The 226,590-nt window shown below is 43.0% G+C and overlaps 2 protein-coding genes across 5 annotated transcripts; both read right to left on the bottom strand.

Moving 5' to 3' along the window:
* Positions 1-9,051: 9,051 nt before the first annotated feature.
* On the bottom strand, positions 9,052-36,214 carry shmt2 (serine hydroxymethyltransferase 2 (mitochondrial)). Its single transcript, XM_058055301.1, has 12 exons — positions 36,049-36,214; positions 25,854-26,045; positions 23,394-23,473; positions 22,845-23,045; positions 19,143-19,224; positions 18,160-18,282; positions 15,392-15,531; positions 15,143-15,305; positions 14,930-15,029; positions 13,752-13,907; positions 10,735-10,842; positions 9,052-10,079 (listed from the first exon to the last, which is right to left on the bottom strand). The coding sequence occupies exons 1-12, from the start codon at positions 36,079-36,081 to the stop codon at positions 9,952-9,954; spliced, it is 1,506 nt and encodes a 501-aa protein (XP_057911284.1). The 5' UTR covers positions 36,082-36,214; the 3' UTR covers positions 9,052-9,951.
* A 1,390-nt stretch (positions 36,215-37,604) lies between these two features.
* Positions 37,605-125,534, bottom strand: LOC131106237 (neurexophilin-4). 4 transcript variants are annotated; one of them, XM_058055125.1, is made up of 3 exons: positions 125,457-125,534; positions 117,824-117,995; positions 37,605-41,689 (listed from the first exon to the last, which is right to left on the bottom strand). In XM_058055125.1, exon 3 carries the CDS (start codon positions 41,630-41,632, stop codon positions 40,868-40,870), a length of 765 nt encoding a protein of 254 aa, XP_057911108.1. In that variant the 5' UTR covers positions 41,633-41,689; positions 117,824-117,995; positions 125,457-125,534; the 3' UTR covers positions 37,605-40,867. The 4 variants fall into 4 exon arrangements, 2 of the variants coding, with proteins under 2 accessions (XP_057911108.1, XP_057911107.1); XR_009120058.1 differs by lacking the exon at positions 37,605-41,689 and adding an exon at positions 112,549-112,852; XR_009120057.1 differs by lacking the exon at positions 37,605-41,689 and adding an exon at positions 116,840-117,248.
* Positions 125,535-226,590: the final 101,056 nt, after the last annotated feature.

Genomic DNA, 226,590 nt, shown 5'->3' on the forward strand with positions numbered 1-226,590 from the left:
TTCCACTGAAGTCCAAAGAAGGATGATAATGAGGAGGGCAGATGGACAGCACATGGTCATCATACAACAGGCGGAAAATCATTCTTGCTCGCCATATATGACACCAAGAACGCAGTTATGCAGTTAATTGGCTCCAGACCAACTCGGAATACTTTAAATAAAACAAATTAAACAATGAGGGTGCTGGCATAAGTCCGGTCATAAGCACATTGTTCTGCTCCAAATACCATAATTCATTCATTCATTCATTTTCTATCGCTTTTCCTCACAAAAGGGGGGGTGCTGGAGCCTATCCCAGCTGTCTTCGGGCGAGAGGCGGGGTACACCCTGGACTGGTGGCCAGCCAATCACAGGGCACATATAGACAAACAACCATTCACACTCACATTCATACCTATGGACAATTTGGAGTCGCCAATTAACCTAGCATGTTTTTGGAATGTGGGAGGAAACCGGAGTACCCGGAGAAAACCCACGCATGCACGGGGAGAACATGCAAACTCCACACAGAGATGGCCGAGGGTGGAATTGCCGCCCCAAATACTATAATAATACTACTAATACTAACACTAACACTTCCAAAAAAACCCAATATTTACATCATAGGTCCATACTTGTGAATCATCTAAACATCATGCGTATGTGAGCGTGGAATGTATGCATGTGCTGCTGTTCAATTTAATTTATGAAAAACAGACATAAATATATTCTTCCTGCCCTCCACAGTTTATTACCATGAAAACAAATTGAAAGAGCTTGAAGAAAAACAGCTCCTGCAGGCACCTGCAGGGCCACCACCCTGGAAGTTCCACCATCACGTACTCAATATTGCTTTCAGGACGTTCAGTGCAATGCGATGCGATGCTACTATTTACAATCGCATTACAGGTGGAGTAATTACAGGTGTCAGTATTTGTAGTGAGAGTAGGGAACAGGTGGAGGAGATGCTAGAAGAGCGGATGTTTGCCCTGGAAAGGAGAGGAATGAAGATTAGCTGCAGCAAGACGGAACATATGTGTGTAAATGTGAGGGACCCAAGTGGAAGAGTGAGGTTACAGGGAGAAGAGATACAGAAGGTGGAGAAATTAACGTACTTGGGGTCGACAGTCCAGAACAATGGAGATTGTAAAAAGGAAGTGAACGTGTGCAGGCAGGATGGGACGGGTGGAGAAAAGTGTCAGGCGTGATGTGTGATAGAAGAGTTTCAGCTAAAATGAAAGGAAAGGTATACAAAACTGTGGTGAGACCAGCCATGTTGTTTGGTCTAGAGACGGTGCCACTGAGGAAAAGACAGGAAGCAGAACTGGAGGTAGCAGAGATGAGGATGCTGAGGTTCTGATTGGGAGTGACCAGGATGGATAGGATCAGGAATGAGTACATGAGAGGGACATTACATGTTAGATGTTAGGAGATAAAGTCAGAGAGGCCAGACTGAGATAGTTGGGACATGTCCAGAGGAGAGATAGTGACTATATTGGTAGAAGGATGTTGCCAGGTAGGAGGCGTAGAGGAAGACCAAAAAGGAGGTTTATGGATGTATTGAAGGAAGTGTTGGTGTGCGGAAGACAGGGGTTGGATGGAGGAGATTGATTTGCTGTGGCGACCCCTGAAGGGAAAAGCCCAACAAGAAAGAAGAAGAAGAAGGGTATTACAAGAAACTCGACAGATGGATGCTTTTAATTTGTTCATTATTAAAATGATACAATATCCCATTAGTGTAGTTATATGCTTTAACACACAAAGGAATAAAATCATATTACAATAAAAAAAAAGCTATTATTTTACAAGAACTTGTAATATTCCAAGCAAAAACATACAAAACTGAGTCCAGCCGTCCCATTTTTATTATATCTTCTCCAAGTATATCAAAGTTTAATTTCTATAGGGTATGTTTTTGTGGCTTTTGGTTCATTATCTTTAATGATTCCAAATAAGTCTAAAAAACAATAGCTCAATTTTTTAATGTACCAGGAAAAAATAACTTCAGGTATGATGTCGTTTTTCCAAACTCATAATTAGTTTTTTGACGTTGCTGTAAATGCAAGTAGAGTAAAAATTTGTGGTGGTTTAGAAACACCTATTTTGCTTTCATACGTGGTTGAATAAAGATGATTTACACATCATCATCATTTCTCTCTCTCTCTTGCTCTCTCTCACACACACCCAGGTCACCAAAGTCACACATGCTGAGATATGAAGCTGCAAATCAGGAGGACCAAAATAGAACTCCGTCATGAGAGATGAATATATGTGTGTGGGGTCATAGAGCTCTTTTTCAGATGCTTAGATGCAGCGCAGGGAGACAAAATCAATCAACTGTTTGATCACAATTATTATTTTCCACTTAGGGACACATGGAGCTAAAAAAAAAAAAAAAAAAACCCAAAACAGCTCTTTCTCCAAAAAATGCCTCCTGCTGGCACCGTTCTCCTTTGTTGGCGAGTTCACTGAGTGGTGAATTGGAGTGTTTCATGAGTGGATGCCGTCACTCAAGATTAGCGCACGAGACAACAAAAACAGCCTAAAAATTCCTGCTCTAATGACACACAAAAGGTATCAGTATCAGACTTGTGGTTTCTACTAATCCCAGCCTTAATGGACAATCTAGGATCACTTCCTGTAGGTGGCCATTTTGAGAGTGTGTGTTTGTGCTTCTATTAAATAGCAATATGCTTCCAGCCACCAACAGTGACCTGCCCAGTGGTTATTACAAGTTCTGTGTGTGTGTGTGTGTGTGTGTGTGTGTGTGTGTGCAAAAGCTGCTGACGGGTAATCAGCCGAGCCAAGGGGTCACACCGCGGTTCAATCACAAGGTTACACAAACACACACACACACACACACACACACACACAAAGTGTGGCGTGAAGTGTTACTTATCCAATGTGAACACCTTCAGATTATGTTGGTAAAGGTCTAAACTTACAGAGCAAAGGGCAAACACACACACACACACACGCAATTTGCATCATCATCATCAAATGATCTGGCAAGGTTAGCTATAATTATAGTCATATTTACCATGTACTGCTACGGGCAGGGTGGCACAGCGGTCTAGTGGTTAGCGCGCAGACCTCACAGCTAGGAGACCAGGGTTCAATTCCACCCTCGGCCATCTCTGTGTGGAGTTTGCATGTTCTCCCCGTGCATGCGTGGGTTTTCTCCGGGTACTCCGGTTTCCTCCCACATTCCAAAAACATGCTAGGTTAATTGGCGACTCCAAATTGTCCATAGGTATGAATGTGAGTGTGAATGGTTGTTTGTCTATATGTGCCCTGTGATTGGCTGGCAACCAGTCCAGGGTGTACCCCGCCTCTCGCCCAAAGACAGCTGGGATAGGTTCCAGCACCCCCCGCGACCCTCGTGAGGAAAAAGCGGTAGAAAATGAATGAATGAATGCTACGGGCAGCCGTTGAATCTTAACTAACCACAGTTCAACCAATCAAATCAGTGATCCCGCCCACTTTGATGCATTCATTTATTCCATTGGTTCTATTACTATGATAAATAAAATGCCATTAAATACATGAAAATATGAAGGCTGTCAGGTAACTCAGAATTAATCACAATTATTCACAGCTAGAAATAAGTTTTTTTCCTTAAGTAAGGATGTAAAACCTCTTTGTGGTAAACGATTGGATACACTTCTAGATACCAGTTAAGAGTTAAGATACCATTAAAAAACATTCATTTTCTACCGCTTATCCTCACAAGGGTCGCGGGGTGTGCTGGAGCCTATCCCAGCTGTCTTCGGGTGAGAGGCGGGGTACACCCTGGACTGGTAGCCAGTCCAGAAAGCCCTGAAAGAAGTTTGGGATGGCTCAAAATGCTCGTTTCAAAAGGTGTGGTAAAACGGTCACTTTGTGATGTCACAGAAGGGCGGACTTATATGGTTCGTAGTTAGGGAGCACTTTGGGTGTGTGACCAATCACAGCGGAGGGGCCGTGGGTGGAATAAATTAAAACAGACCGATTTGTCAGGAAGCACAAATCAAAGGAAATACAGCTGGAATAGGTGCAGATTCTGGAAAATATTGCTGTGCGGGTTATTGTGTGTAGCTGCTCTATAGGAGTCCACAACTCAATACAAAGGGTCATTCATTCATTTTCTACCGCTTATCCTCACGAGGGTCGCGGGGGTGCTGGAGCCTATCCCAGCTGTATTCAGGTGAGAGGCGGGGTACACCCTGGACTGGTTGCCAGCCAATCACAGGGCACATATAGACAAACAACCATTCACACTCACATTCATACCTATGGACAATTTGGAGTCGCCAATTAACCTAGCATGTTTTTGGAATGTGGGAGGAAACCGGAGTACCCGGAGAAAACCCACGCATGCACGGGGAGAATATGCAAACTCCACACAGAGATGGCCGAGGGTGGGATTGAACTCGGGTCTCCTAGCTGTGAGGTCTGTGCGCTGACCACTCGACCACTGTGCAGCCCCCCATCTTTGTTTTTCCAGATATTGCTTAAAGGACCTATTATGGTACTTTTTCCACCTTTTGTATTGAGTTGTGGGCTCCTATAGAGCAGTTACACACAATAACGTTTTTGATCTTCCAGGATCTACACCTATTCCAGCTGTATTTCCTTGGATTTGTGCATGTTTTTGGAATGTGGGAGGAAACCGGAGTACCTGGAGAAAACCCATGCATGCACGGGGAGAACATGCAAACTCCACACAGAGATGGCCGAGGGTGGAATTGAACTCAAGTTTCCTAGCAGTGAGGTCTCTGCGCTAACCACTCTACCACCGTGCAGCCCCATTGAAAAACAATATATTTTAAAAACAGAACAATGTGACTTACATATTGATGTATTATGAATTATACACAAGGAAACTTCAATGAAAGTATGTTACTATATGCAATACAAGAATATCTCCTTCAAATATTTTGAGCAAATAAATGTACATATAAATAAAATACAGAGAGGTGTGTAAATCTTCATGAATAATACCTAGTATCACTTCAATATGGAAGTACTTGTTGTCTGTTTAGATTGACCAAAACATGGCATCACACAAGAACGCGTGTCGTCCCAGTGTCATCCACGTCTTCCTCCTGAGCGACTGACTCTACGAGTGGATATTTTTAGACGGGGATTAACTTTTATTGGGTGAGATAAGACAGCGGTTGAAAGGGTGGCGGGGAGGCCGGATAAATAAGTAAATAGGACATGGTGCAAAAACAGGAGGCAACCGCGGCGATGTCGGGCTAGTGTGGCCTTGGGCACATTCACCGATGCGGTGGTGGAGATAGAGATGCCTTTCATCAGCTAATGTTCTCTCTCTCTCTCTCGGATAAGCCCATCGACATCTAGAACTGTCAGAACTCAAATATAAATGGGGGTAAGGCGGGGCAGGCAGTTTTGGAAATAATACTGGGCTCAATTCCACTGATTTCCTTGATTGATTCATTGTGAAAATGGTACAGGATCAATGCAAAAAAAACAAAGAGGGAAGCACGGGCCAATAAAAATATATCAAGATGCTAGCAGGTAGCATCCTGCCTATATAAATTTCTAAATATCCCTGTGGCATGTTTATGTTGTTGTGTGAGAATAGCTTGCACTGTGTGGAAATCAACAGAATTATGCTGCATCGGCAAACTCAAAAGCTCTCACTATGGGTATACCAAAGACAGGAAATATTATAATATCACCCAAATATTATGGGAAGATCATTGAAATAGCTGCTCATGTGGAGATCCATTCATACCTTCCTGAATCTACAATCTCCAGCCCCAGAAACCAAGTCTGGTTGGAGACCTGACCTGACCTGACTCCGTCTGGGCGATATATCAATATTTTAAAAATATATTTTAAATAATTTATTTGAAGCATAATATCAAAAACAAGCGTGCCATTCATATCGATATTGCAGCTCTGTATCTTCTGCGGCCTTTTTAGCGTTTAATAGTACCTTATTTATTACTTTCTTATTGTTTTTTGTGCCATACCGACCCCTTAAACAAGGGTGCTACATACATAGTAGCTTGCTGCTTTCTCCATTGTTTACACTCAGGAGCAGCTGTTAGCTTTGAGCACCCCTTCGCTACGTGGAGCAATCATAGATCCCCAAGGAGATATGAAGGAGGAGAGGCTGCATTGCGTGAGAGAACGGTGAAAAAAGACGGTATAAAGGTTGCTATACAAACCATGTTTACCGTCTGTTGTCATGGGGAACGTGCGATGGAAGCGCTAATGGCGCTAACCCGGCTGCAAAGATAGTACCGTGAGTGCAGGATTATTGCATTGAAGATTCAACATTACATTAACTTTTTCTATATTGATTTAAATATAATATATTATTTGATTTAAGCATCTCATGTTTTATAAGATTGTAAACTCACTTTGTGGATATATATTGTATATTGATATTTTACCTAAATATATCGGGATATGAGTTGTGGTCCATATCGCCCAGCCCTATTACTATAGTACTATTACTATTCTTATTGTATTTACAATGAGTTAATTTTTGCAGCCCATCAATCATGCATGTGTCATTCCTGTAGGAGATGCTGAGTCAGCTGAAGTCCGCAATCTGCTACACCACACAGCACTCCAACACCATTCTTAAAGATGCATTCCCATTATGGAGAAGTCAAATGCACCAAAATGAAATACCTTTTTGGACTTCCTGGAAGAACATCAATGACTAGTTACAGGAGATCGGGAAGACCTGTATGTTCAGTGAAGGTAGCTCTTAAAGCAGCTCTATCGTCATGGTAACTAGGCTAAGCTCATAGTCTGGCCAGGACGTTCAGTTTTAATAGTGCCATCTTCCCCATTTCATTTGAAACCCTTTAAGATTAGAATAGATCAATTGGAGGCTACCTATTTAGCTCACTAGCATGCCAAGCTTAAAGCCATTAGCGCTCTTGTATCCCTGTAGTGATCAATGGGGTATAAACATAGAATAATAAGAGTGCACAGCGGACTGGGTGTTACTATGGGGGTGTTATTTCATAGCAAGAAGACTCTAATAATGGTAAAATTAGTAATAAAGTTATTAAAATCTTCCTTTTATTAATATTGTAACCTACTTCGCGGAAATTCACTTATTACGGTAGGGTCTGTAGGCAATTAACCGTGATAAACGAGTGACAACTGTATTTTTAAGATGGATGTAAAGCCTCTTACATCATCTAAAACAGCAGCACCATTACAAGACAATTATTCCTGTGTTTCAATAACCCTTAGACTGCTCTATATTTAGACTTACTTGTGCAGGGTTTAATTATGTCACGTCGTACACAGCGACACACGCACACACACGTTATTAATTGCTGACATTGTCATTTATCCCTCTCCTCATTAAACAGGCGTGATTTATTGCCACATCAGCTCGCGAGGTAACAGGATTTGATCATGTTGTCCTTAGAAGCAGTGTGTGTGTGTTCTAAGTCCTTGATATATGACTAACATTAGGAGACAACATAGCAGATGGCCAAACACAGAAGACAATTATGACAATTACAGACTGACATGACTTTTTCACTGCGTTTTTTCTTGTTTACATGTTGTAACTCATCTGGGTACATTTTTTTATCCTCTTTTTAAGGACTGCTTGCATTGCGGCCTTGGTCGAGTTGCCTAAGACTTCTCCCAAGTTGCAGCAGTTGAAGCGTGGTGTTTATAACAGTGAAAAAATAATAGCACAGGTAACGTGGGTATGTTTTTAGCCTAATGTTCACCCTTTTTATGATTCAATACTAATGTTTAGGACTTTTTTTTTTGTCCCGTCCAGCCATTGGGGCAGATAGTATTGTTGATCTAAATGCCCTTACATGCTAAACAGATTTTTGCTCTGTGTCAGGAAAGGTGTTGGCTATTTCCCTGTACTATGACATTTTATTTGCCGTTACTTGATGTTTTTGTTATGTGCATTTGGAGTGACCGGACTGGAGCAAGAAGAAACACAGAAAAGAAGAAGAGAAACTGGGGTGGGGGGGTACAGTAGAGAGAGAGACAAAAACAGCAGCAACAAGAATTCCCAAAACAACAACAGTGACAAACAGAACAGTTAAATGTCAATGATGGCTAAGGGTCACAATGGAGATGATATCAGTGAAATGAAACAGTCCAACTTACCAGTAGCAATAGTAACAATGAAGACATGAACCCGTGATAGTAAACACAACTACAGCCATACAGTTACAGTAATTAAAATCTCACTGCTTGACATCATTATTACTGTAATAATAGCATACCAATAGCATATAGACATCAGGGATAAGGGATAACAAGGGTGCTACATACATAGCGTGCTGCTTTCTCCATTGTTTACACTCAGGAGCAGCTGTTAGCTTTGAGCACCCCTTCGCTACGTGGAGCGATCGTAGATGCCCACGGAGATATGGAGGAGGAGAGGCTGCATTGCGGGAGAGAACGGTGAAAAAAGACAGTATAAAGGTTGCTATATAAACCATGTTTACCGTCTGTTGTCATGGGTAACGTGCGATGGAAGCGCTAACCCGGCTGCAAAGATACTACCGTGAGTGCAGGATTATTGCATTGAAGATTCAACATTACATTAACTTTTTCTGTATTGATTTAAAGATCATATATTATTTGATTTAAGCATCTCTTGTTTTATAAGGTATAAGATGATAGATTGTGTATAGAAGCACCCATGTGCTATGAGTGTCCATATGGAGGTGTGTACTTCTGTGTATATATTCATATGTGTGCGTAAGTGTGCTCGTGTATGTGAATGCGTGTGTGTGAATGTGTAATTGTCACTGAGAATGACAAAAGGAGAGAGACTGCCTTCTACCACCCAGCAAACCCCGCCCCCCACGCAGCCAGGTCAAGCCCCCACCGCCAGAGATCCTCCGGCCCCGTGGGTGCGGGCAAAGCCAGGGCCGACTCCCGTTTATGACTTTCTAAATATGTGTTTTGACATGATTAGAGCCCTGTAGACATGAAGTAACACCCCTATAGTTACTGCTACATAGCATCATATATATATATACACATTTTGGAGATCAACATTTGTCCTGTTATGTACTAATACCGCATTATACCATGACCCAACACACATTTTTATTTTGTATGACTTTATTTATAGTAATTCAAATGAGGTTTAGTCTGTTTAGACAATATCAGGGATAAAGACAACAGCAGACACTGGCGGATTCGCCAACATGTATGCTATTCTAGTTTCACATACGGTAATTAGGCGGCCTGGAGATGCTTTGCAAAGAATGGTAGAAACATTGGTCCTACCGTAAATGAACACAGAGAAACCTGATTTGCTCACTGATGCAGTGATTATGGTCACCTGTCAACTACATAGAAAAAAAAAATCACATTGTAAAACACAACCTTGAAGTTGTCCTCAAAGAAAGACCATACTCAAAAGGAGAAAGTAAATAAATGCCTTTCTTTAAATTGAAAATTAATTCTTGCTGTTATGGCTATTATTAATAAAAATAACATGTTTATCTACACTGAATGTTAAGTTAGGATTTATTCCAGTAATTCTTTTGTTACAAGGTTCATACAAAATGTATGAAAAACCTTGTTTAACATTATGGATCTTGAGCATTTGTGGGATAAATAGTTTTGGATGTTTTTTTTTTAAATAATTAGAGCTCTACAAGTGCTCTTTGTAGATCATAAATGGCCTCATAAATCATGTAGCTTTCGTACCACTGCGTGATATTGTAAAACACATTTAATGTCATAACGGTGTGCTCTCAAACATTAAGAATTCCAAAACATTAAGACTTAGTAGTGGACAAATTGAATGTCAGTGTTTGAGTTTGACAGGTCCATGTAAACACAAAAAAAACTATAGAAAATAGGTTCATCTCTTCTATGAAATCTGAAAAATGTTATTGTTAAGAGGCCTCGTTTTTTTTTAAGCCTTGTTTTTTTTAATTTTTATTTTATTTTTTCTAAAAGAAAGGATTGTGTCCAGCTGCATCTCTAAAGACCCTAATGGTCATGGAAGCCCGGCATGGGAAAAGGCCTGGCAAATTCTTCCACGCGGTGGCGCAGACCGGCAATTCGGGCCACTGTCTCGGGGTCCTCCAGCAAGAAGTTCTTGAAGTCCTGGAGCTTTCCTGCACAGGAACAACCAACGAGGGTGATAGGCTGTTTTGTGTCTAATTTCGCTTTTAGCTATACTTTTGAGTGTACGGCACCAATTGTTTGTTTTTTTTTTGTTTTCATTCATGCACCCCTTATGACAACTGGTGTACTAGAGCCCAACCGATAAATGGGGCTGATTATGACATGGCAGTGAAAATATACACTATATTATCCCATATATATAACTTTTTTCCCCCAACCTAGCCTATATATTATTATACAAGTTTTGAGCCTTGGCTCTAAACTTAAAAATAGGTTTGAAATTGGGTGGTGAAGAAGGTAAGAAGACAAACATACCACTGCCACACAAAATGGGAGGAGTACCTTTTTTCACCATGTCTCATCAATGTAACATTACTGATTCCTAATAAACAGAATACTGAAAAATCGTGACAGAGCAAGGCAGCAATATTGGAACCACGATGTAGCAAGGGACGACTGTACAGTGGATCCCGGATTTAGCATTCACAACCTTGTCAATAGGGCCCTTAAATGATCACAATGTACAAAATGGGAAGATACGCCAACCTATCAATTATTCCATGATTTCTGTCATCCACTGGTAGTTCCTGAATGGTAACCGGCGTGAAAAGTGACCCATTTGCAACATCCTTCATCATTGCTCACCTGTCTTTTTCTTCACATCCAAGGCAATCTGGAAGCCCTCGTCCATAAACTCCACCACTTGAACAAAATCCGCTTCTTTGAACTGCCTGGATGTCAAAGCTGGAGCGCCTGGAACACACAAACAAACACCATGGCATCAGATACTCAAACATGACTCCCTGCTTCACCATGTGGCAGAAAATATTGAGAATTCATATTTCTCTCAATGAACCACAGCTCCACAAGTGCTGAAGGCATTCATGCAGCCCCTGACCCCAATGCTACCACCACTACGCTACACTCTACTCCATCATTCTGTATTCTACTTCTACTCACCACCCACATATGAAGTAGGAACAGTATTGTCAGTGCTTGACAGAAGAATTAAATGGTCTATCTTAATTAAAGTTTAGAAATTAGTCACTCAAATCATAACAACAATGATAATCACACGTCAACAAAAGAAAAGGTATGTCATTTGCATAGGGAGGTAAAGATCCAGCCGTCAGATTATGATAAAAAAAAAAAATGGGGCAGTGTAAATGAGGAGCTTGTGAACTTCCTGGAAGATGATTAAAAAGCTAAATATGTTTAATTAATCATGGCCTGCTCAGAGCAGTGTAGCTGACTCATATCCGTATGCAAGGATGGATTTGTTTTTTTCAAGGTGAAAAAACACATACAGATTCGATCAAAATCTTAAGACCAGTTGAAAAATAGCTAGATTTTACCTTTTGCACATTTGGATCTCAATGAGGTTTTTGAAAACAACAATTAAACTGAAATAGGCTGCGTATCAGTTGAAAAAAAAAAAACCCTCTCCAAACCAGATTTTTTTTTTTATATATATTTGGGCAAATACACGAAAAACACCACAGTGCATCTCCCACACCAATCAAAATATAACATTCCATTATTTACATTTGTATTCAACTATCTGATCACAAGCCCAAAAGGAGTAGGCTGAAGCAAAAGCTAATAAATGCCTACCCCTTTTTGCAAGATATAATCATGTTCATGCCACTGTCTTGTTTTCCCCCTGTTATTATTATCATTGTAATATTATTATTGTTATTATCATTATTGTTATAATCTTTATCATTATTACCATCATTATAATCATCATTAATATTACCATTTTCATCATTATAGTTAACAATTTTTAGATTTTTTTTTTAATTATTTAATTTTACAGACTTCATTGCTTCTTGTAGAGTGCTGTATCATTCCATCTGTTATTTTCTGAAATCTGCAGTATTTGTGCTTTTATTGTCAATTTATTAGCCCACTTTTTTGTGACATTTACATATTATTTTCTGGATTGCATGTGTCTAATCTTGTGCATTAAAAAACAAGAACTTGAGACGGTGTCTGAACAGATGACCAACCCAAACATCAGTATCTTCTTGTTAAACCCTACCTGAGGTTTTTAGACGTGTTTATTAGTTTGTGTGTGTCTAGTCTTGTGCATTAAAAAGCAAGGTTTTACCGATGACCAGCTCCAGCCCCAGTCTTCACTTGCTGTGCCTAATCTGGGTTGTTTGTTTGCATTGTATTTTATTGAATTGTATTGGAATGGTTGTTGTATTTTGAGGTATGTAGATAATGTTTTTAAATGAGTATTTTAAATCACCACCTTTCTTTGTTTTATCATCAACAACCAATTGTTGCCAACTCAATTTTTGAAGCAATGATGTCTTGCTGTCCATTATAACAATTTTTTTGTAAAGTAATAATAACAATTAATGATAATAATAATAAAAAAAATCTTAGTCAGACTCAGTAACGACTAATGAGTGTTTCCAGGAGACTATTGGGAAGATGGCTTCACGAAGGGCATCAACTGTCTAGAACTGATGGCCATTTTTTTAACTTCCCTTCCCATCCATCCCCAAATATTCGCTATGGGATTAAAATCAGGGGAACATGCGGGATGGTCCAAAAGAGTGACGTTAGTCTCCCTGAAGGAGTCTTTGGTCAAGCCAGCATTGTGAACTGTTGTGTCTTCCTGTGGAAAACTGCAGCTACACGTGACCAGCCTCCATTTGACGACCCTGCACAACCTGCGCCAGTGTGCCACAGAATGAAAAAAGCACCCACTGCGCCGGGTAGAAAACATCTCAGGTGGGATCTCCTTGTCATGCCAGTAACGTTGGAAGCCATCTGGACCGGCAACGTTACATTTTTTCCCCTCAGAGAATAAAACATTGACCCACCTTTCAATGTCCCATGTTTGATGCTCCTTGGCAAAGTCTAAATGGGCAGATTTGTGGAATTGAAGGAGACAAGGTCTTTGAATCTATTTTTTTTGTTTTCCTCACAGATGGTGGTCATCTGACGGTTATTCCGCAGTCAGGGCCTTCATTTGTGTCTTGACGGACAGCCAATCGGATCCTCCGGCTTATTTTTGGGGGGGTCTATCACTTGACTTTTTGCTCAGGATATTTAAAAAAAGCCTTACTGCTTCTAACCTCAGCAACACGCTATGAGAGGCCCTGCTTATGCATCTCCATGATCCGACCACCAGGAGGCATGACCGTGTGAATGCCTGACAGAAAATGACCATTTTGAGCAGATTTTGGCTTTTATAGTCTGTGGTCTTAAACTTTGGATCAGATGAAATTTCAGTTTGTTATTTTCCAAGTGATTTTGGGTGGCCAAACTACAACCCGGGGGCCACATCCGGCCTGCCAAGTGTTTGAATGCGGCGCACCCGTTCTTTCCAAAGTATTTAATTTAAACTTAACATACAATCTGGCATCATGGCTTAAGCCAAACTTTTGATGGTTTAAGTAGCTGTTTTATCAATTTCGTTATTTGATGTGGTCTGCTGTTTACACTTTTACAGATACAATACTTCCAGGTGGACTGTTATGTGTAAAAATAAATGTTGTTAAAGCGATGCGGCCCGTGAGTCAAAACATTTGCCCACTCCTGCTCTACATAAAACCTCATTAAGGTCCAAATTGAGTCCATGTAGCGTACGGTGGCGCTTTAAATGCAGCAGCATAATCAAATGGTTTGTTTGTGACCCTCACCGAGCCTGAGGCCTCCAGGAGTGAGGGCGCTCTTGTCCCCAGGGCAGGTGTTCTTGTTGGCAGTGATTGAAACCAGTTCCAGGACCCGTTCTGCCCGGGCGCCGTCAATGCCCTTGGGTCGCAGATCTACCAGAACCAGGTGGTTTTCGGTGCCCCCTGAAACAATCAGTTAAAACATTTTGATTAGAAGGAAACATCTCAACCTGGGCTTTGATCAACAAGAGCAAGATCATGTAACTGGAAAAATGTCATCTCTTCTTAGCTTTATGTTTTTGGCTATCTTTTGCATGGACTGGATGAAAAATAGTGAATTAATGCAAATTACAAAAAAACCTTTTCCCTACAAAAATAGGCATTTTTTCCCACAAAACCCATCTCTCCTTCACCAAAAGTCGAAAATAAATGTAAAATGTACAGCATACATGTACTCCTGTTTAACAAGCCCACAGCTTCACTAATAAAGTTTTTTTCAAAAGCAGATTTTGCACTTTATTCCGCGGTCCTTAAATGCGCCATGGTTGCGTGCTGCAATATTAGTTTGTTTGGCTATGGAAGCACCACCATCACCGGTCAATTCGGCTCAAATCATTCATTACTGGTGAGTAGCTATACGTTTTACACTTTAAATGTGTTTAATGAGTGTGTGAGGTATATTTACGGAGTAATCCTGGATTGTGTATCAATTACACAAGTATTTTCAACACTTGCTTGTCGCTGTGGAACGTAACCCCTGTCAAAAGCAGGAATCGGAGCTACAATATTAGGAACATTAGAACAATCGAGGCTGCACGGTGTTCAAGTGTTTAGCATGCTGGAGGCACAGTCAAGAGACATGTGTTCAAATCTCCGCTTGGGCATCTCTGTGTGGACCTTTTCTCCAGGTAGTCCGGTTTCCCACGTTCCAAAATAGGTTAGGTTAATTAATAACTCTAAATTGTCAATAGATGTGAATGTGAGTGCTCTGTGATTGGGCGTACCCCACCCCTTGGCTAAAGTCAGCTGGGATAGGCTCCAGCATACCCCCACAACCCAAATGCAACACAAGACTTCTATCCAAAAATCTGCCTGATTTGAAGATAATGGTTGACCAATATGTGGTTTTACGTGGTTGTAGTAAAATAGTACAATCCAGTGGCACTTTCCTTTGCTAAGATGCTTGTGAATTACAAGTCGAGTACCTGATACCAGGGTGTAGCCTTTGCTGAGGAGAGCAGAAGCCATGGCCTTGGAATTCTTAAGAACTTGGGCAATATACTCCTTAAACATAGGAGACTGAGCCTGCACACAACAAAGATGTAGTTTTAATCCCGATACTTGACTAGCACTGATGTAAATGTAACCAGCATAAAAATAGGATTGCATCAACTTGATGAAATATTTGGTTTCCTGACCTGTCTGAGTGCCACAGCTACACCAGCGATGGCGTGGTTGTGAGGTCCACCCTGCAGGGACGGGAACACCGAGAAGTTGATCTTGTCCTCCAGGTCGTACATGATCTCCTTCCCCTTCTTGTCCACGGAGCGGACGCCCTTACGGAAGAAGATGAGACCAGCTCTGGAACAAACAGAAGAATCGATGAACATTCTGCTGGTGTTTTTGACAGTAGAGCATCACCACGTAGGTCGTTATTAACATGTCACCTGGCTCCTCGGAGGGATTTGTGTGTGGTGGTGGAGACCAGGTCAGCGTGCTCGAAAGGGGAAGGGATGGCTTTGGCTGCCACCAGTCCGCTGATGTGAGCCATGTCAGCCAGCATGTAGGCCTTGATGTCCGTGCACAGCTGAGGAGGAAAACACATTTTACTTGGAATCAACTAATTGCGTACTTGGCATCGTCCACAATCAATGGAGACAGTTTCATATTTTTTATGGGATGGGACAATAGTTGCTGCTGCTTCAATAGCTGAGATTAACTTAATGGTGCCTCTGGTGGTTGCAGCCAGTAGTGCAGCCAAGTGGCGTATTAACAGGCATATAAAACTGTATTTTTCCCTACCAAAAAAGCTAGAGGAAGATGAGTCTTATTTATAGAATTTATAGTATTTATAGTTATATCCATAATTACCATAAAACTGAGCCCTGCCTCATATTTTAGGTATTTTAGGCATGTATTATTCTACACATTTTTGTCTAAATTAAGCATGTCATAGCATAAAATGATACATAAAGTAAAATAATGCATTCACACAATGTCACTTCCTGTCCTCCACCTACTCAGCTCCCCTAACACCAGACACACTGCAACACATGTGCTTATTTCCTTTATTTACATCTTATTTTCTCTTATGTCTACTACATTGGGTAATAGTAGAGTAATGGTGGCATTTCATGTATGGAGGTCTGTACTTAGAACCAATATGCCAATATATGGAATATGAAAATATTCCATTTATAAATAAAGAATCCTATTTTGTGGAAATTCACTAGTCTCAGCCGGGGGCCCCATGGAACGAGTTAACTGTCATGAACATGGGATTACTGCATAGACACAATAATGCATCATACTGAGTGCTATCTGTGTGTCTAATAATTTAGTTGCATGAGCGGCAAAAATATTAGACAGTATGAACCATATTTATGGATACAGTATAACTTGTATTGGACCTCATTAGATTTATTTAAAGACAAAGGCATATCAAAAGAAAGTCGTTGGCAATTCACACATCAGCCCTTCTCCTGAGGGGCCCCAAATATTACAACACCACTAATTTTATTTTGCCTTCTCTTGCCAACACTTTCGGAAAAAGAGGCACCATTTGCACGCGCGCATGCAAATGACTTGCTGGCGAGAGATCAGAGCGCTGCATCTTTTCAGAACGCTCCAGTAAATATGCATTATCATGAAAATCTGCTGTCCGCTCTCATATCTTAAGTGGATCAGAACACGTTTATTACTGGCAGGGGTTGACAAGGGGGGAGATGATCACCAGCCTGGTGGAGGAGTGGTGGTGGTTGGAGTGTGCACGTCCTAAGAATGTGCCGGTAAGACTGCTGAAAATCTTTCTACCATAAAACAGTGAATGATTCCACTGAGAGACACTAGCGGGTTGGTGGAGAAATATGGCTGCACTTCAGGTCTAGTGGCAGAGCTGTTATGGATCTTAATAAAGACACACGGCGCTGCAATGGTGGGATACTCCATCTGAGGGTACCTCGCTAAAGTGGAGCTGTGCAACAAAGACCAAGCAGTAACGACACATAACTGGGTCTCTTGTGCACTTTGTGTGCTTGAAAGTTGCTTGCTTGGAGTATCGTCCACTATAGTTGAGTAGGTGAATCATGGAGGAACCCTGGAAATGGTTTTACACTGGAACTATAATATGACTTGATTCCTATAATATTTTGACCGTATGGTCTTTTTTCTGGTATGGAGTATTAGGGCCATATTGAGAAATAATCTGAGATTTTGTTGTACATTTACAAGGAAACAACACAAGAATGTCCCACATTTTTGCCGTTTTTTTTTAATCTAGCAAATATTTCAACATTATTCTTAAAAAAATCTCTTCCTAAAATTTATTTTCATGATATAAAGACTTTATTCCAATAATATTTTGACATTATTTCCTTATTGTAAGTTTTCCCTAACCTAATTTTCCCAAAATTCCAACAGTATTGTTTACCTTAATATTAAACATAAAAAATATTATTTTTTACAATTATAGGATTATTTCATTAACATTTTACATAACTCTAAGCTACTAAATTAGCATTTTCTTTGATATTACAAGTTTATTTTTGTAAAATTGCAACTTCTTTCTCGTTAAAATCCAACTTTTTTCCCTTAATATTTTGTCATTTATGTCTTTTCCATTTCTGCAGTTTTTTTTTAATTTTACTACTTTTTGACTTTCTTTTTGTACATTTTCGTTTTATAATTATGACTTTACTCCCATAATATTTTGACTTTTGTCTCATAACATTTCTCAGGCTGTGGCGTTAATAATTTAGATCAGGGGTATCCAATTTTTACAGATTAAGATATGCCTTTATTCGTCCCTCAGTGGGGACATTTGTAGATCATTTAGAGGTTACAGGAGATCATTGATATTTATATATAGATTTTTTTAACTTTAGGCTTAAAAAAACAGATTAACTTAAAAGCCAAACCTTGTGCTATTACAGTAGTAGTATAATTTTGTGATTGTGCCTTTTTGCTCAAGTACCAGCAGTGGTACTTGCACAATAATACTTGACAATAAACACCTAAAAGGAAATTCTGCAAGATGGTTGACGTCTAGATCTTCTGTACACTTTTGAGACAAATTTACCAAAAAGTTTGGGTTAACTGTCCCACTTCAACCGGCGTCTTTGATCCAGGATATTGCAAAGTTGATGTAACTTTTGACACAGAAGTTGCAAAGAGGGTGTTGACAGACAGGGGTCAAGGTCGGACAAGACGTGCGCACCTTCTTGATGCGGGCGTAGTCAATGAGGCGGGCGTAGGCGCTGGTGCCAGCGATGATGAGCTTGGGCCTGAACAGCTTGGCCGTCATCTCCATCTGGTCGTAGTCGATGAGTCCTGTCGCGGGCTGAGGGGGCCCATTGAGGAGAGCGAGGGGGGGGGGGACAAGAAGTGAGAAGAGTGCCAGGAAAGATTTAGGGCAAAAGTAGGCAAGTAAAAGGAAAAAAAAAAAAGTTAGATATCTGAGGCTCACTTGCAAACAACATCAAAGAGGGATTATTTCCATTCGGCGCCGCTACATTTGAAGCTACTACCTTAGAAAGAGGACGGAATTATTTAAAAAGATACTTCGGTGCAATTGAGGTAATGCACCCTAAATGCAACCTTTCAAGTGCCCACTCAAGCGCTGATACGAAGCTGGCTTTGGAGACACTTCATGCTCTTTTTATTGAAATAAGTCACATCAGATGGGAGTCAAATAAGACCAAGTTTGAGGCGGCAGGGGAAAAGATGGCGCTGATAGAAAAAAAGTGAGACAAAAAGACAAGCGAAAGAAGGGAGAAAGCTTTATTTAGACAAGCTGACAATCTCCCATCTGCAGCGCACATCTAATGCCGGCTACTCCCTTCGCTCTATCAAGCTGACCGTCGCGAGGACAGAGCCGCCGGTGCTGGCCGGCCTGTCGATTTCCCATTATCTCTCCCCACAAAGGGGTGCCGGCTGCCCATACATCACACTGACTCTCAGGGCCATCTTTCAGCAAATGTAACACCAGCACACCTTGATGACCCCCACAGTCAAACCGATACTGATACTGATCTGATGCACTGCTCATTTTAACGCCAACATGAATTAGCACTGGAGGAGCGATAAGGAGATTGGGAATGGAAATTGCTGCATATTAAACCGAGTTTCATTAAAGTTTATCTTGAGTTCAGTTAGTTAAGTTATCTAGACTGCGTTACATAGCCGAGGCTCTCCACTTACATTGAGCTTGTAGGGCATGGACTCAAAATAGATGGAGGTTGCCGAGATCCTCTTCACATCTGACATGTAGCCATGGGTCAGGCTGAAGAAATCAAAAAAAAAAAAGAGCATGAGTGTTAAAAGCTGTAATGTAACAATGTAGGAAATAGTGTCGCAATAAAATAAACATGCATGTCATAAAGGAGGACGTCCATTCTGCAGTTGCAGTACACCCCACATTTTCAGCAACATCTTCTCAAGGGACAACAATTCATCTAGTACAGTAAACCTCGGATATATCGGATTCAATTGTTCCCACTGGTTTTGTCCGATATAAGCAAAATCCGTTATATGCGTATACCGGAAAATGTCCGTTTTACGCATATATCGGATTTATATCCGCTATATGCGTAAATCGGATTTTATCCGTTATAAAAAGGCACTTCCTTGACTATGTTTCCAATGTACCTGGACGCGCAGGCAACGCTGCAAACAACGTCGTATAGCGGCCTGTCACGATTCGGCGAATCGGAGCGCCACGATGCGGCCATCCGATATATGCGAGGGAAATTTAATGGAAATGCATTGGAACGGGACTGGAGATTTTGTCCGAAATAGGCGAAATCCGTTATAAAAAATCCGATATATGCAATGAATTTTTATTGGAAATGCATTACAGAAAAATCGGTTCTTTTTTATCTGTCCGTTGTGAGCGATATATCCGAGGTTTACTGTACATATATATTAGAATAGTCAGTGTACAGTTTGTATAGCAGTACAGATTTATTAGCTAATGAAAATGAGTCAACACACAGAGATTATTTTTGCAATAGCTGACAACACAGGGCAAGTAGATCTCATAGCGTCTAAACCAGGGGTCAGCAACCCACGGCTCCAGAGCCGCATGTGGCTCTTCAGCCTCTTTGTTGTGGCTCCCGTCACAATGCTCAAGTATTTTTTTTTAACACCCGAATGGGGAAAATACGCATCTTTGAAAAAAATCCGACTTTCTGTGAGACCAAGACTACTTGATCAACTCTGAACTACTTTGATACCCCAAAATTCCCTCCAAATCTGGCAGTCAATCATATAACATATAGACATATAAAAATATATATTTTCTATATAAACATATAGACAAACAACCATTCACACTCACATTCATACCTATGGACAATTTGGAGTAGCCAATTAACCTAGCATGTTTTTGGAATGTGGGAGGAAACCTAAGTACCTGGAGAAAACCCACGCATGCACGGGGAGAACATGCAAACTCCACACAGAGATGGCAGAGCGTGGAATTGAACCCTGGTCTCCTAGCTGTGAGGTCTGCGCGCTAACCACTCGAGCACGTCTCTGCTGTTTTTAAATGATGTTTTGCGGCTCCAGTGTATTTTTCTTTAGTGAGCCAGGGGGTAAAATGGCTCTTTTGATTGTAAAGGTTGCTGACCCCTGGTCTAAACGGTGCTCAAAGTGGGAATATCAGAGTGAGCACCAGTGTCATCTGAGCACTGCCTTAATCTGTTGGGCATGGCATTCACGTGGGTTTTCACACAAAAGTGTGTCTGCAGACAAAAATATTCAAACGTCTAAAATGTGGTGTATACTTGTATGCAATTTGTGGCGTATAGTAAAAACGTTCAGATGTCCTCAAATGTTTACCAAGCCAATAACAGCATGATATTTTCATACAAAGTTGGATAAACACATTTATTGGATTTCATAGTATGTGTATTTCTAAAATATGACTTCACTTTATCATTTAATATGCGTGTCAACTTTTTGCCATGTCTAAAACCAAGTGGATACGCCAGCTGGACCTCACGAAGGTCGCGAGGGGTGCTGGAGCCTATCCTAGCTGTCTCACGAGCTGGTACACCCTGGACTGGTGGCCAGCCAATCACAGGGCACATATACTAGACAAACAACCATTCACACTCACATTCATACCTGGACAATTTGGAGTCACCAATTAACCTAGCATGTTTTTGGAATGTGGGAGGAAACCGGAGTACCCGGAGAAAACCCACACATGCACGGGGAGAACATGCAAACTCCACACAGAGATGGCCGAGGGTAGAATTGAACTCGGGTCTTCTAGCTGTGAGGCCTTCGTGCTAACCACTTCTCCCGCCATGCAGCCCCATTTATAATGATAATTTTTTATTTAGATTTTTTGTTGCTGTGATGTTGTTGGTTGGTTGTAGGATATATTTTTTTTACGTTTCACTTTTAGTTTTCAGTTTCCCCCTGAAGGATTGCTACGTTGTTGTGGTCGGGGGTGGGGGGATACGTGCCTCAGTGCCGCTCAGAGCTATAACAGCAGTAGCTCAGTCTTCAGGTGGGACGCCCAAGTTGGACAGGTCTCAGGGTAGAGGTCTGACAAAGTGCAATCCACTTCTCCGGTTGAGGGCTGGACACACAGCTAACAACCCATGCCGTGTGCAAAAAGTGCCGGTGCATGATATGAATGCATAATGCCCCCTTAACAAGAAAGGTTACACTCCTGTATTTCATCCTTCCACTTGAGGATGGTCAATTGGGTTCCGGTGTGTGGGGAAAAAGTACTTGACCAGTCCGACACCTTCACCTTCCTCAGCAGGACACTTATCATGGAAGTGTATTTGGGCTCTTTATCATGTTGGAAAACTAATGTGGCCCAGTTTCCCAAGGGATGGGGGCGGGGGGTCACATGCTCCTTCACAATCTCTCAGTACATGTTGGAAGTCAACTTTGCCCTCTGTGAACAACAGCTCTCATACAGGCCCGAACCATACCACCATCACCACCATTTTGACAAGAAAGGATAGTACATCTATACTGCTAAACAAGCTGTATAATGACTAAAGTATGTATTTAAATGAAATGTACAAGCGTATTCAAGGGTCAAAATGCGGAGGGAGTAGGTACAATTTTGGCATGTCTGGTAATATAAAGGTGTACACCAGGGGTCTCAAACACGCGGCCCGTGGGCCAAATGTGGCCCGCAGGACACTAGTTTGAGGCCCCCGCCTTGATATGAAAGTTTAATGTTGCAGCCCGCGCAAGTTTGATATGGATGCTGTATGGTATCATGTACCCAGAAAAAATTATTACGTTTGATTAATGTTCATGTTAAAGGTTAAATAACTGTTAATAGTTATCCTCCCTATCCGTGTGGAAGTGGTAAGTTTTTGGCTATTTAAGTTTAAAGGAAATAACTTGAAGGCTACCGTTTAGGTCGCTAGCTCTCTAGTTTGCGAGTTAGCATGTGTCTCAAGACCCTGCAGTTGCGCAATATGTTGTAAATAAAAAAAGTATAAATGTGACTATAGTCGTGTTTTGTCATGTCTACAGGGCTCTAATAATGCTTTGTTCATTTTAATCTGAAAAAATAATTTGTCTACCCACCAACTATATGTGGTTTCTTAAGTTTTTATTATTTGCCGTTTTATTATTATTATATTTATTTATTACTGATTGATTTTCTTTATTATTGATTTGTTTATTTTTCATCTTATTTTGTGTAGAAAAATAAAAATTAATATATTTGAGAACAGTGGAATGTTTTATCAGAGCTTTTATTGTAGAAAATCGGAACCAAAGCACTGAAAAAGTTTGTATATTTTGTATAGCCTTGCCCAGACCCTAGCTCCAGCGGCCTCCAGGTAAATTGAGTTTGAGACCCCTGGTGTACACACTTAGTATAGGTATAAAGTATAGTATAAGTATAAAAGTACTGACTGTCCTCCATCAGGAAGGTCCAGGCCCATGATACGGTCGTGGGGGTTAAGCACGGCGGTGTAGACAGCAAAGTTGGCTGGGGAGCCAGAATACGGCTGGACGTTCACCCCCCATTTTTCCGGGTCCAAGTCGAAAGCATCCAAGGCTCGCTTTTGGCACAGGAGCTCAATTTGATCCACCACCTCTGCTCCACCATAGTACCTATGGAGTAGCAGATGCAACAGCATTAAAATATTATAAATATATATATTTTTATTTATCTCTATTAGATGTTAAACGACCCTTGTTTCAAAGAGTGGATTTACAGATGAGACAGCCACAGATGGCTAAACTACTCCCATCATTGGGATTGTGCTTTTATTTCATTTCATTAAAAGGGAAAACAATCCCAAGCACAAATGAAAACCATGCTTGGTTTGAGTCTCCAATGCGGAACTGAAGAAGCCTCACATAAAAGAAACGGTAGCTGTGACTAAGATGTACAGTATGTGTTAGAATGTCCAATCTCATGAATCTGTCATCAGTAGCAGTGCTAATGAGGTGGCTTACCTTCTCCCCGGGTAGCCTTCAGAGTATTTGTTGTTGAGACAGGAGCCTTGAGCCTCCAGAGCAGCTCGGCTGCAGAAATTCTGAGGTGATAGCACATACGAGCAAGCATGTCAATTAATCAGAGAACTCGACACTGGTGCAAATTAAAGCGTGTTAGGGTGATACAGCACGCTAGTCTGCCTTATCACATTGTCGGCGCCAATGGAACAACAGTATGGATTCAACATGTGTGACCTTGTACAAGATAGGATGTACTATGTTGAGGTACATTTGAGTAGTGGCTATGTACTGGCTGTGAGATCCAAATATTCACAACTTCACAGGGTTAGAAACTCATAACACGATTCAATCTAAATATTGGAATAATCAGATGCACATCAGTGTTCCAATTGCCGTTTAGCCACATTTTCTGTTTTATGTTCTCTTTTATTTATTTAGTTTTTAAATCAATGTATTCGAATTATCCGAATAATCATTGCATCAATCGACTGAATTGATACTAGGAATTAAAGTATTCGATTTAAGCCTGGCCGGCTTTATATAGATGTGTGTTTTTAGCAATTTTAAACATCAAGCATGTTTGAGTGTGGCGCACATATGATGTCATGTAAAGGCGACTGTTATTGTTACCAAAAGTCTGGCACTTCCTGACACGTCCTTTCCAAAGTACATACGTTTGTGAGTTTTTGTCCAGTTAAGAGTGACCCTCGACGCCCTACTCCTACCCTACCCTACCCCTGACGTTATACTCAATTGAATCTGCCTGTGGTATCATCGCCACGATTGTACTGGATTTATACCACATCGAGTCATACAAGTGCATACGAGTTAGTCCAACTGTGAGCCTTTCAAACTCGACAGGACAAGATAAAAAGGTATGTAGGACATAAATTAACTTTGATAGCTATCTACATATGAAATTTCATTGATACATCACAGCTTTTGTCTTGACTCAATGCTAAAACAATTGGAACTATTTTCCAGTATGAAATTTTCTCTAACTTCTTTAATACTTGCAGAGAAGTGAATGAGGTATCAAATTTAAGTTTAAGTCAGGTTTTATCAGGTACAATTAATTATTCACAGATTTCATTTAATTCAACCTGAATCAGTTTAAAGTTAGTGAATTGTTTTGGATGATATTGTTCTACATGAACCCATACCAGCATTTCATCGTATTGGCAACCACAAATGATGATATGGGCCGCACAGTGGGCGAGTGGTTAGCATGTTGGCCACAGTCAGGAGATCGGGAGGACCTGGGTTGGATAGCGCATATCAACACTTCCCTACTCTTCCTTCTCTGTATTTTTCTGAAAATTCTGGATTCATGTCCAGTTTTGGCTCATCCTTCATTTAAAAATTCAAATTAATTTTTTTTTTTTCCAACCCTGCGATTTGACCGATCCGTGGTGTATGCTACCTCTCGACCAAAGTCGGCTGGGACAAGCTCCAGCTCACCTGTGACCCCAATGAGGACAATGGCATAGAAAATAAATTTAATTTGTGCTAAAGAAAAACAAACTTGACATAAACACAAAGCAGGATTTATTATTACTTTGCCACTTTTTGCTCTCTTAAAGCTGCATTTTCAAGGATCATGCCTATAATATTATTTGACTTTACACGAAAAAACATTAGCAAGAAAGGTGGTATCACCCAGGATCATAAATCATAACCACCACTAAAATAAATGATCATGTAAACAAATAAGGCGCTCTCTCAGATTAAAATGATAATCCTTGCAAAAGGGAGGATTATTTATTGCTGCGTAGTGTACGTAGAGTTTGATACTGTGTTCCATTTACGTAGTGGCCATGGCGCCATGAGTAAGTCTGGACTCATGAGATGACATGGGGCATGTAATCATGTGGGATCCAGACAGTGCCAATCAAAACTGAGCATAGTTCTGCTGGATTGTGCAGGTGTATCAATTGTTGTGCGGAGTGAATGCACGTTTGCCGTGTGTGTTGCAAAGAGGACATTGCACATGTACTCCTGTGGAAAAATCCAGCAGGATTGCCTTTTAAAAACAGCCCGCCTTGAGACGCGCTGAGCTCCTCAGGCTTGCGGGCGGGAAGTGGGGAGGAGGAAGAATAAAGATATCAGCCTTATCTTGCGGCAGAGCGGTGTGGCTTTGTGTGGAGAGAGGCGGCTGATATACTTCACTGAACAACTACTGTGCCGAGAAAGAAGCCGGTAACAAGGAGGCGGGAAGGAGGCAGCATAACACCTTGCCTGCACTCAAGTAAGATTTCCTATTTCAGCCTTAGAATGAAAACAGAAACTGATCCAAAGCTAACTACTGTGTGAGCGTTTTGCACAACACATTTGAAATGATTAACACCAGTAAAGTATGCAGAGATAAACTGACCCACAAAAGTGTATTTATCAACAGTCCTTGTATCTCATCCGCCACTGGGAACTTTGATCTGTTTGGCAATCATTGATTAACGTTACCTCGGATGCAATGAGCTCCAAGCCGCGACACTGCCTGTCCTTCTCCTTCAGCAGCAGGTCCCACATCTCCGGGTCGTCCTGAGACAGACTTTCCTGGCCCGTCCAAGGCCGGTCTTCATCCACGGGGCGACTGGCGGCGTGGGACTGTTGCCCACGGACACAGATGCGTGCTGGGGCACGTTGGCACAGAGGCTGGGGGGAGGGAAAAAAAAGTGTGCAGATATAAGTTGTTTGAAAATAGGTAGGGTTGAACAACAGCAGACACCGTCTATACAGGCACTCCAAAATCTGCAGATCTCAAGAACTTTCTAAGTAGAGCTTAAAATCAGAGCAAGAGACAACACATTTTGAGAAGACAATTTCTTGAATGCTGCATTCAAATGCAAAGATGCTTTTGTCAGTCGATCAAAAGTTTAAGAGCACAATTTGCACAAACATTTGGATTCTGTAGTTTTCTGACAGATATTGTTTCCCTTTGTGATGGCCGGCCATATAACATTTAGACCATCAGAAAAAAACTGCAATAAAAGTCTATTGTTCCGGTTATCTTTACTGACACCTTGTGGCCAGTGTAAAATACAACGCCTTTCAATGAGTCTTCTGAAAGCCTTATATTTGACTTTTATGTTCGAAAATGCTCATTTAGGCAGCAAATATGCAACATTTGCTAATATCTGCATTTTTTTTTAACAATATGCCATAATCAACCATGAAAAAGAACATGCTTTATTAATACTGTATGTTGTTGAAAATATTTTCTTTTTGCAGCTAAGTGGCTTAACATAATATTCAGACTAGTCCAACACATTTCATGTACTTAACTCCTTTCAGTAATATTGTATGTACCATAATGGAATTGGACTCTTGCATGTTTTCCATTATTTGACTTATCTCCATGGTTGTTCATCATGCAACAATCAGCATTTTTCACAAAAAAAACTTTTACAGCCTCAGTGTACCCAAGGAGGGCATGAGAGGACAGACAGATTCAGCATTTCCAGCTTATCTAATCTGGATATGGCCTGCAGAGTTCTGCTGCTGCAACGTTGGATCGCGTTAGTCTGTGGAAGAGTATTTTCTGTTTGGAGTTTTTTTTTTGTTTTACTAAGCAGTTTTAGGGTTTGCATTTTGTTGCCCTACTGTACCCAAAATGAACTACACTACGACGTTATACAAAGCTACATATAGAACTTTGATTATACCATATATCATACCACATAAATTGCATTGATGTTTGTCTCCCATTACACTGGACTGGTCATTAGCTGCATTAAAGCCAGCTTTAATGAGCCACCACACTAACTACTAACAGTGTATTCCCCTTATTATGCCATACGTTATTACATTAATACAAAAAAATGGTCTCAAAATAATGTTGACAATAATATTGTTTATTGGCAATAAGTTGTGGGACTATTATCGTGCAGCAAAATCTGTTATGGTGACAGGTCTTGTCTTGACGGAAACTGTCCTTTGCTGTCTGTGGAGGGGAGGAAGGGACACAGCAATGACACAGAAACCTGCTTTCCCTTCCCGAACCATCCTTTCCGCAGCTAAGCATCCTGGCCAAGTTGCACCCATGTGGCATTTTTATTTGGACTTTTTAAACTATCATCAAATTTGCTTCCAAACAGAACAGAGCTGCTTTTACACAAACCCATGTCAGTCCCCCTGCGCTCTGCCGCCTAATTTCCTCGCAGCCTTGACGGTTACAAGAGATTAATTAATAATCGCAGGATAAACTCATTCTAACTGAGCACGAGTGCCAAGACACAGCACCAAATGTGTCACCCTTGGACTATTTTTAGGCGATAGATTACTCTTTCCGGTTCAAGGTGAACTTGAAAGAAAACTTGGGGAAAAAAAAGGAGGAGGCTACATCAACACCAACCAGGGACAATGCAACAGCGAAGCCCCTTTGGAAGCAAGCTGATCGGCTCATCATCAATTCTATGAGTTTCCAGTGTCAAATGAGTAATTGTGTATGGTACAGGTTGGTACACCAATGGCCGCTAGTGCTGCCTTGCACCTTCCACTGCTTCAGCATGGGGGCAGTCGGCTTTCAAACTCAAAACATGTTTTTGTTGTTTCATAGAAGTAAACAACATAAGAAAAAAATAAAGATTTTAATGCCAAATAACTACATTTAATCACAGATTTACAACATAACACAAAATAATAATCTATGTACAGATTTTTTGAACAACAATGGTGTCACCAACGTCACCCCAGGATCCAAAGCCAGACAAATTCTGTGCAAGTGTGGATTTCTTCATATACGTTGCCATTTTACTCTCACAGTGCGCAATACGCCAAATTCTGTCTTCATATCCAAGCTGTTGCTGCTGATTGGAGGAAAACAGAACTGTCCCTGGGACAGAAATACATTGCCTACAAGTCTGAAGTTTAATGTGGGAGAAACTGATTTCCCACATTAACAGCGTTTGATTGAGCTCTAGCAGTCTGTAAAAGGTCATAACGCCGTTTCTTAAAAGGGGACCTATTATGTATGCTTTTTCCACTTTTCTGACCTATAAATGTAGTTAAAATGTTTTATTCTCGTGTTAAACGATGCCAAAGTTGCAGATAATGTGGTATGCGCACTTGAAAGTGAGTCCTGAAAGAAGTTTGGGATGGTTCTGTTTCAGGGGGCGTTGCAAAACTGTTGTTTTGTGATGTCACAGTGGGCTTCCTCATGGACATGGGTGTAGGTGTAGGCACGATACGCTCTCCCATAAGCTCTTCTTCCCACGCCCTTCATGTGAAGATGAACTTCAAATATTCGCCAAACTGTCTGGAAAACGCTAGTCCCGCAAAATAAGTGTAATGACCACATTTCCATTACCTACGTTGTGCCAAGATTGTCTGCAGTTCGTAAACGCAGCGCCCTCATGTCCATCTTCTGAGCTGCATGGCACCATCGCTGCTCCTGACAAAGTGTGTCCGACAATCAGTGCTCCCCCTCAAGCAGGTGAGGTTGGAGGAGCACCAGTGGTGCCTACTCTTTGACTTCATTGAATACAGTAAGTCAGGGGTCCTCAGCCAATAGCTAATGAGCTGCTAGTAGCTCCTTAAATACTTTTCAATTAGCTCTCCATTTATCAACTCCTATACTCACTAAATTAGAAAGTGTTATTCGCAGTAATCAGGAAGTAGTTGGGAGTGTGACCTATCACAGCAGAGTGCCTGGAGGTACGGAATAAGTTAAAACTGACTGCTTTGGCTGTAAGCACAAACCCAAGGAAAAGAGCTGGAATATGTGCAGATTCTGCAAGATCTGGAAAGTTTTCTATGTGGGTTATTGTGTGCAGCTGCTCTGCAGGAGTCCACAACCCAATACAAAAGGGTCAAAAAATGAGCATAATATGTCCTTTAAGTTTTATCACCAACTTTCGCTGGTATTTAAGATGACCATTTTTACATGTTTAGGCGGAGTAGTGTTTGCGATTCCACAACGATTGAACGGTCCACAAAAACACTCCTCCACAGAAGGACAGCATTTCATTCACATTGTCAATTTCCACAAGGTTCTGCATTTAACAGAAGATTCCGTTTTGATTGGCCAATACCGCTTTTCCACCCACAATTCCCATAATGCGGAGATCATAGGGTCCTGCTGTTGCAACAGACATTACCTTTGTACTTTGCTCTGACTTCTTATTGAACTCAATAGTGTTTGTCACCTTTATCAAAGTTCTGGCACTTTTTATTAGCACCCGTATTCGATGTAAAATTCCTCTAATACTCAAATACAAAGTGCGCCTGAACACCTCAGCAGGACAAGATGCGCTGTGCTTAATTTTCTCATTAAATGTATTACTAGAGTCTGGCGGAACTACAGTCCTGGACAGGTTTGCGCACCTCAGAGTGTCGGACACTACTGACTGAGGGGGAGGAACGCTACTAGCTCGCAGGCGTTACAAATGGCATCAAGACTCTCCTATCTCACTACAGTCTCCTGTTTGGGAACACATTGTTAAAATGATGCATGGACAGGCAAGTGGATAAATCCAAGGTTATGTGTCAACTTTTTTCCCACAGAGATCGGATATGACATATATTGCAATCTACCAATTTAATTTCTACTACGCCACTGTGTGTTTATACAACGGCCCCACCTCCACCCACCCAGGCAAAGAGACTGTATGACTGGAAAAAAGGCCTCATGCAATACATGACGTTGTTCTATGGAACAAACGTGCCAAGTTCCTGAAACAAATGCACAGAGTGAACCCTCTTCCTGTCTGTCTGGAGGCAAGAGACGAGGAAAACAGACATACATCCGTATGGCAATATTGAATTTCATTTTCATTTATTGTGTGATTTTATGACTTGATTATATTTATTGTGTGAATTTATTACCGTCCAAGGCCTAGTGCTCACAAGACATTTTTTCTGAATGAGAAATCACATTCTCACAAGATTGTGTGGCACCCCTATCTAGTGGGCTTAATGTAATAATGTTAAAAACCATATTAACAAGGCCATAAACAGGTTTTCTTGCTCTAACTATGAAAATATTCCATTGATAATTAATTCACTTATAACGGTCAGGCCTGGAACCCATTGAAGGAGGGATTACTGCACTCTAAAGTACGGCAACATTTTTATTTTCAATGGTTTCAATACGAGTTTGTCACTAAGAACAAAAGCTTTTTTTTTTTTTTAGCTTTTTGACTGTAGACTTGGTAGAGATGTGACTACAGTTTGCCTTTGTCGGGAGAAAAAACAAAACAAAACTAAAAAAAAACATCCATTCATCCTCCCTCTGTATTATTTTTGCCCATTTCCCGAAGCGTCTCTCGAGGCGAGTCAATTTTACAGATGACTGGCGTCTATCAGCGGTCATAGCAAACAATCAGCCAGTAAAACAAGAAAAACAGAGGAGATTAGAGAGACGGAAAGAAAGCTATGTAAGGCAGTAGTAGAGAAGGAGCGACATCCGTCAGTCTGACACACTTTCCTTTGCGCTGTCACCAACTAATAGGAAGGCAGTACAAATTGCCTTTGTGATTCAGTGGGGATGACACCGCACACTGGAAAAAAGCCGGATGGGGTTGAAGAGGCGTGAAGTGATGGGAGAGCGACGACACGGGATGTGGGTCAGGGGGTTTGTCAGAGTGACAATCAGGACTTTAAACGATGCCAACAAAGCCAATCTTCACTCGACTGTGTGCTGTCATGGCATGCAGCTGCTGTGCCACGATGGGCATACCTGAAATCCGCTTTGGATCGTTTTACATGGTTGCCATCCATACCTCCACAGTTGATAGCTAGCTTGGTGAAACAGTGGATTCAGATTGTTGATGCTGCTTTTAATGATGGGATCCCTTGCTGCGTAATGGTTGGCATTAGTAAAAAAAATTAAAATAAAAAAAGCCAAGTTCGGGGCCCTGGAAGGTGTGAAACACTACTCAATTAATTACATTTATCTCTAAACATAACTGAAATTAGAGTAGTAGGTTTGGAAAAAAAAAATTCTCTTTATTTTTCTCAGGCTGCTGTGCTTCCAGTCAAGTCTTCGGGCATCTGGCCCGCCACACTGGAACCTTGAGAATGGTACAAAATACTCCTCACAGGAACATGTTTCAAAATGTTAAAATCAATCAAAAATATTCAAGCATTATAGTATATCAAAATTTTTTTTTCAAGTTTCCCAGCCGTGGCACGGCGGACGAGTGCTTAGCACGCAGACCTCACAGCTAGGAGGATCAGGGTTTGATTCCACCCTCGACCATCTCTGCGTGGCGTTTGCATGTTCTCCCCGTGCATGCGTGGGTTTTCTCAGAGTTTTCTCCCACATTCCAAAAACATGCTAGGTTAATTGGTGACTCCAAATTGTCCATAGGTATGAATGTGAGTGTGAATGGTTGTTTGTCTATATGTGCCCTGTGATTGGCTGGCCACCAGTCCAGGGTGTACCCCGCCTCTCGCCCAAAGACACCAGCACCCCCCGCAAACCCTTGTGAGGAAAAAGCGGTAGAAAATGAATGAATGAAGTTTCCCAGCCACAATGTACCAATACAGTAAATACAATATTATACAAAATTATATTCACGGTCAATAAAAATAAAAGCTCTACAAGTTATTTTAATGCCAGTACACATGGGGTCAAATCGTGTTGATCAAACATGAAGCGGCGTGAAGGGGAACTAACATGCACATGGTTGTGTGAGGACACCACATGACTTTACCGAAAAGAAAGATGTCTCATGTCCTTTCAGAACATTCCCTGCAATGCCAGCTTAAGCAATTAGCATCAACAGGAAGCAGATGTATGCACGCGCTTGGAAGTAATGGAGGAGAAATGAGGACTAATTTATAAGGCTAAATTAAAAGGCACATGATGTATTCACAGACGCAGTGACAAAAGTTGAAATACGGCGGGCTCATGTGGTCTTGTAGTTTAGCATGACAACAATGAACTGATGCACTCGCATGCACTTACACAAAATGGAACTGAGGCAATTGCAACTTCTCCTTTTGCAGTATCCAGTTCCGTCAAGAAACCACAGCAACCAAAACTCCAGTGGTTTCACTTCTGAACCACAAACCCAAGATGTTTGATCAGAAATTCAACATTGAATTAGAAAAAAAATAATTGAGGGGTATAATGTTGAGAATACAGTCACAGTATCACAGAAAAGATGTAATATGTTACTACATAAATAATAATTTATAGTAATTTTACAAGTTGTAATTCATTGTATTTTTTTTTCGCTGACATTTCAAAGTAAAACATTACAGAAATATAACATTATCACGTATTGTAATCACTCTTCTGTCCTTCCGGTAGTTTCCGATCTAAATATCCATTGAGGAACGGTCGGAAGAAGGCATGCCAAGTGATACCTTCCATAATGCAGTCACGCCACGCATGGAGCAGACAAGCTTAGCCTTGCTGATACTTTAGCAATATTGAGGAACAGAAAACCATACACAAATTTAACAAAACTTTCATGCTTGATGCAGAGAAATGAACTTTTTGGCGACTTTTCTGATGAAAACAAGATAATCAAACGAATCAAAGACCATCATGATGGCAAGTCAGGTGAAGCCTCAACGCCTGCATGAAACTTAACCTCACCCTGTATTTTAGCAACCAGACTACAAAGCCATCAGCACCCAAAGTTAATGGTAATTGATTAGCTTCAGTAAATAAATGCAGACTTATGCTATTGTAGAATTGTTAGTCTTGCATAAAAATACACACATTCATTTATATTAAAGTGTTATGAAAATATTATATGACTCCAATGGCTCTCTTATCCAAAAAGGTTCCCGACCCCTGAGCTCAAGCATGGAAGCACAATCCAAGTTTGACCCCTAAATATGCCACACATACTTATTAAAGACATTACAAGTATAACATGTATAACTACTCTCCACTAATGAATGGCATCAGGCTAGTGATGCTAACGTCTTTCCGTCAGTTGTGGGGCCACCTCCATCTCCCTCTAAAGCTGCTAGCCGTGGTACTGCTCTGCTGCTCCATAGGCTGCTGGGTCGTCCTAGCTAGCTGTGGGTATACAGTAGCTGCGTCTACATAATCCACACTGCTTGCCTGTTGTTATTCCAACAACTTACCATCATATAGTATTAACTTGTATTCACCTCACCAAGTTTTGAGGCTGGATTGTGACAACTTAGTTTTCAAGCAACAAATCCCACTAATCATTTATTTGTAATACGATACTATTTACTTAAATGCTATTATTAAATACATGCATATTATACTATGTTTTCAAATTTACTTTTTGCAGCCACTTAATGTGGTCAGCACCCCTCAAAATGGACCTATTATGTTCATTTTACCACCCTTTGTATTGAGTTGAGGTCTCCAATAGAGTAGCTACACACAATAACCTGCACAGAAAACTTTCTAATTTGGCAGAATCCAGCTGTATTTCCTTCGATTTGTACCTCCTGCCAAAATGGTCTGTTTTAAATTATTCCTGCCCACTCCGCTGTGATTGGTCACACACCTAAAGCACTTCCTAACTATGAACCATATAAGTTAATCCGGCCCTCTATGACATCACGAAGGGGCAGTTTTACCACACATTTTGAGCCACCCCAAACTTTTTTCATTATCTGAAACATTTGTATTGTTTCACATAAATGCAACATTCTAACGCTAAAAGGTCAGAAAAGTAGAAAAAGCATAATAGGTCCCCTTTAAGTGTACATCCACATTGCAGTGCCCTTTTGTTGCTTTTTACCTTATCACTTACATAACCAACAATTCCATTATCAGTTCAAATTTGCTGGGCTTGCCTACTGTGTTTTGCAGGCTCATATTTTTGCACTTTGAACATTTGAGGACAAGGGACACACATGAAATACAGTGCATGACTGACCAAACCACAAGTAGAAATTTATATTTTGTTATCCATTCTGGAGGTAGCGAGCTACAGCCGGGGGGCCACATCCAGTTCTCCAAACATTTGAAACCAGCCCACCAGGGGCTTCCAAAGTATTTAATTTATCACACAATATAAAGTGGTAGAGTCAGATATTTTTCATTGGGGTGGCCAAGGTGAAACCATGACTCGCATGGGGGTACCAATAAGTTAATGCAATGGCTAGATGGCTAGTGGGGTGGCCGCCACTGTACATCCTTTATTCATGAACATTCAAGATGCCTTACTCAGAATTTTAATTTCATTAATTGAAGTGATCACAATCAAAAAGGGCCACACTTACATATAGCAGATTGTATGACACTTGAATAAATAAAATAAGACAAATAATTCCAGGTGAACTGTTAGAATTAAAGCTGAAACTAGTGTACATGTATCAAATATATACTCTGGCCTTGTGACCAATTCTGCAGCCGGTGAGTCAAAAAGTTTGGCCACCCCTTAAAAATGTTTGGGGACAGTCTATTTTCAAGCTATTTTGTCTGTGTTGACATTTATTTTTGGCCATTTTTAAAAATATTTTTTCTAAAAGAAATACAACATTTTTGGGTTATTATCAAGAAAACTATGGATAAAACTCTTGCAAGCTATTTTCTGTAATGTACCTTTGGTTGTACTAGGCAATAAAGTGAACAAATAACCCAAGAAACAAGGCTGGTCTAATAATTTTTTCCACAAATGTATGCGAGTAATGGTAACACACCTTAGCCACCACATTGAAAAATGTCTGTCTCTGCCACTGCTGCTACGCTAAGAGCGCTAGGCCTACATGAAAATTATCAACCTTGATTTTTGTCCTTTGACTTTTTGATGATCAAAAAAAATGTAATGACTACTCTATTGACTTTTAAAACAAATGTCAAAGCCCAAGCCTAATGGCGAGTATTTGTCAGATGTTGTACAATGCTGTTTACAGCCACATTGAAAGCTAATTGCTAATGCTCTATCCGTTAGCTTCACAACACATCAGATATGTCATGTTACATATATCCGTATCACCAAAACAAAATTTATGTTGTTAGGCTTTACTGATACCATTTATTCAACAAGCATTGAGATTTTGTACTTTGTTTGGCGGTCCTTGAACACATCATCGTTCTAAGCTGTGAGGCAAAAGATTGGCTACAGAAGCAGTCTGGCCCCAAGACTTGCAGTCAGGTGAACAAAAGTTTATATATGATAGTAAGTCCTTGGTGGAAGCAGTGTGGATTATGTAGACGTGCTAGCTTTGGCCTGACAACCAGGTTAAAGGCTACACGCTGACTGACATCTGTTCATCAATCTATCATTCATTAGTACATGTACATTTTCTATGTTATATGAATTTCATAAAAAAATAAAATACGTTTTTCTATGACAAAAGTTTGTAAAATGTTACTGTGGAGGATACCGGCCTGTAAAAGGTTACAATAAAGTTTAAAGATCAGACAGTGGTGACTAACCAGAGTGCAGAGGTACATGATGAAACTCAGCAGTGGCTGTTGCATCATTACGTGGCTGCCGCTCGCAAACGGACAGACACATTATATAAGCTTGCTTGCTTACTTAATAGTTAAACCAAACAGGCCAAATCAAGGACAGAAAATTTACTACTCTATTAATTAATTTAGTAAATGCGGCGCACCTTGCAATAAAAAGCAGGTGTCTAAGAATCACCTCGTTACCGGACATGATTGGAACAACTCTACTGTTCAAGCTAGCAAGCTCAAGCAAACAGTCCAAAAATCATCATACAAAAGGAATAAAACATCGTCATTTAGTGAAGCACTTACCCGGGCTAGTTGTCTCACAGCGAAAGACAGCATGGTTTGTGTATGCAGGCCAGTGGAAGAAGCAGCTCAGCCTGGAGCAGAGAATGACACACACTGATATCACACTCTTCCAGTCCAAAGGCTGAGCGGGTTGTCGGCACCCGAAAGTGACGTCACACACAGCGATAGGACTGATGGGAAATGTAGTGTACACGCAGACACAACAGAAACAACCACAGTCTGATTACAGTCGCTTTAAATTTTATTTAATTTGATTTTCTTTTACGGGCTGCCCCCCCCCCCAAAAAAAAAACAAACCCGAAAACACACATTAAAATAATAAATTATATTCACAAAATAATTATTACTTTATTTATTTTAATTTTACGAGAATTAAGTAAAACAAAAAACATGCACAATTTTACTTGAAAACAATGAAAATGCTGAAAAAAATGTCAAAAAAATAATTTTTCCTGTAAAAAGTCATTTTACAGGAATGAAGTTGCAATATTAAGAGAAGTTATATTTTATATTCTTACTTTATATTTTATATATACTTATACTTTATATTATATGTTACATATATCATGTTGATGTGTATTCTTCTAGTATGACTAATTCATATTTTTATTAGAATCAATTTAATGTTTAACGTGAATACATTTGCACTATTACAAGAAATCAGTTCTATTTGTAGCAAAATATATATATATTTCAAGATAAAACCATAATATTATGAGAATCAAGTCAAATTATTACATAAAAAAATTTGGAAGACCAAGTAACAATTTTAACAAAGTCACATTTCCACCCCCCCAAAAAATCTCTGTATATTTTAGTGACAAATTTAAAGTTATAGGAATAAATGAGAATAAAGTCACAATCTTAACATATTATAAACCATGTTTAAAAATGAGTAGAAGACAACAATGCAATGTCTTTGAATAAACACAGGCATTTAAAATATTTAAAATTAATTAAAATTAATTAAAATAAAATAAGAATTGTTTGAGGGAACGTGCATACGTATGTTTATGTACATATGTTTGGCACCCCATGACAGAAAGATAGGCTCCAGAAGCTGTGAAGGATGTAAGTGGTAGAAAATGAATGAATTACAAAATCATAATAAACAATATGAATAATACACAATATAAATAATGTAATGAAATCTGGTTTGAAAAGCAAAGTTATATTACATGCATATTAGTGTAGCATATTAATTTCCACTTAAATGTCTCCATATACAGTATGTAATCGGAATGTTCTCAAATCCAACATGTCTTTAATAAGCACTCCCAATGTGCCATCATCTTTGGGATGCTTCAGGCTTCATGGTGAAATTCCAAAGCAAAACAAAGTTCCCTTCAATATGTTGTAGAAAATTAAAAGGACATATCTTCACAAAGCTTGGCCTGCAAATCCCTAATCGTAATGAAACGTAACTTCACTCTGCATGTGCTGTCCTTGTCCAGATAACAGGGAAATTCTTGACAAATCTTCCGCAGCTTGTAATTGTGCTTCTGGCTTTGAGAAAGAAAGAAGACATTCACTTTGCACTGCAAACGGCGGAAGGTTTAAAATATTTTAATGTGCTTTTTCATACAGCATATTTTATGCATATTCAGCATAGCATTTCTCATACATTGAAGTCTCTCTTCTATCCGGGGATTGAGATGTGGGGGCACAGGGCATGAACAACAGTCAGTCTACAAAAACACTATAGAAGCCATACATTCATGGCGGCCTCCCTTACAGTCCAAGTTGAAGTCGTAGGGTTGTTCTCAACTGCATAAAGTACCGTATTGACCCGAATATAGGCGACCCCTCTTTTTTTTTTAAGACCATAGCTGGGAGAAAATCTTTGAATGTATAAATCTATAGACCCCAAATACAAGACAACCCTGTTTCTCAAGACCTGCTTTTGGAAGGATGCTGCTTCATTAAACACGGTTATCTTAACATTAGCACCGTAACTGTGGTGTTGGGGGAATTCAAAAAATAATTAGTTATACCGTAATTTCCGGTGTATAAGCCACCATTTTTTTCTTAAACTTTGAACCCTGACGCGGTTCATTTATGGGCATGTTCTAATCTCATGACATCTCCTTTACTCCGAAACTACAACAAATTGTCTCAATCTCGTGCCTGCTTGCAAATCAGTGAGGAAACGGTAGCTCTTTCTTTGGCAGGAGCCAATCCCAAGCTACAAGGGAACTCACAACAAGCTTGTCAACACATTGGAAATCGTCATTACTCAATATAACAGTCTGACAAAGAACCCTAAATAAATTACATGTCACCTTAACAAACAAAAGTTAGGTAAGAAATATACAAGACAAGAACCAATATGAGTTTAGAATTAAAAAATATATTTTAACGGTTTCCAATCATGCATTGCTTCCCAGCAAAGGGATCCCTCTGGTGAAAAATTTAAGCTCCCCGGCAACCATGTCCAATGAACTGCTTAACATAGTTAACATAACATAGTTAGTTAGTTAGTTAACAAAGTTGTTGTTTTTTTATTCTAAACTTGTGTTGGTACTTTTCTTGTATATTCCTTAGCTATCTTTTGAGTGTTAAGTCGCTGTGGGATGATTTAGCCAGCAAGTATGCTGTAAATGCTAACCAGTGTCAAGTGTCAAATTTATATTTTTATGTAAAACAGTATGACTCACGGTGTCATCTGAGAAAGAATGCTAAAATCATTACATGTCACCTTAACAAACAAAAGTTAGGTAAGAAATATACAAGACAAGAACCAATATGAGTTTAGAATTAAAAAAATATATTTTCACGGTTTCCGCTCATGCATTGCTTCCCAGCAAAGGGATCCCTCTGGTGAAAAATTGAAGCTCTCCGGCAGCCATGTCCAATGAACTGCTTAACATAGTTTTAACATAATACAGTTAGTTAGTTAGTTAACATAGTTGTTGTTTTTTATTCTAAACTTGAGTTGGTACTTTTCATATATATTCCTTAGCTACCTTTTGAGTGTTAAGTCACTGTGGGATGATTTAGCCAGCAAGTATGCTGTAAATGCTAACCAGTGTCAAGTGTCAAATTTATATTTTTATGTAAAACAGTATGACTCACGGTGTCATCTGAGAAAGAATGCTAAAATCATTACATGTCACCTTAACAAACAAAAGTTAGGTAAGAAATATACAAGACAAGAACCAATATGAGTTTAGAATAAAAAAATATATTTTAATGGTTTCCCCTCATGCATTGCTTCCCAGGAAAGGGATCCCTCAGGTGAAAAATTGAAGCTCCCCGGCAGCCATGTCCAATGAACTGCTTAACATAGTTAACATAACATAGTTAGTTAGTTAGTTAACATAGTATTTTATTCTAAACTTATGTTGGTACTTTTCTTGTATATTCCTTAGCTACCTTTTGAGTGTTAAGTCGCTGTGGGATGATTTAGCCAGCAAGTATGCTGTAAATGCAACTGTCAAATTTATATTTTTATGTCAAGTATATTGACTAACACAAGTGCAAAAGTGAGTATTATTTCATTCATAATGTGAAAAAACATATTTAGAAGGTCTTAAACATATTTTCTATCCTAGAACTATGAAAATATTCCATTCATAAAGAAGGAATCCTGCTTTCCGGCATTGTCCCGCAATTTGCTGTGGCGAATATTCGAGCAGACGGAGTGAGCCTGTTGACATTTTTAAAAGATACCATTCGCTACGTCAGAGTCTTCGATGTTATGATCGGCACATTCCTCGACAGTCGATACTGTGCCTCAGACAAAGGAAAGACTGAATGTTTTAGAAGGGTGCGTCTACCATCAGCTATCGCTATCCTTTTTTTCCATGCCGAAGTTGTCATAATTCCAGACTTGATCAAATTTAGTTAAGATTTGTCAGATCAAAACACTATTGCTGTGTAAGACTTCAAAACATGTGATATTAGCTTCGACTGCGGTATGCACTACTTTCTGTTTTGGTACTCTATCATGGGAATTCTTTTCGTTATTTTGCCATTTTGGGTTCAAAGCATCTGAATAAAGTGGCATCTTATAATGTGGGAATTACGGTAATTTCATTTTTTTATTGTTGTTTTTATTTTTTGGCATCATGAGCACTTGAAGTGAATGATGAGAACCAACAGCTTGTTCTTATACCCTATATTCTTATTTCTGCAAAACGGCTCTCATATTCACTTCAAAGCGCCGCTCAAGAGATGCAACTCATTCTCAAACATTATATCTTTATGAATGCACAGTTGTTAGATATTGGTGCAAAAAATAATGATGCACTGCATTTCATTTCACAATGGTAACTATGTTATAATGAGTTAGATTACCCATGACAGGAAAACAGTAACAATGTTACTAACACCATTACTCCCAACACCGCTGATCAACATTATGTTAAAATTAGTATCAAAAATGCTGTTTGTGAGTAACAGGAAGAAAAGCTCTGACTCACGTGGGGAGAAGTTGTTTGGCGCAAGTTTACATGTATAGATCTCCAGATCCCGAATACCCCCAAAATAAGAACTGCCTTTTTCTGACTCCGTCTAAGGAAAAAAAAAACCTTCTTGCATTTAGGTCAATACGGTAAAAATACTGAGAAAAAAAAAAATCTCAAAACAAGAACAGCGCTGAGGATGAGATTAATATTTACAGAAACAACTGCAAAAAACAGAAAGTAGAGGGAAGGGCGGGGGAAGGACTCCTCCTCATCCTAAGCATCCATAACTTTGATTATACTTGATTTCAATCCACATTTCACAGCATCTTAGAGGCAAGAAGATGTCCCCTGCTCCATCAATATATAATCAATATGACTATCATTCCCGTCGGTGTCTCTTCTGTCGCTTTTTATCCAAAGTAAGGGTGCTCACTTTGGAAGTTGTAGTCCGGGCACACCTTCTGAACCAGCTTGTAATCGATGCTAAAGAAGGAGATGAAGATGCAGATGACCTTGAAGGGTTTAGCGCACAGCCAGGCGGCGTGTGACTGAGTGTGCTCCGTGAAGCACGTCTGAGACGGGTCGTAGAGGCAGGGTTTGGGCTTCTTGGATCTGTTGGTTTTCTCATACTCCACTCGGCAGTTAAAGGTCTTCACCTCTTTGGGGTCGATAGTAGATTGCTGGGTGTCCTGGATCTGGACCTCCTGTTGACTATGGGGGTGCAAGAACTGCTGCTGCTGAAGGACCTCAAATTCCACTACTTTAGTTGGAGGAACAATACTGACTGACACGTTCCCGAGACTGGATGAATTGTGACGGAAGTACACGGTGAACGTTCCATTGATGTGGTCCACAATCTTCCCAGTCACCAATAAGCTGAACTTGAGAGTCTTGACGTTGAAGTAAAAATCCCCCCAGCCAAAGATCTTCTTGGTCTTCATAGCCGTCTTCAGAGAGGGCTTCCGCTTTGAGCGGTAGCCTGTCTGGTCTACCAGCAAGGACTGATTCCGGGTCGTGTCGTAGGGGTTAAAGAAACTGTAGGTGGGCGGCTTGGATTTCATGGGCGTCTGGTCAAAGGAGGACGTGAAGATTCGGGTTTGGTAAGGAGGTTTCACCGGCCCTCCTGGTGATGCTCCACCTGTGCTTCCAGACATGCCGTAAGGAAGAGTCTTCATTGCCGAGCCCACTGGGCCCAGCTCTGAGAAGTCCACTCTCTTGTCCAACCCTTGGACCTTGACATGGAAGAAAAATGACAAAAGGAGTATCAGATGCATACTTAATAGATGACACACTTATTGTCACTAGTGATGGGAAGTATACATCAATTATGTCATTTTCATATCATTTTAAAAAATACTTTCAGTCCATTGTAAATTATGAAAAAGTTTTTCATTCATTCATTTTCTACCGCTTTTTCCTCACGAGGGTCGCGGGGGTGCTGGAGCCTATCCCAGCTGTCTTCGGGCGAGAGGCGGGGTACACCCTGGACTGGTCGCCAGCCAATCACAGGGCACATATAGACAAACAACCATTCACACTCACATTCATACCTATGGACAATTTGGAGTGGCCAATTAACCTAGCATGTTTTTGGAATGTGGGAGGAAACCGGAGTACCCGGAGAAAACCCACGCATGCACGGGGAGAACATGCAAACTCCACACAGAAATGGCCGAGGGTGGAATTGAACCCTGGTCTCCTAGCTGTGAGGTCTGCGCGCTAACCACTAGACCGCCGTGCCACCCATGAAAAAGCTTATTTTTAAAAAAATATTTTTTCCTACAACTCAGCCATTACATAAGCACAATAATCCCTAGCCCAACTCTGAACAATGTCACTTCCTGCCCCCCCCCCCCCCATCCCGCTCAAGTAACCTAGCACCAGAAGACATCTACAGCAACACAAGTTTTAAGCAATGTCTCATATGGCTTATTTTCTCTTGTTATGTCTACTCTATTGGGTAATAAGAGTGTAAAGATGACAGTTTCATGTCAAGACGGCTCTAATATTGAAAAAAAAAAAACACAATTAGGCCTCTAACATGTAATGTCCCTCTGATGTACTCGTTTGTGATCCTATCCATCTTGGTCACTCCCAATGAGAACCTCAGCATCCTCATCTCTGCTACCTCCAGTTCTGGTTCCTGTCTTTTCCTCCGTGGTACTGTCTCTAGACCAAACAACATGTTTTTGTATACCTTTCCTTTCATTTTAGCTGAAACTCTTCTATCACACATCACGCCTGACACTTTTCTCCACCCATTCCATCCTACCTGCACACGACTTTTTACAATCTCCATTGTTCTGGACTGTTGACCCCAAGTACTTAAAATTCTCCACCTTCTGTATCTCTTCTCCCTGTAACCTCACTCTTCCACTTGGGTCCCTCTCATTTACACACATATACTCGGTCTTGCTGTGGCTAATCTTCATTCCTCTCCTTTCCAGGGCAAACCTCCACTCTTCTAGCATCTCCTCCACCTGTTCCCTACTCTCACTAGAAATCATCTTCGTCATCCGCAAACACCACAGTCCATGGAGATTCTTGTCTAAGCTCATCTGTCAGCCTGTCCATCACCGTAGCAAACAAGAAGGGGCTCAGAGCTGATCCCTGGTGCAGTCCCACCTCCACCTTGAACTCTTCTGTCACACCTACAGCACATCTTACCATTGTCTTACAGTCCTCATACATGACCTGCACCACTTTAACATACTACAACGTGCTACAAAAACATTCCATTTAAAAATTAGAAATCCAGTTTTGCAGAAATGAATTCATCACAATCAGGTCTGGAATCAATTTACCGTGATAAATGAGGGATTACAATAACTCACTTTATTGAGATCAACCCAAAATCTAGTAATTAGTACCCATTATTAAAGTAGAGAACAATCTAACTAAACAATTAACTTATAATACTACAAGACAAATTAGTACAAGTTTAAAATAAATCACCCCAGAAATCAAATCTACAGACATCAAATTTGTTAAACGTTTCCATGCTTCATCTCCCCCAAATTCAATAAAACAAAACCATCTATTTTTGAATTTTTGTTGTTCCAGACTACCAAACAAAGCGAGCGTGTAAGACAATAGTAGTGTGTGTGTGTGTGTGTGTGTGTTTGTTTAGACAGCTTTCTGCGTTTAATCTACAGCCATGCTGGTTATTCTCAGGTCTGACTGACGACAAATCTTTCATGTCTCATCAGTCACATGACACTCATGCTTTCTATCCATATTCATGCATGTGAAAACACACGCAGCTGTCAAGGTATGCTTCCCCAGAGAATCCAACCCCAAACCTTTCAAGACTAGTCCGTGATCACATCCTTGCTTGTCTTTAGTCGTGACAGGTTTGTCATCAATCACTCAATCTAACACACAAGTCCATATTTCTATTAGTACAGTGCATCACTCAGCCCTGCTAATGCATTCAGTCATAAAATGAATGTATCTATTTCTGCTGGCAATTTATTACCACGCCTGCAGAGGGGATTACTGCCTATGTTGATTGATGCTAGAGTACGTGAATGCTTATTGACTGATGGAATTATCACAAAAAATACATAAATGGCAGGCGTTGATAAATGATTAGTGACAAAGATAATGACCCGCTGAAGATAATCTGTATACCCTCACCGCCCTCCATGCTGGTACGGGAGGCCTGAGCAGCAATGCTGGCAAGAGTGTGATTCCATACTAGGAAGTGCAAGTCATGAATGAGGCATTCAAAAAGTTGCAAGTTTACAACTGAATTCGGACTTAACCCTTTTATGGAACATGTTCTTAGTTGTGCAATTGTTACTTTAACTCAGAGTTAACCTTAAATGACTATTTAAGGTTACATTTACCTTCAGACAAAGACAGGGACACCACCTTAGTGTTTTGCTTTTTATTGAATTCAGTATCCTGTGATTGGCTGGCGACCAGTCCAGGGTGTACCCCGCCTCTCGCCCGAAGACAGCTGGGATAGGCTCCAGCACCCCCGCGACCCTCTTGAGGAAAAGCGGCAGAAAATGAATGAATGAATGCTTTTTTGAGGAGGACGGGGCGGCACGGCGGTCGAGTGGTTAGCGCTCAGACCTCACAGCTAGGAGACCTGAGTTCAATCCCATCCTCGGCCATCTCTGTGTGGAGTTTGCATGTTCTCCCCGTGCATGCGTGGGTTCTCTCCGGGTACTCCGGTTTCCTCCCACATTCCAAAAACATGCTAGGTTAATTGGCGACTCCAAATTGTCCATAGGTATGAATGTGAGTGTGAATGGTTGTTTGTCTATATGTGCCCTGTGATTGGCTGGCGACCAGTCCAGTCCTCTGAAGACAGCTGGGGTAGGTTCCAGCACCCCCGCGATCCTCGTGAGGATAAGCGGTAGAAAATAAATGAATGAACAGAGATGGGAGTGTGTGTACAGGGAAAATGATGTTGATGAAGCATATAAAAAAGTTCTTAATATTGATATGAAATGCTATGATAAGCAATGTCCTTTAAAAGAAGTAATTTATAAGAAAAAGAAGAATCAGACATGGATGACTAAAGGCTTGCAAAATTCATGCAACAAAAAAAATAATATAGGAGATTGATATTTAAAGAAGCAGAGAAAACGTACATGATGTGCTTTATATATTACTATATTGACAGTTACTATGGTACACATAATGTCATTGTATGGCCATATCACCTCGTACTTCGGTATGAGGTACATTATTTAAAAACAAAACAAAACAAAAAAAACAACCTTAAACTGTATTATGGAAAGCAGGAAGTGAACAAATGAAACAGTTACTGATTGTAAAATTAAACTGTATTATGGAAAGCAGGAAGTGAACAAATGTAACAGTTACTGATTGTAAAAGTACCAGATGGAGGGGTAGGATTTCATAAACTTTGCTTCTTCCTACTCCTTTTGGACATGTGGAACTGTGAACTGATTATGTGATGCATTCAATTGTAATCTGATGCATGTTCAAATGAAATAAAACCATTACCATTACCATTACAAAACATATAAAAATATGTGCAGCCATTGCTGTAATTTACTAGACAAAAATAAAAACAACATGGCACATTCTGAAATGTATTATCAGGAATGGTACTGGGAACGCTGATTAGCCTCACTATTATAGAGATGGAACTGTTAAAAATGATACTATGAAAGAGGTAGTAGTAGTAGGTAGAGGTAGATTTCCAATGAATACTTTGTAAATATTGAACCAAAAGATCCAAAATGTTATGTCAGTGGAGGAAAGAAAGGAAATTATAGCCAAGAATCCCAATTCCATGTTCGTCAATATACAATATTGGCACTAATAGAAATCATAGAGGAAAGTCCTTAGACCAGAGGGAGTGTTCAGTTGCAGTATTTATGGATTTAATCAAAGCCTTTGACACAATTAATCACAACATCTTAATTAATAAACTGGAAAGATATGGAATCAGGGGATTAGTGTTGAACTGGATTCAAAGATACCGAGCTCATTTTCAGTCGTTTGTATTGAGTTGTAGACTCCTAAAGAGCAGCTACACATGATAAGCCGTACAGAAAGCTTTCTAGATCTTCCAGAATCTGCACCTATACAAGTTGCATTTCCTTTTATTTCCAAAACGGTATGTTTTCTACAATGGGTGACTCAATTGACTCAAGCACCCGATTCACTTCAGTGAGTGACTCATCAGAACTCGAGTCAGTAAAAGGAATGTCGTTTCCCATTACTAGAACATACTGCTCTACGGGAGGTAAAAATAAGCTGCAGCGTCAGGAAAGAATCCTGGGAGTTTGTGCAGGGAATGTGTGATGATGACTTCCTTATGAATGTGCTGTCAGCAGTGCTGCGCTTTAGCGCTGCGTGTTGCCATCTGTCAGGCCAACACTGCTTGCTGGTACAGTGCTAATCAGTTCTCAAAATGTGGCAACAGACCACCACCGCTCGCACCATCATTAAAATCATCAACATAGAATACAGATATCCTTGCAAAGATGGCGGCCATGCTTTTCAACCACTTTTGTTCAAGTTTCAGCCCCCGTGATGTGCTACAAATTTTGTGATGATTCATGCTTAACAGCTTAAAGCTACACAGTGTGTTGTTTTTTTTTTATAGCGGTGTGAACAATTTCTAGTTGATCGGACTCATGGGAGTATGGAGTTTAGTTAATATATTTTCCTGAATAACTGTAAAAGTCATCATATGAGAACAAAGACATATAGAATATAATATAATATATAAAAAATTATATATAAAAAAGAATATAATATAATATAATATAATATAATATAATATAATATAATATAATATAATATAATATAATATAATATAATATAATATAATATAATATAATATAATATAATATAATATAATATAATATAATATAATATAGGCGGCACAGCGGTCTGGTGGTTAGTGCGCAGACCTCACAGCTAGGAGACCAGGGTTCGGTCCCCGCCCTCGGCCATCTCTGTGTGGAGTTTGCATGTTCTCCCCGTGCATGCGTGGGTTTTCTCCGGGTACTCCGGTTTCCTCCCATATTCCAAAAACTTGCTAGGTTAATTAGCGACTCCAAATTGTCCATAGGTATGAATGTGAGTGTGAATGGTTGTTTGTCTATATGTGCCCTGTGATTGGCTGGCAACCAGTCCAGGGTGTACCCCGCCTCTCGCCCGAAGACAGCTGGGATAGGCTCCAGCACCCCCCGCGACCCTCGTGAGGAAAAAGCGGTAGAAAATGAATGAATGAATGAATAATATAATATAATATGGGCGACACAGCGGTTGTGTGGTTAGCGCGCAGACCTCACAGCTAGGAGACCTGGGTTCAATTCCACCCATGGCCATCTCTGTGTGGAGTTTGCATGTTCTCCCTGTGCATGCGTGGGTTTTCTCCGGGTACTTCCCTCCGACTTCCTCCCACATTCCAAAAACGGGTTAATTGGTGACTCCAAATTGTCCATAGGTATGAATGTGAGTGTGAATGGTTGTTTGTCTATATGTGCCCTGTGATTGGCTGGCCACCAGTCCAGGGTGTACCCTGCCTCTGGCCCGAAGACAGCTGGGATAGGCTCCAGCCCCCGCCGCGACCCTTGTGAGGATAAGTGGTTGAAAATGAATAATATAATATAATATAATATAATATAATATAATATAATATAATATAATATAATATAATATAATATAATATAATATAATATAATATAATATAATATAATATAATATAATATAATATAATATAATATAATATAATATAATATAATAATACAGAAATAAACCTGGCTATTAGGGTCCATTTTATAGTATGATCCTTTCACATGTGCAGGAATGCCATCATTATCCTTTATGATAAAGGTATTTCAGCAGCTTCGACCAGGCTACCAGTCAATTGTGATATCTGCATCTACTTGTCCAATTAGCAATTAACTAGCAATAGCAATTAACTGGCGACATGATGTGATGATATCTCTGCACGTTCAGAGAACATGTCATATACGTCCAATGTCAGCAACTTTGCAAACAAAGTATAGCTGGAAGGTACCATCTTCTCTTTTCATGCCAACAGTAGGCAATAGATGCAGTTTACAAGCATAAATACAAAAATGTGTGTTCTTGACAGTAAATCCATTTAAACAGTGAGGATTCCTAAGAAAAATATCAGCTATTTTCTCTGGACATAAAATCCATACACTATATAGACTTTTTTTTTTTTTTAACAAAAAGGATATTTGCCTTATAAGGTGACATAAGGCCGACTGACCCTCTGGTTGCTTAGACAGTCACAAAAATTGTCAGAAAACTTTTGCAGCTGATGGAAAGTTGTGATGATGATGATGACAAGGCATACAGAGTACAACACGCAGTCACACGGGTTTTGACCCTTAAAGGCCACCGTAGCTCTTGCATGTATCAGGGAGTATGAAAATGAACCACCAAATGTCAGACAAACTCCTTCGAGTCCACCCACTCATTCATTCATTCATTCATTTTCTACCGCTTATCCTCACGAGGGTGCTGGAGCCTATCCCAGCTGTCCTCAGGCGAGAGGAGGGGCACACCCTGGACTGGTGGCCAGCCAATCCCAGGCACATATAGACAAACAACCATTCACACTCACATTCATACCTATGGACAATTTGGAGTCACCAATTAACCTAGCATGTTTTTGGAATGTGGGAGGAAACCGGAGTAGCCGGAGAAAACTCACGCATGCACGGGGAGAACATGCAAACTCCACACAGAGATGGCCGAGGATGGGATTGAACTCGGGTCTCCTAGCTGTGAGGTCTGCACGCTGACCACTCGTCCGCCATGCAACCCGCCTATCTTTGTTTTTCCGGATATTGCTTAAAGGACCTATGACGGTACTTTTTCCACCTTTTGTATTGAGTTGTGGACTCCTATAGAGCAGTTACACACAATAACGTTTTTGATCTTCCAGGATCTACACCTATTCCAGCTGTATTTCCTTGGATTTGTGCTTCCCGCCAAAATGGTCTGGTTAATTTATTCCACCGGCGGCCCATCTCCGGGCGCGCCCACTCCGCTGTAACTGGTCACACTCCCAAACTACTTCCTGACTACTACTACACACCTAAGGACAACTTGGAGTCACCAATTAACCTAGCATGTTTTTGGAATGTGGGAGGAAACCGGAGTACCCGGAGAAAACCCACGCATGCACGGGGAGAACATGCAAACTCCACACAGAGATGCCCGAGGGTGGGATTGAACTTGGGTCTCCTAGCTGTAAGTTCTGCGCGCTAACCACTCGACAATCACAAGCTCTACCTTTATATATGGTAGCCTAAGTTTTAACAGTGAATTGGGGGGCAAAACTAGATATAGTAATTTTAGTGCATGATAATGCTTTTGTACAGTCAGCAAGAGCAACAGGCTTCCACAGATTTTGATAATAAGCTCAATGATCAGGTTGCCAGATACACCAGGTGCTTTGTGAAAACACTTCTCAGGTATGTGGTTCTGTGTTGACACAATTTGTTTTTCCCATTCTATATGTATTTTCAACACATGGTAAGAAATAATCAGAAATTGTTGCATTTTTGTAAACAAGGCTCTTCACACTCCCAAGCGCTCCTGATGACTTCCAGACTACTGCCGAATCCCGCTTTCTAATTTTGTCAATATAGGATAATAAATGAATAAACTCTTTGGAGAGCTACTTGAAAAGTGGTTACGAGCTACTGGTAGTTCATGAGCTACCCTTGACTTACCTGGTATGAACTCAAAAGACTGGTAAGTTCAGACCTGGATTCAATTCCACCCTCGGCCATCTCTGTGTGGAGTTTGCATGTTCTCCCCGTGCATGCGTGGGTTTTCTCCGGGTACTCCGGTTTCCTCCCAGATTCCAAAAACATGCTAGGTTAATTGGCGACTCCAAATTGTCCATAGGTATGAATGTGAGTGTGAATGGTTGTTTGTCTATATGTGCCCTGTGATTGGCTGGCCACCAGTCCAGGGTGTACACCACCTCTCGCCCAAAGACTGCTGGGATAGGCTCCAGCACCCTGTGAGACCCTCATGAGGATAAGCAGTAGAAAATGAATGAATGAATGTTAATGAGACAATAGCCACCCAGGAAGTACTGTACAGAAACCGTAAGTAAAAGAGGAAGATGCTAAGATGCGTGAGTCTTTTCTGTCTTATTCTCTGTTAGTAAGTCTACTATATTGAGTATTAGGACTGTAAAAGTGGGGTTATTTCGTTTAATCTGACTTTGTGGAAATTCATTTATCATTGTCAAGTCTGAAACCAATTAACCCTGTTAATTGAGGGATTACTGTAGAGCAAAGAACTGTTAAAAACATTTACGGCAAACGTCTTCGGAAGCTATCCACTGCTATGAAATCCCCGTTGTGTCCATTTGGGCCCGACACAACCGCAACCATTCCTCACCGTGAAGCGTTACACATGTCAAAAAGGCAAATTGGGCTGCCCGCCGGTTATGAATGAGCCCCGTGTTTGTGAGAATGCTGGAGGATATTGTAGCAGAAGATGGAACAGGCACGGCGGAGGACTTATACATATGCATGATAAGCGGCAACTCAATAAGAGAACAATCATAGCGCACACAATCAAATTACAGAGCTTGTGAGACAGAGGGAGATGCCGTGGAAAATGTTATTAGTGCACAAGTGCGATGAGTAGAGCAGCGAGTGAGGAGCTCGTGTACATTTCCCAGGAAATAGGGAACATTAATCATCTTTAACTTCATTTAGAGGTTCATCTGAGCAAAAAGCATCTTTGAGAAAGCCTATAAGCTACCTGGCGAATGAAATGTAAGGATTGTTCATGCAGGAAGGTTATGACTGTGGCTCAGAGTGAGAAAAGAAAGAGCAGACATGACAGGAAATAGGATGAGGTGTGCATGCATGCAGGCGACAGAGCGCAGGATGGAGCTTCACACTATTATTAAATGGGAAAAGGTCACACCAGCTCAGAATTGACTGCTGAAAGCTGATATATTGCCACAATTAAGATCTCTTTTCATCATTAAGGAAGTGTCGGATCAATGTCTGCGCCCTCACCCATCCAGGTATCCGATGTACTTCATTCCCGCATTCATCAGTAACTTCCACGCCCTCCCTCCCTGAGGACTGATGAGACGATGAGGGCTGCCTGTCTCACAGCTTTTTTTTTGCCAGCCTTGTTCCTTTGTTTAATTGGACTTTTATTGGTCACAATCAATTCATTTTCATCTGAGCTGCAGGCGCATTGATTCGCTGTCACGGGGAAGAGTCAGAACGGTTCAACTCCCGCAATAAGACCACTTATTGTTTCTTCAACAAGTTCTCCTTCAGTTCCACCTTGAGTGAGACGTCATCTACTCAGCCTTTTATCGGCCACGGACATGAATTCATGGTGAACAGTTTATGTTTATGGGAATTTTTATGTATGCCGGCTTTGGGTGCAGATACTGTAATTCATTCTTTGCTGCCTAAAGGGGCTGCTGTGGAACGTAAACAAATTTAGCAACTTTAGGACAGTTTCTGTGTGTTTTTGTTTGATGGACTGGCTGTTGCTAGGCAATGCCTACACATTACAAATGTATGTGAAAGGAAAAATGTGATGTACTAGTCAGTGTTGCCAACTTGCCGACTTTGTAGCTAAATCTGGTGACATTCCAAACAGGATCATTCATTCATTTTCTACCGCTTATCCTCACGAGGGTCGCGGGGGTGCTGGAGCCTATCCCAGCTGTCTTCGTGAGAGAGGCGGGGTACACCCTGGACTGGTAGCCAGTCCAGAAAGCCCTGAAAGAAGTTGGATGGCTCAAAATGCTCGTTTCAAAAGGTGTGGTAAAACGGCCACTTTGTGATGTCACAGAAGGGCGGACTTATATGTTTCATAGTTAGGGAGCACTTTGGGTGTGTGACCAATCACAGCGGAGGGGCCGTGGGTGGAATAAATTAAAACAGACCGATTTGTCAGGAAGCACAAATCAAAGGAAATGCAGCTGGAATAGGTGCAGATTCTGGAAAATGTTGCGGGTTATTGTGTGTAGCTGCTCTATAAGAGTCTATAGGAGTCCACAACTCAATACAAAGGGTCATTCATTCATTTTCTACCGCTTATCCTCACGAGGGTCGCGGGGGTACTGGAGCCTATCCCAGCTGTCTTCGGACGAGAGGCGGGGTACACCCTGGACTGGTGGCCAGCCAATCACAGGGCACATATAGACAAACAACCATTCACACTCACATTCATACCTATGGACAATTTGGAGTCGCCAATTAACCTAGCATGTTTTTGGTATGTGGGAGGAAACCGGAGTACCCGGAGAAAACCCACGCATGCACGGGGAGAAGATGCAAACTCCACACAGAGATGGCCGAGGGTGGAATTGAACCCTGGTCTCCTAACTGTTAGGTCTGCGTGCTAACCACACGACCGCCGTGACGCCGTGTATATAATATATGATAGATATTGTATATTATACAGTAGATACTCACTTAAATTCCCTAGAATTTAAAAAATCCTGACAAAATACGGGGCAGAAATCCAAGATGAGGCTGTGGTGAACCTCTCTTCTCAGCTTAGTGCGCTAGCCTTGCCTATGCATTCAGCATATTGTAGGAGTGGGGACATGTGTGAGCTGGAAGGTGCTTGTCACTGCCATCCTTCCATTGAGCAGAAAAGCCAGCTATATTTTTCTGACCGCTATTTAGCAGCAAGTCAAATGCATGAAAGATATTGCCTGTCCTGCTGAATGAATGACTGAACTTGACTGCCAAGCTGAAGGATTAGATATCCAAGCTCACCAGAAGGTGATAAGACTTTTACAACAAAGTATCAAACCATTTCCTGGAAAAGGATAGGGGTGCACATGGAGTTGGATCACGGCGCCTGCCAGCTTGTATTTGTCATCATGTGGCCAACAATATAATTTTGCACAAACATATATTGGTATATTGGTCTTTCACTTGTATGTATAGTGCTTTTCCACCTCCAAGGTACTCAACTGGGGGTTCAGTATATTGAAGAGTTGTTGTACTTAGTTGGAGTACTTCAATGATATGAATAAAATGATGACTAAGGAATACATACCACTATGAAGTACAAATACAGAACACACAAAATGTGCAAAGAATTAAGAAGATTTTATAGGGCTTAAAAGTCCCTTACAGTTGAAGTAGATTGATGATTGATCCACAATTGTGGTGATGTGAGACTGGCAGTGTCATGCCAGTAATGACCAGCTACTGTGTTCGTGACTGCACCTCACCGTGATTGGTGGATAATGAGGAAATGTTATGTTGCTGGTGTGGAGCGTGATACTGTTGTTTGGAGCGGATCCCTGCAGTTGCCGTGTTATGGTGGGCAATAACGTTTATAAAGAGTGTCAGAATATGTGTTCCACTGTCGGGATGCTACACTACTACAAGACAATACTTGCACAAACCGCCGTGAAGCAGGTGGCTAAGTTTTTCGGTCTGGTTTGTACCGTTTATATCGGCATCAGTGAACATTTTTCCTACGCTTATTCTCACGAGGGTTGTGGGATGCTGGAGCCAAACCCAGCTGTCTTCGGGCAAGAGGTGGGGTACACCCTGGACTGGTCGCCAGCCAATCACAGGGCACATATAGACAAACAACCAGCATGTTTTTGGAATTTGGGAGGAAATCGGCGAAAACCCACGCATGCACGGGGAGAACATGCAAACTCCACAACTGAGGGAAGTGAGACCTGCAGTTCTTTAGATGTTGTTGTGGTCAGGGGGTTGGGTTTCCACATTCTAGAAGTGTGCACATCAGTGACATCAGTTGTAATTTGGGTTGATCAACTGATCAACTGATGTGTGAGTAAGGGTGTGAATGTCACCGTTCTTTGGACCAAATATTTGAAAGTCCATCTGGATTCTTATATTCTAACATTCTGTTCTTATATTCTCGAGGACAGTTTACAATTGACTTCAAACAAGAGTTATATCCATCCATTTTCTATGCCGCTTATGCTCATTAGGGTCGCGGGGGTATGCTGGTCGTATGTGGGAGGAAACCGGAGTACGCAGAGAAAACCATATTTCATTCCAAGTGAGAGGTCTTGTCAGCGTGTTAAGTCTCTGTGATAGCACAAACATGTTACTGTACTTGTCTACAACAGATTGGAAAATATTCCATTCCTAATAAAGAACACATCCTTAAGCAAGTTGACAATTGCCTCTGACTACTTTCTGTGCAACTCCAGCTTCACCAACATAGGGACAATGATACTGTTCACCCAATAAAAAGTATAATTATGGAGATTATTGGTACAAAATGCTGGGTTTTCCCACAAATAAAAAAAATCATCTTTTGCTAGAAAAGCAAAAACTGTGTATGGGGATCCAATGTAATATTAGTAGGAAAATGCATTTGGAAACTAAATTGGACACGTAAAGGTCCTAGTGGTGTGGTCTAGTGGCTCAGACATGTTCAATTTTACAGCCAATGATTTCATTCTGTTTTGACAACTGTCAAATCATGAAAAAAAACTTGTTCCTTACCCTGCTCCCCCCCCCAACACATACATATAAAAAAAAGAGGGAGCACTAAAAATGTCATTTAATTACACGAAGCAAAATAAAACCAGAGGGTAAAAAAGTGATAAAGTGGTAAGGGGGGGTGGGGGGTGGATTGAGGGAGTACGAGAGAAAAGGCAGTCAAAGCGATTTCGCAGTCCACTGGTGTGACTGGATTATCATGAAAATGAAAGCTACTGAGTCAGGGAGTGTCAGGGAGCAGAGAAATGGAGCCCAGACAGATAACAGCAAGCCGGGGAGACAAAAATGAATAAGAGGGATGAGAGCAGAGAAAGCCTAGGACGTCTGTGAGACAATATGAGCAGAAAGTGCAAAGGGACAAAATGTAAAAAGACAATATTATTATACATAGACACCATGCGCACTGAGATTATGAGTGCAATAAGACAAAAAAAAAACTCAGAATAACAGCACTTTCTTGAGAAGTAATATTATTTCAAGAGGACTCGCTCGGCTGTGAAATAATTTTTAGTTAAAGAAGTGAAGAAGAAAGAAAGTGTCTGCCACAAAAAGGATTTATGAAGGTATTGTGTGCCAGCTTAAGTGTAATATGCCCACAATATTGCAAAATATTGCGGATAGCACCAGAAGGCAATAAGAGGGACATGTAGAAATCCTCTACCATGCAATGTATGCGTTCATGCAGCGACAACTAGCACTGATGTTGCTTTGGAGCTTTTTTTCATCCATTCTTGCCTTGTTACCTCTAACTGTGGGACACAAGTCAATCTGGTGCGAGTCCCACGCCTTTGAAAGTTCTTCAGTTTGACTGCAACATTTTATTTGGGAATGGTTTCGTTTACTTTTGAATATGATTGGCAAAAATGATATGACAGTTTGAAAAGTAATAAGAAGCAACATTTATTTATCCTACCCATTCTATACTTTAAATGTGTTTGAGGCATCTGTAGGGCTTAAAGGGGACCTATTATGCAAATTTTCGGCCGTTTGCATTGACATGTGGACTACTATTGACTATAGAGCAGCTACACACAATAACCCACTCAGAAATCTTTCTAGATCTTCCAGAATCTGCACCTATTCCAGCTGTTTTTCCAAAACCGTCTGTTTTAATTTATTCCACCAACCGGCCACCTCCGGACACACCCACTTCGCTGTGATTGGTCACACTCCCAAGCACTATAGACTACTTCTGGACTACTGTCGAACCACACTTTGTAATTTTTTTGGTATAGGGGTTGATGATAAAAGAATGAAACCTTTGGAGAGCTTCTTGAAAAGAGTGGTAACGTAGGCACCGCTGGTGCGGTGGAGCTCAGAAGCTGGACGTGAGTGTTTACTCAGTGCATACAGTCTTGGCACAACATCGCTGCCTGCACCTCACCTGCGCAAGGAGGAGCACTCATTGTCGGACACACTTTGTCAGCTGTTGCTGTGGAGCTCAGGAGAACTAGGACGTGAGGACGTTGCATCCACCTCGCCTGTACGAGGAGGAGCACTCATTGTCAGAGCCACTTTGTCAGTGCTGTGCTGTGGACAAAATTCCAGTATAATATTCCAACATTTGTAGGTCAGAAAAGTAGAAAAAGAACAATAGATCCGCTTTAAACATCGATTGAACAAGTGAACAATTTGTAATTGAAGAGAGAAGGGAGGATTCTGGAGCGGAGGCTAATGAAGTGGTGTCCAAAGTGTGGTCCTGAGGACTTTTGCAAATGGTGGCTGATTTTTTATTGGCCTTTGGCACATTTTAAAATACAATTAATTAAAAAAAACAACAAAGCAGTCATTTTTTGACAATACATTTGAAATATTAGAATAAAGTCATAATATTATAAACTAATACTGTAATAAATCCTTATTTTCTGAATAATTTCTTCAATAATTTTGGACATTTTAGTAACAAAACAAAGAAATTATTTGCAGTTTTGGGAAAAAATGTACATTACCATTACATGAATAAAGTCAAAATATTTTGGGAATAAAAAGTACAGTGCTCCGAAAAAATATATAAGAAGACATTTGAAATGTTTGAATTGAAAATTAAAAAACAGCAGTGGAAAAAAACACATCTACATGGGTTGGTTTACAAAATGGAAAATTTCAAAGTGACCCCCAAATCCTTTGATTTTACCATATCAAAGGATATGGTGGAAAAGGTTTGGACACCCATAAGCTAATTCAGTATTTACAATTAAGTAACATTTATTACAAATGTTGATCTGAAATTGGACAACAACATCAATGTCAAGCTAGCAAGAGGGCTTGGTGCTTGCACCACAGTATGAGAATTCATATTTAGTTCTGAACTGTTCAATGTGCAGCATGCAGCAGTATGCATATATATACATATATACGTATATATATATATATACATATATAGTTTCACCGCCACGCCCTTCCTGTCCTTGCCCTCGGTACATCCCTGCCTTCTCCTGGGTGTGTTTTTTTCTGTGCAGGAGCTCTCCCTCCAGCAGAAGGCGGGGACCACAGGACGCACCTCCACCTGATCATCTCCTACCCCTTTTTCAGCAGATGGACTTCACCTGGGATTATTTCCTCTGAGTTTATGCTGCATGTACAGACAGCATTTTCCTCGTTTTTGGACACTTTGACAACATTGATTGCTTTTTTTGGTGTAATCTGTCTCCTCCACTCGAGGACCAGCCTTTGCCAGGGTTTTTCAGGTGGTGCGTCCAGTGTTCCCGGCCCTCCAGCTTGGCAACCCTCTTTGCACCCACGGTGTCTCCTGCTCATTGTGGCTTTTGTGTTTTGTCACAGGGCACATATAGACAAACAACCATTCACAATCACATTCATACCTATGGACAATTTGGAGTCACCAATTAACCTAGCATGTTTTTGGAATGTGGGAGGAAATGGAGGAGACGGATGCGCGCTAACCACTTGACTACTGTGCAGCTGTGTTACAGAGAAGTCGACCAGTCCAGGGTGTACCCTGCCTCTTGCCCAAAGACAGCTGGCATAGGTTCCAGCATATCCATGACCCTCATGAAGATTGGAGGCGTATAAAATGGCATATAAAATGCGTATAAAACAGTTGAGCTGTAACCTTTGGTGTTTATAGGCGGGTGATGGTGGGTCCCATAGCCACTGATCTAGTGTACACTATCATACTGACTCGTGTCCCTCGGTGACTTGGGAGGGGCTCGTCTCCACTGTGACCTTGATCGATTCACCTGAGGAAAGTTTTTTTTTTGGTGGGGGGGGGGGGCTGTCAAGTAGTTTGGTGGTATTTGCTGAGTGAGGGTGCCTCGTTTGCATTCAGGATGGCAGGCAATGCATCAAAAGATGACAGCTCTCCCATTCCTCCCTTAAATAAGAGTGCTGGCACTCTTAGCTTTAATCTTTCATCTAAATAAGTGTTGCAGGAGTCTGCTATGTAGCCAGCAGGGCTAGTCGGGCTCCTGACGTCTTGCTCCTCAATTTCTCATTTGTAAGCGTGTAAACATATATTTGAATCAGATTGTAGAGAGAGAAAAAAAAAACGCTTGTCCTCGTCACCTGCCAAGCTATTTGTGTTGAAATGTATGGAGGTTAGACTAAACAAGAAAGGTGTGGCAGCGTGAGTGACACGCTGAGCGGCAACGTGACAGTGATTGATGGCCTCACACGTTGGAGATGAATGAGGAATGGAATAAGCAAAGGGGAGTGCGATGAAAACAAACAAACTATATGCGTAATGAATAGCTCAGATGAAGAAGAAGACAAGGGAGGTGTTGGTGGTGTGCGGGGTGCAGGGGCACGTGGGGTCCCTGTGACGACTCCAACAAGTCAACCAGGCGGGAAAAATACATAGCGGACTTTCTCAGATTTGTTTCCAGCGCTCATCAGTGGGAGAGCTGGATGACGGATGGACTGGCACTGGGCGCCACGTGAGCGTGTCAGAGTTAGTCACCAGAATAACTACCTGCCCCCCCCCCCCCATCTTCCTTTTCCAACTCTTCTCACAGTCTCACACTCTATAAGACGATTCATGCATTTCCACACTTTCTTCACACACTGCTTGTATACTCCAGGGATGGGCTCCTCATCTTATTTTTAAAATGGACTAAACCACCTCTTTTTCCTCTGAAAAAATACATATCTTATTCTATTTCTAATAATAATATTGATTCATACTTCATTCATTTTCTACTGCTTTTCCTCACGAGGGTCCCGGGGTGCTGGAGCCTATCCCAGCTGTCTTCGGCCTTGAGGCGGGGTACACCCTGGACTGGTGGCCAGCCAATCACAGGGCACATATAGACAAACAACCATTCACACTCACATTCATACCTATGGACAATTTGGAGTCGCCAATTAACCATTAACATTAACATGTTTATGGAATGTGGGAGGAAACCGGAACACCCGGAAAAAACAACGCATGCATTACTTATATTTAATTTATAGTTGTATTCTAATGAGAAAAAAGTTGCAGTTTTGTGAGAATACAATTGTAATATTATGAGGAATATGACCGTATTGTTTTAAATAATGGCCTATAGTTCCATCATTGATATCCTTTTACATAAAATTTGTTGTAATTATCGTTGTAGTTGCATATCGAATCGTTTAGCACATAGAGATTTCTCCTACTTATTATAAAAACTTATTTCTATCTGCGATTAAATGTGATTAATTGTAAGTTAACTATGGAGAAAATGTGATTAATCATGATCAGCCCTAATTTTTACATTAAAAATAAATTTTTCCGGGTATTAATTTAAGCAATGAAAAAAATCCGTTTAGCTGTTAAGAAGCCTAAAGAACCAGCTCTATTTAAGGAGAGGAGCCAAAAAAGGACTCCTTTAAAGGGGACCTATTATGCTCATTTTTCGACCCGCACAGAAAACCTTTTAGACTTTCCAGAATCTGCACCTATTCCAGCTTCCGTTATTTGTACTTGCTGCCAAAACGGTCTAAATGTGCTGATTTAATTTATTCAACCCACTCCGCTCTGATTGCCCACACGCCTAAGTGCTTCCTAACTATGAACCATATAAGGAAGTCCGCCCCTCTGTGACATCACAAAGGCGCAGTTTGACCACACCTTTTGAAACGGAGCGTTTTGAGCTTGGCTCACTTCCAAATGCACAAACCTCATTATCTGAAACAGTAATCCCTTGGTTAAAATATGGACAGTTGAAAGATTATCTCGCAATTTGACCCTTAATATTAGCTATTTTGACTCAAGCCTCCTTCATATTTTTATTCTTTTTTTGAAACGTCTTGCTTTGTCAGCTTGGGTCAGCGTGTCCTCAGCAGGCGCTGATTGAAGCAATAATCGAAGAGAAGTAAAGCATATGTCTATACAACTCCTAAGAGGTACTAATAATAGGGAGGGGGCACTGTGACATTTTGCTTTTCATTGTCGAGATAAGCGTACAAACAATTCTTTGTTTATAGAATAGCAAAGAATACTTGTGTCTCTCCGGGTGAAGCAACTGTTATTACCTCCACCAAGGACATCACAGTTTCCTTTCTATTTTCATTTTCTATTTCATAGTACAAAAAATTGATTTCAACCAAACTTAGTAGAGGGGTGTGGTATTAGCCATGAGTGAACCCATTAACGTTTTGGTGTGCGTGTCTTACTTTTGTGAGGGTATTTTTCAACATTTTCACATCGGAGATAATGGAAACAAGAAAAGCACTCAGAGAGAGCGGACCACCGCCATCACCCCCCACCTCCTTATTATGATTTCCACCATGAATATTAGTCCTGTGTTTATTTCATCTACACATTTAGATTCATTGACCATGAAAAGATACCATAGAAGAGTGTGAATGACTTAATTAATGCTGACAATGCTAACATTAGCATGCTAACACCTAGCATAACAGTGCTGCTTGTATAAGTGTATACCTCTGAAAATTCTACAAGTGTTATTATAATTATGTTAGCATGCAACATGGCTTAACATGGCAACCGTTCCGCTGTCTGATCACTTTATCATCCACCTGAACCCATGCTGACTCTCCTTCGTGCTAACATGGTAAGAACACCCAGCCTGAAAGCGCCAAGTACCTGCTTAAGTTCATACTCGTGAAAATAACAAAAAAATGCTTGTATGTTTATGTTTACATGCTAACAATGCTAACACCCTATATAATACTGTCTACCTATGGAAATTGATACAAATGCTACTATGCTAATGTCAGCATGCTAGCAATGCTAACACCCTATATAATACGGTCTACCTATGGAAATTGATAAAAATGCTACTATGCTAATGTCAGCATGCTAGCAATGCTAACACCTAACATGATGAAGCTAAGTGTTCATATACTGTGTCTACCCATGAAAAGTGCAAAAACACAACTATGCTATTATTAGCATGATATCAATGCTAACGTGCTAACATTAGCATGTGTTGTGGAGTCCATCCATCCTTTTTCTATGCCGCTTATCCTCACGAGGGTCGCGGGTATGTTGGAGCCTATCCCAGGTATCTTTGGGTGAGAGGCGGGGTACACCCTGGTCTGCTCAGTAGCCAATCACAGGGCACAAATAGACAAACAACCATTCACACTCACATTCATACCTATGGAAAATTTGGAGTCGCCAATTAACCTAGCATGTTTTTGTGGGATGTGGGAGTACTCGGACAAAACCCATGCATGAGGACAACCTAGAGCCCCAATTATTAATATTATTCATAACTATCGGTAGAATGAAATACGATAATACTGTATTAAACATCATGTATTTTTAAGAAGCAAACTAATGGAGACTGACTCAACTGTGCCTCTGCTGGTTGCAGCCAATTACTGCACTCTTCATTCATTATACTCAATGACAGCGACAAAGGTGGTTCCTAAATAAAGAGGCACACAATGTACAGCGTAGGCTACGGTGGGAAGTTTCCTCTCCTCGTGCTGCCTTTCACACGCCTTTGCTGGGGTATAAATCACCCACATTCAAGGGCACAGCGTTGGGACCCCTAGCTGAGATCTTTCACATGCACCATCTGGACGCAGAGTGCTGACCAGAGGATTTGCTCTCATTCTGGAGCTGCCAGATGAGTGTGTACTGTATTATCGTCTACATGCAGGTGTGTCATGCCGTACACTCTCACCTCTGCAGAAGAAGGGAGTGCTGATGAGGTTTTCAGAGAGACCAAAGGATCATGACAGACCAAAAAAAAAAAAAAAGTAGAGCGAAGAAAAGTATTGCAATAGTATGATTCCCACACTCTATCTTCTTGCATTGGTTACTATCACGCAACCTCATGATTGTTTCCCCACACACAATAGAATCCTCTGTGTTCCTGAGAGGTGACCCAATGGCTGCCCCTTATTTTTCTGGGCTGCTCACCCCTCCTTAGTTCTGCAGACTTTCTTTCATCAACTTGAAAACCAACTAAGGATGAAATCATTTACAGACTAAATAGTCATTTCTCTTGCCCCGCAACCCTGAAGCACACAATCAACAAAACCAATGAGCTTCAGCTTGTTTGGGGCCTTTGTGGGGGGGGGATGGACAATTAGTTAGTTGGGTTACACAAAATATTTCACAACCGATTTCTATGAATGTTTCTCACACGTTACTGCTAGCTTATGGTATCTAAGTTATACAGTAGTTTCACTTTTGGGTCTCACATGCAGCTATGCTGTGTTCAAAGACCGCCAACAAATGTGGAAAAGACGTAATCAGTGAAGCATAAAGACATAAACATGTACTAACTGTTACCTGTATTATAACATATGTAAAAATTATTTCCAACTTAGATTGAATGAAATACAAAAAGTGACTACAAATAAAAAAAATATTCATAAAACAACAAAATAAATGACTGCTATTATTAATAGCATACCAAAAGATCCTAGGATGCATTATCCTAGGATCTTTGATAGTTATTTTCATAAGTACAATTCCCTGCTAATTCCCATTAAGAACTTGCTGGCTATTTGTGCAGCAATAAAAGGCTGAGAACAAAAGCAAGGCTGGTGAGTAACAGTCAGGCAGGACCATCAAATGACTAGACGGGACATCTCTCCTTTGTCCTAGGGATAGACGCTCTGTAAACACAACCACACTTTTTAAATGTGATGTCACAAATCAAAGGGAGTCGATTCATTTCTCCTTCTCACTTTTTACCCCTTAAAGAAACATCGAAGAGAAACTTGGATATTAATGGAACTTTGTGGACCAAATCTTTTTGGACCCCGGGGGTTGCAAACAGCAAACTTAAGCACCAGGGTCCAAAACCAAGGTATCACTGATGAAAATGAATGTATCTACATTGGAAGTGACAATACAGGAAATTAATAGTGGCCTCAAATTTCGCTTTCACATGTCTTTCGTATGTTTCAGCCTTATTCCAAAATTTTATAAATTCATTTTTTTCGTCAAAATTCTACACACAACACCACATAATGACAATTTTTTAAGTACTCACAGCCTTTGCTTAATACTCATTGTTGATATGTTGCAATCATACCTGTCAACCCTCCTGTTTTACCTGGGGAACTCATATTTTGCACATAATTACCCGTGTTTTAACTGTCCCTTGTTCATTGCGGTTAATTGGTTCTAGACCAGGCCGTGATAGTGAATTTCCACAAAGTAACATTCTTTATTTATAAATGGAATATGTTAATAATTAGACAATAGAAAACCTGTTTATAATACAATACATGGAGTCATGGATTATTAGAGCCTTCTTGACATTAACTAGCAACCCTATAACACTTATATTTGTACTATACGTCATTTTGCCATTTTAATAATTCATTCATTCATTTTCTACCGCTTTTTCCTCACGAGGGTCGCGGGGGTGCTGGAGCCTATCCCAGCTGTCTTCGGGCGAGAGGCAGGGTACACCCTGGACTGGTGGCCAGCCAATCACAGGGCACATATAGACAAACAACCATTCACACTCACATTCATACCTATGGACAATTTGGAGTCGCCAATTAACCTAGCATGTTTTTGGAATGTGGGAGGAAACCGGAGTACCCGGAGAAAACCCACGCATGCACGGGGAGAACATGCAAACTCCACACAGAGATGGCCTTTTTAATAATAATAATATATCATAATAATCGCTTAAATATGCACATTTTAAAATAATAATATGCCAAATTCAACAAAGAAAGCATGATTTATTAATATATTCTTGAAAAACTGTGCCAAATTGAAGTCGCGAAATTCATACTGTGAAACGGCAAGGGATGTTACCATGTTACGTGTAGAATTTAGGGTATTATGTGTAGAATTTGGAGGGACTTTAATCAAGGCTATAACATAACAAAATATGGAAAAAGTGAATACTTTCAATTTGCAGTCTAAAATAAACACTCTATGTCATATAAACACCTAATACTCTCTGCAGTTGAGTAGACATAGACCTCTGACCATTATATTGGGAAATATCAGAATAATCATTTTAACATAATCCCTATCTTCTGTTTATGCTTGGCGGAGGTAATAAAGCCAGCGGGTTGTGGGTTCAAGTCTCCCTCTGTTGGCCATTAGACAAAGCGCAGGGTTGAAGCCGCTCTGCAATGCTTCTTGCAATTATTTATTCCATTCAGCAAAATTATCGACGACCTAACAAAAAAAGCTCAGCACACAAACACACAGCCACGCTAAGGATTTGGCCGGCGTCCAGAGCAGATGGGTGGGATGCGTAGAAGATACAGTGGGCCTAGCGGGTGGCGGTGGAGGTGTGGGGGGGCAGGTTCCAGGAAAGCGCCAATCTGTCATTCCTAACAAGCCAGGAGACTTGGAGCGAGGGCAGGTCAAAGAGACAGTGCACACACACACACACACACACTAATGTGCACACATACACAAACGCACACCCAACGTCCCCGCACATGCATCACATTCCAAATGTGACATTTCTGTTAATTAGAAGACAAATTAATCATCCAAGCAAGAGAAGACAGGAGAATTCCAGTCAACAATTAGCGTCTGCATCTTTCTACACATTTCCCTTCATCATCTACTTCGCTTATCTTAAAATCCCACACCGAAGAACTTCCCAGAACTATAGAAGACACTTGCCTTCAAATTTTGCCTGATGGATTACAATAAAACTACCAATGCACAGAATAAATACTCATTCACACTCTTCAAACTTATATACTATTACTTGGTTACTGAGGCTCTCATTCGGAGTGACCAGGATGGATAGGATCAGAAAGGAGTACGGTTGGCCCCAAACTATGGAACTCTCTCCCCTCCCAAGTAAAAAAAGCCCCCAACATCGAAAGCTTTAAGTCTCGTCTTAAAACCCACTTTTATTTTCTGGCTTTTAACTCGGAGTGAGTCATATGGTCCTGTGTTTTTTAGTTCTTCGTTTTTATTGTAATTGGTTTTATTTTTTATACTTTTATTGCTTTGTTTCTTGTTTTTAATATTTTAATATCTATTTTACTATTTTATTTCTTAAATGATCTTTTAGTTTTGGATTATTACTTTTTAATTTTACTAGTCTGTGCAGCACTTTGGAAACTCTGTTTATAAAATGTGCTGTATAAATAAAGTGGATTGGATTGGTTACTGAGGTTCTCATTGGGAGTGACCAGGATGGATAGGATCAGGAAGGAGTACATCAGAGGGACATTACATGTTCGAGGCCTTGGAGATAAAGTCAGAGAGGCCAGTGAGAGAGATAGTGAATATATTGGTAGAAGGATGCTGCCAGGTAGGAGGCGTAGAGGAAGACCAAAGAGGAGGTTTATGGATGTAGTGAAGGAGGACATGAGGGTAGTTTTCTCCTTACTGTACTAAATATTAACTGAGCCACGACCTAAAAATTGAGGTACATACGATACTGTGGTTAGGGCGAACTGTTATACCCCATACTCCATGTTGTTTAAATCATTTTTAAACAACAGGTGTCAAACTTAAGGCCCGTGGGCCAAATGTGCCCCCGCCCTACATCACATAATTATTAACTTCAAACAGCATGCTTATGAAAGAGTTGCACAATAAAGTAATATCAGTATCAAGGGGCCATATTCTTATTCAAAGTAACATCCATCCATGTTCTATACCGCTTATCCTCACTAAGGTCACAGGGGTATGCTAGAGTCTATCCCAGCTGACTTCGGGTTAGGGTTAGGGTTAGGGTTAGTGGGGTACACCCTGAACTGGACTCAAAGTAACAATGAAGTAAAAATGATGCAGCTTGAACTATTTCAACCTGTCTGTACAAAATGACACCTTAAAGTCATTAAAATAGTGACCATTGCATGCAAGCATGCTGGGAAACGCCTAACCCACCGGATGCTGGTAAAACCTGTAATGCTTGTATGATAAAAGCACATGAAAATATATGACAATATATGATAAATAAATAAGGTTATCCAACATTTAATAAATACACATAACAAATACATACATTAAGAATGTGATAATTAAACAAAGAGCAACAAACTGCAATTAAATTCACATGTTAATATTAGTCGACTTTTTAATGATGTCAATTAGTTGTTCATTCATTCATTTTCTACCGCTTTTTCCTCACGAGGGCTGCGGGGGGTGCTGGAGCCCATCCCAGCTGTCTTCGGACGAGAGGCGGGGTACACCCTGGACTGGTCGCCAGCCAATCACAGGGCAAATATAGACAAACAACCATTCACACTCACATTCATACCTATGGACAATTTGGAGTCGCCAATTAACCTAGCATGTTTTTGGAATGTGGGAGGAAACCAGAGTACCCGGAGAAAACCCACGCATGCACGGGGAGAACATGCAAACTCCACACAGATATGCCCGAGGGTGGAATTGAACCCTGGTCTCCTAGTTGTGAGGTCCGCGCGCAAACCACTAGACCGCCATGCCGCCCTCAATTAGTTGTTTATTAATGTAAATTAGTCAATTATTAATTGTCTGGTCATGTAATTGATTATGGCCACTATAAGATAAAAGCCATTATACCTAAAAAAAAAAAAATATATATATATATATATATATATATAAAATATATAAAACTTGAGTAGTAATATATGGATGTAGTATATATGCTATAAAGATACATACATAGCTTATTTCTATGCACATAATGACCACAATTGGTTTAAAAACTATTTAAAACATAATACAAATATTTCACTGTGCTTTATTGTGATAAACAAGCACCAGAACCGTCAGTCTGTCCTGTTGTCGTTGAAAAATAATCCATAAAATTCTCCAAAAAAATCACTCACGTTTCAAACTAGTTTGACTTTGTGTCATCCTTGTTTACACATTTTACCTCTCTGGCGACTGTAAGCTTGCTTGTTTTTGTCCCACAAGCAAGCTACAAGTGGCTATCATGTTAACTTTTTTTTTTTTTACTAGAAAATACCCTGTTTATTAAAATGTAATCCTACTTCGAGGAAACTGCAATAAACGACTGGAATGACATTAACCGAGGATCACCGTATCTTATATTATTTATACCTGCAAATCGGTTGTAGTCTTTCAAGAGCCGTTCAAAGGACTCAACTTATTTGTGTCGCACCTTTATGACTTTGCCAACGAGCGGCTGCTCATCTGCTTTTGAGGTGTACTTGTTTGAGAAAAGTTGAACTGTACATTGTATTTCACTGTAGTTGGAAAACAGGTCCTGTATCTTGCTGTTGTTTGTCTCACACATGGTTTATTTTTACAACTACATTTATATTAGTTTGCCTGAGCGCATGGCGAGAGTTACATACGAGAGTTCTACAGTAAACAGTACAACATGTTTACTGACGAAACTCAGTCTGGGACACTCTTCCCACAATGCATCTCCGAAGTGACCTTGTGGGCTTGGCGGTAAGGTCAAGAGGCCTCATTAGCACGTACCCCCCTTGCTACCAGGCTAAAATTAACAGGATAGATGCAATCATTTACTTATCATCTCAACGCACCTTTTCTTTGGTGATGTTGTGTTCTCTAGCATCAGTAAACACATCACACTTGCTTGTTTCAAAGGCAGGAACTAACGTTTTGCAACACCTTCAGTCCCAGTCGGGGCTCCAGCTCACAATCGATATCTTTCATGACTAAGCCAATGTGCAATAATAAAGCCAATAGAAAATATCACAACTTATTGGATAAGGCAGATGGTATTTGAATGTCACTCGGTGTCTGCTGTTGTCATGGAGAACAGGAACCAACACAGACGGATCAGGCTGACTTCATCCACAAAAGTTCCAAATGAAGCAACAAACTCAGGATTGGTTGTATTTATTGTGGACACGCCCAATAAGCTACATAAAGGAACATCACATGATTATAGTTCAGTTGACTTCCAGAATCGAGTTTGAATATTCTGGAAAAAACAAGAATAATTTTGTTAACTTTAATTTATATTTGTTCATTTATATGAAAAATACTCTACAAAATCTAACAAATGACAATGTGTATTTTTCAAGTATAGACAACTGTCTCTCACTGTTTGTTTTATGAAATATTGGGATATTTTTAAATATTTTTATTTTAATTTTGGCACATTTTTGACATCATCCATCCATGCATGCATCCTCCCCAACAAAGCACTCTACTAGCTGAATCAGTAATGACATTATGTACATCTGAGGCTTTCAGCAACACAGTATGATACCAACCCTTCTTTCCTGTCTGGAACAGGAAAAGTGGAGATCCCAGCATCCATCTTTACACCATTATGACAGGGAATATATACTTTTTTTTTAAAAACACTAATATCTGGGACATTAATGGGTGTGTGGAGCGTGAATGTGTGGACGTGATGCTGGTTACCTGCCTGAAAACACAATATTATCGGTTATATCACCTCAGTATGTCTGGTATGTATCCTGCTTATATTTTTTCTATGTTTTGAGAAAAAATTACCCCAAATAAATACCATTTAAAAAAATGAAGGTAGGAAATATTAATATAATATTGTAATAATAATATACACATTTTAATTTAGAACATTTTTGAATGGTAGAAAACAGCCAAACTACATTTTAAATTCTAAATGTACGTGTAAAAAACGTTTTGCTTGCTCTCTACCATGTTTTTCAACCAATCTTGCTCAGATTTTACACACATGTGCTCATCAGTCTCCTAAAGGTGTGTACCAAAAAAGTTTTTGTGGTGGTTCACCCAAAAGTTAAACTTTGGGGTGTTGCATACTTGGCACCAAAAAATTTTTCACTCCGTTGTGTGCAGTGATTGATGAGTAAAAGAGTTAGCTAACATAAACAAATCCATGTTTTCAGTGCAGTAATCCCTTGCCTCTTCAAATTATGAATTTCATAGCTTCACTTCACATGGTTTTGAAAATACATAAATTAATACATCATGATGTTGCAAATGGCCTACTGGCTAAAAAAAATTATATGTAGTTTTTGTCAAAATTAAGAGTTTTTAGGCATAAAAATGGCGAAATGAAATAAAATATAAATGCAAGCCTTTCAAAAGACACATTCAAAGATGGTGCAAAATTGTAGTATTCTACACCGGCCACTTGGTGTCAGTAATGTTACTGTAATGTTGGATGAGACACACAAGCACCAGACTTTATCGCCGGAGCAATGGGCTTTTATTTATCTTATGACAGCCACAATAATCCCTAAACTGGGCTACTGTTAAAACCTTAATCCACACTAAGATAAAATTCAACACTGAACCCCCAACGTCACTTCCTGTCCCCCTATACTCAGGTTCCCACACATTTACAGCAACACAGTGATTATAAGTGTGTTATTACATGTTTAATGATGTTAAAAACACATTTAGAAGCGCATAAGCAGGTATTCCATACTCTACCTACAAAAATATTCAATTTATTAATAAGGATGGGTATTGAATAATGAGTCTTGAACCAATTAACTGCGATAAACAATTTTTTTGTTTCACAATGACTCACAATGAGGTGTGTTGTTTGCGCTATTTGGCTTTGAAAGACGAATTGTATTGTTACAAAGCGCACCAAACACATAGAGAAGGTCGTAGTGTGGTTATTTTACACGCAAGACTCAACTACAGTTGCTCTAATACAGTAGCAGGAATAGTAGTACTTAACATTGAAATACCCTGAAGGATGACTGTGAAGGACCACAGAGATCTTCTGGGTCTCAAAGCAACAATCAGCTCCCAAACACCATAATCCAAAAACCACTCAACACTTTCCCATACACCCCCAAGTCAATACAGCCAGCGGCTGCTCTTGATTTGTTTGTTTGCAACTGTCTGACAGAGCTGTTCATCAGCTTTCCCAACTGAAATGGTCACTAAGGATAAGGTCCTTTTCGCTTTATTTGTCTTTAAAGGTCCCCGATTTTGCAAAAAAAAAGACTTTTTAATGATGTTCTAACAATAACCTGTGTCCTGGGAGCTTGTTTAGAGTACCAAAGGTGAGAAAACTCTATCATCTTCCAGATTTGATTGTGTCACTTTGCACAAAGGAGAAGTTCCGGGTTTCCATAACGTCATTCATTTTCTACCGCTTTTTCCTCACGAGGGTCGCGGGGGTCACTGGTTGCCAGCCAATCACAGGGCACATATAGACAAACAACCATTCACACTCACATTCATACCTATGGACAATTTGGAGTCGCCAATTAACCTAGCATGTTTTTGGAATGTGGGAGGAAACCGGAGTACCCGGAGAAAACCCATGCATGCACGGGGAGAACATGCAAACTCCACACAGAGATGGCCGAGGGTGGTCCATAACGTCATGAATTAAAAAAAAAAAATCCTTTATCAGGCTTTGCTACATATCTTAAAATAAAGTCAGGAGTTCTGCCAAACACAGTAATCCGCACATTTCCATTTTGGTATAAACCAAAAGTGGCCGTGGTTTAACCAGAAATGTGTGGGGCCTACATGTGTACATTATATTAATTGATCAGAAGTTGATATGTTTATTATTAATCCACTGTATGTGTACTGTCTATGTGTGTAAGTGATGTCAAAGACTTATTATAGAATTATTTTCTCAATGATCCGTGTGGACTTGGTGTTTCATACAAACATCCAATGATGGCCAAACAGGGAAATCATGTGTCAGCCTTCTTCATCAGATTTTCTCAAAAGACACGGCGTTCAGTGCTTGAAGCAAAATTTTCCAAGTGACTTTTTCTCACCAGCCAAATTAGACTAGAGCAGATGAAAAACAAAACACAGGCAATGATGAGTCGTATACAGCTCTCATGTGAAACACGCGTTGTAGGAAACAAGTTTAAGATTACAACGTGCGTACTACAGAATATTGAGAGGGGTGGAATATTTATGCAAAGTGTTCGATGAAGCCACTGCGGGTGTACCTAATGTTGAGGCCAGTCAATGCAGCAGTTACTATTACCACTGTCTGTGAACTGCCAACTGAAAATTAACAAAATTCTTATACTGTAAATAGCACGCCTGTTTTATGATGACTTCATGGAATAAGAAAAAAAAATCTAGGAAAATATCGCTCATTCTGCCGATGATGCATGTTAAAAATAGCGCCCAAAATTTGTACGTGTTCACCTATAATGATTTTCCTCAAAATTTTGCTCTTTGTTTGGCGGCCCTTGAACACATAGTTGTGTGCTGTGACTCCCATTCCATCTGTCCATTGATCATTTTACATTATCAATCAGAATCAATCTGAATCAATCAAAAAAAAAAATTATTTAGGATTTGTAATTAATTGATCTAATTAATCTCACACAACAAATGCTGATAAAAGTCCTGACTTTGAGGTATTTTCATTCATATTCATTAACTGCTTGTACAGAAATCATTTGGAGATAAATAGTTCTAGACCCGACTGTAATAAGTGAATTTCCGCAAAGTAGGATTTCTTATGTTTGTATTTTACTTCATTTAGGTTTTGACTAATTATAGTCCATATTCAACCACAAAACAGCATACCTTATTAATGAACATGTTAGAGTGATGGCACTAAATTCAACGTATAAAGGGGCAATGGAAGAATAAATGTATTACTTTTACTTTTTCTGTGTTTTTCTTCAGCCAATATGCACAATATGCAATATGCATAATGATTTATGCATATACGATTTATTAGCATTAAAGCTACAGACACACATGTAAGGTTTACTTAAATAACATTTCAAATATCTAAATCCCAGCATCAAGGCTTGATTTTGTCCAGTAATATAGTGGGACTAGTGGTAAAAAAAAAATGGTATAATACGGCACCTTTAAAGCGGTAGATGTTTAGCCCATGCAGTAATCTTTCAGATACAAATCATGTGCGATTAACAGGACGGGCATCTCTTTATCTAATAGGCTGTTTAATCTGCTCTCTGAATCAGGTGTAAAATGGTTTTGTCCACAGAGTGTAATCTAAAAAACACGTGGCAGCGTGAATGCGAAAGAGTCGCTGGTGTCTGATAGCTCAATGAAAATCCAAATTGGAAACACGAAGTCACCCATTTGGCAACAGAATCTCATCTTTACTAAATCAGCGGCGGTAAATGAAACCGGGAGGGTGGGCTGTTATGCGGATGAGGAACATTTGTTATCCCCCCTCCATGGCAATCCATTCTTAACAAAATAGAAATGTGTGTGCATGACACCAGAGAATTGGACAGACAAATATTAATATGCTTGCAAAGCCACATCATTGTTTGTAATCCACATTAGTTAATAACAACGACAGGAAAACATGTATTTAATCCAGCATGTAGAGGGGCCACTGACCCTCAGGATTAAACATGAAAGTAAATGACAAAAAAAACAATATTTATATGAAAGTAAATGACAAAAAACAATATTTATCACCATTTGTAAATGAAAATCTTAATCTCTATTTAGTGGATGATCTCTAGACAACACACATCCTGGAGATGAAATAAATGTTGACGATGATTGTGATCCAAGAGTGTATCTGTCAATATACAATATTTTTATTTGAAAACTCACCATTGTGTAATTTATATTTTATAATCTCCATATGAGACTGGTTATACTGGTTTAGAGATCTATCAGGAGGAAAAACTTTTTGAGGAGAAGGAGGAGGTGCTGTCGATTTGCAATGTTTTAGCCAACAGAAACCGAACAAGACTTCAAACCAAACCTACTTCACTCCTGGTGCAACCAATTGGAACCAATCATAACAATGTAACTATGCCACATGGAGTATGCAGGTATTAAAATATGCAAAAAAATACCAATAAAATACACACACCGAGTTTCCAACAGGAAGTTACCCAGCATGCTTTGCGGATTATAAATGAGCAGAAATGGGGGAAAGTCTGTGTTTTGCAGGTCTGAAGTCTTTAGTCTCAGGTTGAGTCTCAAGTAAAGACGTGCAAGTGCAACTCAAGTCATAAGTCAAGACAAGTCGAGTCATGAAATTTTGAAATTTGAAGACTAGAACTTGAGTGTATAAGTGTGTGTGTATTGTACAGGTCTAGATAAGAAGCAATTAGAATGAGGACGTGTAATAATAATAATACAGTAAACCTCGGATATATCGGGCTCGGATATATCGGAAATTCGCTCACAACGGACAGATAAAAAAGAACCAATTTTTCTGTAATGCATTTCCAATAAAAATTCATTGCATATATCAGATTTTTTATAACGGACATTATTTTTTATTTATTTATTTTTTTCGGACAAAATCTCCAGTCCCGTTCCAATGCATTTCCATTAAATTTCCCTCGCATATATCGGATGGCCGCATCGTGGCGCTCCGATTCGCCGAATCGTGACAGGCCGCTATACGACGTAATTTGCAGCGTTTGCAGCGTTGCCTGCGTGTCCAGGTACATTGGAAACATAGTCAAGGAAGTGCCTTTTTATAACGGATATAAATCCGATATATGCGTAAAACGGGCATTTTCCGGTATACGCATATAATGGATTTCACTTATATCGGACAAAACCAGTGGGAACAATTGAATCCGATATATCCGAGGTTTACTGTATCTAACACAGTTAAAAATGTTAAAACGTGACTTCGCCTGTACAGTTAATATTTTATGAGGTTGACAATATGTATGATATTTATGTCCATTATTCACTATGAGAAAGATAGATTTGAAAACCAAGCAAATTGAGTTGGACCTTAAATGATCCACTGTGTATTTTCTAAAAGTAAGCATAGACTCCCTGTAGGTTTATGATAGTTCTATAACCGACCGCTGTACAGGTAATTTTACAAAGCAACAGGGTAGTAAATCTTACACAAGTATATTTTTTAATCTTTTTCTCGGTGTCCTTGGTGGTGCGCAGATTTGATTTATGTGGCTGGGCAAGGTGTGTTTCATACATACATACAACCAACTAAAACAGACTTGATGACTTGAAGGGAGAAAATGACTGTAAAGATTAAAAGCTTTTAATGAGTTGCAAAAGGTGTTACCATGGTTAGCTTATATACATCACAGCACACTTTATTTTTTCAATTCAGAACGTCTAATACACAATTAACACCTCTAGCCAATTAACCGCTGAGTCTGCGATAGCCGCCCACTCACACCAGGGCCAGGGAAGCATCACAGTCCGGAATTACTTCAACACTAAACAACTGAGTCTCCAGGACAAACTGACTCAGATAAGACTGGAATCCTTCCATCTACATTACAGACAACTGAAGGACATCAGAACCCCTTCAGACCAACGAGGTTTAAACCTGCATTGTGTTCTGAGTGAACAATGGCAACTGAAGAGAGAAGGAGAAGGTTCTGGCGCTTCAATTGCAACGTCAATGTCAAACTGGCAGGAGGGTTTAAAAGGGGAGGAGTGAGCCGTGTGTCAAAAATCGACATTTTTATGGGCATATCCATACACTTGTGGTCTTAGAATTTAACTCCTGCTGAATCGTCAATATGTGGGGATCCACCGATTTCTTGTATAAATGTCTATCTTGCTTTTACAGTACAAATTAGTTGATTTACATATTTTTATGTATCAAAACAGAGATTAGAGAATCTGCATTTATTTCAAATAAGTGTGAAAGTTAAACAACTTTTCAAATACCATTTTATATCTAACATTTTGGTCTGTTATTTACTATTAAAAAATGTCTTATTGCATTTTATAATCATTATTATAGCATTACATTTTTAGAAATAAATTATGAATTTTATAATATTATATTCCCATTGTTTTTATTATTATTAAATTATTGTATTTAAACAACTAAGTCAACAAATATAAATACACCATGTATGTATATATACATAAATCATTATATTTGCCAGTATAATTAAGTACGGCTTTTAACAATTTAATTTTGCCATCACTCACCGATTCCCCCCAAATTGGGTCAGAACCCAGAGGCGGGTCACATGAGTTTTTAAATGGGTCATGAAAATAACAGGAACAGATAGAGCTCTCAAAATGTTTAGTCTACCTCCAATATTCAATAGCATTTAACTGGATACCAAAGTGACAATGCTAAGATATAATACTTCATTTCATCTATGCACATCTACTTTTTGTCTGCTTTTGTGAGTTATGAAAGAGGGAATTGGGTCATGGCGGTTTGTCCTTTTTAAAAAGTGGGTCCCCTAGATATAGATGTCTTTGAATGGAGTCCACATGGTTACATTTCCAGGGGAGGAGCTTCTGGACCACAGAGTAGCAACTTCAATCATTGCATGCAAAGACGGGTTTATAGGGATGATCCAATACTATACGTTATCTAGTCAATAAAGGAACCGATACTGTGAATGAGGTAAGTACTGAGATTAGGCATGGCTACTGTAAATAAAGTGTAATATGGTAATCCCTTGTTTATCGTTAATAGTTATCCTTAATTGGTTCCATTTCCGCCAAGTCAGAATTCCTTATTCATAAGTCAGAAATGTATGTAGTTAGCGCATAGAAAACCTGTTTATGATATTCTAAATACGTTTTTTATGTTGTTAGAGCCTTCTAGACAATTAATAACACCCAGTAGTGACTTTTACACTACTATTACACAATGTAGTAGACATAATATTAGACATTAGACATTAATGTGTATGTGAGTGGCAGACAGGAAGTGACATCAAGGTTTCAGTTTCAGGCTACAAAACAGTGACTGGTGTTTTTTTTTAATAGGAATCTTTCTTAATTATTATTGTGCCTGGTGTGAGATCATTCAGATCTAAAAAAAAAAGTGCTTCCCATACACAAAGTTTGTGATGGCGGCACACACAAAAGGTAACGACTGTTATTGGATTTCCACCACCACAAAAAAATGTGCAATGACCAGATTTCTAGTACCGATGTTGTAGAAAACCTTTGTTACCACTTTTAGAGTTCATACACGGTAAGTCAGGGGTCTCCAACCAGCAGCTCATGAGCTGCCAGTGGTTCCTAACCACTTTACAAGTAGCTCTTCAAAGGGTTTATTCGTTTATTATCAACTCTTATACCAACATAATTAGAAAGTGGGTTTCGGCAGTAGTCCAGAAGTTCACTGGAGCCCTTGGGAGTGCGACCAATCACAGCGGAGTGGGCGTGCCGTGGGTGAAATAAATTACAGTCAGCCATACTCGGAACACAGCATTTTGTATGAATGTAGGGTTAATGCTAATGAGCTGGGATGAGTGTGTGTCTCCAAGAAGTACTATTCTGCGCTTTATCCACATTTTGCATCTAAACTGTAATGAATATGCTTCTATTTTAAGATGCATAGCAAAGCCTGGTGAAGGTGTTTGTTTTATTCATGTCATGAAAACCTGGAATTTCAAAAGCGACCATTTGAGTGCCTCTTCTGTCAAATGTGGCGCAAACAAGTGAGGGAGATGATGTTTGCTGCTGATAAACAAGCCCTCGGGACACACGCTGTATTACTTTGAGAATGTCATTAAAAAGTCCTGTCACTTTATTTGAGAACTATTTTGCTCTTTACAGTCAGGATAGAACCATCCGCTCCACCCTAGGATCAATAATGGTATTGCCCTGTCATCATACATCATGCTCCATGCACAAGATGCTAATTAACTTGGTTGAGTGATTCTAGTTTTTGCTGCGCTGATGTCTGCCCTCACTTTTTGTGTTTGTCACTTCCCAGGCTTCATTTCCTTCACATTCTCCAGGTGACTTGCTGTGTGACTGACTGCATGAAAGCCCAGGTCCGCTCTGATGCTTTGCTGAGGGGAGGGTGACATCTACTGAGTGAAATGAACTTGCCTTCTAACTAGGACGGAGCATTTGGTGCACCTATATAATCCCAGACAAGCAAAAACGCTGCCTTTATGAAGATACTCATTTTACATTTTTAATAAGTAATGCAATCAAAAATATGTCTCTCTCTCCCCCATGTTCCTTCGACAGCAAGCTATATGAGACTGAATCAACAGTGCTTCTACACGACATGATGTGGCAACAAGATCAACACGGACACCACCTTCCTGTTTTGACATGAGTTATTCATTCATTCATTCAGTCATTTTCTACCGCTTATCCTCACGAGGGTCGCGGGGGCTGCTGGAGCCTATCCCAGCTGTCTTCGGACGAGAGGCGGGGTCGCCAGCCAACCACAGGGCACATATAGACAAACAACCATTCACACTCACATTCATACCTATGGACATCTTTTATTGTATTCAATAGTGTTTCTCATCATGAGTGTCTGCTTATCTTTTGATCACAGCTGCAAGATAAGCCAAAATGGAGACAAAGAAAGTTGCAAGTGCTAGGTAGATAAATCTAGATAAATAAAATTTACAAAAAACACAAAGGTGGCGTCTGTGTTGCTGTTTTTGCCACATTGTACCTTTGTCAACAATCATGTCTTAAACGAAGGTAAATGTCAGCTTCAAAGTTGGCTTATCCCTGTTATCCAGCCTTTATATTCATTTATAATTGTTTTATGCGTGTAAAACTATAATTGTAAAGATATAGACTTGTGGTGTAACTGTGTTAGTTAGCAAAGAACCACAGAAGTCAACCAGTGATGACATCATTGACGGGCAACAAGAGCTGACTTGCACTTCCTGTTTCCATGTAGTAAAAAAACTAACAGGCTACAATATGTGATTAAACATCCATTAAGAACATATTTGGACTCCTGCGGTGTATTAATGACACGTCAAGAAGTACACCATATTGTACACTAATCAGAAAATGTATGCAAACCGAGGTATGATTTTGACGTTAACTGAAAAACATGCTAACCAGGTCATACATTAACTGAGGTTCTACGGTATTACCAACCTAGGTTGAATATGATGTGTTTTCTGCAGAAAGAACGGATATACTTTTTTTAAAACAAAAAATCTGTGAATTTGCTTAATTAGGAAGATACAACTTTTAAAATCTACCAGATACATGAGATGTATGGTATCAGTTGGAAAGGGAATCATTGTAATCCCACATCAACACACGCAGTCGTTTTAAAAGGGAGGCGCTGGGAGGTGGAAGAGAAAAGGTGTAAACGCAGTTCTAGTGCAGCAGGTGGCGGCCATATTGACAATAATGAGCACAAATCACTGAAAAGGCTGATTCCCTTACGGCCAAACGATTCGAGATATCGACACCACAAGACACCCGTGAGTGGCCCGAGGGTTGGGGCTTCGCATAGATCTGCTCGTTTTGCAAATCTGTAGAGAAATGACCGTAGTAGGACGTGTCGAAAACATGGACAATTGAAGGGCTTGAGAAAAAAAGTCTTTAACATCAATGGGAGAAATTTTTGTCTTTTGTCGCTTCTAGGGGCCACAGAAGCCAATCTGTACAGCTCTCAGACATAAAAGTGACATGTTTGGAAAGGGGACAAATATTCCTACGTTTTCACCAAAAGAAATCAAGTTAGGTGAAACGCTGTGGCCAGGAGGATGAGTTGTTTGCAAAAAAAAAAGTTATTTTTCAGCTCCTGCGTCGACAAGTTAGATTTCAGCCCTGCGCACACCTTCTTCTGACAAAGATAAAGCCAAAACTAAACATCCAATGAAAAAACTAATTAGCCATAGAAAGAGTTGGGAAGTTTGTCTAAAATTGAGCCAATAATCATGTTTCTACATGACCGTATGGCTGAGCTACAAGGCTGTGAGAAGTGTGTAAAATCTCGTTTTTCTGGTGTGGTGTTCTAAAAATAGAACAAGGTGTTCCTAATCTAGTGGCCAATTTTTTTACGTTTTCGTTAATACCGTAGCCATGGTTACACAAATCTTTCCAAAGAATAAATAGCGACCAAGTCCTGAGCGTCACAATTCCGGCGGTGTAACATGTGGGGGTGCTTCTTGTGGTTTTGGCTTCATTAAGTGCAAAATAATGCGAGGATTAAGATATAATAATATTAATAGCTAAACATTTTCTAGGAGGAATATTAAGATGGTCTGCTCTGCACTGCAGCGCCCCCATTGACTGCTGCTTGGCATTGCTGTGCATGCCCATAACTAGAAAATAGGACCTGTGTGTTTCTTTTATATAAGTGATCAAGGCAACAGCTCAGGCAGGAAGTGTCTTCTTTTCTGTGGTTATTAGTTATTTATTATTTGCCTCGAGGCAAAGTCTGATATTGACTAAAGTGAATTTGCTCCATGTCTGATCATCCTAATTATAAAGATAATGATGCCATTCCCATACTAAAGCCAAGCAGGTGAACATAATTTGTAACAATCTGTCACATACTAGCTTTAAAATGTATAATGGGAGCATTGGTAATACATGGGAGGCTATAACAACATTTACCACTATGAGGGTGAGAAACTGGAAAAACTGAGACAACTGGGACAAACCCAAGCTCAGTTTGTTCTGCTGTGTCTCTAACCTCCTTTGAGCCACGTCACTCACTTCTTAGCCCTCATTTTTTTTCTCACTGCATATCATAAACAACAAACAAGTATTTTGTATTATTCACACGCCAGAGCTGCCATGATTCTATCCAAAACACCCGGCGAGAATGTTGGTGAAAGGAGCCAGGAAAAGCACCAAATCAGAACGTGAAATGCTCACAGCAAGCACACGGAGCTACAAGCCTGAAATGATGAAATCCTCCTCGTATTTGACATTTGCCAAGAGTACATTTCAATCAGACACGCTGGCTAAGGAGTTGAAGGCCAGGCGTGACCGCTGAGAACTGCAGGAAGTTGACATAGCTTTCGCTCACCATGAGGAGACACACACATTTAGCGCATTTAACAACACAAGTAACTAGCAAGATAATTGTGTCTTGCCTACAGTTAATGTTTGAGGCTGCATGAGTCCTACCGGCACTGGGAAGCTATGGTTCATTGAGCCATGTACAGTGACATTGTGAAGCCCTCCCTTGGAAAACTGGGCCACATTGCAGTTTTCCAATATGATACAGAGTCCAAGCACACCTCCAAGATGATCAAGTACCTTGCTGAGGAAGCTGAAGGTGATGGAGTGGCCAAGTATGTCTCCTTCACACCAAGCATGTCCTAACTTCCTTTTACTCAGTGAATACTTGCAGGTAGGATTAACTAGGAAACAACATTGTAACTACTGTAATTACCGCTACATTTATTTATTATTCATGTAATTAGACATATTTAAGAATACAGTTAAATCATTACTTAATTCTGCTTTTTTTCATTCTGTCCAATTAGATCCTCTGTTATGCATGCTCAAACTGTATGATCTTTTTACCCCTTAGATTAGGGGTCTCAAACTCAATTTACCTGTGGGCCACTGGAGCTAGCGTCTGGGCAAGGCTGGGCCTCATCAGGTTTTCCAAAAAATAAAAAATAAATAAAACACATTTATTAAAAACAGAAAAATATACCACCTTTTACGTGCCTTGGTTCCGATTTTCTACAAGAAAAGCTCTGATAAAACATTCCACTGTTCTCAAATGTCTTAATTTTTATTTTTCTGCACAAAATAAGATGAAAAATAAAAAAACAAATCAAGAATAAAGAAAATCAATCAATCAGTAATAAACAAATATAATAATAATAAAACGGCAAATAATAAAAACTTAAGAAACCACATACAGTGAAGAAAATAAGTATTTGAACACCCTGCTATTTTGCTATTTCTCCCACTTAGAAATCATGGAGGGGTCTGAAATTTTCATCGTAGGTGCATGTCCACTGTGAGAGAGATAAACTAAAAAGAAAAATCCAGAAATCACAATGCATGATTTTTTAACAATTTATTTGTGTGATACAGCTGCAAATAAGTATTTGAACACCTGTGTATCATCTAGAATTCTGACCCTGAAAGACCTGTTAGTCTGCCCATTAGAAGTCCACCTGCACTTCATGTATCATCCTGAATCAGATGCACCTGTTTGAGGTCGTTAGCTGCATAAAGACACCTGTCCACCCCATACAATCAGTAAGACTTTAACTTGTAACATGGCGAAGACCAAAGAGCTGTCCAAAGACACCAGAGACAAAATTGTACACCTCCACAAGGCTGGAAAGGGCTACGGAGCAATTACCAAGCAGCTTGGTGAAAAAAGGTCCACTGTTGGAGCTATCATTAGAAAATGGAAGAAGCTAAACATGACGGTCAATCTCAATCGGAGTGGAGCCCCATGCAAGATATCACCTCGTGGGGTCTCAATGATTCTAAGAAAGGTGAGGAATCAGCCCAGAACTACACGACAGGACTTGGTCAATGACCTGAAAAGAGCTGGGACCACCGTTTCCAAGGTTACTGTAGGTAATACACTAAGACGTCATGATGTGAAATCATGCATGGCACGAAAGGTTCCCCTGCTTAAACCAGCACATGTCAAGGCCCGTCTTAAGTTTGCATATGACCATTTGGATGATACAGAGGAGTCATGGGAGAAAGTTTTATGGTCAGATGAGACCAAAATAGAACTTTTTGGTCATAATTCCAATAAGCGTGTTTGGAGGAAGAAGAATGAAGAGTACAATCCGAAGAACACCATCCCTACTGTGAAGCATGGGGGTGGTAGCATCATGCTTTGGGGGTGTTTTTCTGCACATGGGACAAGACGAGTGCACTGCATTAAAGAGAGGATGACTGGGGCCGTGTATTGTGAGATTTTGGGGAACAACCTCCTTCCCTCTGTCAGAGCATTGAAGATGGGTCGTGGCTGGGTCTTCCAACACGACAACGACCCGAAGCACACAGCCAGGAAAACCAAGGAGTGGCTCCGTAAGAAGCATATCAAGGTTCTAGCATGGCCCAGCCAGTCTCCAGACCTGAACCCAATCGAAAATCTTTGGAGGGAGCTCAAACTCCGTGTTTCTCAGCGACAGCCCAGAAACCTGACTGATCTAGAGAAGATCTGTGTGGAGGAGTGGGCCAAGATCCCTCCTGCAGTGTGTGCAAACCTGGTGAAAAACTACAGGAAACGTTTGACCTCTGTAATAGCAAACAAAGGCTACTGTACCAAATATTAACATTCATTTTCTCAGGTGTTCAAATACTTATTAGCAGCTGTATCACACAAATAAATTGTTAAAAAAATCATGCATTGTGATTTCTGGATTTTTCTTTTTAGTTTATCTCTCTCACAGTGGACATGCACCTACGATGAAAATTTCAGACCCCTCCATGATTTCTAAGTGGGAGAAATAGCAAAATAGCAGGGTGTTCAAATACTTATTTTCTTCACTGTATAGTTGGTGGGTAGACAAATTATTTTTTTCAGATTAAAATTAACAAAGCATTATTAGAGCCCTGTAGACATGACAAAACACAACATTCATACTTTTTTTATTTACAACATATTGCGCAACTGCAGGGTCTTGAGACACATGCTAACTCGCAAACTAAAGAGCTAGTGACCTAAACGGTAGCCTTCGAGTTATTTCCTTCAAACTTAAATAGCCAAAAACTTACCACTTCCACACGGATAGGGAGGATAACTATTAACAGTTATTTAACCTTTAACATGAACATGAATCAAACGTAATAATTTTTTCTGGGTACATGATACCATACAGCATCCATATCAAACTTGCGTCAAACCTCAAACTAGTGTCCTGCGGGCCACATTTGGCCCGCGGGCCGCGTGTTTGAGACCCCTGCCTTAGATAAACTGGTAAACAAGGTATATTTTAAACACAAGAAGTGAACAACTGCAATAACTGCTAGAAAATGGAGAGGGTAGGATTAAATGGGATCTGCTTACTCCTACTCCTTTTCCGAGTTGTTTCAGTATAGCCATGTGATGTGCTTCCATGTAAAACATGTGCATGTTCAAGATAAACCAAACCATTACCCTTCCCAAGTACCACTTCAGCACCAGCAACAATTTGGCACCATTATTGGATAATATCTAAACAATATCCAACCCAGTTCGTTTTCAGTGAATAGTAAATCTGTATTGTTGTATACTCCTATATACGATTACTGTATATTATTGTCCATAGTAAAAAAAAAAAAAAATAGTTTTGCAGTACTGAGTTTTATGAGATACGGAAGCTCGGTAGCCAGATAGAAGCTCATTGTGAAGGTTTTGACAGGCAGGTGGTGGGTGAGAGAGGTGTAAGATGAAAGACAGCGTGAGGGTGAGACACTGAGCGAGGTGAGTGCTCACTTCTCGTCTGCATTCTCCACCACTCTCCAATAAGACTGCAGGAGAACATAAATAAACTACAACCACATTCTGGTAGAACATAAGGTAGAACAATGACACCTGATAGAGTGTTTGTCATCACATTTGTTCAGAGATCATATGCTACACATATCTCATTAAGGGCATCACAAGCGCTTGTGTTATGAGATTAAAACGCAAACAAGATTTCTTGTAAAAAAACAACTGTCATGCAATTAGGGAAGAGCCGGCATTGGTTCAACTCGATAGAGCTTGATAGAGCAATGCTGTTCCGTATAACAATAGTGAACAGTGTGAGACTTCTTGTCAGTCATACAATCAATTACATACCCACATAGCAAAAGAGTGGAGCCACGTGAAAATCAAGTCAAATCAACCAAATGTCTCAGCCCTCATGTGGGAATATTAATAATGAGAAAGGGTAGCCCACAGTAACGAGCCAGTATGCCGAATTTATTCGAAAAACGCAGAACCTTTGTACCGACAGTCAACATTTGGTCAGTAAATTAAAGTCAGTAAAGTAAATACAAACTGAAGAGCCTACAACAGTGTGTGTTCACAGAAAGTAATTTCAAAATAAATGCTGCTCTTTGGTACAAAAGCCTGACAGACTACAAACTTATTGTAAGAAAATAAATGTCACACCAATTCTATAAATGTCCAGGGTGAAAGATAACATAATATAAAGCGGACATATGATGCGCCTACTTCTACTTCTCTGACCGACAAATGTAGTTACAATGTTGTATTCTCGTGTTAAATGATGCCAAAGTTTCGGATAATGAGGTTTTCACCTTTGGAAGTGAGCCCTGAAAGAAGTTTGGGATGCCTCTAAATGCTCGGTTTCAGAAGGCGTGGTAAAAGTTGCCCCTTTGTAATGTCACAGAGGAGCAGACTTCCTTATATGGGGTGTAGCTATAAGCCAGATAAGCTCTCTGCCCTCCCTCAAGCTGTGCTTCCCCCGCCATTCCCCAAACTCTTCTATGTTTACGTTGCTAGCGAAGGCTTGTACGGGAAAGCAACATTCATTTACAATTCCTAAATACCATCAGACACAAGTGGTTGGAGTTCCTGATTCCCTACCAGCAAAATAAATGGCTTTTAATCTGTCAATGGGTTTTCACACTGGACTGTTTTGTCAACATGGGCCTTTATGCAGCTGGACACTCCAGACTGCTTTCTGTGAGTGGTGCCCCAGTCCGGGATTGGTGGTCTCCCGTTTAAGAAGGGTGTGTTCCAAATATTATGATATCACACTCTTTATCCTTCCAAGTAAGGTATATTCAGAAGTTCTGGAGAGGAGGACCCACCGAATAGTTGAAGAGGAGCAGCATGTTTTTCATTCTGGCTGTTGAGTTGTTGACCAACTCTAAGCTCTGTGTGCATGGAAGTTTTTACCCAACCAGTCCACATGTGTTTTGTGGACTTGGAGAAGGGATTCGGCTGTGTTCCTTGAGGAATCCTGTGGGAAGTACTGCGCCAGATTTGCCCTTTATCACCAATTATGTTTTATGGACAAGGGCTGCACAGGGGGTAAATGGTTAGTGGTTGGCATATAGTCAGGAGATCGGGAAGACCTGGGTTCAAATCTCTGTGTTGAGTTTGCATGTTCTCCCCATCCTCCAACATTCCAAAAACATATTAGGTTAAGTGGCAACTTTCAATTGTCCATAGGTATAAATGTAAATGTGAAAGGTTGTTCTGACCAGTACCCCGCCAGCTGGGATAAGCGGCATAGAAAATGGATGTATGGACTTTTATGGACAAAATTTCTAGGCGCAACCGTAGAGTTGAGAGGATTGGGTCTCTGTTTTATCTTCAGCTCTCACTGGATCGCTTTGCAGCTGAATGTGAAGTACCTGGGATGAGAATCAGCACCTCTGAGTCTATGGTTCTCAGTTGAGTGCCATCTCCAGGTCCGGGATGAGATCCTGCCCCAAGTGGAGGAGTTTGTCCATGAGTGACGGAATAATGGAATACGAGATCGACAGGCAGATTGTTGTGGTGTCTGCAGCGATGCGGACTCTGCATCGGTCTGCTGTGGTGAAGAGGGAGCTCTCAAGCTTTGGGTAGCAACGGAAAGGACAAAATTGTGGGTATGAGCGACTGAAATGAGTGTTTTCCGTCGGGTGAATGGGTTCTCCCTTAAAGATAAGGTGAAAAGCACTGTCATCCGGGAGAAACTAGGAGTAGCGCCTCCGTAGGTGCTCCTCCCCATTGAGCCGGATAAGGTGGCTTGGGCATCTAATCAGGATGCCTCCCGGACGCCTCCCTGGGGAGGTGTTCAGAGTTTGTGACACAATCCAGGCTTAATCACTGCTAATCCCTAAATATGCCTCACACACTTATTAAACACATGTAAAGTAGCCTACAAAATATGTAGCTACTCACCACGAATAAATGACAATGGAAGATGATCCATGAACACATGGAATCGCAGTCACAGCACACAACTCTGTTGCATTCAAAGACTCAGTGCTTGATGATAAACGTGTAAGAATTGTGGACTTTTTTAACAGTGGTTCATGTATGCTGTCCTATTAAAATGTGTCCACCTAGTAAATGTTCACAGGACTAAAATTATGCAGAAAGCAAAAAATAAATAAATAACAATACAATTTGTGTAATCAAGAATCAAGAGAAATATGACCAAAGGGAACATGTTGAATAGGAAATGAACAAATGTATTGTGAAACATATTAGCAATTGATGGGAAACAAACAAACAAATATTTATTTTTTCAAGTTATTTTGCCATCAAAATCTTTTTTTACTTTGTCGTTTTTGTTTTTTCATAGAAGTAAACAACTGTTCACTCTAAAGTTTCTTTACATTTTTATGAATTCCTAAAACTTGAAAATGTCTTGAAAGTTCAAGTTGAATAACTTCAATAATTTTGTAAAATTGTGGTGATAAGATGATGATAAATTACTAACGTCCTAAGCCTCAAAAAGAAATAAACAAATAATAAAGTGTAGTGGTAGGTAACCGGGACATAATTCACCCCGGAACGATCGATAGGGGAAGGGGTTGCCACCCGGAGGGGTTGGCGCAAGGGTTTTCCGCTTCCTGTTGTGGTTGAGAGACGGGGCTTTCATGTCTTACATAGCAAAGAGTGCAAGTTAATGTTTGCAAGAAAAATACAGAAAAAAAGAAAAAAAGACTCCAGTTCTTCGGCGCTTCAATACTACTTTTTTAACATTTACTACATACAGTAGATTAGTTTGTGATTTTCTTGTCTGAAAAATAAAAGTTTGAAAAAACACCTAACATTGACATCATTCATTCATTCATTTTCTACCGCTTTTTCCTCACGAGGGTCCCAGCTGTCTTCGGGCGAGAGGCGGGGTACACCCTGGACTGGTCGCCAGCCAATCACAGGGCACATATAGACAAACAACCATTCACACTCACACGGACAATTTGGAGTGGCCAATGCTAGGAGTTAACCTAGCATGTTTTTGGAATGTGGGAGGAAACCGGAGTACCCGGAGAAAACCCACGCATGCACGGGGAGAACATGCAAACTCCACACAGAGATGCCCGAGGGTGGAATTGAACCCTGGTCTCCTAGCTGTGAGGTCTGCGCGCTAACCACTAGTCCGCCGTGCCGCCACATTGACATCATAATACATAATATTCTCATTTGCGGCTTGTTTTATGGTTGGGTTTATATGTTAATCAGGTAAGCATGGTAGTTACACATCCACACAACGATCAAAAAACGTTTACAATCCAACAAATAAGAGCTTTTGCGGTTACATTTGTGTTTTAATCCTTAAAAATAACCATGCCATGTTGCCAAAGCCTAAGCAAGACAACATTATTATTAGACATGGAGAACAAGAGCAGCAGCAAATCCAACAGGAATCTCATATGTCCAGTGGCTTTCCACAGGAGCTTTTTATTTATGAACATATCCTGAGGGCCGTCTACTGAGGCTTAGTGAAGAGGTCAACATAAAAGGAATGCATTCCTTCCTCTCAGCCAGCCTTGGATGTCCAATAAATTCACTACGGTTTCTGAATTAATGCATTACAAGTCATGGTAGAAATATTAAAAAGGATTAAAAAAAAAACATCCCTCTTCCTACTCCTCGTCCACCTTCTCATCTGTGGCAGGGTCTTGAGGCACGCTGACCCTGAGCATTCTCTGTCGCCTGCGCCTTGAGTTATGATATTTGGTTCGCTTGGATTACACGTTGAAATTTCATTACATGCACAAATCATATATATATATTGTTCATTTTTTTTGCTGATATGTGATTATTAATCATAAGAAGGCTCCTGAGCTACACGCCTATTAATGCAATAGGGACTGGTGGAAAAAGCTCAAGTTGAGACATTCATTGAGGGAATACTAAAAAGTCTACAGCTATATATCCTGTATCAGTTAAAACATTTCTTTTTATTTTCTTCAAAACAAAAACTGTCTGCTGTGAAAACAAGAGAAGGAAATAAAAGTGAATTGTAAATCTTGACTAAATCAATTACATACTGTAGATAAAAAAGTTGACATTTTCTGTCTGCAGGCCCCCAAAAGTGCATTAATCATACATTGATGCTCAAAAAAAAACACTCCAAAATTGTTGCATTTGTTATAAAAATATGCTGTAATCCAGAACCATGATTGCACAATAAAAAGAACAGATTAAAATAGCACAATTTGGTTGATTTTACTGTTAATTTTATATAATAACAATAATCATAATAGATTTATAGATAATAGATAAGCGGCATAGAAAACAAATGAATGAACGAATTAAGCTACACAGCGGCTTAGTGTTTAGCATGTTGGTCTCACAGCTTGGACTCAAGGTTTTGAATCTGTCTGGGCACCCCTTTGAGGAGTCTGCGTGTTTTCCCTGTGCGTGATTGTAATTTCTCTCGCAACTCCGACTTCTTCCCACAACTCAAAGTTCACTTTATTTTGTTTGTTTTGTTTTATTATTTTTAGGATTATTAAAAAATACTAATAAAAGGGGGCTGCATGGTGTACGAGTGGGTGGCGCACAGCCCACACAACTAGGAAACCCCGGTTCGAGCATCTCTGTGTGGAGTTTGCATGTTCTCCCTGTGCGTGTGTGGGTTTCCTCCCACATTCCAAAAACATGCTAGGTTAATTGGTGACTCCAAATTGTCCATAGGTATGAATGTGAGTGTGAATGGTTGTTTGTCTATATGTGCCCTATGATTGACTGCCGAACAGTCCAGGGTGTACCCCGCCTCATGTCAGAAGTCAGCTGGGATAAGCTGCAGCATGCCCGCGACCCTAGTAAGGATAAGCGGTATAGAAAATGGCTGGTCGCAGTAATTAGGCATAGCATTGATAAATAAAATAGAACAGAACATAGTTATGATCATGGGCGGGGGGAAAAAAAGACAATGAGCTAGTCTAGTAGTGTTTAGACATACTATTGTATGTACACAGTGTTTCAAGAGTCATCTTCCTTGTACTTTGCAAACATCAACTGCTTGTATTGTTTGCTGATACCACTCATGTTCGTTTATTGTTTGAGTTCCTTGCTCAATCCCTTCCATAATTTGATTCCACATACTGAAATGCTGAAGGTTTTTTTTGTGTTGTTCTCTGTCATAGAGAGTATGGAGTGATTTTTGATCCAGGACAAAATTTGCCAATATTGATGTGTTTCTCCTACTTGATTTCTTGATCAACTTGATTATTTCCATAATGCCTCATATTAACTCTCTAACAAGATCTCAGTGTATAGACTGGTCATATATCACATCTCGTTTCATATTATTTACATACTGTATTGTATAACTCTGGGAATACTAATATACTTGGGTTGTTTATATTGTTTATTTTTCTATGTATTTGAGTATTTTGTACTGCTTAACTGACTATTTTTATTAAAAAATAAATAAATAAAACCATCTTTTAGTATAGTTATTTCACCTGTGATGTTTTTTATTAATTATTGTGTACTTTCTCCTTTCGTAACTTTCCATATTTGTAAATACACAGAAATGTCATTTGCGTTACATGAGGCGTGGATGGTGAAAGTGGCATGGAAACATTAACTCAGCCATGCGAAGGATGTAAATTTTGGGAAACATCATCAGTAGTGCACTTTGAACAGTTGGTGTTTCGGCCATTCAACACTAGATACCCTCATTAAAGGCGGCCAACTACAGGGTGATCAAGCCTGAGCCTGTGTTTTTCCAATGCCCAATCAAAAGTAAAGTAGTGCCTAGAAGGTGAGGGAAATGTCCGTGGGGGGGGGGGGGGGGGGGTTTGGCAGTAAAGTTCACCTGGTCGTTGGTAAGCAACCCCCTTCTCCCCATGCCCCACGTGGGTGGGTTAAAAATGAAAATGTCAGTTGTATATAGGTTGAACAGTGTTGGTCACAGTATTGACCCCTGGGGTACACCGCACTATTTATTAAAGCATGCCAAAGTATATTCTCCTCCCTTCACATATTGCTGTCTGTTAGCTAGATAACTTTGAACCCAATTCATACCTTTCAAATTTTATAATTAGGATGCTGTGACTAATTCCAGCAAAAGCTTTTTGTCAAATCAATAAATACTGCAACACCACACTTTTTTCAGTCTACGTATACCATTGAAATTTCCTCAATAATTTTGATCAGTGCCATGGAAGTTGAAAAGTTAGGTCTGTATTGTGTCTGTATTGGCTGTCCGCGAGTAATTCATTCTTATTAACTCCTTCAAAAAGTACCACTGACTGCCAAAGACGTCTATCAACATCTTGTGTGTGAATTTCAGACTTGTGGGCAATGTATTTCTGTAACAGTAGGGGGCAACAGTTCTATTTTCCTCCAATCGACAGCAACAGCTTGGATATTATTGACAGTGATCCACCAGAACAAACAATCAGAGCAACTATATGAAAAAGACAGAAGTTGCTGAATTGCGCACTGACAGATGGAAATGGAACAGGCAGCTTACACTGGCACAGGGTTTGTCTGGCTGTGGATCTGTGGTGATCGCGAAGGATAGGGGTGACATTGTTGACGCCGTGGTTGTTGTTGATCTATAAATAGTTTGTGCACACGCACACATCTGTAAATAGTTAAAACATCATTAAATAAATGATTATTTTGCGTTATGTTTTCTGTTATGTTCTAAATTTGCAAATATATGTAGTTATTTTGCCATCAAAATCTTTTTTTTACTTTGTCGATTTTGTTGTTTCATAGAAGTAAACAACTGTTCAGTCTAAAGTTTCTTTATTTTTATGAATTCCTAAAACTTGAAAATGTCTTGAAAGTTCAAGTTGAATAACTTTTCAATAATTTTGTAAAATTGTGGTGATAAGATGATGATAAATTACTGACGTCCTAAGCCTAAAAAACAAATAATAAAGTCTCAAATGTACAACAACTAATTGTGCAGAAGCAACTTTTTTTGGTTTCTTTCGGCTTTAAATATTTAAAAATTAAATAGAAGTTCTATATGTTCCATCTAATAATGGTTAATGAGGATGACAATGATGATGTTCCATTGACATAGTCAGACAGGTATTAAATGAGAAAGGCATTTATTATTGTCGCATTGCAAAATACAAGAGCAATAATGTAACATTTTTCCTAATGCTGTATCTGTGGATATGTATTGTTTATTATTCAGCTATATGTGCACTGTGTATGTATGTAAGTGACCCCTGAGACTTTATTCTTTAGTTAATTTTCATGAGCTGTGTGAAGTTGATGACTCATGCAAACACGGTAAAAAGGGAAATAATCAGCATTCTTGACTGTATTTTTCTCAAAAGCACCAAATTAAGTACTACAAGCAGTTTTGGAATTTACTTTATATCACCAGCAAGTAAGCAGATGAAAAATCAGTCACTGACATGCAAAATGCTCGATGCCGCCCTTGTGCATTTGCGTACCTAATGTTACGAAAAAAGTTTACAAAGTAACCAAAATAGAGGCTAGCTGAAGAAAACCTGATAAAGTGGAGGCATTGTGAATTTTAAACTTCCGGATTGTACCTTGTACATGAATGAGGCACCGGTAAGGTCCTTTGTGTCCAACCCTTGCAGAGTCGATCTCAAGAGAGGCAGTCGCTGTATGTGACTGGCCAATCACAGAGTATAAAGAGTGTATATATAATAAGCGTTTTCTTTAAACAAAATGAAAACGAAATGTAGTCGTTTCATCCCTACATCCGACAAACATGCATTATCTGTAATGGATAGTCGTTTATAGCAAAACTGCAAAATGCCAGTTCTTCAGCTACAGTAGAGTGAGGCCTCTGTCAGTCAACAAAAGTCAGAATCACTTAATCGGTATTCTATTCAGATGTAATAATGGTCAAGGACGCACCTGATGCCAAAAGTGTGTCGTGCTTGGCTAAATGACTGAGCTAGTAGGAAGGGATGAGAGCATTGTATGTGGAAGAGAGATGATGTCGTAACCCTCCCCCTCTCTTCAGAGATGATTTTTCAACTTGGATGTAGATGACCGCCCTCGCTTCCCTTTCATACCACCTGTCATTTCTGTCAATAATATGTACATTTCTGTCCTTACAAGAGGAGAGACTCACAGGGTTTGAACGACCGGCTGGGGTAACCACAGGTTCTCAGGTCATCACCCAGGTACTAATTCTCTTTCTCTTTGACCTGAAAGCTTGACAGTGGGAACATTATCAGCTCTGCATTGCAGGGTTCGAATAATGTTTTGTGTTCCAACTCCAGGGTTCCAGAGTTGACTGACAACATGATCATTCTGTATACTGTACAGGTATATCAGAACTAAGGATCGACCGATACTTCGGCTGGCCGATATATCGGGCCGATATTTGCGTTTTTTCCTTGTATCGGTATCGGCCGATACACGCGTGGGTTCGCCGATGTATTTTTCCACCGCATGATTTACAGTCAGGCATCCTGAGTCACGGTACCCCGCCCCCACTGTTGAATCACATCAAGAGTGCGTTTTCACAAGTAATAGAGTTAGCTTGCTTTTAACACTTTACCAAGCCCATCACATTTCACTGGGTGATCGCTAGGCATAACAGTTTAAGTCCTGGTGGGACAACAAGAAAGCCCAAAAACATCACATACCAACGCAACAGACGAATAAAAGCACTCTCACTAGTTGAGCAGAACAAGAATGAATAACTATGCAACTTTAAATGCGTGTCATGTTATGTGTGTGCGCTCTCTCCGAGCACACACACACACACGCACGGAAGGAATTGGAGCAGCCGTGTCTGCTTATGAGAGGTCTTTATTGTGCATAACACCAACTTTAATGATGAGAGAAATGTTTTATATATTGTACAAAATTGTGTCAGTTTGATGTGTTTGTGTGTGTGTGTGGGAGGGGGGGGTGGAGGAGCAGTCATCACATCGATGCTCGAACTACAACAGAAATGTTTTGCACATGTTTGAATATTTATTCCTTTTAAAGTTGATAATGCCGTTTAAATGTGTGTTTAAGAAAGCTGAATCCTACTGTGTTCAGTGTTTACATTTCAATAAATATATGTTTAAACATGAGACCTGGAATATTTGTTATCATGGTCATTTTTTCATGTAAATTGAGGGATCAAAAGCAGTATCGGCCACAAATATCGGCCCAAGCAAAATCGGCCATCGGCTAAGGGTGATGGAAAAAAATCGGTATCGGCATCGCCCCCAAAAAAAACATATCGGTCGATCCCTAATCAGAACTACCCAAAAAATCCAAACACAATATTCCAGTATGCTTCAAACCTGGTAACAAATCGTGAAACAAAGGCTGATACAGCTCAAAGACTGGACACCTTATAGCCACAAAAATAATCTGGTGTATGTATGCTGTCCAGTGCAGAGGACTGTGTGGAATGGATGATTTTTACATGCAAACATGGTGAAAAGGGAAATAATCTATCAGCCTTCTTGACTGTATTTTTCTCAAAAGCACCGCATTCAGTACTACAAGCAGTTTTGGAACTGACTTTATATCACCAGCAAGCAACACTGTCAGTGACTGATGCACGACCGTGCCCGCTGTCTTGTTAAAAACACAGTGTATTTTATGAAACACGTGTAAGATTGCAAGGTGCATCATGCAGCGTATTGAGAGGGGTGTGCACAACAATAGAAAAATAATCTGGTGTATGCTGTCCAGTGCTGAAAGATACAGCCATACTGCGCACAGGAAGTGGCTAAATTCAAACCCAGTAGGAGGGAGGAGAGTTCATGATGGGCAATTGGAAGGTAAATCACAACAGATATTGCTTAAAAATAAAAGACATTTGATTTCTAATATTGTATATTATTAAATATAACACAAGACAATATGTTATTCACTATGAAAAATGTTAAATGTCAAAAACAAGCAAATTTTGAGCCAATACAATTTGTTTAGCGTTGACTGAGGGGATGGTGGAGGACGAGCATCAAAAAAACATCATGAAAAAGAGAAAGTGGAAGCCATCTGGTACACAGTTTAGAAAAAAGATAAAAAATAAAGATTAAGGTATGGAGCTGTTTCACTATAGGTATGCCATATTATGGAAACGGATGGGATGAAATGAGCTGACGTTACTTGGGAGCTAACGCGATGGCACAGGCTGCCAGCGGAAATAGAAGCACCACTGCAGAGCACACACTCCGCAACAAGCTGACCACAAGGCCGTGGCGCCACGCCACCGCTGGCGGGTCCCTGCCGAGAGCTGCGCTTCTCATCATGCATGTATGAAAGAACGCCGGTGCCAAGAGTCCCCTCTGATGTGATCTATTTCCAACGCTGGACACAGAGAAGGAAGATTAACACACTGAGCACATCAACAAAGATGACAGGGGACCCCTCCAAAGTGGAGCAATCCAAAGTAGGCCTGACCACTTCAAACCTCTCCACTGGCTTCTTTATTTATGAAGGCATGCAAAGGAGGACAACACACAGTCTGGCAAACCAATGCTTTGACTGCATTTAATGTCAAGGCTAAAAGTGCCAATTCAGTATTCCTCAAACCACTTGATCAATAAATAATATATCCCAAAACAAAACTACTACAATGTACTCAATCAACAATATACAGTGGAACCTTTAGAACTCTAAAATTGACCTAATTTGAAATCAAATATGCTCCAATTGTAGAAGAAATTTTCAGAATACCAGAAAACAAGCAAGTAGGATAAAGAAATGTGCATTTTGTGTGAATTATTTGTCTGTTTTGCATGCACATATGCTTTTACGAAGTTGACAATTGATGTGATGATGACAGAAGAACAAAAAAGGAAACCCAAAGGTAAACCTTGTTTGTTTGTTGTTGATTCAAAATTGATTCAATATGTACAGTATTGTGGCAACGTTTTCACTGTACTACTACAGTACTGCCTCGGCTGAGGGAGAATGACTTTGCATTTTCTCTTCAGTTTTCATCGTCAAAACAGTACAGCTGGAAACTGGGAAAACCACACATCTTAAAATACATTAGTCTAAAGGAGGCATGCTAAAAAACAACGATGAAAAAGAGTAGTTTCCTGTGTTTATTTCTGTAAACAACAATGATACAGTCACATGACTGCAAGGTTTACGTGTGTTTACATTGAAGTCTTCTTTATCTTCACGTATGTTTGTGCACAACACAAGAGCTCTGCAAGGACGTTAGAAATGGACTTATACAGTGTAACCTTGGTTAGCATCATTAATCCATTCTAGAAGGTCAGACTCTAACCGAAATGTACTCTAACCAAATTAACTCTTCCCATAAGCAACTCGATTCCAAATGTGTATAAATCATGAATGAAAGGGATAAATGGAAATTTAAGGTTACTTTTACCCACACTGAAGACGTGATTCTTGCAAAAGACACAATGTCACAGCGGAATCAACAAGGACACCACCACGAACAAAGCATTTTGATGAAGAAGGAGAGAAACACTATTGAATTCAAGAAATAACTCATAGCAAAACCCCATTGTGGATACAGTGTTGGTCTTGCTGCTACACCATGTCTTTGGCAACAATCAGGTCTTCAATGAAAATAAAAATAAGACCATAAATATACATTTATCCCTTTCATTCATCGTTTATATGAATATAGAATTATTTTATGCAGGTAAAACTAACCATAATTGGAAAAACTATAAAAAGGTGTTTTGTGTTAACATTTGTGAGACTTGTGGCATAACTGTGTTACCTAGCAAAGAACTACCTACACCTGCTGATGACATCATACGTGGGTGAAGGAGCTGAATTTTGCTTCCTGTTTCCATGATTTAGCAAACTGCTAAAAATGATTTTTGTGATAAAAAATACACAATTAATTACACAACAAGCTGTGCGTTATACTATAAGCCAGGGGTCTCAAACTCAATTTTCCAGGGGGCCACTGGAGCTAGGGTCTGGCCAAGGCTGGGCTGCATCAGGTTTTCGAAAAAAAAAAAAAAAAAAAACCTGCATTTATTAAAAACTGAAAAATATACAAACTTTTTCAATGCTTTGGTTCCGATTTTCTACAATAAAAGCTCTGATAAAACATTCCACTGTTCTCAAATATCTTAAATTTTATTTTTCTGCACAAAATAAGATGAAAAGTAAATAAACAAATCAAGAATAAAGAAAATCAATCAATCAGTAATAAATAAAAATAATAATAAAAATAAAACGGCAAATAATAAAAACTTAAGAAACCACATATAGTTGGTGGGTGCTAACTCGCAAACTAGAGAGCTAGCGACCTAAAACGGTAGCCTTCAAGTTATTTCCTTTAAACTTAAATAGCCAAAAACTTACCACTTCCACACAGATAGGGAGGATAACTATTAACAGTTATTTAACCTTTAACATGAACATTAATTAAACATAGTAATTTTTTCTGGGTACATGATACCATACAGCATCCAAATCAAAATTGCACGGGCCGCACTAATATTAATCTTTCACATCAAGGCGGGGGCCTCAAACTAGTGTCCTGCGGGCCACATTTGGCCCACGGGCCACGTGTTTGAGACCCCTGCTGTAAGCTAATTGGAAAATGTATGTGAACAGGCGGAAAATTTTTGCATACATTTTTTAGCCTTTTTGCCACTGCATTTCTGTTGACCGCGGGAAGGAGGCAACTTTTACCCAAAAGGTAACTGAAGACAGCGAGAATTGGTATCACCTTAGCACTCAAAATATTGCCATTAAGAGCTATGGCTGTAGGCAACCTCCTAATGGGGTAGTTTTATCCACTCCTGCACGTGTTGTAAAATGCTGGTTACACTACACCGTTGCTACACAGTATGTTACACTGATACAGTGAACTCATCAGCCCAATGAATGTTGGCTGAGCGGTTTTCATTGTATTGCAACATTGGTTCTGTTGCTGCTGTGTTGTGGCAATATACTAGATATTAATAAATGATAGTTTTCTTTTCCACTTTCTCATACACTCGAAAAGTGACAAAATGAAGTTGAGTTGCCAAATGTGTCCAATGATCCTGCTTCCAATACACAGCCCATCCTCTCTGTGGCTTGGGTAAGTAAACGCGTCTTGTTATAATGAAAGCATTTATGGTAGCGTCATTCCATAGCAAGGCCATTTGAAGCACTGATCAGCCAAAGCTCGTTTATCTGTGAGTTACATTCCGGTAGTGTCCCCCCCCCCCTCCCCCCACTACCACCCAGGCATTGTAATATGTAGCCAACAAGCTCTAAGGGAGCAATTTTCTGCAGTGGCTCTGCAAGACCTGGTGACTCACAGTATAGTATGGTACTGTGTGTACTAATGGTGGTAAACGTCCACAGAGGTAGGCGGCCATGCATTTATATGCTCAGCAAGTGTGTGAGGGGCGCTTATCCTGACCTGCACATTTGCTCCTCCCACATCCTCTGCACGCACACACACACACACACACACACACACACACACACACACACACACACACACATACACACATATGTAAGGTGTAACTAGTATCTAGGCTTCTAAATGAAGGATTGTATCATCGCCATCATAACAGGAGACCGTAATGTGGTGCTCCCACTGGCACTTCTACAGTACAAAGAGCTGGGACCGCCTCAAAGGACCCAAGCAACAGCTGTAGAGGGCTTCTTCGCCAGACCCCCACAGAACTGAAGAGGGTCTGAGAGCAAATGTGCGCTGCTTTTCTCGGGGCTAACATCATGTTTATAACAAAAATAGCCCTTGTAATTCAAAATTCATGCCAAACTATGAAGGGATTCTTAAAACAGTCAAATGCACTCATTTCATTACAAGTAACAGAGACATTTTTCTCCTAATATAAATATATGGTAATTTCTATAAGCTATAGAAAGCTATAGAAAGTATAAGCTTCTTCTGTTTTCTAATGCTTTGAACCCTTCGGCCTATACCAGGGGTCTCAAACACGCGGCCCGCGGGCCAATTGTGGCCCGTATGACACTAGTTTGAGGCCCCCGCCTTGATATGAAAGTTTAATGTTAACGCAAGTTTGATATGGATGCTGTATGGTATCATGTACCCAATTATTACATTTGATTCATGTTCATGTTAAAGGTTAAATAACTGTTAATAGTTATCCTCCCTATCCGTGTGGAAGTGGTAAGTTTTTGGCTATTTAAGTTTAAAGGAAATAACTTGAAGGCTACCGTTTAGGTCGCTAGCTCTCTAGTTTGCAAGTTAGCATGTGTTTCAAGACCCTGTAGTTGCGCAATATGTTGTAAATAAAAAGAGTATAAATGTGACTATAGTTGTGTTTTGTCATGTCTACAGGGCTCTAATAATGCTTTGTTCATTTTAATCTGAAAAAATAATTTGTCTACCCACCAACTATATGTGGTTTCTTAAGTTTTTATTATTATATTTATTTATTACTGATTGATTGATTTTCTTCATTCTTGATTTGTTTATTTATTTTTCATCTTATTTTGTGCAGAAAAATAAAAATTAAGATATTTGAGAACAGTGGAATGTTTTATCAGAGTTTTTATTGCAGAAAATCGGAACCAAAGCACTGAAAAAGTTTGTATATTTTTCTGTTTTTAATAAATGCGTTTTTTTGTTTTTTTTGGAAACCTGATGCGGCCCAGCCTTGCCCAGACCCTAGCTCCAGTGGCCCCCAGGTAAATTGAGTTTGAGACCCCTGGCCTATACAGTGATGGCTAATTTATGGCTTAAAGGAACTACAGTTCGCATGAGGCTTAGAGTGCAGCTTAGGGAAGTAGTGCATTGGACGAGTGACGTGGATGCTAATATCATGTTTTGAAGTCTTGTGCCGTGACCTACTGCATTTTGAAGAGGACAAATTTAAGCCAAAGGGCAACGATGCATCGAGACGAGAGCAACTGATCAGATGAGAGAGACTGACAAAGTGTGTCACAAAAAAATGATCAGACTGTTCAATTCTGACGCTGTAGATCAGGGGTCGGGAACCTTTTTGGCTACGAGAGCCATGAAGGCCAGATATTTTAAAATGTGTATCTGTGAGAGCCATATACATTTTTTTAAACATTGAATGCAATAAAATGTGTGCATTTTTATGTAAGACCAACAGTTTTAGATATAATGGGCTCTAATTACGTAGACCAGGCACACTACCCCACGCCAATGGGGTGTGGCCAGCACACTTTCGTGAGCAGCGCAGTGTCTAATAATAAATCTAATACTTGCTGCCATTAATGCAACTTCTGCTGCTGCATAGTTTTGCACCATACTCCGTATATTTCATTCTTTTGGCCATCTTTGCCAGAAGGCTTGGTTCTGCAGCTTTAGCTAGGTGACTATTTGACTAAAGGAGGAAAGTTTATATTTACATGTTGACATCTCAATGACCGAGGTAGACTACCGCATTACCCAGTAATAATCCAGTTTTGGTGTTTGACCTGGAAAATATCATCAAGAAAGATGGATATGGTTGACCGTATTGCAGTAGAAAATAGATGGACGGATTAAAATGCATAAGAAAGTTGTTGATTATTTTTAACAGTCATTTCTGTGATGTTTACTTTAAAATGTTAGCAAACATACATTTTTATTGTGGTAAGAAATGCTTGAGAGCCAGATACAGTCATCAAAAGAGCCCTACCTGGCTCCCGAGCCATAGGTTCCCTACCTCTGCTGTAGATGATTAGTGGTTTTAGTTCCCAGGAGGAGGATGAAGACGGCGATGGATGAATTTTTTCGTAGGCTATTGTTAAAGTAGCCATCTTTTTTCCAAACACACTAAGGCATTTATTTCATCAAAAGTTTTAAAAAATCTTTCCGTGTAACATATTACTAAATAGACCATCTTATTATTACTTTATTTAGACACTATGCTTGAAAATACTTAATTTGGGCAAACAATATGTAAGATGCAGTGGCGGTTCTAGCTATGGGCCATATGGGAAATTGCTCAAGCCTGCATTCTCCAGGGGACGCCACGGAGGGGGAAAGAAAAGTTTGTGGACCTCAACCTTCAGGTTAATTATAAGGTAAAAAAAAAATGGAACTTACAACAGTAATTGCTCAAAAATATAACAAATTTAATTGTTATTATGATATCATATTAATTACATTGCAGACCAAGAGTCTCAAATATGCAATTTCACTTTGAAAATAAATACAAAATGAAATTAAAAAAATTAAAATTGTGAGTCGCTATGAGTTGGTTAACCTTGCCTGCTAGTAGTTTTGGTGATGGTAGGAGATGATGATAATAGTGCTGTTCATTTGTGTCAACAAAACAAAGTCAAAGCCATCAATTCAGCACAATTTACAAAGAAAGAGGAGAGACGGACCAAAGATAAAAGTATGGTGCTATAGCATTACATTATGGAATGTATATGATCAAATAAGCTAACGTTACTTGGTGGCTATAGACTAACTGCTGTTCATTTCTGTTCTTCTACAATTTTAATTGTGTAAATGTGGATTTAAGTCAAATGCAATTTAAGCGGAGCTTGAGCCACATGCAGCGTCGATCTGCCCAGGGCGTCATTCAAACAAGAACCGCCGCCACTGCTTAGATGTGCATATTTTTGACAAAAAAAAATTGGCCGCATTTAACCATGAAACCACATGATTTATTAATTAAGATATTTTTGATATAGGAACATGACAAAGTGAAGCTGTAAAAATTGAAGCACAAAGTGGCGAGGGATTACTGTCTTTATAACATAAATCACATTTAGAATTAAAAATTTCTAATTACATTAAATTTCATTATACATTTTATATGTACTGTATATTATTATCATTCAAGTTTCAATATTTATTTGAGATTTAATACATAAAATCAATAAATTTAAAATATCTTATAATTATTAATACATGTAGTTTAAAAATAAATGATGTATAAAATAAATAATGAATGATTGAGATAAAATGGGCTACATGGCGGTCGAGTGGTTAGGGCGCAGACCTCACAGCTAGGAGACCAGGGTTCAATTCCACTCTCGGCCATCTCTGTGTGGCGTTTGCATGTTCTGCCTGTGCATGCGTGGGTTTTCTCCGGGTACTCCGGTTTCCTCCCACATTCCAAAAACATGCTAGGTTAATTGGCCACTCCAAATTGTCCATAGGTATGAATGTGAGTGTGAATGGTTGTTTGTCTATATGTGCCCTGTGATTGGCTGGCGACCAGTCCAGGGTGTACCCCGCCTCTCACCCAAAGACTGCTGGGATAGGCTCCAGCACCCCCGCGACCCTCGTGAGGAAAAGCGGTAGAAAATGAATGAATGAATGAATGAATAAGATAAAATTAAATATAACTATGATAATATAAAAGAAATGTGGAATATAAGTGTCAAATTAATTACATTGCAAATTCCTAATTAATATATCTGATGCTTTAATTTAATGCTAAATTTTGACTTCATAAAAATGATTTTTTGAGCATTTTCTCATGTTGTTTTGGAGCAAGAGTGTCCAAAATGTCCAAATATCCAAAAAGTGGTCCTTTTACTGATTTTCAGTATACAGCCCTCAGTGGAACATTTTTAGACACTACTGCTTTAGAGTGACACTGCAGAGGTTTGCACATGGATATGACATTTTGTATAAATATAGTGTTTGAATTTTCTGGTCGGAAAACACTGCACTGCTCTAATGCGTTGCTGTGATGTAGTGGACAAATAAAAAGTGTGTGTTGTCGCCAGTAGAGTACATGATGGAGGATCTATCTCTTCCTGCGTCCTCTAAACCCCATCACATCACTTTCATTTCTTGCGGTCACAACATGACATGCTGGCCTTTTATTTGTAAAGCTTGCTTTTCTTTTTTTTCATCCCTGCACTGGGGAACAATTTACAAAAGCTATATTCCCCCTCCCAATTTACAAGCTTGAGTTTATTGCAAGTTTTATGTGATGCTATTTGCTAAGAATGTTTAAAAAAATGAAGCAGAAAGCTAATTTAATTCAGCCAGCCATTTAACTAAAAATCAATGAAACATGCTGTTTTGTTTCTAGCACAAGTTTTACAGTAACTTGTGTTTAAAAAAAAAATACAGACGAGAGAAGAGTGGGTGTATAAAAACCCTCAGCCTCTCTTAATTTCCATATTTTCCTTTCCAACAAAAAAAAGCATTATTTGCTTTTATATGAAATCCCACCAACTGGAATTCACCAGTAAGTCAATCCAAAGCAAAACAAGACGACTCAGACAGCTGGAGGCGCGTCTGAACCCAACAGGAAAGCAAGAACATTTTTTTTCTTTTCTTTTTTAAATCTTTTTACCACTCTTTTTCTTGACAAAATCCTGTTTATTCTTTGGCTGAGTACCTTGTGCTATTTACACAGCTTTCAATGCAAGAAAAGACAATTTGAAGAGAAAAAGAAAGTGGACGGATGAGTGGATATAACAAGATTATAAATAAAAAGCAGCAGCAGCAGCACTCAGGTGCAAAGAGAAGCCAGTGTGTTGACTTCTGTACATGAAAGGGTTGGACTGTGAGCCGGTTTGTGCATCATCACATAGCCAAAACACTTCCGTCAACATGCAATGGTCATTGGCCAGTCTTGCTAAAGATGCTTTCTTTGGCTACTTACTGTCCCACAAGACCAGAGAAAGGACTATAGCCCTAAAAAACCCTTTTGTTTTAACATTCTTGAGAGTCAACTTCTGATGACATCATAGACAGGTGCCATAGATGAATTCCGGTTCCTGTTTCCATGTATTGGCAACCTATGTACTTGGTTGCTAACAAGATTGTTTTGTAATTAAAAACAAACAAACATTAAGAAGTCAGTTACACTCATGCAGCATGTTAATAACATGACAAGACACACGCCGTTGTTAGCTAACAAGTGAATGCAACATTTCCAACGTTAACAGAAAAACACACTACCCGGGGACGAGTGCTAACCGAGGTTCCACTGCATTAAAAAAAACACAATTGAGGTATAAAGTAACTGCAGTGGAAACTTGTTTGTTGAAAAACAGAGGCCAAACTGTTGCGTATTTCGGTTCTTGTACAATATGGCGCCAGTAACAAACAAAGCACCCTCAGCAATGGTGACTAAGGGCTCTATTTTTGTAGACCAAATGGGAGTAACTGGCCAGCGCCATGCCTACACACGCCTGTTTTATGATGACTTCATGGAATAAGACAAAAACACATTTCAAGGAAGTAAGTTGTTGAGTTTCTGTGACTGACCAATGACAGAGCGTGAAGAGTGAATACATAATGGAAATTTTCTTTAAACACAAATACGGATAATGACGAGATTTATACGTTTCATACTTGTATCCAGCAAATACATTTTTAACAAATATTTGGCTCATTCCTACGTATAAACATCTCGCGCTGATGGGAGAGTTGTGGAGTTCTGCTGCAGAGATCTTACCCAAAGGTAAACAATGTACTGTTGAAGCTTTTCTGTTCCAGAGGCTCTTTTTCAGAGAAACCAATGTAGTTTTATTTAACTTAAAAATCACAAGTATCTTGTGTTCTTTCATTGCAGGAAGTGAACAAATGTAACAGTTACTGATTGTAAAAGTACCATATGGAGGGGTAGGATTTAATAAGCTTTGCTTCTTCCTACTCCTTTTGGACATGTGGAACTGTGAACTGATTATGGGATGCACTCAATTGTAATCTGATGCATGTTCAAATGAAATAAAACCATTACCATTGTTTGTACAGTCAAACTTTTTATTAATTATGTGAAATTTGGTCCTTGTACTTTAAATGCAACACAAGTGCCAAAACAAGTGTGTTGTAGGGCAGTGGTTCTCAATTACTTTCCGTCAAACCCCCACTGTGGGACAGAAATATTTGTAATGTATTATTATTATATTATTATATATTTGTATTTGTAACAAGAATTATATCTTGCCTTTACTGAGCCTGACTGATCAAACGCTCCTGCTAGCTTGACGTTGATGTGCTCCTCCGATTTGGGATCATGGGATTTGCCATAAAAGTGACAGATGTCATTATTAGATTAGATTGAGTTCCAGAACCCTGCCTTTCTCTCTTCAATTGCCAATATAATCCATGTTTAAACCCAAAATATGCCTCATATGCTTATTAAACACATTTAAAGTACAAAATGATTATGTGACGCATTCCAGTGTAACCTGATGCATGTTCAAATAAAATGAAACCATTACCATTACCAAAATGTATAGCTACACATCACTAATGAATGATAATGTAAGATGATCCATGAACACAATGGATTCAGAGTCACAGTGTAACCAGTCACAGCACTCAATTATGATGTGTTCAAGGACCACCCAGTAATGTGTGAAATCCCACCTGCTTGAGGAAATGTAAAAACTGAGAGTGTTTTGTAACACTGGTGCATATGTATATGCCATACATTTTACTTGTATTTATAATTTACTAGCAAACGAATTAAATATGTTTTCTGAGAAAAACTATCTATATATTCTTTTTTTTTTTTTTTTACCATGGTTGAATGCTGAATCATGAGTACGTGGGGATGTACTATGACCACGCTCTCTGTATAATATTGGGCTTTTTTTTTTTATTTAATCAAATCCATCTTTTAATTAAATAACCCTCTATCATATTTCTGGCAAGGCGCCTTATTACCTGACACGTGCCATCTGTAATGCCACATTATATACCATATAACACACATACACTTTAATTAAATTGCCGTCTCTCAGCGAGCAGCCCGAGGTGGAATTTGTGAGGCGCACAAAAGCAGCTAGCGATGACTCACTTTAAAATGCCAAAAATGGGACATGGGGGACAAAAACAAATTAAATGGTTTGTTGTAAAAATACAATTTTTTTGTTGTTTTACTTTAAGGAGGCTTTGATATGTGGGACCGTTTTCAGAGGCGGCGGTAAATGTGATGATTTGGCAGATTACATGTGAGATCTCAAGGCAGAATGAGAATATGCTGTCATTGACACACATTACAGAGCAAACTGGGACATTGGACAACTTCATGGACAGATGGACGGACAAAGAGACACCCAGTGGGAGACAGAAGGGGTAAAAAAAAAAAAACACCAACCACCTGCTTTAATCCCCAATGGAAAAACATCTTATATTGTGTGACAAAGCCACAACACGTGGACACACTTTTTAGCACCACTTGGAGACGCCGGGCCCGGCGCTAAGTCCCGAGCATGTACACATAATGAAATGAAAGTAGTTGTGATATCCTCAGGGGGCTACATGCACATGCTGGTTGTTCAGTAGCGAAAGGAAGTGCGGTGTGTGTGTGTTGGTGGGGGGGGGGGTCTAAGAGGATTTTGTCAGGTTGAGATGGCGGCTAATGCTATTGTTCCAACTGGGTCCGCCGAAACAGCAAAGAAGCTTTTCACACGTCTTTCTTTGCTCTTACAGTAGATACGTGTGTACGCTTTCAAAAGCGCAAGATGGGAAAATGCAGTGGAGCAGTGGCATGCTGCTTTTTTTCAATTAAACATAATACAAATAGCCGCTAACCATGTACAAAGTACAACTTGCAATGTAAAGGCACCACACGGACTATTCACTGACACACTAATACACATGCAAAACAGTACTTTATACCACTTTTATACTAATTTATAACCGGCAAGGCATGCTGGGAAGCCTATGTGTACTTTCATGCTTGATGGAAATAATGAAAGACCGTTGGCGTGCAGTCAGGTGAGGCAGAGCAAAAAGTTTACTATGAATGTATTTTCTGCAAGTTTTCTGCAATCATTTTAAACATTTTATTTTCTCCTGATCAAATAAGATGAGGCAGCCGTAAGCGTCTTCTCTGGGCTTAGTGCGCAAACCCTGCCTGCCTGCCATCTGAGTGCAGTCACCAAGTGCACTGAGTTTGATCATGGCGCCTGCCAGTTTGTTGTTGGTCAGCATGTGGCCAATCATAGTATGTTGTAGAAACATTTATGATACATCATGATACACATTCTACAGTCCGTGTAATGGCTTGTGTGACATCATTATTCTGGATAATCCCACAAATGAAACCAGCGACAACTACATTCACAAACAAGTCAAATGCCTTCAAGATTGTTGAATGCCGTGCTGCCAAGATGGCCGATTATATACCCAAGCTAACAAGGAGGTGAGAATGCATGGAGAATGCATGTACTTAAAATATAAGATAAAAAAAACGCCAATGCTTTTCAATATATGTATTTCATATACAGTACAAATTAATATAGTAATAAAAATAATGTTTTTCAGTTAAAAATGTAGAAAATGTTTTCTTGCTATTCTTTTCATCAGCAATGTGTATTAACATTAAAAAAAAACTTGAAAAAAAGTCAGTGCCTCACCATCCATTTTGTATCAGTATCCCCAGTATTATACCTTGAAATGAAATAAAACTGGTTGAGGAGTGTACTCACTTTTGTTTTCAATATTTGCATGAGCTGATACTTGTCACTGCCGTCCTTCCATAAAGAGTGTTTGAGGTTGGTGTTTTTTTGCATTAAAAACATGTTTATGCTCTGCTGACTGATTGAATTAATTTGACCACCAAGATGAAGGATCATATATGCAAGCTCACCAGGAGGTGATCGGGCTTTTACAACAAAGTATATGCTTTTCCTGGATAAGAACAGGGTGCATGTACTTAATATACAGTTAAAAGGTAAAACCACAAATCTTTTCCAAGTAATAAAACATAAATAAATGGGTCTAAGATGTATTTGAATGTCTTAAAAACTGTTCAAATACTTTGTATATCTATTAATCATTCTCTTCTTTATGCAACCTGTATTAAAAGTAAAAAAATAATAATAATGATAGTAGCTCTCCCATCCTGAAAAAAAATTTTTTTGACTGAATTTGATTCCATTTAGCACTGTCTTCGCTATTAAGAGCAATAAAAATAGTCAAACAGAAAACAACAATGGAGGTACAAATGACGAATGCTTGCCACTCAATATAAATGCTGCATTCATTTACAGTATGTGTTCTCCCCCACTTCAAATTTAAAAACATACAATTACCGCTCCCCTAAGTGAGTGTAAATGACCACCGCACATATTTTTATTCAACTCCACTCGCCTATACATTTCCTCCCTTCCTTTTACTCATCACTTCCTAATCCCTCCATAAAAGTAGAGCACCCTTGAATGGAACTTGCCATGGTGTCGACCACAACAGCAGCAGGAATGCTAAAAAGGAAGTACACTAACCAAAGATCATTTGGACCACAAGGAAAATGAAAGGCACCAAATCCACACAAAGACTTGAGCAGTTTGATGGAGTAAAGGGGGACACAACACAACAATACAAAGGATGGCTGAAAAACAAGATCAGGAATTGGACACTTGTTCACCATAAATGAATGATTTGAAGAATGACATCAAGCCAAAATCTGACTTGACATTATGAATTGTTCATCCATCCATTTTATGTACCGCTTATTCTCATGAGGGTCGCGGCCATGCTGGAGCCTATCCCAGCTGTCTTTGGGCGAGAGGCGGGGTACACCCTGGACTGGTGGCCAGCCAATCACAGGGCACATATAGACAAACAACCATTCACACTCACATTCATACCTATGGACAATTTGGAGTCGCCAATTAACCTAGCATGTTTTTGGAATGTGGGAGGAAACTGGAGTACCCGGAGAAAACCCACGCATGCACCGTGAGAACATGCAAACTTGTTCATTCAAATCCAATTTCAGCAATATCAGTTGCTGCAACAATGTCATGCATTTACAGTATATACGTATACATTGTACACTGACTTTTTTTTGTACACAATGACTGGGCCTGTTTTTTCCTATTAGTTTAATTAGTTTAATTAGTTTAATTTTGCATTTATTTTATTTTACTTCAATATATTTTCTTGATTTATTTATTTGCCTAGTTATTCATTTTTTCATCACCTCTTTCTCATTTATTTGTTCTTTTTCATGAGAAAATGATCACACTTCAACAAAGAACGCGAACAAACTGATCAGTAATCACTGCAGACATGAAAAAAGGGTAGTATGAAATAAATTCTGCTTCTTCCTACTCCTTTTCAGGTAGATTGTGCAAGGTTAAACAAATGAGGTCCATTAATGTGACATTTTTAAGCCAAACAATCTTAAAAATACAGTGGATCTTATCGTCAGTAAAGCGAAACATTTCAAAATCCAGCATGCATGTGCAGTTGTCAATATTTTTGTAAGTGCTTTGAATTCTTGCAGTCACAAATCAAATTATCCGTAATGGAAGAGAGTGAGAAGGGTGTATATATATATATATATATATATAGGAAGGATGGAGCATGTATGGTGTATTTCCTGCAGAATATACACACAAGTCAATGTTAAATATTATTATAACTATAGCACAAAAAAAGCCATAAGGAACATTATGATAGCAGCAACACACACACACATACTCATTTAACCTCATATAATCAGCAGCTAACTCCACAGTAGAGCAGGGCGATGCTGTAGATAATAAAACAAGCCACGGGCGCGTTTAACTTCTGAAGGAAAAATGAAAGGAAGTTGCTGGGAGCACAAATAGATAAATAGAAGATAAGGCTGTACTGGCACACAACACACTTGCAGACACAAAGTATTTTCAAATATATGAGAGGGGGGGAACTGTTTGTTTGTTTTTCTGACAACTTTTTCAGCTTCAGCCTCAAAAGACAAAATAATTAATTAGTCATGAATTTAAGGTGTCATCTTAAAGATAGAAAAACTTACATAAAACTGATTTTACAGTACAGAAGAACCAGTGTTATGTTCCATAACCTCATGAATGCAGCGAGTATGTTATTTCCGACGGAAGCAAACCCACCACACTGAGAGAAAAGTTGGCGCTTTTACGCATGCAGTATTTCCTGACACTTTTTGGGTGTCCATTTTTATCCACAACCAAGCTCACCTTGCGTAGGATCCACTGGCAGAGGACAAGTGTGGTCCAGCCGAGCACCTGCATGTCACCTTCCTTTAAGCGCGCCTGACCCAACGCAACTAAACGCCTCCTTGGTTGCGCATACGACTGAAGGACGCAGAAGATGACGCGCGGCAATCCCAACAGCGTCAGTTGAAAAGTCTCAAAAGAGGAGTAGAACGCTCTTAAAGTTGTGCTTAGTGTGCTCCTCGGTGTTTTCTCAACGCTTCGAGTCTCTGCGCTGCGCTTGGCTTCGTGCGCGACATCCGAGCCTTCCGCCTCGTACCGCGCTCACTGCTCGGACGCTGTGCGCCAAGTTTTGCGCGCAGCGGGAGGTAGGGGGTCTCACTTCCAGGCGCTTTCCTGGGTTTTAGGATGGTGACTGGCTGTTAGAAGAGAGGAGACACTGTACACACTCCACCCGACTCCAGCCTCCTACTTCCTCCCCTCCCACTAAACCCCTCCTTCCCCACCTGCACTTTCTGGTGACAAACAAAAGGACGACTGGGGGGCGGGGGGACCGAGGGGTGGGGGACCAAAATGGAAGAGAATTATTAATCAAGTAATGGTTTGCTATGAGTTAAGGATTTTGTGTTGTATTCAATGTTGGTCCATGCAATTTTTTTACTGATTTAATACCAAATCAAAACAGTGCTTACCAGTACAAATACTTTTGGGAATTTCCTCCCTGTATCAGTCATCAAATCGAACACCATAACTGCAGTGGACCCTTACACATTTGCGATTCGATAATTTGCATATTTTGGGTTAAAAGAAAAGTTATTTATGCCCGAGTTTTCTGCACAAAACATCTCATTCACCATAAATTGGAAATCATTATAAATATGTGCTCATACAGGTCAAATGTATAGCATATACGTATGTGCCATTGTTTTAAAAAAGGCTTTGTTTATGTCTTTATGAGGCCACACTGGTGGCCCTTGAACGCATCATAGTTGTGTGCTGTGACTGGCTGTCCATCCCAATTCAATTTAGCTCTTAGACCTGGACTTAGCTTTCGTCATGAGTGAACAATGGTAATTAAAGAGAAAAGGGGAGGTTCTGGAGTTTAATCAAGAATCTAATAATTACAAAAGTCACATTTATTGCAAAGGTTGATCTGAAAGCAGTCAAAATCAGCAGGAGGGTTTGGAGAGGTAAATCGTTTCATGGGCGTAGATAATTGAATGCAGGGTTAATTCTGTTACTAATTCAATCACTTTGGGGGGGCATAATTAGTAAGTATAGCTATTTACATGCAAACGCCACACAGAGATGCCCAAGCGGAGAATCGAAGCCAGGTCTTCCCGATCCCTTGACAGTGTGGCCAACATGCAAACCACTCGTCCACCATGCGGCCCCATAACACTAACCACTACTTTCCTCAGTAGTTCTTCAGTAACTACTCTACTAACCAGTTCATTAGTTCTTCAGCCACTACTCTAAATGTATGTGCCGTAGTTCCTCAGTAACTACTCTACTAATCAGTTCATTAGTTCTTCAGCAACTACTCTAAATGTACGTATGCGCCATAGTTCCTCAGTAACTACTCTACTCATTAGTTCTTTATTGTGTCTTCAGTAACCACTCTAAATGTACTATGTGCCATAGTTCCTCAGTTAACTACTCTAACCATGAGTGCTTCATTAGATCTTCAGTAACTGCTCTAAATGTATGTATGTATCTTAGATCCTCGGTAACTGCTGTAAACATTAGCCCCTCATGAGTTCCTCAGTAACTACTCTAAATGTATGTGCCGTTGTTCCCCAGTAACTACTATACTCATTAGTTCTTCAGTAACTACTCTAAATGTATGTACCTTAGTTCCTCGGGAACTGCTGTACACATTAGCCCCTCATGAGTTCCTCAGTAACTACTCTCAATGTATGTGTCATTGTTCCTCAGTAACCACTCCACTAATTAGTTATTCATTAACCACTCTAAATGTATGTGCCTTAGTTCCTCAATAATTACTCTCCTCATTAGTTCCTCATTACTTGTTCAGTAACCACTCTAAATATACAGGCCTTAATTCCTCAGTAACTACTCTACTCATTAGTTCTCCAGTAATTACTCTGAATGTATGTACCTTAGTTCCTCAGTAACTGCTCTACTCATTAGTTCCTCAGTAAGTATTCGTAATGTATGTGCATCGATTCCTCATTAGCTGCTCTACTCTTTAGCTCCTCACTAGTTGATCAGTAACTACTACTCAAATTCAAATGAAATATTCCTTCCTCATGCTAAATACTTTGGCAGTGGAAGGCCTACCTGCTGGATAAAGATTGAGAACTACTGGTTTATTAATGCTGATGCCATATTATTATACTAATTACTATGCTCCACTTCCTTTGTGCGGTGATGTTGCCAAAAGCAGGTTGCTACATTAACTGTACACTGAAAAGTGGGACAATTTAGCACTGGAGCACTTAACGGACAGTTACAATGAATATCAGAAGGAAAAGTAGTTCCTCAATTTCATGAACTATCTAACTAGTATAGTTGCTGTAATTCTGATCAACACAGCATCGCTGAAATTAGATCATGTCAACCAAACTGCTTTTCTCCAATACATGTCTGCCCCAAATGTTTCAAAACGTTGCAATATGACAATCAGTATTGGCAACCTTGGTATCCGTAATGTTGATATTTGATTTTAAAGTACTGCTGCACAACACGACTGTGGCTCAGCATCAAGTTCTACACCATCATAGATATACACCTCACGCATGTTCCTAAATACTTCATGGATAATTCCCTGAGAAATTACGTAAAATGTAAAAACAAGAAAAATCTCACAAATAGAGTTAACCTCTGAGTTTTGTTGAGATTTTTTGTGTAATACTGCAAACACATACAGTTTTTGTGTCACAAAATCTCTCAAAGATTGAAATGTGACAAGATTTTTCATTCACAATCCCGTAGGCAATAGACAAGGGACGATATTAAATTTAAATCCATAGAACAATGGCGTGAATGGAGTGAGTCTCCGTCATATAGTCTCACTCGTGCAGATGAATGTAGTAGTAGAAATTAATGATTGGATTGCAATTTAATGTCAGATATTTTCTTTTTGATTTTTTCATGGTACTTTTAAAAGTAAAGGTAAAATCTTGTCTTAGCCGAAATTCATTTATCACACTTGAGTCTGGAAACCAATTAATTTACAATTAATAAAGGACGACTGCGCAATGACCCTTAAACAAAAACTGTAGTTTTTCTAGAATTTATCCAACATTCACAATCCTAATGTGAATCCTAATTTCATTCCCTTTTCTGTGCATTCTAGCGAGAGAAAATGAGCTAGCTAACAAATGCACATCATTGGTACCTACGTATTTTGGCACTAAAACCCTAACAAAAAAACATCAAAAAACAGTGTCTCATTTACATAGCTGACTTGTACCTATATTAACCAAGCTACAGCTATGTTGTTATTGTAGTAGCTAACATGAAAAAATAACACAGCTCGTTAGCCACTTGTCTCAATGTCAATCGAAACAGATAGAAGAGTGGATACCTAGCTGTCAATTTTTCTACAAAGACTCAACAAGATGCTCATATGCTGTCATAATTTTTTTACCTGGAGACTGGAGCACACATTTTGTGCTGGAAGACACAGCCATTCCAATGAAAGCGGACATTGTGTCACAGTGTCGTAGTTTTTTTCTATGTTGCTGTTGTTGCGCTGAAGAAATATGTTTCAGTAATGTTTTAAATCATCAAAATAAGGCACGATACTGTAAGTATTACATTTTAACATCAGTGTACTTGCTAATGCATGATCACAGCATGTACAGTATATCAAACAATGAAACATTGTTAGAAATAAAAGAAAAAGTCGAGTTTTCCTATAAGGATCATACATGTTCAATACTGACAGGCTCTAATAATACTTTTCTATGTTGCTTTCATCTGTAATATACATATACCTGTATATATATAATTAATAATTATAGTTTTTACAGCGGTTACCACCTCCGATCACCAGTGAATGGTAAAAAACCCAGCAATTGATACCACCCCCCCTGCCAAACATTGGTGCTAGCTTGATGGTCTCCTCCCATCACGGAACATTATCAATAAAAGTGACTTTTTAGATTAGATTTAGCTCCACAACCCTCGCCTTCTTTCTTCGGTTGCCATTGTTCACAAGTGACAAGATCCAGGTTTAATCCCTAAATATGCCTCACACATTTAAAGCATAAAATGTATAGCTACCCTCCGCTAAAAAATGCAGTCATCAAATGATCAATGAAGAGTTGGAACTGGAGTCAAGGTGTGGCCAGTCACAGCACTGTGGTGCATTCAAGGACACCTTGAAAATTGTGGGGTGGCGCATGTATGCTGTACTTTTTAACTGGATTATCGCATGTAATTTATATTACTGGCTAAGGGTGAATAGGATGTGTTTTTTGCGGAATTCCCTATTTATAGAGGGAAAAATACAAACATATATTAAAAAAAACCAATGCATAATATTTTAACCTAAATTCCCTGATTTGCAAGGCCGTGAATGCAGAATTGGGACTGTGCAGGGATACAGTGTATATATATTTCTCATGTGATTATTGTTTATTATTATTAACGACAGTCAAGGAATGTCTGCCTGCTTTTTTTATTTGCCTTCGATATATATATTTACTAGCTATGAAAAAAAATGTCATTTTTATAGCTCGTGCAGCAAAACAAGCAAATTGCCAGAAAAGCCTCTCCTACTCTCCTGCACCAGCATCTTCTTCCCCAAACATTTGAGATTGCGGGCAGACACACAAATCACATTGAGAGGCTCAGCGGGGTGTCGAGGAGGTGCCTGTCACAGATGGACAAAAGTGTCAGAGTCAGATGTGTGACTAAATGTAAATAGTATATTAATGTAAGAGGCGCGTGTCATCCCATCATGTTTGCAGTGTGTGACACAGCACTGCCTCCCTGTGAGCCAAACTGTCACTGCACACTCTTCAATGGGGACATCAGGGGCCATGAAGAGACTTATTGTTTCTGGATGACAGGCTGCCATTATGCTGTATGCTTTCCATGCACTATAATACATACCGTATATACAACGTATGCAGGAAGGCTGCTGTGTTCATGTATGAACGGCATGTCTGACTGCATGTCAAACAAGAATCCTGCTGTTTTTGAGCACATATTCAACATAAGATGTCCAGATGATTGCGGTCGAATGGATTCTGCATCTTGTCTCGGCAGGTCACAAGTTTCAATCAATATTTTTCTTATTGGCAAACATAAGTCTGTTTCAAAGGTACAATTAATATGTTTTTCACAGTCCCGCCATGATTTTGCAGGCTTTTTAAAAATTATTGTCGCGCCCTAAGGCCCTCACAAATATGGATATTTTACAAACACCTATTTCTCTATGCGTTTTAACGTGGTGTCCACACACAAACTTTGTTGTGTTTTTTAACATTGTCGTAGATGTGTGTAGATGAGAGTAGTGAGTGAGTAGATGTGAGTAGACTATACATAGATTCTTTTTTTCTTATTTTGACTAATTTCCAAATGACACTGGACATCTATGTCAGTTTTTTTTAGAAACTCACATACTACAGCTGACATATATAGTATATTTTGTGACTTGAAGCATACTCGGAAATGTGGACACCATCCACACTTCCTAGCTGACTATAATAAGAATAATGACAGTCATCATATGATGTTATGTTATGTAGTGGCTTCACTGGTAAGATGACATTTGGTGATTTGGTGAGTGTTACTAGCTGATTCTTGATAGCTTGCTCTGAGTATAATACTGTTAGCTTGTAAACAAGGTGCATAGGCCAAATCTAATTAGCTAATATAGCTTGCTCTTACTCTTCAAAACATGTTTCTTCCTCTGTCTTGGTCATGGAGGAACATAATCCATCTCGCTGTTGTGTGCAATACACACATGAAGCAGTTTCATCCTGGCCACTTTGGTTTCCACTTTATATAAATATAACTAGTTATGTTGTGTGTTAAAGGGGATCTATTATGTCTTTTCCACTTTTCTGTCCTATTAATGTTATAGGACATTAGTCATTAGAGGAAGAAAAAGGTTTTGAAGAGTAAGAGCAATGTCATTAGAAAGGTCAGGGAAGAAATGGTAACACTAAAAAAATGATTTGATGATAATAGATTGTCCTTGAACCTAAGTAAAACTAAAATCATGCTGTTTGGTTGCAGCAGAAAGGACACGTACCAGCAAATACAAATAGATGGTGTAGACATTGAAAGGGTGAAGGAAAATACATTTCTGGGGATCACAATAGATGAAAATATGAGCTGGAAACCTCATATTACAAATATACAACATAAGGTGGCCAGAAATATTTCAATATTGAACAAAGCAAAACTTGTTCTCAATCAGAAATCACTCCACACTCTTTATTGCTCTCCTTCTTGCCATATCTTACTTATTGTGTGGAAATATAGGGTAATAACTATAAAAGCAATCTTCAATCGCTAAATGTACTGGAAAAAAAGTCAGTAAGGATAATTCATAATGCCGCCTATAGAGAACATACTAACTCCTTATTTCTAAAATCACAAATACTTAAACTTGATATAGCTAATCTTCAAAGAGCTAAAATAATGCTTAAGGCTAAAAAATAACCAATTACCTAAAGATGTCATCCAATACTTCTCTACAAGAGAGGAGAAATATGATCCCAGGGAAGAACCAATATTTAAACACACTATGCTAGGACTACGTTAAAAAGCCATAGCATTTCAGTATGTGGAATCAAACTATGGAATGTTTTGAGTAAGGACCTCAAACAATGCACAACGATGAGCCAATTCAAGAAACAATACAAGCAGTTGATGTTTGCCAAATACAAGGATGAAGAGTCTTGAACCAGTCATGATGTGCTATATATATCACTATATTGACAGTTACTATGGTACCCATTATGTCATTGTATGGTCATATCACCTTGTACTTCGGTACGTGACAAAAATAAAAAAATAAAAAATAAAAAACTATATTAGGAAAGCAGGTTGTAAACAAATGTACCAGTTACTGATTGGAAAAGTACCAGATGGAGGGGTAGGATTTAATAAGCTTTGCTTCTTCCTACTCCTTTTGGACATGTGGAACTGGGAACTGATTATGTGATGCATTCAATTAATTCAATGCATGTTCAAATGTTATTCCTGTGTTAATAATTAGGTTTGCACATTTGGAAGTGAGGCCTGAAAGACGTTTTGGATGGCTGTGCATGATCGGTTTTACAGAGTTTTTTTTCTGTTTTTTGACGTCAATGCAATCTGGACTTCCCTGCAGATTGCAGGCACGCGGTAAACATGGACCTACGCATCCGGAAGTCCTCTGAAGTTAAACATGTTAATGATAATGTTAATAATAATAGGCTTAATAGGCGTATTTTTAGCTGTGTCGTTTTAGCCGTTTTTATATCTTTAAAACTCACATATGTATTCATGTCTCACATAAGGATTATGGATGATGGGCAAAATTCCAAAAGACATGCCGTTCTCCTTTCAGGTTTTTCAGGTAACCCAGTTCTCACATTGCACTGTGAGCTGGAGGTGTCTTGACGGGATTGACCCTCCCTGTTGTGACGGTGGTACAATTCTTCTTATTGACTGGATGCCTCCAACAGATGGCAAACCATCAGTTAAACCACGGCCTCCCAACAGTAGCACACGTGTCTTGGGTTGCTGACCCCTTTGCAGACTGTAAACGTGTCTTACAGCCATTTCTTCATCTCCACTGGACCATGAAAGTGTCTATCAGAACTGAAAGAACATAAACATGAGTGCCCTCTCTCATATCTTCTCTGTGTGTGATTTACAGGACCTGCACAGCAGACTGTGTCCTCCACTCCACATCTACACAAACACACACACTTTCTGGTCCGAGCGCAATTTCTGATCCACATTGGAAGTGGCAGGTGAATTTCGCCCAGCTGCTCCCAGTCTCTGTTCCACTTAGCAGCAGCGGTGGAGCTCGCTACATGGTTAGCGTAGATGAATGAACAAGCGCTGTGCATCCCTCCCCCCAAAAAATAACATCCTAGTGACATTATTCACCACCTTTGTCTTGCTTTTATCATTTTTGCACACTTACTGCAACTATTAATTAAACAATTGGGCATAATGTTCTGTGATACGTAAAACAAAGTGGAGAAGGTGGACCCATTCCATTCCTTGCAGGAGCATCTCTGATGCCACATGTGCATACTCGGCTCAATCACAGGGATATCGTAGCGTGGACACAATGACGAGAGGTCACCTGGCAGTAATGGAGCCCCTTTTGTGAGTGGAAATAGTCATTTCAGCGCTCAAAATGAAAACCCGCTCATTCTGTTTTCCTTCAGAAAGGAGAGCGAGTGTGGCCGCCATTGTCATTCAAATGTTTTGTTGCTGTAGAGGGAATTTGAGAGGAGAACAGGAGATGAGCGCTAATGGGGAGCAAAGGGAGAAGTGGAATAATTGGATTTGATGACGTCTGTCAGGGCGGGACATAATGTGCATGTGGAATGATGTGGACACCACGGGGGGTGCTGTGATGTGTATCATGGAATAGGGAATGGAGATTGTCATGGTATTTAGAGGGATATGTCACACAGCACACACACTTCCGACATGCAGCTAATACATTTATAAAACTGCTTCCACAAAAATAAACAGTAGATAATAGACAGTAAAGTCTGTCTTAATCAGGCAGAATGTTTTGTTCATTCCATGTACAAGTATTCATTTATTTTTTTCTCATTGTATGTACATAAGTAAATACACATTGTGAATTTAAACATTTACTTTACTATTTCTTCTCTTCTATTTATCTGACACCATGACTATAGTTTGTGTTCTGTGCAATTGTCTCAGCTTCTCCGCCTTCTGCTTGATGTGTTGTAAGCAAACTCTTAGTTCTCTGTCTGGTATGAAGGAGCCTACTCCAGTAGGCTTTGAGATAAAGCCGGGATACACTGTGGACAACACTCTGTATTTGTTAAGAACACATAGCCTTTCTAATCTGATCGTTTTTGGGGAGCAATCAGTAGGTGGTGTTAATACACTCACACATTATCCGCCAGGACATTCCTTTTTCATAACAATGGTTTGTTCACTGCATTGGTTGTTATCTGTGTGTGGATCGCTCTTAGTCAGGCCTCTATTCTCAGACCCAGTAGCGGTTCTTGCTATGGGCCATATGGGCAATTGGCCAGGGCGGCTCCAGGGGCCTTTGCAGAGAGGGAAAGGAGGGAATTGTGAGTGGATATCAGTTGGTTTGGTCTGCTAGTTGGATGACAGTAGGAGATGATGATAATGGTGCTGTTTATTTGTGTTAACAAAACATGGAAAAGACAAAGCCATAAGGTGCACCATTTAGAAAGAAGAGGAGAAACAGGCCAACAATAAAAGGTATGGCGCTATATATATGGGTAAATGTGGATTTAGGTCAAATGCAAATACAGGGGAAATTAAATTTCATTTGTTGTGATAGCATTGAAAGTGGTTTGGTACCTCTAGATATGATGTTAGCACATTAAATTACATTAAATGCGGGAATATTTGGGAAAACCTGAATTGTCCAACATTCAAACCTGAATGTTGGATTTGTTTGAATTGGTTAGGACAGTGGTTCCCAAACTTCCATTCACATTCACACAATTAACAAACAAACAAATGAGAAAAAATATATTTCCGCAATGGTGTGTATGGCGCAATCAAACAGGTAACTTTTCCACACAACTTACACAACATAGCGGCTTAAAAATACGATGGGTGACAATTGTGAAAGGTGTGTTCATCTTACCGCAGAATAGTTTTATCGGTCAGCCGCCCTGAATAGGTGTTTCACGCTGGGTACACGTCACAGTGATGAACTTCTTCTTTAGCCACATTTCTTTTATGTTTTGTTTTCCTTTTCTTTCGTTGCCTTGTAGCTTTCTGTAGCCTCTTCAATCTTCAAGTACCCGCTTCCTCTTCTGTATGGGGAAAAAAATAATTGAATATTTTAGTAATCGAGGTACTGGAATCATTCGAATTGTCGTTGCAGCCCTGCAACTAATAAAAGAAAGATCAATACTGATTCTACCACAGCATGCAACGTGTCCTGGTATGTGATAAGGGGTTACCATGGCAACAATGGTGACGCTACTCTTCGCATCATATCACACTGACTTTAAAACTGCTCTTTTCAAGATAAACATGCTTTAATGCCAAACACCGTGTGACCTCCAGCTATATGGGTGATGAATCCAAATCATATATCACAACATCTCCACTAAGACTGGACACATAACATTACATCTAATATCCTGTTAATACATCTCCAAATTACATTCCTATATATGTCTGCTTCTATTTACATTTGATTCCGATGTTTTCAGTTGTGCTTTTTGAAAGAAAACAAACACAACCATTCATTGCATAACATTTTGGACTCCATAATGTCAAATGTACACTTTAGTGTCGAATTTCTGCACAGTGCAAAAACACCAAAATAAAAACCAGCAACCTCACTAAGGGTGATAAAAGCCCCTTAAGCAGGAAGCCATTGTTGTATTTCCAAAAATAATCAGGGACACAGGAAGCAAAAGGACCTGTCGGCACTTACACACACACACACACACACACAAGCATCTGCTCATGGCTTGGCAACCCGCCTTCGTCGCCACCTTATTAAGATTCATATCCCTGAAAGGTGACTTCTTAGTCGGGCACAGTGACAAGCCGCCACCCCTCAGCACCCAGCAGCCTGGAGGTATGTAGGCACTGTGACAGGTATAGCGCTACACTCCCATGGGACTCTGTGTGTGTGCATGACGGTGTGACTCAAGGTGTTTGTGTGTGTGTGTGTGGCCAAGACGGGCAGGATTATCAAGTCAAAGATGACCCCTGCACATAAGCTTCTCAGGGGACCGAATACTTTTTTTTTTCTCTAGCAAACACCTCCAATGTACATCCACTCTCTTTATCCTCTGACACTTATTCCCTTGAGGACCCTTGAGGAATATTAGCCACTTGACCCATTCCTCTGTTTAAACAAATACTGCAATCAAAATGGGAGCTGCTGTTGCCTTTTTGGATGTAGAGGCATGAACCAGACAGACGAAGTAATACATTGAATGGAAACTAGCTATTCGTCATCTTCCTCCTCAGCGTTTCAGTGAAATTCACACCAAGGGGATGGACCTAGACTGGAGTTCTGCAAGATAGCAGCCACCAGGGGAGGTGTTGAGTCCTCGGACCAAATGAAGGTGGGGGGGTCAGGTGGGTTTTCATTTTAATGCAGACCTACCAACAATGTTGGTTGGTAGTTTCAAATTCAGTCTGTATAGTACAGATACATGAATAAATAGCATGATCACTTTCTATAGAATTTCAAATCGGGGTGGCTCTAAAAAAAATCTGTCCTTTGGCGGGGCATGACAGACAATAATTGAGAAACACTGCTCAGTAAAAATATATGTGATGTTCCACACATTGGTATTGCTATTGGTTGATATCGGAATTGGAAATTTTGAGTTTGACAATATCGGCATAAATATTATCGAGCCAATATCGGACATCCCTAAAGAAGACCCCCCCCCCCACTCAGATATTTTGGAGGGGGCCGCATCATGATCTGTGGTGCGTTTTGGAGCTTCAAGTTGTGCAGGGAGGGGGTTTAAACGACAGCAGGCTATGTGGAGATGTTGCGGGGGGGGGCATCCCTCATGACTGAAGGCCCTTGTCTGTGTGGTAATGACTGGCTTTTTCAACAGGACAACAGTGCAGTACACAATGCCCGTCCGACAAAAGGACTTCTTGCAGAGGAATAACTTCAATCTTTAGGGCCATCCTTTGGGGATTGATGGCATGGGAAGTTTACAAAAATGGAACAAAAAAGGGACTTTGGATGCCCTCCGTGGAGCTGCAGCAACATTCACACTAGAAACACTGGGCAAGCCAACAAAAGACAAATGTTATATATACTGGATATACAATTTGTTTCCATTAGGGGTGCAACAATACGTGGGTTCAATACAGGGGCCACGGTTTGGTACACATGTGTATTAAACAATATGTAATACAGCGGCACACAGTCTTTGCTGCTGGTCATCACCGTGGCTGGCACGCTCAAAATGGCTTCCTACGGCACATACAGCTATCATGATCGGGAGAAGCAGAGTGTACAGCAGGGGAAGCTGCCCGCCATGGTCAGGTGAGGAGCGTCAATGTCACACCTGTGAGTCTATTCATTGTTAGCGTCATAGCACATAGTCGTTTTTATGTTTAAGTGTTTCCAGACCGGGCTGCACGGCAGTCGAGTGGTTAGCGCGCAGACCTCACAGCTAGGAGACCGGAGTTCAATTCAACCCTCGGCCATCTCTGTGTGGAGTTTGCATGTTAACCCCGTGCATGCATGGGTTTTCTCCGGGTACTCTGGTTTCCTCCCACATTCCAAAAACATGCTAGGTTAATTGGCGACTCCAAATTGTCTATAGATATGAATTGAGTGTGAATGGTTGTTTCTCTATATGTGCCCTGTGATTGGCTGGCGACCAGTCTTCTCGGACAAAGACAGCTGGCATAGACTCCAGCACACTCGTGAGGATAAGCGGTAGAAAATGAATGAATGAATGGTTCCAGACCAAAGCGTTATAAGTGAATTTCTACAAAGTATGAATATTTTTGTCACCTTTACACTCCTGTTATTGAGATTTCTAATCATCAGGTTAGAAATCTAGGGGTAATAATGGACTTAGATCTGACCCTTTACATTAAATCAATAACATGATCACTGTTTTACCACTTAAAACAAACATTACCAAAATCAATGGAATAGTGTCTAAGCCAGATTTAGAAAGACTAAACCATGCCTTGTCTCCAGCAGGCTAAACTACTGGAACAGACTTCTCACTGGGCTCGCGAAACGAGCTGAAAAACAGCTCCAGTACATCCAGAATGCTGCTGCTCGAGTCCTGACTAGAACAAGAAAATATCACCATATGAGAATAGAAATTCCTGTGTACAAGGAAACATGTTTGTCTAGCAGCCATGTATCAGTTTACTTACCCACATAGAGTAACCATCTGGCTGTCCACAAGCATACACTCATTATGTCATATCAGCCTGTTCATTAACATACGTATTCTTATTTATTCTTTATCTTTCTGTCCATTCACATTAACACAATAACATAAGGGGGGAATACAACCAGTGACCTGGCATAGCTGGCTGTGGTTAAGTGGACAAGGAGAACACACCTAGAAAGTTACAAGTATGAGTTAAACAACCTGTGAACACCCAGGTGGGTCCATATTACAAGAACACAATCTCTGTGAGCTGATGGATTGGAATTAAATGGGGTGAAACAAGACATACAACAGAAAGAGAACAAAAACCAGCTATTGCTGGTCGAGCACTTTCTTGCCCAAGTGAATTCTCTGAGCCAACAACAATTAAAGGTGTTGGTTGAGGAGGACATTTTTAACACCGTGACCCACATGTCAGCTATGGCGACTGAAAAGCAAATAAGATTGCTCATAGTCAACGACAGAGTCACAAAAAGCACTGATTAGCATGCAATACAAAGTCCTGAGTGAGGACACAACAGGCTAGAGCAGGAGGTAGCAGACTAGTGGTCCTAACGAGCTCCTCTGTGCCTTCCCCACCTGCACAAGACTAGGTACCCTGGTATACTGCCTTGTGGGAGCTCGTTAGGAAGCATCCCCTTTAAAAACAAACAAACATCAACTGTTGTGAAAAAGTTTTCTTTTAAGTACTTACTATGTCCATGTCTAGTCACATCATAAATAACCGTCTGTCCATTCACATACACAAATAAAGCAAACTCAAACATCCATTCACATAAAATCAATGCAAGGCCTTCATATACACAATGAAAATGTATGACCACCTTCACACACAAATAACTTTTTATCCATTTGTAGACACACTGAAGATGTCTGTCCATTCATAGTGCTATTATGATTGGCATCTAACCAGTGATGTACAGTCAAGGCAAGTAAATATTTTTCCATTGAAATGTATCATAAATGTATTATCTATATGATTTCAATAGTTTTTTTTTATATTTCAATATCAAATACAGAACAGAAACCTAAGATGAGGACTTGGCTTAGGTGGTGGAAGGTGCTTGTCACTGTTGTCCCTCCATTGAAAAAAAATTCCATTTTTTTGCAGTAGCAGCTCTAGCTGGAGAGCAGCAAGTCACCCATGAACGATATTTGCATGCTTTGCTGACTGAATGAATCGAGAATTTGAGAACTAATTTTTAACTTTTGTTTTTGCTATCCTCTTAATGAGCAACTTTTAACAATTAACATGAAAAAACTCAAACTCTGTTTGTAATCAAACAGAATAGTCAATGGGGCACGCGCAGTAAAACGTAATCATCAATATTACGGCTTCCCCGAGTTTTTCTTTCACTTGTTGGAATAACTGTATTGTGACTTTTTCGTCTGTCCAGTCTTGAAATTATGTTAAGTTCTTTCGAAGTTTGGATCAAAAACTAACTTTCCACAGCAGTCCAGTGCCGATTGCTCGCCTCGGTTTTTAAAACAGAGGGACGTCTCTAGCTGCGTGTTATGTCATATCTGAGCATGCGCTGAAAGAACACACCTGAGATTAATTTAAATAGGAAAAGATCAAATTCAATTTTGGTAATATTTTACAATTAAACACAGGACATGTTTTATATAGATATATATATATTTTTTAAGAAAAACTGGACTTAGATTCTGTTTCACACTCCTGTTCAGAAGGTGGCGGTAATGCACACCAAAAGCTGCTTGCCAACCGCTAATAAACAACAGAAGAAGAAGAAGAAGAAGAAGAACGCACACTGGCAACTTTCCATTTCAGTGGATATATGGAGAAAGGAATATTCCACCCATGTGAAACCGATTATATGTTAATTCGGATTGGCACTTTTATTTTTTTTGACGACCCAAAATGTGCCACACCAAGACTACTCAACTGGTAGCTTATGAATAACATCAAAGCAAGCTGCAAGTTCAGATCAAAACTTGTGATTTTGCAGCAAATCCCTAAAAACAGCCATACACTCATGTAGTAAGCCAAATAAATTCACAAAATAAAGATTTTTTTTGCAGGTAATTATTTACACTGTGTATCCTACCTGGCTGGAAACCCCACTTGCACTGGTGAAAATAATTAACAGGCAGAAATAAATACGCATCTGTGTGGCATGGCCCACCTGCTTAACGAGCCACTGATGGTGCCACTAATTGGATTGGCCTAATCTCATGTCATCATGAACTCCATCAACATAACTGTGCCATGTGTGTTTTAGTTTCCTGAGAGGGGGTTTTCAGAGTTTTTTCTTTAATGAGTGTTTTGGAAGCCTGGCTGAGGGCCTTTCAGCAGTGCGTCTGATGGATTGCAAGGCAGTGGACAGTGGAGAGTTGTAGCTATGGAGAAGACACAGGGAGACCTCACACCCCCTCCAGGGTTTTCCATTATCCCACTCTTTCTGGATCATAAAACACAGCTCTGTGTGTGTGTGTGTGTGTTTGTGTGTGTGTGCATGTGTGTGCATGAATGTGCGATTGTCTGCACCTGTATGGCACTTGTGTTTGTGCAATCACATCGATCTTGGGAAGTTTCCGATCAGTCTTTTCTCATTCCTTTGCCTTCCTCTTCCAACTCTGTTGAAGCTAATACCGAGTCCACCAAGTGGGACAAGTTTGACATGACTTTTTTGAGTGCCGCGGGTACTGGAAACTTTAAGACAAACTCAAAGCCCACTCACACTAAGCGATGTGCCAGTTCTGGCCAATGATCACTGCCACCTTGCACGGTAGAAACAAGCATAAATCTGCAAATGATCCACAAAAGATTGCCGCAGTACGGTGTTGGATTATGAAGTGATTGCACAGAAATGCTGTAGAACCTGAATATAGGATGACACTTATTAGTCCTATAATACTATCAGTATGATAATATGACCAATTTAGAAGAAACATCAACTAAAATAAATTCTTATACACGGCGGTCGAGTGGTTAGCGCGCAGACCTCACAGCTAGGAGAACGGGGTTCAATTCCACCCTCGGCCATCTCTGTGTGGAGTTTGCATGTTCTCCCCGTGCATGCGTGGGTTTTCTCCGGGTACTCCGGTTTCCTCCCACATTCCAAAAACATGGTATACTAGTCTTTCCGTTTGAGCAAATAAACCAAATGCAAGCGGAATATTTGGGTCCATGTATACATGGCTAGTGGCATTCTTCAATGGTTCTGTTTGGACATACTTGATATACTTGAAGAATTTGATAAAATAAATGTAGAGTTGTAATAATAGTTGTCCATAGGTATGAATGTGAGTGTGAATTGTTGTTTCCTGTCACCCTGTGATTGGCTGGCGACCAGTCCAGGGTGTACCCCGCCTCTCGCCCAAAGACAGCTGGGATAGGCTCCAGCACCCCCTGCAACCCTCATGAGGAAAAGTGGTAGAAAATGAATGAATGAATGAATGTTTTATTGAGATGAAAATGTCTAACGAGAAAGACAAAATTGTTGGAAAATTACAAAAAAAACTAATTTTACCAGAATAAAGTCAAAATATTAGGTAAAAAAAATAATGCCATTTTAGTTATAGAGTTGAAGTATTAAAATGTTAATTTTTAAAGGTTCTAATGTGAAAACAAAATAAAGTTGTAATCTTTGGAAAGTGAGGTTGCGGAAAAATAAAAATTCATTACAAATTCTGAATACTTGAAAAATACAATTTAAAAAATAACAAAAATGGGTAAAATGTTGTAGTGCTGTACAAACACTCAACAACTCAATACATATAACCTGCATTGACTGACCACAACATTAGGTACACAAGAGCACAAGAACATGTATGGCTGACATAAATAAAATAAAATATTACTCCCCTTTCAATATGTTGCTGTATGTGTTGCCCCTCCCAAGCCTGTAGAGGGGTATGAATTAAAATCCTGTGGTACAGAATAAGGAAGATAATCCACGATGAGTTGATATATGTATTTAACATTAGGATTTACTCTTCCTGTCAGAACAATAACAACACTTCAGATCTCATAAGATGATCAAACTAACAGTTCCTTATTTGTTTCTAACATTATCAGTTGAACAAACATTTGAACACTGACGTTTTCTTCACATCAATCTGGTGACAATTTTCACAGAAAATGTATACTTTCACATATCTTTAGCACAATAATATCGGTGACACATTTCACATTTTTAAATTAGCCTGCTTATTTAAATGCTATTCACTATACATTAAGGCCTGCTAGCTTTAGCCATTTCATATTGCTCAAATGCTCTACAATACATTTTATAACAAACCACTTTCCAGTCAGCTGTTTACTATTCTCTGTTTACTATTCTGTATACTTTCTCCACTCTTTACAGCTGTTTGTATAAATTATTTATACTTCATACTAACCTGTGGTACAGAGTATGGAAGACAATCCACGATGAGTTGATGTGTATTCACCATTTGGATTTTTTTCTTCCTCTGTCGTTTTATCACCTACTCTATACCACCATCGCTGACAGCACCCCTAGTGGACGTTGTGGTATTACACCCAAACACCAACAATGGAGATTTGGATTATTTTAGACACAACATATTTAAAAAATAGCTGGGTGTCCGTTTTTACAATAGAATTTTATACATCAAACATGAATATTACTACTTTTAACTGCTTTAAACATATTTATGCATTTTAAACATGTTAACTTATTGTATCCTTTTTATGTATATCTTACATATGCACCTTGCAATCTTAAACTTGGTTCATAACTACACTGTGCATTTTTTTTCCAAGTCAGCCGGCATGATCCTGCGTCTGTCATGACAGTGTTTGTTTTTTTTTTGTTGTTTTTTTTTGTCTGCTTGTTTCAGGTGGTTTGGTTAGTGATATAAAGTCAGCTGGAAAACTGCTTGCTCCAAATCAATTTCTGACTAAAGAATATTGGACAGTTTTAAGTCCAGCTTTAAGCTCTGCCCATTTTCGGTTAAACCACACTCACTTCCAGTTTATTACCCGCCCATTCCGAGTACTGATACGAATACAAATACTTTAGATGGGTGAACAGATACAGATACTGGTGTACATACTCGTTGATCCCTCATATATACAGTGTATATACTATATATATATATATATATTGGATTGTCTTGGTGGCCGTGTGAGTGTCATGTAATGAGCCCCATGACAGTTGGATGGAAACAGTCCTGAATCGCTAACAATGGGGTCTGAAGGTGCTTGTCTGTTACAGCATCACTGCATGCATTAGGCATGCTACTCAGTTCGTGCCGCATGGCTATACGAGGGCGAATGGCGACTCAGCCAGCGGTTATGATACTTTATATTCAGAAGCAGTGCGGCCCAGACAAGCGCTAACTGACTGGCTGGGCCCTGAAACCTTGGGGCCAGACACTTCCTGTGTTCCATTCAGATGCCTTGTGTTAATGTGTGTGTGTGTGTGTCTGTGTCCACTCGCCCACCTCCACAGCCACCTATTTTTGTATTTATGCTGGGGTAGACGAAGCTTCAACCTGCCTCAGGCATGATTAAACCTCAAGAGCTGAGCAGAGGGAAAAACACAGAAGGTAAATAGAAGGAGGTGGTGAGAAAGTGATGATGCACAATGATTCACACCAGGGATCTTCAACTGGTGGCCCACAAGCCAAATGAAGCCCAGAAGTTTCTGTCATAAAGAGAATTTTCCCCCAGCATTCTTGCAATAGGTGCTTAACTCATTCACTACCAAAGATATATTAATGTTTTTTTCAACCCGACCATTAAATTAAAGTAATTTCACACTGGACTGTTTCGTGAAAATGGGCCAGTATACAGCTGGACTAGCAGACAAGCTGTTGCTGAAGCCTGATGCCTTTCCAACGTTACTTGGTCATGTCCAAGTGTCAGAAGAGCAAGCAGTAAGTAACAATTTATCAGTGTCCTAACTGTGTTTATTTTTCATACATAACGTAACCAAAACAGTTGTCTGTGTAGCATTATAGAGTGTGCATACAGGGAGCTTGGTGCAAATTCCGAGCTATCAAGTCTGGAGTTGCTAAAAGCCATTTCCCACCACAATAAGCGTCAGTCAGTCACAATCAGTCTACTCAAGTTTTTTTTTTAACCCTAGCATCTGCGCAAAAAACGTGTAATGACCCCATTACATGTTATCCATGTTGTAGAAAACCTAAAGCCAAAGCTAAAATATACTTTCAGAGTCTTGAAGAACCGCTTTTCTTGAGAAACTTCGGACTATCCAGTCTCTTGCGGACTTGATTTGGGATTCAACACATATTGCTGTATGATAAATAAATCACAATTTATTATCCTATACTTATCCTATACTATTTATCAACTCTTACGGAGTTTGGTTCAGCGGAGTGGGAGACCCATGAGGGAAATAAATTAAAACAAATTTTCCTGACACAGAGCAAATCTGTTTAGCATGCAAGGGCATTTAGATCAACAATACTATCTGCTACAATGGCTGGACGGGACACAAAAAATAAAATTAAATTAAAAATTGAAAAATTAAACAAATAACTCATAGGTAGCTGGAATAGGTGCAGATTCTGGAAGATCTGTCATATTGGGGACTTTGGTCTTTACATCAGGTCCCCTCAATACACTGGATGTCAAGAGTGTTCTACATTTTCAGGGACCTGCAAAAATGCTTATGAAAGATCCTCCATATCAGGGATCCCCAGCAACGTAGTTTTTGCACGTTTTAAAAATTGTTTTGCCCAGCATTTATTCCCAGCATTTCTTGAACGCACAATAAATGTGTATGCTGAGACAAAGTTAAAGTCAAACCGACACTGCCCCAAATAGACTTATATTTTTCCAGTTCATTGTGTCAAATGCTGATATTTTGTGTCACTGCAAAAAGGTATTTTTTTATGATGTTATTATGTGTGTATGTGTTTGTTCAGTGCTGGTATTTTCTTTGTTGTCACATTATTTCATGGTACCACACTGTCACCCAAATCAAACCAGGATGCTATCATTTTCTCTCTGGAAAACAAACTCTGGGCTCCTCCCAATGGTGAGTCTGTATTTATTTTATGCTTGGTGTTGATGTTGTTTGTAGCTACTTTTCTGAGACCGTTATTTTGTTTGGTGCAGTTATACAAAATGTAATGCACAGCGCTTTTATTGTGAAGGCTTGAATTGTGCTTGTCATTGTTTTATAGTCAACACATAATAAATAAACATTACATTAAGATTCTACTGCAAAAATCTGAGTATAAAATCAGGAACACTCTGCTGTTTTTAAGAACTTAATGCAACAAAGATCCCCTACATGACAGGGGATATGTGTTGTTTTTAGGAATCTACTGCGAAAATGGTTGTCTTCTATCAAGATCTTCTATCTGTAGACAGTGCTCTGATGCTTTTAAGAACCTACTGCACAAACTCTAGGCACTTGTAATTGTGAGTGTTAGTCACTAATTGTTTTTTTTTTTTTTCATTTTATTCATGTACCCCTCATGACAATTGATGTACGCCTGGTGGTACGCGTACTCCACTTTGGGTACTTCCCATATTCTGTCTTTTGTACTTCTTTGCTGCTTCTAGTCTCTAATTATTCTGTCCTTCTGGGCTTCTTTTTCACCTTGTTTTTGTCTTTCTTCCAGATGTTCTTTATACTTTCAACCTTCAGACTTTTAGTATGTTCTTCTTTTTGTCCTCCCTCTCTTTATTCTTCTGAATGTCCTTCCCTTGACCCTTTGGTACTCCCTTCTTTCCTACCTTCCTTCCTTTTACTTCCTGCAGTTTTGTTCTCCTTTATTTTCTTGCTTTGGTTCTTTCTTCTGTCTGTCTTCCATTTTATTATTCTTCTTCTTCCTTCTGTCTGCCCTAATTTGTCCCACCTTTCTTTTGGCCTTCCCTTCATGTTTTTGTCATGCCTTCCTGCTATCTTCATTCTGTTTTTTTGTCCATCTTTTTGTTCCCCCCCTCCTTCCTCATTCTGTCCTGTTGTTCTTCTTTTAGCCCTTTGGGCTTTCTGAGCTTTCCTCTTCATACTTCTGTCTTCCGTCTACCATACCTTTCCTGCCGGCATTTCATTTTTGTGCATCTTTCCTTTTACTTTGTCGTTATTTTTGCACCTTTCATACAAACTGATGCACTGTAAAGTTGTGATTCCATACTGTAAACAAATAGTAATACGTGAAGCACGCGGCCCGCGGACCAAATGTGGTCCGCAGGACACTAGTTTGAGGCCCCCGCCTTGATATGAAAGTTTAATGTTAGTGCGGCCCGCGCAAGTTTGATATGGATGCTGTATGGTATCATGTACCCAGAAAAAATTATTACGTTTGATTAATGTTCATGTTAAAGGTTAAATAACTGTTAATAGTTATCCTCCATATCCGTGTGGAAGTGGTAAGTTTTTGGCTATAGTTTAAAGGAAATAACTTGAAGGCTACCGTTTAGGTCGCTAGCTCTCTAGTTTGCGAGTTAGCATGTGTCTCAAGACCCTGCAGTTGCGCAATATGTTGTAAATAAAAAGAGTATAAATGTGACTATAGTCGTGTTTTGTCATGTCTACAGGGCTCTAATAATGCTTTGTTCATTTTAATCTGAAAAAAAAAAATTCTACCCACCAACCATATGTGTTTTCTTAAGTTTTTATTATTTGCCGTTTTATTATTATTATTATTATATTTATTTATTACTGATTGATTGATTTTCTTTATTATTGATTTGTTTATTTATTTTTCATCTTATTTTGTGCAGAAAAATAAAAATTAAGATATTTGAGAACAGTGGAATGTTTTATCAGAGCTTTTATTGTAGAAAATCGGAACCAAAGCACTGAAAAAGTTTGTATATTTTTCTGTTTTTAATAAATGCGTTTTTTTTTTGGAAAACCTGATGCGGCCCAGCCTTGCCCAGACCCTAGCTCCAGTGGCCCCCAGGTAAATTGAGTTTGAGACCCCTGCTCTAAACGATATTGTGGGACACCACACTACTATATATACTATACATTAGGATATAGTGTATGTCTACAGTATATGACACAACTAAACATCACAGCTCTTCTTCCTTTAGCCTGTATTTTAAAACACTAACATTTTTAGCTTACATCAGCATGAGAAAAACTACAGCGGGGGGAAAAATGTTGAATAGATGCATTAAAAAAACCCCACCAAAGTCATAAATCTTAACAAGTGAGTGGCTGCTGAATGGGTGCAGGGGGGCTTTAACCCTTCCATCCCATCTGCTGCCAGCCTGCTGTCTGTGGATACGTGGCCACAGATGCAAGTGGAGCTGATGTACGTGTGCACGATTCCAAACTGCAGAGCCAGCTGGTGGATGTAGAGGGGGACGATGGAGACCCCCCCCCCAATGTTTTCCCAATATGCAGGGAGCCATCTTGTTGTTGCCTCCGGTTATTGATCAAGGAGCGCAGACAGGAAGCTAACAGTGCAAGGCCTTTACGGCCGAGTAAGCAGCAGCAAACACTCTTGAAGGAGCCCACTTGCTTTCTTTTTCTCTCTCTCTCTCACACACACACACAGAATAAAGACATTTTTCATTGTCAGGAATGTACTTGAGGAAGAACAGCCGAGGTAAAGTGCTGATTTCAGCAGAATAGGGATTTAAACATCATACCTGCTTGGCTTTGTTAGTCTTATAGCCTTTACCCTGTTCAATAAAGTCATCCATAGGCAATACTATATACTGTATACACAGTATATACATATATATATATATATATATATATATATATATATATATATATATATATATATATATATATATATATATATATATATATATATATATATATATAGGTGTCGAGTGATTACAAAAATGTAATCAATTTAATTGCATGCCTACTCAGGGATTAATCATGATTAATCACAGATTTACATTGGGCTTCATTTAGTAGATTTTATCCCTTGAAGTCTTATAACAGATAAAACAGATAAAAGCATGCTTGCTGACATAGAATGAAATCCGTTTTATTTTATCCCAAAATGTTTGTCCTGAATTCATTGTTTTGTGTTTACTTGTGTCGATGAACAAAATGACATCAACACCATCATTGCACAATTTTTCGCAGCATTTCTGTAACTTTTCATCATAGCGAAAGAATCCTCAATGATCCTCAATAAGCTGTGCTTATGGCTACAGCAGATGTAGTTGCAGATGCAGCTGCAATTGTTTCATTAATGTAAGCTACTTTTAAAGGCACCTTTTTTTATATTATGGCTATCGTCTCTACTTATTTCATGCACAAAGTCAGAGGACATGGGCATCCTAAAATGCTGGGTTTACGTTACCTAAAATACACACACAGCTGCCCCAGCATGCACTACTAAACTAAACTAACCAAGCTAGTTTATACCGGCTATTAATTCTCAATATGTCAATATCTGCAATATTCTGTGTTAAATGGCAGATTACATTTTTATTGGCCTTTTCCGCGATTCAGTTCATTCCGAAAATTAGAGGGGCCTACTATTTTCTGTCAGGTATTTAGTCATGATCGCTTGATGACAAAGGCAAAAAGCTTTCCCTCTTTCTACACCAGGGGTCTCAAACACGCGGCCCACGGGCCAAATGTGGCCCGCAGGACACTAGTTTGAGGCCCCCGCCTTGATATGAAAGTTTAATGTTAGTGCGGCCCGCGCAAGTTTGATATGGATGCTGTATGGTATCATGTACCCAGAAAAAATTATTACATTTGATTAATGTTCATGTTAAAGGTTAAATAACTGTTAATAGTTATCCTCCCTATCCGTGTGGAAGTGGTAAGTTTTTGGCTATTTAAGTTTAAAGGAAATAACTTGAAGTCTACCGTTTAGGTCGCTAGCTCTCTAGTTTGCGAGTTAGCATGTGTCTCAAGACCCTGCAGTTGCGCAATATGTTGTAAATAAAAAGAGTATAAATGTGACTATAGTCGTGTTTTGTCATGTCTACAGGGCTCTAATAATGCTTTGTTCATTTGAATCTGAAAAAATAATTTGTCTACCCACCAACTATATGTGGTTTCTTAAGTTTTTATTATTTGCTGTTTTATTAGTATTATTATATTTATTTATTACTGATTGATTGATTTTCTTTATTCTTGATTTGTTTATTTATTTTTCATCTTATTTTGTGCATAAAAATAAAAATTAAGATATTTGAGAACAGTGGAATGTTTTATCAGAGCTTTTATTGTAGAAAATCGGAACCAAAGCACTGAAAAAGTTTGTATATTTTTCTGTTTTTAATAAATGTGTTTTGGTTTTTTTTGGAAAACCTGATGCGGCCCAGCCTTGCCCAGACCCTAGCTCCAGTGGCCCCCAGGTAAATTGAGTTTGAGACCCCTGTTCTACACGGTAAGACTGTTGCGCTGCATAAACAAGGCCTCTTTTAGCGAGTCGTTGCTGCTGAGGTTGGATGCAGTAAGATTGTCATTTGAAACATCCGATTGGCTGTCTGTCAAGACACTACTATTTATATATGAAGGTATGAAGTGCAGTCCAATAACCATCAAACAGCATCTGTGACAGAAGGGTTTGAACAAAAAACGTTTTCAAAGACCTCGTCTCCCTTCAATGCCAAAAAAATTTGCACGAGAGCACCAAACACAAAAAGCTAAAGATCTAGTCAACAAGGGTTGTGGTTCCTCACTCTCAGAAAAAACACTTCCTTCTAGTGTTTTGGTAGCGAATTGCAGGTCACAAGTTCAGCCATCAGCTTTAATCTCATGAACCATCTTTCACCAGCCACCAACCATCTGTCACACCACCGTAAAGTATTAAAGCGGAAATTGGTTGTGTGATTACTGGACTAAGTAAATACATGACATTGTCAATAAAGCCCTACTTTCAATGCCTCCCTTGTCTTGTTACAGGCTTGCCTAAATAATGCTGTCATGTCACGAAGCGTCACTTAATTAGCACTTCACTCTCTAAATTGTCTCTCCCCCAACATAACTCTCTCCTGTTGGTTGCACCTCAGTGCATGAGTGTTACAGACAAGATTGAAAACTCCCCCGGCATGTCTGCAAGTCCTTTAATCAACTTGTTCATCTTCAGGACTGGAAATTCTGCTGAGGTTCTTCAGCCAGTTACAAAGTTTCCACACTTACTTGTATCATCCTTGCGCCCTTTTCTAGGCCTGATTCTGCTCCTTGACCTTTATCCAGTGATGTATGAGCTGAGCGGGGGCAGTGCCTGCAGGGCACTGAATCCATTAGGCCAACAGAGGAGTCCTGACAGTCAGGATGGGAAATAGCTTTAAACTGCACAGTTAGCTTTTTACTTGGATTTTAAATTATTAAGGATACATCTCTAAAACTATTTTCAACATCTGAAGTCGCAGTTCACCAAAAATTGTTCTGTACATTGCGGACCTCCATAAAGGTCTAACAATTTTAACACTTGGCCGCTACTGTCAGGTTGGGTTGCTGCTCTCCTGCCCTTTCTCTCTCTCAATCTTGTCCTCTCTCTCTCCAGGTTACTGCAGGACCTGAAGTAGTGGGTAATCACGTCAACTCCCTAAAGCTGGGCCCGGGTAAAACCTTGGGACCTTAAAAGCCTCAGCCTGATCACACATTGAGGAGAGACACAAATGGACAGAGCTTAGTCTTGGTTTAAACCAGGGGTCTCAAACTCAATTTACCTGGGGGCCACTGGAGCTAGGGTCTGGGCAAGGCTGGGCCGCATCAGGTTTTCAAAAAAAAACAAAAAAAAGACATTTATTAAAAACAGAAAAATGAATAAACTTTGCTTTGGTTCCGATTTTCTACAAGAAAAGCTCTGATAAAACATTCCACTGTTCTCAAATATCTTACTTTTTATTTTTCTACACAAAATAAGATGAAAAATAAATAAACAAATCAAGAATAAAGAAAATCAATCAATCAGTAATGAATAAATAAATATACTAATAATAATAATAAAACGGCAAATAATAAAAAACTTAAGAAACCACATATAGTTGGTGGGTAGACATTATTTTTTTCGGATTAAAATTAACAAAGCATTGTTTGAGCCCTGTAGACATGACAAAACACGACTATAGTCACATTTATACTCTTTTTATTTACAATATATTGCGCAACTGCAGGGTCTTGAGACACATGCTAACGACGTAGCGTTAGCTAGCGACCTAAACAGTAGCCTCCAAGTTATTTCCTTTAAACTTAAAAAGCCAAAAACTTACCACTTCCACACAGATAGGGAGGATAACTATTAACAGTTATTTAACCTTTAACATGAACATTAATCAAACGTAATAATTTTTTTGGGGTACATGATACCATACAGCATCCATATCAAACTTGCATAGGCCGCACTAACATTAAACTTTCATATCAAGGCGGGGGCCTCAAAGTAGTGTCCTGCGGGCCACATTTGGCCCGCAGGACACTACTTAGAGGCCGCGTGTTTGAGACCCCTGGTTTAAACCAATGTTGTACACTTGTTGGCAATAAATGTTGCCATTGTTTGTTCAGGTCTTGCCAGCCAGGTCGTGTCACACTTGAATATTGTTCCTGTACGTGGAAATCATATGCATTACACACATTGTTTCACTGCTGCACCATCTGTTGGATATGTCTGGTGGGTCACTGCCCCACCTGGCTTAAATACACGCAGACTGTAAAAAGTTAAAGCGAAAAGCTGATTCAGCTGACAAACTGTCATACTACGACTATTCCACTCCAGTCTTGTAGGTTTACAGCATTACAGACACTGTATGTGTATGGTGGGGCACAGCCCCACCTGGTCTAGATGCATGCGGACTACACCAGCTAAAATATCATAGATTCACTTTTTATCCATGAGTTTATCCAATTTTTGAGGAAATTTTTGAAAACTGAAAATAAAAATATGTGTATAAAACACGAATATCAAGTATAACTGGAAATAATACTCGTGTACAAAGCAAGCATGCAGGCCAGTGTGCAACCATGATAGAGTTTTATCATTTGGAGGCAATTTCACAACGTTCCGCCCCTAATTGAACAGCCTGTTTGTTACTTCCATTACCTCACACTCACTCCCTCTTGAGCGAGCCTGTGGGATGGACCTGAGAAATGACACTCTCTGTCTCATTGAGCATCGGCGGGCTAAAACAAAGCTCACACATGGCGGTGGCCTCGACTCATTGATTTTGCCTGGCGGAGGAACGGAGAGGAGAGGGAGGCATGGTATGCAATGTCATATGTGCCATATGAAAGGATATATTGGACATACATATATTAGCATACTAATGGTAAAAATTACATATGTGTAGTATATAACATGTGTATGATATACAGTATATGTATACATAGCAATACATTTAATAATTATAATAATTAGTGAGGCTGCACGGCGGCCGGGTGGTTAGCATGCAGGCCTCACAGCTAGGAGACCCGAGTTCAATTCCACCCTCGGCCATCTCTGTGTAGAGTTTGCATGTTCTCCCCGTGCGTGCATGGGTTTCCTCCGGTATTCCGGTTTCCTCCCACATTCCAAAAACATGCTAGGTTAATTGGCGACTCCAAATTGTCCATAGGTATGAATGTGAGTGTGAATGGTTGTTTGTCTACATGTGCCCTGTGATTGGCTGGCGACCAGTCCAGCGTGTACCCCACCTCTTGCCCGAAGACAGCTGGGATAGGCTCCAGCAAGCCCCGCGACCCTCGTGAGGATAAGCGGTAGAAAATGAATGGATGGATGAATTATCAGTGGTGTGGAAGCCACAGCCAGCAAGGCCTTCTCTGCTGGCCTAAGCATGACCACATGTACTCACCTAAATAACAAATTTTAAAAAGTAGTATCTGTTCCAGTGAGAAGCAGCATTTGTTCCATTCATACATATGAATTTATTCCCAAATGTCTATTACCTCCATGTAGTAACGTGTCTCTTGGCTGCAGTGCTTCTAGTAGTGTATGTTCGATTTCTTTGTCCATTTTTGTCACATTTCAGTTTGTATGTGTAACCATGTCAATGTAACCTACCCAGGGCGTTTTTGGAATAAGCAGTGCTGGCCCATATCACATACATTGTGTGACGCCATCCCTGATCGAGCAGATGCCCCTCCCGCTGTCCCTCCGCCAGCTCCTGTTGATGCAAGGGGATACACCCAAGTCCTCGGTGACCTCCACTCCAGCTAAACTGCCATCCTGGCCCCAAGCTTCTTGTTGCCTCTCCGTCGCAACTTTCACCCCTGCACCACGGCGCCATCCTCCTTCATTAACTTCTACCCGTCCAGCTGCTGTGTCACCGCCACCCTGTACGGCCCCGCCATTGTTATCTGTTCACGCTTGCACGGCCTCACCTCGCTCTCTGTTTCCACTGACCTTCTTCAACGCCATAACGTACTGCTTTCGCGGGGTCACCGTCCTCGTCATTCACTCAAAGCTTGTTGACATTGTTGAGCGATCTCTCCCCCCGTCCAGCCATAGAATAATCATACACGTAGGTTGCGTCAATGCCATGAAAGTACAGTTCAATAATCTCTTTCAGTTCCTTGGCAAAACCGGCAAGGCCATCTTGATTAGTTGCATTCTCTCCCTTCAAAAGCTCTCCTCTTCACTACATTGGCTATTTCAACCTTTTTTGCGGTAGAAAATCCTTTTTTAATACCGACGGCCTCCATCCTAGCAAGCCAGGTAGTCGAATCTCAGTAGTAAACTTAGAACATGCTGTTCATGCCGCCTGACTATTTACATCCAACCTCTTCCAAAATCCACCCATGACTTCTGTCTCCAACTTGACAACGCCACCCTCCTTCTAGGTCCCCCTCATCCGCAATCTTGGCATCCTCCTAGACTCTATTCTTTCATTTGAACCCCATGTCAAACAATTAGACAAACAACAGACTGCATTTTTTTTCATCACTCCGTCCATCACTTACATTCTCTGCCGCTGAATCCCTGATCCGTGCATTCATCACAACCAGAATTGACTACTGCAACAGTATTCTCTACGGTACAAAACCCTCAATAAACTACAATATATTCAGAACTCCGCTGCCCGCCTCCTCACCTCAACCCTGTCCTTAAAAACCTCCACTGGCTACCCGTCCACCAACGTATCCATTTCAAAGTCCTTCTCATTACCTACAAAGCTCTCCATAATTTGACCCCACCATACCTCACAGACCTCCTCCATCAACACAATCCCCCGCGTCCCCTTCGCTCCTCAGACTCCAAGCTCCTAGGACCTCCTGTAGGACCAAGCTCTAAACCTGGGGAGACAGAGCCTTCTCCATTGTTGCCCTCACCCTCTGGAATTCCTTGCAACAACTTAAAACCCACCTGTTTAAATCTGTTTTCAATGTCTAACTTTTTAGACCTGACTGCTGTGTCTCGCTTTTCGTTTTGCTTTTAGTTCTGAATATTGTGTTTTAATGTGTTTTCTACTCTGTTTTTTATTCAGCTTTATTTTATTTCTATATTTGATACTGGAAAGCTTCTTTGAGTATTCTGAAAAGTGCTATACAAATAAAATGTATTATTATTATTATTCATTCATTCATTCATTCATTTTCTACCGCTTTTTCCTCACGAGGGTCTCGAGGGGTGCTGGAGCCTATCCCAGCTGTCTTTGGGCGAGAGGCGGGGTACACCCTGGACTGGTCGCCAGCCAATCACAGGGCACATATCGACAAACAACCATTCACACTCACATTCACATTCATACCTATGGGCAATTTGGAGTCGCTAATTAACCTAGCATGTTTTTGGAATGTGGGAGGAAACCGGAGTACCCTGAGAAAACCCACACATGCACGGGGAGAACATGCAAACTCGTTTCCGAGGGCGGAATTGAACCCTGGTCTCCTAGCTGTGAGGTCTGTACGCTAACCACTCGACCGCCGTGCAGCCTATTATTAGGGCTCGAGCACTGACCAGTGCGAAAGCCCTATTGTAATCGTAATGTTTATTATTATTATTATTATTAGGGCTCGAGCACTGACCAGTGCGAAAGCCCTATTGTAATCGTAATGTTTATTATTAGGGCTCGAGCACTGACCAGTGCGAAAGCCCTATTGTAATCGTAATGTTTATTATTATTAGGGCTCGAGCACTGACCAGTGCGAAAGCCCTATTGTTATCGTAATGTTTATTATTTATTATTATTATTATTATTATTATTATTCTGCCAACCGTCGGCCTTTTTGGGGGCCTCAACATGCCCGAAAACTCACCAAATTTGCTGAGCGCATCAGGTCTGGCGAAAAATTTTATATTTTATGGGTTTCAAATATAATGTCCCAAAATTGGCTCTCTAGCGCCACCTTGAAGTTTAAAAAAAATTAGCCCCCGCCACCAGTTTCACCGATCGTCACGAAACTTGGTGGAGACGTCTATCGTGACAGGACGGACCAAAAAGTCTCAAGAACCCACATTGGAAAACGAACAGGAAGTCGGCCATTTTGGATGGCGCCGGCCTTTTTCGGGCCAGAAGTTGGGGTCGTATCTCGACGAACTCCTCCTAGGGGGTTTGACCGAATGAGTCCGTTGTTGCATCAACGGACACTAGACGGATGGCCGACGTTAAATTGCGAAGGATTTTGGGATATTCCATACGATGTGGGCGTGGCACGCCCCCAAATTTTGCCCTTTTTCATCTGTCCGGGCCTTGCACGCTGAGCGTAACTGTAGACGTGAATAACTTGCCTCCACATGGTCAGATCTTCATCATACTTGGTACATGTGATCATGGCCCCGCCCCGAAGGTCCCCGTAGGTCACTTCCTGATTTAGTCGCAGCGCCACCTATTGGCGACAGGCTAAAGGCGTGTCATCTACATGAGGCCTTTTCTGGCAGGAGATTCATCAGATGAACACCGAGGTCACAAGGTCACTGCCTGACAGCCTGGTGAAGCCTGTTGATGGACCATGATGCAGAAAAAACGCACGTGGTGGGCGTGGCCTGGCGGCGAATGCTCAGGCCTCGCCGTTTACAAAGAAAGGGTCATCATTCGCCCGCAGAAGGCCGCATGTGCTTGAAAACTCATAAGGGGGGGCAGATTCCATCCCCGAGGGCCCTGGTGGGGCCCCCATTTGAAACCAAGCCAAATTGACTCACTAGCGCCACCTACAAGTTTTAAAATAATTATCCCTCGCCTCCCGTTGCACGTATGGGCATGATTTTCGGAGGAGACATCACTCGTGACAGGACGCACAAAAAAGTCTCAAGAACCCATGTTCAAAAACCAACAGGAAGTCGGCCATTTTAGGTGGCGGCGGCCATTTGGGGGAGGATGTAGGGGTCGTATCTCGACGAACTCCTCCTAGGGGGTTTGACCGAATGAGTCCGTTGTAGCATCAACAGACACTAGACGGATGGCCCACGTTAAATTGCGAAGGATTTTGGGCTGCTACTTAGGATGTGGGCGTGGCACGCCACCAAACTTTTACTTTAACCTTAACTTTTACCTTATCTGGCCCTGCCTGGTGTCTGGCCTTGCCTTGAAGCAATGTACATCAAAGTCAATACACAGTTTGACTGACAGACTGATGATGTCAGTTGATGGACTGTGATGTGTGTAAAGCACATGTGGTGGGCGTGGCCACGGCGAATGGTCAGCCTTCGCCATTGACCATCGAAGGCTGATATTTTGCCCGCAGAAGGTCACAGGCTGCTGAAATCTTACACGTAAGGTCAGAATCCAGGCCTGAGCGCCCTGGTGGTGCTCCCATGTGACACCAATCCAAATTGACACACTAGCGCCACCTAGAAGTTTCAATTCATTATCCCTCGCCACCCGTTGCACGTATCACTATGATTTTCGGTGGAGACGTCTATCATGACAGGACGCACCTAACGCTCCAGAAACCATGTTCAAAACACAGCGCCACCAACTGGTGGAAATGTATGTCTGCCGTAACTTCCTTATACATGGTCGGATTGTCTCCAATTTTTTTTGGGTGGGTTCGGTCACCCTCCGGTCTGTGACTGTGTGTGTATATAGACTCTATAGCGCCACCAACTGGTGGAAATGTATATCTGCCGTAACTTCCTGATTCATGGTCAGATTGTCTTGAAATTTTTTTGGGTGTGTTGGGTCAATCTCTGGTCTGTTATACTGTGTGTACATAGACTGTATAGCGCCACCAACTGGTGGAAATGTATATCACCTGTAACTTCCTTCCACATGGTCGGATCGTCTCCAAATTTTTTTGGGTGGGTTCGGTCACCCTCCAGTCTGTGACTGTGTGTGTATATAGATTCTATAGCACCACCAACTGGTGGAAATGTATATCTGCTGTAACTTCCTGATTCATGGTCAGATTGTCTTGAATTTTTTTTTGGTGTGTTGGGTCAATCTCTGGTCTGTTATACTGTGTGTACATAGACTGTATAGCGCCACCAACTGGTGGAAATGTGTATCACCTGTAACTTCCTTCCACATGGTCGGACCTGCCCCAAATTTTTTCTGGTGGTTTGGGATACCCTCCAGTCTATGACTGGGTGTGTACATAGACTCTATAGCGCCACCAACTGGTGAAAATGTATATCTGCCGTCACTTCCTCCCACTTGGTCCGATCTGCCCAAATTTTTTTCTGGTGGTTTGGGGTACCCTCTGGTCTATGACTGTGTGTGTACATACACTATAGCACCACCAACTGGTGGAAATGTATATCAGCTGTAACTTCCTTCCACATGGTTGCATCGGCCCCAAATTTTTTCTGGTGGTTTGGGGTACCCTCTGGTCTATGACTGTGTGTGTACATAGACTGTATAGCACCACCAACTGGTGGAAATTTATATCTGCCGTAACTTTCTCCCACATGGTCGGATCTGCCCGAATTTTTTTCTGGTGGTTCGGGGTACCCTCTGGTCTATGACAGTGTGTGTACATACGCTATAGCGCCTCCAACTGGTGGATATGTATATCAGCTGTAACTTCCTTCCACATGGTCGGATCGGTCCCAAATTTTTTCTGGTGGTTCGGGGTACCCTCTGGTCTATGACTGTGTGTATACATAAACTCTATAGCGCCACCAACTGGTGGAAATGTATATAGCCGTAACTTCCTTCCACATGGTCGGATCGTCTCTAAATTTTTTTTGGTCGGTCGGGTCACCCTCCACTCTTTGAATCTGCGTGTCCATAGACTCTATAGCGCCACCAACTGGTGGAAATGTATATCTGCCGTAACTTCCTCCCACATGGTCGGATCTGCCCGAATTTTTTTCCGGTGGTTCGGGGTACCCTCTGGTCTATGACAGTGTGTGTACATACGCTATAGCGCCACCAACTGGTGGAAATGTATATCAGCCGTAACTTCCTTCCGCACGGTCGGATCGGCACCTAATTTTTTCTGGTGGTTCGGGGTACCCTCCGCTCCGTTACCGTGTGGGCGCATAGACTGTATAGCGCCACCCACAGGCAGAAACGTATATCCGCCGCAAGTACCTACCGCACGGTCCGATCGTCGCAAATTTTTTTATGGCGGTTCGGGGCGTCGGACGGGACGTGACCGCGCACCCGCCTCGCCGCCGGCGTCGCCCACTCCTGGCGGAAAATTGCAAGTGCCGTAACTCCCTTAGCGCTTATCCCATCGCCGCGGTTTTTCGTACGGCACGTCCGCGCGCCCGTCCGGACACGCGCGCGCCCCCGACCCGCGTGTACCCCCGACCCGCGCGTACCCCCGACCGCGTCGGGGTGCTCGAGCCCGCTCATCACTGCTCGCAGTTTTAATTATTAGGGCTCGAGCACTGACCAGTGCGAAAGCCCTATTGTAATCGTAATGTTTATTATTAGGGCTCGAGCACTGACCAGTGCGAAAGCCCTATTGTAATCGTAATGTTTATTATTATTATTATTATTATTATTATTATTATTATTATTCTGCCAACCGTCGGCCTTTTTGAGGGCCTCAACATGCCCGAAAACTCACCAAATTTGGCGAGCGCATCAGGTCTGGCGAAAAATTTTATATTTTATGGGTTTCAAATATAATGTTCCAAAATTGGCTCTCTAGCGCCACCTTGAATTTTAAAAAAAATTAGCCCCCGCCACCAGTTTCACCGATCGTCACGAAACTTGGTGGAGATGTCTATCGTGACAGGACGGACCAAAAAGTCTCAAGAACCCATATTGTAAAACGAACAGGAAGTCGGCCATTTTGGATGGCGCCGGCCTTTTTCGGGCCAGAAGTTGGGGTCGTATCTAAACGAACTCCTCCTAGGGGGTTTGACCGAATGAGTCCGTTCTTGCATCAACGGACACTAGACGGATGGCCGACGTTAAATTGCGAAGGATTTTGGGATATTACGTACGATGTGGGCGTGGCACGCCCCCAAATTTTGCCCTTTTTCATCTGTCCGGGCCTTGCACGCTGAGCGTAACTGTAGACGTGAATAACTTGGCTCCACGTGGTCAGATCTTCATCATACTTGGTACATGTGATCATGGCCCCGCCCCAAACGTCCCCGTAGGTCACTTCCTGATTTCGTCGCAGCGCCACCTATTGGCGACAGGTTAAAGGCGTGTCATCTACATGAGGCCTTTTCTGGCAGGAGATTCATCAGATGAACACCGAGGTCACAAGGTCACTGCCTGACAGCCTGGTGAAGCCTGTTGATGGACCATGATGCAGGAAAAGCGCACGTGGTGGGCGTGGCCTGGCGGCGAATGCTCAGGCCTCGCCGTTTACAAAGTAAGGGTCATCATTCGCCCGCAGAAGGTCGCATGTGCTTGAAAACTCATAAGGGGGGGCAGATTCCAGGCCTGAGGGCCCTGGTTGGGCCCCCATTTGAAACCAAGCCAAATTGACTCACTAGCGCCACCTACAAGTTTTAAAATAATTATCCCTCGCCTCCCGTTGCACGTATGGGCATGATTTTCGGAGGAGACATCACTCGTGACAGGACGCACAAAAAAGTCTCAAGAACCCATGTTCAAAAACCAACAGGAAGTCGGCCATTTTAGGTGGCGGCGGCCATTTGGGGGAGGATGTAGGGGTCGTATCTCGACGAACTCCTCCTAGGGGGTTTGACGGAACGAGTCCGTTGTAGCATCAACGGACACTAGACGGATGGCCCACGTTAAATTGCGAAGGATTTTGGGCTGCTCCGTAGGATGTGGGCGTGGCACGCCAGCAAACTTTTACTTTAACCTTAACTTTTACCTTATCTGGCCCTGTCTGGTGTCTGGCCTTGCCTTGAAGCAATGTACATCAAAGTCAATACACAGTTTGACTGACAGACTGATGATGTCAGTTGATGGACTGTGATGTGTGTAAAGCACATGTGGTGGGCGTGGCCACGGCGAATGGTCAGCCTTCGCCATTGACCATCGAAGGCTCATATTTTGCCCGCAGAAGGTCACAGGCTGCTGAAATCTTACACGTAAGGTCAGATTCCAGGCCTGAGCGCCCTGGTGGTGCTCCCATGTGACACCAATCTAAATTGACACACTAGCGCCACCTAGAAGTTTCAATTCATTATCCCTCGCCACCGGTGGCACGTATCACTATGATTTTCGGTGCAGACGTCTATCATGACAAGACGCACCTAACGCTCCAGAACCAATGTTCAAAACACAGCGCCACCAACTGGTGGAAATGTATATCTGCCGTAACTTCCTTATACATGGTCGGATCGTCTCCAATTTTTTTTGGGTGGGTTCGGTCATCCTCCAGTCTGTGACTGTGTGTGTGTATAGACTCTATAGCGCCACCAACTGGTGGAAATGTATATCTGCCGTAACTTCCTGATTCATGGTCAGATTGTCTTGAATTTTTTTTGGTGTGTTGGGTCAATCTCTGGTCTGTTATACTGTGTGTACATAGACTGTATAGCGCCACCAACTGGTGGAAATGTGTATCACCTGTAACTTCCTTCCACATGGTCGGATCGGCCCCAAATTTTTTCTGGGGGTCTGGGGTACCCTCTGGTCTATGACAGTGTGTGTACATACACTATAGCACCACCAACTGGTGGAAATGTATATCTGCCGCAACTTCCTTCCACATGGTCGGATCAGTCCCAAATGTTTTTTTGGTGGTTTGGGGTACCCTCTGGTCTATGACTGTGTGTGTACATAGACTGTATAGCGCCACCAACTGGTGAAAATGTATATCTGCCGTAACTTCCTTATGCATGGTCGGATCGTCTCCACATTTTTTTGCTGGGTTGGGTCACCCTCCACTCTGTGACCGGGTGTGTATATAGACTCTATAGCGCCACCAACTGGTGAAAATGTATATCTGCCCTAACTTCCTCCCACATGGTCGGATCGGTCCCAAATTTTTTCTGGTGGTTCGGGGTACCCTCTGGTCTATGACTGTGTGTATACATAGACTCTATAGCGCCACCAACTGGTGGATATGTATATCAGCTGTAACTTCCTTCCACATGGTCGGATCGTCTCGAAATTTTTTTTGGTCGGTCGGGTCACCCTCCACTCTTTGAATCTGTGTGTCCATAGACTCTATAGCGCCACCAACTGGTGGAAATGTATATCTGCCGTAACTTCCTCCCAAATGGTCGGATCTGCCCGAATTTTTTTCTGGTGGTTCGGGGTACCCTCTGGTCTATGACAGTGTGTGTACATACGCTGTAGCGCCACCAACTGGTGGAAATGTATATCAGCCGTAACTTCCTTCCGCACGGTCGGATCGGCATCTAATTTTTTCTGGTGGTTCGGGGTACCCTCCGGTCCGTTACCGTGTGGGCGCATAGACTGTATAGCGCCACCCACAGGCGGAAACGTATATCCGCCGCAAGTACCTACCGCACGGTCCGATCGTCGCAAATTTTTTCATGGCGGTTCGGGGTGCCGGACGGGACGTGACCACGCACCAGCCTCGCCGCCGGCGTCGCCCCCTCCTGGCGGAAAATTGCAAGTGCCGTAACTCCCTTACCGCTTATCCCATCGCCGCGGTTTTTCGTACGGCGCTTCCGCGCGCCCGTCCGGACACGCGCGCGCCCCCGACCCGCGCGTACCCCCGACCGCGTCGGGGTGCTCGAGCCCGCTCATCACTGCTTGCAGTTTTAATTATTAGGGCTCGAGCACTGACCAGTGCGAAAGCCCTATTGTAATCGTAATGTTTATTATTATTATTATTATTATTATTATTATTATTCTGCCAACCGTCGGCCTTTTTGAGGGCCTCAACATGCCCGAAAACTCACCAAATTTGCTGAGCGCATCAGGTCTGCCGAAAAATTTGATATTTTATGGGTTTCAAATATAATGTTCCAAAATTGGCTCTCTAGCGCCACCTTGAATTTTAAAAAAAATTAGCCCCCGCCACCACTTTCACCGATCGTCACGAAACTCGGTGGAGACGTCTATCGTGACAGGACGGACCAAAAAGTCTCAAGAACCCATATTGGAAAACGAACAGGAAGTCGGCCATTTTGGATGGCGCCGGCCTTTTTCGGGCCAGAAGTTGGGGTCGTATCTCGACGAACTCCTCCGAGGGGGTTTGACCGAATGAGTCCGTTGTTGCATCAACGGACACTAGACGGATGGCCCACGTTAAATTGCGAAGGATTTTGGGATATTCCATAGGATGTGGGCGTGGCACGCCCCCAAATTTTGCCCTTTTTCATCTGTCTGGGCCTTGCACGCTGAGCGTAACTGTAGACGTGAATAACTTGGCTCCACGTGGTCAGATCTTCATCATACTTGGTACATGTGATCATGTTCCCGCCCCGAAGGTCCCCGTAGGTCACTTCCTGATTTCGTCGCAGCGCCACCTATTGGCGACAGGCTAAAGGCGTGTCATCTACATGAGGCCTTTTCTGGCAGGAGATTCATCAGATGAACACCGAGGTCACAAGGTCACTGCCTGACAGCCTGGTGAAGCCTGTTGATGGACCATGATGCTGGAAAAGCGCATGTGGTGGGCGTGGCCTGGCGGCGAATGCTCAGGCCTCGCCGTTTACAAAGAAAGGGTCATCATTCGCCCGCAGAAGGTCGCATGTGCTTGAAAACTCATAAGGGGGGGCAGATTCCAGGCCTGAGGGCCCTGGTGGGGCCCCCATTTGAAACCAAGCCAAATTGACTCACTAGCGCCACCTACGAGTTTTAAAATAATTATCCCTCGCCTCCCGTTGCACGTATGGGCATGATTTTCGGAGGAGACATCACTCGTGACAGGACGCACAAAAAAGTCTCAAGAACCCATGTTCAAAAACCAACAGGAAGTCCGCCATTTTAGGTGGCGGCGGCCATTTGGGGGAGGATGTAGGGGTCGTATCTCGACGAACTCCTCCTAGGCGGTTTGACCGAATGAGTCCGTTGTAGCATCAACGGACACTAGACGGATGGCCCACGTTAAATTGCGAAGGATTTTGGGCTGCTACTTAGGATGTGGGCGTGGCACGCCACCAAACTTTTACTTTAACCTTAACTTTTACCTTATCTGGCCCTGCCTGGTGTCTGGCCTTGCCTTGAAGCAATGTACATCAAAGTCAATACACAGTTTGACTGACAGACTGATGATGTCAGTTGATGGACTGTGATGTGTGTAAAGCACATGTGGTGGGCGTGGCCACGGCGAATGGTCAGCCTTCGCCATTGACCATCGAAGGCTCATATTTTGCCCGCAGAAGGTCACAGGCTGCTGAAATCTTACACGTAAGGTCAGAATCCAGGCCTGAGCGCCCTGGTGGTGCTCCCATGTGACACCAATCTAAATTGACACACTAGCGCCACCTAGAAGTTTCAATTCATTATCCCTCGCCACCCGTTGCACGTATCACTATGATTTTCGGTGGAGACGTCTATCATGACAGGACGCACCTAACGCTCCAGAACCCATGTTCAAAACACAGCGCCACCAACTGGTGGAAATGTATATCTGCTGTAACTTCCTCACGCATGGTCGGATCGTCTCCTAATTTTTTTGGGTGGGTTCGGTCACCCTCCAGTCTGTGACTGTGTGTGTATATGGACTCTATAGCGCCACCAACTGGTGGAAATGTATATCTGCCATAACTTCCTGATTCATGGTCAGATTGTCTTGAATTTTTTTTTGGTGTGTTGGGTCAATCTCTGGTCTGTTATACTGTGTGTACATAGACTGTATAGCACCACCTATTGGTGGCAATGTATATCAGCTGTAACTTCCTTCCACATGGTCGGATCTGCCCCAAATTTTTTCTGGTGGTTTGGGATACCCTCCAGTCTATGACTGGGTGTGTACATAGACTCTATAGCGCCACCAACTGGTGAAAATGTATATCTGCCGTCACTTCCTCCCACTTGGTCCGATCTGCCCAAATTATTTTCTGGTGGTTTGGGGTACCCTCTGGTCTATGACTGTGTGTGTACATACACTATAGCGCCACCAACTGGTGGAAATGTATATCAGCTGTAACTTCCTTCCACATGGTCGCATCGGCCCCAAATTTTTTCTGGTGGTTTGGGGTACCCTCTGGTCTATGACTTTGTGTGTACATAGACTGTATAGCACCACCAACTGGTGGAAATTTATATCTGCCGTAACTTTCTCCCACATGGTCAGATCTGCCCGAATTTTTTTCTGGTGGTTCGGGGTACCCTCTGGTCTATGACAGTGTGTGTACATACGCTATAGCGCCTCCAACTGGTGGATATGTATATCAGCTGTAACTTCCTTCCATATGGTCGGATCGGTCCCAAATTTTTTCTGGTGGTTCGGGGTACCCTCTGGTCTATGACTGTGTGTATACATAGACTCTATAGCGCCACCAACTGGTGGAAATGTATATAGCCGTAACTTCCTTCCAAATGGTCGGATCGTCTCTAAATTTTTTTGGGTCGGTCGGGTTACCCTCCACTCTTTGAATCTGCGTGTCCATAGACTCTAGAGCGCCACCAACTGGTGGAAATGTATATCTGCCGTAACTTCCTCCCACATGGTCGGATCTGCCCGAATTTTTTTCTGGTGGTTCGGGGTACCCTTTGGTCTATGACAGTGTGTGTACATACGCTATAGCGCCACCAACTGGTGGAAATGTATATCAGCCGTAACTTCCTTCCGCACGGTCGGATCGGCACCTAATTTTTTCTGGTGGTTCGGGGTACCCTCCGGTCCGTTACCATGTGGACGCATAGACTGTATAGCGCCACCCACAGGCGGAAACGTATATCCGCCGCAAGTACCTACCGCACGGTCCAATCGTCGTGAATTTTTTTATGGCGGTTCGGGGCGCCGGACGGGACGTGACCGCGCACCAGCCTCGCCGCCGGCGTCGCCCCCTCCGGGCGGAAAATTGCAAGTGCCGTAACTCCCTTACCGCTTATCCCATCGTTGCGGTTTTTCGTACGGTGCGTCCGCGCGCCCGTCCGAACATGCGCGCGCCCCCGACCCGCGTGTACCCCCGACCCGCGCGTACCCCCGACCGCGTCGGGGTGCTCGAGCCCGCTCATCACTGCTTGCAGTTTTAATTATTATTATTATTATTATTATTATTATTATTCTGCCGATTCGACAGCCATTTTGAGGGCCTGAACATGCCCGAAAACTCACCAAATTTTGCAAGCGCGTCAGGTCTGCCGAAAATTTCGATCTGGTGGGGGTCCCGAAAACAATGTTCCAAAATTGACTCTCTAGCGCCACCTTTTATTTTTGAAAAAATTGGCCCCCGACACCAGTTTCACCTATCGTCACGAAACTTTGTGGAGACGTCTATCGTGACAGGACGGACCAAAAAGTCTCAAGAACCCATATTGTAAAACGAACAGGAAGTCGGCCATTTTGGATGGCGCCGGCCTTTTTCGGGCCAGAAGTTGGGGTCGTATCTCGACGAACTCCTCCTAGGGGGTTTGACCGAATGAGTCCGTTGTTGCATCAACGGACACTAGACGGCTGGCCGACGTTAAATTGCGAAGGATTTTGGGATATTCCATACGATGTGGGCGTGGCACGCCCCCAAATTTTGCCCTTTTTCATCTGCCCGGGCCTTGCACGCTGAGCGTAACTGTAGACGTGAATAACTTGCCTCCACATGGTCAGATCTTCATCATACTTGGTACATGTGATCATGGCCCCGCCCCGAAGGTCCCCGTAGGTCACTTCCTGATTTCGTCGCAGCGCCACCTATTGGCGACAGGCTAAAGGCGTGTCATCTACATGAGGCCTTTTCTGGCAGGAGATTCATCAGATGAACACCGAGGTCACAAGGTCACTGCCTGACAGCCTGGTGAAGCCTGTTGATGGACCATGATGCAGGAAAAGCGCACGTGGTGGGCGTGGCCTGGCGGCGAATGCTCAGGCCTCGCCGTTTACAAAGAAAGGGTCATCATTCGCCCGCAGAAGGTCGCATGTGCTTGAAAACTCATAAGGGGGGGCAGATTCCAGGCCTGAGGGCCCTGGTGGGGCCCCCATTTGAAACCAAGCCAAATTGACTCACTAGCGCCACCTACAAGTTTTAAAATAATTATCCCTCGCCTCCCGTTGCACGTATGGGCATGATTTTCGGAGGAGACATCACTCGTGACAGGACGCACAAAAAAGTCTCAAGAACCCATGTTCTAAAACCAACAGGAAGTCCGCCATTTTAGGTGGCGGCGGCCATTTGGGGGAGGATGTAGGGGTCGTATCTCGACGAACTCCTCCTAGGGGGTTTGACCGAATGAGTCCGTTGTAGCATCAACGAACACTAGACGGATGGCCCACGTTAAATTGCGAAGGATTTTGGGCTGCTACTTAGGATGTGGGCGTGGCACGCCACCAAACTTTTACTTTAACCTTAACTTTTACCTTATCTGGCCCTGCCTGGTGTCTGGCCTTGCCTTGAAGCAATGTACATCAAAGTCAATACACAGTTTGACTGACAGACTGATGATGTCATTTGATGGACTATGATGTGTGTGAAGCACATTTGGTGGGCGTGGCCACGGCGAATGGTCAGCCTTCGCCATTGACCATCGAAGGCTCATATTTTGCCCGCAGAAGGTCACAGGCTGCTGAAATCTTACACGTAAGGTCATAATCCAGGCCTGAGCGCCCTGGTGGTGCTCCCATGTGACACAATTCTAAATTGACACACTAGCGCCACCTAGAACTTTCAATTCATTATCCCTCGCCACCCGTGGCACGTATCACTATGATTTTCGGTGGAGACGTCTATCATGACGGGACGCACCTAACGCTCCAGAACCCATGTTCAAATCACAGCGCCACCAACTGGTGGAAATGTATATCACCTGTAACTTCCTTCCACATGGTCGGATCTGCCCCAATTTTTTTCTGGTGGTTTAGGGTAACCTGCGGTCTATGACTGGGTGTGTACATAGACTCTATAGCGCCACCAACTGGTGAAAATGTATATCTGCCGTCACTTCCTCCCACTTGGTCCGATCTGCCCAAATTTTTTTCTGGTGGTTTGGGGTACCCTCTGATCTATGACTGTGTGTGTACATACACTATAGCGCCACCAACTGGTGGAAATGTATATCAGCTGTAACTTCCTTCCACATGGTCGCATCGGCCCCAAATTTTTTCTGGTGGTTTGGGGTACCCTCTGGTCTATGACTGTGTGTGTACATAGACTGTATAGCACCACCAACTGGTGGAAATTTATATCTGCCGTAACTTTCTCCCACATGGTCGGATCTGCCAGAATTTTTTTCTGGTGGTTCGGGGTACCCTCTGGTCTATGACAGTGTGTGTACATACGCTATAGCGCCTCCAACTGGTGGATATGTATATCAGCTGTAACTTCCTTCCACATGGTCGGATCGGTCCCAAATTTTTTCTGGTGGTTCGGGGTACCCTCTGGTCTATGACTGTGTGTATACATAGACTCTATAGCGCCACCAACTGGTGGAAATGTATATAGCCGTAACTTCCTTCCACATGGTCGGATCGTCTCTAAATTTTTTTGGGTCGGTCGGGTCACCCTCCACTCTTTGAATCTGCGTGTCCATAGACTCTAGAGCGCCACCAACTGGTGGAAATGTATATCTGCTGTAACTTCCTCCCACATGGTCGGATCTGCCCGAATTTTTTTCCAGTGGTTCAGGGTACCCTCTGGTCTATGACAGTGTGTGTACATACGCTATAGCGCCACCAACTGGTAGAAATGTATATCAGCTGTAACTTCCTTCCACATGGTCGGATCGGCCCCAAATTTTTTCTGGTGGTTTGGGGTACCCTCTGGTCTATGACTGTGTGTGTACGTAGACTCTATAGCGCCACCAACTGGTGAAAATGTATATCTGCCGTAACTTCCTTCCACATGGTCGGATCGGTCCCAAATTTTTTCTGGTGGTTTGGGGTACCCTCTGGTCTCTGACTCTTTGTGTACATAGACTCTATAGCGCCATCAACTGGTGGAAATGTATATAGCCGTAACTTCCTTCCACATGGTCGGATCGTCTCTAAAAATTTTTTGGGTCGGTCGGGTCACCCTCCACTCTTTGAATCTGCGTCTCCATAGACTCTATAGCGCCACCAACTGGTGGAAATGTATATCAGCTGTAACTTCCTTCCACATGGTCGGATCGGTCCCAAATTTTTTTTGCTGGGTTAGGTCACCCTCCACTCTGTGACTGGGTGTGTACATAGACTCTATAGCGCCACCAACTGGTGAAAATGTATATCTTCCGTGACTTCCTTCCACATAGTCGGATCGGTCCCAAATTTTTTCTGGTGGTTTGGGGTACCCTCTGGTCTATGACTGTGTGTGTACATAGACTCTATAGCGCCACCAACTGGTGGAAATGTATATAGCCGTAACTTCCTTCCACATGGTCGGATAGTCTCTAAATTTTTTTTTGGTCAGTCGGGTCACCCTCCACTCTTTGAATCTGCGTGTCCATAGACTCTATAGCGCCACCAACTGGTGGAAATGTATATCTGCCGTAACTTCCTCCCACATGGTCGGATCTGCCCGAATTTTTTTCTGGTGGTTCGGGGTACCCTTTGGTCTATGACAGTGTGTGTACATACGCTATAGCGCCACCAACTGGTGGAAATGTATATCAGCCGTAACTTCCTTCCGCACGGTCGGATCGGCACCTAATTTTTTCTGGTGGTTCGGGGTACCCTCCGGTCCGTTACCGTGTGGGCGCATAGACTGTATAGCGCCACCCACAGGCGGAAACGTATATCCGCAGCAAGTACCTACCGCACGGTCCGATCGTCGTGAATTTTTTTATGGCGGTTCGGGGCGCCGGACGGGACGTGACCGCGCACCAGCCTCCCCGCCGGCGTCGCCCCCTCTGGGCGGAAAATTGCAAGTGCCGTAACTCCCTTACCGCTTATCCCATCGTTGCGGTTTTTCGTACGGTGCGTCCGCGCGCCCGTCCGAACACGCGCGCGCCCCCGACCCGCGCGTACCTCCGACCCGCGCGTAGCCCCGACCGCGTCGGGGTGCTCGAGCCCGCTCATCACTGCTTGCAGTTTTAATTATTATTATTATTATTATTATTCTGCCAACCGTCGGCCTTTTTGAGGGCCTCAACATGCCCGAAAACTCACCAAATTTGCTGAGCGCATCAGGTCTGGCGAAAAATTTTATATTTTATGGGTTTCAAATATAATGTTCTAAAATTGGCTCTCTAGCGCCACCTTGAATTTTAAAAAAAATTAGCCCCCGCCACCAGTTTCACCGATCGTCACGAAACTTGGTGGAGACGTCTATCGTGACAGGACGGACCAAAAAGTCTCAAGAACCCATATTGGAAAACGAACAGGAAGTCGGCCATTTTGGATGGCGCCGGCCTTTTTCGGGCCAGAAGTTGGGGTCGTATCTCGACGAACTCCTCCTAGGGGGTTTGACCGAATGAGTCCGTTGTTGCATCAACGGACACTAGACGGATGGCCGACGTTAAATTGCGAAGGATTTTGGGATATTCCATACGATGTGGGCGTGGCACGCCCCCAAATTTTGCCCTTTTTCATCTGTCCGGGCCTTGCACGCTGAGCGTAACTGTAGACGTGAATAACTTGGCTCCACGTGGTCAGATCTTCATTATACTTGGTACATGTGATCATGGCCCCGCCCCGAAGGTCCCCGTAGGTCACTTCCTGATTTCGTCGCAGCGCCACCTATTGGCGACAGGCTAAAGGCGTGTCATCTACATGAGGCCTTTTCTGGCAGGAGATTCATCAGATGAACACCGAGGTCACAAGGTCACTGCCTGACAGCCTGGTGAAGCCTGTTGATGGACCATGATGCAGGAAAAGCGCACGTGGTGGGCGTGGCCTGGCGGCGAATGCTCAGGCCTCGCCGTTTACAAAGAAAGGGTCATCATTCGCCCGCAGAAGGTCGCATGTGCTTGAAAACTCATAAGGGGGGGCAGATTCCAGGCCTGAGGAACCTGGTGGGGCCCCCATTTGAAACCAAGCCAAATTGACTCACTAGCGCCACCTACAAGTTTTAAAATAATTATCCCTCGCCTCCCGTTGCACGTATGGGCATGATTTTCGGAGGAGACATCACTCGTGACAGGACGCACAAAAAAGTCTCAAGAACCCATGTTCAAAAACCTACAGGAAGTCGGCCATTTTAGGTGGCGGCGGCCATTTGGGGGAGGATGTAGGGGTCGTATCTCGACAAACTCCTCCTAGGGGGTTTGACCGAATGAGTCCGTTGTAGCATCAACGGACACTAGACGGATGGCCCACGTTAAATTGCGAAGGATTTTGGGCTGCTACTTAGGATGTGGGCGTGACACGCCACCAAACTTTTACTTTAACCTTAACTTTTACCTTATCTGGCCCTGCCTGGTGTCTGGCCTTGCCTTGAAGCAATGTACATCAAAGTCAATACACAGTTTGACTGACAGACTGATGATGTCAGTTGATGGACTGTGATGTGTGTAAAGCACATGTGGTGGGCGTGGCCACGGCGAATGGTCAGCCTTCGCCATTGACCATCGAAGGCTCATATTTCACAGGCTGCTGAAATCTTACACGTAAGGTCAGAATCCAGGCCTGAGCGCCCTGGTGGTGCTCCCATGTGACACCAATCTAAATTGACACACTAGCGCCACCTAGAAGTTTCAAATCATTATCCCTCGCCACCCGTTGCACGTATCACTATGATTTTCGGTGGAGAAGTCTATCATGACAGGACGCACCTAACGCTCCAGAACCCATGTTCAAAAAAAAGCGCCACCAACTGGTGGAAATGTATATCTGCCATAACTTCCTGATTCATGGTCAGATTGTCTTGAAATTTTTTTTGGTGTGTTGGGTCAATCTCTGGTCTGTTATACTGTGTGTACATAGACTGTATAGCACCACCTATTGGTGGCAATGTATATCAGCTGTAACTTCCTTCCACATGGTCGGATCGGTCCCAAATTTTTTCTGGTGGTTCGGGGTACCCTCTGGTCTATGACTGTGTGTATACATAGACTCTATAGCGCCACCAACTGGTGGAAATGTATATAGCCGTAACTTCCTTCCACATGGTCGGATCGTCTCTAAATTTTTTTTGGTCGGTCGGGTCACCCTCCACTCTTTGAATCTGCGTGTCCATAGACTCTATAGCGCCACCAACTGGTGGAAATGTATATCTGCCGTAACTTCCTCCCACATGGTCGGATCTGCCCGAATTTTTTTCTGGTGGTTCGGGTTACCCTTTGGTCTATGACAGTGTGTGTACATACGCTATAGCGCCACCAACTGGTGGAAATGTATATCAGCCGTAACTTCCTTCTGCACAGTCGGATCGGCACCTAATTTTTTCTGGTGGTTCGGGGTACCCTCCGGTCCGTTACCGTGTGGGCGCATAGACTGTATAGCGCCACCCACAGGCGGAAACGTATATCCGCCGCAAGTACCTACCGCATGGTCCGATCGTCGCAAATTTTTTATGGCGGTTCGGGGCGCCGGACGGGACGTGACCGCGCACCAGCCTCGCCGCCGGCGTCGCCCCCTCCGGGCGGAAAATTGCAAGTGCCGTAACTCCCTTACCGCTTATCCCATCGTTGCGGTTTTTCGTACGGTGCGTCCGCGCGCCCGTCTGAACACGCGCGCGCCCTCGACCCGCGTGTACCCCCGACCCGCGCGTACCCCCGACCGCGTCGGGGTGCTCGAGCCCGCTCATCACTGCTTGCAGTTTTAATTATTTAGGGCTCGAGCACTGACCAGTGCGAAAGCCCTATTGTAATCGTAATGTTTATTATTATTATTATTATTCTGACGAAATGACGGCCTTTTTGAGGGCCTGAACATGCCCGAAAACTCACCAAATTTGGCGAGCGCATCAGGTCTGGCGAAAAATTTGATATTTTATGGGTTTCAAATATAATGTCCCAAAATTGGCTCTCTAGCGCCACCTTGAATTTAAAAAAAAATTAGCCCCCGCCACCACTTTCACCGATCGTCACGAAACTTGGTGGAGACGTCTATCGTGACAGGACGGACCAAAAAGTCTCAAGAACCCATATTGGAAAACGAACAGGAAGTCGGCCATTTTGGATGGCGCCGGCCTTTTTCGGGCCAGAAGTTGGGGTCGTATCTCGACGAACTCCTCCTAGGGGGTTTGACCGAATGAGTCCGTTGTTGCATCAACGGACACTAGACGGATGGCCGACGTTAAATTGCGAAGGATTTTGGGATATTCCATACGATGTGGGCGTGGCACGCACCCAAATTTTGCCCTTTTTCATCTGTCCGGGCCTTGCACGCTGAGCGTAACTGTAGACGTGAATAACTTGGCTCCACATGGTCAGATCTTCATCATACTTGGTACATGTGATCATGTTCCCGCCCCGAAGGTCCCCGTAGGTCACTTCCTGATTTCGTCGCAGCGCCACCTATTGGCGACAGACTAAAGGCGTGTCATCTACATGAGGCCTTTTCTGGCAGGAGATTCATCAGATGAACACCGAGGTCACAAGGTCACTGCCTGACAGCCTGGTGAAGCCTGTTGATGGACCATGATGCAGGAAAAGCGCACGTGGTGGGCGTGGCCTGGCGGCGAATGCTCAGGCCTCGCCGTTTACAAAGAAAGGGTCATCATTCGCCCGCAGAAGGTCGCATGTGCTTGAAAACTCATAAGGGGGGGCAGATTCCAGGCCTGAGGGCCCTGCTGGGGCCCCCATTTGAAACCAAGCCAAATTGACTCACTAGCGCCACCTACAAGTTTTAAAATAATTATCCCTCGCCTCCCGTTGCACGTATGGGCATGATTTTCGGAGGAGACATCACTCGTGACAGGACGCACAAAAAAGTCTCAAGAACCCATGTTCAAAAACCAACAGGAAGTCGGCCATTTTAGGTGGCGGCGGCCATTTGGGGGAGGATGTAGGGGTCGTATCTCGACGAACTCCTCCTAGGGGGTTTGACCGAATGAGTCCGTTGTAGCATCAACGGACACTAGACGGATGGCCCACGTTAAATTGCGAAGGATTTTGGGCTGCTACTTAGGATGTGGGCGTGGCACGCCACCAAACTTTTACTTTAACCTTAACTTTTACCTTATCTGGCCCTGCCTGGTGTCTGGCCTTGCCTTGAAGCAATGTACATCAAAGTCAATACACAGTTTGACTGACAGACTGATGATGTCAGTTGATGGACTGTGATGTGTGTAAAGCACATGTGGTGGGCGTGGCCACGGCGAATGGTCAGCCTTCGCCATTGACCATCGAAGGCTCATATTTTGCCCGCAGAAGGTCACAGGCTGCTGAAATCTTACACATAAGGTCAGAATCCAAGCCTGAGCGCCCTGGTGGTGCTCCCATGTGACACCAATCTAAATTGACACACTAGCGCCACCTAGAAGTTTCAATTCATTATCCCTCGCCACCCGTTGCACGTATCACTATGATTTTCGGTGGAGACGTCTATCATGACAGGACGCACCTAACCCTCCAGAACCCATGTTCAAAACACAGCACCACCAACTGGTGGAAATGTATATATGCCGTAACTTCCTGATTCATGGTCAGATTGTCTTGAAATTTTTTTTGGTGTGTTGGGTCAATCTCTGGTCTGTTATACTGTGTGTACATAGACTCTATAGCGCCACCAACTGGTGGAAATGTATATCAGCCGTATCTTCCTTCCACATGGTCGGATCGGTCCCAAATTTTTTTTGCTGGGTTGGGTCACCCTCCACTCTGTGACTGTGTGTGTACATAGACTCTATAGCGCCACCAACTGGTGAAAATGTAAATCTGCCGTAACTTCCTTCCACATGGTCGGATCGGTCCCAAATTTTTTCTGGTGGTTTGGGGTACCCTCTGGTCTATGACTGTGTGTATACATAGACTCTATAGCGCCACCAACTGGCGGAAATGTATATAGCCATAGCTTCCTTCCACATGGTCGGATCGTCTCCAAATTTTTTTGGGTGGGTTCGGTCACCCTCCAGTCTGTGACTGTGTGTGTATATAGACTCAATAGCGCCACAACTGGTGGAAATGTATATCTGCCGTAACTTCCTCCCACTTGGTCCGATCTGCCCAAATTTTTTTCTGGTGGTTTGGGGTACCCTCTGGTCTATGACAGTGTGTGTGCATACACTATAGCGCCACCAACTGGTGGAAATGTATATCAGCTGTAACTTCTTTCCACATGGTCGCATCGGCCCCAAATTTTTTCTGGTGGTTTGGGGTACCCTCTGGTCTATGACTGTGTGTGTACATAGACTGTATAGCGCCACCAACTGGTGGAAATGTATATCTGCCGTAACTTCCTCCCACATGGTCGGATCTGCCCGAATTTTTTTCCGGCGGTTCGGGGTACCCTCTGGTCTTTGACAGTGTGTGTACATACGCTATAGCGCCACCAACTGGTGGAAATGTATATCAGCCGTAACTTCCTTCCACATGGTCGGATCGTCTCCAAATTTTTTTGGGTGGGTTCGGTCACCCTCCAGTCTGTGACTGTGTGTGTATATAGATTCTATAGCGCCACCAACTGGTGGAAATGTATATCTGCCGTAACTTCCTGATTCATGGTCAGATTGTCTTGAAATTTTTTTTGGTGTGTTGGGTCAATCTCTGGTCTGTTATACTGTGTGTACATAGACTGTATATCGCCACCAACTGGTGGAAATGTATATCAGCTGTAACTTCCTTCCACATGGTCGGATCGGCCCCAAATTTTTTCTGGTGGTTTGGGGTACCCTCTGGTCTATGACTGTGTGTGTACGTAGACTATATAGCGCCACCAACTGGTGAAAATGTATATCTGCCGTAACTTCCTTCCACATGGTCGGATCGGTCCCAAATTTTTTCTGGTGGTTTGGGGTACCCTCTGGTCTATGACTCTTTGTGTACATAGACTCTATAGCGCCATCAACTGGTGGAAATGTATATAGCCGTAACTTCCTTCCACATGGTCGGATCGTCTCTAAAAATTTTTTGGGTCGGTCGGGTCACCCTCCACTCTTTGAATCTGCGTCTCCATAGACTCTATAGCGCCACCAACTGGTGGAAATGTATATCAGCTGTAACTTCCTTCCACATGGTCGGATCGGTCCCAAATTTTTTTTGCTGGGTTAGGTCACCCTCCACTCTGTGACTGGGTGTGTACATAGACTCTATAGCGCCACCAACTGGTGAAAATGTATATCTTCCGTGACTTCCTTCCACATAGTCGGATCGGTCCCAAATTTTTTCTGGTGGTTTGGGGTACCCTCTGGTCTATGACTGTGTGTGTACATAGACTCTATAGCGTCACCAACTGGTCCGAACACGCGCGCGCCCCCGACCCGCGCGTACCCCCGACCCGCGCGTAGCCCCGACCGCGTCGGGGTGCTCGAGCCCGCTCATCACTGCTTGCAGTTTTAATTATTATTATTATTATTATTATTCTGCCGATTCGACGGCCATTTTGAGGGCCTGAACATGCCCGAAAACTCACCAAATTTTGCAAGCGCGTCAGGTCTGCCGAAAATTGCGATCTGGTGGGGGTCCCGAAAACAATGTTCCAAAATTGACTCTCTAGCGCCACCTTTTATTTTTGAAAAAATTGGCCCCCGACACCAGTTTCACCTATCGTCACGAAACTTTGTGGAGACGTCTATCGTGACAGGACGGACCAAAAAGTCTCAAGAACCCATATTGGAAAACGAACAGGAAGTCGGCCATTTTGGATGGCGCCGGCCTTTTTCGGGCCAGAAGTTGGGGTCGTATCTCGACGAACTCCTCCTAGGGGGTTTGACCGAATGAGTCCGTTGTTGCATCAACGGACACTAGACGGCTGGCCGACGTTAAATTGCGAAGGATTTTGGGATATTCCATACGATGTGGGCGTGGCACGCCCCCAAATTTTGCCCTTTTTCATCTGCCCGGGCCTTGCACGCTGAGCGTAACTGTAGACGTGAATAACTTGCCTCCACATGGTCAGATCTTCATCATACTTGGTACATGTGATCATGGCCCCGCCCCGAAGGTCCCCGTAGGTCACTTCCTGATTTCGTCGCAGCGCCACCTATTGGCGACAGGCTAAAGGCGTGTGATCTACATGAGGCCTTTTCTGGCAGGAGATTCATCAGATGAACACCGAGGTCACAAGGTCACTGCCTGACAGCCTGGTGAAGCCTGTTGATGGACCATGATGCAGGAAAAGCGCACGTGGTGGGCGTGGCCTGGCGGCGAATGCTCAGGCCTCGCCGTTTACAAACAAAGGGTCATCATTCGCCCGCAGAAGGTCGCATGTGCTTGAAAACTCATAAGGGGGGGCAGATTCCAGGCCTGAGGGCCCTGGTGGGGCCCCCATTTGAAACCAAGCCAAATTGACTCACTAGCGCCACCTACAAGTTTTAAAATAATTATCCCTCGCCTCCTGTTGCACGTATGGGCATGATTTTCGGAGGAGACATCACTCGTGACAGGACGCACAAAAAAGTCTCAAGAACCCATGTTCTAAAACCAACAGGAAGTCGGCCATTTTAGGTGGCGGCGGCCATTTGGGGGAGGATGTAGGGGTCGTATCTCGACAAACTCCTCCTAGGGGGTTTGACCGAATGAGTCCGTTGTAGCATCAACGGACACTAGACGGATGGCCCACGTTAAATTGCGAAGGATTTTGGGCTGCTACTTAGGATGTGGGCGTGGCACGCCACCAAACTTTTACTTTAACCTTAACTTTTACCTTATCTGGCCCTGCCTGGTGTCTGGCCTTGCCTTGAAGCAATGTACATCAAAGTCAATACACAGTTTGACTGACAGACTGATGATGTCAGTTGATGGACTGTGATGTGTGTAAAGCACATGTGGTGGGCGTGGCCACGGCGAATGGTCAGCCTTCGCCATTTACCATCGAAGGCTCATATTTCGCCCGCAGAAGGTCACAGGCTGCTGAAATCTTACACGTAAGGTCAGAATCCAGGCCTGAGCGCCCTGGTGGTGCTCCCATGTGACACCAATCTAAATTGACACACTAGCGCCACCTAGAAGTTTCAAATCATTATCCCTCGCCACCCGTTGCACGTATCACTATGATTTTCGGTGGAGAAGTCTATCATGACAGGACGCACCTAACGCTCCAGAACCCATGTTCAAAACACAGCGCCACCAACTGGTGGAAATGTATATCTGCTGTAACTTCCTCACGCATGGTCGGATCTGCCCGAATTTTTTTCTGGTGGTTCGGGGTACCCTCTGGTCTATGACAGTGTGTGTACATACGCTATAGCGCCTCCAACTGGAGGATATGTATATCAGCTGTAACTTCCTTCCACATGGTCGGATCGGTCCCAAATTTTTTCTGGTGGTTCGGGGTACCCTCTGGTCTATGACTGTGTGTATACATAGACTCTATAGCGCCACCAACTGGTGGAAATGTATATAGCCGTAACTTCCTTCCACATGGTCGGATCGTCTCTAAATATTTTTTGGTCGGTCGGGTCACCCTCCACTCTTTGAATCTGCGTGTCCATAGTCTCTATAGCGCCACCAACTGGTGGAAATGTATATCTGCCGTAACTTCCTCCCACATGGTCGGATCTGCCCGAATTTTTTTCTGGTGGTTCGGGTTACCCTTTGGTCTATGACAGTGTGTGTACATACGCTATAGCGCCACCAACTGGTGGAAATGTATATCAGCCGTAACTTCCTTCTGCACAGTCGGATCGGCACCTAATTTTTTCTGGTGGTTCGGGGTACCCTCCGGTCCGTTACCGTGTGGGCGCATAGACTGTATAGCGCCACCCACAGGCGGAAACGTATATCCGCCGCAAGTACCTACCGCATGGTCCGATCGTCGCAAATTTTTTTATGGCGGTTCGGGGCGCCGGACGGGACGTGACCGCGCACCAGCCTCGCCGCCGGCGTCGCCCCCTCCGGGCGGAAAATTGCAAGTGCCGTAACTCCCTTACCGCTTATCCCATCGCCGCGGTTTTTCGTACGGCGCGTCCGCGCGCCCGTCCGGACACGCGCGCGCCCCCGACCCGCGCGTACCCCCGACCGCGTCGGGGTGCTCGAGCCCGCTCATCACTGCTTGCAGTTTTAATATTATTATTATTATTATTATTATTATTCTGCCAACCGTCGGCCTTTTTGAGGGCCTCAACATGCCCGAAAACTCACCAAATTTGCTGAGCGCATCAGGTCTGGCGAAAAATTTTATATTTTATGGGTTTCAAATATAATGTTCCAAAATTGGCTCTCTAGCGCCACCTTGAATTTTAAAAAAAATTAGCCCCCGCCACCACTTTCACCGATCGTCACGAAACTTGGTGGAGACGTCTATCGTGACAGGACGGACCAAAAAGTCTCAAGAACCCATATTGGAAAACGAACAGGAAGTCGGCCATTTTGGATGGCGCCGGCCTTTTTCGGGCCAGAAGTTGGGGTCGTATCTCGACGAACTCCTCCTAGGGGGTTTGACCGAATGAGTCCGTTGTTGCATCAACGGACACTAGATGGATGGCCGACGTTAAATTGCGAAGGATTTTGGGATATTCCATACGATGTGGGCGTGGCACGCCCCCAAATTTTGCCCTTTTTCATCTGTCCGGGCCTTGCACGCTGAGCGTAACTGTAGACGTGAATAACTTGGCTCCACGTGGTCAGATCTTCATCATACTTGGTACATGTGATCATGGCCCCGCCCCGAAGGTCCCCGTAGGTCACTTCCTGATTTCGTCGCAGCGCCACCTATTGGCGACAGGCTAAAGGCGTGTCATCTACATGAGGCCTTTTCTGGCAGGAGATTCATCAGATGAACACCGAGGTCACAAGGTCACTGCCTGACAGCCTGGTGAAGCCTGTTGATGGACCATGATGCAGGAAAAGCGCACGTGGTGGGCGTGGCCTGGCGGCGAATGCTCAGGCCTCGCCGTTTACAAAGAAAGGGTCATCATTCGCCTGCAGAAGGTCGCATGTGCTTGAAAACTCATAAGGGGGGGCAAATTCCAGGCCTGAGGGCCCTGGTGGGGCCCCCATTTGAAACCAAGCCAAATTGACTCACTAGCGCCACCTACAAGTTTTAAAATAATTATCCCTCGCCTCCCGTTGCACGTATGGGCATGATTTTCGGAGGAGACATCACTCGTGACAGGACGCACAAAAAGTCTCAAGCACCCATGTTCAAAAACCAACAGGAAGTCGGCCATTTTAGGTGGCGGCGGCCATTTGGGGGAGGATGTAGGGGTCGTATCTCGACGAACTCCTCCTAGGGGGTTTGACCGAATGAGTCCGTTGTAGCATCAACGGACACTAGACGGATGGCCCACGTTAAATTGCGAAGGATTTTGGGCTGCTACTTAGGATGTGGGCGTGGCACGCCACCAAACTTTTACTTTAACCTTAACTTTAACCTTATCTGGCCCTGCCTGGTGTCTGGCCTTGCCTTGAAGCAATGTACATCAAAGTCAATACACAGTTTGACTGACAGACTGATGATGTCAGTCGATGGACTATGATGTGTGTAAAGCACATGTGGTGGGCGTGGCCACTGCGAATGGTCAGCCTTCGCCATTGACCATCGAAGGCTCATATTTTGCCCGCAGAAGGTCACAGGCTGCTGAAATCTTACACGTAAGGTCATAATCCAGGCCTGAGCGCCCTGGTGGTGCTCCCATGTGACACCAATCTAAATTGACACACTAGCGCCACCTAGAAGTTTCAATTCATTATACCTCGCCACCCGTGGCACGTATCACTATGATTTTCGGTGGAGACGTCTATCATGACAGGACGCACCTAACGCTCCAGAACCCATGTTCAAAACACAGCGCCACCAACTGGTGGAAATGTATATCTGCCGTAACTTCCTGATTCATGGTCAGATTCTCTTGAAATTTTTTTTGGTGTGTTGGGTCAATCTCTGGTCTGTTATACTGTGTGTACATAAACTTTATAGCGCCACCAACTGGTGGAAATGTATATCAGCTGTAACTTCCTTCCACATGGTCGGATCTGCCTCAAATTTTTTCTGGTGGTCTGGGGTACCCTCTGGTCTATGACTGTGTGTACATAGACTCTATAGCGCCACCAACTGGTGGAAATGTATATCTGCCGTAACTTCCTCCCACATGGCCGGATCTGCCCGAATTTTTTTCTGGTGGTTCAGGGTACCCTCTGGTCTATGACAGTGTGTGTACATACGCTATAGCGCCACCAACTGGTGGAAATGTATATCTGCCGTAACTTCCTTCCACATGGTCGGATCGGCACCAAATTTTTTCTGGCGGTTTGGGGTACCCTCTGGTCTATGACTGTGTGTGTACATAGACTGTATAGCGCCACCAACTGGTGGAAATGTATATCTGCCGTAACTTTCTCCCACATGGTCGGATCTGCCCGAATTTTTTTCTGGTGGTTCAAGGTATCCTCTGGTCTATGACAGTGTGTGTGTACATACGCTATAGCGCCACCAACTGGTGGAAATATATATCAGCTGTAACTTCCTTCCACATGGTCGGATCGGTCCCAAATTTTTTTTTGCTGGGTTGGGTCACCCTCCACTCTGTGACTGGGTGTGTATATACACTCTATAGCGCCACCAACTGGTGAAAATGTATATCTGCCGTAACTTCCTTCCACATGGTCGGATCGGTCCCAAATTTTTTCTGGTGGTTTGGGGTACCCTCTGGTCTATGACTGTGTGTGTACATAGACTCTATAGCGCCACCAACTCGTGGAAATGTATATAGCCATAGCTTCCTTCAACATGGTCGGATCGTCTCTAAATATTTTTTTGGTCGGTCGGGTCACCCTCCACTCTTTGAATCTGCGTGTCCGTAGACTCTATAGCGCCACCAACTGGTGGAAATGTATATCTGCCGTAACTTCCTCCCACATGGTCGGATCTGCCAGAATTTTTTTCCGGTGGTTCGGGGTACCCTCTGGTCTATGACAGTGTGTGTACATATGCTATAGCGCCACCAACTGGTGGAAATGTATATCTGCCGTAACTTCCTTCCGCACGGTCGGATCGGCACCTAATTTTTTCTGGTGCTTCGGGGTACCCTCCGGTCCGTTACCGTGTGGGCGCATAGACTGTATAGCGCCACCCACAGGCGGAAACTTATATCCGCCGCAAGTACCTACCGCACGGTCCGATCGTCGCAAATTTTTTTATGGCTGTTCGGGTCGTCGGACGGGACGTGACCGCGCACCCGCCTCGCCGCCGGCGTCGCCCCCTCCTGGCGGAAAATTGCAAGTGCCGTAACTCCCTTACCGCTTATCCCATCGCCGCGGTTTTTCGTACGGCGCGTCCGCGCGCCCGTCCGGACACGCGCGCGCCCCCGACCCGCGCGTACCCCCGACCGCGTCGGGGTGCTCGAGCCCGCTCATCACTGCTTGCAGTTTTAATTATTAGGGCTCGAGCACTGACCAGTGCGAAAGCCCTATTGTAATCGTAATGTTTATTATTATTATTATTATTATTAGGGCTCGAGCACTGACCAGTGCGAAAGCCCTATTGTAATCGTTCCGTTTCTTTTTCTTATTATTATTATTATTCTTCTCCGCCTTTGAGCGCCATTTTGAGGGCCTTAACATGCCCGAAAACTCACCAAATTTGGCGAGCGCATCAGGTCTGGCGAAAAATTTGATATTTTATGGGTTTCAAATATAATGTTCCAAAATTGCCTCTCTAGCGCCACCTTGAATTTTAAAAAAAATTAGCCCCCGCCACCACTTTCACCGATCGTCACGAAACTTGGTGGAGACGTCTATCGTGACAGGACGGACCAAAAAGTCTCAAGAACCCATATTGGAAAACGAACAGGAAGTCGGCCATTTTGGATGGCGCCGGCCTTTTTCGGGCCAGAAGTTGGGGTCGTATCTCGACGAACTCCTCCTAGGGGGTTTGACCGAATGAGTCCGTTGTTGCATCAACGGACACTAGACGGATGGCCGACGTTAAATTGCGAAGGATTTTGGGATATTCCGTACGATGTGGGCGTGGCACGCCCCCAAATTTTGCCCTTTTTCATCTGCCCGGGCCTTGCACGCTGAGCGTAACTGTAGACGTGAATAACTTGCCTCCACATGGTCAGATCTTCATCATACTTGGTACATGTGATCATGGCCCCGCCCCGAAGGTCCCCGTAGGTCACTTCCTGATTTCGTCGCAGCGCCACCTATTGGCGACAGGCTAAAGGCGTGTCATCTACATGAGGCCTTTTCTGGCAGGAGATTCATCAGATGAACACCGAGGTCACAAGGTCACTGCCTGACAGCCTGGTGAAGCCTGTTGATGGACCATGATGCAGGAAAAGCGCACGTGGTGGGCGTGGCCTGGCGGCGAATGCTCAGGCCTCGCCGTTTACAAAGAAAGGGTCATGATTCGCCCGCAGAAGGTCGCATGTGCTTGAAAACTCATAAGGGGGGTCAGATTCCAGGCCTGAGGGCCCTGGTGGGGCCCCCATTTGAAACCAAGCCAAATTGACTCACTAGCGCCACCTACAAGTTTTAAAATAATTATCCCTCGCCTCCCGTTGCACGTATGGGCATGATTTTCGGAGGAGACATCACTCGTGACAGGACGCACAAAAAAGTCTCAAGAACCCATGTTCAAAAACCAACAGGAAGTCGGCCATTTTAGGTGGCGGCGGCCATTTGGGGGAGGATGTAGGGGTCGTATCTCGACGAACTCCTCCTAGGGGGTTTGACCGAATGAGTCCGTTGTAGCATCAACGAACACTAGACGGATGACCCATGTTAAATTGCGAAGGATTTTGGGCTGCTACTTAGGATGTGGGCGTGGCACGCCACCAAACTTTTACTTTAACCTTAACTTTTACCATATCTGGCCCTGCCTGGTGTCTGGCCTTGCCTTGAAGCAATGTACATCAAAGTCAATACACAGTTTGACTGACAGACTGATGATGTCAGTTGATGGACTGTGATGTGTGTAAGGCACATGTGGTGGGCGTGGCCACGGCGAATGGTCAGCCTTCGCCATTGACCATCGAAGGCTCATATTTCGCCCGCAGAAGGTCACAGGCTGCTGAAATCTTACACGTAAGGTCAGAATCCAGGCCTGAGCGCCCTGGTGGTGCTCCCATGTGACACCAATCTAAATTGACACACTAGCGCCACCTAGAAGTTTCAATTCATTATCCCTCGCCACCCGTTGCACGTATCACTATGATTTTCGGTGGAGACGTCTATCATGACAAGACGCACCGAACGCTCCAGAACCCATGTTCAAAACACAGCGCCACCAACTGGTGGAAATGTATATCTGCCGTAACTTCCTTATACATGGTCGGATCGTCTCCAATTTTTTTTGGGTGGGTTCGGTCATCCTCCAGTCTGTGACTGTGTGTGTATATAGACTCTATAGCGCCACCAACTGGTGGAAATGTATATCTGCCGTAACTTCCTGATTCATGGTCAGATTGTCTTGAATTTTTTTTTGGTGTGTTGGGTCAATCTCTGGTCTGTTATACAGTGTGTACATAGACTGTATAGCACCACCAACTAGTGGAAATGTACATCAGCTGTAACTTCCTTCCACGTGGTCGGATCGGCCCCAAATTTTTTCTGGTGGTTTGGGGTACCCTCTGGTCTATGACTGTGTGTGTACATAGACTGTATAGCGCCACCAACTGGCGAAAATGTATATCTGCCGTAACTTCCTTATGCATGGTCGGATCGTCTCCACATTTTTTTGGCTGGGTTGGGTCAATCTCTGGTCTGTTATACTGTGTGTACATAGACTCTATAGCGCCACCAACTGGTGGAAATGTTTATCAGCCGTATCTTCCTTCCACATGGTCGGATCGGTCCCAAATTTTTTCTGGTGGTTTGGGGTACCCTCTGGTCTATGACTGTGTGTGTACATACACTCTATAGCGCCACCAACTGGCGGAAATGTATATAGCCATAGCTTCCTTCCACATGGTCGGATCGTCTCTAAAATTTTTTTGGTCGGTCGGGTCACCCACCACTCTTTGAATCTGCGTGTCCATAGACTCTATAGCGCCACCAACTGGTGGAAATGTATATCTGCCGTAACTTCCTCCCACATGGTCGGATCGGCCCGAATTTTTTTCTGGTGGTTCGGGGTACCCTCTGGTCTATGACAGTGTGTGTACATACGCTATAGCGCCACCAACTGGTGGAAATGTATATCAGCCGTAACTTCCTTCCGCACGGTCGGATCCGCACCTAATTTTTTCTGGTGGTTTGGGGTACCCTCCAGTCCGTTACCATGTGGGCGCATAGACTGTATAGCGCCACCAACAGGCGGAAACGTATATCCGCCACAAGTACCTACCGCACGGTCCGATCGTTGCGAATTTTTTTATGGCGGTTCGGGACGTCGGACGGGACTTGACCGCGCACCCGCCTCACCGCCGGCGTCGCCCCCTCCTGGCGGAAATTTGTAAATGCCGTAACTCCCTTACCGCTTATCCAATCGCCACGGTTTTTCGTACGGCGCGTCCGCACGCCCGTCCGGTCGCGCACGCGCCCCCGACCCGCGCGCACCCCCGACCCGCGCGTACCCCCGACCGCGTCGGGGTGCTCGAGCCCGCTCATCACTGCTTGCAGTTTTAATTATTATTATTATTATTCTGCCAACCGTCGGCCTTTTTGAGGGCCTCAACATGCCCGAAAACTCACCAAATTTGGCGAGCGCATCAGGTCTGGCGAAAAATTTTATATTTTATGGGTTTCAAATATAATGTTCCAAAATTGGCTCTCTAGCGCCACCTTGAATTTTAAAAAAAATTAGCCCCCGCCACCAGTTTCACCGATCGTCACGAAACTTGGTGGAGACGTCTATCGTGACAGGACGGACCAAAAAGTCTCAAGAACCCATATTGGAAAACGAACAGGAAGTCGGCCATTTTGGATGGCGCCGGCCTTTTTCGGGCCAGAAGTTGGGGTCGTATCTCGACGAACTCCTCCTAGGGGGTTTGACCGAATGAGTCCGTTCTTGCATCAACGGACACTAGACGGATGGCCGACGTTAAATTGCGAAGGATTTTGGGATATTCCATACGATGTGGGCGTGGCACGCCCCCAAATTTTGCCCTTTTTCATCTGTCCGGGCCTTGCACGCTGAGCGTAACTGTAGACGTGAATAACTTGGCTCCACGTGGTCAGATCTTCATCATACTTGGTACATGTGATCATGGCCCCGCCCCGAACGTCCCCGTAGGTCACTTCCTGATTTCGTCGCAGCGCCACCTATCGGCGACAGGCTAAAGGCGTGTCATCTACATGAGGCCTTTTCTGCCAGGAGATTCATCAGATGAACACCGAGGTCACAAGGTCACTGCCTGACAGCCTGGTGAAGCCTGTTGATGGACCATGATGCAGGAAAAGCGCACGTGGTGGGCGTGGCCTGGCGGCGAATGCTCAGGCCTCGCCGTTTACAAAGAAAGGGTCATCATTCGCCCGCAGAAGGTCGCATGTGCTTGAAAACTCATAAGGGGGGGCAGATTCCAGGCCTGAGGGCCTTGGTGGGGCCCCCATTTCAAACCAAGCCAAATTGACTCACTAGCGCCACCTACAAGTTTTAAAATAATTATCCCTCGCCTCCCGTTGCACGTATGGGCATGATTTTCGGAGGAGACATCACTCGTGACAGGACGCACAAAAAAGTCTCAAAAACCCATGTTCTAAAACCAACAGGAAGTCCGCCATTTTAGGTGGCGGCGGCCATTTGGGGGAGGATGTAGGGGTCGTATCTCGACGAACTCCTCCTAGGGGGTTTGACCGAATGAGTCCGTTGTAGCATCAACGGACACTAGACGGATGGCCCACGTTAAATTGCGAAGGATTTTGGGCTGCTACTTAGGATGTGGGCGTGGCACGCCACCAAACTTTTACTTTAACCTTAACTTTTACCTTATCTGGCCCTGCCTGGTGTCTGGCCTTGCCTTGAAGCAATGTACATCAAAGTCAATACACAGTTTGACTGACAGACTGATGATGTCAGTCGATGGACTATGATGTGTGTAAAGCACATGTGGTGGGCGTGGCCACGGCGAATGGTCAGCCTTCGCCATTGACCATCGAAGGCTCATATTTTGCCCGCAGAAGGTCACAGGCTGCTGAAATCTTACACGTAAGGTCAGAATCCAGGCCTGAGCGCCCTGGTGGTGCTCCCATGTGACACCAATCTAAATTGACACACTAGCGCCACCTAGAAGTTTCAATTCATTATCCCTCGCCACCCGTGGCACGTATCACTATGATTTTCGGTGGAGACGTCTATCATGACAGGACGCACCTAACGCTCCAGAACCCATGTTCAAAACACAGCGCCACCAACTGGTGGAAATGTATATCTGCCGTAACTTCCTTATACATGGTCGGATCGTCTCCAATTTTTTTTTGGGTGGGTTCGGTCACCCTCCAGTCTGTGACTGTGTGTGTATATAGACACTATAGCGCCACCAACTGGTGGAAATGTATATCTGCCGTAACTTCCTGATTCATGGTCAGATTGTCTTGAAATTTTTTTTGGTGTGTTGGGTCAATCTCTGGTCTGTTATACTGTGTGTACATAGACTGTATAGCGCCACCAACTGGTGGAAATGTATATCACCTGTAACTTCCTTCCACATGGTCGGATCGTCTCCAAATTTTTTTGGGTGGGTTCGGTCACCCTCCAGTCTGTGACCGTGTGTGTATATAGATTCTATAGCGCCACCAACTGGTGGAAATGTATATCTGCTGTAACTTCCTGATTCATGGTCAGATTGTCTTGAAATTTTTTTTGGTGTGTTGGGTCAATCTCTGGTCTGTTATACTGTGTGTACATAGACTCTATAGCGCCACCAACTGGTGAAAATGTATATAGCCGTCACTTCCTTCCACATGGTCGGATCGGCCCCAAATTTTTTCTGGTGGTCTGGGGTACCCTCTGGTCTATGACTGTGTGTGTACATACACTATAGCGCCACCAACTGGTGGAAATGTATATCTGCCGCAACGTCCTTCCACATGGTCGGATCAGTCCCAAATTTTTTCTGGTGGTTTGGGGTACCCTCTGGTCTATGACTGTGTGTGTACATAGACTGTATAGCGCCACCAACTGGTGAAAATGTATATCTGCCGTAACTTCCTTATGCATGGTCGGATCGTCTCCACAGTTTTTTTGCTGGGTTGGGTCACCCTCCACTCTGTGACCGGGTGTGTATATAGACTCTATAGCGCCACCAACTGGTGAAAATGTATATCTGCCCTAACTTCCTCCCACATGGTCGGATCGGCCCGAATTTTTTTCCGGTGGTTCGAGGTACCCTCTGGTCTATGACAGTGTGTGTACATACGCTATAGCGCCACCAACTGGTGGAAATGTATATCTGCCGTAACTTCCTTCCGCACGGTCGGATCGGCACCTAATTTTTTCTGGTGGTTCGGGGTACCCTCCGGTCCGTTACCGTGTGGGCGCATAGACTGTATAGCGCCACCCACAGGCGGAAATGTATATCCGCCGCAAGTACCTACCGCACGGTCCGATCGTTGGGAATTTTTTTATGGCTGTTCGTGGCGTCGGACGGGACGTGACCGCGCACCCGCCTCGCCGCCGGCGTCGCCCCCTCCTGGCGGAAAATTGCAAGTGCCGTAACTCCCTTACCGCTTATCCCATCGCCGCGGTTTTTCGTACGGCGCGTCCGCGCGCCCGTCCGGACACGCGCGCACCCCCGACCCGCGCGTACCCCCGACCCGCGCGTACCCCCGACCGCGTCGGGGTGCTCGAGCCCGCTCATCACTGCTCGCAGTTTTAATTATTATTAGGGCTCGAGCACTGACCAGTGCGAAAGCCCTATTGTAATCGTAATGTTTATTAGGGCTCGAGCACTGACCAGTGCGAAAGCCCTATTGTAATCGTAATGTTTATTATTATTAGGGCTCGAGCACTGACCAGTGCGAAAGCCCTATTGTAATCGTAATGTTTATTATTATTATTATTATTATTATTCTGCCAACCGTCGGCCTTTTTGAGGGCCTCAACATGCACGAAAACTCACCAAATTTGGCGAGCGCATCAGGTCTGGCGAAAAATTTTATATTTTATGGGTTTCAAATATCATGTTCCAAAATTGGCTCTCTAGCGCCACCTTGAATTTTAAAAAAAATTAGCCCCCGCCACCAGTTTCACCGATCGTCACGAAACTCGGTGGAGACGTCCATTGTGACAGGACGGACCAAAAAGTCTCAAGAACCCATATTGGAAAATGAACAGGAAGTCGGCCATTTTGGATGGCGGCGGCCTTTTTCGGGCCAGAAGTTGGGGTCGTATCTCGACGAACTCCTCCTAGGGGGTTTGACCGAATGAGTTTGTTGTTGCATCAATGGACACTAGACGGATGGCCGACGTTAAATTGCGAAGGATTTTGGGATATTCCATACGATGTGGGCGTGGCACGCCCCCAAATTTTTCCCTTTTTCATCTGTCCGGGCCTTGCACGCTGAGCGTAACTGTAGACGTGAATAACTTGGCTCCACGTGGTCAGATCTTCATCATACTTGGTACATGTGATCATGGCCCCGCCCCGAAGGTCCCCGTAGGTCACTTCCTGATTTCGTCGCAGCGCCACCTATTGGCGACAGGCTAAAGGCGTGTCATCTACATGAGGCCTTTTCTGCCAGGAGATTCATCAGATGAACACCGAGGTCACAAGGTCACTGCCTGACAGCCTGGTGAAGCCTGTTGATGGACCATGATGCAGGAAAAGCGCACGTGGTGGGCGTGGCCTGGCGGCGAATGCTCAGGCCTCGCCGTTTACAAAGAAAGGGTCATCATTCGCCCGCAGAAGGTCGCATGTGCTTGAAAACTCATAAGGGGGGGCAGATTCCAGGCCTGAGGGCCCTGGTGGGGCCCCCATTTGAAACCAAGCCAAATTGACTCACTAGCGCCACCTACAAGTTTTAAAATAATTATCCCTCGCCTCCCGTTGCACGTATGGGCATGATTTTCGGAGGAGACATCACTCGTGACAGGACGCACAAAAAAGTCTCAAGAACCCATGTTCAAAAACCAACAGGAAGTCGGCCATTTTAGGTGGCGGCGGCCATTTGGGGGAGGATGTAGGGGTCGTATCTCGACGAACTCCTCCTAGGGGGTTTGACCGAATGAGTCCGTTGTAGCATCAACGGACACTAGACGGATGGCCCACGTTAAATTGCGAAGGATTTTGGGCTGCTACTTAGGATGTGGGCGTGGCACGCCACCAAACTTTTACCTTAACCTTAACTTTTACCTTATCTGGCCCTGCCTGGTGTCTGGCCTTGCCTTGAAGCAATGTACATCAAAGTCAATACACAGTTTGACTGACAGACTGATGATGTCAGTTGATGGACTGTGATGTGTGTAAAGCACATGTGGTGGGCGTGGCCACGGCGAATGGTCAGCCTTCGCCATTGACCATCGAAGGCTCATATTTTGCCCGCAGAAGGTCACAGGCTGCTGAAATCTTACACGTAAGGTCAGAATCCAGGCCTGAGCGCCCTGGTGGTGCTGCCATGTGACACCAATCTAAATTGACACACTAGCGCCACCTAGAAGTTTCAATTCATTATCCCTCGCCACCCGTGGCACGTATCACTATGATTTTCAGTGGAGACGTCTATCATGACAGGACGCACCTAACGCTCCAGAACCCATGTTCAAAACACAGCGCCACCAACTGGTGGAAATGTATATCTGCCGTAACTTCCTTATACATGGTCGGATCGTCTCCATTTTTTTTTTGGGTGGGTTCGGTCACCCTCCAGTCTGTGACTGTGTGTGTATATAGACTCTATAGCGCCACCAACTGGTGGAAATGTATATCTGCCGTAACTTCCTGATTCATGGTCAGATACTGTGTGTACATATCCTCTATAGCGCCACCAACTGGTGGAAATGTATATCAGCCGTATCTTCCTTCCACATGGTCGGATCGGTCCCAAATTTTTTCTGGTGGTTTGGGGTACCCTCTGGTCTATTACTGTGTGTGTACATACACTCTATAGCACCACCAACTGGCGGAAATGTATATAGCCATAGCTTCCTTCCACATGGTCGGATCGGCCCCAAATTTTTTCTGGTGGTTTGGGGTACCCTCTGGTCTATGACTGTGTGTGTACATAGACTGTATAGCGCCACCAACTGGCGAAAATGTATATCTGCCGTAACTTCCTTATGCATGGTCGGATCGTCTCCACATTTTTTTGGCCGGGTTCGGTCAATCTCTGGTCTGTTATACTGTGTGTACATAGACTGTATAGCGCCACCAACTGGTGGAAATGTACATCAGCTGTAACTTCCTTCCACATGGTCGGATCGGCCCCAATTTTTTTCTGGTGGTTTGGGGTACCCTCTGGTCTATGACTGTGTGTGTACATAGACTGTATAGCGCCACCAACTGGCGAAAATGTATATGTGCCGTAACTTCCTTATGTATGGTCGGATCGTCTCCACATTTTTTTGGCTGGGTTGGGTCACCCTCCACTCTGTGACCGGGTGTGTATATAGACTCTATAGCGCCACCAACTGGTCTAAATGTATATCTGCCATAACTTCTTTCCACATGGTCTGATCAGGCCCAAATTTTTTCTGGTGGTCTGGAATACCCTCTGGTCTATGACTGTGTGTGTACATACACTATAGCGCCACCAACTGGTGGAAATGTATATCAGCTGTAACTTCCTTCCACATGGTCGGATCGGTCCCAAATTTGTTTTGCTGGGTTGGGTCACCCTCCACTCTGTGACTGGGTGTGTACATAGACTCTATAGCGCCACCAACTGGTGAAAATGTATATCTGCCGTAACTTCCTTCCACATGGTCGGATCAGTCCCAATTTTTTTCTGGTGGTCTGGGGTACCCTCTGGTCTATGACTGTGTGTGTACATAGACTCTATAGCGCCACCAACTGGTGGAAATGTATATAGCCATAACTTCCTTCCACATGGTCGGATCGTCTCTAAAAATTTTTTGGTCGGTCGGGTCACCCTCCACTCTTTGAATCTGCGTGTACATAGACTCTATAGCGCCACCGACTGGTGGAAATGTATATCTGCCGTAACTTCCTCCCACATAGTCGGATCTGCCCAAATTTTTTTCCGGTGGTTCGGGGTACCCTCTGGTCTATGCCAGTGTGTGTACATACGCTATAGCGCCACCAACTGGTGGAAATATATATCAGCCATAACTTCCTTCCGCACAGTCGGATCGGCATCTAATTTTTTCTGGTGGTTCGGGGTACCCTCCGGTCCGTTACCGTGTGGGCGCATAGACTGTATAGCGCCACCCACATGCGGAAACGTATATCTGCCGCAAGTACCAACCGCACGGTCAGATCGCCGCAGAATTTTTTGTGGCGGTTCGTGGCGTCGGATGTGCCCTCGCACCCGCCTCGCCTTCGGCGTCGCCCCCTCCTGGCGGAAAATTGCAAGTGCCGTGACTCCCCTACCGCTTATCCCATCGCCGCGGTTTTTCGTACGGCGCGTACGCGTGCCCGTCCGGTTGCGCGCGCGCCCCCGACCCGCGCGTACCCCCGACCCGCGCGTACCCCCGACCGCGTCAGGGTGCTCGAGCCCGCTCATCACTGCTTGCAGTTTTAATTATTATTAGGGCTCGAGCACTGACCAGTGCGAAAGCCCTATTGTAATCGTAATGTTTATTATTATTAGGGCTCGAGCACTGACCAGTGCGAAAGCCCTATTGTAATCGTAATGTTTTTTATTATTATTATTCTTCTCCCAAAATGAACGCCATTTTGAGGGCCTCAACATGCCCGAAAACTCACCAAATTTGGCGAGCGCATCAGGTCTGGCGAAAAATTTGATATTTTATGGGTTTCAAATATAATGTTCCAAAATTGCCTCTCTAGCGCCACCTTGAATTTTAAAAAAAATTAGCCCCCGCCACCACTTTCACCGATCGTCACGAAACTTGGTGGAGACGTCTATCGTGACAGGACGGACCAAAAAGTCTCAAGAACCCACATTGGAAAACGAACAGGAAGTCGGCCATTTTGGATGGCGCCGGCCTTTTTCGGGCCAGAAGTTGGGGTCGTATCTCGACGAACTCCTCCTAGGGGGTTTGACCGAATGAGTCCGTTGTTGCATCAACGGACACTAGACGGATGGCCGACGTTAAATTGCGAAGGATTTTGGGATATTCCGTACGATGTGGGCGTGGCACGCCCCCAAATTTTGCCCTTTTTCATCTGTCCGGGCCTTGCACGCTGAGCGTAACTGTAGACGTGAATAACTTGGCTCCACGTGGTCAGATCTTCATCATACTTGGTACATGTGATCATGGCCCCGCCCCGAAGGTCCCCGTAGGTCACTTCCTGATTTCGTCGCAGCGCCACCTATTGGCGACAGGCTAAAGGCGTGTCATCTACATGAGGCCTTTTCTGGCAGGAGAATCATCAGATGAACACCGAGGTCACAAGGTCACTGCCTGACAGCCTGGTGAAGCCTGTTGATGGAGCATGATGCAGGGAAAGCGCACGTGGTGGGCGTGGCCTGGCGGCGAATGCTCAGGCCTCGCCGTTTACAAAGAAAGGGTCATCATTCGCCCGCAGAAGGTCGCATGTGCTTGAAAACTCATAAGGGGGGGCAGATTCCAGTCCTGAGGGCCCTGGTGGGGCCCCCATTTGAAACCAAGCCAAATTGACTCACTAGCGCCACCTACAAGTTTTAAAATAATTATCCCTCGCCTCCCGTTGCACGTATGGGCATGATTTTCGGAGGAGACATCACTCGTGACAGGACGCACAAAAAAGTCTCAAGAACCCATGTTCAAAAACCAACAGGAAGTCGGCCATTTTAGGTGGCGGCCGCCATTTGGGGGAGGATGTAGGGGTCGTATCTCGACGAACTCCTCCTAGAGGGTTTGACCGAATGAGTCCGTTGTAGCATCAACGGACACTAGACGGATGGCTCACGTTAAATTGCGAAGGATTTTAGGCTGCTACTTAGGATGTGGGCGTGGCACGCCACCAAACTTTTACTTTAACCTTAACTTTTACCATATCTGGCCCTGCCTGGTGTCTGGCCTTGCCTTGAAGCAATGTACATCAAAGTCAATACACAGTTTGACTGACAGACTGATGATGTCAGTCGATGGACTGTGATGTGTGTAAAGCACATGTGGTGGGCGTGGCCACGGCGAATGGTCAGCCTTCGCCATTGACCATCGAAGGCTCATATTTTGCCCGCAGAAGGTCACAGGCTGCTGAAATCTTACACGTAAGGTCATGATCCAGGCCTGAGCGCCCTGGTGGTGCTCCCATGTGACACCAATCTAAATTGACACACTAGCGCCACCTAGAACTTTCAATTCATTATCCCTCGCCACCCGTTGCACGTATCACTATGATTTTCGGTGGAGACGTCTATCATGACAGGACGCACCTAACGCTCCAGAACCCATGTTCAAAACACAGCGCCACCAACTGGTGGAAATGTATATCTGCCGTAACTTACTGATTCATGGTCAGATTGTCTTGAAATTTTTTTTGGTGTGTTGGGTCAATCTCTGGTCTGTTTTACTGTGTGTACATAGAATGTATAGCGCCACCAACTGGTGGAAATGTACATCAGCTGTAACTTCCTTCCACATGGTCGGATCGGCCCCAAATTTTTTCTGGTGGTTTGGGGTACCCGCTGGTCTATGACTGTGTGTGTACATAGACTGTGTAGCGCCAACAACTGGCGAAAATGTATATCTGCCGTAACTTCCTTATGCATGGTCGGATCGTCTCCACATTTTTTTGGCTGGGTTGGGTCAATCTCTGGTCTGTTATACTGTGTGTACATAGACTCTATAGCGCCACCAACTGGTGGAAATGTATATCAGCCGTATCTTCCTTCCACATGGTCGGATCGGTCCCAAATTTTTTTTTGCTGGGTTGGGTCACCCTCCACTCTGTGACTGTGTGTGTACATAGACTGTATAGCGCCACCAACTGGTGGAAATGTATATCTGCCGTAACTTCCTTCCACATGGTCGGATCGGTCCAAATTTTTTTCTGGTGGTTTGGGGTACCTTCTGGTCTATGACTGTGTGTGTACATACACTCTATAGCGCCACCAACTGGCGGAAATGCATATAGCCATAGCTTCCTTCCACATGGTCGGATCGTCTCTAAATTTTTTTTGGTCGGTCGGGTCACCCACCACTCTTTGAATCTGCGTGTCCATAGACTCTATAGCGCCACCAACTGGTGGAAATGTATATCTGCCGTAACTTCCTTCCACATGGTCGGATCAGGCCCAATTTTTTTCTGGTGGTCTGGGGTACCCTCTGGTCTATGACTGTGTGTGTACATAGACTCTATAGCGCCGACAACTGGTGGAAATGTATATCTGCCGTAACATCCTTCCAAATGGTCGGATCGGCACCAAATTTTTTCTGGCGGTTGGGGTACCCTTTGGTCTATGACTGTGTGTGTACATAGACTGTATAGCGCCACCAACTGGTGGAAATGTATATCTGCCGTAACTTTCTCCCACATGGTCGGATCTGCCCGAATTTTTTTCTGGTGGTTCAGGGTACCCTCTGGTCTATGACAGTGTATGTACATACGCTATAGCGCCACCAACTGGTGGAAATGTATATCAGCTGTAACTTCCTTCCACATGGTCAGATCGGTCTCAAATTTTTTTTTCTGTGTTGGGTCACCCTCCACTCTGTGACTGGGTGTGTACATACACTCTATAACGCCACCAACTGGTGAAAATGTATATCTGCCGTAACTTCCTTCCACATGGTCGGATCGGTCCCAATTTTTTTCTGGTGGTTTGGGGTACCCTCCACTCTTTGAATCTGCGTGTCCATAGACTCTATAGCGCCACCAACTGGTGGAAATGTGTATCTGCCGTAACTTCCTCCCACATGGTCGGATCTGCCCGAATTTTTTTCCGGTGGTTCGGGGTACCCTCTGGTCTATGACAGTGTGTGTACATACGCTATAGCGCCACCAACTGGTGGAAATGTATATCAGCCGTAACTTCCTTCCGCACGGTCGGATCGGCACCTAATTTTTTCTGGTGGTTCGGGGTACCCTCCGGTCCGTTATCGTGTGGGCGCATAGACTGTATAGCGCCACCCACAGGCGGAAACGTATATCCGCAGCAAGTACCTACCGCACGGTCCGATCGTCGCAAATTCTTTTATGGCGGTTCGGGGCGCCGGACGGGACGTGACCGCGCAACCGCCTCGCCGCCGGCGTCGCCCCCTCCTGGCGGAAAATTGCAAGTGCCGTAACTCCCTTACCGCTTATCCCATCGCCGCGTTTTTTTGTACGCCGCGTCCGCGCGCCCGTCCGGACCCGCGCATACCCCCCACCCGCGCGTACCCCCGACCGCGTCGGGGTGCTCGAGCCCGCTCATCACTGCTTGCAGTTTTAATTATTATTATTATTATTATTAGGGCTCGAGCACTGACCAGTGCGAAAGCCCTATTGTAATCGTAATGTTTATTATTATTATTATTATTATTATTATTATTATTATTATTATTATTATTATTATTATTATTATTATTATTATTATTATTATTATTATTATTCTGCCGATTCGACGGCCATTTTGAGGGCCTGAACATGCCCGAAAACTCACCAAATTTTGCAAGCGCGTCAGGTCTGCCGAAAATTTCGATCTGGTGGGGGTCCCGAAAACAATGTTCCAAAATTGACTCTCTAGCGCCACCTTTTATTTTTGAAAAAATTGGCCCCCGACACCAGTTTCACCTATCGTCACGAAACTTTGTGGAGACGTCTATCGTGACAGGACGGACCAAAAAGTCTCAAGAACCCATATTGTAAAACGAACAGGAAGTCGGCCATTTTGGATGGCGCCGGCCTTTTTCGGGCCAGAAGTTGGGGTCGTATCTCGACGAACTCCTCCTAGGGGGTTTGACCGAATGAGTCTGTTGTTCCATCAACGGACACTAGACGGCTGGCCGACGTTAAATTGCGAAGGATTTTGGGATATTCCATACGATGTGGGCGTGGCACGCCCCCAAATTTTGCCCTTTTTCATCTGCCCGGGCCTTGCACGCTGAGCGTAACTGTAGACGTGAATAACTTGGCTCCACGTGGTCAGATCTTCATCATACTTGGTACATGTGATCATGGCCCCGCCCCGAAGCACCCCGTAGGTCACTTCCTGATTTCGTCGCAGCGCCACCTATTGGCGACAGGCTAAAGGCGTGTCATCTACATGAGGCCTTTTCTGGCAGGAGATTCATCAGATGAACACCGAGGTCACAAGGTCACTGCCTGACAGCCTGGTGAAGCCTGTTGATGGACCATGATGCAGGAAAAGCGCACGTGGTGGGCGTGGCCTGGCGGCGAATGCTCAGGCCTCGCCGTTTACACAGAAAGGGTCATCATTCGCCCGCAGAAGGTCGCATGTGCTTGAAAACTCATAAGGGGGGGCAGATTCCAGGCCTGAGGGCCCTGGTGGGGCCCCCATTTGAAACCAAGCCAAATTGACTCACTAGCGCCACCTACAAGTTTTAAAATAATTATCCCTCGCCTCCCGTTGCACGTATGGGCATGATTTTCGGAGGAGACATCACTCGTGACAGGACGCACAAAAAAAGTCTCAAGAACCCATGTTCAAAAACCAACAGGAAGTCGGCCATTTTAGGTGGCGGCGGCCATTTGGGGAGGATGTAGGGGTCGTATCTCGACGAACTCCTCCTAGAGGGTTTGACCGAATGAGTCCGTTGTAGCATCAACGGACACTAGACGGATGGCCCACGTTAAATTGCGAAGGATTTTGGGCTGCTACTTAGGATGTGGGCGTGGCACGCCACCAAACTTTTACTTTAACCTTAACTTTTACCTTATCTGGCCCTGCCTGGTGTCTGGCCTTGCCTTGAAGCAATGTACATCAAAGTCAATACACAGTTTGACTGACAGACTGATGATGTCAGTTGATGGACTGTGATGTGTGTGAAGCACATGTGGTGGGCGTGGCCACGGCGAATGGTCAGCCTTCGCCATTGACCATCGAAGGCTCATATTTTGCCCGCAGAAGGTCACAGGCTGCTAAAATCTTACACGTAAGGTCAGAATCCAGGCCTGAGCGCCCTGGTGGTGCTCCCATGTGACACCAATCTAAATTGACACACTAGCGCCACCTAGAAGTTTCAATTCATTATCCCTCGCCACCCGTGGCACGTATCACTATGATTTTCGGTGGAGCCGTCTATCATGACAGGACGCACCTAACGCTACAGAACCCATGTTCAAAACACAGCGCCACCAACTGGTGGAAATGTATATCTGCTGTAACTTCCTTCCACATGGTCGGATCTGCCCCAAATTTTTTCTGGTGGTTTGGGATACCCTCCGGTCTATGACTGGGTGTGTACATAGACTCTATAGCGCCACCAACTGGTGAAAATGTATATCTGCCGTAACTTCCTCCCACTTGGTCCGATCTGCCCAAATTTTTTTCTGGTGGTTTGGGGTACCCTCTGGTCTATGACTGTGTGTGTACATACACTATAGCGCCACCAACTGGTGGAAATGTATATCAGCTGTAACTTCCTTCCACATGGTCGCATCAGCCCCAAATTTTTTCTGGTGTTTCGGGGTACCCTCTGGTCTATGACTTTGTGTATACATATACTCTATAGCGCCACCAACTGGTGGAAATGTATATAGCCATAACTTACTTCCACATGGTCGCATCGTCTCTAAATTTTTTTTGGTGGTTCAGGGTACCCTCTGGTCTATAACTGTGTGTATACATAGACTCTCTAGCGCCACCAACTGGTGGAAATGTATATAGCCGTAACTTCCTTCCACATGGTCGGATCGTCTCTAAATTTTTTTTGGTCGGTCGGGTCACCCTCCACTCTTTGAATCTGCGTGTCCATAGACTCTATAGCGCCACCAACTGGTGAAAATGTATATCTGCCGTAACTTCCTCCCACATGGTCGGATCTGCCCGAATTTTTTTCTGGCGGTTCGGGGTACCCTCTGGTCTATGACAGTGTGTGTACATACCCTATAGCGCCACCAACTGGTGGAAATGTATATCAGCCGTAACTTTCTTCCGCACGGTCGGATCGGCACCTAATTTTTTCTGGTGGTTCGGGGTACCCTCCGGTCCATTACCGTGTGGGCGCATAGACTGGATAGCGCCACCCACAGGCGGAAACGTATATCCGCCGCAAGTACCTACCGCACGGTCCGATCGTCGCAAATTTTTTTATGGCGGTTCGGGGCGCCGGACGGGACGTGACCGCGCACCCGCCTCGCCGCCGGCGTCGCCCCCTCCTGGCGGAAAATTGCAAGTGCCGTAACTCCCTTACCGCTTATCCCATCGCCGCGGTTTTTCGTACGGCGCGTCCGCGCGCCCGTCCGGACACGCGCGCGCCCCTGACCCACGCGTACCCCCGACCCACGCGTACCCCCGACCGCGTCGGGGTGCTCGAGCCCGCTCATCACTGCTTGCAGTTTTAATTATTATTATTATTATTATTATTCTGCCGATTCGACGGCCATTTTGAGGGCCTGAACATGCCCGAAAACTCACCAAATTTTGCAAGCGCGTCAGGTCTGCCGAAAATTTCGATCTGGTGGGGGTCCCGAAAACAATGTTCCAAAATTGACTCTCTAGCGCCACCTTTTATTTTTGAAAAAATTGGCCCCCGACACCAGTTTCACCTATCGTCACGAAACTTTGTGGAGACGTCTATCGTGACAGGACGGACCAAAAAGTCTCAAGAACCCATATTGTAAAACGAACAGGAAGTCGGCCATTTTGGATGGCGCCGGCCTTTTTCGGGCCAGAAGTTGGGGTCGTATCTCGACGAACTCCTCCTAGGGGGTTTGACCGAATGAGTCCGTTGTTGCATCAACGGACACTAGACGGCTGGCCGACGTTAAATTGCGAAGGATTTTGGGATATTCCATACGATGTGGGCGTGGCACGCCCCCAAATTTTGCCCTTTTTCATCTGCCCGGGCCTTGCACGCTGAGCGTAACTGTAGACGTGAATAACTTGCCTCCACATGGTCAGATCTTCATCATACTTGGTACATGTGATCATGGCCCCGCCCCGAAGGTCCCCGTAGGTCACTTCCTGATTTCGTCGCAGCGCCACCTATTGGCGACAGGCTAAAGGCGTGTCATCTACATGAGGCCTTTTCTGGCAGGAGATTCATCAGATGAACACCGAGGTCACAAGGTCACTGCCTGACAGCCTGGTGAAGCCTGTTGATGGACCATGATGCAGGAAAAGCGCACGTGGTGGGCGTGGCCTGGCGGCGAATGCTCAGGCCTCGCCGTTTACAAAGAAAGGGTCATCATTCGCCCGCAGAAGGTCGCATGTGCTTGAAAACTCATAAGGGGGGGCAGATTCCAGGCCTGAGGGCCCTGGTGGGGCCCCCATTTGAAACCAAGCCAAATTGACTCACTAGCGCCACCTACAAGTTTTAAAATAATTATCCCTCGCCTCCCGTTGCACGTATGGGCATGATTTTCGGAGGAGACATCACTCGTGACAGGACGCACAAAAAAGTCTCAAGAACCCATGTTCAAAAACCAACAGGAAGTCGGCCATTTTAGGTGGCGGCGGCCATTTGGGGGAGGATGTAGGGGTCGTATCTCGACGAACTCCTCCTAGGGGGTTTGACCGAATGAGTCCGTTGTAGCATCAACGGACACTAGACGGATGGCCCACGTTAAATTGCGAAGGATTTTGGGCTGCTACTTATGATGTGGGCGTGGCACGCCACCAAACTTTTACTTTAACCTTAACTTTTACCTTATCTGGCCCTGCCTGGTGTCTGGCCTTGCCTTGAAGCAATGTACATCAAAGTCAATACACAGTTTGACTGACAGACTGATGATGTCAGTTGATGGACTGTGATGTGTGTAAAGCACATGTGGTGGGCGTGGCCACGGCGAATGGTCAGCCTTCGCCATTGACCATCGAAGGCTCATATTTCGCCCGCAGAAGGTCACAGGCTGCTGAAATCTTACACGTAAGGTCAGAATCCAGGCCTGAGCGCCCTGGTGGTGCTCCCATGTGACACCAATCTAAATTGACACACTAGCGCCACCTAGAAGTTTAAATTCATTATCCCTCGCCACCCGTTGCACGTATCACTATGATTTTCGGTGGAGAAGTCTATCATGACAGGACGCACCTAACGCTCCAGAACCCATGTTCAAAACACAGCGCCACCAACTGGTGGAAATGTATATCTGCTGTAACTTCCTCACGCATGGTCGGATCGTCTCCTAATTTTTTTGGGTGGGTTCGGTCACCCTCCAGTCTGTGACTGTGTGTGTACATGGACTCTATAGCGCCACCAACTGGTGGAAATGTATATCTGCCATAACTTCCTGATTCATGGTCAGATTGTCTTGAAATTTTTTTTGGTGTGTTGGGTCAATCTCTGGTCTGTTATACTGTGTGTACATAGACTGTATAGCACCACCTATTGGTGGCAATGTATATCAGCTGTAACTTCCTTCCACATGGTCGGATCTGCCCCAAATTTTTTCTGGTGGTTTGGGATACCCTCCAGTCTATGACTGGGTGTGTACATAGACTCTATAGCGCCACCAACTGGTGAAAATGTATATCTGCCGTCACTTCCTCCCACTTGGTCCGATCTGCCCAAATTTTTTTCTGGTGGTTTGGGGTCCCCTCTGGTCTATGACTGTGTGTGTACATAGACTGTATAGCACCACCAACTGGTGGAAATTTATATCTGCCGTAACTTTCTCCCACATGGTCGGATCTGCCCGAATTTTTTTCTGGTGGTTCGGGGTACCCTCTGGTCTATGACAGTGTGTGTACATACGCTATAGCGCCTCCAACTGGTGGATATGTATATCAGCTGTAACTTCCTTCCACATGGTCGGATCGGTCCCAAATTTTTTCTGGTGGTTCGGGGTACCCTCTGGTCTATGACTGTGTGTGTACATAGACTGTATAGCGCCACCAACATGTGGAAATGTATATCCGCCGTAACTTTCTCCCACATGGTCGGATCTGCCCGAATTTTTTTCTGGTGGTTCGGGGTACCCTCTGGTCTATGACAGTGTGTACATACACTATAGCGCCTCCAACTGGTGGAAATGTATAACAGCTGTAACTTCCTTCCACATGGTCGGATCAGTCCCAAATTTTTTCTGGTGGTTCAGGGTACCCTCTGGTCTATGACTGTGTGTATACATAGACTCTATAGCGCCATCAACTGGTGGAAATGTATATAGCCGTAACTTCCTTCCACATGGTCGGATCGTCTCTAAATTTTTTTTGGTCGGTCGGGTCACCCTCCACTCTGTGAATCTGCGTGTCCATAGACTCTATAGCGCCTCCAACCGGTGGAAACGTATATCAGCTGTAACTTCCTTCCACATGGTCGGATCAGTCCCAAATTTTTTCTGGTGGTTCGGGGTACCCTCTGGTCTATGACTTTGTGTATACATAGACTCTATAGCGCCACCAACTGGTGGAAATGTATATAGCCATAACTTCCTTCCACATGGTCGGATCGTCTCTAAAATTTTTTTTGGTCGGTCGGGTCACCCTCCACTCTTTGAATCTGCGTGTCCATAGACTCTATAGCGCCACCGACTGGTGGAAATGTATATCTGCCGTAACTTCCTCCCACATGGTCGGATCTGCCCGAATTTTTTTCCGGTGGTTCGGGGTACCCTCTGGTCGATGACAGTGTGTGTACATACGCTATAGCGCCACCAACTGGTGGAAATGTATATCAGCCGTAACTTCCTTCCGCACGGTCGGATCGGCACCTAATTTTTTCTGGTAGTTCGGGGTACCCTCCGGTCCGTTACCGTGTGGGCGCATAGACTGTATAGCGCCACCCACAGGCGGAAATGTATATCCGCCGCAAGTACCTACCGCACGGTCCGATCGTCGCAAATTTTTTTATGGCGGTTCGGGGCGTCGGACGGGACGTGACCGCGCACCAGCCTCGCCGCCGGCGTCGCCCCCTCCTGGCAGAAAATTGCAAGTGCCGTAACTCCCTTACCGCTTATCCCATCGCCGCGGTTTTTCGTACGGCGCGTCCGCGCGCCCGTCCGGACACGCGCGCGCCCCCGACCCGCGCGTACCCCCGACCCGCGCGTACCCCCGACCGCGTCGGGGTGCTCGAGCCCGCTCATCACTGCTTGCAGTTTTAATTAGGGCTCGAGCACTGACCAGTGCGAAAGCCCTATTGTAATCGTAATGTTTATTATTATTATTATTAGGGCTCGAGCACTGACCAGTGCGAAAGCCCTATTGTTATCGTAATGTTTATTATTATTATTATTATTATTATTCTGACAAAAGGACGGCCATTTTGAGGGCCTGAACATGCCCGAAAACTCACCAAATTTGCTGAGCGCATCAGGTCTGGCGAAAAATTTGATATTTTATGGGTTTCAAATATAATGTTCCAAAATTGGCTCTCTAGCGCCACCTTGAAATTTTAAAAAAATTGGCCCCCGACACCAGTTTCACCTATCGTCACGAAACTTGGTGGAGACGTCTATCGTGACAGGACGGACTAAAAAGTCTCAAGAACCCATATTGGAAAACGAACAGGAAGTCGGCCATTTTGGATGGCGCCGGCCTTTTTCGGGCCAGAAGTTGGGGTCGTATCTCGACGAACTCCTCCTAGGGGGTTTGACCGAATGAGTCCGTTGTTGCATCAACGGACACTAGACGGATGGCCGACGTTAAATTGCGAAGGATTTTGGGATATTCCATACGATGTGGGCGTGGCACGCCCCCAAATTTTGCCCTTTTTCATCTGTCCGGGCCTTGCACGCTGAGCGTAACTGTAGACGTGAATAACTTGGCTCCACGTGGTCAGATCTTCATCATACTTGGTACATGTGATCATGGCCTCGCCCCGAAAGTCCCCGTAGGTCACTTCCTGATTTCGTCGCAGCGCCACCTATTGGCGACAGGCTAAAGGCGTGTCAACTACATGAGGCCTTTTCTGGCAGGAGATTCATCAGATGAACACCGAGGTCACAAGGTCACTGCCTGACAGCCTGGTGAAGCCTGTTGATGGACCATGATGCAGGAAAAGCGCACGTGGTGGGCGTGGCCTGGCGGCGAATGCTCAGGCCTCGCCGTTTACAAAGAAAGGGTCATCATTCGCCCGCAGAAGGTCGCATGTGCTTGAAAACTCATAAGGGGGGGCAGATTCCAAGCCTGAGGGCCCTGGTGGGGCCCCCATTTGAAACCAAGCCAAATTGACTCACTAGCGCCACCTACAACTTTTAAAATAATTATCCCTCGCCTCCCGTTGCACGTATGGGCATGATTTTCGGAGGAGACATCACTTGTGACAGGACGCACAAAAAAGTCTCAAGAACCCATGTTCTAAAACCAACAGGAAGTCCGCCATTTTAGGTGGCGGCGGCCATTTGGGGGAAGATGTAGGGGTCGTATCTCGACGAACTCCTCCTAGGCGGTTTGACCGAATGAGTCCGTTGTAGCATCAACGGACACTAGACGGATGGCCCACGTTAAATTGCGAAGGATTTTGGGCTGCTACTTAGGATGTGGGCGTGGCACGCCACCAAACTTTTACTTTAACCTTAACTTTTACCTTATCTGGCCCTGCCTGGTGTCTGGCCTTGCCTTGAAGCAATGTACATCAAAGTCAATACACAGTTTGACTGACAGACTGATGATGTCAGTTGATGGACTGTGATGTGTGTAAAGCACATGTGGTGGGCGTGGCCACGGCGAATAGTCAGCCTTTGCCATTGACCATCGAAGGCTCATATTTTGCCCGCAGAAGGTCACAGCCTGCTGAAATCTTACACGTAAGGTCAGAATCCAGGCCTGAGCGCCCTGGTGGTGCTCCCATGTGACACCAATCTAAATTGACACACTAGCGCCACCTAGAAGTTTCAATTCATTATCCCTCGCCACCCGTTGCACGTATCACTATGATTTTCGGTGGAGACGTCTATCATGACAGGACGCACCTAACGCTCCAGAACCCATGTTCAAAACACAGCGCCACCAACTGGTGGAAATGTATATCTGCTGTAACTTCCTCACGCATGGTCGGATCGTCTCCTAATTTTTTTGGGTGGGTTCGGTCACCCTCCAGTCTGTGACTGTGTGTGTATATGGACTCTATAGCGCCACCAACTGGTGGAAATGTATATCTGCCATAACTTCCTGATTCATGGTCAGATTGTCTTGAATTTTTTTTTGGTGTGTTGGGTCAATCTCTGGTCTGTTATACTGTGTGTACATAGACTGTATAGCACCACCTATTGGTGGCAATGTATATCAGCTGTAACTTCCTTCCACATGGTCGGATCTGCCCCAAATTTTTTCTGGTGGTTTGGGATACCCTCCAGTCTATGACTGGGTGTGTACATAGACTCTATAGCGCCACCAACTGGTGAAAATGTATATCTGCCGTCACTTCCTCCCACTTGGTCCGATCTGCCCAAATTATTTTCTGGTGGTTTGGGGTACCCTCTGGTCTATGACTGTGTGTGTACATACACTATAGCGCCACCAACTGGTGGAAATGTATATCAGCTGTAACTTCCTTCCACATGGTCGCATCGGCCCCAAATTTTTTCTGGTGGTTTGGGGTACCCTCTGGTCTATGACTTTGTGTGTACATAGACTGTATAGCGCCACCAACTGGTGGAAATGTATATCACCTGTAACTTCCTTCCACATGGTCGGATCGTCTCCAAATTTTTTTGGGTGGGTTCGGTCACCCTCCAGTCTGTGACTGTGTGTGTATATAGATTCTATAGCGCCACCAACTGGTGAAAATGTATATCTGCCGTCACTTCCTCCCACTTGGTCCGATCTGCCCAAATTTTTTTCTGGTGGTTTGGGGTACCCTCTGGTCTATGACTGTGTGTGTACATACACTATAGCGCCACCAACTGGTGGAAATGTATATCAGCTGTAACTTCCTTCTACATGGTCGGATCTGCCCCAAATTTTTTCTGGTGGTTTGGGGTACCCTCCGGTCTATGACTGTGTGTGTACATAGACACTATAGCGCCACCAACTGGTGAAAATGTATATCTGCCGTAACTTCCTCCCACTTGGTCCGATCTGCCCAAATTTTTTTCTGGTGGTTTGGGGTACCCTCTGGTCTATGACAGTGTGTGTGCATACACTATAGCGCCACCAACTGGTGGAAATTTATATCAGCTGTAACTTCCTTCCACATGGTCGCATCGGCCCCAAATTTTTTCTGGTGGTTTGGGGTACCCTCTGGTCTTTGACTGTGTGTGTACATAGACTGTATAGCGCCACCAACTGGTGGAAATGTATATCTGCCGTAACTTTCTCCCACATGGTCGGATCTGCCCGAATTTTTTTCTGGTGGTTCGGGGTACCCTCTGGTCAATGACAGTGTGTGTACATACACTATAGCGCCTCCAACTGGTGGAAATGTATAACAGCTGTAACTTCCTTCCACATGGTCGGATCGGTCCCAAATTTTTTCTGGTGGTTCGGGGTACCCTCTGGTCTATGACTGTGTGTATACATAGACTCTATAGCGCCACCAACTGGTGGAAATGTATATAGCCATAACTTCCTTCCACATGGTTGGATCGTCTCTAAATTTTTTTTTGGTCGGTCGGGTCACCCTCCACTCTTTGAATCTGCGTGTCCATAGACTCTATAGCGCCACCAACTGGTGAAAATGTATATCTGCCGTAACTTCCTCCCACATGGTCGGATCTGCCCGAATTTTTTTCTGGCGGTTCGGGGTACCCTCTGGTCTATGACAGTGTGTGTACATACGCTATAGCGCCACCAACTGGTGGAAATGTATATCAGCCGTAACTTCCTTCCGCACGGTCGGATCCGCACCCAATTTTTTCTGGCGGTTCGGGGTACCCTCCGGTCCGTTACCGTGTGGGCGCATAGACTGTATAGCGCCACCCACAGGCGGAAACGTATATCCGCCGCAAGTACCTACCGCACGGTCCGATGGTCGCAAATTTTTTTATGGCGGTTCGGGGCGCCGGACGGGACGTGACCGCGCACCCGCCTCGCCGCCGGCGTCGCCCCCTCCTGGCGGAAAATTGCAAGTGCTGTAACTCCCTTACCGCTTATCCCATCGTTGCGGTTTTTTGTACGGCGCGTCCGCGCGCCCGTCCGGACACGCGCGTACCCCCGACCGCGTCGGGGTGCTCGAGCCCGCTCATCACTGCTTGCAGTTTTAATTATTATTATTATTATTATTCTGCCGATTCGACGGCCATTTTGAGGGCCTGAACATGCCCGAAAACTCACCAAATTTTGCAAGCGCGTCAGGTCTGCCGAAAATTTCGATCTGGTGGGGGTCCCGAAAACAATGTTGCAAAATTGACTCTCTAGCGCCACCTTTTATTTTTGAAAAAATTGGCCCCCGACACCAGTTTCACCTATCGTCACGAAACTTTGTGGAGACGTCTATCGTGACAGGACAGACCAAAAAGTCTCAAGAACCCATATTGTAAAACGAACAGGAAGTCGGCCATTTTGGATGGCGCCGGCCTTTTTCGGGCCAGAAGTTGGGGTCGTATCTCGACGAACTCCTCCTAGGGGGTTTGACCGAATGAGTCCGTTGTTGCATCAACGGACACTAGACGGATGGCCGACGTTAAATTGCGAAGGATTTTGGGATATTCCATACGATGTGGGCGTGGCACGCCCCCAAATTTTTCCCTTTTTCATCTGTCCGGGCCTTGCACGCTGAGCGTAACTGTAGACGTGAATAACTTGGCTCCACGTGGTCAGATCTTCATCATACTTGGTACATGTGATCATGTTCCCGCCCCGAAGGTCCCCGTAGGTCACTTCCTGATTTCGTCGCAGCGCCACCTATTGGCGACAGGCTAAAGGCGTGTCATCTACATGAGGCCTTTTCTGGCAGGAGATTCATCAGATGAACACCGAGGTCACAAGGTCACTTCCTGACAGCCTGGTGAAGCCTGTTGATGGACCATGATGCAGGAAAAGCGCACGTGGTGGGCGTGGCCTGGCGGCGAATGCTCAGGCCTCGCCGTTTACAAAGAAAGGGTCATCATTCGCCCGCAGAAGGTCGCATGTGCTTGAAAACTCATAAGGGGGGGCAGATTCCAGGCCTGAGGGCCCTGGTGGGGCCCCCATTTGAAACCAAGCCAAATTGACTCACTAGCGCCACCTACAAGTTTTAAAATCATTATCCCTCGCCTCCTGTTGCACGTATGGGCATGATTTTCGGAGGAGACATCACTCGTGACAGGACGCACAAAAAAGTCTCAAGAACCCATGTTCAAAAACCAACAGGAAGTCCGCCATTTTAGGTGGCGGCGGCCATTTGGGGGAGGATGTAGGGGTCGTATCTCGACGAACTCCTCCTAGCGGGTTTGACCGAATGAGTCCGTTGTAGCATCAACGGACACTAGACGGATGGCCCATGTTAAATTGCGAAGGATTTTGGGCTGCTACTTAGGATGTGGGCGTGGCACGCCACCAAACTTTTACTTTAACCTTAACTTTTACCATATCTGGCCCTGCCTGGTGTCTGGCCTTGCCTTGAAGCAATCAAAGTCAATACACAGTTTGACTGACAGACTGATGATGTCAGTTGATGGACTGTGATGTGTGTAAGGCACATGTGGTGGGCGTGGCCACGGCGAATGGTCAGCCTTCGCCATTGACCATCGAAGGCTCATATTTCGCCCGCAGAAGGTCGCAGGCTGCTGAAATCTTACAGGTAAGGTCAGAATCCAGGCCTGAGCGCCCTGGTGGTGCTCCCATGTGACACCAATCTAAATTGACACACTAGCGCCACCTAGAAGTTTCAATTCATTATCCCTCGCCACCCGTTGCACGTATCACTATGATTTTCGGTGGAGACGTCTATCATGACAAGACGCACCTAACGCTCCAGAACCCATGTTCAAAACACAGCGCCACCAACTGGTGGAAATGTATATCTGCCGTAACTTCCTTATACATGGTCGAATCGTCTCCAATTTTTTTTGGGTGGGTTCGGTCATCCTCCAGTCTGTGACTGTGTGTGTATATAGACTCTATAGCGCCACCAACTGGTGGAAATGTATATCTGCCGTAACTTCCTGATTCATGGTCAGATTGTCTTGAAATTTTTATTGGTGTGTTGGGTCAATCTCTGGTCTGTTATACAGTGTGTACATAGACTCTATAGCGCCACCAACTGGTGGAAATGTACATCAGCTGTAACTTCCTTCCACATGGTCGGATCGGCCCCAAATTTTTTTTGGTGGTTTGGGGTACCCTCTGGTCTTTGACTGTGTGTGTACATAGACTGTATAGCGCCACCAACTGGCGAAAATGTATATCTGCCGTAACTTCCTTATGCATGTTCGGATCGTCTCCACATTTTTTTGGCTGGGTTGGGTCAATCTCTGGTCTGTTATACTGTGTGTACATAGACTCTATAGCGCCACCAACTGGTGGAAATGTATATCAGCCGTATCTTCCTTCCACATGGTCGGATCGGTACCAAATTTTTTTTGCTGGGTTGGGTCACCCTCCACTCTGTGACTGTGTGTGTACGTAGACTCTATAGCGCACCCAACTGGTGAAAATGTATATCTGCCGTAACTTCCTTCCACATGGTCGGATCGGTCCCAAATTTTTTCTGGTGGTTTGGGGTACCCTCTGGTCTATTACTGTGTGTGTACATACACTCTATAGCGCCACCAACTGGCGGAAATGTATATAGCCATAGCTTCCTTCCACATGGTCGGATCGTCTCTAAATTTTTTTTGGTCGGTCGGGTCACCCACCACTCTTTGAATCTGCGTGTCCATAGACTCTATAGCGCCACCAACTGGTGGAAATGTATATCTGCCGTAACTTCCTCCCACATGGTCGGATCTGCCCAAATTTTTTTCTGGTGGTTCGGGGTACCCTCTGGTCTATGACAGTGTGTGTAACTCCCTTACCGCTTATCCGATCGCCGCGGTTTTTCGTACGGCGCGTCCGCACGCCCGTCCGGTCACGCGCGCGCCCCCGACCCGCGCGTACCCCCGACCCGCGCGTACCCCCGACCGCGTCGGGGTGCTCGAGCCCGCTCATCACTGCTTGCAGTTTTAATTATTAGGGCTCGAGCACTGACCAGTGCGAAAGCCCTATTGTAATCGTAATGTTTATTATTATTATTATTATTAGGGCTCGAGCACTGACCAGTGCGAAAGCCCTATTGTAATCGTAATGTTTATTATTATTATTATTATTATTCTGCCAACCGTCGGCCTTTTTGGGGGCCTCAACATGCCCGAAAACTCACCAAATTTGCTGAGCGCATCAGGTCTGGCGAAAAATTTTATATTTTATGGGTTTCAAATATAATGTTCCAAAATTGGCTCTCTAGCGCCACCTTGAATTTGAAAAAAAATTAGCCCCCGCCACCAGTTTCACCGATCGTCACGAAACTTGGTGGAGACGTCTATCGTGACAGGACGGACCAAAAAGTCTCAAGAACCCATATTGGAAAACGAACAGGAAGTCGGCCATTTTGGATGGCGCCGGCCTTTTTCGGGCCAGAAGTTGGGGTCGTATCTCGACGAACTCCTCCTAGGGGGTTTGACCGAATGAGTCCGTTGTAGCATCAACGGACACTAGACGGCTGGCCGACGTTAAATTGCGAAGGATTTTGGGATATTCCATACGATGTGGGCGTGGCACGCCCCCAAATTTTGCCCTTTTTCATCTGCCCAGGCCTTGCACACTGAGCGTAACTGTAGACGTGAATAACTTGGCTCCACGTGGTCAGATCTTCATCATACTTGGTACATGTGATCATGGCCCCGCCCCAAACGTCCCCGTAGGTCACTTCCTGATTTCGTCGCAGCGCCACCTATTGGCGACAGGCTAAAGGCATGTCATCTACATGAGGCCTTTTCTGGCAGGAGATTCATCAGATGAACACCGAGGTCACAAGGTCACTGCCTGACAGCCTGGTGAAGCCTGTTGATGGAGCATGATGCAGGAAAAGCGCACGTGGTGGGCGTGGCCTGGCGGCGAATGCTCAGGCCTCGCCGTTTACAAAGAAAGGGTCATCATTCGCCCGCAGAAGGTCGCATGTGCTTGAAAACTCATAAGGGGGGGCAGATTCCAGGCCTGAGGGCCCTGGTGGGGCCCCCATTTGAAACCAAGCCAAATTGACTCACTAGCGCCACCTACAAGTTTTAAAATAATTATCCCTCGCCTCCCGTTGCACGTATGGGCATGATTTTCGGAGGAGACATCACTCGTGACAGGACGCACAAAAAAGTCTCAAGAACCCATGTTCAAAAACCAACAGGAAGTCCGCCATTTTAGGTGGCGGCGGCCATTTGGGGGAGGATGTAGGGGTCGTATCTCGACGAACTCCTCCTAGGGGGTTTGACCGAATGAGTCCGTTGTAGCATCAACGGACACTAGACGGATGGCCCACGTTAAATTGCGAAGGATTTTGGGCTGCTCCGTAGGATGTGGGCGTGGCACGCCAGCAAACTTTTACTTTAACCTTAACTTTTACCTTATCTGGCCCTGTCTGGTGTCTGGCCTTGCCTTGAAGCAATGTACATCAAAGTCAATACACAGTTTGACTGACAGACTGATGATGTCAGTTGATGGACTGTGATGTGTGTAAAGCACATGTGGTGGGCGTGGCCACGGCGAATGGTCAGCCTTCGCCATTGACCATCGAAGGCTCATATTTTGCCCGCAGAAGGTCACAGGCTGCTGAAATCTTACACGTAAGGTCAGATTCCAGGCCTGAGCGCCCTGGTGGTGCTCCCATGTGACACCAATCTAAATTGACACACTAGCGCCACCTAGAAGTTTCAATTCATTATCCCTCGCCACCGGTGGCACGTATCACTATGATTTTCGGTGGAGACGTCTATCATGACAAGACGCACCTAACGCTCCAGAACCAATGTTCAAAACACAGCGCCACCAACTGGTGGAAATGTATATCTGCCGTAACTTCCTTATACATGGTCGGATCGTCTCCAATTTTTTTTGGGTGGGTTCGGTCATCCTCCAGTCTGTGACTGTGTGTGTGTCTAGACTCTATAGCGCCACCAACTGGTGGAAATGTATATCTGCCGTAACTTCCTGATTCATGGTCAGATTGTCTTGAATTTTTTTTTGGTGTGTTGGGTCAATCTCTGGTCTGTTACACTGTGTGTACATAGACTGTATAGCGCCACCAACTGGTGGAAATGTGTATCACCTGTAACTTCCTTCCACATGGTCGGATCGGCCCCAAATTTTTTCTGGGGGTCTGGGGTACCCTCTGGTCTATGACAGTGTGTGTACATACACTATAGCACCACCAACTGGTGGAAATGTATATCTGCCGCAACTTCCTTCCACATGGTCGGATCAGTCCCAAATGTTTTTTTGGTGGTTTGGGGTACCCTCTGGTCTATGACTGTGTGTGTACATAGACTGTATAGCGCCACCAACTGGTGAAAATGTATATCTGCCGTAACTTCCTTATGCATGGTCGGATCGTCTCCACATTTTTTTTGCTGGGTTGGGTCACCCTCCACTCTGTGACCGGGTGTGTATATAGACTCTATAGCGCCACCAACTGGTGAAAATGTATATCTGCCCTAACTTCCTCCCACATGGTCGGATCGGTCCCAAATTTTTTCTGGTGGTTCGGGGTACCCTCTGGTCTATGACTGTGTGTATACATAGACTCTATAGCGCCACCAACTGGTGGATATGTATATCAGCTGTAACTTCCTTCCACATGGTCGGATCGTCTCGAAATTTTTTTTGGTCGGTCGGGTCACCCTCCACTCTTTGAATCTGTGTGTCCATAGACTCTATAGCGCCACCAACTGGTGGAAATGTATATCTGCCGTAACTTCCTCCCAAATGGTCGGATCTGCCCGAATTTTTTTCTGGTGGTTCGGGGTACCCTCTGGTCTATGACAGTGTGTGTACATACGCTGTAGCGCCACCAACTGGTGGAAATGTATATCAGCCGTAACTTCCTTCCGCACGGTCGGATCGGCATCTAATTTTTTCTGGTGGTTCGGGGTACCCTCCGGTCCGTTACCGTGTGGGCGCATAGACTGTATAGCGCCACCCACAGGCGGAAACGTATATCCGCCGCAAGTACCTACCGCACGGTCCGATCGTCGCAAATTTTTTTATGGCGGTTCGGGGTGCCGGACGGGACGTGACCACGCACCAGCCTCGCCGCCGGCGTCGCCCCCTCCTGGCGGAAAATTGCAAGTGCCGTAACTCCCTTACCGCTTATCCCATCGCCGCGGTTTTTCGTACGGCGCTTCCGCGCGCCCGTCCGGACACGCGCGCGCCCCCGACCCGCGCGTACCCCCGACCGCGTCGGGGTGCTCGAGCCCGCTCATCACTGCTTGCAGTTTTAATTATTATTATTATTATTATTCTGCCGATTCGACGGCCATTTTGAGGGCCTGAACATGCCCGAAAACTCACCAAATTTTGCAAGCGCGTCAGGTCTGCCGAAAATTTCGATCTGGTGGGGGTCCCGAAAACAATGTTCCAAAATTGACTCTCTAGCGCCACCTTTTATTTTTGAAAAAATTGGCCCCCGACACCAGTTTCACCTATCGTCACGAAACTTTGTGGAGACGTCTATCGTGACAGGACGGACCAAAAAGTCTCAAGAACCCATATTGTAAAACGAACAGGAAGTCGGCCATTTTGGATGGCGCCGGCCTTTTTCGGGCCAGAAGTTGGGGTCGTATCTCGACGAACTCCTCCTAGGGGGTTTGACCGAATGAGTCCGTTGTTGCATCAACGGACACTAGACGGCTGGCCGACGTTAAATTGCGAAGGATTTTGGGATATTCCGTACGATGTGGGCGTGGCACGCCCCCAAATTTTGCCCTTTTTCATCTGCCCGGGCCTTGCACGCCGAGCGTAACTGTAGACGTGAATAACTTGCCTCCACATGGTCAGATCTTCATCATACTTGGTACATGTGATCATGGCCCCGCCCCGAAGGTCCCCGTAGGTCACTTCCTGATTTCGTCGCAGCGCCACCTATTGGCGACAGGCTAAAGGCGTGTCATCTACATGAGGCTTTTTCTGGCAGGAGATTCATCAGATGAACACCGAGGTCACAAGGTCACTGCCTGACAGCCTGGTGAAGCCTGTTGATGGACCATGATGCAGGAAAAGCGCACGTGGTGGGCGTGGCCTGGCGGCGAATGCTCAGGCCTCGCCGTTTACAAAGAAAGGGTCATCATTCGCCCGCAGAAGGTCGCATGTGCTTGAAAACTCATAAGGCGGGGCAGATTCCAGGCCTGAGGGCCCTGGTGGGGCCCCCATTTGAAACCAAGCCAAATTGACTCACTAGCGCCACCTACAAGTTTTAAAATAATTATCCCTCGCCTCCCGTTGCACGTATGGGCATGATTTTCGGAGGAGACATCACTCGTGACAGGACGCACAAAAAAGTCTCAAGAACCCATGTTCAAAAACCAACAGGAAGTCGGCCATTTTAGGTGGCGGCGGCCATTTGGGGGAGGATGTAGGGGTCGTATCTCGACGAACTCCTCCTAGGGGGTTTGACGGAATGAGTCCGTTGTAGCATCAACGGACACTAGACGGATGGCCCACGTTAAATTGCGAAGGATTTTGGGCTGCTACTTAGGATGTGGGCGTGGCACGCCACCAAACTTTTACTTTAACCTTAACTTTTACCTTATCTGGCCCTGCCTGGTGTCTGGCCTTGCCTTGAAGCAATGTACATCAAAGTCAATACACAGTTTGACTGACAGACTGATGATGTCAGTTGATGGACTGTGATGTGTGTAAAGCACATGTGGTGGGCGTGGCCACGGCGAATGGTCAGCCTTCGCCATTGACCATCGAAGGCTCATATTTCGCCCGCAGAAGGTCACAGGCTGCTGAAATCTTACACGTAAGGTCAGAATCCAGGCCTGAGCGCCCTGGTGGTGCTCCCATGTGACACCAATCTAAATTGACACACTAGCGCCACCTAGAAGTTTCAAATCATTATCCCTCGCCACCCGTTGCACGTATCACTATGATTTTCGGTGGAGAAGTCTATCATGACAGGACGCACCTAACACTCCAGGACCCATGTTCAAAACACAGCGCCACCAACTGGTGGAAATGTATATCTGCTGTAACTTCCTCACGCATGGTCGGATCGTCTCCTAATTTTTTGGGTGGGTTCGGTCACCCTCCAGTCTGTGACTGTGTGTGTATATGGACTCTATAGCGCCACCAACTGGTGGAAATGTATATCTGCCATAACTTCCTGATTCATGGTCAGATTGTCTTGAAATTTTTTTTGGTGTGTTGGGTCAATCTCTGGTCTGTTATACTGTGTGTACATAGACTGTATAGCACCACCTATTGGTGGCAATGTATATCAGCTGTAACTTCCTTCCACATGGTCGGATCTGCCCCAAATTTTTTCTGGTGGTTTGGGATACCCTCCAGTCTATGACTGGGTGTGTACATAGACTCTTTAGCGCCACCAACTGGTGAAAATGTATATCTGCCGTCACTTCCTCCCACTTGGTCCGATCTGCCCAAATTTTTTTCTGGTGGTTTGGGGTACCCTCTGGTCTATGACTGTGTGTGTACATACACTATAGCGCCACCAACTGGTGGAAATGTATATCAGCTGTAACTTCCTTCCACATGGTCGCATCGGCCCCAAATTTTTTCTGGTGGTTTGGGGTACCCTCTGGTCTATGACTGTGTGTGTACATAGACTGTATAGCACCACCAACTGGTGGAAATTTATATCTGCCGTAACTTTCTCCCACATGGTCGGATCTGCCCAAATTTTTTTCTGGTGGTTCGGGGTACCCTCTGGTCTATGACAGTGTGTACATACGCTATAGCGCCTCCAACTGGTGGAAATGTATAACAGCTGTAACTTCCTTCCACATGGTCGGATCAGTCCCAAATTTTTTCTGGTGGTTCGGGGTACCCTCTGGTCTATGACTGTGTGTATACATAGACTCTATAGCGCCACCAACTGGTGGAAATGTATATAGCCGTAACTTCCTTCCACATGGTCGGATCGTCTCTAAATTTTTTTGGTCGGTCGGGTCACCCTCCACTCTTTGAATCTGCGTGTCCATAGACTCTATAGCGCCACCAACTGGTGAAAATGTATATCTGCCGTAACTTCCTCCCACATGGTCGGATCTGCCCGAATTTTTTTCTGGTGGTTCGGGGTACCCTCTGGTCTATGACAGTGTGTGTACATACGCTATAGCGCCACCAACTGGTGGAAATGTATATCAGCCGTAACTTCCTTCCGCACGGTCGGATTGGCACCTAATTTTTTCTGGTGGTTCGGGGTACCCTCCGGTCCGTTACCGTGTGGGCGCATAGACTGTATAGCGCCACCCACAGGCGGAAACGTATATCCGCCGCAAGTACCTACCGCACGGTCCGATCGTCGCAAATTTTTTTATGGCGGTTCGGGGCGCCGGACGGGACGTGACCACGCACCAGCCTCGCCGCCGGCGTCGCCCCCTCCTGGCAGAAAAATGCAAGTGCCGTAACTCCCTTACCGCTTATCCCATCGCCGCGGTTTTTCGTACGGCGCGTCCGCGCGCCCGTCCGAACACGCGCGCGCCCGTCCGAACACGCGCGCGCCCCCGACCCGCGCGTACCCCCGACCGCGTCGGGGTGCTCGAGCCCGCTCATCACTGCTTGCAGTTTTAATTATTATTATTATTATTATTCTGCCGATTCGACGGCCATTTTGAGTGCCTGAACATGCCCGAAAACTCACCAAATTTTGCAAGCGCGTCAGGTCTGCCGAAAATTTCGATCTGGTGGGGGTCCCGAAAACAATGTTCCAAAATTGACTCTCTAGCGCCACCTTTTATTTTTGAAAAAATTGGCCCCCGACACCAGTTTCACCTATCGTCACGAAACTTTGTGGAGACGTCTGTCGTGACAGGACGGACCAAAAAGTCTCAAGAACCCATATTGTAAAACGAACAGGAAGTCGGTCATTTTGGATGGCGCCGGCCTTTTTCGGGCCAGAAGTTGGGGTCGTATCTCGACGAACTCCTCCTAGGGGGTTTGACCGAATGAGTCCGTTGTTGCATCAACGGACACTAGACGGATGGCCGACGTTAAATTGCGAAGGATTTTGGGATATTCCATACGATGTGGGCGTGGCACGCCCCCAAATTTTGCCCTTTTTCATCTGCCCGGGCCTTGCACGCTGAGCGTAACTGTAGACGTGAATAACTTGCCTCCACATGGTCAGATCTTCATCATACTTGGTACATGTGATCATGGCCCCGCCCCGAAGGTCCCCGTAGGTCACTTCCTGATTTCGTCGCAGCGCCACCTATTGGCGACAGGCTAAAGGCGTGTCATCTACATGAGGCCTTTTCTGGCAGGAGATTCATCAGATGAACACTGAGGTCACAAGGTCACTGCCTGACAGCCTGGTGAAGCCTGTTGATGGACCATGATGCAGGAAAAGCGCACGTGGTGGGCGTGGCCTGGCGGCGAATGCTCAGGCCTCGCCGTTTACAAAGAAAGGGTCATCATTCGCCCGCAGAAGGTCGCATGTGCTTGAAAACTCATAAGGGGGGGCAGATTCCAGGCCTGAGGGCCCTGGTGGGGCCCCCATTTGAAACCAAGCCAAATTGACTCACTAGCGCCACCTACAAGTTTTAAAATAATTATCCCTCGCCTCCCGTTGCACGTATGGGCATGATTTTCGGAGGAGACATCACTCGTGACAGGACGCACAAAAAAGTCTCAAGAACCCATGTTCAAAAACCAACAGGAAGTCGGCCATTTTAGGTGGCGGCGGCCATTTGGGGGAGGATGTAGGGGTCGTATCTCGACGAACTCCTCCTAGCGGGTTTGACCGAATGAGTCCGTTGTAGCATCAACGGACACTAGACGGATGGCCCACGTTAAATTGCGAAGGATTTTGGGCTGCTACTTAGGATGTGGGCGTGGCACGCCACCAAACTTTTACTTTAACCTTAACTTTTACCTTATCTGGCCCTGCCTGGTGTCTGGCCTTGCCTTGAAGCAATGTACATCAAAGTCAATACACAGTTTGACTGACAGACTGATGATGTCAGTTGATGGACTGTGATGTGTGTAAAGCACATGTGGTGGGCGTGGCCACGGCGAATGGTCATCCTTCGCCATTGACCATCGAAGGCTCATATTTCGCCCGCAGAAGGTCACAGGCTGCTGAAATCTTACACGTAAGGTCAGAATCCAGGCCTGAGCGCCCTGGTGGTGCTCCCATGTGACACCAATCTAAATTGACACACTAGCGCCACCTAGAAGTTTCAAATCATTATCCCTCGCCACCCGTTGCACGTATCACTATGATTTTCGGTGGAGAAGTCTATCATGACAGGACGCACCTAACGCTCCAGAACCCATGTTCAAAACACAGCGCCACCAACTGGTGGAAATGTATATCTGCCGTAACTTCCTGATTCATGGTCAGATTGTCTTGAAATTTTTTTTGGTGTGTCGGTTCAATCTCTGGTCTGTTATACTGTGTGTACATAGACTGTATAGCGCCACCAACTGGTGGAAATGTATATCACCTGTAACTTCCTTCCACATGGTCGGATCGTCTCCAAATTTTTTTGGGTGGGTTCGGTCACCCTCCAGTCTGTGACTGTGTGTGTATATAGATTCTATAGCGCCACCAACTGGTGGAAATGTATATCTGCTGTAACTTCCTGATTCATGGTCAGATTGTCTTGAAATTTTTTTTGGTGTGTTGGGTCAATCTCTGGTCTGTTATACTGTGTGTACATAGACTCTATAGCGCCACAACTGGTGGGAATGTATATCAGCTGTAACTTCCTTCTACATGGTCGGATCTGCCCCAAATTTTTTCTGGTGGTTTGGGGTACCCTCTGGTCTATGACTGTGTGTGTACATACACTATAGCGCCACCAACTGGTGGAAACGTATATCAGCTGTAACTTCTTTCTACATGGTCGGATCTGCCCCAAATTTTTTCTGGTGGTTTGGGGTACCCTCTGGTCTATGACTGTGTGTGTACATAGACTGTATAGCGCCACCAACTGGTGGAAATGTATATCTCCCGTAACTTTCTCCCACATGGTCGGATCTGCCCGAATTTTTTTCTGGTGGTTCGGGGTACCCTCTGGTCTATGACAGTGTGTGTACATACACTATAGCGCCTCCAACTGGTGGAAATGTATAACAGCTGTAACTTCCTTCCACATGGTCGGATCAGTCCCAAATTTTTTCTGGTGGTTCGGGGTACCCTCTGGTCTATGACTGTGTGTATACACAGACTCTATAGCGCCATCAACTGGTGGAAATGTATATAGCCGTAACTTCCTTCCACATGGTTGGATCGTCTCTAAAATTTTTTTTGGTCGGTCGGGTCACCCTCCACTCTTTGAATCTGCGTGTCCATAGACTCTATAGCGCCACCAACTGGTGAAAATGTATATCTGCCCTAACTTCCTCCCACATGGTCGGATCTGCCCGAATTTTTTTCTGGCGGTTCGGGGTACCCTCTGGTCTATGACAGTGTGTGTACATACGCTATAGCGCCACCAACTGGTGGAAATGTATATCAGCTGTAACTTCCTTCCGCACGGTCGGATCCGCACCCAATTTTTTCTGGCGGTTCGGGGTACCCTCCGGTCCGTTACCGTGTGGGTGCATAGACTGTATAGCGCCACCCACAGGCGGAAACGTATATCCGCCGCAAGTACCTACCGCACGGTCCGATGGTCGCAAATTTTTTTATGGCGGTTCGGGGCGCCAGACGGGACGTGACCGCGCACCCGCCTCGCCGCCGGCGTCGCCCCCTCCTGGCGGAAAATTGCAAGTGCCGTAACTCCCTTACCGCTTATCCCATCGCCGCGGTTTTTCTTCCGACGCGTCCGCGCGCCCGTCCGAACACGCGCGCCCCCGACCCGCGCGTACCCCCGACCCGCGCGTACCCCCGACCGCGTCGGGGTGCTCGAGCCCGCTCATCACTGCTTGCAGTTTTAATTATTAGGGCTCGAGCACTGACCAGTGCGAAAGCCCTATTGTAATCGTAATGTTTATTATTATTATTATTATTATTATTATTATTATTCTGCCAACCGTCGGCCTTTTTGAGGGCCTCAACATGCCCGAAAACTCACCAAATTTGCTGAGCGCATCAGGTCTGCCGAAAAATTTGATATTTTATGGGTTTCAAATATAATGTTCCAAAATTGGCTCTCTAGCGCCACCTTGAATTTTAAAAAAAATTAGCCCCCGCCACCACTTTCACCGATCGTCACGAAACTCGGTGGAGACGTCTATCGTGACAGGACGGACCAAAAAGTCTCAAGAACCCATATTGGAAAACGAACAGGAAGTCGGCCATTTTGGATGGCGCCGGCCTTTTTCGGGCCAGAAGTTGGGGTCGTATCTCGACGAACTCCTCCTAGGGGGTTTGACCGAATGAGTCCGTTGTTGCATCAACGGACACTAGACGGATGGCCCACGTTAAATTGCGAAGGATTTTGGGATATTCCATAGGATGTGGGCGTGGCACGCCCCCAAATTTTGCCCTTTTTCATCTGTCTGGGCCTTGCACGCTGAGCGTAACTGTAGACGTGAATAACTTGGCTCCACGTGGTCAGATCTTCATCATACTTGGTACATGTGATCATGTTCCCGCCCCGAAGGTCCCCGTAGGTCACTTCCTGATTTCGTCGCAGCGCCACCTATTGGCGACAGGCTAAAGGCGTGTCATCTACATGAGGCCTTTTCTGGCAGGAGATTCATCAGATGAACACCGAGGTCACAAGGTCACTGCCTGACAGCCTGGTGAAGCCTGTTGATGGACCATGATGCTGGAAAAGCGCATGTGGTGGGCGTGGCCTGGCGGCGAATGCTCAGGCCTCGCCGTTTACAAAGAAAGGGTCATCATTCGCCCGCAGAAGGTCGCATGTGCTTGAAAACTCATAAGGGGGGGCAGATTCCAGGCCTGAGGGCCCTGGTGGGGCCCCCATTTGAAACCAAGCCAAATTGACTCACTAGCGCCACCTACGAGTTTTAAAATAATTATCCCTCGCCTCCCGTTGCACGTATGGGCATGATTTTCGGAGGAGACATCACTCGTGACAGGACGCACAAAAAAGTCTCAAGAACCCATGTTCAAAAACCAACAGGAAGTCCGCCATTTTAGGTGGCGGCGGCCATTTGGGGGAGGATGTAGGGGTCGTATCTCGACGAACTCCTCCTAGGCGGTTTGACCGAATGAGTCCGTTGTAGCATCAACGGACACTAGACGGATGGCCCACGTTAAATTGCGAAGGATTTTGGGCTGCTACTTAGGATGTGGGCGTGGCACGCCACCAAACTTTTACTTTAACCTTAACTTTTACCTTATCTGGCCCTGCCTGGTGTCTGGCCTTGCCTTGAAGCAATGTACATCAAAGTCAATACACAGTTTGACTGACAGACTGATGATGTCAGTTGATGGACTGTGATGTGTGTAAAGCACATGTGGTGGGCGTGGCCACGGCGAATGGTCAGCCTTCGCCATTGACCATCGAAGGCTCATATTTTGCCCGCAGAAGGTCACAGGCTGCTGAAATCTTACACGTAAGGTCAGAATCCAGGCCTGAGCGCCCTGGTGGTGCTCCCATGTGACACCAATCTAAATTGACACACTAGCGCCACCTAGAAGTTTCAATTCATTATCCCTCGCCACCCGTTGCACGTATCACTATGATTTTCGGTGGAGACGTCTATCATGACAGGACGCACCTAACGCTCCAGAACCCATGTTCAAAACACAGCGCCACCAACTGGTGGAAATGTATATCTGCTGTAACTTCCTCACGCATGGTCGGATCGTCTCCTAATTTTTTTGGGTGGGTTCGGTCACCCTCCAGTCTGTGACTGTGTGTGTATATGGACTCTATAGCGCCACCAACTGGTGGAAATGTATATCTGCCATAACTTCCTGATTCATGGTCAGATTGTCTTGAATTTTTTTTTGGTGTGTTGGGTCAATCTCTGGTCTGTTATACTGTGTGTACATAGACTGTATAGCACCACCTATTGGTGGCAATGTATATCAGCTGTAACTTCCTTCCACATGGTCGGATCTGCCCCAAATTTTTTCTGGTGGTTTGGGATACCCTCCAGTCTATGACTGGGTGTGTACATAGACTCTATAGCGCCACCAACTGGTGAAAATGTATATCTGCCGTCACTTCCTCCCACTTGGTCCGATCTGCCCAAATTATTTTCTGGTGGTTTGGGGTACCCTCTGGTCTATGACTGTGTGTGTACATACACTATAGCGCCACCAACTGGTGGAAATGTATATCAGCTGTAACTTCCTTCCACATGGTCGCATCGGCCCCAAATTTTTTCTGGTGGTTTGGGGTACCCTCTGGTCTATGACTTTGTGTGTACATAGACTGTATAGCACCACCAACTGGTGGAAATTTATATCTGCCGTAACTTTCTCCCACATGGTCAGATCTGCCCGAATTTTTTTCTGGTGGTTCGGGGTACCCTCTGGTCTATGACAGTGTGTGTACATACGCTATAGCGCCTCCAACTGGTGGATATGTATATCAGCTGTAACTTCCTTCCATATGGTCGGATCGGTCCCAAATTTTTTCTGGTGGTTCGGGGTACCCTCTGGTCTATGACTGTGTGTATACATAGACTCTATAGCGCCACCAACTGGTGGAAATGTATATAGCCGTAACTTCCTTCCAAATGGTCGGATCGTCTCTAAATTTTTTTGGGTCGGTCGGGTTACCCTCCACTCTTTGAATCTGCGTGTCCATAGACTCTAGAGCGCCACCAACTGGTGGAAATGTATATCTGCCGTAACTTCCTCCCACATGGTCGGATCTGCCCGAATTTTTTTCTGGTGGTTCGGGGTACCCTTTGGTCTATGACAGTGTGTGTACATACGCTATAGCGCCACCAACTGGTGGAAATGTATATCAGCCGTAACTTCCTTCCGCACGGTCGGATCGGCACCTAATTTTTTCTGGTGGTTCGGGGTACCCTCCGGTCCGTTACCATGTGGACGCATAGACTGTATAGCGCCACCCACAGGCGGAAACGTATATCCGCCGCAAGTACCTACCGCACGGTCCAATCGTCGTGAATTTTTTTATGGCGGTTCGGGGCGCCGGACGGGACGTGACCGCGCACCAGCCTCGCCGCCGGCGTCGCCCCCTCCGGGCGGAAAATTGCAAGTGCCGTAACTCCCTTACCGCTTATCCCATCGTTGCGGTTTTTCGTACGGTGCGTCCGCGCGCCCGTCCGAACATGCGCGCGCCCCCGACCCGCGTGTACCCCCGACCCGCGCGTACCCCCGACCGCGTCGGGGTGCTCGAGCCCGCTCATCACTGCTTGCAGTTTTAATTATTATTATTATTATTATTCTGCCGATTCGACGGCCATTTTGAGGGCCTGAACATGCCCGAAAACTCACCAAATTTTGCAAGCGCGTCAGGTCTGCCGAAAATTTCGATCTGGTGGGGGTCCCGAAAACAATGTTCCAAAATTGACTCTCTAGCGCCACCTTTTATTTTTGAAAAAATTGGCCCCCGACACCAGTTTCACCTATCGTCACGAAACTTTGTGGAGACGTCTATCGTGACAGGACGGACCAAAAAGTCTCAAGAACCCATATTGTAAAACGAACAGGAAGTCGGCCATTTTGGATGGCGCCGGCCTTTTTCGGGCCAGAAGTTGGGGTCGTATCTCGACGAACTCCTCCTAGGGGGTTTGACCGAATGAGTCCGTTGTTGCATCAACGGACACTAGACGGATGGCCGACGTTAAATTGCGAAGGATTTTGGGATATTCCATACGATGTGGGCGTGGCACGCCCCCAAATTTTGCCCTTTTTCATCTGCCCGGGCCTTGCACGCTGAGCGTAACTGTAGACGTGAATAACTTGCCTCCACATGGTCAGATCTTCATCATACTTGGTACATGTGATCATGGCCCCGCCCCGAAGGTCCCCATAGGTCACTTCCTGATTTCGTCGCAGCGCCACCTATTGGCGACAGGCTAAAGGCGTGTCATCTACATGAGGCCTTTTCTGGCAGGAGATTCATCAGAGGAACACCGAGGTCACAAGGTCACTGCCTGACAGCCTGGTGAAGCCTGTTGATGGACCATGATGCAGGAAAAGCGCACGTGGTGGGCGTGGCCTGGCGGAGAATGCTCAGGCCTCGCCGTTTACAAAGAAAGGGTCATCATTTGCCCGCAGAAGGTCGCATGTGCTTGAAAACTCATAAGGGGGGGCAGATTCCAGGCCTGAGGGCCCTGGTGGGGCCCCCATTTGAAACCAAGCCAAATTGACTCACTAGCGCCACCTACAAGTTTTAAAATAATTATCCCTCGCCTCCCGTTGCACGTATGGGCATGATTTTCGGAGGAGACATCACTCGTGACAGGACGCACAAAAAAGTCTCAAGAACCCATGTTCAAAAACCAACAGGAAGTCGGCCATTTTAGGTGGCGGCGGCCATTTGGGGGAGGATGTAGGGGTCGTATCTCGACGAACTCCTCCTAGGGGGTTTGACCGAATGAGTCCGTTGTAGCATCAACGGACACTAGACGGATGGCCCACGTTAAATTGCGAAGGATTTTGGGCTGCTACTTAGGATGTGGGCGTGGCACGCCACCAAACTTTTACTTTAACCTTAACTTTTACCTTATCTGGCCCTGCCTGGTGTCTGGCCTTGCCTTGAAGCAATGTACATCAAAGTCAATACACAGTTTGACTGACAGACTGATGATGTCAGTTGATGGAATGTGATGTGTGTAAAGCACATGTGGTGGGCGTGGCCACGGCGAATGGTCAGCCTTCGCCATTGACCATCGAAGGCTCATATTTCGCCCGCAGAAGGTCACAGGCTGCTGAAATCTTACACGTAAGGTCAAAATCCAGGCCTGAGCGCCCTGGTGGTGCTCCCATGTGACACCAATCTAAATTGACACACTAGCGCCACCTAGAAGTTTCAAATCATTATCCCTCGCCACCCGTTGCACGTATCACTATGATTTTCGGTGGAGAAGTCTATCATGACAGGACGCACCTAACGCTCCAGAACCCATGTTCAAAACACAGCGCCACCAACTGGTGGAAATGTATATCTGCTGTAACTTCCTCACGCATGGTCGGATCGTCTCCTAATTTTTTGGGTGGGTTCGGTCACCCTCCAGTCTGTGACTGTGTGTGTATATGGACTCTATAGCGCCACCAACTGGTGGAAATGTATATCTGCCATAACTTCCTGATTCATGGTGAGATTGTCTTGAAATTTTTTTTGGTGTGTTGGGTCAATCTCTGGTCTGTTATACTGTGTGTACATAGACTCTATAGCGCCACCAACTGGTGAAAATGTATATCTGCCGTCACTTCCTCCCACTTGGTCCGATCTGCCCAAATTTTTTCTGGTGGTTTGGGGTACCCTCTGGTCTATGACTGTGTGTGTACATACACTATAGCGCCACCAACTGGTGGAAATGTATATCAGCTGTAACTTCCTTCCACATGGTCGCATCGGCCCCAAATTTTTTCTGGTGGTTTGGGGTACCCTCTGGTCTATGACTGTGTGTGTACATAGACTGTATAGCACCACCAACTGGTGGAAATTTATATCTGCCGTAAATTTCTCCCACATGGTCGGATCTGCCCGAATTTTTTTCTGGTGGTTCGGGGTACCCTCTGGTCTATGACAGTGTGTGTACATACGCTATAGCGCCTCCAACTGGTGGATATGTATATCAGCTGTAACTTCATTCCACATGGTCGGATCGGTCCCAAATTTTTTCTGGTGGTTCGGGGTACCCTCTGGTCTATGACTGTGTGTATACATACACTCTATAACGCCACCAACTGGTGGAAATGTATATAGCCGTAACTTCCTTCCACATGGTCGGATCGTCTCTAAATTTTTTTTGGTCGGTCGGGTCACCCTCCACTCTTTGAATCTGCGTGTCCATAGACTCTATAGCGCCACCAACTGGTGGAAATGTATATCTGCCGTAACTTCCTCCCACATGGTCGGATCTGCCCGAATTTTTTTCTGGTGGTTCGGGTTACCCTTTGGTCTATGACAGTGTGTGTACATACGCTATAGCGCCACCAACTGGTGGAAATGTATATCAGCCGTAACTTCCTTCTGCACGGTCGGATCGGCACCTAATTTTTTCTGGTGGTTCGGGGTACCCTCCGGTCCATTACCGTGTGGGCGCATAGACTGTATAGCGCCACCCACAGGCGGAAACGTATATCCGCCGCAAGTACCTACCGCACGGTCCGATCGTCGCAAATTTTTTTATGGCGGTTCGGGGCGCCGGACGGGACGTGACCGCGCACCAGCCTCGCCGCCGGCGTCGCCCCCTCCGGGCGGAAAATTGCAAGTGCCGTAACTCCCTTACCGCTTATCCCATCGTTGCGGTTTTTCGTACGGTGCGTCCGCGCGCCCGTCCGAACACGCGCGCGCCCTCGACCCGCGTGTACCCCCGACCCGCGCCTACCCCCGACCGCGTCGGGGTGCTCGAGCCCGCTCATCACTGCTTGCAGTTTTAATTATTATTATTATTATAACATGCTGGAAATCAGATTTCAGAATCGCCTCTCAGCCCAAAAGTTCTGATTGGTTGATCAGAGCAAAACTGGTCAACAAGATAATGACCAGTTTGACTGACTGAGGTGTAGATAAATAGATGTATTTAAAAATGTTTTATTTATTCAAGCTGAGGTTCCACTAACAGTTTTACGTTTCTCCCCAGCGTTCGGGAATAGACTCGAGCAGGGAGGCTGAGGAAACAATGTTATGAAATATAAACAAATGCGTGGTCTGTCATTTTGCTCAATACTGCCTTATGGTGCAATGTTTCCAATGTTACATGGGATGAAAGTACTTCTAATGACCCCCCCACACCACCACCACCACCTCATTCCTCCCCAAACAGTCAATATAATTGGGACATTACTGAATATTCCTCAGCCTGAGCTGGCAAGGCAGCAAGTCAAAGCAAACTCTTAATTGGGCTAGTGATTGGCCGCTGCTAATTGAAGCCAAGCTCTGAAGAGTGAACAAGTGTGTGGGGTGGGGTGAGGGTGGGGGGGGGGGGGGGGTGGGGGGGTGTTGGCTACGACACCTCCGTATGGTGTGAGATGCTGCTCCAATTAAAAGCCACTGAGGATGTGTCCTTCCTGTTTGCTTCTGCTTGTTAATTACCGCAAGGAGTTCTGTACGATCTGCTTGTGACAATAGTCGATCTGCTATTTTCTGGGAACATCAATTCCTGTGTGGGGGAGGGGGGGGGGTGGCTATGAAATGAGACATTTAAACAAGCACATCTCCGTGCAAATGAAAGACAACCACGCTGATTGAGGTGACAATTGCATTATTTGGTTGATTTCTCTGAGTGCAGTAGATGGAAGTCATCAGAGTCATGTTCTTAGCAGTTAGCCGCCTTCATTTTTCTCCACTTCCACGAGAAGATGCTAAAATGAGGCGAACAAGCAGCAGTGTGGACGGTAATTACATTTCAAAACAAACAGCCAATATAATATGTTTCATGCTGTGAGTGTGAAACACAGCTTCTGGAATATGGACAATGTCTACAAAATAAAACTTCACTTCCTTCGTACGCTTGCAAAAATAACAAAAAGTCCCATCGAGATTTATCGGTTATAAAACATCATAGTGTCTTCCAGGGTCAACTTTAACAAGAATTTGTAATGCAAGTCTCCAAACAAGTGTCAAAATAAGGTAACTTATCTAAGAGTAGTACATGAAACACTTGCTGAATATTAATGAGGATGACAATAAACATTGCCTCACAGCTAGGAGACCCATGTTCAATTCCACCCTCAGCCATCTCTGTGTGGAGTTTACATGTTCTCCCTGTGCATGCGTGGGTTTTCTCCGGGTACTCCGGTTTCCTCCCACATTCCAAAAACATGCTAGGTTAATTGGCGACTCCAAATTGTCCATAGGTATGAATGTGAGTGTGAATGGTTGTTTGTCTATATGTGCCCTGTGATTGGCTGGCGACCAATCCAGGGAGGGTGTACCCCGCCTCTCACCGAAGACAGCTGGGATAGACAGCATCCCCTGTGACAAGTACAACAAGCTGTCCAGGCTGCTCAATACAATATGTCAACAATCAGTCATAATAGTGTAGAGTGTCAAGAAGCACAAACCGAAAAAAAAACACATTAATCACATGGGACAAGGACTTTTTACATGAAATATGCAATATTTTAGATGGAAGTAATTAATTCTGACCATGCATACAACTAGACACCCCACAGAAGGATCAATTAACTGTCAAATTTAAGTCTTTATATTACATATATTACACTTATAGTGCTTGACACTGGCTAAGAGTCCTATCAATCCACACAAGGACACAGAAAAAGTTATGTATTAGATCAGAATGTTGACCATACATAAAGATAACCCCAGACAAATGCAATGCTTGATGGAGATAATAAATGATCATTTAAAAAACTCAAACTAGTGTCCTGCGGGCCTTGATATGAAAGTTTAATGTTAGTGCGGCCCGCGGAAGTTTGATATGGATGCTGTATGGTATCATGTACCCAGAAAAAATTATTACGTTTGATTAATGTTCATGTTAAAGGTTAAATAACTGTTAATAGTTATCCTCCCTATCCGTGTGGAAGTGGTAAGTTTTTGGCTATTTAAGTTTAAAGGAAATAACTTGAAGGCTACCGTTTAGGTCGCTAGCTCTCTAGTTTGCGAGTGAGCATGTGTCTCAAGACCCTGCAGTTGCGCAATATGTTGTAAATAAAAAGAGTAGAAATGTGACTATAGTCGTGTTTTGTCGTGTCTACAGGGCTCTAATAATGCTTTGTTAATTTTAATCTGAAAAAATTAATTTGTCTACCCACCAACTATATGTGGTTTCTTAAGTTTTTATTATTTGCCGTTTCATTATTATTATTATATTTATTACTGATTGATTGATTTTTTTCATTCTTGATTTGTTTATTTATTTCTCATCTTATTTTGTGCAGAAAAATAAAAATTAAGATATTTGAGAACAGTGGAATGTTTTATCAGAGCTTTTCTTGTAGAAAATCGGAACCAAAGCACGGAAAAAGTTTGTATATTTTTCTGTTTTTAATAAATGCGTTTTTTTGTTTTTTTTTGGAAAACCTGATGCGGCCCAGCCTTGCCCAGACCCTAGCTCCAGTGGCCCCCAGGTAAATTGAGTTTGAGACCCCTGATTTATAGTTATTTAAGGCACATATGTCGATATGTTTTAAGCTTTAAGATGTTGTATTTAATGGATCACTGTTCTTGTATCCCCTAACAGCCACAGCCACATTCCCGCCTCTTGTTCTCTCACAACTTCAACACAAACCCTCCCCTTCTCATTTGTTCCCTCCTCTTGTTTCAGTGTGACATATGATGAAGTGCACATATTGAGACACTGTGGTTCCCATCTTCATTTCCCTTTATCTCCACTGTTGTGAGTGTCAGGGTTATTAATGCAGGGCCACAAAAGAGGGAGGCAAACAGTAAGAGAGACAAGAAGGAGTGCAGCCACACACCAATCTGGCATACAGAGTTCCGAGACGAGAATACTATATACGAGTACGAGGGGGAAGATAGAGAGAGAAAAGGTGTGTCTTTGCCTTTGATGCATTACATGATTTCATTAGGCGCCAAACAAAAAGGTCAGGGCAGCATAAGGTGGACCGTGACAGAAAATGCAAACGGTCCTAAGTATTCTTAGACACAATTAACCTTTCCCTCTCTTTCTCTTGCTCGCTCTCAAGCTGCACCAATGTCTTGCTGTCAGACACTTATTACACTCTCATGGATTCACAGACATATTCCTCAAGCTGTGACAATGGCACTCTAATTCCCGCTCATCATCATGTCTTGTAAACATCATGTGATGTCCTACTGTCAAGACTCCGCCAAGTAGGAATCAATATTGATAAATGGAATATTTTTGTAGCTAGAGCATAGAAATACTGGTTATGATATTCTAAATATATTTTGTAGCATTATTACAGCCTGTAAACATGAAAAACACCCCTATAGTCATATTTATACTTGTATTATCTAATGAAGTAGATATATTAATAGAAAATAAACCTTTTTAGTCATATATAAGACTCACATATGAGCATTGACAGTGTTGGTATTGATCCGATACCAAGTCACAACAGGGCCAGTATTGCCAATATTGATATTGATATCGGTACTTTTTAAAAATGAAGGTAGATGCATTATCAATGTGAATCGATCTACTAAGTCTGAATGAATTTTATGGGTTTTTTTCGTGATTAGCCTTTTAGATTATTAATCAAGTAAAATTGATCCGATACCAAGTCACTACAGGGCCAGTATTGCCAATATTGATACCGGTACTTTTTAAAAATGAAGGTAGATGCATCATCAATGTGAATCGATCTACTAAGTCTGAATGAATTTTATGTTTTTTTTTGTGATTTGCCTTTTAGATTATTAATCAAGTAAAATTCATCCGATACCAAGTCACTACAGGGCCAGTATTGCCAATATTGATATTGATATCGGTACTTTTTAAAAATGAAGGTAGATGCATCATCAATGTGAATCGATCTACTAAGTCTGAATAAATTTTATGGCCTTTTTTGTGATTTGCCTTTTAGATTATTAATCAAGTAAAACTGATCCGATACCAAGTCACTACAGGGCCAGTATTGCCAATATTGATACCGGTACTTTTTAAAAAAGAAGGTAGATGCATTATCAATGTGAATCGATCTAAGTCTGAATAAATTTTATGGCCTTTTTTGTGATTTGCCTTTTAGATTATTAATCAAGTAAAATTGATCCGATCCCAAGTCACTACAGGGCCAGTATTGCCAATATTGATACCGGTACTTTTTAAAAATGAAGGTAGATGCATCATCAATGTGAATCCATCTACTAAATCTGAATGAATTTTATGGCCTTTTTTTGTGATTTGCCTTTTCTATTATTAATCAAGTAAAATTCAGTTCATAAGTAAGTATAAAATACTTTATTAGGCCAATAAAAGTTTTTGTCTTACAGCCTTACTACAAGTTATACAACTTGCCGTGGTCTTGTTTTATAAGCGAACAGGCTCCTCTTTCTTTCTGCCATCCTTCCTGCTCTCTCCGTGTCTGGGCTTGTCTGCCTGCCAGCCGGGCTGGACAGCAGAGGTGAGCGGTGTTTGGTTCCCTGTCGCTGCTGAGTCACGTGACGGTATATTAAAGCAAAGCAAAATGAGCTTTCTCTGCCCTGTGACCGACAGCAGAGACACACAGCCAGGTAACATATTGAATGAAACCACCGCATTCACACACAGAAAACCAACTGAAGCCTAAATATCGATCTTTTTCCACTGGTGTCAATACCCATACCAATGTTGGGATCAATATCAGCCCACCACTAATTGACAGCATACTTCCTGGTGCCTATTGCCTCATCAATGTAATGTTACTGACACCAAGGGACCACTTGTTGCATGTTTGAGTTGTATTCTCACAACTCAAAGGATCTGCTGTCGGTCACTCTCTACAGTGCTAACCTGTTGCTAGCACTCAGCTAACAGTCAACATGGGGACTGTTTTTGTTAACATGAAAGTGAAATACCTGCCAACTGTTGCTGAAGCCAGAAGCCGGGAAAGGAGCATTAATGTCGGACACACTGTGCGTCCATGGAGGTAGAGAAGACCACAGTACTCACCAACACAGATCATTAAAAATAATTACACAATATGTCTTAGAGATCACTTACACACATACACAGTACAGATACATAATAATAATAATAATAATAATAATAATAATAATAATAATAATAATAATAATAATAATAATAATAATAATAATAATAATAATAATCACAATCATAATCATACCATAACCATGATCATAATCATAATAATACTTATTATTATTACAATCATAACCATAATAATAATGATAATAATAATAATACTTATTATTATTATTATTATGGTTATGATTGTAATAATATAATATAATAATAATAATAATAATCATGATTATTATTATTATAGTTATTATTATTATTATAGTTATATTTCCCCAAAATAGCCTGCAATAAGGGAAATTGTTGCACACCTAATAGATATTGTATTTTATTTTTTTCACATGTTCCCTACTTTTCAATAAAGTAATAATAAAATAAAAAAAATTAAAAAAATTTAATTGGCATTAAATGTGTTAAAATATAATAATATATATATAATATTATTTAAAAATGACTAAATAACTAAATGGAAAGCTTTGACATATCCAATATGATATGATGACACAGATTATAGTATAATATTCAAATGGGAAATAGCCTATTCCGTAGAATATGATATACAGTAGTATCACAAATTCTGGCATGGAAAACATAATATTAATCCTCGAGGAGTATTATAAAATACAAAACATGGCTTTATACAGTACATGAGCGCAAATTAAACAAATGACACAATGTCGAAACATGTTTTTTTTTCAAGTTCCCTACCGCTTCCGACCTGAGCAATTACATTGTTCAAAGTCAATTCTGTGCCAAGCAGACCTCCTTGTTGTGTAGATTCAATGGTCACCATGGCGACTCCTAATTAAGGGGCCAAATGAGTGGTATGCTAACTACTGAGTGCTTTCTCATATCACTGAAGTGAAATTGTAATTGCAGTGTGAAATGTGATTCACTGCACATATATATATACACACACACACACACACACACGCGCGCTACTTACACACTTTGAAGAAGTCAACCAGTCTGTGATTGCCGACTTACAAGAGAGTTTTGAAACAAAAGTGATTAGGCTAATGTTCATATGCAGAAACACAGGATGGATTATTCTGTGCTATAATGAACACCACCTGTTCTCAATCTTTGACCTTCTACTCCTTCTACTCTTCTTTGCAAGAGTAGCAAATTCCCTTCCTTAAATTAGAAATAGAAGTAAACTAAAAATGGTGTCCACTGATGAACGTACTGTATGTGATGTCTTGTGAAGAAGCAAAAGTGTAAAATCGATTAACCACTTCAATGGAAAACGGTAAAATTCTGTCCACGCACTTTGATCTAGTGATCCTAGAAGACCCAGAATCACCCTTTGTGTTTGTTTATGTCAGGTCACATACTGAAAAATCAAAAAATGCAGGGTAATAGAGCTAAAAATGTGAGATATAATGGCCAAAAAGTCTTCTGGTTGAATTGAACAAAAATGAACATAGTGTCTTGCTCTTGCATATAAAGTACAGCGATAGGGCGACAGATGGGAGCATGTCTATGTGTGTTTCTGTAAATGCAAAAATTGTGTGTGTGTGTGTGTGTGTGTGTGCGCGCATGCAGTGAAGCACTAGGTGACCTTTCAGGTGGCGAGAAGGTGGCGTCTCACTGACAGTGTGACAGAGCTTTAGCCTTTTTTTGTAATGGATGGCCGCTCTCAAGGTTAACACCTCTCCTTCCTCGCTTCCTTCTTCATCCCACACAGAGCTTCTCTTTTCTGCTTTAGCTGGCCTTAGAAACCGTATGCTGTTTCTACGCACATTCTACTACCATAACTTATTCAGAGTATCACAGTATATGTTTGAAACATAGAAAATGTTTTGATGAACCGCAGCTCCATAGTGCCGGCAGCACTCGTGCAATACCAGACCATGACACAATTATCTTGCTACTCACTTGTGTTCCAGCTAAGCTATTAAGACATGAATGGCTGTGTGTTGACACTTTTTCAGCGTATTGTAAATCTACACTGCTATGCAAGCTGTACACTGACTACTCCAAAGTGTATAGTTCTATAGTTTTTTTTATTTGAGAAGCTGTAGTCAGAACATATTTACATTTTGATGTAAAAATGTTTTTATCAAATACCAAACTAGTTTAATGAAATGCACATGAATTAATTTGATTGCAATGTTTATTGAATTAATCTCTTCAACTTACTATTTATGTGTATGCATGTGCATAACAATAGGTTGGAATGAGACAATCTTTGGTTGCAATAATTGTTTATGTAGTGAGGAGTGCAATGACCTCATGGCACAACATGTCAACATGTCATTCTACGGTCATATCACCTCGTACTTCGGTACGGGACGAAAATAATTAAAAAATAATAATAATTTAAACTATATTAGGAAAGCAGGAAGTGAACAAATGTAACAGTTACTGATTGCAAAAGTACCAGATGGAGGGGTAGGATCTAATAAGCTTTGCTTCTTCCTACTCCTTTTGGACATGTGGAACTGTGAATTATGGGATGCATTCAATTGTAATCTGATGCATGTTCAAATGAAAAAGAAACATTACCATTACCATAAAAGGACCAAAGAAGGACTAAATACTGTAAGTATTACATGTTATCATGAATGTACCTGTTACTACATAGTTACAGCAGGTGTATAAAAGCATAAAACATGGATAGAGGTTTTTGAAGGTGTTTCAATAGCGGTCCTTGTAGGTGGCATAGGTGTGCCCAGAATAGAGAAAGACATGTTTTCGTGTCTTACATCAGGACTGTGGGCAAAATTCAAAAACATACTGCAGTTTTCCTTTAAAGCATTGACTATACAGTAATCCCTCGCTACTCATTTGTACTTCAAATTTCATAGCTTGACTCTATCTAGCTTCACAAATTCAATCCTTCATAAATCATACTGTTTTATAGTTGAATATAACCAATTTTTAGTTACAAATGTGCACATAAGGCATTCACAAAACACATTCAAAGATGTGATGATATGTAGTATTCTACACTGGTCACTAGGTGTCAGTAATGTTACTGTAATTTGTGACACACAAGCACCAGACTTGATCGTCTGCAAGTTTGAATGATTTCACAACACTGAACACTTCCTGCGCCCCCCCCCCCCCCCCCACACACACACATTCTTACAGCATTACACACAATCACCAGCATCAGTCTTTACAGTACAGATAAATGAATAGATATTATCAGCTTCTCTAGTATTTCTAATCGGGGGGGTGTGAACAAATTTCTGTCCCTTGGGGAGGCATGACAGAAAATAATTGCGACCCACTGCTGTACAGTCAATGTTTTTTTTTTTTTGAGGGTAACTATGTATTGTTTCTCTGACCATTAATTCAGCTGGGAACATTAGTTTGAAATATGAACAAATCCTATTAAAAAAAATCACCATTATTAACACTCAGATGCTACTACGTGTCCTGCTACATGTTTGTGATCAAATCCTATGAATTGAGTTTCGCTGACGGTGGCCTTTCATACAGGGGGATCCACTGCATCGTGTATGATAATGATGTTGAAGAGGCACACAATAATCCCTCAGAGAATCCATGCCAGCGGGTGATGAGGGTTACAATTTGATGGTGCTATTGATCGGGGCTTAGGAAACATGCATGGTGGCTCACAGCAACATACTTTCATGCTATTGATGAGAGGGGACACCCACGCTTGTGAAGTTTATCCGATCCTTATCAAAATCAGTATTATTTTTCTATTATGAAGAAAGTTATGGGTAGAATACAGAGAATGAATGGTGCGTTCACACTCTTAAAAGGAAACGGTTTGTTTGATCATCCAAATCGTGGTATGTGCCAAACAAGTCATATTAGTGACCATATCCCTTTTGCAAAACATCACACGATTACATGACTTACAAGCTCATCACTCAAAGCTAACCAAATATGTTGCTGCTTTAATTGTCCAATATGTTTGCTGGTTTAAAGAGATTAACATTTACACACACGCTGGCATGAGAAATGTGTCATTGCGGGCTGGCATCAAGTTAATTACGGCCTCATTAATGATGTGATTATGGCGCTTACGGCTGCTTCAACACAAGGCCTCGCCCTCACCCTCGACCCGAGAGCGGAATAACTGGAAGAAAGCTGTTGACGAAAACCTTTGCACTGTCATCCATCACACCGGACTCACTTTGACGTTCATTTGAAAGTTTGCAGACAGACGCAAAATCCTTCTTTTAATTTTTTGGAAACCAGCATCCTCCATCTACACTGAAAAGATGCTGAGCCAAAGAGGCGAGTGTAGTGCATTAATTAAAAATACAGCAATTTGCTTTCCTCTCCTTTTTTGTTGTATCGGGGCGCCACTGGTGAGATTGATGAGGCCCTGTCCCAAAAGCAAGAGGCACGATCCATCTATATTGGAGGGGGTGCTGATGGTGATGGAACGCCCATTTAAAAGCCCGCTATGCATTAAAATGTCAAGTTTTATATTAGAAAATCGCATTGCTCATAACAATATTTGTTTGCCAGGCGGCATTCTTGTAATATCACCTGTCATGAGAGTGAAACTGCAAGAACTCGGCTTTACATAGAGGTTGAACGGTACGCCATAATCATGGTTCAGTAGGTCAGTGATTTTCAACCACTGTGTGCCGTGAGGAATTATCCAATATCACGTTTTTATAATTAACATTTATTAATCATCATTTGCAAATATTATGTCAATAACCATTATGTTAATAGTATACATGGACCCAAATATTCCAATTACATTTGGTTTATTTGCTCAAACGGAAAGAATTGAACAGGGATGGAATATTCCTTTAACCAATCCGATTGAGGTATCTTGTACCCGCTCAAACGGAAAGTTGTCAGGGTGCGTTCTTCTTCGTGGTGTTTTTCTTCTTCTGTTGTTTATTGGCGGTTGGCAAGCAGCTTTCGTGTGCATTACCGCCATCTGTGAAACAGAATCTAAACCCTTCTATACGCCATTCACAAGTCCAGTTTTATTAAAAAAGAAAATGTATATCTATATAAAACATGTCCTGAGTTTAATTATAAAATATTAGCAAGATTTAATTTGATCTTTTCCTGTTTAAATTCATCCCGGGTGCGTTCTTTCAGCGCATGCTCAGATATGACGTAACACGCAGATCCAGACGTTCTTCACTTTTAAAAATGGAGGCCAGCAATCGTCACTGGACTGCTGTGGAAAGTTTGTTTTTGATTCAAACTAAATTTCAAGACTGGACAGACGAAAAACTGGCAATACGGAGTTATTCCAACAAGTGAAAGAAAAACTCTGCATCACGTGATGTTGATGTTTACGTTTTACTGGGCATGCCCTATTGACTATTCTGTTGGATTTTCACGGCGCATGTAGACAAGAGATTGGAATATTCCTTTCTATGGATACCATTGTTTCCCTAAAGGTCATTCGGAAAAAGAAAAACTGGTCATGTAAAAACGTGGCTACTGTGGAGTGTCTGTGGTGTAAAGACTGGCAGAGCAATGTAATATTGGTCCGTGTGGCAACACCTACCTTGTTCCTCCGATAGACTTATTGATGCATGTGTGAGGTCGTGGTGACATTTTGTAACATTTTTGGTTAGTGGTGTGCCACAAGATTTTTCCAATGTAAAAAAACTTGCCATGGCTCAAAAAAGGTTGAAAATCACTGCAGTAGGTAATCCTTGAAGCTGTCTAGTCTAGCGCTAGAGCTGTCCTATCTAGCCTTTGAGCATGAACTAATGAAGCCTGCTTCGACAAAGTGAATAAAGTCACAAATGTTGCCAAACCAAAGCAGAAGTGGTGCAGCCAAGTTGTAACAGTCACTGCAGCCGCACTATTGGACAAGACACAGTAGCAGGTGGACCACAGGTAATGGATACTTTAATGTATCCTGCAAAGCACAGGTGGTCTGGCATCAGTGGAAGTCTTATCAAACAGCAAAGACTGTCTACGCTGCCATCACAGAGCATTCCAGTTTTCAAGGGAGACCCATTAGACTACTTCCTTTTCCAGGAGTCTTTGAATACGGCATTGAGAGCAAGACAGAAAACAGCAAAGATCGACTTTCTTGGAAGGATTTGGTGAACATCTGTTGTCATATGGAACTGGATGAATGTTATTATGAAGCTAAGAGGTGTCTGGCAAGGCGTTTTGGTGACAAGTTGAAGAACTCAATGGCACTGTCTTGGCCTAGCATTAAGTCAGATGATGCTAAGGCCCCCACCAAGCATGCTCTCTTTTTCTAACCACATGCAACAACGCAATGTCAGATTACTTGCATGAGATGGAGAATTCCGCCAATATGTGCACCATCGTTCCAAAGCTCCCTTTCGAGGTTTCAATGAACTGTTCTGGATTTAAAGATATTGTGGCATTTGTCAAAAAGCTGAAATGGCATCACATCCTCTATTTGGGGAAATCCAAGCACAAGTAAGGCACCAGACAGACAGCAGGATGGAAAAATCTATTGGAAGGAAACATTTCACAACACTCGCCAACCTTCACACCTCTGCTGTCAAGGCAAATACACTTTGGATCCGTGCAGGAAACTTCAGCGAATGAAGTTCCTTAAAGGTTCAATTGTCTTACAGCTGGACACATGAGCAAGGATTGTGGATAAAAGCTTAGTTGCCAGATATACTACTACTGTACAGCAGCAGTACTGTACAACAATGCACCTGATACTCTTGTACATCAAACTAAATGCTAAAAACACATTGAACGAAGACACTCCATGCAAGGAAACAAATGAGGAGTCAAAGGGAGCAACAAGTTGTTTTCCGTGGATGAGTTGACACAAATGACTCACGCCCGGGGGTGCAAATAGTATCCACCATTGTTCCAGTGTATGTGAAGGCAGTAGGACAACAAGATACTCGGCTGCAATGCATTTCAGGAACCTGGAAGTAATGCCTGCTTTTGCACTGGTAGTCTAAAGAAGGACATTAACTTGCAAAGAAAAAAGGTCAGCATACTCCTCACCACAATGGGAGGGGGAAAAAAAACAATGTCATGTCAAGGTCATGCACACAAGACCTGGACTTGAGCAGCCTTGAAGGGGATGACTTCATTGACCCAATGCTTATTTGCAAAATGCTAAGACAAGATCCCGACACAGGAAGATGTGGATAGGTGGCCCCATTCATTCATTCATTCATTCATTCATTTTCTACCGCTCATCCTCACGAGGGTCACGGGGGTGCTGGAGCCTATCCCAGCTGTCTTTGGACGAGAGGCGGGGTATAATATAAATATGCCTAGTGCTTCTCCAGTCACCAAAAAACCCAAACTTGATTAATGGAACTTTAATTGTCAGACATTGATAAGACTGTTGATAAAATATTATTGTTGAAATATTTTTGTAATTATTGTGTTTACACTGTTTAGATATAATACATGTAATAAACTGAACATTTTCTGAAAACAAAATGGTCTTTTGATTAAATAGTACGTGATAATAAGCTCATGATTAAATAGTATGTGATAATAAGATCATCACATTGTTTGTCTGGTATCAGGCCAGGTATCATGCCCCCAAGTGTCAGTATCATGATACTGGCCACCACCTGGCCTGAAACCAGACAAACCATGTGATAACGTATAAGTATCAGGTTGTGGATGACGTGTGATGCCCGACGTGGTGGGTGCACATCAGTCTCAGCACTTCCAATGAGCGCATATAGCTGGTGTTGCACCGTGACAAGTGAGCGTTTGCGCCACGCTTGAAACACGCTTGTGCACACTGATTTCAGCAGTGATAACAAGTGATTGGTATTGTTATCGGTATCGACCAATTTCAATCATGGATTATCGGGATCGGTGTCGGCAGCCCCTTAAGCTCCACATCGAAAAACCTGATTATGAAAACAATTGCTGTTAAGCCCCTGCATTTACTGTATATCAAAAGGTACGAATAGTGGTGCCTAATGGGAATGTGGCTATGGAACAGCATTAAAGGTGCGTCAAAGGAGGTCTTGTATAGATTTTACATTTCAGAACTATAATGTCATTTTAATGACGTCTTTCATTCAGCTCACACACATCAAGACAGCAAGTTCATATTTAGCCTGCAGGCAACCCGGCCACTTGAGACAACATCATGTGTGTTTGTGTAATAACAATTACGGTACACTTCTTATATTAGCCTGAATCTGGTCATTCTGCATCATCAATAAAAGAAAATGTTGATAAATGCCCATCTGGCCATATCCTGGATGTGGACCAAAACTTAATGCATTCTCCCCCAAATTTCCATGAAAGCTTAGTGAAAATCAATAAGGTAGTTTTCATTCATTAACAAACAGCAATGCAAACATTAAACATTTGGCTAAGATTGATTAGCTAATGACTAAACTGCCTCCAACTTTTTTATATGTAATTTGATAAGATAAATTAAGCATATACACTTTTAGATTGGCATATATACTTTTGTTTTTTTTGTTTGGATATTTTCAAAATAAAAAGGTAGCATCAGAACAATACAAAGTCCATACATCAATTTTCTATACCACTCATCCTCACTGGAGCCTATCCCAGGTCGCCAGCCAATCACAGGGCACATATAGACAAACAACCATTCACACTCACATTCATACCTAGGGACAATTTGGAGTCGCCAATTAACCTAGCATGTTTTTGGAATGTGGGAGGAAACCGGAGTACCCAGAGACATGCACAGGGAGAACATGCAAACTCCACACAGAGATGTCCAAGCCGAGATTTGAACCAAGGTCTTCCCGATCTTGGCCTACACGCTAAGCTGTGTAACCTGGCAGGAGTACATTTAATTTTGACGGACATTTCATCCAAAATGGCCAACTTAATTTTCTACCGCTTATCCTCACAAGGGTCATGGGTATGCTGGAGCCTATCCCAGCTGTCTTTGGGCGACAGGCGGGGTACACCCTGGACTGGTGGCCAGCCAATTACAGGGTACATATAGACAAACAACCATTCACACTCACATTCATACCTATGGACAATTTGGAGTCGCTAATTAACCTAGCATGTTTTTGGAATGTGGGAAGAAACCGGAGTACCCGGAGAAAACCCACGCATGCACGGGGAGAACATGCAAACTCCACACAGAGATGGCCGAGGGTGGAATCGAACTCAGGTCTCCTAGCTGTGTGGAATTCTTTTGTTGTTATAACTGGCTTGTATGATGAATATATGATTATGACACAAAAATGTTCCGATTCGTATTATGTTATAGATAGATTTCCATAGGTTGTGTTGTACTGCATATAAACAGTCTCGCAGTTTTTCACTACAGTGCATCGCCCTGCCCCTTGACTCCTTCACTCCGCCGCCCCCCTCGCCGCAGTCTCCTTGCCGCCACAGCCTCTGTGGCCTCCTCACTCTAATTGATAGGAGCAGACTTAGTTAAGATGTCACCTGAACACATCCACAAGCCTCAGAAGGTGGCGACAGCCCGCCCAGTGCCACGCTGCGACTTAAGTGATGCCTAAATTGCTGTTGTAGGAGGCTGAGGGGTGCACGCGCGCCCCCTCCCCCCCAGGGGCACATTTGACCCTTGCTGTCACATACTTGCGTGTGCGCACTCCAGCCTCCTTCCTCCATTTGCTTCTACAGCAGCTCAATTAAGACACGCAGGTGCTTTGGGGCCCTCAAGTCTGTACATAATTACACACACACACGCACATATGATTGGTAATTGCAACCCCCCTTCTGACCCGGCTGTCATGATCAATGGGTGCGACCAGGTGATTAGACAAAAGCCATTGATTATACGTGTCCATTGTGTGTTGAATATAGATCCATAGAGCAGAGGCTTTCTCTCTGGGCTGCACAAACAATGAGACGACCATGGCGGGATTTCTTCTGTAAAGGTTGCAAAAGGCTAGAAAATGTTCACGTAAAAGATTTCCATTTGGAAGTAAGATACCACTGACCTTTTGCAGAAACTTTGTCAGAATGCTGAGTGATGGAAGTAACTGCGTCTTCTACCTTGGAAATATAATACATTTCTTTTTTAAAAGTCATTTCCCAACACTGCCGTCAATAATGCATAGGAGACATTTTTGTTCATGTTTTTTTTATGTGTTATACTAATACTAAGTTGACTGTGTTCAAAAGTATGTCAGTTACCGCTTTAACTCAAATGCAAGTACCGTATTTTCTGGACTATAAGTCGCTCCGGAGTATAATTTGCACAAGGCCAAAAATGCATAATTAGGTAGAAAAAAAGTACATAAATATAAGTCGCATTTTCTGTGGGCAATTTATTTTACTACTTGACCAAAACAGACATTAATTACATCAGTAAGTCAAGTTCAAATATTAATAAAAGAATAGAGAACAGGCTGAATAGGTGTAAGATATGCTATGGTTATTATACAATTCAATATACAATTATACATTCAATATACAATGGTTATTCAGCTACACGAAAAATAAGGTGTTATAAATAAATAACTGTTTTCTTCATATATATATATATATACACACACACACACACATATATATATATATATATATATATATATATATATATATATATATATATATATATATATATATATATATATATATATATATATATATATATATATATATACTTTTATATACTATATATACTATTTTTTTCATTTATAAGTCGCTCTGGAGTATAAGTTGCAGGAACAGCCAACCTATGAAAAAAAGTGTGACTCTGGAAAATACAGTATATATTTATAGAATAGAATTTACCAGACAGGATAGAAATGTACACACATTAATTATAATATTGTATTATATTATTATAATATTTTTATATTATAATAATAATAATAATATTAGACTATATAATATATTAAAATATAAATGTAAATATTAATTTATATTTATATTTATATTTATATTTATATTTATATTTATATTTATATTTATATTTATATTTATATTTATATTTATATTTATATTTATATTTATATTTATAGTCTAATATTAAGGTTAATATTATAATATAGAATATATTAGAATATTAATATTAAGCCTAGATAGATATACTGTAGATATACAGTATATAGATATAGGCGGTATAATAGTTTTAACGCCATAGAATGAAAATAGAAAATGAGAACATGAACATTATCAACTAAAACTGTCAGCATGTGAATATTTATTATTAGTTTGAGTTCCCTGGGGGAGGAGGGCGGTAATGAATGACGTTTCTGCAAGGCTACTGTGTAACGAGGCATCTGACATCTCATTGTTTTCTTTGCTCAAAAAGTCAAGTGCGGCCCATGTGTATACAAATCTGTTTTTCTCCTTAAATTTTGCGGCTGCGGTTTAAATAATGTGATTAATTAAATACAAGGTGAATTGTTTTTCCAAAAACAGGGTCGTCTTATATTCCGGTGTTTCTTATATATCGGATCAATACAATCATTTTCATTAGGTGGCCATCTAGTATGAGATAAAAATGTTTGTGAAAGTTTAACACTAGAACTTCACATTCTTTCCACTTGAATGACCCGAATGCGATCAATTCTTCATTGCCGCATGTGGAAAATCAATAGACTTAATAGAATTGTTTTTGCCATCATACAAGCAGGGACTGAATGCTCATTTTAGAGTCTCGTCACAATGTGTGCATTGCGTGCAAACGGTCAAACTAAAAAGGAAAACATGGAGCATGGTAACGTACTTTTATTGTTTTTCCAATAGCGAGTAGGAGAATTGCCATTCTCTTGCATAATTGAATCGGCAGTAGAAACGACACATCATAAAAGTGGGACTGTGTATTTTTGTGTTTTTGGTCATTATATTGTTTCTGTTTGTCCATCTTTCCATTCGTCACTTATCTGGTGTGGGGGGCAGAAGTCTCACTACTTCTTTGGCCCCCACTTCCATTTTCACAGGGGGACACCGAGGTGTTCCCAGGCCGGCTGTGAAATACAGTCTCCTCCACAGTAGTGGTGGACAAAACCGTTCATTTCAGTGAACCGGATCATTCCGGTTCATTCAGTAAAAAGATCTGTTCATTTCAGTCACTTGGTCGTTAGCCTGTGATCTCCCCCTGTGCATAGACCCGGTCAGCCGTGTTGAGTCAGTCCGTTCATTCATGTTCACGTTCGTTCCGACACAACAGCGCAACAACACGTGATGACTAGAGGTGTGTTGGTCATGAACGAACAGGTCAAAATAACTAGTTCTTTATTGTGAACGGAATGAATGAGGTCATCAACAGTGTCGGTAAATCTCTCGGTCTCGGTCTTTCAGTCAGCTAACCCCACCCACCCACAGAGCGAGGCGTGACGATAGGATAAGACAGGCAAGCACTCACATAGTCCCGCCCTGCAATACTGACTCTCCAGCCAATCAAAAACAGCATTTGCAACTGAACATACTGAATGGGTATTTTAGGGGCGGTGACCTTGTTCATTCCGTTCAAAGAACTAGTTCTTTCGACCTGTTCATTCATGAACGACACACCACTACTCCACAGATGAATGACTTTTCCAAGACCGCAAAGCATATGTGGACCAGCTCGTTTCATACCCAGAAAAAAATGCA

This window comes from Doryrhamphus excisus, chromosome 18 (assembly GCF_030265055.1).
Source record: "Doryrhamphus excisus isolate RoL2022-K1 chromosome 18, RoL_Dexc_1.0, whole genome shotgun sequence".
Classification (NCBI taxonomy): Eukaryota; Metazoa; Chordata; class Actinopteri; order Syngnathiformes; family Syngnathidae; genus Doryrhamphus; species Doryrhamphus excisus.

Excerpts from the sequence above, each read along its gene's own strand:
- shmt2 (XM_058055301.1), bottom strand. The coding sequence starts at position 36,081 with ATGCTGTCTTTCGCTGTGAGACAACTAGCCCGG. Across the intron at positions 26,046-36,048 it reads CTGTGAGACAACTAGCCCGG|CCTCTGTGCCAACGTGCCCC; the intron begins GTAAGTGCTTCA and ends CCCTCCCCCCAG. Across the intron at positions 18,283-19,142 it reads CCATGCCCTACAAGCTCAAT|CCCGCGACAGGACTCATCGA; the intron begins GTAAGTGGAGAG and ends GGGCCCCCTCAG.
- LOC131106237 (XM_058055124.1), bottom strand. The coding sequence starts at position 108,084 with ATGCAGGTGCTCGGCTGGACCACACTTGTCCTCTGCCAGTGGATCCTA. Across the intron at positions 41,690-108,030 it reads GCCAGTGGATCCTACGCAAG|GTCCAAGGGTTGGACAAGAG; the intron begins GTGAGCTTGGTT and ends TTCCATGTCAAG.